At 44.4% G+C, this 288,358-nt stretch overlaps 1 protein-coding gene across 5 annotated transcripts; it reads right to left on the bottom strand.

Moving 5' to 3' along the window:
• Positions 1 to 3,844: 3,844 nt before the first annotated feature.
• SLC20A2 (solute carrier family 20 member 2) lies at positions 3,845 to 145,184 on the bottom strand. Of its 5 annotated transcripts, none has more exons than XM_073636993.1 (11): positions 145,038 to 145,184; positions 47,189 to 47,765; positions 34,122 to 34,262; positions 28,427 to 28,512; positions 19,103 to 19,199; positions 18,573 to 18,692; positions 16,884 to 17,081; positions 12,955 to 13,543; positions 11,011 to 11,196; positions 7,009 to 7,093; positions 3,845 to 4,886 (listed from the first exon to the last, which is right to left on the bottom strand). In XM_073636993.1, exons 2-11 carry the CDS (start codon positions 47,475 to 47,477, stop codon positions 4,722 to 4,724), a joined length of 1,956 nt encoding a protein of 651 aa, XP_073493094.1. In that variant the 5' UTR covers positions 47,478 to 47,765; positions 145,038 to 145,184; the 3' UTR covers positions 3,845 to 4,721. The 5 variants fall into 5 exon arrangements, with proteins under 5 accessions (XP_073493094.1, XP_073493096.1, XP_073493095.1 ...); XM_073636995.1 differs by lacking the exon at positions 145,038 to 145,184 and adding an exon at positions 99,950 to 100,078; XM_073636994.1 differs by lacking the exons at positions 7,009 to 7,093; positions 145,038 to 145,184 and adding exons at positions 6,500 to 6,584; positions 56,024 to 56,146.
• Between the last annotated feature and the right edge of the window lie 143,174 nt (positions 145,185 to 288,358).

The raw sequence follows: 288,358 nt of genomic DNA on the forward strand, positions 1-288,358 counted from the left end.
AGTGACTTGGTACCTTTGTTCTACAGGTCAGTTCTTTGTTACACTACTTTATAAAAAAAAAAAATTATTTTCAATTTTAGCAGTCACTGTATGGATTAAAAATAGTGATATTTTATTAGTTCTCAGAACGCACACAGCCATACTAAATGTACATTTTTCTATATTTATTTTTTCTAACCTCTTAAATGCTGTTGTTCCAACATCTTAAAAGGTTAAACTGTTACGATCGGAGCCAGAACTCATTGCTGCAGTTACGCTCAGGTGCTGGCTGTATAACACAGCTTGAACCTGCTCCATGCAGTAAATCCACAAATTAAATTTTGCAAAATAGTTAATGAATAAGTCAAGAAATAGCTCACAATGTATCTGTTAAATGGATCCCTCCCATATTAGTCTATTGGTGATGATTGCCACAGTTGGGCATCTATCATATCTTTCACTTAATGTCAGAGTTTTACCCGGCGTGTGTTAAACAATGGCAAAAAAAGGCATTGTAAACCAAAGCTTACATGAGTTAAGAAACAAGCTTAAACTTTTATTTAGCATTATTTTTTTTCAAAGGGTGTAAGCATCAGAATATGATCATGCAATTTTTTTTAAAGAAGAAAAAAAAAAGTAACAAGACGTACCAAGTAAATTTCAAGAATTAGGAGAATAAAATGATAGCAGCATTCCAACATTTATACTAAGTTGCAAATATAAACTACAAAATGATAAAAATGGCAGCCTGGATAAACCTTGCTTAAACTGAACATTTAAAGAACTGCCAGTGAAATAGTCGCTTCTGCATCGGAAAGTGAGCGGTGCCAATTACATCGCATCTACACATACCTATTTGGACATATGCATGATCAGAAGTAATCGTGAGAATGTTTTGGCGGACCGGCGCAGACGCGACGTAATCAGCACCATTCACCTCCAGATGTAAAAGTGAGCAGTGCTGGAGACACCCCCTCAAGTGCTACATAAGATTCTACTGAGACTATCCATTATGTCAACCACCCTCCCCTTGAAATGTTTTAGCTATGTGAAATGACAAAAAAATCTTTTTTTTTTTTTTAATGCACACAAAAGGATGCTGTATGTATTGAAATGGAGTATAAAATTGTCAGGGATGCAATCTTTAGAGACAGAACAACTGATATGTAACAAAAAAAAAACACATTGCTTTTATAGAAATTACAAGCTTGTATTTTGCTTCGCTCAGCAGAGCAACTAGCTGAGCCTACTGCTGTACAGATTTCCTCTCCCATCACAACGGAAGGCTAAAAGAGGAAGAAATGCAGGACACGGAAGGGCTAAAGCTTGAGTGTTATGTGAATATTTCACTTGCAGTCTACTGGGGGATATAATATATTCAGCATATAAACTCGGTGGCAAGAATTTTTCAATCAATGATTTCTAGAATTTTGGTATTGGCCTCTCTCTCAGTCTGCACATCTTTTAGGTTGCCGACTTCACCGGTGGCTCAAAGTGATTCCAATATTGGCTCAAGGTCATTATGTGCCCTATTTATGATTGCATTTTTTCTTGTTGAGTGGTTAGTGTTTAGCCAAGTGTTTTTCCTTTCTTTGCGCCATATTCATCTTTCCATTCGCACTTTTTCCAAAATCACTTTTATATGTTAGCCTGTTTTTTTTTTCTTTTTCAGTTTACCACTGCGTTTTGCCCGATTCATCATTTGAGACGTTTTGAAAAGTCACAAAGTTTTGTCATAAATGTACTTTGTCTCCTCCTGGAGTGATGTACACCAAATATTTTGGTGCATTTATTTATGAAATGTATAGCTTTCAGAGCTAAAAAAGTAGTAAAAAAAAAAAAAAAGGTAAAAGACAAAAATAAGTAATTTTTTAACTTTGTGCACAATCTATATAACAGCCTGCGCCATTTTAAAGAATTTGGTGCGAAAAATGGCAACGAAAACAAGACAAATCAAGGACTTAAAAGGGGTATTCCCATCTCCAAGATACTATCCCAATATGTAGTCGGTGTAATAATAATAATATTGGCAAATACCTACAATTAGAAATGTAGTATAGTATTTTTGATTCGCTATGTCTCTTTCCTCATGTGCAGGTAATACAGGACCTTAGTTATCCACGATTTCGGCCAGCTAGCTGTCACTTTATCAGTGGACGTAATCATGGATACCTAAGGTCCTGTATTGCCTGCACATGAGGTAAGTGGCATAGCGAATCAAAAATACTATACTACATTTCTAATTGGAGGTATTTGCTAATATTATTATTATTACACCTACTACATATTGGGATAGGATCTTGGAGATGGGAATACCGCTTTAAAAATGAAAAATAATTGGAGGCTAAGTTTTTAATTGCCAGACAGTTCCAAGACTGGGTTCATGTGTGGATCAGTAGTGTGCCATGTGGCCAAGAACTGAGTAGCAGAACTTCAATATTTACTGCGTTATTTCGGGAAGTACAGGTAATGCACATAAAAATTACATTCACCTAAATTTGCCGCGGATCTGTGGCATTTTGCGAATCACCGCATGCACTTTTATAGCATGGCACACTGCCGCAAGGTTTGAATGTAACCCAGCCGAAACATAACCAGTTGACCCTTTTCTAATGATTAAAATATCTTAAATGTTAACAATTTTTTGAATCTTAAAAAGAAGTAGCCTCGCTGTTATAGGGTCTTACATATTCTCCTTTGGGGCAATCGGATGTCATAGAGGGGGGGGTCCCTTTAGGAGCTGGAGCAACGTTCCTGTGACTACTACCGTCTCAGGCGCAGTCCTATCATTATTACAAGAACAGCAATTTATTAGAATAGTTGTAATACTAAGTTGCTGCAGGGTAAATGTAACTTAGTCCTGTGATACCAGTTGTTTTCTGAAGCCAAACCTCCGTTGATCAACTGATTGTCTCGATGGGCTGAAGCAGACCGGGTTTTGTGAAATTAAACCACCCCTTTAAATAAAACCAAACTTAAAAGTGGTTTCACATCTATAAGATAATAATGAGCTTGATTTAAAAAAAATGTCAGGAGTTTTAGCAAAGTACTGGAAAAGCAAGTGATATGTAAAGTACATAAAGGTATCTGGGTCCAAAGCTAAAGTTTAGCATAGTTGTGTTACTAAGAATATATAGATTGACAACGCAAATATTATGCAATCCACTACAGGCATAGATGGCAATCACATCCGTGTTTCTCAACTCTAGTCCTCAAGTACCACCAATACTACCATACAAGAAATTTTCTTTAAGGTGCTTAGGGACTACGTTATTAAGGGTTGGGGGGGGGGGGGGGTTCTTCTGTCCTGGATCTGCAGCTCTTACACAAAGTCAAAAGCATCTGCAAAGAGTGTCTCTCGCTCTAAAAGACCTATACTGACTTGCAACCAATTGTATGGATAGCTATGTAATAGTTCTATATGGACTTTGGGAAAGTCCTAAGCAGGCATCTCCGGTCTATTAATTATGCACAATTTGACATATAAAGACTGATATGTAAAAGCAGATAAATAGCTTAAGGTCCTGTTTTAGTTATATTTCTAGTACTTTTTTACCATTGTGGGAGCTTCGTTGTATGTAGCTGCGAATAGACCTCAGTGTATGGAGTGATATGAAACAAATGAATGACTATTCCCGGTCTGGAAAAATCCCTGTGGACATGACAGCTGTTAGATGCTGCAATGGTGAATATACACAACATAAGTCTTTACAATGTTAAAAAGTAACACTATACGATTGCATTTTTTTAAGTTTTGACCAAAACGCTCCTCCGTTTAGAGACCAGTAATCTATGTCAGCCGTGTCTCCATCAGAGCAGATCCAATAACCTGACGTATTGGGTGCTTTTGAGAACTGGAGTTGAGAAAAAAAAAAAAAAGACAGACACTTATCCATATATCCAATTTCATAACTAGTAAACTGCAGCAGTTCCATACATCCGTGCAGTTCCACATGTATTCATAGAGCTTCATTAAAGCCCAAAATGTAATGGTTTCTGAAGGCTTGGTGGCCAAGGAGCAGATTGACACACGTGTGACTATGCGCGTACACTTACCAAGAACAACCTACCCTCTTTGGTACTCTACTATACTTTTTAAATAAACACGATACGGAAATGTGCCAATGAAAATATGCAAATGTATTTACAAATGTAAATTATAATACATAAAAATCTACTTATTGGGTGTGAACTTTTTTTCCATAAAGTATTATGCACATCTTTTTGTATATTTGTTCCAGACTTCTTTATCATCAATCATAACCCTGCTTATCTTTACAAAAATGTGGAATTCCACTCCCCTACCTCGCTTATCACTTACAGTATACATATCAAGTAGACGTGGGTAGATTTGATAATTTATACTATTTTTTTTTGAATATTAAAAAAAGCAACCTCACAAAAATAATACATTATGTACAGCTCTTATCTAGATATAAAAGGCTATGCAAGTACTCCCATCCCAAATTATAATGCTCTGGTAGTGTAACCTACTATACGCATATATATATATATATTTATTTAAATATAAGTAATAAGCCACATCTCACCATATCACCAATTTAACATACATTATATACAGCAAAATTATTACATCACGATGATGATGCATTGATAAGTAGAAGGGCTTGTTATTTTCCACATTGTTGGTAAAGCGGGCGGCTTGTAATATTGCTGTAGCTTTGTGTGGTTTCCAGTAAGGATATTTCTATAGGATTTTGCCTTAGTCAGAGGTTATATGATCAAACATAGGGTAGGATGCCGTATTGAAGGATGGCCATCACTCCAGCGCTAAAGAGACCCGCCACAGGTACCGTCACAAACCAGGCCAGGAAGATGTTCCTAAACAAGCGCCAGTCTACAGCTTTGCGGGATCGGATCCAGCCCACTGACACCACCGATCCAACCTTTGGTTTTATAGGACGTGGAAAGAAAAAAATAAGACAAAATACTTAGGATAATCATGTAAAGAACGCATAACAGATCTGGAAAGTTAATGTTGGTAGTACAATTACACCTTTTCTCAATGGATCGTTATAGAACGGCGGTTTGTTCTACAGCTTTATTACCAATGGGTATGCAAATGAAAATCAAATTCTGAAATAAGGTCATGTTCAGAGTCTATTAGGCTGATGATTTCATGGGATGTTGAGAGCAGTGGTACTAACTAATAAAATAGACTACAAGAAACATTTAAGGTTCATATTAAGCGAAGGTTAGATATTAATAATGGAAAGGAGAAGAAGCAGTTATGGAATGAATTAGTGATCAGTGTGAAGCAGCAATACAGCGATCTGAGGAGAACTACACCATTCATCACTTTGACTTCAGTAATTTATACATGACATATAATAGGCATGCTCAGGGATTAAAGATTTGTACCTCTTTAAAATGACTGAAGCGGCTGTCAATAGAGCAGAGAATAAACCGTAAGAAATATTAAAAGTGTTGGGTGCGGCACGCCGTCTCTGCAACCCGGTATTCCAAAACCAGCAGGATGCACATAACTGAGGGCTCAGAGAGAGAACTGGGTGACCGTTTGTTATTTTTTAGCATATGAATGTCAAAGTATTTTCCTAAAAGGTCAGGAAGCTCCTTGAATTTGGCATGTTCTCCCAAATGACTATTAACCAAATGTACATAAATTGCAGATAACTGTGCATAACCGCAAGGCCCTCAATACTAAAACTTTATCTTTAATAAAAAATGTTACTTCAGGTCCTTCACTTGCCATCAGGATTTTAGGAATCTAATTAAAAACTAAATGTTACAGTCATTGTAAAGATTTTATTAAAGCTCGTCAGTTCCATTTATTTTCTAGTGTGATTCACAGTGTCTGGTTTGGCTTGTCCCAAGTCATGTGCCAAGGCTCATTAAAAGGGGCAATATTGACTTTTAGGATTGCTACATCTAATAGGTGGCACTAGAGTTCTTGTCCCCTTCCTTACTAAAGAGGATATTTGCATATTTAAATTCCCAGAGGAGCACTGCCTGGCCCATAAGTCTCCTCATGCCAGCTTGGCTCTCAACATAAAAGAGAAATGTTATCCTTTAAACCACTTGTAAGAGGCCTCTCACAAAGGCAAATCAGATCTGCTTTGCACTGATGAGGAGCAAACACCACAAAACATGTGTCTGAAAATGGAGTGTTTGGTTTGGCTTCTTAACCCAAGTCATGTGGCAAGGCTCTCTGAAGGGTCGATATTGACTTTCAGGATTGCTACATCTAATAGGTGGCACTAGAGGTCAAGTCTTCTTCCTCTTGGAACAGGATATTTGCATAGGGTAATTTATGAAACAAGCCCTTTTTCACAGTTATGTGGAATAATTATAAATAGTATTTAGTTATGGTCATAATAATGAAATGTGGGCGAAATTTTAGAATATTCTATTCCAGGTTTATTGAGCAAGCAATATCAATGTAACAAAACTGAAGTCAAAGACAATGTGACTATTGTATCATATTCTGATTGTGACACGTAAAGACAAATTTTCTATTGTACCACTGCAAACCCAATACCTTGCAATGAGTGGAGCTTATGGGTATACCAACATTAGAGGCTAATAATACAGTTAGCCCAGACATTACTTCAACGCAAAATCCACTGTGGGGGAAAAAAAACAACAGAAGACAGTTTGACGGGTGAAAGTTGCATGCAATCACGAGCCGTGCAGAGGAGAGTGGATGGTAGATGGCGGGACAGGATGAGGCTTTGTGAGTGACTTGCTTTAGATCAATTTTTAATGGCACTAGTGGATCTATCTTTAGAAGGCATAAGGCTCCAAGAATTATTCAAACCTGTTAGTATAGCATAAGGCAGTATATTCTATAAATCTCAACCCCTGTAAAATATAGCAGATCACAAGGTTCTCGGGAACTATGGGAAAACAATAATTTCCCATATATAGTAGTATGACTAATAGATGCATAGCGTATTCTCTGTGCCAGTAAACATTGATCTGAACCTAAAGGTAAAGCAAATGGATAGCCTTGACTATCCCAAATGCAGTCACGTGCAAAGGGCATACCTTGCAGTGTGTGGTACTGATAGGGAGTCCAATATTGGAAGCTACCACAACTGTGAATGCCGAAGCCAACTCAATAGTGAATCCACTGCGGGAAGTATAAGAAAACACTTGATAGTCACAATTGCAATACTGTCACCCAACGTGCTGGGTTACACAGAAATTCTTACCAGAAAGCCTTCATCATCTGCTTCATTGAAGAGCAGACAGCATGCAATCATATGCTTCATGAAAGAAGACTGAGAAATATCTACTGTATGCTTTTCACTAACAAGGAAGGAAACTCTATAAGGCTACATTCACACATGCGTGCGACACATCCTGGTGAGGTCCATTTTTTTAGTTTAAAAAAGGGGTCAGTGTCTCCAGTCTGTGAAATTCAAAGCAAGTCCTATTCTCATCGGTTTTGCTGATCAAACTATGCCATTAAAGTCTACGGAGATCCGTATTAATCGGATGAAAAGACAGACTTTGTACTTAAAAGGGGTATTCCCATCTGCAAGATCCTATCCCAATATGTAGTAGGTTTAATAATAGTAATATTAGCAAATATCTCCAATTAGAAACGTAGTATATTTTTTCTGATTTGCTATCTCTTTCCTCATGTGCAGGCATCACAGGACCTTAGGTATCCATGGTTACGACCACTAGCAACTAGCTGTGACATCATCAGTGGATGTAACCATGGAAACCTAAGGTCCTGCGATGCCTGCACATGAGGAAAGAGATAGCAAATCAGAAAAAATATACTACGTTTCTAATTGGAGATATTTGCTAATATTACTATTATTAAACCTACTACATATTGGGATAGGATCTTGGAGATGTGAATACCCCTTTTAAGTACAAAGTCTGTCTTTTCATCCGATTAATACGGATCTCCGTACCCTTTAAGGTTTTCCATCTTTGTTTCAACGATCCATTAAGAGTCAATGGATAAAAAACAGAGGCAATATGGATGACACACGAAAATAAAACAGTCTGTTTTACACAAATGTGTTAATGTAGCCCAAGACTGACAAATAAGACAGAATATGAAACCTCAGCTCCGTGAAATCATTAGGACTAAAAATCTTAATTAGGTCATGCTCTTTGAGGAAAAAAAAAAAAACTGTCTAAAGAAAAGCTTTCATGACATCTTACTTCAATATGGAGTTCTGCGAGAAAATGTTGTTTTACTTTTTAGTTAAAATTATACTTGTGCATGGAAAATGTGTGAAAATAGTTTGGAAAACCCCTGACATCAAGTAATATATCTAAAGTAACTATGTAGTGGAGACTGCTGATTTTAACCTAGAAATCGGAAGGCTTTCATAGTAATATGGTATGTATAAGTGGACCTCTACTCTTCCATAGGCTCTTCTTGTTAACCTACAGAAAAGCTTAGTTGCTTGTTTTTTGTTGTATTCTTCTATGTATTAGAGCAATACAGACAATTGGTTGCGAAGAGCATATAACCTTTATTAGTAACAGTCGGTGCTCCCTCTTCGGAGTCAGACAATCAGTTTTCCAATTTGCAGAGGACTGTAATACTCCAAGCAACTATGCTCCTGCACAGCTCTGAACTTGGCAGTAGGGAATCAGTTGTGATCCCAATTAGAAGTGATCAGAACTTGGGGGCCATTTCAAACCAAAGTTTGCACCAAAAATCTATGATTTGAGGAAAAATGGCATGACTTGGGATTGCATTATTAAAGGCAGGGCTGTGGAGGAGGAGTCGTGGAGTCTGAGCCCATTTTGGTGGAGTCGGAATAAAATGGACCGACTCCTAAAGTATATAATAAATTGGGTACAGTGGTTCAATGCAGTATGTGGGGAATACGGTTTTCATAAGAATTTGGGAAAGTTATGAAATGCCCTATAAATGTCTGTCCTATTCCTGATCTAAGGGTCTAGACTTTTAGCTGAGATGAATCTGTGCTACAGCAAATTTATCACTTAAACAGGAGCCATGTATGACGGAGTCGGAGTCGGTGGCATGGAAATTGAGGAGTCGGAGGTTTGGCTTACCGACTCCACAGCCATGATTAAAGGGGTTATAAGGAAACATTTAATTTTTTTCTTATAGGCTTCAGAACTTACAAGCAAGGTAGTTGCTAACTACCTGTTTCTTGTGCCTGATGCTGCTCTCTGCCGACACAGACTACTCTACTGGAAGCCGTCGAATCGAGTAGCTGCTTCTCTTTTGCTCTGCTCATGGGACCGTGACTACTGATGCCATGATCACTGATAGCCGGCTCCCCACTGCATTATTGCGGTGAGCCGGTTGTCAATCAGCATGATGGCAGTCATGCCCCATCAACACAGCAGCCCAGAAGAGGAAGAGCTGCTCTGTCGACATGTAGCTACTGAATTGCGGCTGGAGCGGTCTGTGATAACTCTGAGCCGGCAACAGGCAGGTAGTTAGCAACTACCTACCTGTCCGTTCTTAACCCCATGAGACAAAAAAAATAAATTAGTCCCGGATAACCCCCTTTAAGTGTGGTACGGCAACTGATAGCCAAACCTGAGCCTTGATTAATTGGCCCCTTAATGTTTTTGGAGGCACAAGGTTTCACTTGTGCCATGGCTTTTTTTCAAGGGCTAGTGGTAGCTCAGATGTAGTCGAAATACTACCATGCTGAAATATCCAACACTACCAGATTGTTGTGATACAACTTTGTGGTATTGGGGCTACAATAGTATGGGGCCTGCTTCTATGTGACATTTGCCAGAATCCTACCCTGAAAACAAACCACTGCCTGCAGTTTCCAACATGGTTGGGTTATTCCCCATTTCTCAGCAGTTTGACGATTTACATTTCTGCACCACATCCTAAAACCAGTACAGATCTTTGCCATAGCATCCCAAGGGGATTATGAAAAACCCCTACAATGTGCAATGTGGAGAAAAGTCTGAAACAATCAAGCCTCCTTACTTGTTCTCTACATATTGTTCAATGGCAACTCTGCCTTTATATCTGAAGACCTGACTAATTTGAAACTGACTACTACAGACAAGCATCCTGATAACCTAATTTAAACTAATTATTTGGGATAACCTGGCTAACAACCACATCTGAAAGATGAAAGCTGGATTGTCCCCTGTGCTGTAATCGCAGGAGAAGAAAGGTTGGCAGTAGTCACATTGCACTATTTCTCAACACGCTTTGTAGGGTTAGTTAGATCTTTCTAAAAAAATAAGATTATGATTAAGTAACACTTTAAAGGGGTTTTCCTTGTAATGAACAATAATTATATAGGCAGTAGATGTTGGTGCTGGTCTGACCAGCTGAACCCTCACCGATTTCCAGATGGGACAACCCCGATCCTGGTGGATAGATGGCCATGTGTTAGGTGGCTCATCAGTGAATTCTACGAAAGCATTGAACTTGGGTCTAGGCCTCACCCATTTTCTGAATTTAATTGATTGGACATAAATGTTCAATGTGGGAAAACCTCTTTAATGTGCAACTAAGTGAAATGTAAACTGTTAGACATGGAAGGAGGAAACATTATCCACTACTGGATTTTATTACAAAGACTATAGAGCACAGTTTGCATTTACCTTTTCCAGAAAGGTTATAGCCAGATGCCAGAATCTAAATATTTACTATGTACAATCGTTAATTGATTAATATTCATTAAAAAGGGATTTTGCAAGAATAGCCTTTTTTATGCTCCAAAATCTCTCACTGGGTGAAAATAAGCTGAGCATTACTTACCCACAGCCTCCAGTGATTGCTTACAGGCTACAGCGGTGATGTCATGACTATAATGCACATCACCGCTGCAGCCAGTCATTGGGCTCAGTAGCTCATGCCAAAGGCAGGGGTGAAGAGTTGGCGCTGGAGCAGGACAGGATAAGTAATGCTCAGTTATTTTCACCCAGTGAGATCTTTTGGATGAAAAAAAAAAAATATTGGAAAACCCCTTTAAATATCATTTAGCTTATTTATTTTTGCAAATCTGACATCATAATTGGTACTAATCAATGTGATTCAAGAATACTTAACAATCACATTACCTGGATGGGGTAATTGGGGTTAGGTCTTTTCCCATTGTCTGGATAACTCGTCGACCCCATACCCAAAGGCCAGCACAGATACCCACTCCTCCATACAAAAGCAACCACACTGGTGTCGAAGCATCTTGCATTACTCCTCCTTGCTGGTAAATCAACCACAGAGCAACAAGAGGACCAATGGCATTGCTGTGAGAGGGAAAAATCATTGTAGAAGAATGCAGATTGACACAAAGGGAATGTGTCACTATAGTCATGCTGCCTGAACCACAAGCAGCACAAATTACAGCCTGGCTGGCGATTGCAGCCATATATATAATAATCTGAAATGCAGTGGCTTTTCAGAGAAAACAATTTGAAAAGCCCACCGGGGACTATATGGAGAGAGATCTGACTAGACCAGGCATGGTCCCCTCCCAGCTCATCTCCAACACAGTTGACCAACAAGACTCTCCCTCTGCAGACACATAGGGAGATACCGGTCAATCAACTGGAGCGGAGCAGGGCAACGGTGGCTGGCTTCTTAAACTGTTTTCTCTGTAATGCAAAGGCATTTAAGATTAAAATGTACATGGCTGCAATGCCCTGTCAGCTTCTGATTTGTGCTGCAAATAATTCAGGCTGAATCTAGCAACAGTTCCCCTTTAAAATAAAAAAAATGCAAATTACATGGAAACCATTAAAAGGATATACTTATAAACTAGTCTGTGACTTGTAACTTTTTTGTACAGAAAATATACAATTACAGCCCACAAGGCCATTCTGTGCAGCCCTGAACAGGAGAGAGAGTTATTGGGCACTTGATCAAGGGAAAATTCCAGTTCTATCTAACCCCGCTCCCCGCAAAATAAAAAATATACTTAATCACTATATAATGAAGTCCTTCAGCTTTCTAATATACTTTGTGTATTAATCCTACACGGTTTTCAAAATCTGTTTGCGTCATTCATGGTTTGAACCTATGCACACATTCCTGTCCTGACAGATTGTTACAATATAGCATTAGAAATACAATGTGTTAGTCTAGACTCCAGGTTGGTGAAGGTCTAGATTAGATACAGTACAATTGCATCCGCTACTCAGCTGTGAGAAGAAGTGTGAGCACAGCTGTGGAGGAGTGCACAGCCTCTGGATGTAACAGGAACCCTCATTAATGAACAGCATTTTTGCATATAAATGATAATCAATATGGAACAGATGTGTTGCACATGACCTAGGAAAATTCTTTGTAAACTCTATCTCTGTAGCCAAATTGCATAAATCTAATGGGCAACAGGGGACTAGGATAAATCATGTCAAGCTAAATAATTATAAAACAGTTAAGAATGGTGTACAATAACTAAAGAAATCATGTTCCCCTTTACTGCTGTCCCACTGCTTATCTGTATGGCTGCGGGGTCACATGCCTGAATCAGAGACATTACGGCTTGAGCAGGGAGTAGAGACTGGAGCAGCAGGGGATGGACTATGGTTTCTTTTGACCATTGTAAATGTTTTTTAAAATATTTTTTCCTGGTTGGATAACCTTCTAATGTTATAGTGGCTATTGTATATATGATATAGATGTAGGATGACATGTATGGCATGTGGACTTCGTGACAATTTTCTTTTTTTTTTTTTTTTTTTTTTAAACCTGACCTATTCATTATAGTTTAAGGTTACAGTAAAAAATCATGTATTCTTTACTGGCCAGATTCACACATCCATGTTTCAAGTACGGACTGCCCAAACGAGAACCTAATATGCCTAGTGCAGGACATGAGGAGACCCTTTGCCAGTCTGTACTTGGACCACAAATGAATGAATTCGGTCTGTCATATAGACATCTCCCCTGGTTATTACACTATAACATAACATCTTCGTACACCCATATAGAATAAGAGCAACCCTTTTAACTTGCTCAAATATCTCTTATGTACTGGTGGACTCCAATGGCGTATCACTCACCTGACATCATTTCCTCCGTGAGCAAATGATCCAAAGCATGCTGTCAAAATCTGGAGGAAGTGGAAAAGTAAGTGGACTTCTGACTTGTCTTTCTCTTCTTTGTCCTCTTCCAACGAATCATCCTGTGGGGGATTGGGATCAGCTAGTTCTGTAGCTAGCTTCATCTCTACGCCACCTTCTTCTGCCTCAATTTCCGCTTCTGCCACAGCATTGCAGTAGCTGGAGTAGCTGTCATACCGCACACGTTTCTTTGAGTAAGACACCGTATCCCCAACTAACTTTTCGCTGTCCTCTGGAGTTGCAGTGTCCGTGGCTTTGAACATGGTGTGCACAGGCATACCGCATATAGCAGCAGTATAGCATGTGTAGCTGTTATTGCGTCTCAGCACTCTGTAGTTGTTTTCATGTGAGCGATCATCAGTCACTCTATCTAGATGGATCTTGTGCAACAAGTCCTTGTACAGCCCCGAGTCCTTGTGTACTGTATGATACACATGAACATCACTTTTCATGTTGTGGCCTTCAAAACTAAATGTACCATTGGAAAGTGGAGATCTAATGGAGCCATTTGTCATTGAAGCAGCTCTTCCTATAAAAACAATCCACAATAGCTTTACGTCAAAGTTTCCAAAAAAAACCAAACTGTAATTACATAGAAAAGAAAAAAAAATTAAAAGGGAATTTGTCAACAGGTTTCTTTCACTTAATCTGAGGGCAGTACAATGTAGAGACAGAGACATGGATTCCAGTGATGTCTGCTTTCTGCAGTTTTGATAAAAATCACTGTTTTAGCAGAAGAATATAACTAGAGGACTAGTGAACCTGCTGCCATGTTCATGAGCTCTGTATAACCCCGCCCACACCACTGACTACTTTCTGTGCATAGGCATTGCAGTGTGGGCGTGGCTCTACAGAACTCAGCATTCAGAGAACTGGTAGTTCTGCAGCAGATAAAACAGGGATTTTATTAAAAACTAAAGCAAGTAGTGCAGAAAGTGATACATCCCTGAAATCAGGGCGTCGGTCTCTACATTATGCTGCTCTGAGATGGAGTAGCAGAAACCTGGCGACAGAGTCCCTTTAAGAATTACATATTAGAGCCAATTTGGTATATAAAGAATTAAACTGACCAGAGTAATCTATATATTTTTTATAATCTTTCCGATTATTTAGGGGGACTTTAAGACATGCTCAAACATATCTGTGTGGCTGCAGATTGATTTAGCAACACGGAGAAAAATCAGCTTTGAGTAAATGAGCTGGCAAGCGCCCAGACTGCCTCTGACATGCACCGTACGTCAGTGAGGCTGTTGTCACAGCAGGGAGAGTACCGCATGTGTCTCGGACCAGGATATTACACAAAATATCAGTAGAGAACACAGTGCGGTGTCACAAAGGTACAGCTAGCAATCAAGGCCAAGGAGAAGGTGCTAATAAGGGTTTAGTTAGGAGAGCTGAGTACTTTCAAGAACTGGGAGCGACCTTTGGTCAATTTTGCAAATGACCAAATGAGCTGGCAAGCGTCCAAAGCTGATTATCTCTACCTACTAAATCAATCTGTACCCACTCTGTAGATGGCTTGGAAGGTATAAATTATCTGTTAGGCTCTCACTGATATAATGAAAAGTGAAAAATAAAAATGGGTAGAGAAGGATGTATTGAAATTCTAATGCACAGTATATTGGGTGCAACTAGTTTTCTAAAGGTACTCTCCAAGCAGTATGGTAACAATTAATAGAATAGTGATGAAATATAAAAGGCCAATTCTCATTAAAAAAAAACCCTGATCATTGCACAATTATTGACTTTTCAGATCAACTGCTTGGCATTATCAAGATGTCTGCTTTTTGCTGTACCATCTACGTGACTAGAATTAACTCAGGATTGATTTATTGCCTCTAAATGTACAGTTATATGAAAAAGTTTGGGCACCCCTATTAATCTTAAGCTTAATGTTTTCTTAAAATTGGCATGTTTGAAACAGCTATTTCAGTTTGATATATGCAATAACTGTTGGACACAGTAATGTTTCTGCCTTGAAATGAGGTTTATTGTACTAACAGAAAATGTGCAATCTGCATTCAAACAAAATTTGACAGGTGCATAAGTATGGGCACCTCACCAGAAAAGTGACATTAATATTTAGTAGATCCTCCTTTTGCAAAAATAACAGCCTCTAGTCGCTTCCTGTAGCTTTTAATGATTTCCTGGATCCTGGATGAAGGTATTTTTGACCATTCCTCTTTAGAAAACAATTCCAGTTCAGTTAAGTTTGATGGTCGCCGAGCATGGACAGCCCTCTTCAAATGATCCCACAGATGTTCAATGATATTCAGGTCTGGGGACTGGGATGGCCATTCCAGAACATTGTAATTGTTCCTCTGCATGAATGCCTGAGTAGATTTGGAGTGGTGTTTTGGATCATTGTCTTGCTGAAAGATCCATCCCCTGCGTAACTTCAACTTTATCACTGATTCTTGAACATTATTGTCAAGAATCTGCTGATACTGAGTGGAATCCATGTGTCCCTCAACTTTAACAAGATTCCCGGTGCCGGCATTGGCCACACAGCCCCAAAGCATGATGGAACCTCCACCAAATTTTACTGTGGGTAGCAAGTGTTTTTCTTGGAATGCTGTGTTTTTTTTACGCCATGCATAACGCCTTTTTGTATGACCAATCAACTCAATCTTGGTTTCATCAGTCCACAGGACCTTCTTCCAAAAAGAAATTGGCTTCTCCAAATGTGCTTTTGCATACCTCAACCGACTGTTTGTGGCGTGTTTGCAGAAACGGCTTCTTTCGCATCACTCTCCCATACAGCTTCTCCTTGTGCAAAGTGCATTGTATAGTTGACCGATGCACAGTGACACCATCTGCAGCAAGTTGATGCTGCTGCTCTCTGGAGGTGGTCTGAGGATTGTCCTTGACTGATCTCACCATTCTTCTTCTCTGCCTTTCTGATGTTTTTCTTGGCCTGCCACTTCTGGCCTTAACAAGAACTGTCCCTGTGTTCTTCCATTTCCTTACTATGTTCCTCATAGTGGAAACTGACAGGTTAAATCTCTGAGACAGCTTTTTGTATCCTTCCCCTGAACAACTACGTTGAATCATCTTTGTTTTCAGATCATTTGACAGTTGTTTTGAGGAGCCCATGATGCCACTCTTCAGAGGAGATTCAAACAGGAGAACAACTTGCAAGTGGCCACTTTAAGTAGCTTTTCTCATGATTGCATACACCTGGCTATGAAGTTCAAAGCTCAATGAGGTTGCAAAACCAAAAAAAGCGCTTTAGTAAGTCAGTAAAAAGTAGGTAGGAGTATTTAAAAGAAGAAAATGATAAGGGTGCCCATACTTATGCACCTGTCAAATTTTGTTTGAATGCAGATTGCACATTTTCTGTTAGTACAATAAACCTCATTTCAAGGCAGAAACATTACTGTGTCCAACAGTTATTACATATATCAAACTGAAATAGCTGTTGCAAAAACACCAATTTTAAGAAAACATTAAGCTTAAGATTAATAGGGGTGCCCAAACTTTTTCATATAACTGTATGCAAGGAAGATAATTATTCACGACAGCATATGCAGATCTTGAAAATTTGAATAGTTTATGCATAAAAGTGGGCCTAATTTATCAAAACTGTAACAGAAATGCTAGCCTTATACATGGTAGGTTTTCACTGGCAAAAAATATACCAATCATGTACAAAAATTAGTTCTTTTCATTTGTACATTTTGCTGCTTGTTTAAATAAAATATGTAGAGCCTCTATAAAGAGTAAAGAGTGAATTAGTCTTGGCGATTAAGCTGTAAATTGTATTCAAGTGGAATGGGGAAAAACCCCAACCAAAAGGCTATACTTGCACCCATTTTTTACTTGCTCTTTGAAATATAGTAATAATAAAGAAGAAAAACCCCACATACCATATGGTATCCTTGTGCTTCCATTTGCTACAGACTCCGATACAACTGCAGCTTCAGTAGCAGCGCTAGTTAGAGGCACCTCGCTTTCATCATTCCCCTTAGCACCAGGCAACTCTTTAAAGACGGCACTGTCCTCATCTTGAATTTTATCAAGGCTTTCCTCTGATATCCGCGACATTGCATCTTTCTTTAATCGACCTACAAAAACATCAAAAAGAAAAAGCCTTCATCTCGCGGAAACTTTCGTACATACCAATGACACTAATTTTGCTTATACGGTAAAGGGACAGTAAAATCCACCTTTGCGAATATGCTATGAGGATGCTTGGGTTAATAAAACCTGCACCAGATTAGGGGATACACATCCAGTTGCATAGATGGTAGCAGATATATATATATAATCTGTAATCACAATGGCTTTGTGGTAGTTATCAATACCCTCCTCGTGAGGATATTGCTATACACATTAGATGGCTGTCGTTAGGTCCGGGAACTATTTTGGGTGGTTCTCCCATATACAGGAGCACTCATTTGGTGTTCTCCATGAGTGAGCCGTCGCCAAACATGTCTAGCGGCTCACCTCTGGGAGAACGAAGCGATCAGCAGTTTGAAATCAGACATGCCCAATCGACATCTCCCCCCGACAATCAGTTGTCCAGGGCTTCCACACACATTAGATCGTTGGCTGAATCCATCAAAATCGGGGGTGCAGACGATATTAGTTTAATGTGTATGGGGGCCTTAAGGGTAGTTTGACCACATCTTGCAATGGAAGTGTGCAGTATGTGACAGATAAGCTCGCTGAGCAGATGTCAAATATGCACAACGCAACATAGTATACAAGTTATCTGATGAAGGTCAACAATGTCTTTTTGGCCTGAAATTTTGGTTTTGGCTTTTATCCTAAGACATGTGACAACGCTCATTAGAGTCGATATTGACTTTTAGGATTGCTACTTCCTATAGGTGGCACAAGAGTTCTAGTCCTCTTCCTCTTTGAGTAGACAATTTGCATATTTCCCAAAGGAGCATTGCGGCTTAAAAGTCTCCTCTCCTTGGCATGTCAGGCTTGACATGTCACTCTCCGCAAGGAGAAACGCTACCCCTTGGATCTCGGTCAGACGCCTCTCCCCAAGCCAAATCAGATCTCACACTTTGCACTGACGAGGGGCAGTATCCCGCAACACATTGTCTGCAAATTGAGATTTTGTTTTTTATCCTAAGTCATGTGAGGAGGCTCGTTAGAGTAGATATTAACTTTCAGGATTGCTATTGCCTATAGGTGGCCCTAGAGTTCTAGTCCTTTTCCTCTCTGAAGAGACAATTTGTATTTTTGGCCGGAGTCACGGCAATTAGCATACCCCACTGCATATACACGCAGTATATGTTTTCTTAAATAAGAGCCTATGGGCATAATGCAGGGTTATCCATTGAAGGTAGAAATTGGGAAATTCTAAAAGAATATCTCTGATTGACCCTGCAAAATGCAGCATGGTAGCAACTTAGTTTCCTTAGAATGTGCGATTTGCGATAGTACAATGTTTAGTCTTTTTTCATAGCTTATTTAAGTATTTATGATCACAATGGATACCGAGGAATTCTGGAATTTGAGGTGTAGACATTTATATGCAGAAATAATATTTTTAATATTTTCTGTAAAAACACAACCAAGAAAAAACAAAAACATACTTGCTATTTTCTTTCTCATCCATGGGCAAACAAAAAACCACACTAACAAAGCAAATAAAATGGCAACGCCTATTGATAATAATGCGGTGGCCCACACAGGAAAGCTCTGAAGTCCTAGCACTGAAGATAGAGGAAAAAAAATAAGATATGTAAATATTAAATGATTGCGGTCAGATTGATCGAACAACACACAGTGTACCTTCTGCATACATTTCTCATACACATTAGCAGTGGACAGAATAAAAAAACAAACAATTATTAAACAATTATATTAAGGAGATAAGACTATCAGAACTTCAAAAGCTTCTAGAAAGAAGAGTTAAATATAAATAAAAACAAAAAATAAGCCTATAGATTAGAATGCTTTATTGAATATATCCGCTGACGCAAGGCTGGACAAAATCTGATGTTTAGGGTCATTCAGCCTCTGCCAACTAAATGGATCTAGATGCTGGAAGTAGTTTTACTGCCCTAATCAGCCATTATCATGATCCTTAATAGCGCAAATTAAATGTACAGCCGTTACTTACATGGTGCACCAGTGTAAAAAATGGAAAATACATTAATGGCAATGGTAGCAGCATAAAATATTGGTAGTGCTCGAAGTCCATTGGGAACTGGATCCTCCTGCAAAACCAAAAACAGAATATTCTTACTTTGTAAATGAAGCCATAATTAATCAAGGGCACACAAAGTAACCATTAGTAAAAGTTAGTGGCACATGGGGTGATCCTTATCATACATATTCAATTAAATGGCAGTTATATTTTATATGACACTACAATACCAAAAGGTGCCCATACAGAATATTACATTAGGGCACTAAGGTGCCACAAAGCCGAAATGGTGCAGCAAGGCACAGACTAATTAATATGCTTTTGTACTGATTTTTTTAAAGGGACGATTTGTACAGGGGGAAGCATCATCTGTATAAGCTGTGAGGCTGCAAACTGCAGAAAAACTAAGTTTTGCGTGACTAAGGAAGACACCATCACCCGCCTGCTTATGAGGAATGTTTATGGGCTCCCTAATAATAGATGTAAGGCTGATGGAAACCTAAGCTCTTCTCCTAAAATCTCTTGCTATCATTTTGACTACTCTGTGGGAAAATAATGTCTTACTACAGACTATGGCCCCAATTCATCATTGTAATTTTTCCAATTTTCTGGAGTAATTGGCTCTTTTTTAGTGACTTTAGTATGTGCGCCTTTTAGGCCACATATACAGTATTTTACATCAGTATTTGTAAGCCAAAACCAGGAGTGGGTGATAATACAGAAGTGGTGACGAGTTTCTATTATACTTTTTCTCTGATTGTTCCTCTCCTGGTTTTGGCTTACAAATAAGGAGCTAAAAAACTCACCAAATACTGAACGTGTGAACGTGGTTTAAGTTGTCTTTCCTAAAGTATTTATGATCTATCCAAGACAAGTCTTAATCCAGATGTTTCAGACAAGATTCAGGAAATAAAACTTGCCAAATGTTGCACTTTTTGGTGGAATCTTCCTCCAGTCCTTGCCTGGAGAAAGGAGTCTGGCGAAATTTTAAATTTGGTGCATTTTTAAACAAACATGAAACTTTTTAAAAGATTTGTTACTTTTGGCACTGAAAAGTCCCAAAAACGATTAAAGAAAAAAAATGAAGAGCATTTTTGATTGTGTGCCACAATTATAAACCATGCGGCACCATGTTGAAGAAATTGGTGCAAAAAAGGTCAACGGATAGAGCAAGACAAAAAAAAGAAGAAAAGTGACTCAAGAAACAATGAATCGGACCCATTGGGTATGACTAGCGTTATTTTGGCTGCTATAATCACAATGGTGCAGAATATAGAATGCTGTATATGGGATATTGATACATTTAAACTATTCAGGTTTGCATTTTTTTCACCCGTTCGTTGGTCCCATCGGAGCTTACATCTGAACCTCCTACCCCCCCGAAAAACAGGATTCGGGCGTATGCGCCAATGGGGCCATAGACTATAATGGTGCTGACAGAGAACGTGTGGTCTGTTGTGCATCATTTTCAGGCATGTATGCCTTCTGGAGATGTACACCCAGACATAGTCTACTACGTCTGAGTGTCTACCTTCAATAGGCGTACACGCCCAAAAACGATGCACAACAGAGCACACATTCGTTCTGCCGGCACCACATTAGTCTATGGGCGAGTCGGCACATACGCCCAAATTCCGTTTTGCCTCTACAAACTGCCTCCACATAGTTGGAAGCATACAATTATCTGAAATGACTGAATTCTGCCAGTGTCGGAGCCACCATTTCAATGCTGCATGTTTGATGTCACCATGCCAGAACCCAACAGATTTCAAGTCGAAAGATACAGCGGATCCTGCAATGTTTTGTGGCTGCTGATCAAGCTACAAAGCAAATGTGAACACAGCCTGCGTTCCTGTGCAGTCAGAAAAGAAGCATTAAACCTATAAATGAATAATGAAAGAAAACATGACCACACGGTTCATCAGCCGGCAGGATTTTCTGCATGATCCTGAACAGTCAAACTTGTAGGACACGTTAATCTCCTGCTCATCAATTCCATTTGTGACCAGTAAACTGATGAAAAGGCAGGGACCGACAATTGTAAATGCTGTTGTTCTCCAATTAATGCTGTTGTTCTACAATTAATGCTGTGACTCAAGGTCAGTTCTCAACTTTTTATGGAGATTAATTCTATTTATAGTGTAAAAATGGTGTCAACATCCATTTGAAGAACAAAAATGAGAACTGGGTGGTCAGAAATGTAAATTAATTTATTTCTGGAGTTCAATAAATTGTGCCAGCACAATAAAGTACAAATATGGAACAGTGAACAAGTTTACATGCCATTACAAAGTGGGGCAAACTGCAGAAACACAATTTAGCATTTCTACCAAATCTTAGATTAGTAAAAATTAGGGTTTATATGTGGTTATTTGATGCTGACAAAATATGAAAAATAAAATATACCAGCACATAAAAATGCAGCACGGCATTCTGTACAACACAACCTAGCAACATTTATCTAACTGGTTCAATCACCAGATTTTACAATGCAAAGGTCATACCTTATTATATAGATTTTAGACCTGATGAGACTGAAGTATACCTTTGAAAATTTTTGTCAGAATGGTAGAATAATTCCTACTGACATTTCCTGCCAGATAAGATAAGCTAGACTCATTCAATGCCCACTTTAATATCAGCCATGAAAATTTTCAAAAAAGGATTTCATTGCCATTGAGACATGGAGGCTCAATGTAAGTAAATCAAATACATCAGGTCTAAGAGGCCTATTTAACAGCGTATGCAGATGATATTAGAAAATATGGTGACAGATGATCTTTACGGAAGTTTGCCAAAAATGTTATGTGAACTTAAAGAAGCCCTCCCATCAAAGTTTTTATCCTCTTATATAATATGATGACTGCAATATATTATCACTGTGCACTTACAATTGCTCATTTAGCCCTTCTACCCAGTTAATTCTTCTCTCTTCCATTAGGTCTATGACATCACGTGATTAAAAACGGCCTAGATGAATCCTTCTAAGCTCTATGTAGAAACAGGAGGTCATTTTTTTCTACACAAGTCATGAGCCACTGCAAAATTGGGGGGGGGGGGGATTCATTTAATAGGTGGAGAAGATAGTGCAGATAGTGACCTGGGCACAAATAAAGAAGTTGGCGGTGGGGTTAGAACAGTCAATATAGTAAGAAGGAATAGAGGTACAGAGAGATACATAAAATGCATGTACACTAATGCCAGAAGCCTCACCAACAAAATGGAGGAATTAGAATTAATTTTGTTGGAAAATAATTATGACATGGTAGGGATGTCTGAGACGTGGCTGGACGAGAACCATGACTGGGCAGTTAATTTACAGGGCTATAGTCTGTTCAGAAATGACCGTACAAACAAGCGAGGGGGGGGTGTGCTTATATGTAAAATCATCCTTAAAATCCGTCTGGCGGGAGGATATATGTGAATCTAATGAAAATGTAGAGTCCCTGTGGGTGGAGATAAGGGGAGGGGGAAAAAATAATAAACTAAACTACTGATAGGGTTTTGTTATAAGTCTCCAAAAATAATGGAAGCAGCGGAAAATAGCCTCATAAAGCAAATAGATGAAGCAGCGACTCAAGGAGAAGTCATTATTATGGGAACTTTAACTACCCTGAAATACATTGGGGAGCAGAAACCTGTAGTTCCAGCAAAGGTAATAGGTTTTTGACAACTATGAGAGACAATTACCTTTCACAACTGGTTCAGGACCCAACAAGAAGGGGGGCACTGCTAGACCTAATATTAACCAATAGGCCAGACCGCATATCAAATATACGAGTTGGGGGTCACTTGGGTAATAGTGATCACAAACTAATACGTTTTCATGTATCCTTTAATAGGATGTGTAGTAGATGGGTTACAAGGACACTAAACTTCAGGACGGCAAATTTGAGAGATTATCTTAGTGCAATAAACTGGGATGATATCCTGAGACAAAGCTACACAAAGCAAATGGGAGACATTTATTAGCATCCTGAATAGGACCTGTGCACAATATATACCCTATGGGAATAAACATGCTAGAAATAGGAGGAAACCACTATGGCTAAATAGAGCTGTAAGGGGCGCAATAAGTGACAAAAATAAAGCATTTAGAGAACTAAAGCAAGTAGGTAGTGATGAGGCATTAAATAAATATAGAAAATTAAATAAGACAAAAGGGCAACAAGTGCTAAGCATCTCTGGGAACTCCTTCAAGATTGTTGAAAGACCATTTCCGGTGACTACCTCTTGAAGCTCATCAAGAGAATGCCAAGAGTGTGCAAAGCAGTCATCAAAGCAAAAGGTGGCTACTTTGAAGAACCTAGAATATAAGACATATTTTCAGTTGTTTCACACTTTTTTGTATATATAATTCCACATGGGTTAATTCATAGTTTTGATGCCTTCAATGTGAATGTACAATTTTCATAGTCATGAAAATACAGAAAAATCTTTAAATGAGAAGGTGTGTCCAAACTTTTGGTCTGTACTGTACATAAATAGTAAAAAACTAAAAAATGATAGTGTTGGCCCCTTAAAAATAGTCTAGGTGAAATGGTGGATGAAGATGAGGAAAAAGCCAATATGCTAAATGATTTTTTTTTCAACAGTATTTACACAAGAAAATGGCATGACAGAAAACATGATTAGTGATGATAAAAATTCTCCATTAAATGTCACTTGCTTAACCCAGCAGGAAGTACGGCGGCATCTAAAAATCACTAAAGTTGACAAATCCCCGGGCCTGGAAGGGATACACCCGCGAGTACTGCAGGAATTAAGTAAAGTCATAGATAGACCATTATTTTTAATCTTTAAAGATTCCATAATAACAGGGTCTGTACCACAGGACTGGTGTATAACAAATGTGGTGCCAATATTCAAAAAGGGGACAAAAACTGAACTTGGAAATTATAGGCCAGTAAGCTTAACCTCTACTGTGGGTAAAATCCTGGAGGGTTTCCTAAGAGATGCTGTACTAGAGTATCTGAAGGAAAATAACCTCATGACCCAATATCAACATGGGTTTACGAGGGACCGTTCCTGTCAAACTAATCTGATCAGCTTTTATGAGGAGGTAAGTTCCGGACTGGACCAAGGAAATGCAGTGGATGTTGTGTATATGGACTTTTCAAAAGCTTTTGATACGGTTCCACACAAAAGGTTGATACATAAAATGAGAACAATGGGGAAAATATATGTATGTGGGTTAAGAATTGGCTCAGTGATAGGAAACAAAGGGTGGTTATTAATGGAACACACTCAGACTGGGTCTCAGTTAACAGTGGGGTACCACAGGGGTCAGTATTGGGCCCCTTTCTTTTTAACATATTTATTAATGACCTTGTAGGGGGCATACAGAGTAGTATTTCAATATTTGCAGATGACACTAAACTCTGCAGGGTAATCAATACAGAGGAGGACAATTTTATATTACAGGAGGATCTATGTAAACTAGAAGCTTGGGCTGATAAATGGCAAATGAGCTTTAATGGGGATAAATGTAAGGTAATGCACTTGGGCAGAGGAAATAAAATGTATAATTATATGCTTAATTGTAAAACACAGGGCAAAACTGTAAATGAAAAAGACCTGGGTGTATTGGTGGACGACAAGCTTACGTTTGGTGGCCAGTGGCCAGTGTCAGGCAGCTGCTGCAAAGGCAAATAAAATAATGGGATACATTAAAAGAGGCATAGATGCTCACGAGGAGAACATAATTTTACCTCTATACAAGTCATTAGTGCGACCACACTTAGAATACTGTGTACAGTTCTGGTCTCCGGTGTATAAGAAAGACATAGCTGAACTAGAGCGGGTGCAGAGAAGAGCGACCAAGGTTATTAGAGGACTGGGGGGTCTGCAATATCAAGACAGGTTATTACACTTGGGGTTATTTACTGTGGAAAAAAGAAGGCTTAGGGGTGATCTCATTACTATGTACAAGTATATAAGGGACAGTACAAAGACCTTTCCACTGATCTTTTTACTCTGAGGCCTGAGACGGGGACAAGGGGGCATCTTCTACGTCTGGAGGAAAGAAGGTTTAATCAATCACAGATGCGGATTCTTTACTGTAAGAGCAGTGAGACTATGGAACGCTCTGCCGCAGGATGTTGTAATGAGTGATTCACTACTAAAATTTAAGAAGGGCATGGATGCCTTTCTTGAAAAGTATAATATTACAGGTTATAAATACTAGATTCCTTGATAGGGCGTTGATCCAGGGAACTAGTCTTATTGCCGTATGGAGTCAGGAAGGAATTTTTTTTCCCCAATGTGGAGCTTAGTGTTTGCCATATGTTTTTTTTTGTCTTCCTCTGGATCAACATGTTAGGCTATGGGTTGAACTAGATGGACTTAGTCTTCCTTCAACCTTAAAAACTATGTTACTATGTAAAAGTCTATGGCAGGGGAAGTAGGGAACAGCTGTGTCAGGAGTTGAAGAGGGGAATGATAAATACAGGGACAGGATACTTCCTGTTTCTACACAGAGCAGAGAAAACATAAGAATTAGTTGGGTAGAAACCAGTCGTCATGAGTGGGCAGAGGTTCCGATCACTGCCATAGCTTCTGCCCCCTCCCTGAAATGAAGAGTCATCAGTGTTATCCATTTCAGGGGCGGGGATGCGTCGGTTTTTAATTCCGACATATGCTCAGTAGATTCTTATCACTGTGCAATATGCATTGGTTCTGATCAGAAGTAATGAGCCGGCAGAGCGACCTGTCAGTGCACGTTTTAAGAAGAAAATCCGGAATGACGGAAAAGCACAGACCGGTGCTGCAAGTGAGTTCTAATCAGAGCCAAAATAGTAAAAAAGAAATAAAGCAGTTAGAGTCGAAAAGGAACGATAGGGACTTTTTAATTAAAGTACCGTATATTAGAAAAGAGATTAGATTATGATATTAAATAGACATTTGGGATTAAAATGAATTTTACTTTCGGACCACCCCTTTAAGTTTGGTATTTGCTGTCACAATGCTGCTTTATTTTAACTTTTGGCTTATACCTTATAAAACCTTTAAAAGAAAAAAAAAAATGTTTTACATGTCATGCATACACCCCCTCATACTGCTAAGGAAACTAATAAAATGGTTTCACTTAGTGGAAACCAGGTCCACGAAGGGTCTATCTTCTTCTGAAGCAATGATGTCACTGTCACAGGAACATGTGACTTCTGCAACCAATCCTGTAAATCCATAGATTAGCTGCAGCAGTCACATGTCCCTGTGACAAGATGTCATCATTGCAGCAGTAAGCCGAGAAAATCATGTCATCAGAACTAGGAACGCAAGCGGCAGGGAATTAGTCAGCTGAGTATTCTAGCTATACTGTACGTTTTCTAAAACCACACTCTCAGCAGTGTATCAAATATTTCAACTCTTTAAATTTTATTCAACCCTTTGCTACTGATTGCAAAATTATTACTTTTGTCAACATGTTCAATCAGCCTGAGAAGAAATATCATCGCTGACAACCCTTACTAACCTTTGGGCAATATTTTACCTTCTGTTGTAAAACATAACATTTTAGGTTTCAGTTGAAAATCCTCTTCAAACAATTTTGCTGGCATCTGCCAACCACCTAACATGCATGAATAACGCTCAAATTAAGGTTCTTGGAAGACGATGGCATCATAGGTACCTGGCAGTCAGATACACTCCACCTGCATTTGCTGCCAGAGTAAAGGAAAAACAAAGCTCTCCCTTTATAAACCGGTACCACCGCAACATTAACTTTTTTTTAATTCTCTACAAGCCCCTGCTGCCCCACATACCTTTATAAAACAAACAAAAAAGTCTGAAAAATTGTCCCACATGGAAAGGTAATGAGCAACAATCGGTCTGATGGGTGTTTCCAGACCATGCTTGGTATCCCCCCAGTCGCTGAACGACGTGGATGTCATCACCTATGTCATGCACACATCCTCTGAAATGTGAGAAGCTCCAAATACTAACTGAACCAAATAAGCTATACAGTGCAGCACTTTATACCTTCCAAAAATGCTGTATACAGACAGTGCGGCACATCAAACCTCCACAGAAGAACCAAACACCACAGAGAAGTACATAGACCCTTCCTAAAAGTGCCAAATAAACACCACAGATCAGCAAAATATATCTTCTTAAAAGCTCTAAACAGAGCAAAATTTATTGCGGGAAGCACCAAACATCACATTGTAACACAAAATATCTACCCAGAAGCACTAAAATATCACATTGCAGCATAAAATGCCTCCTAACAAGAACCAAATCCCACAATGCAGTGACAATTACCCAAGAAGCAACAAATACCATAGTACAACATACCTCCACAAAAGCATCACACACATACCTCAGTGCAGTATAAAACCCTACCCAGAATTGCCAAATACCAAGTTGTAGAACTAAATGCCTCCCCATAAGCCCATAACACCTACAATGCAGCACCATGTGCATCAGCATTATCCCTCTTCCCAACCATTCCCCATCAGCAGCAGTGTCATCCTCTCCATTACCATCCCAGCTCCTCTGGCAGCAGCATTATCCCGCTTTCTACCCCTCCTTCTCTAGCAACAGCATTGGTCCGCTTTGTACCCTTCAGCAACATTATTACCCTTTCATTGCAACCTACCCCACTGAAAGCAGCAGCGTCACCCTTCACACCCCTTCCTCACTAAAGGCTGCATTGTTCATCTTCCCATCTGTTCTACAATGGTGGCAAAAATACCACCCCTCCCCGAAAGTACTGCTCTCTTTACCCCCGTTCCCACACCTGCGGCGGCACTGGCCCCCTTCCCCACACCCTGCGGCGGCACTGGCCCCCTTTCCCACACCCTGCGGCGGCACTGGCCCCCTTCCCACACCCTGCGGCGGCACTGGCCCCCTTCCCACACCCTGCGGCGGCACTGGCCCCTTTCCCACACCTGCGGCAGCTCTGGCCCCTTTCCCACACCTGGGGCAGCTCTGGCCCCTTTCCCACACCTGGGGCAGCTCTGGCCCCTTTCCCACACCTTGCGGCAGCTCTGGCCCCTTTCCCACACCCTGCGGCAGCTCTGGTCCCTTTCCCACACCTGCGGCAGCTCTGGCCCCCTTCCCACACTGCAGTGTTTTGGGGACATTTCTATACTAGTCTTCGTATGTTAGTTATACTTTCTCACAGTCATCTGTCCCTTACATAAATAATACAATGATGGTCGGAAACCTTTTGCCGGAGCCTAGGCTTTCCATTTTAATCAATATTCATTAGAACATTGCATTTCTTTTTTGTTAACATCCTAGACTTTATTTACTGCATCTCTAAGGACGTGACCTGTTAATAAGAAGATTTACCTTATTCAAGATGAAAAATTTAATCAACATAAAAAGACCACCAGACATCAGACCGGAGAGCAGTGGTGAAATGAACCAAGAGGCAACTGCAATGAAGAAATAAAAGCAGCGAGATTAGAAGAGGATTTTTACCAAATACATGAGGCACATGATATAAACACACCTTGGAAAATAAAATCCCTAAAAGCATCCGCCAGATATTCTCAGGGGTAAAAGACATTCACACAAGGGCGATATGGTTAGTTAGATGCACACTTGCATTATAATGAATAAGCGTATGCAGCACACACCGCACTGCGTGCTTTACTAATAATTGTACCATTAATTGAAAAATGAATCATTGTGGAATATCTGCAAAAGAAATATGTTTATAGTGTTAATGAGTACAGGCTCCACGGGACATTGGTCTTGCTATGATCACAGCATTTAAAAAGAATCTCTCACCAGCTTTTACTACTGCATATGAGGGAAGCAAAGTATAGAGACAGAGACCCTGATTCCAGTGAAATCTCTCTTACTGGGCTGCGTATTGTACTTTTTTATACAGTCACAGTTTTATCTGATGCAGATCTAGCTGTTCTCTGAATACTGAGCTCTGTATAACCAAGCCCACACCACTGATTGGCTGCTTTGTTAATGCAATCAATCAATAGTGGGGGTGGGGTTATACCAAGCCCATGAATATTGAGGACTGCAGGGTAGAAGGTTTACTAGCTCTCTAATGATAATCTCCTGCTGATAAAACTACAATAAGCATCGTGGGAATCGGGGTCTCAGTCTCTACACTATGATGACCTCAGATTAGGTGGCAAAAACCTGGACACTAATTCCCTTTAAACATCTATCTTATAAACCAATGTACAATCTTGAACATATATAATGCTTAGCCATTCCCACTGTCAAAGACTTGCAATGAAAGCCCTTTTTCAAAGAAATTTTCCCAGTTATCTGAAGTTGTCCAGACACACTCCTGTCTGACTCCACAGCACGCTGGCAGTTGCAGTGGCACGAGTCCGACTTCCAACACTCATTGATCAGAATGGGACCTGTGTAAGATACTCGCTGGTCATCGCTCAGTTGCCTTAGTTTCTCAACTGTCCAGTGTGAAATCCTCTCTCACAACCAATGGAAGATGGAGCAAGAAAGGATGCCTGGGCGAGCCCTTTAAGTTAACGAAACCTGAATTGGTTCTATGTAAATCATTTTACAACATTTTAAAAAGTTTAACAATTTTCAGATATCCTGTACACTTCAAATTCTTACCACTTTCAGGATACTAGTTTGAGGACAGTGCCTAGTAGCAATGCTGTTTACATACTAAGGGCGGGTGCAGACGACCGTATATTCGATCCAAGTGTGATCTGACAAAACATGGGATCGCATTCAGACCAATGTTATTCTATGGGACCGTGCACATGTCCAATTTTTTACTCGGACAGTCTATTTGAGGAAAACAGAAAATTGCGGTCTGCCCGAGTTTCATCCGATTATCGGATCGCACTTGGCCATACAAGTCAATAGATCCATTGAAATCATTGAACTGCACTCGGATGACATCCATGGATTTGAAAATCGGATCACACTATGCTTACACCCTGATCAGAGTTTGATTAGAATGTGATTTGCATAGCTGACCCGATTTTCTTGGATCAGAGAATTAACGCTCATCTACACCTGAATTGAGGCTGAAAACATGAACACAGCCAATCCTGTTGGCAACTAAGAAGTAGGTACAACTGTAGACGATCTGGGCAATGCTCTGCAAGCTAAACACATAAGCAGAATCCACATAAATCGCTGGTATTTATTTTACTTACTGATATAGTGCCATCATATTCCACTGCGCTATACTGACATCAACAGATAGTTTACTGTATAAGCCTGGAGTTTTTGTTTTCTTTAGCTCACAGAGCATTGTATGGCCAAAACCTCTATATCTATATTTCAGCTGAGCAAAGGACTAGGTATAGCTTGCTACCACTGAATGTGAAGAAGAATGTTCTCATTCACTGACAGTTAACAAATACCCTATACATAGCAAAGAACAGAAACAAAAGATATTAGATAGTTGTAGAACTTCCCATTGTTTCTGCGATCAGTGACTACAGCATACCTTTTTTTTGTCAAATGAAAGCCTGAGTTGGTCTAAACTACACCTCATCTCAGGCTCAGATAGCTGTTCTGTCTTGCCCCTAATGTGTCGGTAGTATAAAAAAATAACTAAAATCAAACCTATATATAATCATCGTAAATTGACCTAATGGTTAAATCAGTTGAACTTGTAATTCTCAATGTCCACTGAAGCTTTATTTAGATTCATACTTCCTGTCCTTTTAGGAAGTGTAAAGCAGTTTCCCTATAAATGGCAGGATTATAATAGACAGGTAACACCCCTATACACAGTTGATAACATAGGATCCACCATGATCACAGCTGACCGTGCTCCCAGCTCCCTTCACAATAATTTTTGTATATGTTCATTAGACACTTCAAAACTACAGTTGGGGTCTATTCATTGTGGCTAATGTACATGTGTTTTCAGAAACAGGAAGTTACAGTCTAAAAAAGCCCCAGTGGCCAATATGAAAGGTGCAAGATTTCTAACACTTATTTTAATACCCATTATGATGTCTTTTTTTTTTAAAAAAAAGCCTACATTTTTCCAAAAATATATTTAACATAAAAGCTCGATTTAAGCAATAAATCATTTTTTGATGATAGCTTCCCTTTAAAATACTACATTTAGTAATAGGCACAATCCAGTTATGACAACCCATATAACAAGTCACAAAGTGGGTGACATGCCAAAATCAATCAAGCATGGGTCATGAAGGGGTTACTAGCCTTGTGTTCTTCACATGTGGTTAACCCTACAAAGTCACATGTGTATGACAGGGATCTGGACTAAAAACGGTTACTGAGAGCGAAGTAACACACAAAATCAGGTGTCACAAACCATAGGCTCATGCAAAAATCATTCATTTTATCAAAAATGGAATATTCTTCTGCCAAATCTCAAATTCCAAGGGAATGGATTCCAAGATAGTTTGGAACCTTAATAAACTCATCAAATAGGAAATCAACGTTTACAGCTGAACAGTTGATAGGAATAAAGCATGTAATACAATCCTCCTTTAACAGCACTGAAATACTTCAAAGTTTTCATTGCATTTTAGAGGAAAGCTAGAGAAACCAGAGAACGTAAAAACGGTTGTATTTTTTTTAGACCAATTAACATTTAGAATGGGACATGAAAAGAGACTGAACTTTTACTGGCGGTCCCACAATTAAATTAAACATAAAGGACAGGAAGAATTAATGAGGAACATGTTCACTATTAGACAAGAAACAAGGAAATGCTGAATACATAAAGGTCTTTTTTTCTGCCAGCATTCTGCAAAACAGAAACACCACAAATTATGTTTTGATACAAATTACTTCTAATGGAACTCACTAGTGACTAATAGCACAAAACAGACATAAGTAAAGGGTGCAAATAAAAAACTGAAAATGCAGTGCAATAAAATAAGCAGCCCATAGATGACATCCATTTTTTTTTCTTTCATATGTATAGAGAAACTTCGGCTACTCTCCTTTAGTTTTAGGGTATGTGCCAGCAACGTTTTTCCTGTAGCGTACTCTTTGTCGTCCATTTTTTTATTTTTTTTAAAAAAATACAAGCCACCTTTTTATTTTAGTTGCTTAATGGCTTTTGAAACCTGAAGCGGTTAAAAGAAGTTACAAAAGACATAACATAAGCACAGCAAATTGTTTGACATTGCCTTTTATATACAGCATGTGCATTCTTTTTTACTTTTTTTGTGCACTTTTTCCAGTTGGGTTCCAGGCGGAATCCGCCTGAAAATGATGCCATGTGCACATACTGTTAGGCTATAAAGAAGCCTGAAACCTTTATAAACTTTTGTGATTTTTTTTTCTTAGTGGAATTGTTAAACATGTATTTCTTTATATGTTTTAAAGTATAATAAAATTAAGAAAAAGAATAACGGAGCAAAGTGCCATAGTAAGCACCATACTCTGAGCATGGCATGTTTTAGTAAGAACACCACCAGCTACCAAATGACTACCTCTTGAAGCTCATCAAGAGAATGCCAAGAGTGTTCAAAGCAGTCATCAAAGCAAAAGGTGGCTACTTTGAAGAACCTAGAATATAAGACATATTTTCAGTTGTTTCACACTTTTTTGTTAAGTATATAATTCCACATGGGTTAATTCATAGTTTTGATGCCTTCAGTGTGAATGTACAATTTTCATAGTCATGAAAATACAGAAAAATCTTTAAATGAGAAGGTGTGTCCAAACTTTTGGTCTGTACTGTAGGTTTACTGTTTTCAATATTGTTTGCATTCTTTTGGTTTCCAAAGATGGGAAGAGGTTTAAAAGTAGCGACCGGACCATTCCTCAGGCGGCAAAAACGACCTAAAAGACGACGCTTCATAAAAAACACTGCCGGCTTTTTCCTGAAAAGTCTTTCTGCAGCGAAGCTCGGCGGGTACGCCGGCATTTAAAAGCTGTTGTGTGCACATGCACCTATAGTGAGAACACACAACCTTTCTGTGATAGGTTGATTTGCTGATACACACAAACTATTGATGCCAATTCAGATCCACATAATGTCTTTACTACATCACTACAGCAAAAAAAAAGTTGTAGAAATAAAAAAAAAAAAGTGTTGCCACTGAACTGCAAAAGCAAACAAGCAGAAGACATGAAACCTGTAATTTAGGTTACTTTTAAAGTGGATCTGTCAGCATATTTCACATTACAAAAATACATAATTGAATAGATCTCTCGGCTCCGATAGACTTACTTCGAGAACCCATCCCAGAATGCCTGTAGAATCCTTTTTGAATGATTAGTACTGGAGGGGAGATATGTTTCACTGAGCCAATTTGCTTCAGTGATGTGAAACCTAAAAGTCTGCTCCAGCACACTATGTGTCTAGGGGTTAATCGGCCATTTTTAATGGGCTAAGATTTTATGTGAACAGCTGTAGAGCGGGTGGGAGGCTGTTCACCATATCTCCACCTCAGGGTGTGGCCTGGGCTATAAATAGCTGGCCTTTTGAATCAGTGTTCAGTAGGGCTGAAGAGAGGAACTCCAGCGCTTTGTGTCCTGACAAGAAAAGCTGAACTGTTTGTTTGCTAAACTCTGAAAGGTGGATCCCAGCTACCATAAGAACTGTTGCTTTGTGCGACCACTTGCTTTGTTTTCGCGTTTTTTGCCCAAAGGGCAGTGTTTATTTTTACTTCACCACAGTTTATGCTGCCTGTATAATAAACCTGACAAGAATTTAAAGAGACAGTGTTCCCGTGTCTACCTCCGTGTGCGGTCGAGTGGGTCGATCTACCACAGGTCTAAGAAATTTATTTACGAATATATCTAGTTTGCATTGAGAAATCTGGTGACAGATCCGCTTTAATTAGTCGAGTACTCCAAAAGAAACATGCACATCATCTTGAACAGTATTTAAAAGACCTAACATTATTTCTTACCTGTAATTTGAGAAATATGTAGTTTTGTGTTTTTAAAGGGGAACAATATAAAACATTGGCCCCCTTCCATTACATGTTTTGAAAGAAAAAAAAAAAAAAAAAAGTCTACTATATTTTGACCAGATATTTCTAGAAACGTTTTCCACATACCCTCACTCATAAAAGGAAATGTCAATTACCAATCTTGACAAGCTGCATCCACTGTACACTGTGTGAACCAATAGCAACAAGAGAGAAGCCAATGGTTGCTCCCACTATACAATGCGTCCCGGAGATTGGAAGCTTCAGGAACGATGCAATCAACTGCCACACAGCCGAACCTGCCAAGAGAACGATACTGTTAGATGTGTGCATACAGGGTAGGTTTAAGATCACAAAAATGACAAATATCACAGCTTTCATTAAATATAACCGCTATTGTCAGATCATTCTTTCTTGACCCAATCTGATTTCTGCTCCTCAACCTCTACAGAAACTGCTCTAACTTAAAGTCTCTAAGATCTACTAACAGCTAAATCTAATGGTTACGGCTTTCTTCTGATTGTCCTAGATCTCGTTGCTTCATTGAACATCCTAGACCACCAACTCTTCCTCACTATACATGGCTCTACCTTGGTTCTCCTCCTACCTCTCAGACTGTTCCTCCAGTGGACCTTTGGCTGGCTCTACTTCTACATTTTCCCTTACTGTTGTGATTCCTCAGGGTTCAGTCCTAGGAGCCCATTAGTGTAATTAACAGCGTGCACATTATCTCTTATGAATTGCTTTTGCCCTTACAAAGTAGTCCTAGCTAATTAGCATATGCGCCCGTTCAGGCGAGTGTATGAAAGATTGCCGATATTCATTCACATGGTCATGTGTGTTTTAGGTTTCCTTTGTGACAGCCATATTTACGTATCAATATTTTAAAAAGTTCGTTATGTTAATACTGGCAAAGTATCCATAAAAATCGTATGTAATATGGATGATCTGTACGGGATCCATTTTTTGTTTTTTTGTGCACCCATAGTCTTGCATGCGAGTTGAGGCAGTTTCATCTGAGTGAAGTAAGAGAACAGTGCATGCTGCAATCCATGTGAAGAACGGTCATCTGAACAGCCCTATTGGAGGACACTGGTCAGTGTACTATCCAACTTTCAGGGCATGTGCACACTGAGCTTTTTACCTCAGTATTTGTAAGCCATAACCAGGAGTGGGTGATAAATACAGAAGTGGTGACGAGTTTCTATTATACTTATCCTCTGACTGTTCCACTCATGGTTTTGGCTTATAAATACTGATGTGACCTAATGATTAAAGTTTGGAAGACTTTAACGTCATAAGTTCCCTTTATGAGTGCAACGAAACCCCCATTACGTCATCCTTCAGAATATCAGGCGTATAACAAATGAGAAGTAGGAGACTGTGGATAACTACAGCCATAGCTCAATGTTCAGGCTCCGTGTTGAGCCAAGCTTTAAAGTTATTGGTGCTTAGCAACTACTTTCACTGATACACAATCACTCCTTTGTAGTTTCTTAAAGAATCACTTCTCCCATCAAAGTTTTTATCCTCTTATTATATTGCAGTCACCATTTTATATCGCACTTTGTACTTACAATTGCTTATTTTGACTTTCTACCTAGCTAATTATCCTCTTTTCTCTGCACCATGTAGAAATGGGAAGTCTATTGTCCCTGCATTTATCATTCCCCTCTTCATCTCCTGACCCAGCTGCTCCCTCCTCCCCCGGCCAGGGACTTTTGCAATGGCTAATGACTCATAGAAGGAAAATTGACCTCTACATAGAGGTTAGAATGATTTAGATAGTCGGTTTTTAAGCCAGGGCTGTGGAGTATTATGCCAAACCTCCGACTACAACTCCTTAATTTCCATGACACAGACTCCAACTCCCTCATACATGGCTCATGTTTAAGTGATAAATTTACTGTAGCACAGATTCATCTCAGCTAAAAATCTAGACCCTTAGATGAGGAAAAGGACATTTCATAATTTGTTATGAAAACATTCCCCACAAACTGCATTGAACTACTGTACCAATTTATTACATATTTTAGGAGTTGGAGTTGGTCCATTTTATACCGACTCCACCAAAATGGGTTCCGACTCAAACTCCACAGCCCTGTTTTAAGAACATGATGCCATAGACCTTATAGAAAAGAGAATTATCTGTGTAGAAGGGCAAAATGAGCAATTTTAACTACACAGTGCTATATGATAGATATAAATATCTATATATACAGTGATGTGAAAAAGTGTTTGCCCCCTTCCTGATTTCTTATTCTTTCGCATGTTTGTCACACTTAAATGTTTCAGATCACAAAACAAATTTAAATATTAGACAAAGATAACACAAGTAAACACAAAATGCAGTTTTTAAATGAAGGTCTTTTTTGTGAAGGGAAAAAGAAATCCAAACCTGCAGGACCCTGTGTGAAAAAGTGATTGCCGCCTAAACCGAATAACTGGTTGGGCCACCCTTAGCAGCAACAACTGCAATCAAGCGTTAGCGATAACTGGCACCGAGTCTTTTACAATGCTCTGGAAGAATTTTGGCCCTCTTATCTTTGCAGAATTGTTGTAATTCAGTCACATTGAAGGGTTTCCAAGCATGAACGGCCACAGCATCTCAATCGGATTAAGGTCAGGACTTTGGACTAGGCCACTCCAAAGTCTTAATTTTGTTTTGCTTAAGCCATTCAGAGGTGGACTTGCTGGTGTGTTTTGAATCATTGTCCTGCATTTTGTGTTTACTTGTGTTATCTTTGCCTAATATTTAAATCTGTTTTGTGATCTGAAACATCTGAATGTGACAAACATGCAAAAGAATAAGAAATCAGGAAGGGGGCAAATACTTTTTCAAACCACTGTATATCTATATATGTAACAATTTTCACTGGAAAATAAGGGAAAATGATTGACTGGCTTCTGTGATTTGTTTGAAAAAACCATGCTGTATATGTGAATGGGGGGTACTTCCTCCAGTACATTCCTAGATTTCAGATGAATAAGACAGTCAAAGAAATTTCAGCAACAAATTGCCAAAAAATAACATAGGTAATTTTATTAAAAGTATTTAAGATTTTTTGCAGTTTTTCATGTAACTGTGGACCAAAATCTTAACATTTTCCAGTTTTTCACAGCAGATGACAAGATTTCCCTAATCTGTTTCAACAGATTCCTGTGCCCCATTTTTCTACCAGCAGCCTCTAAAAAAGACAGTGCAACATTCCTCAGCTTTTTACGTATGTTTTTCTCTGAAACGCCGCAGTGTTTCAGAGTGAAACATGCCTGGTAGAAAGCATTCAGCCAGTGTCTAATACATGCTGCCCATCAGCTGTCTAGTTCTCTTTAATGGATGACACATTAACATCCATTATGGTCTGTTTCCCATTAACTTCAATGGAAAAAATAAAACACATTCAGTTATTTTTTTGGGTGGGGCAGACACACAAAGAAAAAAAAGTTGTGCACACTACGTTTTTTGATCCAGCTAAAAAAATTGTCAAACAAAACACATTTTAGGACATTTCCATCCCTATTCAAATGAATGGATCCAGTACTGGATTATTTGATTTCCGTTTTTATGGTCCAAAAAAGGAAAATAACTACCGCACATTAACAGTTTTTGAAGACAGAAGGTGAAGTCAAGTCTGCAGTATACACTACTATATGGCTGACGGCCAAAAGATGCTTTGGTCGTTTGGCTGACAGCCATCTTGGACGACTCCCTTAAGCCCTAGTACAGCCGAGCACTCCTGTGTTCTCTATGAGAAAGCTGTCGGCCCACTTATCCCCAGGCGAATGCGGTCAGCATTTCGAAAGCGGACATGCCGGATTGCTAGTTTCCCTAACGATCATTCGGCCCCCCCCATACACAATAGCCCTGTTGATGTCGGTGGGCTCAGCTGACGTTATTCTAATGTGTGTGGAGGGATTAAGAAGACTTTACTATAAAGTGTCTAAGAAAATTAAAATCTGTAATCTGCTAAAAAAAAATTAAAGTAGAAAAATAAAACATCAAAAAGAAAAGATTTTAGTAGAGTAAAACCCAGACATCCTTTAAAACATTTATCCCTCCACACATTTTTCACCTTTAGGTTCATTTAACTTAGCAGCACGTCTCCTGAAAGCTGTCGGCCAAAACTCCCACTCAGTTTTTTTTTCTGTAAAATTTTCCACACTGACAGCTTTCTGTGTTTTTTAGTACATTCAATTGTAACTAATAGATTTCTACTTTAAGCTCCATACTTTCAAACACTAAGGAAGGCTAGACTTTGAAGCGGAGGCAAACATGATGGAAAACAGTATAGGCCAACTTTAAAACAAAAAAGTAAACCCTAGGCAAACAAATGTAAAAACTTTTAACAGGCTCACATTTTTTTCAGAAGGTTATGGAAATAAAGAAAAATGTATATGTTCTTAATACAATCACTTTCATCAGTCATATTTCCATTATACGTAATGCTAGCAGCTGGGACGTGACTGACAATTTGTTTACAGAATTTCATTTGTATTTTTTTTTTTAAACTAGGTGAGGTTTACAGAGGTTGAGAAAATAAATGGTTGCTTTCCTCTAAGTGTTATACCTGCCAATGGGTTGTGTCTGGTGTTGAAGTTTGGTACTATTGAAATAAAAGTGTTCTCTGAAGGAGGGTAGGGAGCACTATTTTAGTTGTTATAAAGGTAATGTACTATGAAATTGCATATATTGTACAAGAAACTCCTATCACAGTTACGGATGATGATTACACAGCTCCTGTCACACTCTTATAGTGACGAGAATAACAATGCACCCTCCTTAACAGTATAATTATATTCTATTAAATTACTGAGGATAATGTAAAAGGGGAGAACAATTAAGCAGTTACCACAGTATGAAGAGATCATGCTGACTCCAGATGCCCATGTGATACTGGACAGATGCATCATGGGACTGATAGAGCATAGAGGAATAAAATGCTAGATGAAATCTGGGGATTAAAAGGGTATATCCGGGACTTTGTGAAAACTAAAAATGTGCCTAAGCACTAAAAGGCAGGTAGTTTCTACCTACCTGCCTGTTGTGCCCAACGCCGTTCATCGCCGGCACAGACCGTTCCTGCTGGGGATTCAGCTGCCTGTACTGACGTCACGTCGACAGAGTAGCTGCTTATTTTCTGCCCTGCTCTGTCGACGGAGTGTGGCTTCCGATGTCATTCTGAATGATAGTCGACTCCCTCAGTTAGGTAGTGGGAATCCGGCTGTCAATCAGAATGACATTGAAATCCCGCCCCGTCAATAGAGAGGAGCGGAAAAGAAAACGCCGCTCTGTCGAAGTGACGTTCGCACAGGCAGCTGAATCCCCAGCAGGCACAGGCAGCTGAATCCCCAGCAGGAACAGTCTGTGACCACTCTGTGGTGGTGATGAATGCCACTGGGCGCAACAGGCAGGTAGGTAGCAACTACCTGCCTGTTTGTGAAAAACCAAAAAATGTGCCTAAGCACCAAGTCCCGATATACCCTTTAAGAAGTAGGCTGATGTGCAGCTCAAAGGAGCCTGAAATGCAGGGAAGTGCTTTATGTATGCAAGAAGTACAGAATGTGACAATCAGGCGAGTAGTGCAGAGATGAGAGAAACTGAATTACCGGTAAGTCTAATTCTGTTTTTTCAAAGACTCTCCACGACAGCATCAACAGGAGGTTGCCTCCCCATCCTAATTAAGGACAGGAAACAAGAGGTTAAATAGCCCTCCCCTTCCCTTCATCCTCAGTGTTTTCCAAGGACCACACAGTATGAATGCTTGAATTATTTATTAACATCAAGGAATTTTAAATGAACAAAGTTTCATAGGGGGGAAATTACCCGTGCTGTCGTGGAGGGTCTTAGAAATCGAATTACCGGTAATTCTAATTCTATTTTCTCTAATCCCCTCCATGACACACCAACAGGAGTAATACCAAAGAATATCGTTAGGGAGGGACTATAGCCTGCAGAACTTTTCTGCCAAAGGCTAAATCTTTTAGAGCCATCAAATCTAATCTGTAATGCTTGGTAAAGTTATGGACCGAGGACCAGGTGGCAGCTTTGCAGATCAGCTTGATGGAAGCGCTGGCCCTTTCAGCCCATGAGGCTGACATGGCTCTGGTGGAATGAGCTTTTAGCGACATCGGAGAAGGCAGGTCTTGATATTTATATGCCTCTGTGATTGCTTTTTTGATCCATTTAGCTAAAGAACTCTTGGAGGCTTTCTTCCCTTTGTTTGGTCCCAGTACTGTACAAAAAGGTTTTGATCTTTTCTCCAAGGCTCCGTCTGTTGTAGGTAGTAAAGGATGATTCTTCGGACATCAAGAGAATGGAACTCAGATTCTCTGTTGTCTTTTGGATTCTGACAAAACGCTGGGAGAATTATCTCCTGGGACATGTGAAAATGAGAAGATACCTTTGGAAGAAAAGAAGGGTCTAGGCGGATGATTATTTTGTCATCCAGGATTCTCAGATAAGGATCCCTGATGGAAAGGGCCTGGATCTCACCGACTCTTCTTGCTGTTGTGATGGCTACTAATAGAGCTGCCTGCCGAGATAATTTGTCCATCTGAGTTTGAGACATACGTTCGAAGGACGGGATAGTTAGACCCTTTAGGACTATATTCAGGTCCCAGGTTGGAACCATGATGGGCCTTCTTGGACATATTCTAGAGACTGCTGTCATGATCCTCTTTATCCACCAGTGGTCAGCCAGGTTTTGGTCAAAGAATGAGCTTAGAGCAGAGACCTGGACTTTCAGGGTGATGGGTTTTAGTCCTCTAGATAGACCATCCTGTAAAAAGTCCAATATCCTGGCAATATTAGGATGAAAGGGATCGATGGGAGTAGATCCATACCATGTGGAGAAGGTCTTTCATATTTTTAAATAAATGGCATTAGTGACCTGCTTCCTGCTTTTTTGTAGGGCGTCTATTACAACATCTGAGACACCTTTGGCCTTCAGGATTAAGGCCTCAGAAGTCAGGCTACCAAGCATAAGCTGTGGGGGAGCTGGATGAAATATTGGACCTTGACGGAGTAGATCGCGGTCCGGAGGCAGGATAAGAGGGCTCCCTGGGTTTAGGACATTCAGAGCCCCAAACCAACTTCTCTTTGGCCATAGAGGGGCGATCAAAATGGTCCTGACCCTGTCCATTCTGATTTTTTGTAAGGTTCTCGGTAGCAATGGAATTGGAGGGAATGCGTAGGCCAACCTGAAGCTCCATGGGTGAGAGACCGCATCTATCCTTGAATGGGTCTGTCTGGGGTCTATGGAGAAATATTGATTCACCTTTGTATTCTGTCGACATCTGGGTGCCCCCATTTCCTGGTTATTAGCTGAAACATCTTTGAACTGAGGCTCTATTCTCCCGGATTTATTTGGGTCCTGCTTAGGAAGTCTGCCTGAAAATTGTCGGCTCCTCCCAGATGAAGGGCTGATAAAGACAGGAGATGATGTTCTGCCCAGAAGAAAATTCTTGATGAGACTTCTTGTAGGCTTCTGAACCTTGTACTGCGCTGATGACGAAGATGGGCCACCGTTGTCATGTTGTCGGAATAAATCATGACGTGAGTTCCCTGGAGAATAGGACCTGCTGCCTTCAGGGCCTCCTCTACCGCTCTCAGTTCTCTGAAATTTGAGGACTGGTCGTCCATCTCTTTGGGCCAGATGCCCTGGAAGATCTACCGGGATATGACTGCTCCCCAACCTCTTTTGCTGGCGTCTGTTAGAGAAAAGTTTGGGTGCTGAATCCACGAAATAACCTTGGTCAAATTTCCCGGGTTAAGCCACCAGTTGAGGGATACTTTCGCATGCTGGGGAAGAGATTTTTGAGTTGAGCATCTCTGGAGATTTGTCCCAGTGAGAGAGGACAAAGTGCTGAAGGATTCTTGTGTGAGCCTGGGCCCAGGGGACTGCCTGGATGCATGCTGTCATTGATCCTAGAACCGACGAGGCGAACCGTATGGATACAGTCTTTTGGTTCTTTAGTATCTGGACGCTTGATCTCACATTTAATTGTTTGGATGTTGGTGGCAAGGACCATTGATCTTGAGAATCTAAGAGGATTCCTAAGAAGACCTTTTATGTTGATGGGGTAAGGTTTGATTTTTCCCAATTTATGATCCAGCCCAAGGATCCCAGGGTCTGTAAGACTGATTGAAGATGCTCTTTGAGGACGGGAGTAGAAGGAGCCGTGATGAGGAAGTCGTCTAGGTAAGGAAAGATGCAGATATTTTTTCCCCTGATGTATGCGACTACTTCTGCCATAATTTTTGTAAAGATCCGGGGTGCTGAGGATATGCCAAAGGGAAGGACTCTGAACTGGAAGTGGCATACCGTCTGATTTAGTGAGACCGCAAACCTCAGATATCGCTGGTAATCTGGGTGAATGGGCACATGGTAATATGCGTCTTTTAGGTCTACGGTAGCCATGACAAAGTTCTTTCCGATCAGTGGGACCGTGGTTTTTACTGACTCCATTTTGAATCTTTGGTAAAAAATAAATTCATTTAGCTGCTTCAGGTTGATGATAACCCAATGGGATCCTTTTTTTTTCCCCTTTATTTTCTTTTTTAGGAATAATCTTGAGTAATGCCCCTTGCCCTGTTCTGCTTCTGCCACGGGAACAATTACTGCTGAAGATAGCATCAGCTGAAGCTCTGATGTTGGAACCTTCTGGAGTTTTGCTGATGGGAGAGATGTTACTTCCAGTCTCTGAGGAGGAAAATTCTATTTTTATTCCTGACCTGACCCAGTCTAGGATCTTGCGGTTTGATGTTATTCTGCGCCATTGCTTGAAGAATCCTAAGATTCTGCCTCCCACCTCTCTGCCGTCATTGCCTGTCAGAACGTTGGGATTGAAAAATGCTTCTACCTCTTCCTTCTTTGGGGTAGCTCCAGCGACCAGATTTACCCTTTCCTCTGTATGAGGGATTTTGTGTCTGAGTAGGACAAAATGGCCTCTTTTTAGGCGTTTTTGGTTCTGGTAGAGATTTCTTTTAATCGGATACTTTCTCCAATAAATCGTCCAGTGCCAGACCAAAGACGTATTCCCCCTTGAAGGGTATGGAGCATAATTTGGTTTTAGATAGGAGGTCACCGCTCCACATCTTTAACCACAGTGCCCTTCTTACAGTATTGGAGAGAAACAAAGTTCTTGCTGCAATCCAGATGGATTAAGCGGAGGCGTCCACCAGGAATCCTGCTGTCTTTTGTAAGAGGGGCAGGGAAGCCAGAAGATCTTCTCTCGAGGTGCCACCCTGGATATGATCCTCTAACTGATGTAACCAGTGGAACAGGGTTCTTGTGACGCAGGTGGAAGAGACGTTCGTCCTCAGGGCGGCAGCTGACGTCTCCCATGACTTCCTAAGTAGACTATCCATCTTGCGGTCAAGTGGATCCTTAAGCTGAGAAGAGTCTTCAAAGGGTAAGGTAGTTTTCTGGATGTCGACTTTAGGTATCTCTGTCCAGCATTTAGAGACGTCCTCATCTAAGGGAAAGCGATCCTTTAGGTCAGATGTAATGTTCAGCTTCCTTTCTGAAAATTCCCATTCATCCAGAAATAAATTCTGGACGTTGTCATGAATAGGGAACACCATTTTCTTCCTTGATCTCAATCCCCCAAACATCTAGTCCTGGACCGTGCAAGATGTTTTCTCCTCTTCTACTCCCATTGTGTTTCTGACAGCAAGTAGAAGTTCTTCAACGTCATCCGAGGAGAAGAAAAACTTCCTATCATCCTGATCAGTATTACGTCCTGGAGTGACTTCACCTTCCTCTAACCATTCCTCAAAGGCTGAATTTTCTGCCTCGGAGTCTGAGGTATCTTCTGGGGCATACTTCCTCTTCCTGGATACTGAGAGACCCCCAGAAAAGGATTGTGAAAAGGTGGCCAAGGACGATTGGATCTCCTGGCGTACCATTCCTCTGACTTCATCCATTAAGGAGGGTTGCTCTTCACGGATGATTTTTTCCGTACACAACTGACAGAGCCTTTTTTTGTGGGTGGATGGGAGCTTCTTACTACAAATGGCACATTTGCGACTTGTAGGTTTTTATTTTGGTTTTGGTGCAGGATCTTTGTCTGGCTACGGGAGGCCCCCAGCCATCTCACCTTACTATCCATCGTTGCCAAAGCACTGGAGGATGGTGCGGTCATGCCGGGAAGCGGGAGCAGCAGCGTGGAGGAAGACCCGGGGTGATCATTCCATGGCTGCCCGGCTAAGGTATGCGAGTTGAGGAAACTGCTTGCCAGCCACAGCCCCCCAAGAAGGAAACCTCTTCATCCTATTAGGGACAGGAAAACACTGAGGATGGAGGGAAGGGGAGGGTTATTTAACCTATTGTGTTTCCTGTCCCTAATTAGGATGGGGAGGCAACCTATTGTTGGTGCTGTCGTGGAGGGGATTAGAGAAAACTACATTTTTCTAATGGATTGCATTATTAGTAGAGTTAATCTGAAATGCCACATACATCTAGTGGACAGGTGTGGTTCTGTTTTTGGAACTGTAGGCAATCAAGTTAAAGCATTAGTTTTAGAGAAAACATACTTTGAAAAGCTGGCCGGGGACTAAGTGTCTTAGCTGATTAGTTGAAGGATGGTCCCTGGTGGCTTCTCCCTGTGATGATCCCTTTATTTGACAAGACTCTTCCTACCGTTTCAGAGTAAAACACAAATGGCTGGAAAAGTACTACCAGATTTAAATTCATTCTGCCCTTGGTTTGGGTTGCATTATCAGATGATAGGTTTCCTTTAACATGTAAAGGGTAGATTTCCCCCGATAGCATGTGTACATAGTGGAATGAGTAAGCTTCCTGAGAGACACATGATGACATGTGATAAAAGAAGGCATTAGAAAATCCATTAAAAAGGGAAGCTGTCAAGAAATGTATTCTGCCCAAGCCTGTCTGCACAGTTGCAACCAGGTATATTATCTAAATCGCTACAGCATTTCAGAGAAAATATACTTTAATGATCTGGCTGGGGCCATAGTCTGAGACAAGACTAGTCCGGCAGAGTCTTTTTCTGAGAATAATACACCTGGTTACGGCCATGCAATCAAGCTCTAATTCACACTGCTTGTGATAAGTCCCCTTTTACAGAGAACCTACCAAAAATGTATACAAGAATCATTCAGTATATATTTAAAAAAAAAAAAAAATTTTAAAAATGGATATACAAATGCTGAACTTTACATGCGAAAATTTTGCCTACTGAGAATTCTACTTCATTTTGCAGTGCTTTTATGGAGATCAAGTGGATTAAGATCACCATCCCTGTCCCTAGCAATGTCACACTTCTAGCTTCCTACCATTCCAGCACCGCATCCCCAACACTTCTGTTTATATTGGCTGCAGATATAATGTGGTATAAAGATTGTGTCTGCAGCAAATCACTGTCTTCAGCAGCCTCAGACCACCATTGGATGCGGACTTCATGTGGGGTACCACGATTGTGGCGCCAACAGCCAGTGTAAACAGTCGCTTGAAGGACGAGGCCATCTTACCCAAGCTGCTGTTATCAGCATTTATAATATGTATAACAATTGGGCCTACGCAATAGTTTGGAATAGACTGAACATAAGTTTTCTAAGTGGGTAAAGGATTAGTGGAAAGGAAACATGATAAACAACTGCCCGGCAGATTTATATAGTTTACGTCACAAATTGATGATAATTTAGTACAATTAGATGCAGGCTCATGTGTGGTATAGGTTTGTGGAGCTAAAACAGCTCAAAGATTCGCCAATTTTATTAGAAGACAGACACTTCCAAATAAATTTGGGGCACATTACTTCAGTGGCCTTTGTAAAGACTGGTGTTTCATACTCCAGCGTTGAACAAATTCCCCCTACTGACTTGTATGGGAGAGCTTTCTACGCATGCTCTGTCTAGAAGTCATTGTATAGGGATGAGAGAGAGGTTAGCTGTGACCATGAACTATGGGGAACAATCTAATTCTGTGATCAGAATGACAGCAGGATAAATAGGGGTGATTCATTAAAGTGAGAAATTTGGCGTAAATACCTTATGCGGCAACATTTTTGTTCAACTCAACCAAAAATATACAACTCCTGCCGTTGATGCGCCAGTCCCGGCCATATGGGCAAGGCATGGGTGTGATCACACTCGGCCATCAAATTCTTCATACGTTACACCACCAAAGAGGTGTAACCTACTCCAGAAGTGTACGCCAGCCCCCGGCAAAGGTGCGAACATGTCTGATTCTTTAAATGAAGAACACCGCTTAATGAATTGGGTCAGTGTTCTCCAGCAAGTGCTTCATTAAGACTGGTGTGTGCTACGCCAGTCTTAATGAATCACCCCCATAGTTTCAGCCTATCAAAAGGCTTAGTGGCCAGAGTAAAAATTGCAAGGTTTCAGAATTTTTTTTTCCTCCCGTTGACATGGAAAACAAAAATCCTAAAAAGGAAGATATTTAACACAATAAACAAACTTGATTTTTTCCCACGCTGAGAAGAAAAGTCTGCAGTTTCTAGGTGACTGCAGACTGTGGAATCGTGGCAGTGTGCAATTTGTAATTCTCCTGTACTCCCTGGGGAGATCATCTCACGTGCCGATTAGACTCTCGTGCGTCTGTCAATGTTTTATTGAGAGTCTGGCTGGCACTTGAACACAATTATGCAAATCACATACTCGGGGGGCACGTGACTGCCCGCTCAATCGGGGAATACAGGAAAATCATGACAGTGTGCACGTCGGGCAAATAGAAACTGCAGACTTTTCTTCTCAGCGCCTTTAAAACAATAGCCTATTTTCTGATTTTAAAGCAGTATTAAAACTTCATGAGGAGGTCAGTGAAAGCTGGCTAAAAATTCACGATCTTACGATTGCCCTCCGTTCTCACCTTGCATTTGAAGTGACATCTTGGCAGACGAGCTGGTCTTATTCACTTTATACAGAAATACTTGATCCATAATAAGTGGAGAGATGTCAAACACTTCATTGCTTCCTGTATACTACATATAAACCACTGGCACCAGCAAGCACCATGAAAGTACCCCCCCAAAAAATGGTGTAAGAAAAATCGAGCTATATACTATAGGAAGACGCAGAGCACTTATTCATTTACTGCTGTGATGTTTTAATCCAGTGCAGTATTTCAGTAGGGATTCCAGTATATATTGGGAACTGGATTACTCCTATCCTAGTTACCAACATATATAACGAAAGCAAAACACAAGCACATTTCATTCATAAGAAACCCAAACTACTTACCGACCATAGCGCTAACCTCTCCCGCCATCAGTAAATTCACAGAGTTGTTATACAGGTTTACATCGACAATACCCTTCCGGATGGTTTCCCCAACTTTAGCGCCAAGCAAAACCGAGCCAGTTGTTTCAAAAATCGAAGCCAATATGCAGGCCTGCCGTAAGGTCACCACTCCAGAACCCACCGCTGTGCCAAATGAATTGGCCACATCATTCGCACCAACAGAAAATGCCAAGATGAAAGCTATGATGAAGCCCAATATAACCATCCACATATACTCCTCGAGAACCATTGTGACGCTTTCGTTTTCTTTCTTGCTTCAGGTCAAAAAAAAAAGGAACAAATATTGGGAGGAAAACTAAACGGCAGGCTCCAGACTATGGAAACCTGTGGAGCAGAGCTATGTAAACGAGGATCAGCACTCGCTGGAAATTGCTAGATAGCGCTCAAGTGAATGAACAAACTGCTAACTGAGGATTTTACAAGTACTGTCTATAAAGTTCCTCTGGGCGCGCTCAGTCAACAGTGAAACACATTCCATATTTTTCTCCCAAATTAGTTTTCTTTATTTTCCGGTGTCCTGCAAAAAATAAATAAATAAATAATTAATTAGTAGTAGACATAACAACATGATCTTTGGCAGAAACAAAAAGGGAACATGGGAGGGGAAACTAAATCTGCTAGCTGTATCCTAGCTTCAGCATGTGACATTCACCGGTAACACACAAAGAAATAAGATTATTATAAGACCTTACAGGCTTTGTTACATAAGCATGTCTGAAATTCAGCACTTACTGGCTGATCCACATGCTGCGGAATAGGACAGTCCAGAGGGATTACTGCAGTAAAAGTAGTAAGTCTCCTGGAACAACAAACCTATACATTAACCGCTTCCGAGGAATATGGCGATCACTCAGCTTCTGCTTGGCTCTCAGTACACATTGCAGCCCTCAGTAGACGTGAAAGGGTTCATTGACAGGTGAACCTGACACCCTACTGCTACTGTGCTTCGTGTTACAGCTCACCTACTACATTTTCTGGATTTACGTAATGTGCGTTTCATAGTAGATTTGCAATTTAAAGTCATGCGAGAAAGACATTTTAAACAAGGTTATCTGTAGGACGCACAGAAATGGTTAATCTTTTGGAGGGTGTTAAGAGCTCCCACAACTGTCCTTTTCAGCTGGATGCCAGCCATGGAATAAAGCACTCCATGCGCTTCTGCCACATTTTTGTTTTGCAAATAACTTTTCCAGTAGACAAGGGTCAATGCCCCCCCCCCCCCATTGGTCGCACGATGCACCCCAAGATGACAGAATGGGGATAATTTATTACAGGGAATACAATGTCTAGAGCAGGGGTCCCCAACCTGTAGCTCAAGGACCACATGTGGCTCGCGGGCCCATGATGTGTGGCTCGCGACTATCCACCAGCTTGGTACATTAGCACCAGGTGTAGAAAACAGCCATTAAGAGCAGATCTCTAGATAGTGACTTGTGTGTAGCCCCCCACAGAAGATCAGATTTGAATGGGGGAAACCTTGGAGCTTAACATACTGCCTTGGTTGTGATTTCTGTGGAAAAGCTTTAGTTCTCATTATACCCGTAATGGGGGTTTTGGTGCCAGTACCGTGAGTGGGGTAGGAGCTGAATGTGGCTCTCAAGGTCAGAAAAGTTGGGGACCTCTGATCTAGAGTAAAAGGAGTGCATGGTACAAGTAGAAAGTAGAGTGTGAATGTCCACTTTGGTTAAAGAGGTTGTCCAGACTTAGACTGATGCCTTCTCCCAAGTATAGGTCATTAATATGAGATTGGTGGGGATCCATTATCTGGTGCACTCACCAATCAGCTGTACTCAGCTCTGGTTGGAGCCAGAACAGCATTGCTCTGTTCACTTTGTAGTGGTTGTTCCCTGGTCCTACAACTCTGCTCCTGTGGAAGACAATAAAAGCTGAGCTGCAGCCTCGGGAACAGCCACTACACTGTGTGCCGAATTATTAGGCAAATGAGTATTTTGATCACATGATATTTTTTATACATGCTGTCCTACTCCAAGCTGCATAGGCTTGAGAGCCAACTACCAATTAAGTAAATCTGGTGATGTGCATCTCTGTAATGAGGAGGGGTGTTGACTAATGACATCAACACCCTATATAAGGTGTGCTTAATTATTAGGCAACTTCCTTTCCTTTGGCAAAATGGGTCAGAAGAGATATTTGACAGGCTCTGAAAAGTCCAAAATTGTGAGATGTCTTGCAGAGGGATGCAGCAGTCTTGAAATTTCCAAACTTTTGAAGCGTGATCACCGAACAATCAAGCGTTTCATGGCAAATAGCCAACAGGGTCGCAAGAAGCGTGTTGGCCAAAAAAGGTGCAAAATAATTGCCCATGAATTGAGGAAAATCAAGTGTGAAGCTGCCAAGATGCCATTCGCCACCAGTTTTGCCATATTTCAGAGCTGCAACGTTACTGGAGTATCAAAAACCACAAGGTGGGCGATACTCAGGGACATTGCCAAGGTAAGGAAGGCGGAAAAACGACCACCTTTGAACAAGAAACATAATATAAAACATCAAGAATGGGTCAAGAAATATCTTAAGACTGATCTTTCAAAGGTTTTATGGACTGATGAAATGAGAGTGACTCTTGATGGGCCAGATGGATGGGCCAGAGGCTGGATCAGTAAAGGGCAGAGAGCACCCCTCCAACTCAGACGCCAGCAAGGTGGAGGTGGGGTACTGGTATAGGCTGGTATCATCAAAGATGAACTTGTGGGACCTTTTCGGGTTGAGGATGGAGTGAAGCTCAACTCCCAGACCTACTGCCAGTTTCTGGAAGTCAACTTCTTCAAGCAGTGGTACAGGAAGAAGTCAGTATCGTTCAAGAAAAACATGATTTTCATGCAGGACAATGCTCCATCACATGCATCCAACTACTCCACAGCGTGGCTGGCAAGTAAAGGTCTAAAAGAAGAAATGTTTATTTCTAAATTTGTGCACTGATATTGATTTACCTGGTGAAAAACAAGTGAGGTGGGATTATATTTGGTTTTTATTAAGTTGCCTAATAATTCTGCACAGTAATAGTTACCTGCACAAACAGATATCCTCCTAAGATAGTCAAATCTAAAAAAAAAAAACACTCCAACTTCCAAAAATATTAAGCTTGGATATTTATGAGTCTTTTGGGTTGATTGAGAACATAGTTGTTGATCAATAATAAAAATAATCCTCTAAAATACAACTTGCCTAATAATTCTGCACACAGTGTAGATAGCAAATAAAGCTGTGCTTTTCTGGCTCCGTTCACCATTTACACACAGCCGGAGCTGAAAGCAGCTTATCTGTGAAGGTGCCACTTGTTGGACCCCAGGAATCTGATATTGGTGACCTATGCTCTGAATCACTTTAACGGGACTGTCAGCACAGAATGATTGCTGAAACCAAATACAGGCACTCGGTGTTTCATGGCGGCCAATCATTTATATACACCTTCCCACCTGATAGAGGGAAAACAATCTCCACTACCCTCTTTGATTGACAGCTCTGGTTTCATAGGGCCAGAGAAGGGTGGAGATAGAGGGAGAACAAGCCGATGGGAAAATGTATATCATTGATTGGCCCCGCCATGAAGCACCGAGTGCCTGTACTTGGTTTCAGCAGTCATTCTGTGCTGACAGCGTCCCTTTAAGAATGCACTTTAGACATTCTTTGTCAGATTTAACATGAGTTTCAAAATGGATTGTGCAACAAAATTTGCATCAACTGGGAGGACAATCTGCATCCTAGGCATGTAAATGGAGTTTATGCAAAGGACCCTCAATAAAAAAAAATAGAAAAAAAAAACAAAACAGCGCACAGATCAAGCCAAGAATGTCAATGGGGCTAGTACTTGTGAGGTCCTGCTGAGCACTCAGAAGCACATTCACATTTTTCTTAACCAATGCATGTCCAAAGTATTGTGTAGATTGAACAGTAGTTGTAAACAGTTAAAGGGAATATGTCAGCAGGTTTTTGCCATGTAATCTGGCAGCAGCATTATGCAGGGGCGGAAACCCTGATTCCGGCAATGTGTCACTCATTAAACTCAGCGTTTTATCAGTAGGAGATTATCACTACAGGACTACTTGTCTCCTGCCTGCTGGTCAATTGCCGTGTGTAAGCTCACCCCCACCAGTCATTAGCAGCTCACTGACAATGGCAGCTATCTGTGTACACTGCACAATCAGTGATCTGGTTATACAGATCTCAGCAATGTGAGCACGGCTAGGTATACAGCAAAAGAAAACAGCGATTGTATCAAAGTGACAGCAAGCAGCCCAACAAGAGATCCATTGCTGGACTCAGGGTCTCTGCCTCTACATTGTGTTGCTCTCAGATTACATGGCAAAAACCTGGTAACAGACTCATGGGTCCAAGGTCGTAAAGGGGTTAAAGGGAATCTGTTACTAGGGCTGAAGCCCTGCTGTTTGTAGCACAAGTGATCGATCGCAGCTTCTAGTCTCCCATGAAGACTATTGAAGCTTGTAAAAAGTTTTAAAACTATTAAAAAAAATATAAAAGTTCAAATCGCCCCCTTTTTGCCCCATTCAAAATAAAATAAAACAGATTGGTAAACGGCGTAACGAGAAAAAAATCAAAGCGCCAGAATTACATTTTTTTGGTCGCTGCAATAAAATGCAATAACAGGCGATTAAAAGATTGTATCTATCCCAAAATGGTATCAATAAAAACGTCAGCTCGGCGCACAAAAAATAAGCCATCATGCAGTCCCAGATCCCCAAAAATGTAAAGGCTACGGGTCTTGGAAAATGGCAACTTTTTTTTTTTTTCTTTTAAACTTTGCATTATTTTTTCACCACTTAAATTAAAAATAATTTCACTGCACTTTGAATTTTTTTTTCCTGTTTTCCAGTACACAATATGGTAAAACCTATGGTGTTTTTTAAAAGTACAACTCATCCCGCAAAAAACAAGCCCTCACATGGCCATATTGACTGAAAAATAAAAAAAGTTATGGCTCTAGGAAGAAGGGGAGCAAAAAACAAGACCGCAAAAAAGGAAAAACCCAAAGGTGGTGAAGGCGTTAATTGTAACCACATCCCAGCAAGATAAAGTATTACTGAAAAATCCACATCCTGCCCTACACCATGACAGGTCGCAAGCTACACATGGCAGCATGAAACAGTCACAGGCTTTTGCATCAGACCCTGTACCACTTCTCAAACCTTTGTAGATTGTTGTGGTCGTCTTCTTTTCTCTGAGTGGTGTGTGCTACTTTCTGTCATTGGCGCTGAACTACATTTTTTTTGTCCCCACTATCGATTGAAGACGCAATGAAAATGGAGAAAACTCATTTATACCCAGGTGCAGGGGAAACAGTTTGGAGGGTGATGACACCATCAGATCTGCCAGGAGAAATATTATGTCCGTCATTAGTGCCATTTATAAAGTGTGCCGTAATCTAAATGAATTGGATCATGGTGCAGAACGCACATCCACGCTTTCCTTTTCTACCATCACATAATACGCTGTGTAACCATTCTGACATTATATACTATATTTTCTACTATGTAGAGATTATTCAATTTATTTTACTCAATGGAAGTTCACTATCACTTCATTCAACTTAATCTGCATGGTCGCTCCGCAGATGGATTTTTTTTCTAAGGCACGTGGATTAGATTTTGTTATATCCACTTTGCTGCAACTATAACACACTAGAGATTTTCCACCCAGAAAATCCACAGAGTATTTGCCACACATGAACATCCAATTAGAATGACAGAAACAGGCAGCAATGAAAGCACCTTGTCCAGCAATAGCTTACCTGCTTCTATTTATACTGCTACTCACATGCCCTCCCACATGTAGCCAAGGCTGCCCCTGCCATAATACAGGGCCACCAGATGCTCCACATAAGTAGAATGATGTCCCGATACAGCTGGAAGCCTCCCCATACACTATAATGGACAAGTCACAGGCCCCCCTCCCCATAATCTCCTTTCCTTCACAAGCTGAGAAGGAAACAGTATCAGTGAGCAGTGCTGCCACCTGCTGGCTCTATTAATAAAGTCTGTGGAAACAATTATTACACAAGCCTGCAAGTCTGGTTCTGAGCAGAAAGAAGTAGGAAGCTGGGGGTTGCAGAAGGTGGGAGCTGCAGACTACTTCCCAACTGCCCACCATGTTCATAACTCATCACATGACCTCATTTCCTTCATTTCTGAACCCTGTACTCCAATAACAGCACAAGCATCATGAAGAGGAATCCATTATTCTGAAATGCATAGAATGCAATACTAACATAAAAAAGCACTAAAGATATATATATATATATATATATATATATATATATATATATATATATATAGAGATATTATATATATATATATATATATATATATATATATATATATATATATATATCACATGTAATTAGTCGTCCACATGGCTAAACAACAGCAGACTATGAAACCTTATAGGAGAGCAGAATACATGCCCAACAGTCATGTGGCACTGCACACGGCACTCTGTGTCCGGCGGGTACGTGGCACTGCACACGGCACTCTGTGTCCGGCGGGTACGTGGCACTGCACACGGCACTCTGTGTCCGGCGGGTACGTGGCACTATACACGGCACTCGGCCCGGCAGGCACGTGGCACTGCACACGGCACTCTGTGTCCGGCAGGCACGTGGCACTGCACACGGCACTGTGTCCGGCGGGTACGTGGCACTGCACACGGCACTCTGTGTCCGGCGGGTACGTGGCACTGCACACGGCACTCTGTGTCCGGCGGGTACGTGGCACTGCACACGGCACTCTGTGTCCGGCGGGTACGTGGCACTGCACACGGCACTCTGTGTCCGGCGGGTACGTGGCACTGCACACGGCACTCTGTGTCCGGCGGGTACGTGGCACTGCACACGGCACTCTGTGTCCGGCGGGTACGTGGCACTATACACGGCACTCGGCCCGGCAGGCACGTGGCACTGCACACGGCACTCTGTGTCCGGCAGGCACGTGGCACTGCACACGGCACTGTGTCCGGCGGGTACGTGGCACTGCACACGGCACTCTGTGTCCGGCGGGTACGTGGCACTGCACACGGCACTCTGTGTCCGGCGGGTACGTGGCACTGCACACGGCACTCTGTGTCCGGCGGGTACGTGGCACTGCACACGGCACTCTATATCCGGCGGGTACGTGGCACTATACACGGCACTCTATATCCGGCAGGCACGTGGCACTATACACGGCACTCTATATCCGGCAGGCACGTGGCACTATACACGGCACTCTATATCCGGCAGGCACGTGGCACTATACACGGCACTCGGCCCGGCAGGCACGTGGCACTATACACGGCACTCGGCCCGGCAGGCACGTGGCACTATACACGGCACTCGGCCCGGCAGGCACGTGGCACTATACACGGCACTCGGCCCGGCAGGCACGTGGCACTATACACGGCACTCGGCCCGGCAGGCACGTGGCACTATACACGGCACTCGGCCCGGCAGGCACGTGGCACTATACACGGCACTCGGCCCGGCAGGCACGTGGCACTATACACGGCACTCGGCCCGGCAGGCACGTGGCACTATACACGGCACTCGGCCCGGCAGGCACGTGGCACTATACACGGCACTCGGCCCGGCAGGCACGTGGCACTATACACGGCACTCGGCCCGGCAGGCACGTGGCACTATACACGGCACTCGGCCCGGCAGGCACGTGGCACTATACACGGCACTCGGCCCGGCAGGCACGTGGCACTATACACGGCACTCGGCCCGGCAGGCACGTGGCACTATACACGGCACTCGGCCCGGCAGGCACGTGGCACTATACACGGCACTCGGCCCGGCAGGTACGTGGCACTATACACGGCACTCGGCCCGGCAGGTACGTGGCACTATACACGGCACTCGGCCCGGCAGGTCAGGTATGTGGCACTATACACGGCACTCTGCCCGGCAGGTCAGGTATGTGGCACTATACACGGCACTCTGCCCGGCAGGTATGTGGCACTATACACTGCACTCTGCCCGGCAGGTATGTGGCACTATACACTGCACTCTGCCCGGCAGGCATGTGGCACTATACACTGCACTCTGCCCGGCAGGTATGTGGCACTATACACTGCACTCTGCCCGGCAGGTATGTGGCACTATACACTGCACTCTGCCCGGCAGGTATGTGGCACTATACACTGCACTCTGCCCGGCAGGTATGTGGCACTATACACAGCACTCTGCCCGGCAGGTATGTGGCACTATACTCTGCACTCTGCCCGGCAGGTATGTGGCACTATACACAGCACTCTGCCCGGCAGGTATGTGGCACTATACACAGCACTCTGCCCGGCAGGTATGTGGCACTATACTCTGCACTCTGCCCGGCAGGTATGTGGCACTATACACTGCACTCTGCCCGGCAGGTATGTGGCACTATACTCTGCCCAGCAGGTATGTGGCACTGTACACAGCACTCTGCCCGGCAGGTATGTGGCACTATACACAGCACTCTGCCCAGCAGGTATGTGGCACTATACACAGCACTCTGCCCAGCAGGTATGTGGCACTATACTCTGCACTCGGTCCATCCAGCACTTGTTACTCCTTGTTCTCCCTTCTCACAGCCCTCGGTCCCCTCCATTTCCTGTCTTAGTCCTTCTCGTCCTCCACATGACAGGCGCCGCACGTCTTCCCCTATCAATACAAAGGGTGGGAGCGGTGCAGACAGAGGAGACCGCTGTTGTGTCAGCCACCAAGCCCCCCACACCGGGGAAACCGCATCCTTCCCTCCAGTCACGGTCGCGGCGCCGGTCACTCACCTGGACCGATCAATGGGACGGAGCGCCGCTCTCCTCTCTTGTGAAGCTGCTGCTGATCGCAGTGCACTAGAGACGGGAGAGGGGCTGAGCTCTGCCATTGGTCCGCCCGGCGTGGATGACGTCAGCGCGCTGTGAATGGCGTCATGCACGCACGGTCCTAGTTCTCGCCGCAGTCTGCAGCGCGACATCTGCACTGAGCGGAGAGAGGCGAGAACAGGAGGGAGTCAGTCACTCGTCGCCATGTATAGAGACGTGACAAGGGAGCACTGTTGGAGAAGGCATGAGAACGGAGTAGCATGGCGCTGGCTGCAGGCTCCATGTATCACACTTACAGGGGACTCAGACTGCTCTGTACCTTACTGCATGGCAGGGCCGTGCACATTCTGCTGCCGGGGCTCTGTGCACTCTGGCCTATGGGAAAGCCACCATGCAGGCCAGCTGTGTCTCATGGCGACCCCCACTGAAGGCTCCTGTCACCGAGTGGGGCCCTAAATGCTCACAGTGCACAGAAACATTTCAGTTGCATTTACATGTGCTGAGTTCAGGCCGCTAAGCGAGTGTGAGTGACAAGCCCTTCACTTGTTTCCTGGCCTCTTTATACTGGCTGAGGAGTGATGGGCACAGAACGATCACTAACAGACCAATCTGTCCCCAATGCACCTCATGTTATCAGCAGCGGATCTGCAGGTTACTCCGGGCGATGTGCTGCTGAGAACAAGGATTTTTGTTCCACCATAAACAATCCAATCACCTGATGAATAGGCCGCATTTTACTTGTTCCTTGGGGGAATGCAATAAGAATGAAACCCAAGCAACAATAGTGCTGTTATCGATTAGGGGCAAAAAAAAAACAATACCACCTGTAAGCATCATCATCAATATGGCGATAAGCACATTAGCTAGGAGTCAACAGTCTACCACATGTGTCAAACTCAAGGCACATAGGACAAATTTGATTCAGCGATGTCCGGGTGCAGAAGGACTAGCTCTTCATTTTTCCTGTACGGGAAAGTGGAATGGTGGTCTCTCTGCATCCATCGTCTGCGTGTTGTTGAATGGAGTGAAGGTGTGTCGCAGATCAGAATAACCAAGATGGCACCCGCTCCCTGTGCTGCGTCTGGCTGCATTTTCTCAAGGGTACAGGTCTGAGAACCTTACACATGCCACAGCTCTGAAAGCCCTATCCATGACACAGATCTGAGAGCCAAACCCATGGACCAGATCTGAGAGGTCCCCACCCACATGGCCCCACTCTTATACCACCCAGGACACAGCTCTGAAAGCACTACCCAGGCAGAGTTTTAATAGCCCTACTCAGGCACAGCCCTACCTAGGTATAGCTCCAACAACCATACACAGGCACAGCTCTTGAGAGCCTACCCAGGGAACAGCTCTAAGCTCCTAGACAGGGAACAGCTCTGAGAGACCTACCCAGGGATCATCTCTGAGAGACCTACCCTGGGATCAGTTCTGAGAGAGCTACCCAGGGATCAGCTCTAAGAGACCTACCAAGGGCACAGCTCTGAGAGCACTACCCAGGTAGAGTTCTGACAGGCCTACTGAGGCACAGCTCCCATACACAGGCACAGCACTGAGATCCTACCCAGGGAACAGCTCTGAGCTCCTACCCAGGGATCAGCTCTGAGAGCCATACTGTTAGGAACGGACCTGGGTTGGAGTAGTGGTATTGAAACCACTAGGGCCAGCACCGGCAGGTAGCGTAGTCAGGAAAAGCCAGAAGTCGGTACACAGGAAAAGCAGTATTATCTTGTATGAGGCAGCAGGAGAAGGGAGAGTTTGACTAAAGGCTGGCAGCGCAATAATCTCGCAAGGAAGGAGATGACAGGCTAGGTTTAAATAGGGTGATCAATCAAGAACTCACAGAAGAAAGCCAATCAGGAATAACACAGGATGGAGCCACTCAGGAGCAACACAGGTACTAGAATCTAGGTTAGCCAGGAACTGTCCAGCGAGCTGAATAGCTCAGAGGGAACAGCTGCTGTCTGGTGCACAAGAGCTGCTGGGTTCAAGTCCTAGGGAACAGCTCTGATAGACCCACCCTAGGATCAGCTCTGAGAGCCCTACCCGGGGCACAGCACTGAGAGACCTACCCAAGTACAGCTCTGAGAGACTTACCCAGGGCACAGCACTGACAGATGTTTTCAATAATGAATCAAGAAACAAGAATAAGCAGAGATCACACATTACCGATGAGAACCTCTACTCAATTTTACAGATTGATACTGCACAAGAACCAAAACAATGCTTAGACAAACTAACCATGGAAAAACTTGTCAGTAGTGATGAGCGAGCGTGTTCTATTAACCCGAGCGTGCTCGCCGATTATTTTGGCGTGCTCGGCATTTCTTTTAATGTCGCCTCGCCTACAAGTGTCATGGCTGTTTGACAGCTGTGACACATGCTGAGATAGCCTGTCAGACACTTGCCGGCGCGGTGACATTAAAAGAAACAGCCGTGACACGTGCTGGTTCGGCGGCATTAGAAGAAATGCCGAGCGCGCTAAAATACTCGGCGAGCACCCGAGCGTGCTCGCCGAAAGGGTTAGTAGAACATGCTTACTCATCACTAACTGTCAGACATCTGGTCAGAAAGCAAAATAGGTATTAAAAACCTGAATCAAAAATGTAATAAAATTTATTTCAACCAAGAAATCTAGTTGAATTACATTTTAACCATACATTTGAATGGTTGTGCTTGTATTTTGTCTTGTGTTAGTTGTTATTTCCAAAACATGATTAATGAATGCAGGCAGTGTATGATATGGTGTTTCAGGTTACTTAACAATATGTTAAGGAGTACAGTAATACTTTGGTACTCGATTGCTTCGAAGCACAAATTTGGTACTCGCCGTACTTTGACAAGAAGATTTTGTCCTGGTATTTGTCTTGTTTTTGGGTACTCAACACGCAAACATTGTCTCATGACTCACTACGCGTCCCACCAATCACGTGTTAGTCACATGGTAGCTCTTGCTCTATACATATCCCTTTACGGTCTTATGATCATGGGTCCTAAGAAACGGAGCAGTGATGGCACTGAGCGGAAAAGAAAATTACTTTGCACCATCTTTGAGAAAAAAAAAAGAAACAATAGGTAAATTTGAGAGGTATTCACATTACTAATCTTGTCTTGAATAACTGTCTTCAACGTCATTAAGAATAGAGAATAGATATAAAAGGCAGATGTTGTTAAAGCAGTAACAATGCAGCGTTCCCATACACTCGAGCAGTTGAAAAGATTTTATTAATTTGGATAAACAAGAAGCAGTTATCAGATGTCCGAAGCCATGATATGTGAATAAGCAAAAGTGTTGCATGTCGATCTTTTAAATATCAATCCAAGACCAAGTGGTGAGAGCGTTGAAGTTTTAAGACCAGCCACGACTGGTTTGATAAGGACCAGCATTCATAGTGGAATGCTGGTGGGGACCAAAAACTCAAGCCTCTACTTGTCTGAAAATCCACAAGTTTTCAAGAAGCATAATGTCATAAAAAGCAAACTCTAAGGGATGTGGAGGGCAAATAGCATAGCTTGGGTCATGAGGCAATTTTTCAGCGACTAAATAAATAAAGTGTTTGGTCTCTTGGTAAAGAAATATTTCCTCTGAAAGGTCTCCTACTTTTGGACAATGCGTCTGCCCACCCTTCAGGCTTGGAGAATGAGTTTAACTTAATCACTGTAAGTGTCACAAGGAGTTTTTTTGCAAGTACATTGCTCAAAAAAATAAAGGGAACACTTAAACAACAGAATATAACTCCAAGTAAATCAAACTTCTGTGAAATCAAACAGTCCACTTAGGAAGCAACACTGATTGACAATCAATTTCACATGCTGTTGTGCAAATGGAATAGACAATAGATGTAAATTATTGGCAATTATCAAGACACCCTCAGTAAAGGAGTGGTTCTGCAGGTGGGGACCACAGACCACATCTCAGTACCAATGCTTTCTGGCTGATGTTTGGTCACTTTTGAATGTTGGTTGTGCTTTCACACTCGTGGTAGCATGAGACGGACTCTACAACCCACAGAAGTTGCTCAGGTAGTGCAGCTCATCCAGGATGGCACATCAATGCGAGCTGTGGCAAGAAGGTTTGCTGTGTCTGTCAGCTCAGTGTCCAGAGGCTGGAGACGCTACCAGGAGACAGGCCAGTACACCAGGAGATGTGGAGGGGTCCGTAGGAGGGCAACAACCCAGCAGCAGGACCGCTACCTCCGCCTTTGTGCAAGGAGGAGCATGAGGAGCACTGCCAGAGCCCTGCAAAATGACCTCCAGCAGGCCACATTTGTGCATGTGTCTGCACAAACTGTTAGAAACCGACTCTATGAGGGTGGTATGAGGGCCCGACGTCCACAGATGGGGGTTGTGCTCACAGTCCAACACTGTGCAGGACACTTGGCATTTGCCACAGAACACCAGGATTGGCAAAGTCGCCACTGGCGCCCTGTGCTCTTCACAGATGAAAGCAGGTTCACACTGAGCATGTGACAGAGTCTGGAGACGCCGTGGAGAGTGGTCTGCTGCCTGCAACATCCTTCTTAATGACCGGTTTGGCAGTGGGTCAGTAATGGTGTGGGGTGGCATTTCTTTGGAGGGCTGCACAGCCCTCCATGTGCTCGCCAGAGGTAGCCTGACTGCCATTAGGTACCGAGATGAGATCCTCAGACCCCTTGTGAGACCATATGCTGGTGCGGTTGGCCCTGGGTTGCTCCTAATGAAGGACAATGCCAGACCTCATGTGGCTGGAGTGTGTCAGCAGTTCCTGCAAGATGAAGGCATTGAAGCTATGGACTGGCCCGCCCGTTCCCCAGACCTGAATCCGATTGAACACATCTGGGACATCATGTCTCGCTCCATCCACCAACGTCACGTTGCACCATAGACTGTCCAGGAGTTGGCGGATGCTTTAGTCCAGGTCTGGGAGGAGATCCCACAGGAGACCATCCGCAACCTCATTAGGAGCATGCCCAGGCGTTGTAGGGAGGTCATACAGGCACGTGGAGGCTACACACAATACTGAGCCTCATTTTGACTTGTTTTAAGGACATTACATGAAAGTTGGATCAGCCTGTAGTGTGTTTTTCCACTTTAATTTTGGGGGTGACTCCAAATCCAGGCCTCCATTGGTTAATAAATTTGATTACCATTGATTATTTTTGTGTGATTTTGTTGTCAGCACATTCAGCTTTGTACAGAACAAAGTATTCAATGAGAATATTTAATTCATTCAGATCTAGGATGTGTTATTTGAGTGTCCCCTTTATTTTTTTGAGCAGTGTATAACCAACTGTCATGGCGGTATCAAGGTCTGTGGAATACACAGATTCCTACACTTCCTTTTAACTCCATTGATAGGTATGATCAGTGCAGGGTGAATCAGGCATCGACTCAAAGAGCTTCAGCTCCTGGGCAGGTTAGCAAGAGTTAAATCTTTGCTGGGCTAAGGTGGTTAATCTCATTTAGTCACATGCTGTTGGAGAACCAGTCATGTCTGCTCTCCTATATATGCTGGCTTTGCTATGCAGGCAATGCCAGTTATAGTTAGTCTATCCTGGTCTGGAGAGGTGGACACATCCTGGTTTACTAGTGGTTATTCCAAAGTTGTTGCGAGCGGTGTTTGGTGAAGCCTTTCCTTTTCCCTTGGTCTCTATGTTACTTTATTGCCTCATGGGCTTTACACTTTTGTTTTTCCCTGTGAGAGTGTTGTGTGACTGCTCCTGTTTTGCCATTTGTTCTGTTTGTGTTCTCTCCATACACTTAGCAGATTAGTGCTGCTCAGGAGCATTGGAAAAATGAGAAATTGCTGATCAACTTTTAACCCTTGTAACGTCCTAAAAAAAAAATATTATGGTTCGAAAATTTAGCTGATGTAAAGTAGAAATGTGGTAAATATTGTTGATTTATTAACTATTTTGTGTGACATACCTCTCTGGTTTACGACATAAAAATTCAAAGTTTGAAAATTGTGAAAGTTTCTAAATTTTTGGCAAATTTCTGATATTTTCAGAAATAAATGCAAGTTATATCAAGCAAATTTTACCACTATCATGAAGTACAATATGACATGAAAAAACAGTTTCAGAACCAGTGGGATCCGTTTAAGCGTTCCAGAGTTATTACCTCATAAAATGACACTGGTCAGAATTGTAAAAATTGGCCTGGTCATGAAGGGGAAAACAGGCTTGGAGGGTGAAGGGTTAATGCTGGTCTATCTAGTATTATATAATAGATATAGTATTGCAATTCTTTAAAGGGACAATACTCTAGATATCAGCAAAACCCAAGACAGAAACAAATTAAAAATATACCCTGTTGTCAGTAAATGAGTAAAAGCAATAGTTCATATATATAGGTTACTTAGTACAGAGGTCCCCAACCGCTGGTCCGCGGACCAGGACCGGGCCGTTGGGGTTTTTCAGCCGGTCCGCGGGGAGAGGGGGCCCCTCCAGCCTCCAGCAGGGCCGCCATCAGGGCATGACTGCCCTGACTCTAGTATGGGGCCCGGCCGGTAGGAGCCCCCTCGGAGCCCCCCTCTTGTGCGTCTCTCTCCTCATGGGGCCCCCGGCCGCATGCTAAGCGCCGGGTCCGGGACATCTTAGCGCTGCGCTGCTGCGGCAGCACCTTCATGATTCCCCTGACTTCCGGTCATGTGACGGCGCCGTCACATGGCCGGAAGTCAGGAGAACCTGGTGTCAGCGATTTGGACGAGCGCCAGGATTCTGCAGGGATCGCATGGGGGTAAGTATAACAAGTTTTATTTTTTTTTAAATACAATTAACTAGGAGTGGGGGGAATGGGAGATGCACATGGGGGGAGGGGAGAGATGAGAGATGCACATGGGGGAGGGGAGAGATGAGAGATCCACATGGGGGGGAGGGGAGAGATGAGAGATGCACATGGGGGAGGGGAGAGATGAGAGATCCACATGGGGGGGAGGGGAGAGATGAGAGATGCACATGGGGGAGTGGAGAGATGAGAGATCCACATGGGGGGAGGGGAGAGATGAGAGATGCACATGGGGGGAGGGGAGAGATGAGAGATGCACATGGGGGGAGGGGAGAGATGAGAGATGCACATGGGAGGGAGGGGAGAGATGAGAGATGCACGGGGGGGGTGAGAGATGCACGGGGGGGTGAGAGATGCACGGGGGGGTGAGAGATGCACGGGGGGTGGATGAGAGATGCACGGGGGGGATGAGAGATGCACGGGGGGGATGAGAGATGCACGGGGGGATGAGAGATGCACGGGGGGTGGATGAGAGATGCACGGGGGGGTGAGAGATGCACGGGGGGGATGAGAGATGCACGGAGGGGATGAGAGATGCACGGGGGGTGGATGAGAGATGCACGGAGGGGGATGAGAGATGCACGGAGGGGGATGAGATGCACGGGGGTGAGCTGCACATGGGGGGGTGAGAGATGCACATGGGGGGTTATGTTTACATAACTTTGTTGCCTTATGAAGGGCGGGGGGGGCCCCCAAAAATTTCTTGCACAGGGGCCCACTACAGTCTGTGTCCGCCCCTGGGATGAAGTAAATGCAGCTGAACAGCAGCTGTCAGGACAGCTGCCCTGTCCTGCTGCAGGGCGTGATGGGGCCTCAGTGATGCGGCTCCTGGCACAGCACATTATGTGGGGCTCCTGGCATAGCTCCTGGCGGGGACCTGGTCTACACTATATGATAAGTATGCACTAAACTCCAAATCCCTCCATTACCCCGCCCCCATATGACCAAAGCCCCGCCCACCCCACCCCCTCCTTGCTGGGCCATGGAAAAATGATCTTGCTTCAAGCCGGTCCCTGGTGCAAAAAAGGTTGGGGACCACTGACTTAGTAAATACTGTCTTTGTTAAAAAAAAAAAGTGTAAAAGCCATCCCACCAGCATCAATACTAGCGGTTAGGACCATAATGAATTTGGGTACACCTTGATGCTGGTGGAATGGCTTTTACGCTTTTTTGGAACAAAAACAGTATTTACTAAGTACTCTATTTACTGTATATGCATTATTGCTTTTACTCATTTACTTACAACAGGGTGTATGTTCATTTTGTTTCTGTCTTAGGTTTTCTCTATTTAATGGCCAGAGTGAACATGCTCCTCTTGCAAGCATACCACCTGATACTCCAGTTCATTTTTTTCGGTCAAGTACTAGATATCAGCAGCATGTATCCTCTGTGTTGTTAATTGCATATATGCAATATTTTGTTGTAATTCTCAAAAGGATAATGCTCTAGGTTTCAGAGCAGCAGATGTCCTCTGCAATATCAATTGCATACAGTTGTGCTCAAAAGTTTACATACCCCTGCAGAATTTTTGCTTTCTTGGTCTTGTTTCAGAGTATATGAACGATGACAAAAAAACTTTTTCTCCACTCATGGTTATTGGTTGGGTGAAGCCATTTATTGTCAAACTACTGTGTTTTCTCTTTTTAAATATTAATGACAACCAAAAACATTCAAATGACCCTGATCAAAAGTTCACACACCCTGGTGATTTTGGCCTGATAACATGCACAGAATTTGACACAAATTGGTTTGAATGGCTACTAAAGGTAACATCCTCACCTGTGACCTACCTGCTTGCTATTATCAGTGTGTGTGCTTAAAAGCTGAGTGAGTTTCTGGGACCCAGACAGACTCTTGCATCTTTCATCCAGCCACTGACGTTTGTGGATTGTGAGTCATGGGGAAAGCAAAAGAATTGTCAACGGATCTACGAGAAAAGGTAGTTGAACTGAATAACACAGGAAAGGGATACAAAAAGATATCCAAGAAATTGATAATGCCAGTCAGCAGCGTTCAAACTGTGATTAACAAATGGAAAATCAGGGGCTCTGTAAAAACCAAACCACGGTCAGGTAGATCAACAAAACTTTCAGCCACAACTACCAGGAAAATTAGGATGCAAAGAAAAACCCAGAAATAACATCAGTTGAAATTCAGGACTCTCTGAAAACTAGCGGTTTGGCTATTTCAAAATGCACAATAAGGAGACACTTGAATCAAAATGGGCTGCATGGTCGAGTCGCCAGAAGAAAGCCATTACTGCGCAAATGCCACAAAGTATCTCGCCTACAATACGCCAAACAGCATAGAGACAAGCCTCAAAACTTCTGGAACAAGGTAATTTGGAGTGATGAGACCAAAATTTAACTTTTTGGCCACAACCATAAACGTTACCTTTGGAGAGAGGTCAACAAGACCTATGATGAAAGGAACACCATTCCTACTGTAAAGCACGGAGGTGGATCGCTGATGTTTTCGGGATGTGTGAGCTACAAAGGCACAGGAAACTAAGTAAAAGTTGAAGGAAAGATGGATGCAGCACATTATCAGCAAATACTGGAGGCAAATTTGCACTCATCAGCCCGGAAGCTGCGGATGGGACGTACTTGGACATCCCAACATGACAATGATCCAAAACACAAGGCCAAGTTGACCTGTCATTGGCTACAGCAGAACAAAGTGAAGGTTCTGGAGTGGCCATCTCAATCTCCTGACCTCAGTATCATTGAGCCACTCTGGGGAGATCTCAAGAGCGCAGTTCATGCTAGACAGCCCAGGAATTTGCAGGAACTGGAGGACTTTTGCCAAGATGAATGGGCAGCTTTACCATCTGAGAAAATAAAGAACCTCATCCACAACTACCACAAAAGACTTCAAGTTGTCATTGATGTTAGAGGGGGCAATACACGGTATTAAGAACTGGGGTATGTGAACTTTTGATCAGGGTCATTTGGATGTTTTTGGTTGTCATTAAGATTTAAAAAGAGAAAACACAGTAGTTTGACAATAAATGGCTTCACCCAACCAATAACCATGAGTGGAGAAAAAGTTTTTTTTATCATTCATATTCTCTGAAAGCAAGAATTCTGCCGGGGTATGTAAACTTTTGAGCACAACTGTATGTCCTCTATATTACATGACAACAGTATAAGATGCTAGATACTAATAATAGAGAGACAATATATTTATCTTATGTTTGGATGCTTCATATTGTCCTAGAATGCAGATATATGGTCTGATACTAGCTGTCATTCAGTAGAGATTGCCACAGTGAATATTCAATTATTCCCTGCCTAACATTTGTCTCTACACGTTTCACCCACTCTGTAGTGGATGAGCACATCAAGAGACAGTATTAATATTAGTCTAAATGGCACAAGAGTCAACAAGGGTCAGGTGATACAACCAGGATTGTAGGTCTGTCCAAACTTCAATGGTCCTCCTCTGCAGAATCTCTTTCCCATCCAATCAGTAAGACATTTCTTTATACCTTTTATATTGTTCTGTTTTACTCTTTGTGTATGGCCTTTTTAATAAATCTTTCTCTGGTATGCCGCAACAGAGAGGAGCCAGAAGACCGCAGCATCTGATTCCTCCCACTCATGCAGTCATTAGAAACCTTTCACCTTCATATTAAACAGTGTAGGTTTCTTTTAGCAGTGCAGAGGTTAATCTGCTGCTGAGAGCTTTTGGAAGCTTCACAGTGTGATGCTCTCAGCTGTTCATTGTTAGCCATTCCCTGCTCTTATATATACTGTGCTGTAGCAAGCAGTCTGCCAGAGCTAACTTATGCTGCATGGTTAGGAGTTGGTGGTTTGTTGTTGTTTGAAAAGGCGTTTGGAGGATTTATCTAAGACTTGCATGGTTTTGGCTGTGTGTTAATCCTCTCCTTCTACTTTGGTTTTTCCCCATCCTCCACTCCCCGGTGTTTACCTCTGTTGTTTGTGAGTATATTTGTATGATTGGTATTTTCCTTTATCCCTTTTTGTATTATTTTGTTAGTCTGGTTGGTGTATTGCGATACACTACTACTCCCCTCTTCCCCTGGTGGGGGCAGGGAACAGACTGAGGGCTGATTGAGGAGCTCAGACAAGGTACGTGGCCCTGGCGTCTTCACCTTCAGGAGTAATCCGGGGAACAGGGCCAGCTAGGATGCGTGGAGTGGTTTTGTGGTGCGCTTAGCTCATTGTTAGCTTATTGCAATAGGTGAGTCGAGTGATTGTGAGAAGCGGAGTAATTCTTTAAGGTCACATCTTTTCACGACAAGTGCGGATGGTGTATTCTTTCTCCAACCAAAGAATTTGTCATTTACATTATATAATAAATTGAATGTTGTCACAGAAGTACTTGCAAAATTCATGCCATCATACGGCTATGTTAACAAAAATAAATAAAAATTATGGCTCTTGGAAGATGTGGAGGGAAAACAAAGTGAAAAAAAAATAATGTTTTTCCATCTAAATACATTTATTACCTCTCCAGATCACTATGGATCCAACAGTTGAGACCACCAAAAATCCCAAGAACTGAGATCCCAAAGTTCCCTGTGTGAATAGAGCAGAAGTGCGCATCAGCAGCGTGACATCCTATGTAGAGTCTATGGCACTAGAAAGACAAAAGTACTAGGACAAACCTCATAATTATTGAATTCAAGTTTTTCATTCAGCCATACTGCCACAGTTGTATAAAATCCAGCCCCCAATCATGCAGTCTGCCTTTACAAAAATTTGTGAAATAATGACATTCTATGAAAGCTCATTGAATTCGAGCCTGGTTCGGTAATAGGATGTCACCTTTGGAAAAAGTCAGTTGGTGAAATTCCTTGCCTCCTAAATCCACAATCAGCTGTGAATGATATTATTGAAAAATATAATGAAAAATTACTCAGCCGGGTCGTTGAGTACATAGAGATCGCCAAAGCTCTACTGGTTCAATAACCGCAGAGTTCAAAACCTGCTCTTAACTTCAGAACAAAAACAGGTGCTTCATAGCTTTGGGTTCCATAGCCCAGTATCTGCATGCAAGCCTTACATCACCAAGCACAATGCTAAGCGTTGGATGGAGTAGATTTAGAGGGGTTCTCCAGGAATAAAATTTTGAGGACCTATCGTCATCAATACCAGATTGGTGGGAGGTCCGACACTCGACTCCCCCACCAATTAGCTATTATTAGCTCCATTGATGGCTGGATGGAAACATTGAACAGAAATGAACATCTCAATGTGTAGCAGTAGTAGATCTGGAGTGCCCGGCTGCAGAAGTAACCTCATTCCGATGACCGGATATTTCAGTTAAGGAAATTCTGAAACAAATCCAACATGGACAAATACCCTTATTATTATTATTACTACCTGGTAGTACCTGTTATTAAAATTAGTGAATATTTTCCACAACCTGCGATAAAAAAGCTCTTCTTATGTCTGAGAAAATTCTCAACGTGGTATTTGTAAAGGAAAATTCTTATTCTGATAAAAGTTGGCTGAAGCAAAATTGCTTGTTTTTTATATAAAAGGCTACAGATGACTTGTAAGGACCGTGCAAAGTGCACTAAATAAGAATGTCAAGTTCTGCGTAGATGAATGCCATACTAGAAACCTATGACAAAACATTTTTCCACCAGTCATCTATTTTTGCGTTAACATCATTCATTCATCCTTTAAGCTGGAGCTGGAGCTGTAACATATTTCAGTAGACGAGAACTGAAATTAGAATTCGACTGATTAAAATAAATGGAGGATGCCAAGCGTTTTTTTCTTTTTTGGCAGACGGTGGCACGTGTTTGATAGCAGCTATCTCAGACGAGAACTTCAATTCGTACAGTAATTACAGATTGTCAATATTCATAGTGAACATTTAACAAGCCATTGTATTCAGCTTTCCAGTAACTACATAGAAGGCTTTCCTATTTCTCATCCACTTATACTGCTGTCTGTAATTTCTACTATAATTAACAACCGTAAAAAATTCAAAGACGCAGAACATGTATTGGAAGATATTGATATGCCTGCAGCATTTGGGAATTTATCATTGTACTACCCAATTAAAGGGGTCGTCTGAAACTAAATATTTTAATCCCAAATGCCTTTCTATTTAATTTAATCTCCTTTCTAATATACTTTAATAAAAAAGCCCCTATGTTCCCTCACCACTTTATTTTTTTTACTACTTCCTCTTTGATCATGGTTCATTTGAAAATCTTGGTGCATCCTGGGATAGTCAAACAAGTCATCATTAGGGGGCAGAAGTTGCGATCACTGCCATAGCTTCTGCCCCCTCCCTGAAATGAAGAGTCATCAGTGTCATCCATTTCAGGGGCTGGGCTAGTCCCTGCTCTACTGAGCATGTGTCGGTTATCAATTCCGACGAATGCTCAGTAGATTCTAGTCACTGTGCAATATGCACTCGGCTGTGATCAGAAGTAATGAGCCGGCAGAGCGCACTGTCAGTACACGTTTTAAGAAGACTATCTGGCATGAAGGAAAAGCACAGACTGGCGCTGACAGATCTACTTTCAAGGGGTGGTCTGAAACTAAAATATATCTTAATCGCCTATCTATTTAATGTCATAATTGTAATGTAAAGTGCTGTGGTAATATGTTGGCGCTATAGAAATACAAATTATTATTATTAATAATAATCTCTTTTCTAATATACATTAAAAAGCCTCTACTGGTCCCTCTCTGCTCTAACTGCTTTATTTATTATTATTTTTTTTAGTACTTTCTTTTTGATGATGCTTTGTTTGAGAATCCCAGTACATGCTGGGAAAGTCAAATGATGAAGCAGAGTTTGCGGTCACTGCCGTAGCCTCTGACCCTTCCCTGAAATGAAGAGTGTTATGGTAAATGTTTTATACTTTGCTTTGATTATTATTTTAAACAATTAAATATACACATATGTGTTTTAGAATTTTGTATTTTAATATTAGCTTTAGAAGTGTTATTCATAAAAGCAAATAACATAAGGCGTATCTAATATAGAGCGGTCTTTGTATTAAAGCTTTCCTTTGGTTCTGAAAGTATAGTAAACTAGATATAGCCAGTTTCTAAGGAATTTAGACATAATTTGCGACTTTGTTATTCCCAACTTAAACATCTTCCTTTTTAGGTAATGTAATGTAAGCCATTCCCACTTTCCTTATCTTTGTGGTTAGTAATAGAAACGTGTGACTGGGCATCTGAGTGCAGACAAGCCTGGGACACAGACAGAATTGGTTGTGTTCTCTTGTCTCCGATCGATCGACTCCCTGATTTGATCAAAACTGGCAAACGTGTGAAACCTCTTGAGTTTCTCCTAAAACTTTCCATACAGGTTTCCACATCAAGAGTCATCAGTGACATCTGTTTCAGGGCTGGGCTAGTCCCTGCTCTACAGAGCATGTGTTGGTTGTCAATTCCAACTTAAGCTCAGTAGATTCTTGTTATCGTGCAATGTGCACAGTGACAGTACGCTCGCTTAATGGGTCTGATCAGAATTAACGAGTCGGCAAGAGAGCGCACTGTCAGTGTGCATTGTAAGAAGACATCACTTGTGAGGGCGGCGCTGGTCTCTGCTTTTCCTGCATATTGTATTTTCTTACAACATGCACTGACAGTGCACTCTTGCCAGCTCATTACTTCTGATCAGAGTCGGCCAGCTGAATGCTCTTCATTTCAAGGAGGGGGCTGAGGCTGTGGCAGTGACAACTGCCTCTGTCCCCTGATGATGACTCATTTGACTATCACAGCAAGATCTGTGATAGTGATTTTCAAAGAGAAAATAGTAAAAAAAAAAACCAGAGTATAGAGGGAATGGATAGGGAATTTTGCTTTAAAGTATATTAGAAATTAAATTAGATTATGATATTAAATAGATAGGCATTTAGGATTAAAATACATGTTAGTTTCAAACAACCCACTGAAGACTTTTTAAGACCTAGTGTTTTCTTACACATTTAATGCACGGCATACCAGTCTCTTTAGTGACAAGTAAAACTAGTGCCACTCTGCCAGTGCTATTGAGATTCTCTGCTGTGAAGCCACCACCTGGAAAAGAGCCAAGACTTTGTTTCATTGGAAGGCTCCCTTTCTTGCCAATTATAGCACACAAGTAAAGCACTTCTTTGTGCATTTTTGATGCTGAACTTCAGATAACCCAGCAGAAGTCTTGAAGTACAAGCAGGTTGTAGTATTCTGCAATCCTATTTATACTGTCTGTTCAGAAGTGCGCTGATTGCTGCCGCCACTCATCTTAATTTAGGCAAAAGGTCACAGTTCAGCTGAGCATTTGAAGGTCTGCCAATGTCTTTTTTAATAGCTCATGAAGTTCTATTTTAACTACAGAATTTGACAGTCAAGAGCCAAGGAATACATAAAGATCTAAGGGCATAAAAGATTGCTCTAGGATTTATAGCATTGTGTCTAATGAAAATGAAATGTCCTTCATCTTACTCAGTTTCTTGATGCCACAGACTGAGGAGGGGTTGGGTTGTTTTAATTGTGGTTCTAGAGGTGATTCCACCAATTGCTGTTTCTTTTTAACTGAGTTCTCCGATGTACTTCCTATTAGAGCACATGCTTTAAACTGATCTCCTAGCACTTGTATAAGTTACTGTTAGGTCAAAAAGAAGGGAGTCTATTACTAATGCCATAGTAGCCAACAGACACTCTGCAAAGGATGCTGTTAAAATGATCCAGTGAAGACTTTTACTTGCACAATATAATGCTATCTGGTGTTCAAAGTTGTATATTCACCTCCAACCATTTAGTGTTTTTGGGTATGTACATATGAAAATTGTCTCTTCAGAGAGGAAGAGGACTAGAACTCTATTGACACCTACAGGAAGTAGCAATCCTAAAAGTCAATATCGACCCTTTAATGAGCCTTGTCACATGACTTAGGATAAAAGCCGAATCTGAATCTTAATTTGCAGACACTGTGTTTCGGGGTATTGCCCATCATCAGTGCAATGCATGAGATCTGATTTGGCTAGGCGAGAGGCTTAAGACTGGGGGTAACGTTTCTCCTTTTGGAGAGTGAGATTGTGTTATGTACAGTACAGACCAAAAGTTTGGACACACCTCATTTAAAGATTTTTCTGTATTTTCATGACTATGAAAATTGTACATTCACACTGAAGGCATCAAAACTATGAATTAACACATGTGGAATTATATACTTAACAAAAAAGTGTGAAACAACTGAAAATATGTCTTATATTCTAGGTTCTTCAAAGTAGCCACCTTTTGCTTTGATGACTGCTTTGCACACTCTTGGCATTCTCTTGATGAGCTTCAAGAGGTAGTCACCGGAAATGGTCTTCACTTCACAGGTGTGCCCTGTCAGGTTTAATAAGTGGGGTTTCTTGCCTTATAAATGGGGTTGGGACCATCAGTTGTGTTGTGCAGAAGTCAGGTAGATACACAGCTGATAGTCCTACTGAATAGACTGTTAGAATTTGTATTATGGCAAGAAAAAAGCAGCTAAGTAAAGAAAAACGAGTGGCCATCATTACTTTAAGAAATGAAGGTCAGTCAGTGCGAAAAATTGGGAAAACTTTGAAAGTGTCCCCAAGTGCAGTTGCAAAAACCATCAAGCGCAACAAAGAAACTGGCTCACATGAGGACCGCCCCATGAAAGGAAGACCAAGAGTCACCTCTGCTTCTGAGGATGTTTATCCCAGTCACCAGCCTCAGAAATCGCAGGTTAACAGCAGCTCAGATTAGAGACCAGGTCAATGCCACACAGAGTTCTAGCAGCAGACACATCTTTTCAACAACTGTTAAGTGGAGACTTTGTGCAGCAGGCCTTCATGGTAAAATAGCTGCTAGGAAACCACTGCTAAGGACAGGCAACAAGCAGAAGAGACTTGTTTTGGCTAAAGAACACAAGGAATGGACATTAGACCAGTGGAAATCTGTGCTTTGGTCTGATGAGTCCAAATTTGAGATCTTTGGTTCCAACCACCGTGTCTTTGTGCGACGCAGAAAAGGTGAACAGATGGAATCTACATGTCTGTTTCCCACCGTGAAGCATGGAGGAGGAGGTGTGATGGTGTGGGGGTGCTTTGTTGGTGACACTTTTGGGGATTTATTCAAAATTGAAGGCATACTGAACCAGCATGGCTACCACAGCATCTTGCAGCGGCATGCTATTCCATCCGGTTTGCGTTTAGTTGGACCATAATTTATTTTTCAACAGGACAATGACCCCAAACGCACCTCCAGGCTGTGTAAGGGCTATTTGACCAAGGATGAGAGTGATGGGGTGCTACGCCAGATGACCTGGCCTCTACACCAGACCTGAACCCAATCGAGCTGGACCGCAGAGTGAAGGCAAAAGGGCCAACAAGTGCTAAGCATCTCTGGGAACTCCTTCAAGATTGTTGGAAGACCATTTCCAGTGACTACCTCTTGAAGCTCATCAAGAGAATGTAAAGAGTGTGCAATTCAATCTCAAATGTAAAGTAACCTTATTGTTATGCTTTAATAATTGTAGTTATTATAAATGGAAACATGTATTTTGCAAAATTTAGAGAAAAAATATCTGCTGTTTGCATAGGGGTTTTTCTAGTTATTTGCAGTAGTTTTTACACTAAACACTGTATAAAAATCTGATCTATTAATCTGAAATTAATTTACATTATGGGATTTTAATTAAAGAGAATCTGTCACTAGATTTTTGCCTAATTTGAGAGCAGGATGATGTAAAGACAGTGACCCTGATTCCAGCGATGTGTCACTTACTGGACTCCTTGCTGTAGTTTTTAGAAAATCAGTATTTTGTCCTCAGGAAATTATCACTAGAGGACTAGTAAACCCACTGCCAAGTATCGCTCCATATTCCATATTCATGAGCGCTGTATAACAATGCCCCCACCACTGTTTGTCAGTTTTTGGCCTATGCACAGTGAAAGCAGCCACTTAGTGGTGTGGTTATACCGAGTTCAGCATTCAAAGAACTGCTAGACCTGCAGCAGATATAACTGTGATTTTATCAAATAAACAGCATGCAACCCAGTAAATGATACATCCCTGGAATTAGGTTCCTTGCATCTACATTATGCTGCTCTCAGATTGGGTAGCAAAAATCTGGTTACAGATTCCCTTTAAGCTGTCAGGCATAGGTCTTACATTAAGCTTGCTGACTGTTTCCAATGACAATCAGAGGAATTGTAAATGCTTCATTATACTACATTATAGGCCCCATCTTAGGCTTAGTACAACAAATGTAATTTTTGATTCATTTATGTCTTGATATAAATCAGGAAATTTTTTAACTTTTATGTAATTTATGTCTATATATGAACCAAAAAACGGTGTTAGAAGTAGGTTTTCACCTTGTTCCCTACTAGACTTTTAACAATCTTTTAACTTTACCATATACATTACTTTTTTCAGTGGGGACATTAGTGAATTAGGGAAATTGCTGAGCTGTTCCTGGGACGGCTGGTCGCTAAGGCTATGTGCCCACGTTGCGGACCTGAAGCATATTTTTTACGCTTCTCCCTGGCGGGAAAATCGCATGCGGATATTACATGCGGTTTTCCCGCCAGGTAGAAGCGTTTGTGAGGCGTCTTTGCATGCATTTCCGCATGCGGGTTATCAAGCACTTCTCCAAGCATCACTTGGAAAAGTGCTTGACAACTTGTTCAGAATGGTAAAAAATAAAAAAATAAACTTTATACTCACCTTCTGATGCATTCTCTGCCCCGTCCGGAGGCTTGAGCGGCTCACGCTGTTGTGTGCAGGACCTGCGGTGACGTCATTGAGTCATGTGGTGGGTCACATGACTCAATGACGTGGCAGGTCCTTCAGACAACAGCGCGACGGAGGGAAAACATCAGAAGATAAGTATAAACTTTATTTTATTCTTTTTTTTTACAGGTTCTTTGGTACCCAGGTCTGGATGAGAGTCTCCTCTCATCCAGACTTGGGTACCATCCGCACATTGATTCCGCTGCGCTTCCGCAAAATTAATGAACATGCTGCGGATTTTTGACCGCAGCATATACGCTGCGGAAAAATCCGCAGCATGGGCATTGACATTGCGGAATGCCATTGGGGACCATGGGGTGCGGATATACATGCGTTTTTCAAGCGTTTACGCTGCGGAAATTCCGCAGCATATACGCTTGAAAAACGCTACGTGGGCACACAGCCTAAATATGCTTAGTCGTTGACCGGTACAGCACAGCGCCATCAATTGCATAGTGGCTGGACAGGGGTACTGCAGATTCACCTCTATTCATTTAAGTAGAAGCGAATTTGCAGTACCCGGCCGTGGCCACTATACAGTTGATGGAGCTGTGCCGTGCAGCTCCGTAGTTGATCACATCCTGCCAAAAAATCCCCGAAAAACCAAATCAGCCATTAAACTTGAAAGCTGACAATGAGATGAAAGACATAACAAAAGATGATAAACAAGATGAAAGACATAACACCTGAAACAATATTGTTAAAAAATATAACAGTATAAAAATGAAATTAGTAATTACCTTTGACAACACATAGTTTTATATTCTGAAGAACCTTTAAAACCCATTAAAAAAAGTTTTTTTTACGGAAAAATAGACAGAAATGTAATTTAAGCACATTATAAAGTGTTGTGGATGCACAAACAGAGCTGTCCATAAAAGCCCTTCAGTGTCTACTTTGTTGGTCATGAAAGAAAAAGCAATTAGCTGGTTCATGTGACTATATAATACATTGTTATTCTGCTTTGTGAGGACTGAGAGCTGGAACACTAGGATTAATGGCTCATTATGGGCTTTAGCAGTTAACTGCTGATTGCTTTCCAAATAAAAATCTAACTTTTTTTCCCACAAAGAAAATGCATATTGAGTATCTATCTCTAATCTGGGGCTGCCATTTTTATTTAATAAAAGAGTGGACAACCTGAGACTGGTGATTTTACTCAATATAAATTAGTGTCAAAAGTGCTTGTAAGAGACCTTTAATGCCCCCCAAAAGGAAGCAACTTTGATAGAACGGTAACATTAATACAGCGGTTACTGTTTGGCAACAGCTTGTTAGAGTGTGTGCCAGAGCTGGGTCAGTAGAAAGAGCAAGATCTCACTCTTTAAGGCTAGGGTCACATTTTATTTTTATGGGGACAGTGTGCTTCACAGACATCATTGGCACTGTCCCCATTGGGGCTCACAATCTACATATGTCTTTGGAGTGTGGGAGGAAACCCATGCAAACATGGGGAGAACATACAAACCTCCTTGCAGATGTTGTCCTAGATGGGAATTGAACCCAGGACCCCAGTGCTGCAATGCTAACCACTGAGCCACCATGCTGCCCATACACATGGATGTATAGTCTCTCATCCCAGAGAATCGGGTCAGTTATGCAAATCGCACTCTGATCAGAGCATGATCAAAATGGGATCCGATTTTCTCAGATGAGAAGATGCAGAGAAAAAATTCTCCATCTTCTCTATTCTGTCAGTCCGTGAAAATCAAGTCCAATGTTTTCCGTAAACTCATTACATGGCCGACTTCAATCCAATAATCGGATCAAACTCAGGCATGCTGCAATTTTTTCCTCTGACTGGCTCGATGTGAGGCAAAAATCTGACATGTACACGTCCCCATAGAATAACATTGGCCCGAGTGCGATGCAACGTTTTGTCGGATCGCACTTGGGCCGAAAATACTGTTGTCTGCACCTGCCCTCACTGCGAGGGGCCTCGGAGGGATATGGGATCTCACTCTACATGCTTGGATCCTACAACCCAGAAGTTCTGGCCTGACGTTTTTTTTAAGAGAGATTGGCCCTTTGAGTGGGGGGGAATTGAATGTTTTGCCCCCAGCAGTTCGCCCCCAGCAATTCGCCCCCGGGTACATTTTGTCCCCAGCATTTGGCCCCCAGGATGTATTGTCCGGGGGCGAAACGTGCTGGGGCGAAATGTGCGGGGGCGAATCTTCCTGGGGGCGAAATTATAGGGGTGAAATGTGCGGGGGCGAAATGTACCTGGGGGCGAACAGATGGGGGCGAACTGCTGGGGGCAAATTGCTGGGGGCGAACTGCTGGGGGCGAAACTCCCTATAACCGTTGGGGCTACACGGCACCTTTAGCTACAGCAGACTTGCAGCAGCAAAGACAGTTTCTACAGTGCACTATTGCATGTGAATATGTTTGCGCTAAGACACGCAAGTTGCTGCAACCACGATACACAAGTTACAAAAAGTCTAGAAGGTTTATATTTCTGCATACTTGTATATGCAAATTGCCTTTGCAGAGAGAAAGAGAACTTGAACTCTATAGCGCCACCTATTGGAAGCAGCAATCCTACAAGTCACAATCGACCCTTTAAGCCCTTCGCAACCCTGGGATTTTCCGTTTTTCCATTTTCTTTTTTTGCTCCCCTTGTTCCCAGAGCCATAGTGTTTTTATTTTTGGGTCAATATGGCCATGTGAGGGCTTATTTTTTGCGGGACGAGTTGTACTTTTCAACGCCATTACTAGTTTTACCATATCGTGTACGGGAAAACAGGAAAAAGTTTCCAAGTGCGGTGAAATTGAAAAAAAAGGTCAATACCACAGATGGTTTTTTTTATTTTTTTTACCACGTTCACTGAATGCTAAAACTGACCTGCCATTATTATTCTCCAGGTCATTACGAGTTTGTAGACACCAAACATGTACAGGTTCTTTTTTATTTAAGTGGTAAATAAAAATTCCAAAGTTTGCTAAAAAAAACAAATGGCGCCATTTTCCAAGACCCGTAGCGTCTGCATTTTTCGGGATCTGGGCCAGGTGAGGGCTTATTTTTTTGCGCGCCGAGCTGAAGTTTTTATTGATACCAATTTGGGGTAGATTCAATGTTTTGATCGCCCGTTATTTTATTTTATTGCAATGTTGTGGCGACCAAAAAAAGTAATTCTGGCATTTAGAATTTTTTTCTCGTTACGCCGTTTACCGATCGGATAAATTCTTTTTTTATATTGATAGATCGGACGATTCTGAACCAAATATGTGTATGTGGTTTTTTTTTAATTATTTTATTTTGATGGGTGAAAGGGGGGTGATTTAAACTTTTATATATTTTTTAATTTTTTTAAAAACTTTTTTTTTTACACTTTTTGCTTGCTTCTATAGTCTCCATAGGAGACTAGAAGCAGCACTTGTCTGATCGCCTCTGCTACATAGAGGTGAACAGCAGATCACCTCTATGTAGCAGCAATGGTCCTGTGCTATGAGCGCCGACCACTAGGTGGCGCTCATAGCGATCAGCTCATGACAACCACTGGAGTCTGCTGCAGACGCAGGGCTGTTATGCCCATTCATCGGTGACCCGCGATCCTGTGACTGGGTCACCGATGGGCAGGGTAAGTGACGCACTTCCGGCGCGGCGATGTTAAATGCCGCTGTCATAATCAGCTGACATGTGCCCGGTTCAGTGCGGGCTCAGCGCCGGAGCCCTCACTGAACCGGGGGTTACAGCCTGTTGCTTACTAATACGGCACAGGCTGTAAATGGGTTAATGAGTCTTGTAATATGAATTAGGATAAAATCCAAATCAGAATCTCAATTTGCAGACATGGTGTTTGGGGCTGTTGGCCCTCATCAGTGTAAAGTATGAGAACTGATTTGACTAGGTGAGAGGCTCTGGACTGAGGTCTAAGGGGTAACATTTCTCCTTGTGGAGAGTGACATACCGGCTCTGGCATGTCAAGGTAAGGAGGTGCAATGCTCATCTGGAAAATGTAATATGCAAATTGCCTCTTCAGAGGGGAAGAGGACTTGAACTTGTATATCTCAGTCAGGGCAATTTGCCAGTTGCAATGCAATGACTTTCACTTTCATGGTCAAATGTAGCAGTGGCCAAGTATGTCTAGTTGGCATGTGACTGCATATATGCAAATCAAATACTTATGGTCACATGACCGCCATCTCTCACCGGCAATACTGGTGAATCTTGACAGCATGTGCCTTACAAGCTGTCAAGGTTCAGAAGTTGTAGTTACATACAGTAGTGACTGTTGTGTTTTATCAAAAGATCAAACAATCCCTTTAATCATGGACTTTATAAAGGGTAAAGTCTTCAGCAAAATGTAGATCTTGTCGCAGAATTGCTAGCTCACTACATTTCAAACAGTCTACCTATTTTAGTTTGAAAAAATCGATGAAAAAAAAAAACCGACACAATATGATGGATGCCACACGGATTAAAAACTGTTTGTTTCACACTGATGTAAAAATTGACACAGATATTCAAACGTTGCCAAAATCTGCAACAAACTGGAGATTGCTGTAAATGTAAAAATCCATCCTCAAATTCACTGATTTATTTTTTCCACTGCAAATGATTTGTGTGATGATTTTTTTGTTTTTCTTTTTAAACTCCTGCAAACATTTTGCAAAATGTAAGACCATGCTCATATGACCCTGATTCATGCACTATCCAGTGCATGTTTTTGGTGGATAGATCGTGTACTGTACCCATAATAGTCTATGGATGTTTCTGAATGTAATCAAAAATTACTATTTATCAGTGAAAAACAATAAAATAGGAGGTATAAATAAAATAAAATTATATAAATTTGATATCGCCATATTCATACTGACCCACAGAATAAAGTTACCACTTCATCTACTCAGCACATTGAATAATGTAAAATTTAAAAATAAGAAAAACAGTGGCAGAATGACTGTATTGCTTATAATGCTCCTGGAACGCGACAATAGAAAGGTAAAAAAAAAAATTGTCTGGCATATTTAATCTATTACCCTTTCTACCCCAAAATAAGTGTACATAGAGTTTGGACTTTATTTGATTAGTGTGTGAAAGGCTAAAATGACTGTTACAGCGCTGATAGAAAGTAGTTAATGAGTACTGAATTATTGATCAGCCAAACACTGTTCAGGTCACCCTGATCCTTTTAGCTAGCTACCACCTAACAACTAGAGCTCTTTAAAGCTTGTATATTTTTTGGTTTTCTCAGAAATATATGCATAAAAAGTTAAGATGACAAAAAACAGAATATGTGTATTATATTTGATACCTATGATTAAACTGGCAGCTTTGCTCAGTATAAATTATGCTATAGATGGATCTCCTTGAAAACCATGGGATCAAGTAACAAGATTTTTTTTGTATGCAAGTGGTTGTAAAACCTAACAAAAAACTAGGTATAGGCTTTGAACAGCTTTTCAATCAACAGTAATACATAATCTACCTTTAATGCTTTAGTAAAGTTTACTCTACAATCTCTGCTATTTTCTTAACCTTAAATCAACAAAATTATTAGTGCATGCACCCATTATCTCCTGCCTAGAATATTGCTGCATCTTTCTCTGTGTCTTCCCATTTAGCACTCTTGAACAACTTTAATCCATTCACAAGTTTTCTGCCTGAGTAATACACATCTCAATTTGTTACTTTTTTGCCTCTCCCCTCTGCCAATACTTTAAAATCCCTTATATACTTACAAGGTAGTCCACAATCTGTCTCCTCAACAAATGTCTAAAATAATCTTTTGGTAACCCCCCTTACATGTAACCTCTGGTCCTCAGAAAACGTTTGTTGTACCCTCTTTGTCTAGTCCTCACATGACTTTCTCCAAAATTTCTCTTTTACATCCCCCTTACTCTAGAACTCGCTACTTCAACTGATGAGACTTTCTCTTTCACCTTTGAAACACTTGAACTATTATAAGCTCACACGGTGAAGCGGATTCTCAAAGTCAAAAGTTAGATTGAGCAGCACGGACTGAAGCAGTGATCTAGTGGAGTGGGCCCTGATGGTCAGCATATGGATCAGTGAGGACCTGGAGGGCAGACATACCTGTGGAGCAGGAAACACCAGATGAAACAGAGCCAGCTGTGCGGACACACAAAGGAAAAGAAGAGGTATAGACAATCTCGGACTTGCAGCAGACAAATGGATAAAGCAGAGTCTTATGCCTGCATCCGACAGATGGTTAATTGCAGAGTCTTTTGCTTCCAGTAGACAGATGGCAAATTGGTTACTTGCCTGCAGTGATGAGTTACCTTAATTGCAAAAACTGAGGTGTGTGCCGAGAACAAGTTGGTTATCTGGAAACTTGATTGCAGCGATAAGTGTGGACAACACCTAGGTAAGCTGGACTGAGTAGCAAGAGCTAATCAGGTACCTGGATGAAGCTGGAGCCATTTGGAAGGTGAAGCGACTCCTAACAGCCATACTATTTTACTACTTAGATAGTATGTAGCTATCTGAGCTGGCCTTAAAAAGCATTGGTTGATAATGTCAGAGGTGTTTGCTGGGTACCAAAGTAACCTATCATGAACTAGCACATGGGGAGCTGGCCGTAAGGGAAGGAAACCAAAGCTTGGTGCCTAAGCCAAGACAAGTGATTTAGGGTATATGCACATGACTTATTTTCATAAAACGCCTGACAAAGCGTTAAATGAACACTAAAAAGGAAAAGAATATTTATACCGTGTTAGCCAGTAGATAGAACAATGTTGGAATCTGAGAGTCCTCAGTGGTTGATACCTTTTAATGGCTAACTGAAAATATGGTAAACATAGCAAGCTTTCGAGACAACTCAGGTTTATTAGCCTGAAGAAGAGACCTGAGTTGTCTCGAAAGCTTGCTATGTTTACCATCTTTTCAGTTAGCCATTAAAAGGTATCAACCACCGAGGACTCTCAGATTCCAACACTAAAAAGGATGAATTTATGCATTTATATTCAAAAACAACTTCATGTGGATATATATAAGTCTTTTGAGCTTCTTTTAACCACTTCATGTTTTCAAAGATACAAAGGAGTTGAAAGAGACCTGACCATTCTTCAGGTGGCTTGCGCTTGGCTGTGTCGTTCAATAGTTTATACAATACAAATTTTAAAAAAATGGCAGCGGCAAAAAAAAAAAGAGGTCAAGAAACTACCAAAAAGACGCCAGTGTGTCCTGAAGTGTCTTTCTTTTGAAAAACTCGGATGGTTCACTCACATCTAAAAGATGTTGTGTTCACTAACCTTAACCTTAACCCCTTTCTTCAAGAAAGAAGACTACAACATGCATTACTTCTGCAGTCATCACATTGGCATATGAGCAGCTCCTACCCTAATTTATTGTCTCCTTACCCCTTCACTGTCACTTAGCTGTGTTGTTAGCACTATAAACCATGTGTTCAAATGTGCTCTTGCTTTACGATGAATAACCTTGAGGCTATGTGCCCACGATGCAGAAATGAAGCAGAAAATTTCTGCAGCATTTCTGCATCTCCCTGGCAGAAAAAACGCATGCAGATTGTGCATGCGTTTTTTCCTGCAGAATACATGCGGATTCACATGCGTATCCACATGCGTTAACGCATGTGTTTCCGCATGCGGACTGACAAGCGCTTTCCAGGCGATAGCATCACTTGGAAAGTGCTTGACAACTAGGTCACACTGTATAAATCCATGCAAACGGCATGGATTTATACAGTGTGAACCGTAAAAATAAAAAAAATAAAGCTATACTCACCCCCGATGCACCGGCGTGTGCTGCAGCGCTCGTCCTGGCTTCTTCCGGGTTGCCGGGCTATCGCGAGACAGCCTGCGGTCACATGACCGCGACGTCATCTCAGGTCCTGGAAGGAGAAGCGCTGCAGGGGCCGCCGGACAGGTGAATATAAACTTTATTTATTATTTTATTCTTTTTTTTTACAGGTACAATGGTACCCAGGTCTGGATGAGAGTCTTCTCTCCTCCAGAACTGGGTACCATCCGCACATTGAGACGCATGATATCCGCTTGTACAAATGTACAGACGCGGATATTATGCGTCTCAATGCAAGTCAATGGCGGTACTTCCGCTGCGCTTCCGCAAAATTAATGAACATGCTGCGGATTTATGAGACGCTGCAGAAACGCTGCGGAAAAATCCGCAGCATGTGCATTGACATTGCGGAATGCCATTGGGGACCATGGGGTGCGGATTACCATGCGTTTTTGATGCGTTTCCGCTGCGGAAAATCCGCAGCGGAAACGCATGAAAAACGCATCGTGTGCACGCAGCCTTAGATGTATCTTTCCTTAACTTAATTAGTCTAAACCTTACATTTTCCAAGATAGGTTAAATGTATCAAGAAGGTAGAATATTGTTACCATGACACACTGTATAACTTAATGGAATTTGAAAAGGGTTACGGTTGGGAACATCTACACCAAAATACTTGCAAAAAAGAAGTAGTAAAATGTGATAATTATAAATAAATAAATGTGATCATTTTGTACCACTAACATCTTGTAATGCACTTTCAATCATTTCCACACTGCATTCTAAACAGTATAATATTGCCAAGACTTCACTAAGTAAACAGAAAACCCTTATTTCTAGATACAAATAACATTCTGTAAATAATTTAAAGCCCAGTAATCTATGCCTTTTAACAGCAATTAAGTCAATCTCTAGAATAAGTGGAAAATATATTTGGAAAACAGGCGACAAAAGCCATGACCGTCCCAAAATGATAAATATGACACTGCACACATTGGAGCCAATTCCCTTCTTGTAATGTATTGTTATGTGTAATAACATTAGGATTTGGAGGGGTGGTCAAATCTTTTGGACCCCTGATAAATCAAAGAATGAAGGGATCGAAGTACCGTACAGTATTCCAATGCGCAGAAAACTGCGACACTGCTGCCTTCTACTAAAAGTGACTTTACTGAAGTTCCCAATTATAAAACAAGACGACATACCATGAGATTCTATGGTGGAAACCGTTTTCAGAAAATTTGTTATGTATTGCAAATAAAATGCTTGTCTGTAGCTGTAGTTGTAAGAGCTACACGATGTTTATACAATTTATACAGGCCAATCCGAGTTCAGATGCACACTCTCTAGTAGAACGATCAATGTGTGCATAGGCAGCCTTTGTTATCGTCAGCGCGAGTCCTGTTTACACAGAACAATGCGCTGACAAGAACAACGATCTTTTGGGAAAATGATCATTTCACCCAAAGAACAAGCAATTTACTTGTTCCTCAAGTGATCGGCAGCTTGTTTAGACTGCACAATTATCTGACCTAGGAACGCTCGTTCACGATAATTGGCAATGTAAATGATCTTTAGTATTGTTGAGCGAGTATGTTCTGTTCCGAGTATGCTCGGGCCGAGCTCCGAGTATTTACAGCTGCTCGGTGATGTGTTTGAATCGCTCCCGTGTGCATGATTTGCAACTGTTTGGCAGCTTTATTACATGTGAGGAATGTGTAAGAAATTGACATTCCTCACATGTAATAAAGCTGTCAAACAGTCGCAAATCATGCACACAGGAGCGATTCAAACACATCACCGAGCAGCTGTAAATACTCGGAGCTCGGCCCGAGCGTATTCGGCGAAAGGGTTAATAGAACATACTCGCTCAACACTAATCTTTAGGCATCATTCATGTATCTGTGTTCAAACATGTGCGTGAAAAAATGGTACCGGTGTCATCAGTGTTTTGGATCAGTGTGTTATCAGTGTATGGTCCGTGTTTCCGTTTTTACCATCAGTATCAGTGTTTTATCACAAATGGATAAGTAAATATCACATGTAAAGCGCCATGGAATTAGTGGCTAGTGTTGAGCCACCCCCTAGTGTTCGGGTTCGGTTCGTCGAACACTGGCATGTTCGCCGAACGGTTCGTCGAATGGTTTGTCGAACACCGTCGAACGCCGTTAAAACCAATGGCAAGCAAACAAAAACACATAGAAACACATAGAAAACACATAGAAAACACCTTCAAAGGTGTCCAAAAGCTGACAAACTGATCAGAAGACTCAACTAACACATGGAAAAGTGACAAGTACATATAGTCATGCGAAAAGAAAAGAGGTGGAGGAGTAAAAGGAGGAGGAGACACAGATATAGGCATGTCATGCCCTTCTAAAATCAAGAAAGGCTGGAGTAAAAATCTAAAATCAGCCTCCCCAACACCCAGACGTTGTGACAAGAAAATTAAAAAAATAAATATCTTTAGGTAGAATGGCGATTCCATTCAGAACACTTTCCTTACAAGACGTATGTAGCATCGGCGTCTCTGCCCCGTTCTAGGCAGAGACGCCGTCCCTCTCACCTCCCCGCTCCTGGCGCGGCGTCCTCCAGCGCTGCTCTTCCCGCTGCTTCCGGCACGCGCTCCTTCCCCGGCAGTGTGCTTAGGGCGCGCGCGCGCGCGCTCCCCCTCTCTTAAAGGGACCGCGCGCGCCGTCCTAAGGAGTCCCCGGCCAATTGCCGGAGGACCTCCCATATAAAAGGCACCTCCTCCAAAATGGAGGTGCCCGAGCAATGTTGTAGCACTGTTCACTACTCTACTTCAGCCCTCAGGTCCCGTTGCCAGTTACCTGCCAGATACCTGCCAGATTCCTGCCAGTCTGCTGTCTAATTCCTGCCTGATATCCTGCTACCTGCCTGCTAGCCTGAGGTCCGACGGTCTGCCTTCCAACTTCTGTCAGTCTGTCTAAGGACCAGCTTGCTCGCTCACCTGGGAGCACACATCTTCTACCTGCCTGCTTGCCTGAGGTCCGACGGTCTGCCTTCCAACTTCTGTCAGTCTGTCTAAGGACCAGCTTGCCCGCTCACCTGGGAGCGCACATCTTCTACCTGCCTGCTTGCCTGAGGTCCGACGGTCTGCCTTCCAAACTCCTGTCAGTCTGTCTAAGGACCAGCTTGCCCGCTCACCTAGGAGCGCTCATCTGCTGCCTGTCTGCTAGCCTACCAGGAGGCTCTGCCGTCACGTGCTGTGACCACCCGCCTGTCCAGAGACTCCTGCCCGCTCACCTGGGAGCGCTCATCTGCTACCTGTCTGTTGGTCTTCCTGGAGGCTCCACCGTCACATGCTGTGACCACCCGATTATCCAGAGACTCTCGCCTGCTCACCTGGGAGCTCACGTCTATCATCTGTCGCCACAGGTCGTACCAATCCTTTACCCAGAGACTGCCCCGGTCACTTGCCGTGACCTCCTGCCCGTTCATCCAGAGACTGCCCCGGTCACTTGCCGTGACCTCCTGCCCGTTCATCCAGAGACTGCCCCGGTCACTTGCTGTGACTGCCTGCCCGTCTACCCTGGTCGCCACCCGCTCCCTTACAAGGACCGCCCCCTTGTATAGTAGCTCAGAGGTTCCGCCTCCCAGACCCGTTACAGTTTGCTCGGGCCATGGAACCCGGTGGCACCCAAGCTCCCTCGCTCTCGGACCTGTGTCATGAACTGTCCCGTCAGAGGCCCCAACAGGAGTCCATCCTGGGTCACCTGCGGAATGTCAATTCTCGCCTGGACACTCTGACTGCTCTGCCTGCAACCACTGCCAGTGCCATGACTCGCAATCTGGCAGCTCCACTGCCCACTAATAACATGGTATCCTACCCCGGACCCCGGCTTTCTGCACCTCCTCGTTTCGGAGGCGACTCCGCCCAGGCTCGGGGCTTCATAAATCAGTGCACCCTGCACTTTGAACTCCTGTCTCACCAGTTTAACTCCGACCTGGCCAAAATTGCCTTCATCATGTCCCATCTCACCGGAGAGGCCCTGGCCTGGCTAAATCCTCTATGGGAGAGAGGAGACCCCCTGGTGTCCGACTTGCCTGCCTTTCTCACGGCTTTCCGGAAAGTCTTCGACGAACCCGGACGGAAGACCTCATCCATCATCTCTGCTACGCCTCCGTCAGGGAAGTCTCACCGTGGGCCAATATGCCATACAGTTCCGTACCCTTGCCTCGGAGCTGGCCTGGGATAATGACGCTCTGGTTTCCGTCTTCTGGGAGGGTCTGTCCGGCCGTATTAAAGATGAACTTGCCGGTCGGGACATTCCTACCACTCTCGATGACCTAATAACTCTTGCCACCCGGATTGACCTGCGGTTCCAGGAGCGTGCCAAAGAGGTCACCCGTGAGAGGAGGTTTCCACGTCTAGCTCCTACTTTTCAGAAACCCGTCACTCCCTCCGTCTCTCCTCAGCTACACTCTCCTGAGCCTATGCAGGTCGACCAGACCAAGATGGTCGGTTCTCGCCAAGAATCTTGCCGAGCCGAGGGAAGCTGTTTCTATTGTGTCAGTATGAAGCACTTCATCCGTGCCTGCCCGGAAAAGCCGGGAAACGCCAGTGTCTAGGACCACTCGGAGAGGTCGTCCTAGACAAAAGTAAGCCCTCTCCGTCTCTGACCTTACCGGTCTCTATTGCTTGGGGAGAAAACCGTCTCTTTGAACTCGCCCACCTGGATTCTGGAGCTGCTGGAAACCTCATCTCCCAGTCTCTGGTAGAGAGATACCATATTCCCACCAAGTCCCTGGCTGAACCATTGTCAGTCGCCTCCGTGGATGGAAGACTTCTCTCGGAGACCATCCTGCTCGTCACCGAACCCATAACCCTGCAGGTGGGAATGCTGCACTCTGAGGAGATCTCATTCCATGTGCTGTCCGGACTTTCTCACTCCCTGTTGCTAGGTCTACCTTGGCTCCAGACACATGAACCCGTATTGAACTGGCGGTCCGGTGAAGTACTCCGATGGGGTCCTGACTGCCATAGGACCTGCTTGGTCCCGGTCCGTCCACTTCGCCCTCTGCCTACTCCAGCTAACTTACCTGGTCTCCCGGCTCCCTACTGGCCCTATGCGGATGTCTTCGTTAAGAAGGAAGCTGAGACGTTGCTACCCCATAGGCCATACGATTGCCCGATCGACCTGGTACCTGGCACCACTCCTCCCCGTGGGCGTATCTACCCGTTGTCTGCAGCCGAGACCCGAGCCATGTCTGAGTACATTGAAGAGAATCTGGCTAGGGGATTTATCCGAAAATCTACCTCCCTGGCTGGAGCCGGATTCTTCTTTGTCAAAAAGAAAGACGGCTCGCTACGTCCCTGTATTGACTACAGAGGACTCAATCTCATCACGGTAAAAAACAAATATCCCCTGCCACTCATCTCCGAATTGTTTGACCGTCTCAAGGGCGCCAGGATCTTCTCCAAGCTGGATCTACGAGGAGCGTATAATCTGGTCCGTATCCGTCAAGGAGACGAGTGGAAGACGGCATTCAATACCCGGGACGGTCACTACGAGTACCTTGTGATGCCCTTCGGTCTCTGTAATGCTCCCGCGGTCTTTCAGGAACTAGTCAACGACATCTTCCGTGACCTCCTGTACTCCTGCGTAGTGGTATACCTGGACGATATCTTGGTCTTCTCTCCGGATCTCCCCACACACCGGAGGGATGTTCGTCAGGTCCTGCTTAGGCTTCGGCAGAACCACCTTTACGCCAAATACGAGAAGTGCCTCTTCGATCAGACCTCCCTTCCGTTCTTGGGCTATGTCATCTCCCAAACAGGTCTGCAAATGGATCCCGAGAAGCTCTCTTCCGTTCTAAAATGGCCTCGTCCTGAAGGTTTGAAGGCGATACAGCGATTCCTGGGCTTCGCTAATTATTATCGTCTTTTCATCCCACACTTCTCGTCTCGGACTGCTCCCATATTTGCACTTACCCGTAAGGGGGCTAACCCCAGGACATGGTCGCCTGAAGCCGAGGAGGCCTTCCTTTCCCTAAAGAAAGCCTTCGCCTCTGCTCCCGTCCTGCACCGTCCGGACTGTAATAAACAATTCTACCTGGAGGTTGATGCCTCCTCCTCCGGAGCCGGAGCGGTGCTCACCCAGAAGTCTTCTACCGGGAGAATGGTAACGTGCGGCTTCTTCTCCAAAATCTTCTCCTCGTCGGAGCGCAACTACTCCATTGGAGACCGGGAATTGCTAGCCATCAAATTGGCACTGGGAGAGTGGCGCTATCTGCTTGAAGGGGCTCTCTACCAGGTAATTATCTACACGGATCACAAAAACCTGGCATATCTCCAAAATGCCCAGAGACTCAATCCTCGCCAGGCCCGGTGGTCGTTGTTTTTTGCCCGCTTCGACTTCATTCTTCATTTCCGTCCGGCGGACAAGAACGTCAAAGCTGATGCCTTGTCCCGGTCCTTCCTGTCCTCCGATCAAGAGGAGGAACCTACGCACATCATCGACTCCTCCAAGGTGATGAATGTGGCCCCCTTGGATCTGACTCGTCTTCCACCCGGTAAGACGTTCGTAGCTGTGCCAGATCGGGAGAGGGTTCTTCGCTGGGGACATTCTTCTAAACTAGCTGGCCATGCTGGCCAAAAGAAGACCTTCCAACTTATTACCCGGCATTACTGGTGGCCTACCCTGCGTAAGGACGTGGTAGACTTCGTCGCGGCCTGTTCATCCTGTGCCCGTAACAAAGTTCCCCGACATCTACCTGCCGGCCATCTCTTGCCCCTTCCCGTACCTGCTGCTCCTTGGCAACACATCGCTATGGACTTTTTCACCGACCTTCCAGTTTCTGCCGGTTGCACTGTCATTTGGGTTGTCGCTGACCGTTTTTCTAAGATGGCCCACTTCATTCCCCTGCCTGGTCTTCCGTCTGCACCCGAGCTGGCTAAAGACTTTATCCGCCACATCTTCCGTCTCCATGGTCTGCCCCTCCACATCGTGTCGGATCGTGGGGTTCAGTTCACCTCTCGCTTCTGGAGAGCCACATGTAAGCTGCTGGACATTACCCTGGATTTCTCCTCCGCTTACCACCCTCAGTCCAATGGTCAAGTGGAGCGGATCAATCAGATCTTGTCCAGCTACCTCCGGCACTTCGTTGATGCTCACCACTCGGACTGGGTGGATCTCCTACCATGGGCCGAGTTCTCTTATAACAACCATGAGAGCGAGTCCTCTTCTAAATCCCCGTTCTTTATAGTCAGTGGCCAACATCCCCGGATTCCACTTCCTGTCTCCGTTTCTGTGGACAACCCTGCTGCGGAGTCTCTTGTCAGCGAATTTTCTACTATTTGGGAGAGCACCAGGTCCGCTCTTCTTCTCTCCTCTGAGCGGATGAAGAGATATGCTGATAAGAGACGTCTGGATCCGCCCCAATTCCGTCCGGGAGACAAGGTTTGGCTCTCATCCAAACATGTGCAGCTCAAAGTACCCTCCTACAAGTTGGGTCCTCGATTCATCGGCCCCTTCGAAGTCCTCAGGCAAATTAACCCTGTGGCCTACAAATTAAAACTCCCGGCCACCCTACGGATCCCCAACTCCTTCCACGTATCTCTCCTCAAACCCGTTGTCTTTAACTTTTTTTCAAAAAATCCAGGTGCCCCTCCTGCTCCGGTTTCTGCTGATGACATCTTTGAGGTAGAGAGTATTCTGGCCTCCAAGAGGGTAAGAGGAAAAACCTTTTTTCTGGTAGATTGGAAGGGGTTTGGTCCTGAGGAGAGAACTTGGGAACCCAGGGAGAACATCAACGCCCCGCTTCTCCTTGAGAAATTTCTTTCTGGCCAAAAAAAGAGGGGGCCTAAAGGGGGGGGTACTGCAGCATCAGCGTCTCTGCCCCGTTCTAGGCAGAGACGCCGTCCCTCTCACCTCCCCGCTCCTGGCGCGGCGTCCTCCAGCGCTGCTCTCCCCGCTGCTTCCGGCACGCGCTCCTTCCCCGGCAGTGTGCTTAGGGCGCGCGCGCTCCCCCTCTCTTAAAGGGACCGCGCGCGCCGTCCTAAGGAGTCCCCAGCCAATTGCCGGAGGACCTCCCATATAAAAGGCACCTCCTCCAAAATGGAGGTGCCCGAGCAATGTTGTAGCACTGTTCACTACTCTGCTTCAGCCCTTAGGTCCCGTTGCCAGTTACCTGCCAGATACCTGCCAGATTCCTGCCAGTCTGCTGTCTAATTCCTGCCTGATATCCTGCTACCTGCCTGCTAGCCTGAGGTCCGACGGTCTGCCTTCCAACTTCTGTCAGTCTGTCTAAGGACCAGCTTGCCCGCTCACCTGGGAGCGCACATCTTCTACCTGCCTGCTTGCCTGAGGTCCGACGGTCTGCCTTCCAACTTCTGTCAGTCTGTCTAAGGACCAGCTTGCCCGCTCACCTGGGAGCGCACATCTTCTACCTGCCTGCTTGCCTGAGGTCCGACGGTCTGCCTTCCAAACTCCTGTCAGTCTGTCTAAGGACCAGCTTGCCCGCTCACCTGGGAGCGCTCATCTGCTGCCTGTCTGCTAGCCTACCAGGAGGCTCTGCCGTCACGTGCTGTGACCACCCGCCTGTCCAGAGACTCCTGCCCGCTCACCTGGGAGCGCTCATCTGCTACCTGTCTGTTGGTCTTCCTGGAGGCTCCACCGTCACATGCTGTGACCACCCGATTATCCAGAGACTCTCGCCTGCTCACCTGGGAGCTCACGTCTATCATCTGCCGCCACAGGTCGTACCAATCCTTTACCCAGAGACTGCCCCGGTCACTTGCCTTGACCTCCTGCCCGTTCATCCAGAGACTGCCCCGGTCACTTGCCGTGACCTCCTGCCCGTTCATCCAGAGACTGCCCCGGTCACTTGCTGTGACTGCCTGCCCGTCTACCCTGGTCGCCACCCGCTCCCTTACAAGGACCGCCCCCTTGTATAGTAGCTCAGAGGTTCCGCCTCCCAGACCCGTTACAACGTAGTGGTATCCCCTTTGGGAGTCATGCCAAAAACAGAACCCAATACATTCGGACTAATCCACCATTTGTCATATCCAAGGGGCAGGTCAGTAAACGACAAGATCAACGCGGAACCAAGTACAGTAGTATATACTGTACCTCCATTTGACAAGGCAATCAGGCGGGTCAAGAAGTTGGGAAGGGGCACCCTAATGGCCAAAACAGACATTGAGGGGGCGTTCCGGTTACTTACTACTAGAGATGAGCGGTGTTCGACTCGAACTGTTCGCCAATCTCAAATTCGAGCTGTTTTGGGCAGTGTTTGAGTCGTTCGACGAACTGGAACGTGCAAGAGGTGAGCTGAGTTCATTGGACATGAACTCGGCTCATCTGGATGCCATCACAGCAAGACACTGAGGAGCTTCACTGAGGAGCTTCTCAGTGTCTGCGGCATGGCAAGCTGGATGGCAGCGTTCTGCTATGATCCAGCCTGTCATGTCAATGTAGCAGAGCTGAAGCCGTCCTGGGGACCATGGAAAGGTAAGGATGAGGTTGGTTTATTATTTTATTTTTATTGCAGGAGATCGTTGGCTTCAGCTGGAATGGGCGATACGGTAAGTAGGGTTTAATTTAGAACATTAAAGGAATGTGTCTTTATTTCAATTAAGGGACTTTATTCTGGGTGTTTGTGTTTTTTTTACCTTTGACTATGGGGTTAGTAATGGGGGTGTCTTATAGACGCCTCTCCATTACTAACCTAGGCTTGATGTCTGCTGGCATTATAAGCTGACATCAACCCCAACCCTATTACCCCACTGCCACCGCTACAAGGCAGTGGGAAGAGCGAGGCTAAGTGCCAGAATTGGCACATCCTATGGATGCGCCATTTCTGGGGCGGCTGACGGCTGGCGTTTCTAGCCTGGGAGGGGGCCAAATGTCATGGCACCCTTCCTGGGCTATTAATATCAGCCCCCAGCTGTCTGCCTAGCCTTTGCTAGCTATTAAAATAGGGGGGACCCTACGTCATTTTTTTTGGGGTCCCCCATTTTAATAGCTAGTAAAGGCTAGGTATTCAGCTGGGGGCTGATATTAGTAGCCTGGGAAGCTCCGTGGGTATTACCCCCTTCCCAGGCTTCAAACATCTGTCCCAGCCGTCTGCTTAACCTCCGCTAGAGACTAAAATTACGGGGAACCCCACGCCAATTTTTTTTTTAATAAATCCTTTAACACTAAATGACAAGTACAGTAACCAACACTGTCACTGTACTTATTATATATGTGACTGACATGTTTCTGTCTATCTAATCTATGTGTGATGCTCTATTCTTTCTGTTCTAAATTGTCGGTACCGGTGTATGCCGCTGCTGAATTGCCTGCTTTTCATGTTTCACTGTGAGCACTGTTCCCATCGATTTGGGCAACCACTGTAATGCCACAACCACCATGGCTGTGGCATTACAGTGAGTGGCAGACAATCCCTCCATGATTGGTGCTCTAAATAGCGCCAGACATGCAGTACGGGGACCCGAGCTCCCGCCGAGCATCTCGAAAGTACTCGGCGAGCTCCGAGCATCTCGAGTACTGAGATGCTCGGGCGAGTACCGAGCAGTGGCGAGCATGCTCGCTCATCACTTATTAACAGTATCACTGTGAAAAAATCCAGTTACGCTTTTGGTGCACGAACAGTTATCGAACATAACCTCGAACAGCCGAATTTTTTGCAAATTGTTCGAGTTCGTCGAACGACTCGAACACCGCCCAAAACAGCTCGAATTTGAGATTGGCGAACAGTTCGAGTCGAACACCGCTCATCTCTATTAGTGGCGCTATAATAATAAATAATAATCATTACAAAGCTTATTCCTATACTTTGTTAAATACGGACAGTACATGGATGCCATCTGTGTGCTGTACGTGTTTTCCAAGGACTACTAGACTTGTATTGGCCCTTTTCATCTGTGTTGCCCAAAAATATGGACATGTCTCCATGTGTTTTACACCAACACACGCTCCATGAAAACACACAGAAATGTGAGCAGCATAGATTATAATGGGTACGTGTTTCATCCGTGAAAAATCAGGTACAACACATACATGCAATAGAAACGTTTGAATGAGGCCTTAGAGAGTTATTGCAGTAAACTTATCAGAATAAGCTGTCATGTGTGTTCATGAGGAACAGAACTATTTTAGGCCATCATTTCACTTTTTCTGACCTCAGCCGCTCCTTTTTATTTGCTTTCCCTTTTTCTCCCTCCTGCTACTTTCCTTTCTCATTAGATTTAAACCAAAGGTGTAATTTGATCCCTGATGGACAGGTGAGCGATAGCTGATGCTTAGATGATATATACAGCTTTCTAATTTGTGTTTGAATTTACATTCAGAGTCTGGATACAGATGCATAGCCAGTTCTGCTCTTAGCGGAGAACTGAGTATACTTGTATCCAGTCTAGGTAATGCTCTGTAAGCGAAACATCGTGAATTTCTAAAGGAAATATTGTAGCAAACTAGCTGAGCAATAATTCATCTGCTGTTTATTCACATATCCAGCCTTAACCTAAATACTTCAAGCCACCAAGTACGGACCATCATGCACAGATCAGCCTCAGGACTCCTGACCCAAACTCGACAGCCTCATATACAGTATCCCTATGAGGCTATCGAGTTTGTGTCAAGAGACCCGAAGGCTGTCTGTGCATGATGGTCCGTACTTGGTCCATGACACACAAATGAATCCTGCCTAAAGATCATTGCTTAGACTGCATACATCTGTATTAAACTCCCTGCTGAGAGCAGGACTAGCTATGCACAAGGTTTTCAGCCTGTGGATGAGACAGTGTTATCATTCACTGTCAGCAAAATAATAAATGAGTAGAAATGGTGAGGAACTGGAAAATTTATCAGTAAGTTGTATAACTTTACTTTTATATTGTGTCTAAACCTTATTTATATAAATATAAAAGCAGTAATCTGCTTTAAAGTGGTTGTCCACTAGTTGGACAACCCCTTCTTCAATGACAAGAAAAAATAAGAAAAACTTATACTCACTAGGACCGTCCCAGCAATGTCGGGTCCGGCGCTCGTGAGATTATGTCATGTATGTGCTTCAGCCAACCAGTCTAATAGTTTCACAGGGGAAAAGGTAGCCATAACCATTAGATCAATATGGGCAACACCTTGCAATTTTGTGTATAAGTTTTTCCAAAATTTCCCCTGAAAGGAAATGTTAGGGGATTTCAACATGTCCGATTCTTTCCCAGGAGAGATAAGCGGTCACCAGAAATGTAAGGTGCTTACTCTCCCCTATCATTCAGAATATTGTCACTAAGAACATGCATGTGTATTCAGGGTGTAGGGGGGTTCAGGAGCAATAGCTGTTAGGCTGTGTGCCCACGATGCATTTTTTAAAAACGCATGGTAGAAGGCCTGCCATGTTACCCAATGATAATCCGCATGTGCTGTGTACATGCTGCGGAAATTTCCGCTGCGGATTATCATTGCGGAAAAATATGCAGCACTACCAATTATTTTGCGGAAGCGCTGCGTTTTTGCCGCCATTGACTTGCATTGGAACGCATGTAATCCGCATCACTGGATCTGTACATGCGGATTACATGCGTTTCAATGTGCGGGTGGTACCCGGGTCTGGAGAAGAGGAGCGTCTCCTCCGTACCCGGGTACCATAGAACCTGTAAAAAAAAGAATAAAATAAAAAATGAACATTATACTTACCTTCTGATGGCCCCCAGTGTCTTTGTCCTGACTTGCCGGCAGTTCGCAGTGGACTCAAGGACTTGCCATGACGTCATTTAGTCATGTGACGGGTGACGTCATCAGGTCCTTTCAGTGTACCGCGAGCTGTCGGCAAGCAGAGACGCATCAAATAAAGACTCTGGGGGCCATCAGAAGGTAAGTATAGATTTATTTTTTAACATTCTTTCGGTCACACTATATATGCCGTTTGCATGGATTTATATAGTGTGACCTAGTTGTCACAAGCACTTTCCAAGTGATGCTAATCGCTTGGAAAGCGCTTCTCAACCCGCATGTGGAAATGCAAGTGAAGAACGCTTCACATCCGCATGTTCCTGGCAGGAAAAACGCATGTACAATCCACATGTACAATCTGCATGTACAATCCGCATGCGTTTTTTCTGCCAGGGAGATGCAGAAACACTCAGGAAAAAATCTGGAGCATTTCTGCATTGTGGGCACATAGCCTAAGACAAACAAATCTAAAGTGTGACACCTTCACATTAGACTAATGAACTGATTGCAGTAATCTATAGTGTGTATTTTAGATAGATAAATTGACATTAGTGATTGACAGCTTAAACATAAGTAAGACTTATGAAAAATTTCCTTCTTCATGTATGCAAATTGTCTCTTCAGATAGGAAAAGGACTTGCTACTTCCAATAGATGGCACTAAAGTTCAAGTCCTCTTCCTCTCTAAAGACACAATTTGCATATTTAATTTCCCAGAGGAGCATGCAATGCATTTAAGCCTCCTCATACTGGCATGCCACTCTCCTTAAGGAGAAAACTTACCCCTTAGATCCTTCTACATGTAATCTTTTATGTATTCTTCAAAGCATGTTCAACCAAATGGTGTCTTATTACAATATGCACTGCTATTTCAGACAAGATAATGAAGATCATAAATAATCACAGCAGATCCCACACTTGTGTGTCTGTTTTGTATATTTCCAAATTTCAAATTGAATAAGAAAAACAAATGCAACAGTATAGATAGAAGATGTGACTGATAACACACTGCTTAGAAGAGTAACAATGAGGAGAGAGTACAGCGTTTACTTTAGCTGGGCGTACTCGGTTTGCATGAACACAATTATAATTAATTATTGTAATTTTTGATCTTTGCCATGTTACTACTGCAGTACAGTGAGCAGCTATAAAATGTAACCTTAAGGCATCATTCAGACATCTGTGAGTCATGCACATGTTCTGTCTGTTTTTCACGCATAGAGCATGTACCCATTATAGTCTATTGGGCTGTTCATATGTCCATGTTTCTTTGTGAACCATTCGTCTTCGAAAAAATCACAAAGACATGTCTGCTTTTGATCCAAGTCATGGATCAAAATTACCCATACAAGTCTTTGTGTCCATGAAAATCACATATCAAAACTATCCATAAAAGTCTATGGCCCCATGAAAATCATGGATCAAAATTACCCATACAAGTCTGTGGGTCCATGAAAATCATGGTTCAAAATTACCCATACAAGTCTGTGAATCCATGAAAATCATGGATCAAAATTACCCATACAAGTCTGTGGGTCCATGCAAATCATGGATCAAAATTACCCTAACAAATTTGTGGGTCCATGCAAATCTTGGATCGAAATTACCCTAACAAGTCTGTGGGTCCATGAAAATCATGGATGAAAATTACCCATACAAGTCTGTAGATCCATGAAAATCATGGATTAAAATTACCCATAGAAGTCTGTAGATCCATGAAAATCATGGATTAAAATTACCTATACAAGTCTGTGGGTCCATGCAATTCATGGATCAAAATTACCCTAACAAGTCTGTGGGTCCATGCAAATCATGGATCAAAATTACCCATACAAGTCTGTGGGTCCATGAAAATCATGGATCAAAATTACCCATACAAGTCAGTGGGTCTATGAAAATCATGGATCAAAATTACCAATACAAGTCTGTGAATCCATGAAAATCATGGATCAAAATTACCAATACAAGTCTTTGGCTACGTAACAATCATGGACGGCACACATAGCCATCAGTGTGTTGTCCGTGAATAACATTGTAATATATAGGAGAAGCTTTGTAACGTATTTTTTCATGTGTGAAAATCAATGATGAAACACTGGTGGTAAAAACTGACACTGACCAAACGCTGATGACACTTGGATCCAAAACACTGGTGATGTTTTTACGCACCTGAAATATCACGGACGTCTAAATGAGGCCTAAAGGGAATTGTTCAGGGGAATTTTGCTCTCTTATCTATGAATGTTTTACTGTGAGAAAAGATACTGTAGATGTACATAGTGCCGGGCTTGGGAAGAAGTGAGTGCCTTCTCCGCGCTTGTCTTAGTCTGATTGATGGATGTCCTTAACACAACATTTTTTTCTACTCCAGTGCCTACTGCAATTTTAAAAGTTCTTGGTATCTTTTGGGGAACCTGTAGCCAGGCTAAGCTGCCCCGTGTTGGGAAATACTACCCTATAACGCAATCATTGCTCTGTTTGCAAGTTGAAACGTTCTAATAATAAGTTCACAGGGAGTCCTGCAAATCCTGTAGATCAGCAGATACCGGCATGAAACATCCTGTGCCTGCTGCTAGGTTAAAATGGCCAAAATTAGCAGTTTTCTTGCTTTTTTTATTAGAATATTTACATATTTATTATTATTATTATTATTATTATTATTATTATTATGGGTTTTTTTAACTGTTGATTAACCATAACGAAACATTATCAAGTATGGGACAGATTCTATGTTAACTATACAAAATAGTTGAAGATAAAAGGGTGGTGGTGGGATTTCATTATAAGGGTACATTAACCCTTCGAGGCCTGGATTATTTTTATGTCTTTTGTACTTTATTATTCGCTTCACTCTGCCAGGAATTATAACATTTTAATTTTTTTATCAATATACCAATATGAGGTAATTTTTGTGGGACTAGTTATAGTTTTGAGCAACATATAATGTTCTTAAAAACAAGAAAAAAATCCATGTGCAGTGTAAAAAAACAACAACCCACAATTCCACTTTGGGTTTTGTTTTTAAGGTGTTCAGTATGCTGTAAAAATTACATGACAACATTATTCTGGGTAATATGATTATGCCAATACCAAACATAAGATTCTAAAAAAAAAAATTTGTAGTTAATAAAATAATTTATAAAAATTACATTTTGTTTTATGTCACCATTTTGGCAGACCCCTAACATTTTCCATTCTTTTGTTAATGGACCTGTGTGAGTGCCATTTTTTTGTGGGCCAAGCTGAAGTTTTTACTCTTACCAACATTTTGATCGCTTTTTATTTCATTTTTGTGAAGAGGTACAATGACCAAAAAAAGTTAATTCTAGCACTTTTAATAATAACTAATTAACTATTTTTTTTTACATTTTGGCATTCACCTTATCGGACAAATATTTTTAGATTTTATTACCTTGGGCAATTACAGTCGCAGCAATGCCAATTATCTTAATCTTTTTATTTTTTTTACATTTTACTATTTGCATTTAGGGAAAAGGTGGGTAATTTAAACTTTTACATTTTGTTGTGTTTTTTATTATATTTTTTAATGTTTTAGACCCTTTTAATTAGTCCCCTAAGGTTTGTTGAGCTTGTGATCACTTGTTCTCCTGTTCAATTCACGGCAATACTGCAGTATTGCACTGTGTTGTGAAATTGACAATTTCTGAGTTATAATATGGCAAACACTACGTTTGCTGCCTTTTAAATGCCGCTGTCACACTTGACTTTGGCATTTAAGGGATTAAACGGATGCAACTGGAGCAATCAGTCACTGTCTGGTGCCGGCTATGTAAGAGCCGGCACTCTTGCTGTACAGGGCGGGCTCAGTTCCTGAGCTTGCTCCGTGCAGTGATGGCATACAGCTGGCGTATCTGTACTGTAGCCATCGCCGAAGCAGTTAAGGGCTATGTTCTCAGCATGTATTTATATAGCTGGTGGTATTATTTAGGAAATTTTATTTATGTTACTTATTCAATGTCTGTATATGCTATTAAAGCTACATACTTTAACTTCTAAAAGGGCATATGTCTTAAGTAATTTATAACACAGACGTTTGTAAAGATTTAACTAAATCAAACTCTTGTCAAAATCCAATTAGTAACTGAAAATGTGCCCATCCTTTCCACATATTTCGACAAGGGCTACAATTAGATATATTCTCGAATAGACACATGTAACATATATGTTTTTTTTTTTAAGTTTCCCATCTCACACTGATCATCTTGGGATAGCTCGAGCCAAAAGGAAAAAAGTATGGAAGGACATTTATATATTTACTCAAACTCATAGCTCATTTCCTAGTTTTGTTTGAGTCCTTGACATGAAAGGGCTGGTAGAAATTAGTTTGGGTTAACATGCATATTTGATCTAGCTGCTAAAGCAGCAGAAATATTCCAGCACACTTGATAATATAGCCTAAAAAGGATGTATCATCCTGTTTGCAAGCTGTGACCAAGGATACTGCTCAGTTTTTAAGAAAAAAAAAATGAAATTATTCATTGGTTCTTACATAAATCACTAAACATTCTTAACAGCAGTCATAGGGCAGGTAATATGCCAGGAGAAATGTTTATTCCTTGCTTTATAAAGACAGCTGAATACAAATGTACAGGCTGAAAGATTATCTAGGCAAATACTGAAGCTATGACGAGCTTTCTTTTTCCAATACATCCTGTCCTTATTTGTACAGAGATGTAAGAATACATTGTCATGGTCTGATTGTGATTAAAAGGAAAGGAATAAACATTGCATAACACAAATTAATTGTAATCATTTCTCCTAGCTACAGAAGTTGTAGGGTGGAAGAGGTATTGTGATTCAGTCTACTATTGAAACTGACCATACCTTCTTTTAAAGCATGAAGAATTACCAGCATCCATGACTATTCCGTTAACATGGGTGCTCAGGATAAATCCTGCATTTGTGGTCAGTGTACAAACAATAGATGTGATTACCTGTATGCCACTTATGCGAAAGACTGCTGCTGGGATGGCTGCAATGTCACACACTGGTTCTTACTGGTTGCACTTCTAAAGCAGCTGCTATAATTCCATGCTAAGGCATCCCAGAAGAGCACCATAAATAACATTATCGTATGGGGGTGGGACCTGGAGGCAGATCATTTTGACAGTGTTCCTGAACTTGTCTACCAGAAGTAAAAAAAACTTTCTCTACACCCTTTATTGTCAATCAAGGGCATAACAATTCCTCAAAGCTAGATTACAAAGGAGCAACTGCAGAACTGCATAGGTAATATGGTAGGGTTATTTGTAATTAGCTGAACTAGTTAACTAATAATAAACTACTTAAGCTGGATATTTCTTGGTGTTGTACAAAACTTACATCGATAAAAATGAATAAAGAAAATTGCAAAAAATATCTAGTATGTTTTTGAGAAAAGTCCTTTTGAGATAAGGACATTTTTGGTCGAATATTGCACACCTTAAATAACTCTTCACTCTTATGGGTCGAGTTTGCGCAAAGATTATGTTTCTTCCCTTGCATTTTAAATGGGAATGTTTAATCAGAAAATTACGTTATTAAAATACGTTTTATTATATACAGTTTGTTTTTACATTTTTGTTCTGTTTGGATATGGAAAAATATTGAAAAATGTTCTGTTTTCACACATTGTTTTAGAGCTTTAGTGTGTAGACTGGGACAGGATCAACAGAGGGTGGGAAAATGGAAGCTCTATTTCTTTGCTGAATACCTTCATAAGATAAGATAGCAGTATTGTACATACAGATAAGACTAGTATCTTTCCTGTCCCTTACTGCTCTGCTAAAGGAGATACACTGCATCCATTCCTGATGCAGCTTATCACCATAAACATGAGATAAAAGTTGCCCGATCCCAATGATTCACAAAAACCCAAAGACTAATATGTATTGTGGTGTCCCAGCAGCAGGTGTCAGGAGAAAGAAGACTCAAACTTTTGTTACTGCAAGAGGAGTAATGTTTCTCCTTGTGGAGAGTGATATGCCGGCTCTGGCATGCCAAGGTAAGGAGGCTTACTCGCCATACAATGCTTCTCTGGGAAATGTACTATGCAAATTGCCTCTTCAGAGAGGAAGAGGACTTGAACTCTATAATGCCACCTGTTGGAAGCAGCAATACTAAAAGTCACTATTGACCCTTTAACGAATCTTACAATATGACTTAGAATAAAAGCCCAATTAGAATCTCAATTTTGAAATTTACTGCTTGTTAATATTTTCAGCCGTTTTTGAGATATTAACTTTTTTTTTTTCCAGCTCATTGTCTTGGAGACCGACCAGGGCAGCAGAACATGTGCAATGCTTATAAGATCTTTACTATTGAGACTGCAGCGGTGGTCGGTCTGCTAGGCAACAAGTTGTAAACAAAGAAAAGTGTTACTATGTCAAGAACGGCTGCAAATTTTATTAGGTTATAAATTGCAGAGGTGCTTGCCTTTACAAGTAAGTATACTAGAATATCTATAAAGATGGGAATAACCCTTAAATTAGTGACATTAAAATCAAAACTACATAGCATTTTGTTGATGTTTATAGAAAAATAACAATTAGGTCAAAGATGCAAACTGACACATTTTTTTAAGAAACTTTCTTAGGCTTTATTCACATGTGCTTTGGAGGCACCTTTAGAGTCCATTGTCTTGGGCAGAAAATATACTGCTGCAAGCAGCACTTTTTTCCCCAATATAACATGACACCCTGTGACAGCTTCCATTATAAGTCAGGCATTGCCCATGCTAACTGCGTAATGGATCTGGAACTACATTATAGTTTTTGTTTATCACAGATGTTAGTCTGAGTCTTACTAAAGCATATATGCATGTCTTATGCTTGTAGCTGAGAACCTTGACACCCTAGTGTGAAGACAATGTTATTTTTACCTCTTCTTTATTTTTGGAAGATGTGGGAATTAGAATTCAGCAAGAGGTCAACAGCAAAATCCTTTACAGCATTTGAGGCTATTGACAAGACAGCGCTGTGTGAACTACAGTGGTTGCAAAGCCTTACTAGTAGCAGAAGGGGCAGCATGTTTCTTACAGTAGTTAATCCTATCTATCAGCATCGGTTAAAATTCATCCCATCTGTTTTGAGTGTGAGAGGACTAGTGATGAGCGAGTGTGCTCCCAACTGCTCGGTACTCGCCCGAGCATCTCACTGCTCGAGATGCTCAGCGAGTACTTCCTGGATGTTCGGGCGGGAGCCTGTCTTAACAGCGAATAAACATGCAGGGATTCCCTGCCACTCACTGTAATGCTGCAGCCATGTTGGTTGTGGCAGTACAGTGATTGGCTGGCCGCATAGCGTTATCGGGTCTATATCAGACCCTGTGACCCTGTGCTTGTCACAGTCTACCCTTCAGACAGGCAGAGTAGGGAGAGCTGCTGCTGAGCTAGGGAGAGAATGGACGGTTTATTAGTGAGGTATTAGCTATTCCAAAGGTATTAGGTATACCACAGCTATATATACACATCTGAACTAACAGTCCTTCTAAGGACTAATCCAGCTGCATATATTCTTAATCTTGATAGCAGGAGTTAGGCAAGCAGAGTTTGTGGAGAGTGTATGAGCAGAATAGGGTCCATTGCACGTTCTGTCTGCTATGCTGCTGTTACAGATATCCATAGCCCTAGATATCAGGGCTAATTTTTTTTTGCTCTTAATCCTGATTATTTGCTTAAAAAGCAATACAGTACAGTATTTATTTGAATTGCTGTATTGTGAAAGCAGAGAAACTTGTCCATCATCAGATGTGATCCGATATTATTGCGGTAATAATCGTGACATTTCTTGGAGCGTGCCAAATATTACACTCCAGTTAAAGTCTGCCAGTTGTGTGTTGTTCAACCTATTCACACTTAGTCACTGACCAATACCATATCTCTAACGCCACTGCCTAAAACCGTAGTCATCAGACGTGATCCCATATTACTGCAGTAATAATCGTCACAATTTTTGAAGCATGCCAAATATTACACTCCAGTTAAAGTCTGCCAGTTGTGTGTTGTTCAACCTATTCACACTTAGTCGCTGACCAATACCATATCTATAAGGCCACTGCTTAAAACCATGGTAATCAGACAGGATCAGAGGTGAAGGTCATGGGCAAGATGAAATTGTGCCTGCTGAGGGAGCACAACAAACACCCACATCATGCTGAACTACCTTCCTGTCCAAATTTGTAGGGGGCTGCGGAACACCACTCTTGAAGCCAAAGCAGTGTGAAAAGGTTGTTGGTTGGATAGCAGATAATGCTTCCAGTCAGTTAGCCACTACTGTCACCCTGTCTTCCTCACGGTCCAGTCTCAGTAGCCGTGAGTCTGGACCACATATTCTTTACCCTGATCCACCTTCCTCCCACCATGCCGAGTGCCTGGAGGCAAGTGATCCCACACTTGGACACTCTGAAGAGCTGTTCACTTTTCCATTTACAGATTCGGGCCTCTCACCCTACCCGCTTCAAGTGGGGCAAGAGGAGATCTCATACCAAAATATTTGAACAGCCACTATCACACGAAGGCGACAGTGGAAAATTGCAATTACTGTCGCAAGAGGTGGATGATGATGATGAGACACAATTGCCAACATTAAGGAGGAGGCCCAGGGTGCGTACGTGGAAGATAAGGTGGTGGATGAGAAAGTTACTGACCCAACCTGGCAAGGTGACATGCATAGCAAGGACAGCAGCACACAGAGCGAGGGAGGCGTAGCACCACAACAAGCAGGAAAAAGCAGAGGGTTGGCCACAGACACAAGGCGTGCAAGCGTTCCCAGGAACACCAACACAAGGGAAGTTGCCAGTCCAACTGTTAGGTCTTCCATAGTCTGGCTCTTTTTTAAAGACTGTCCAGATAACCCCAAAAAGGCCATTTGCAACATCTGCCATGCCAGCATCAGCAGGGGCAGCGGAACTACCAGCCTGACCACCACCAGCATGCTCAGGTACATGACAGCAAAGCACCCAACTAGTTGGGCCGAACGCCAGGGTCCAGAAACAGTGTCTGCGAGTGACACCACTGCCTGTTCCGCTGTTGTCACTGGTGTGTCAGATGTGACAGACAATCGCTCTGCAGTTGGCTGCAGAAGGTCTCTTCGTTTGGCATTGAAGACAGCTTTTTAAATCTGTCTTACTTTAGGACCCAGCGGATACCTCCCTCTTGCTCTGATATGTTTAAATACTTTCAGTTTGCTACAGGGAGGCGCCAGTGATATTCACATGTTCCCTTGTAAAGGCTTGGAGTGATTGCAATCAGCTTTCTTCCTCTCTGGTGCCTTGGAGGACGCTTGGTGTAATCTCTCTGAAGTTTCCTCCCCCTGTGTTTTTCTCTCTCGTTGTCTTTAGTTTATAGTGGGGACTGACCAGTGCTCATCCCTCCCCTTCCCTATCCAGGGTCTAGGTCTAGGGATATACAGGGCTTGGGTTTCCTGCTCGGCGATTGGTGAGGAGCCAATATAGGGATGGTAGGGGAGACAGGGTGATATTAGATCAGGCTAGGGGTCTCAACTTCCCCTTTCCCTAGTGTCTGGGCTCCCTTCCCCTCATCCCTTCATGTTGCACTTTGTCTTACCTACACTGTGCGTGACATTATTACAACTGACACGTGGTTTTATTTGTGTTTTTTTTTTTTCGGGCGTGTTTTTTTTTCCCTTTCTCCCTTGGATATGGTTTCAGTTGCAGAGCTCACAGAGCAGCTGCGCTGTCTGTCTCTGGAGGTGACTGGCCTCCACTGTGAGGTTCAACAGAAGCATCAGCGGCTGCAGGTCGCTAATGTTGCGGTCTCTGCAGGTAGGCCAATCCAGCTTGAATCCAAGGTTGCCCTCCCAGACAGGTTTTCAGGAGGTAGGGACAAGTTTTTTGTGTTCAAAGAGGCCTGCAAATTGTACTTTAAACTTCGTTCTTACTCCTCCGGAAATGAGGAACAACGAGTGGGAATTATAATCTCACTGCTGCAAGGAGATCCTCAATCTTTGGCTTTTTCCTTGCTGCAGGATTCGGTTTGTCTCCAGTCAGTGGAGGTTTTTTTTGTGGCCCTGGCCCTCATCTGTGATGACCTTGACCGATTCGCCTTGGCTGAGTCTAGGCTACGTCGCCTGCAGCAGGGGAATCGGTCAGTGGAGACATACAGCTCTGAATTCCGTAGATGGGCAACGGATACAAAATGGAATGACTCAGCTCTTAGAAGCCAATTTTGACAGGGCCTTACTGAAAGGTTGAAAGATGCTTTGGCAGTATTTGAAACCCCTGAGTCCTTTGAGGCTGCCATGTCGTTGGCTATACGTGTTGATAGACGCCTTAGGGATAGGTTGGTGATACCACCTTCTCCGGGGCCTTCTTGTCGGGGTTATGCCTCTTTGCCGGGGGTAGCGGTCTGGTGGTGAACCAGTACAGGGGGAGGTGGAGGAACGCATGCAGTTAGGGGTTGCCTCTGCATCGTACATTTCCCCGGAGATTCGCAAACAAAAAGGCGTATTTTTTGTGGAAAAAACTGACATTTTATTGGTGCCTGTCCTTCGATTCCTAAGCAAAAATAGACTCAATTAACCCTTGGTAGTCTGGAGTTGGACATGAATTGGTGCATTTATCGTCAACCTGCAGTTCCCGGTTTGTTCTGACAACCAAGTTGGTGCTAGAGAGAAAAAACGAGAACATTTCTGTGTTTGTTTACAGTGGAGATGGAGTCAGCATGGTTGATGCTGAGTTTGTGAGAACTCATGGTCTTTCTTGCTCTAATTTAGCTAAACTTATTCCCATCTTCGCCATCAACTCAGCGCCACTTGCACAGAAAGCTCTGACTCAGATTGTACATAATGTAACACTGAAGGTGGGGTTAGTTCATTGTGAGATAATCCCTTGCTATGTCCTGGACGGTCTTCCCACCTCAAATGTTTTGGGTCTACCCTGGTTGGTGAAATATAATCCGTTGGTGGATTGGCAAGCCAGGGAGATCATTGAATGGGGAGATTACTGCCATGAGAACTGTTTAGATATTTTCCTTTCTACAGTCTCTACGGAAATCTTACCTGCTTTTCTGTCTGGTTTTGAGGACGTTTTTTCTGAGAGGGGATGTCAGGATTTGCCTCCTCATCGTGCATATGACTTTCCTATTAATCTGAGCCGGAGCTAAACTACCAAAGTCCAGATTGTATAATCTTGTATAATCTTTCTGGCCCTGAGAGACAAGCTATGAAGGATTTAATTGCGGAAAGTCTGGAGAAGGGACATATTAAACCCTCATCTTTGCCCGTGGCGGCAGGGTTCTTCTTCATGAAGAAAAAAGATGGCGGCCTACATCCCTGTTTAGATTTCCGGGAATTAAATCAAATTACCATCCGAGATCTATACCCTCTTTCTCTGATTCCAGATTTGTTCAGCCAGGGGGACGCTCCTGCCTCCTGCCCTTCAGGAAGGTTATTTGTAACATCTAATCTGCGCCGCAAAGTAATTAAGGAACATCACAACTCTGTGTTTGCTGGTCATCTACGTGGTAAGGCAACTGCGAACCTCCTCTCTCGTCATTTTTGGTGGCTGGGGTTGCATTGGGATGTGGTTGAACACATCTGCTTGTAGTATTTATGTGCATTCTAAATGATCACATACCCGTCCGTCTGGTACTCTTCTTCCGCTAACTATGCCTAGCAGACCATGGACACATACAGTACAGACCAAAAGTTTGGACACACCTTCTCATTTAAAGATTTTTCTGTATTTTCATGACTTTGAAAATTGTACATTCACACTGAAAGCATCAAAACTATGAATTAACACATGTGGAATTTTATACTTTACAAAAAAGTGTGAAACAACTGAAAATATGTTTGTATAATTGTATAATATAATACCCTTTGTATAATTATAGGATTGATCTTTTGCATGTTTTGCAAGAGCCAGTGTCTTCGCCAACTGTCAGCAAAACTGGCGCATGACCTCAGCTTTCTTTGACCACATAATTGCTCCCCTGAAGCCGGGTGTATGCTTCCCGGTTTCAGAGGCGCACTGCGTATGTCCTGAAGTGAGAAAGATCCTTCTGTACATGGGCAGTATGCCTCTGAAGTCGGGAAGCATACACCGGGCATCAGAGAAGCAATGATGATGATGTGGGCGAAGAGTTTTACAGAGAACTTGGGGTGCAGGCCATGCTGTGAGAACCAACTGGTCAGGGGAAAACAACACCCCATTGACTAGTCAAAGGCCTAATTAGCATATGAAATGTGTAGCGTCGGCGTCCCTGCCTCCTGCTAGGCAGGGACGCCGTTCCCCTCACCTCTCCGCTCCGTGCCCGGCGTCTTCCTCCCGCTCTGCTGGCAGCGCGCGCTGCTTCCCGGCCTCTGTGCTTAGGGCGCGCGCGCCCCCCCTCTCTTAAAGGGGCCGCGCGCGCCGTCCTAAGGAGTCTCCGGCCAATGGCCGGAGGACCTCACCATATATAAGGCACCTCCTCCAAAATGGAGGTGCCCGAGCAATGTTGTTGCAAAGCCTTTCAACTCTGCTTCAGCCCTCAGGTCCCGTTACCAGTTACCTGCCAGTCACCTGCTAGATTCCTGCTTGATACCTGCCCGATACCAGCCTGATATCTGCTTACCTGCTTGCTATCCTGTGGTCCGACAGTCTGCCTACCAGCACCTGCCAGTCTGTCTATGGATCAGTCCGCCTGCGGACCAGGAAGTACCTGCCAGATACCTGCCTGATACCTGCCTGCCTGTCCAGAGACTCTTACTCGCTCACCTGGGAGCGCTCACCTGCTACCTGCCTGCTAGCCTACCTGGAGGCTTAGCCGTCACTTGCTGTGACCACCTGCCTGTCCAGAGACTCTTGCCTGCTCACCTGGGAGCGCTCACCTGCTACCTGCCTGCTAGCCTACCTGGAGGCTCTGCCGTCACTTGCCGTGACCACCTGCCTGTCCAGAGACTCTTGCCCGCTCACCTGGGAGCGCTCACCTGCTACCTGCCTGCTAGCCTATCTAGAGACTCTTTCCCTGCTGTCACTTGCCGTGACCACCTGCCCGTCTAGAGACTCTTTCCCTGCTGTCACTTGCCGTGACCACCTGCCCGTCTAGAGACTCTTACCCTGCTGTCACTTGCCGTGACCATCCGCCTGTCAAGAGACTGTCCCCGTCACTTGCCGTGACCTCCTGCCCTTCTACCCAGAGACTGTCCCTGTCACTTGCCGTGACTACCTGCCCGCCTTTTCTGGGAGCCACCCTCTTCCTTACAAGGACTGCCCCTTTGTATAGTTGCTCAGAGGTTCCACCTCACAGTCCCGTTACAGTTTGCTCAGGCCATGGAACCCGGTGGCACCCAAGCTCCCTCGCTCTCGGACCTATGCCATGAACTGTCCCGTCAGAGGTCCCAACAGGAGTTCATCCTGAGTCACCTGCGTAGTGTTAACTCCCGCCTGGACACACTGACTACATCTTCGGGACCGGCTTCCAGTCGCACGACTCCTACCCCGGCAGCGTCGCTGCCCATCAATTCCATGGCATCTCTTCCCGGTCCCCGCCTCACCGCCCCGCCTCGTTTTGGCGGAGATCCCGGTCAGGCACGGGGCTACATTAACCTGTGCACTCTGCACTTCGAACTGTTGGCACATCAGTTTTCCACCGACCGAGCCAAAGTAGCCTTCATCATGTCCCATCTCACGGGGGAGGCGCTGGCTTGGCTAAATCCTCTATGGGAGAGAGGAGACCCTCTGGTGTCCAATCTGCCAGCCTTTCTCTCGGCTTTCCGGAAGGTCTTCGACGAACCAGGACGGAGGACCTCATCCGCCTCATCTCTGCTCCGCCTCCGCCAAGGAAGTCTCACCGTGGGCCAATATGCCATACGGTTCCGTACCCTTGCTTCGGAGCTTGCCTGGGATAACGACGCCCTGGTGTCCGTCTTCTGGGAGGGCCTGTCCGGCCGTATTAAAGATGAACTCGCCGGTCTGGACATTCCTACCACTCTCGACGACTTAATTACACTTGCCACCCGGATTGACATCCGGTTCCAGGAGCGCACCAAAGAGGTCACCCGTGAGAGGAGGTTTCCACGCCTTGCCCCTACCTTCCAGAGACCCGTCACTTCCTCCGTTACTCCTCCGGCGCACTCACCCGAGCCTATGCAGGTCGACCAGACCAAGATGGTCAAGACCCGTCAAGAATTACGCCGTGCCGAGGGGAGCTGCTTCTACTGTGGCAGTAAGGAGCACCGGATCCGTTCCTGCCCAGAGAGGTCGGGAAACGCCTGTGTCTAGGATCGCTCAGAGAGGTCACCCTAGACAGAAATAAACCCTCTCCATCTCTAATGCTGTCGGTCTCTATCATCTGCGGGGAGAATCGTTATTTTGAACTGGCTCAACTTGACTCTGGAGCTGTCGGAAATCTCATTTCTCAGTCTCTGGTAGAGAGATACCGCATTCCCACCAAACCTCTGGCTGTACCCTTATCTGTCGCCGCCGTGGATGGGGGCCTCTTACCACATCCCATCCAACTCATCACCGAATCCATAACTCTGCAGGTGGGAATGCTGCACTCTGAGAGCATCTTCTTCCATGTTCTGCCTGGACTCTCTCACGCCCTCTTGCTAGGCCTACCTTGGCTCCAGAGACACGCACCCGTGCTTGATTGGCAGACCGGAGAAGTTCTTCGCTGGGGACAGGACTGCCATAAGACTTGTTTAGTTCCCGTTCATCCTGCTCGTCCTTCTCCAACCCCAGCCAATCTACCAGGCCTACCGGTTCCCTATTGGTCTTTTGCGGACGTCTTTAATAAAAGAGAAGCAGAGACATTACCCCCTCATAGACCATACGACTGCCCAATTGACCTGATGCCCGGCGCTACTCCTCCCCGTGGGCGTATTTACCCTTTGTCCGCTGCTGAGACCCGGTCCATGTCTGAATATATTGAGGAGAATCTGGCCCTGGGATTTATCCGGAAATCTACCTCCCCGGCGGGAGCAGGCTTCTTCTTCGTCAAAAAGAAGGACGGCTCACTCCGTCCCTGTATAGACTATAGAGGCCTTAACCAGATCACAGTGAAGAATAAATACCCCCTTCCGCTCATTCCTGAATTATTTGACCGTCTGAGGGGGGCTAGAATCTTCACCCAGCTGGACCTCCGTGGGGCATATAATCTGGTCCGTATCCGTCAGGGGGATGAATGGAAGACGGCATTCAACACCCGGGACGGCCACTATGAATATCTTGTAATGCCCTTCGGTCTCTGTAACGCTCCCGCCGTCTTTCAAGAGTTGGTCAATGACATCTTCCGTGACCTTCTCTACTCCTGCGTGGTGGTATACCTGGACGACATCTTGGTCTTCTCTCCGGATCTTCTCACTCACCGGAGGGACGTTCGTCAGGTCCTGCTCAGGCTCAGGCAGAACCACCTCTACGCTAAATATGAGAAGTGCCTCTTTGAGCAGACCTCGCTTCCGTTCCTGGGCTACATAATCTCTCAGACCAGCCTACAAATGGACCCTGAGAAACTGTCTGCCATCCAGAAGTGGCCCCGACCAGAGGGGTTGAAGGCTATTCAGCGGTTCCTGGGCTTCGCCAACTACTACCGCCTCTTCATTCCACATTTCTCTTCCCGGACTGCCCCTATCTCGGCGCTCACCCGTAAGGGCGCTAATCCCAGAGAATGGCCGCCCGAAGCAGAGGAGGCCTTCCTTTCCTTAAAACAAGCTTTTTCCTCCGCCCCTGTGCTGCATCGTCCGGGCGGCAACAAACAATTCTTTCTAGAAGTCGACGCTTCCTCCTCCGGAGCCGGAGCAGTACTTACCCAAAAGTCGTCTTCCGGAAGAATGGTAATTTGCGGCTTCTTCTCCAATCTCTTCTCCTCTTCTGAGTGCAATTATTCTATAGGAGACCGAGAATTGTTGGCCATTAAGCTGGCACTGGAGGAGTGGCGTTACCTGCTCGAGGGGGCTCTTCACCCGGTAATAATTTACACGGACCACAAGAACTTGGCTTACCTCCAGAGTGCCCAGAGACTTAACCCGCGCCAAGCCCGGTGGTCCTTGTTCTTCGCCCGCTTTAATTTCATTCTTCATTTTCGGCCGGCTGACAAAAACATCAAAGCTGATGCTTTATCCCGATCCTTTTTGGTCTCTGATCTTGAGGAGGAGCCTAAACACATCATCGCCCCCTGCCAAAGTAATGCAAGTGGCCCCCTTGAATCTTAATCGTCTTCCACCCGGTAAGACGTTCGTAACTGTTCCTGATCGTGAGAAGGTTCTACACTGGGGACACTCGTCCAAGCTAGCTGGCCACGCTGGTCAGAAAAAGACCCTCCAGCTTATTACCCGGCATTACTGGTGGCCTACCCTGCACAAGGACGTAATAGACTTTGTTTCAGCCTGTGTGTCCTGCGCCCGCAACAAGGTTCCGAGACATCTGCCAGCCGTCCGTCTCCTTCCTCTTCCTGTACCTGCTACCCTGTGGCAGCATATAGCTATGGACTTAATAACGGACCTCCCTGTCTCTGCCGGTTGTACGGTCATATGGGTGGTCGCTGACCGCTTTTCCAAAATGGCTCACTTTATTCCCCTGCCGGGTCTCCCGTCTGCATCATAGTTAGCTAAAGACTTTATCCATCATGTCTTCCGTCTTCATGGTCTTCCTCTCCACATCGTATCCGACTGAGGGGTTCAGTTCACCTCTCGTTTTTGGCGAGCCATGTGTAAACTGCTGGGGGTCACCTTGGACTTTTCTTCTGCGTATCACCCACAGTCCAATGGCCAAGTAGAACGGATCAACCAAATTTTAACCAGTTACCTCCGGCACTTTGTTAATGCTCACCATTCCGACTGGGTGGATCTTTTACCGTGGGCCAAATTTTCTTGCAATAATCACGAGAGCGAATCTTCCTCCAAATCCCCGTTTTTTGTAGTCTTCGGTCAGCATCCTCGGATCCCGTTTCCCGTCTCCGCCTCGGTGGACAATCCGGCTGCGGAATCTCTCATTAACGAATTTTCCTCCATTTGGGAAAGTACCAGATCCACACTTCTTCAATCATCCGAGCGGATGAAAAAACAGGCTGACAAGAGACGTCTGGATCCACCACAATTCCGTCCTGGAGATAAGGTCTGGCTCTCGTCCAAATATGTCCGGCTCAAGATTCCTTCCTACAAGTTAGGGCCTCGGTTCATTGGCCCACTGGAAGTTATCAAACAAATCAACCCGGTGGCCTAGAAATTGAAACTCCCGGCCAATTTGCGGATTCTTAACTCCTTCCATGTATCTCTACTCAAGCCCGTGATACTTAACTCTTTTTCCAAGTCTACAGGTACGCCTCCTGCTCCGGTTTCCGCTGAAAACGAGTTTGAGGTAGAGAACATTCTGGCCACCAAAAGGGTAAGAGGAAGGACCTTTTTTCTAGTGGATTGGAAGGGGTTTGGTCCTGAGGAGAGAACATGGGAGCCCCGGGAGAACGTCCATGCCCCCGCTCATCCTTGATAAATTTCTGTCTAGCCTAAAAAAGGGGGGGCCTAAAGGGGGGGTACTGTAACGTCGGCGTCCCTGCCTCCTGCTAGGCAGGGACGACTTTCCCCTCACCTCTCCGCTCCGTGCCCGGCGTCTTCCTCCCTCTCTGCTGGCAGCGCGCGCTGCTTCCCGGCCTCTGTGCTTAGGGCGCGCGCACGCTCCCCCTCTCTTAAAGGGGCCACGCGCGCCGTCCTAAGGAGTCCCCGGCCAATGGCCTGAGGACCTCACCATATATAAGGCACCTCCTCCAAAATGGAGGTGCCCGAGCAATGTTGTTGCAAAGCCTTTCAACTCTGCTTCAGCCCTCAGGTCCCGTTACCAGTTACCTGCCAGTCACCTGCCAGATTCCTGCTTGATACCTGCCCGATACCAGCCTGATATCTGCTTACCTGCTTGCTATCCTGTGGTCCGACAGTCTGCCTACCAGCACCTGCCAGTCTGTCTATGGATCAGTCCACCTGTGGACCAGGAAGTACCTGCCTGATACCTGCCTGCCTGTCCAGAGACTCTTACTCGCTCACCTGGGAGCGCTCACCTGCTACCTGCCTGCTAGCCTACCTGGAGGCTTAGGCGTCACTTGCTGTGACCACCTGCCTGTCCAGAGACTCTTGCCCGCTCACCTGGGAGCGCTCACCTGCTACCTGCCTGCTAGTCTACCTGGAGGCTCTGCCGTCACTTGCCGTGAACACCTGCCTGTCCAGAGACTCTTGACCGCTCACCTGGGAGCGCTCACCTGCTACCCGCCTGCTAGCCTACCTGGAGGCTCTGCCGTCACTTGCCGTGACCACCTGCCTGTCCAGAGACTCTTGCCCGCTCACCTGGGAGCGCTCACCTGCTACCTGCCTGCTAGCCTACCTGGAGGCTCTGCCGTCACTTGCCGTGACCACCTGCCTGTCCAGAGACTCTTGCCCGCTCACCTGGGAGCGCTCAGCTGCTACCTGCCTGCTAGCCTATCTAGAGACTCTTTCCCTGCTGTCACTTGCCGTGACCACCTGCCCGTTTAGAGACTCTTACCCTGCTGTCACTTGCCGTGACCATCCGCCTGTCAAGAGACTGTCCCCGTCACTTGCCGTGACCTCCTGCCCTTCTACCCAGAGACTGTCCCTGTCACTTGCCGTGACTACCTGCCCGCCTTTTCTGGGAGCCACCCTCTTCCTTACAAGGACTGCCCCTTTGTATAGTTGCTCAGAGGTTCCACCTCCCAGACCCGTTACAAAATGCAAAGTTTATAAAGCCTTTTTAAGCATTTGTCTAGGTGTTAAACACTAGAGGGCTGGTTAGGCAGCGTATTTAGCAACAAATAGTCTAATGCTAGTGGGTTGGAGTTCATGGGGGACCTGTCAGGTTCCCTTTAAATCAGACACTTAGGAACGTTGTAGACTAGGTTTTGGTTCTATCGGGCCTACAATTAGTTTCTACTGTCTAGAACTTACCTTTCTTGAGATATTCGCCAAAAAAATAGAACACCAATAGAAATATTTACTGCCAAACACCTGTTCCAAAATGCCCTATATTTGCCTCTTTTACACCAGATTTCAGCTGTCTAAGACCTACCATTCTCGACAAATTGACTGAAAAAAAATAACACAAAAATATTCTCAAAATATTTGGAAAAAAATGGAATACGAAATCAAATACAAATATACAGCTAAATTACTAAACTATTCAACACCAAATCTGGCATACAGGTAAATCAGGCTCTTTGGACTGTTTTAATCCAGGTTTCAGCTCCCTAAGATCTACTGTCCTCGATAAATTCGCAAAAAAACAGAATATAAATGAAAAGATTAATTTATGGATAAACCACTATACCAGTCTGCCCTTATTTTGGCACATACAGTTAGGTCTAGAAATATTTAGACAGTGACCAAATCTTTGTGATTTGGGCTCTGCATGCCACTCTTTTTTATTTAAAGCACACCTGTCAGCAGGATTGTGCTCAGTAAACTACATACACTGTCAGGTGGGCGACATTACACTGTTTAAAATGATCTCTTGGTTGATTAAATCCGTCCTGTGGTTCTTGTGTAATGTTTACTTTCAGTTTGGAGATAATGATATGCCTGTGCCCCGGGGCAGCCTGTGGGGAGCGCTCTATCTTGTGCTCTGCTTGCATATTTGTGTCACCCTGACCTGGATGCCACAAGTGTAATTAAAGCTGTGTCTGAGAGCAAGGGGGAGGTTCTCTAGTCAGGGGAACATTAGCATGCAATGCCTCCTGTCTCAGGCCAGTAGGGGGAGCTGGCTGCCCCTATAAAAGCTGGTACTGAGGGCAGGGTTAGAGAGAACTGGAAAGCCTGTCTCAGCACTGAGACGTGTCCCAGAGTGGAGCAGGGACAGAAAGTTGATTGCACCTAAGAGGAAGTGTGGCAGGAGGAGAGCCACAAGCCAGAGACAAGAGGCGAAGAGAGCCTGTCTTGGCAGAGAAAAGACTTAATTTTACCAGACTTTGGTGTCTGAGGCTGGAAGGATTCCACATCCCCCAGCAGAGAACCAGTCCGCAAGGGACTGTACATTCCTTGGCCTAAGAAGCCTGGAGGCCCTGCCACAACCGAAGGGACCAGTAAAGCCGTACAAGGCTGGGAGCAGAAAGGAACCCACGTCGCAGGCCATACAGGCGAGAATACACGGAGAGCTCGGAAACGTGGGCTGTTATCCTATCAGGAGGAGATAGCCAGAAGGAGCGCAGAAAGCACGGTAGGCCTACACCCTCACCCTGACCAGGGCCAATTTCCCCGTTGCTCTCAGACATCCAGGTCCCCTCCTAGCCGGGACTGTTTGTGGGTCAATTTACCTGTTTTAGTAAAGACCCTGGACTGCAACCTGTTGTCTGTGTGCTCCTTGCTCCTCCAGCACTACCAGCACTGGGACTCTCACTACCATCACTCCCACCATCCACTATACTGCCCTGGGGCCGCACTCTTCCCGTGGGGAGTCACACTACCCTAGCTGCACACCTCATCAGCCCCAGCGGTCTGCATGCAGCGGCGGTTCCTAATAACCGCAATCCACGGGTGGCGTAGTCGGACATAAACATCAGTACATAACGGACTACCACTGGCCTGACCACCCTGAGCCACGGAACCGGGTTGCCACTACTACTCCCACCGTTTCCCTATTGCCCGGATCCGAGTGCCCCACGGCCCAGGGGGCGAGTCAGCTTTGGCATAGTCGGCAGGATTTCGTGCCCGCAACCACCGGGTACTGCGTGCCTGAAAAAGACTTTTGTAACTTACCTGTGGCGAAGTTTCCCGCCGTCCGGAGTCGTTTCCCGCCATCCGGAGCCGATTCCTGCCATCAGACGCCATCTTGGACCTTTTCCCGCCGTCTTCTGCCGTCTTCCCGCCATCCGCAGCTGCTTCCCGCCATCGGACTCCATCTTCAGGACGCTGCGCGGGAAGAAGAGGGGCGTGGACGTCAAAACCGCGCGGGATCCGAAGCTCCGCCCCACGCACCGACGCTGCGCAAGGTCCTGGAAGGGAGAGACAGCGACGCTGACGTCATCAGGACGCGACGCCAGGTCCTCGTCCATAGCAGCAGCAGCGGAGCCGCGGCCTACAGAAGAGGATCGTCGGAAGGTAGGCCACGCTTAACTAGGGGGGAGGAAGATGTCGGACACAGAGGCCCCCACTACCACCAACGCAGCTGCAGCAGCGGTGATGCCCTTTTCCCTGCCCTACATCCCTGGAGCGGCCTGGCTGCCCAAATACTCAGGGGAGCCCCATGCCCTAACTGACTTCAAGGAAAGGCTATACAGTTTGTTCCAGGTTTACCCCCTGACAGAGGAACAGAAGGTCAGCATATTGACAGGGCAGTTAACTGGCGCAGCCCAAAGGAAGGTAAAATCATGGCCCACTGAGGAGAAAAGGACTGTGAAGGGTATTCTGGCCCGGCTGCGGGGTACCTTTGACACACGTACCTCCGCTGAAATTAAAATGAGGTTCTATGGATGTAAGCAGCGGGCACAGGACAGCATCAGAGACTATGCCCTAAATCTACAGGAAGCCTTGAGGGCTATTCAACAAACTGACCCTGGCAGTGTGCAGGACACCGATAAGCTGCTAACAGAACAATTCATAGAGGGTCTGCTGTCTAGCGCCCACAGGGCCCAACTGCGCCTCATGTTCTTTCAGAACCCCGACCTGACCTTTGCCCAATTTAAGGACAGGGCCATAAGGGTGCTCCGTGAATCTGCAACCAGTGTCGCTATAAACCCCCGGCGCCCTGCTATCACTTACCACCAGGAGGCGGCGCCCTCCTCTATGGACTCCGTGGAGGCTGATGCACAGGCCATGAACCAAGCCCCGTCGAAAGATCTGCACCACCAAGTCCAGGAGCTGACCAGGAGCGTCGCGGCGTTGACCAGGACCGTCCAGGCGTTGCAAGTGGACCCGTCAAGACCCATCGAGCTGGCTTCAAGTCCGGAGGATGTCCTGTGGCGTCGACAGAGGAGGATCCCGTCGTTCCGAGGGAGGCCCACAGACCGCTACGCAGAGGATGGACAGCCCATTTGCCGTCGATGCATCCAGCCCGGACACATTTCCAGGTACTGTAATTTAAACGGGTCCAACCTGGGGCAGAGGGCCAACCCCCAGGCATAAGATCACCAGGCCCTTACAATTGGCGTAATAAGTACATTGGGGGGCGCCCGGTTTTACCCGTGGTGCTGGACGGTATCCCCATGAACGCCTTGCTGGATACTGGGTCACAAGTAACCACTATCCCTTATGTACTTTTTAAGCAGTATTGGACTGATGCTGATATCACACGGTATCCAGACAGTAACTTGAGCATCATCGCCAGTAATGGCTTACCCGTGCCGCAGATGGGGTTCAAGGAGATGACCATTAAAATTGGTAAAGTTGAACTGCCAGCACAGGGAGTGATTATTGTGGACATTGACCGTCATGAAAGTCACCCTAAAATAACTGTGGGTACTAACATAATTGAAAATTGTCTTTCAGAGGTAATTGTAATTCTACAACAGGTGGCAGTGAATGCTAGTTCCAGCCAACAGAGAGTCCTCAACAAGGAGATAAAAGCCCTGATGAGACGGCAGCAGGTAGAACTGTCTGGTGGTGAGATCGGTAGCGTAAGACTCAGTGATCCATTCCCCATTTCCATGCCTCCCAAAAGTGAAATGATGATCTGGTGTTGGACTGCAATCGGGTTGAGAGGTAGAGACTACCAAGCCATGGTAGAACCCGTGTACTCAGACAGCAGGCCCACCATTTTGATAGCCCGGGGGGTGGTTGATGTCCGTCATGGGAGGGTGCCCGTCCGCATCCTCAACATTGGGGAGAGGGAAGTACACTTATCCAGGTACGCTACACTCGCCAAACTGTTTGTTGTCGAACACCAAGCTATCAGGGCCGTGGAACCCTTGCCTCCATCTCCTCAGGCGGAGGGTAATGGCTCCCAGAAACAAAAGGAGGACTGGTGCCAGAAACTCCATGTGGGTGCTGACTCCACTCCCCTGCACCAAAAACAAGGAGTCTACCGGGTGGTACAGGAGTACGAGAGAGTCTTTAGTAAGCACCCGCTAGACTTCGGCAGAGTAAAAGGGATAGAACACCACATCCCCACAGGGAGCCACCCACCAATAAAAGAGAGGCACAGACCTGTACCCCCTGCACATTATCAGAACGCAAAGGGCATGCTAAGAGAGATGAAAGAAGCTGGGGTTATTAGAGACAGCTGTAGCCCCTGGGAAGCCCCTTTGGTTCTGGTGAAAAAGAAAGACCGCACCATGAGAATGTGCGTGGACTATAGACAAATCAACCGTATCACCCACAAAGACGCATATCCGCTGCCTAGAATAGAGGAGTCTTTAGCCGCACTAAAATCTGCTAACTTCTTTTATACTTTGGACCTTACTAGCGGGTACTGGCAGGTTCCTGTGGCAGAGGCTGACAAGGAGAAGACCGCCTTCACCACCCCGATGGGACTGAGCGAATTCAACTGCATGCCTTTCGGACTCTGCAACGCACCAGGGACCTTCCAGCGGCTGATGGAATGCTGTCTAGGGCACCGAAACTTCGAGACGGTTCTCCTTTACCTGGACGACGTGATCGTCTATTCGAAGACCTACGAGGACCATATAAAGCACCTGGCCGAGGTGTTCGAAGCCCTGGTAGGCTATGGCCTGAAGGTGAAACCATCGAAGTGCCACCTGCTGAAACCAAAGGTCCAGTACCTAGGGCACGTGGTAAGCGCGGAAGGAGTGGCCCCCGACCCTGACAAGGTCACGGCAATCAAGAGCTGGCCAAGCCCCTCGAACATCAAAGAGGTGAGACAGTTTCTCGGGTTGGTAGGCTACTACCAAAGGTTCATCCCCGGGTTCACCAAGATGGCAGATCCTATGCAGGACCTCCTGATCGGACAGTCTAAGTCCAGGAGTCAAAAGCCACCTTTCAAGTGGGATAAACCGGAAGAGGAGTCCTTCCGCCAGCTAAAGATGGCCCTCACGGGGGATGAGATCCTGGCCTACCCTGATTACGGCCAGCCTTTCATTCTCCACACAGATGCCAGTAATGTGGGACTGGGAGCCGTACTGTCCCAAAACCAACAGGGCAGAGAACGGGTGATCGCATACGCCAGCCGGAAGCTGAGGCCCACCGAGAGGAACCCGGAGAATTACAGCTCCTTCAAGCTAGAATTCTTGGCGGTGGTGTGGGCCGTGACGGAACGCTTCAAGCATTACCTGGCCTCCGCAAAGTTCACCGTGTACATGGACAACAACCCGTTGACACACCTGGACAATGCAAGACTGGGTGCCCTGGAACAGCGGTGGATGGCCCGTCTCTCCAACTATGACTTCGTGATCAAGTACCGGGCAGGCAAAACCAACGCCAACGCGGACGCCCTATCAAGAATGCCTCACTTACCTGAAGGTGACGAAGACCCAGAAGAGCTGGAGGAGGTAGAACTCCCCGCGTTTCACCGGTATGGAGCCGCTCAACACTCTCACCGCGTGAAGGAGGAGGATCTAACAACTGTGATGATGAATCCCCTACCTCACCACAGCTGGGCCGAGACCCAAGATAGTGACCCTGCAGTCCGCCTGGTGAAAGATCTGCTGACCCGGGAAGACGCCCGCCTAGATCCAGATGCCCCAGAGGAAGCCAAGCAGCTATGGAAGGAGAAGAGCAAGCTGTTCCTCTACGAAGGCAAGTTGTGCAGAAGGATTGTTAACCACCGGACGCACGAGCTGACCTGGCAAGTCGTGGTCCCAAGGCGAGATGCAGCTATGGTACTGGGGGCTTACCATGACAGAGCGGGACACTTCGGTTGGAAGAAACTGGAGTTCCTACTAAGAGGAAGGTTCTTTTGGGTCTGCATGAGAGGAGCTGTGGAAAAATGGTGTAGAGACTGTGGCCCTTGTCACCTAAGGAGGAAGGACCGTACCAGCCAGAAGACACCCTTGAGGCCCATCGTCACCACGCAGCCTCTTGAGCTGGTAGCTCTGGACCATGTCAAATTGGCTCCCAGCCGGTCAGGATACATCTATGCCCTGACAATCGTGGACCACTATTCCCGTTTTCTAGTGGTGGTCCTGGTAAAGGACTTGACAGCCCAAACAGCGGCCAGAGCCTTCCAACGATACTTCTGCCGTCCTCACGGGTATCCGGAACAGGTCCTGACAGACCAGGGTCCAGCGTTCGAAGCTGAAATCTTCCAGGAGTTCTGCAACCTCTATGGCTGTAAGAAGATTCGGACAACGCCTTACCACCCCCAAACCAACGGGATGTGTGAGAAGATGAACAATATAGTCATTGATCTCCTGAAGACGTTGCCCCTGGAGGAACGCAGCCTGTGGCCAGAAAAATTGCCGGACCTGGTAGACATGTACAACAACATCCCGGTGAACGCTACAAACTGCACCCCGGCTTACCTGATGCGAGCTAGACCAGGTAAGCTGCCCGTAGACCTGGAGATGGGAGTCCTAATACCTGAGGACACCTCCCCGGATGCGGACTGGGATACGGAAAGGCAACTGCAGTACAAGAAGGTACAGGAGAGTGTGGAGAAGAGCCTGGCCCAGGTGAGAGAGAAGCAAGAAAGACTCTTCAATCAACACGCCCCTGCTGGTCCCCTAGAACCTGGTGAGCAAGTCCTAAAGCGAAAAAGAAGGCTACATAAGTTGGACGACCAATGGGAAAGGGAACCCTACACCGTACTGCAGTCTGACCACGACAACCCAAAGGTGTGCGTAATCACCAAGGACGGAGGAGAAACCACTAGTGTCGTCTCCAGAGACCACCTCAAAAGGTGCCCCGAGCAACTCCGTAGTGCAGAAGAGGATCAGAGTGACCTTGAACCCGCAGAGGACAAGGAAGAAATGATCAGCACCGTTCTCGGAGAGTTCCCTCAGTCCTGGACTCGCATAAATGATGCCATAGTGGTACCCGTCCTGCATTTCCTGCAACCGGCACAGCAACAACCAACACCAGAGCCGGAAGGTGAAGAGGAGCGAGCGGTTCCAGAGGCAGAAGAGCCTGTACCAGCAGCCCAGGAGAGTCAACCCTCTGCTGACAGTGAGCCTGCCATGCCTGCGGTAAGCCAAAGGACCCGCAGACAGCTGCCTGCCCTACCTGTACACCCAGCTGGTAGCTGTACCCCTAACGCTAGTGGGGAAAGCCAGGTTAGTCCACCACCAGACAGTGGGTTAAGGAGGTCAACCAGGAGCACAAAGGGACAGATACCCGCTCGCTGGAGACTATAGAGTGTACCAAGATTGTAAATTACCCTGTTGCAAAATGTTGAAATGTTTGCCAAGTTACCTGCGTGATTATTAATAGCGTGTTTCAGTTTCTTGCAGCTACCGTAAGGACTCAAAGGTTATGGACTTTTTATAACCGGGACCTTGTATGGACTGCGTTTGGAGCCTAACCCAGGAGTGAACTAAGACTGTAAAGGACTTGGGGTAGGACAGACCCCCACCTGGTTAAGGCTCCCCGTTGTGCTGGTGATATGGACACCCGGTCACAGACCACACTGTGACCTTAAGAACTCAATTTGTGCGTCATCTGTCTATTAATGTTTTATTGTTATGCATATTGTCTTTGTTTATTGTTTAGTCCCGGAGTACTAAATTTCACTAGGGCGGAATGTGTCACCCTGACCTGGATGCCACAAGTGTAATTAAAGCTGTGTCTGAGAGCAAGGGGGAGGTTCTCTAGTCAGGGGAACATTAGCATGCAATGCTTCCTGTCTCAGGCCAGTAGGGGGAGCTGGCTGCCCCTATAAAAGCTGGTACTGAGGGCAGGGTTAGAGAGAACTGGAAAGCCTGTCTCAGCTCTGAGACGTGTCCCAGAGTGGAGCAGGGACAGAAAGTTGATTGCACCTAAGAGGAAGTGTGGCAGGAGGAGAGCCACAAGCCAGAGACAAGAGGCGAAGAGAGCCTGTCTAGGCAGAGAAAAGACTTAATTTTACCAGACTTTGGTGTCTGAGGCTCGAAGGATTCCACATCCCCCAGCAGAGAACCAGTCCGCAAGGGACTGTACATTCCTTGGCCTAAGAAGCCTGGAGGCCCTGCCACAACCGAAGGGACCAGTAAAGCCGTACAAGGCTGGGAGCAGAAAGGAACCCACGTCGCAGGCCATACAGGCGAGAATACACGGAGAGCTCGGAAACGTGGGCTGTTATCCTATCAGGAGGAGATAGCCAGAAGGAGCGCAGAAAGCACGGTAGGCCTACACCCTCACCCTGACCAGGGCCAATTTCCCCGTTGCTCTCAGACATCCAGGTCCCCTCCTAGCCGGGACTGTTTGTGGGTCAATTTACCTGTTTTAGTAAAGACCCTGGACTGCAACCTGTTGTCTGTGTGCTCCTTGCTCCTCCAGCACTACCAGCACTGGGACTCTCACTACCATCACTCCCACCATCCACTATACTGCCCTGGGGCCGCACTCTTCCCGTGGGGAGTCACACTACCCTAGCTGCACACCTCATCAGCCCCAGCGGTCTGCATGCAGCGGCAGTTCCTAATAACCGCAATCCACGGGTGGCGTAGTCGGACATAAACATCAGTACATAACGGACTACCACTGGCCTGACCACCCTGAGCCACGGAACCGGGTTGCCACTACTACTCCCACCGTTTCCCTATTGCCCGGATCCAAGTGCCCCACGGCCCAGGGGGCGAGTCATATTCATCTGTGTACTCTTATGACAAGTCACTGTTTGTTCACTGACCTGCCTCCTATTTTAGCTAGCCCCCCACTACTAGATGAATTATGTAAAATAGGAGGCAGGTCAGTGAAGGCACAGTGAGCTGCTGTTTTGGGTCATTGTTCATCTATAATGTGAATCGCTGTCCATTCAAACATGGTGCATTTGGTTGACTCTGAGCAGAAAGTATAGCCCAGTACACTTTAGAATTCAACCGGCTGCTTCTGTCTTCAGTCACATCATCAATAAACACCAGTTACCCAGTGCCATGGAAGCCATGTATGCTCATGCCATCACAATGCCTCTACCATGTTTTACAGTGGATGTGGTATGCATTGGCTGTTCCAAGCCTTCTCCATACATTCTTCTTCCCATCATTCTGGTAGAGGTTCATCTTAGTTTCATCTGTCCAAAGAACTGGGCTGGCCTCTTGTTTTTGGCAAAGTCTAATCTGGCCTTTATTTTTTTAAGGCTTGAAATGTGCTAAAAAGTGTCTAAATAAATTCTAGTTGTATTAAGGAAGATGGCTATATAAAGAAAGCCTCCTTACCTGTCTGCGGTGTGTAATGGTGACGATCTGTTCTGGGTGATAATTTGCTAAAGATGCGAGGAATCCTGAGTTCTGGATCCATGCTGTACTTCTAGGTGAATGGTGTTAGTAAGGTGCCGGCCTGTCACGTTTGTACAAACACCTGTTCAAAAAAAGCTGCCGCCTTGCAGATATGTGATGTCACTGAAACAGTACGGGCTCTCTTCACGAAAAAAGAGTGCTTGTTTGTCCAACGCGTTTCTGTGGTTACGGCCGCCTTCACTCTTTTTTCCTGAAGAGAGCCCGTACTGTTTCAAATTATAGAGTTTAGACGCTTGGCAGTAGAGACCTCCTGGAATGACTCCGCTCTTCAGTGTCAGTTCTGCCAGGGACTTTCAGATCAGATTAAGGACATTCTGGCCTACAGTCCTTGTCTGCAGTCCCTGGAGAAAGCTATGACAGTTATTGTTCATTTAGATAGACGCCTGAGAGGTAGAGACACATGTAAAGGCATTTCAGTAGCATCTTCCTTGCTACTAGTTGAAACTTGTGAACCTATGCAAATTGATGCTTTCAGAGATCCTAGAGGGTATACAGAATTCAGAGCATTTAACTTGTTTTTGTTTGTACTGTAGTCATTCGGGTCACGTCGTGGTTCAATGTTTCAAATATAATGAATCTCTAAAAAAAAAAGGAGGAGACTCTATAATGTAAATATGCAGGTTCAAAGTGTCTCTTGTACAAGCATCCGTTTTTTATTTACAGGTATCCCTTGAGACAAAGTCTGGTTTTATATTTATGCCTTCATTTGTGGATTCAGGCTCTGCCTTGAATCTATTTGATCATGATTTTGCTGTAGACTATGGTTATGATTTCTCCTCTTTCGGCCTTCCTATTCAAGTTTTGTCAATTGATAATTCTCCTCTTTCACAAAGTCACCTTACTATAAAGTTAGAGAATGTATGTGTGAAGGTAGGAGTGTTGCATACTGAATCCATTTCATTCATGGTTTTTCCTTCTCTACCTGCCAAGTTAGTGTTAGGCTATGTGCCCACGTTGCGGACCTGAAGCATATTTTTTACGCTTCTCCCTGGCGGGAAAATCGCATGCGGATATTACATGCGGTTTTCTCGCCAGGTAGAAGCGTTTGTGAGGCGTCTTTGCATGCATTTCCGCATGCGGGTTATCAAGCACTTCTCCAAGCATCACTTGGAAAAGTGCTTGACAACTTGTTCAGAATGGTAAAAAATAAAAAAATAAACTTTATACTCACCTTCTGATGCATTCTCTGCCCCGTCCGGAGGCTTGAGCGGCTCACGCTGTTGTGTGCAGGACCTGCGGTGACGTCATTGAGTCATGTGGTGGGTCACATGACTCAATGACGTGGCAGGTCCTTCAGACAACAGCGCGACGGAGGGAAAACATCAGAAGATAAGTATAAACTTTATTTTTTCTTTTTTTTACAGGTTCTTTGGTACCCAGGTCTGGATGAGAGTCTCCTCTCATCCAGACTTGGGTACCATCCGCACATTGATTCCGCTGCGCTTCCGCAAAATTAATGAACATGCTGCGGATTTTTGACCGCAGCATATACGCTGCGGAAAAATCCGCAGCATGGGCATTGACATTGCGGAATGCCATTGGGGACCATGGGGTGCGGATATACATGCGTTTTTCAAGCGTTTACGCTGCGGAAATTCCGCAGCATATACGCTTGAAAAACGCTACGTGGGCACACAGCCTTAGGCCTGCCATGGTTAATTAAGCACAATTTGGTAATCAGTTGAGAGACTCAAGAGATTAGGTCATGGGGTAACTTTTGCTTGTCTGTCGAGATCTTTGGCTTCTGTGAGGACTCACCTTCCAGAATGCATGCAGAACTTCTGTGATGTTCTTCCGCCATACAGGCCGTATGGTTGCGCTATTGACGTCATACCAGGAGCTAAAATGCCTAAAACGCATTTGTTTAACCTTTATCAAAAAGAGTCTGGGTAAGGGTCATATACGGCCATCCACCTCTCTAGTCGCCGTGGGACTTTTCTTTTGTTAAAAAAAAAGATGGAAGGTTGTTTCCGTGCCTGGAATTTTAGAGAGATTAATAAAATCATTGTTCGCAATCCTTACCATTTGCCCCTTATACCTGATCTTTTTAACCAATTATCTGGAGATAAATTTTTTTCCAAACTTGACTTGAGAGGGGCATATAACCCTATACGTGTTCGTCAGGGTGATGAATGGAAGACTGCATTTAATACGCCTAAAGGTCATTTTGAAAATTTGGTGATGCCGTTTGGGTTAACCAATGCCCCAGCATTCTTTCAAAATTTCATAAATTACATTTTTTGCTCTCTGGTGGGTAGAGTTGTTGTAATTTACCTGGATGACATTGATTTACTCACGTACTCAGGAGGAGCATTGTGAGCATGTCAAACAGGTTCTACGTAACAACCATTTATTTGCTAAACTGGAGAAATGTCAATGTGAAGTACAGCAGGTCCAGTTCTTATGGACACCATTGAGGTGCAACCAGTTCTTGATTGGGTTTAACCGAGTACCCTGAAACTGTTGCAGAGATTTCATGGCTTTGCAAATTTTTATTGGAAGTTCATTAAGAACATTTCAGTCATAGGCAAGCCTTTAACTGACATGACTAAGAAGGGAACATACTTTTTTTCTTGGTCAGCCAAGGTGGTAAATGCTTTTTCAACTCACAAAACAGCTTTCTCTAAGGCACCAGTTCTCAGTCAACCCAAGATCAATCTGCATTTTTCGAGGTAGTTGCTTCCTCTATTGGGATGGACGCTGTCCTTTCCTAAAAATGAGTCGGTATCTACATCCATGTGTTTTTACTCCCAAACGTTCACTCAAGCTAAATCGAATTATGACACTGGTGACCGAGAACTTCTGGCAGTTAAAAGAGCCTTTGAGGAATGGAGACATTGGTTGGAGGTGACAAGATATAAGGTGACTGTCTTTAACAATCATAAGAACCTATAATATATTGATGCTGCTAAATACTTAAATCAAGACAGGCTCGGTGAGCCCTTTTTTGCCCAGTTTGACTTTGTTATTACTTATCTCCTCATATTAGAATGTCAAGACTGACGCTTTGTCTCGTAGCTTTGTCTCAGAGTTGAGGGATGAAAATCCAGTCAAGATTCTTAGTGAGGGGGTGGTGGTTGGTGCTCTGGGAGTAGATCTCAGGCAGCGCATTCAGGATGCTCAAGACAGTGCACCGGAAGATATACCAACAGTATAAACAAACTTTATGTACCACCCTCTTTACCCATAGATCTTCTTAATGAAGTGCATGATTCCATTTTAGCTGGGCATCTGGGTTCTTCTGCTACTTGGAGATCTCTTTCTAGCAGAATGCTCATAGGCATATTGAAGCGTATGCCCGTAGATGTAGAGTCTGTGCCAGAGCTAAAGCCTCTTGTCAAGCTCCAGTGGGTTATCTCTTGCCCAACGATGTTCCATCGCAGCCCTGGATCCACTTGTCCATATACTTTGTCACTGATTTGCCTAACTCTGGTGGTGATACAGTTGTCTGGGTGGTGGTGGACCATTTTGGCAAAATGGTTCATTTGGTCCCACTTCAAAAGTTGCCAGCTGCTAAGAACTTAGCAACTTTGTTCATTTCTCATATCGTTAAATTGCATGGTGTTACCAAAAACATTACTTCTTATAGAGGGGCACAATTTCTGGCTAGCTTTTAGCATAGTTTTTGCTCCAGATTGGGTATCAAGCTGGCTTTTTCCTCAGGTTATCATCTCAAGACTGGGCAAACAGAAAAGATGAACCAAGATGTAGAGCAGTATTTGAGATGTCTTGTTTCCTCCAATCAGGAAGACTAGGTGAAGTTTCTGCCCTTTGCCGAGTTTGCTGTAAAAAACCATACCTCTATGGCTACCGGGACCTCATTTTTTTGGCTGCAGGGGTTTTCATCCAGTGTTTACGGACTTTTCAGGGTTACAATCTTCCATGCCAGAAAAGGAGAGATTTTCTTCCCAATTAATTAAGGTCTGTAGGGTAGTGGAAATGGGTCTGTAGGGTAGTCGAAATGGGTCTTTTGGTAGCTAGTGACTGCTAACCACAGACATAGGAAGGCTCCTGTCTTTGGGGTGGGTGATTTTGTGTGGTTTTCCTCAAAAAATCTACACTTAAAGATCATGTCTAGGAAGTTTTCAACTAAAACCTATAAAATTATTAAACTTTCCATTCTTCCCTCTTAAAAAAATTTGAGGGGACACCTAGTCCTCAAGACATAATTGAGGTGGATTTGGAAGGGGATCGGGAGTATGAGGTAGAGCAAGTTCTTGGTTGCAGGTGAGTCAGGGCCGTCTGTAATATCTCTTTAAGTGGAAAGGTTATGGTCATGAAGAAAACGCCTGGGTTGGAGTCGGAGGATCTTCATGCAGATTGCCTGGTAAGGGAGTTCCATCAACGATGTCAGACGGTCCGGTGACCACTCGTAGAAGGGGGGGTACTGTGATGGCTTGGTTTGGGGGTTCGATCCGCTGACCTGTTGCTGCGTGGTCGGTTCGTCTGTCTGTTGAGCTATTGCTTTTTCTTCACTGTCCAAATGTTGATGGTTCCCATTGTCTTTGTTCCCTATTCTTGGTTTGTTCATCTCCAGGTGTTTTCCATTTTCTTGTTTTGGTGTGCCCTATCACATTCTTTGTTGGGTTTTATATGTTCACCATTCACTGCACTTTCTTGCTAGTTATACCTATAGGTGGACTTGGGTTTACCTTTCATGATAAACACAAGTTGAATTCCTAGGGTGATCTTTTTTTTCCTATATAGTTCTTCTTCCTTTGTCCTTCTTAGGTGTCTGGGAGGTTATACTTGTTCCGTTTACTTTTGGTTCTCCTTAGCTTTCCCTCTACCATATATGAACGTGTTTTAATTTTCTTACTCTGAGTTTTGTATCTTCCTGCATACTTTCCTCTCCTCTTGTTGGCTGTCTGCTGCGGCCTCTCCTCTGGTTACTCAGGAGGTGCAAGAAACCCCTCGATTTATGGCCTTTTAGGGAGCCAGGTCCAAGATGGTGTTTTTGAGTTGTGCTGCTAGGGTCTTTCTACTCTGTAAAGGGACCAGTTAGGTTTGGGTGCAACGTCTCCTTATAGTAGGTCTTCCCTTTTTCTATTACCCATGAGTGAGCGTGTGTTAAGTTCATAACACTTCCTGGAGAGTGTTTTTCACTTGAGTCGATGTTATGAAGGGTTTTTTTTTCACCGTGGAAAGGATTCTGCGATCATCTACCACTGTTGTCTTCCATGGACAACCAGGCATTTTGAGTTCCCAGGCTCACCAGTGCTCACTTTTTTTGCAGAATGTACCAAAATGTTGAATTGGCCATTTCTTACATTTCTGCTATGTCTGTGATGATTTTTTTTCAGCCGAATGATCGTTTATTTCTCTTCCTTTGAGGGCTCCTTTGACTGCATGTTGTGGGTTCACAGCAACAGCTTCCAAATACAAATGCCTTAACTGGAATCATCATCCGACCTTTTACCTGCTTAACTGATGATGGATTAATGACAGAATAGTTGAGCAGTCCATTAAAGAGCTTTTGAGATAACTGTCCAATTACCTTTGCGCCCTTTAAAAAGAGGTAGCTACATATTAAAGAGCTGTAATTCCTAAACCCTTACTCCAATTAGGATGTGAATATCCTCAAATTAAAGCTGAGAGTTTTCACTTTAAGCCCATAATGATTATATAACTGTACCTAAAACACCTAAAATGACAAAACATGTCAATGTCCAAATCTTTCTGGACCTAACTGTAGGTCCTAGAGAGCTGAAACCCGGTCCAAAACTTTTCAAAGTGCCTGATTCACGTAGACATATTTACAAAACAGCGGAATACAGAGGCAAATATTAATTAAAATCTCTTTAGGAGAGACATTTCTCTGCATAACAACTTAGATATGTTGGCTTCATATTACTAGCAAACAAAGTTTTTAACCACACACACAAACAACAAACAGTTAAATCAAATAGACCCATGCAAAGCCGGGTAATTCTACTAGTCGAGTATAAAGGCGATAACAAAGATGGTCCTGGATCTCGGCTTGCACAAAGTCTATCCATGGAATCCTGCTTTCACAGTTGACAGATTCCTTATAACAAAGCTGTAATGCGAAATGCAACATTTCTTCCTCCTACTCCCACAGAAGTATATTACTCATCTCTTCCAGTCCCCCCTATGCCGATGCCCCTTGACCCGGTTTCCAACAGCAACATGGGGTAAAGTCAAGCAAAGAATGATGTCTTCTTCCTCGCTTTGCAGTGTGAAAGTAAGCACTATTTTTTGGAAGTACAGTGTGCTCTGCCAATTTTACAGACGGAAGAACCCTTGAATGCAGCAGGTAAGATCACAGAATGGATTCTAATTATTTATTTGGCAGTACGCTCTTCTAGTGTCAAAAAGAGAGATGAACAAGTGTTTGCCAGAAAATGATTTAGTGCAGAGCCATATAGCTCTAATATGAGACTCGGGCTGACATAGGAATCTGTATTACAGTTTTTCAACTTCCAATGTCTTTTCTACGCAAAATACAGTACTCGTGCAGTACTTTTTAGTCACATATTAGAAAAAAATGGTTTTGCACACAGTTTTGTCACAACACCACTTCCTCCATTATAGATAAAAACTGGAATGCCGTGAATACAGGTAACATGTGTATCACAAGTGTAAAAAACTGGAATTGGGCTGGCAAATACTCAGAATGACAATACTGTTTACGACTATAGTGGAGAAACGAGCTATCGGGACCATTCCCCACTACTTGCACAGGCAGGCCACAGGCCAGCAAGAGGCCAGCACCATACGGGGGATGTCAGATGGCATGATGACACCTCCTCACCAACTCGAAGACTACAGTGAGGAGGAGCTCATCACCGATTAGCAAGAGAGCCAGGTGAGATGAGTATTTGCTTCTTTTTATACTTTGGCAGTCACAAAAGGGCATAATTATTCCTACAATGAGGCACAATGGTCGGCGTGGTTGGCGTTGTAAGAAGTCATAAAGGGGGGTGTTATATTGAGGAGCAAAATCGGGGAAGTTATAATAAGGAGTCTCCCTATTATAATGTTCCCTTATGCATCTTCATTGTAATAATGTCCTCTTTTTAAGAGAAAGCACAGGGTGTGTTATTATTATGAGGACTTTAGTGGGTGCATTATTATAAGGGGCACATGGTGACACTACTATAGGGGGGAATAAGAAGGCACAGGGGAGCATTATTGCTATGAGGAATATAAAGTGAGGCACTATTGTTAGGATGTACAGGTGGAGCATTATTACTGTGCAGGGGCACTTTTGTGAGGCACAAGCGGAGGGCACAATTACTGTGTAGGGGCACGGAGAGGGCATGATTACTGTCTCAGGCACTGGTTATAGTACTGTTTGGTTTGTTTACAAGAGGGGAATTTGAGGAGGCTGTTTGAAATGCAATGAGCCAAAGATGTCTCTGTGTTACATTCTGCAGGAACGAGTCATGGATAGAAAAACTAGTCATGAAGATATAGGCCGAATGGAAAACAAAGGGGACATTGAATAACTGATCAGCGAGAATGCCACTAGTGAGTTGCTGAATATATCTCTACAGTATACACATATATGGCCTGCAGAGCGCTTGTGTATAACTGGTATTCACCATTATATGGTCACTGTATGGAGTAAAGAGGTAATGTCAATGTTAGTACAATGGTTTTGGTTTATGATCAGTGATATTATCACTACTGTAGATGCTGGTAATATTTGGTTATGGTGTGACAGTATTTTTTGCTATTATATGATACTAATATTGGTCTTTGAACATTCATTTTTGTTGAGTAAATTCCTAATGGCGTGTAATATACACACTGTTAGTATTCTGCTTTTCTTGCTGGTTCCAGAATTCGTCAAATTGCAAACTTGTAGTCACAACACGACAAGAGTCTCAGAACATTGAGCGATGCAGTCAAGACTCTAGTCACCAAATGTTCAAAAGAATGAAAATCACTTACTTGTAATAATGGAACCGGCATTGTCTGTACATTACACATCTTTAGGTTTTTGCACGCTTCATGGCTTGCCGGAAATTTATTCAGGGATGGACAACCCCCATAAAGTTTAGTTTGATGGCATTAAGGCTCCGTTACACTAAGCGACGCTACAACGATCCCGACAATGATACGACCTGTCAGGGATCGTTACAGCGTCGCTATGTGGTCGCTGGTGAGATGTCAAACAGTCAGATCTTCCCAACGACTCAGCAACGATGCGGCAACCCGTAACGATCTGTATAACGATGCACGCCTATGTGTTTCTGTGTCTGAGTCGTCAACAAGGTCGTTGGTAAGGCGTCAAACACACCGATACATGCTACCCAGCGGGGCCTCAACGATCAAAGAAATGTCCAGACCATTCCGACACGACTAGCGATCTCACAGCAGGGGCCTGGTCGCTGCTAAGTGTCAAACGTAGCGAGATCGCTGCTGAGGTCGCTGTTGCGTCACAAAACTTGTGACTCAGCAGCGATCTTGCTAGCGATCTCGCTTAGTGTGACGGGGCCTTTAGTCTGTCACTATATGGTGAAATTATGTAATTACAGCATGGCAGTATTATTTAAAGAGATTGTTCCCTTTCAGTAAAAGAATGTCTCCGGCTGCAGGTTAGGAAACACTTACCAATGCTCTCTGTGTCTGGCCTGGGGAAGTTGAGTACAGTGTGGTTTGTTTCTTTATAATAACCTGCAACTGGGAACATCCATTTACTGAAAGGGATCAACCCCTTTAATCTTATATAGCTGTAAAATTAATCTTGTAGAAAATCTTGATTTCCTCCTACTTCAAGCAGGGTATAATTTGTAATAGAGATCCCTATCTGGTAAAGTGCGTGTAAGGGAATGGGCAGCAATGGCCTATGTGCTTTTAAATGCTAGGGCTGAATTTCAATCTCAGTCCAGCCTTTATTGATAAGGGTTCAGAACATTGAAATTATATATTCGGTAGAGTGCTTTCCTGCTTCACAAAGGAGAAGGCAAATTAATTCTGATTCAACTGACATAATGGAAAAAGGTAAATGCTTTGTATCTAAGAAATTATACAAGCAAAGAGCAGGAAATGTCTGGAAGCTCATGGAATACAAAATACACACTTGTTACTTTTTATCATCAATGAATTCTGCATAGCTAAAGCACCTTAGAAGTTAGGAGAAAAAACTATCCATACTAAACATACAAGTTTATTCATCTTGCTTCCCAGGTCTGTGTGTCCACTAGCTGGGTTCAGTCTCTCAATCCTTATCCTCATGCATGTCACTTGACAAACGGTAAGGTTTTAAATATTAGAGTTAGGACTGTCCCAAATAGGGTCAACATGACGTGGTGGGATGGCTTCTGCATTATTTTGATCAAAATTATGTTAACTAAGTACCCTATATTATTTTCATGCACTGTTGCGGTTTATTTATTTATTGCATGGTATTTGTGTATTGTGTTTCTGTCTTTGTTTTTTTTCTGTTTAATGGCCATGTGTGAACATGCTCTTACATGCTGCTTGCACATCAATATACATTCCAGTTCATTTCTTCAGGTTTTTGCATTATTCTATTGAAATTAATTAGAAAATAATTATAAATGATTTAGTAGCATATTTTACGTAAGTTTTGGTATGGGTTTCTCACCATAATCCTGATCAAGAGACTATGTGAGTCAGGCCTATGGATGGTCTAAAAGGTGTTCTGTCAGTGTTAGACCACGTTCACACGTTCAGTATTTGATCAGTTTTTGTAAGCCAAAATCAGGAGTGGAACAGTCACAGGAAAAGTATAATAGAAACACGTCATCACTTCTGTATTTATCACCCACTCCTAGTTTTGGCTGGCAAATGCTGATCTAAAATACTCACCAAATACTGAACATGTGAACGTGGCCTTACACTGACAGCTCTAATGCAATGCATGTTTATTGCAATGCATTTGAGCAGTGTTGAGGCAAATAAAAGTTAAAGTCCCATAGAGGGACTAAGTAAAAAAATGAAAAATGTAATCCCCCTCCCCCACACAAAATAAAGAATTTCAAAATTTGTGAAAAAATATTACAGCAATAAATATGCATATTTTGTGTAAAAACAAAAAGTACACATATTTTGTATCAGAGCGGCCTTAAAAACCTCATTTATAAAATTGTCACACTATTTATCCCCTACACTAATAACGTCAAAAAAATAGTAAAAAAAACATGGCAAAAACTATGATTTGTCATCATTGCACCGAACAAACAGTGGAATAAAATGTGATCAAAAAGTCATAGACATGTAAATAGACATGTTATGCTTGAACACATCATTTGTCCTGTAAAAAAATAAGCCCCTCTTAGCTCTGTCAGTGGAAAAATAAAAGAAAGCTATAGTTCTCCAAATATATAAATGCAAAAACAATTTTTTTTGTATACCATATATACTCGAATATAAGCCGACCCGAATATAAAGCGAGGCACCTAATTTTACCACAAAAAACTGGGAAAACTTATTGACTCAAGTATAAGCCTAGGGTGGGAAATGCAGCAGCTACTGGTAAATTTCCACATCCTGGTAAGCATTGACCACTTATCACCAATCCTGGTATGCATGGCCCCCCATCCCCAATCCTGGTATGCATGGCCCACTCATCCCCAATCCTGGTATGCATGGCCCACTCATCCCCAATCATGGTATGCATGGCCCCCTCATCCCCAATCCTGGTATGCATGGCTCCCTCATCCCCCAATCCTGGTATGCATGGCCCACTCATCCCCAATCCTAATATGCATGGCCCACTCATCCCCAATCCGGTATGCATGGCCCCCTCATCATCAATCCTGGTATGCATGGCCCCCTCATCACCAATCCTGGTATGCATGGCCCCCTCATCCTCAATACTGGTATGCATGCCCCCCTCATCCCCAATCCTGGTAGGCATGAACCCCTGTACTGTTATATATGGACCCCTGTCCTGGTATACATGGACCCCTGTCCTGGTATGCATGGACCCCTCATCCCCAATCCTGGTATGCATGGCCCCCCATCCTGGTATCCATGGCCCCCCATCCCCATCCTGGTAAGCATGGCCCCCCATCACTGCACACATGAAAAAAATAAACACTTCTACTCACCTTCCTTCCCTCTGCTCCAGCCCTGCGGTCTGTCTACTAGCAGCTGATTTCAGCACTGCCATGCGGCCTCAGACGCTGAGGTGAGCTGCGGGGATATTCACTCCTCTCCATTCCAGGACTATGGGTGTGGAGAAGAGCGAATATTCATTTTCTTTAATAGTGCACAGTGTCAACAGCAGCCGCAGCTCCTGCTGCGGCTCAGCGATCCTGTGTGCCTGCTGCTAAAGAGAATGAATATTCACTCTTCTCCACACCCAAGGGAGTGGAGAAGAGTTTATATTCATTCTCTTTAGTAGCGGGCACAAAGGATTTCTGAGCCGCAGCAGGAAGCCGGAAGCTGCGGCTAAAGTGTGCGATATTAAAGAAAATGAATATTCACTCCTCTCAATGCCCATAGACGTGGAGAAGAGTGAATATTCATTTTCTTTAACAGCGGGCACACGTAGCTGCAGCAGCCAGCTACTACCTGTACACCGCTCCTCCGGCCCCGCAACACCCCCCCATAACCTTCAGCAGCCGTAATGTAAGTATATACTTGACTATAAGCCGAGGGGGGGCTTTTTCAGCATAAAAAATGTGCTGAAGAAGTCGGCTTATACACGAGTATATACAGTAATTTTTTTTTGTGTAAAAGCAGCAAAATATAAAAAAAAACATTAATGTGGTATTGCTGTAATCGTGCTGACCTAAAGAATAAAGCTACCTTATTACTTTTACCACATGGTGAATGACATAAAAAAATCCCACTTCCCCAAAAAAACTGCTGATTTTCAGGTTTTTTTAATTATGCCTCCAAAAATTTGAATAGAAAATGATTGAAAAATGTAATGCAATCCAAAATGGTACCAATAAAATCTTCAATTCCACAAAAAACAGCTCTCACATGAATCTGTTAACAAAAAAATGGAAAAATTATAGTGCTCAAAATATAGTGATGCAAAAAACATTTTTAGTGTGTATGACAAAACCTAAAAAACTATAAAAATCTTGTTTTGCTGTAATCATACTGATCTGAGGAATAAAGCTGTCTTATCACGCATACCACACAATAAATTGTGTAAAAAATAAATAAAAACAATTCTTGAACTGCTGTTGATTTGTTCATTTTGCCTCCCAAAGCTTGACTCACATTTATCCTACCTTCTACATGTGAGCACTTAAATTAGGGTTTCTGTGAAAATCTCTGAAATACGTGATTCAGACAAAACCCTCAACAGAAGATTCACTATAATGAGGCAGATGGAGTCACTTTGGACTCAGTCTGGCCTATGATCCAGAGGTGTCTGTCTTTTTAAATCAGCCTGCCTCATTATAGTGCATAGGGTAGTTTGGGGTTTGATCTGAATTATGTACTGTATTTCAGAGATTTAGATAGAAATCTGTATGTAAGTGCTCAGTGTAGAGCACAGGATAAATATGAACTGAGCCATAAAGAAGCACTCCCATCAAAGTTTTTATCGTCTTAATGTATTGCAGTCATCATGTTATATACTACTGAGTGCTTACAATTGCTCATTTGTTTGCTTCTACCCAGTTAATTATTTTCTATTAGATCCATGACATTACAAGATTAAAAACAAACTTGCTGAATTCTTCTGAGATCTATGTAGAAACAGGAAGTCTCTTTTCCCATGCACTGCAAAAGTCCCTGGCAGAAGGGAGGAACGGGAAAAGAGATTTACTGTTTCTAAATAGAGCAGAGAAAAGAGAAAAATTAACTGGGTAGAAAGGCAAAATGAACAATTGTAAGTACACCGTGCTTTATAATATGATGATTGCAATATATTAAGAGGATAAAAACTTTAATGGGAGTGCTTCTTTAAAAGTGATCATAAATGTTTTGTACCCCAAAATGGTAGCAATAAAAGCATAAACTCAAACCTAAAAAACAAGTCTCTATTCAGATCCGTCATCTGTTAACGGAAATATAGTGGGCTTCCATGATGCTGGTAGCAGAAAGGCTCTGGAAAAGTGCCATGTCTCCCCTCCAAAAGAAATCCAGTGAAATATGCACTCCCAAATCCCCCCTTCCTATTCTGAGCCTCACACTGTATCTAAGCCACAGTTAGCATACACGTTTGGCATTACTGTAGCAAGGAGAGCTCACTTAATTTATCAAGTGCGTGTCACCAGAACTATAAGCTGGGCACACTGTACTGGGCACTGCAATGTATTGGGCACTACAATGTATGGGCAATACAATGACATATTTGCAATTTTCACTCTGTAACATTCAAGGCATGTTTGTTTCTTGAAAACACTCATGGAGTCAAAATGGTCACTACACCAGTAGATGAATTCCAAGAAGGGTGTAATTTTCAAAATGTGGTCACTTAAGGGGGTGTCTGCTGTTCTAGCACTTAGGTGCTTTGCATATAGAGTCTACAAGCTATTCAAGGAAAAACTGTGTTCCAAAAGTAATTTTGCGCTCTTTCCTTCAGGAGCCCTGCCGTATGGCTAAACAGTACTATATTGCCACATATGGGGTATTGCTACTATGGAGAAATTGTGTATCAAATTATGGGGCAATTTTTACCTATTTGCCTTTGTGAAATTGGAAAAGCTTGGCTAAAACAACATTTTAGTGGTAAAAGAGTAATTTTTTCTTCATCGTCCAATGGTATAAAATTCTGTGGTATACCTGTCAATATGCTCTAGCCTTAGATAAATTCATTGAGGGGTGTGGTTTGTAAAATGGGTTCACTTATGGGAAGGTTCTGATCTGGCGCTGCAGGGGCTCTGCCAATGTGGCACAGCACCCGCAAACCTTTCTAGCAAAATCTGCTCTCCAATATGGCACTCCTATCCCTTCTGAGCTGTGCTCTGTGACTGAAAAGTAGTTTTCGACCACATATTGGCCTACTCAGGAAAAATTGAATAACAATTTATGTGGCTCATTTTCTCATATTAGCCCTTTTGAAAATTAAAAACTTTTGGCTAAAACAGCATTTTAGTTGAAATATGTAATTTTTTTTATTTTCACAGCATAATGTTATAAAATTTTGTGAATCAACTGAGGTTTAAAATGCACACTTGACCCCTAGATGAATTCCTCGAGAGGTATAATTGCCAATAAGGGGTCACTTGTGGGGGTTTCTACTGTTTTGGCATCTCAGAGGCTCTCCAAATGTGACAAGTCAATCCAGTCTATCAAAAATTGTTTACCAAAACTGAAATGATTCTCCTTCCCTTCCGATCCCTGCCAGGTGCCCAAACATTAGTTTCTGACCACAGAAATATTTTATTTTCATGACCCAATATTATAAAATTCTGTGAAGCAGCTGTAGATTTTACATGGTCATCGCACCCACCTATAAATTTATTAAGGGGTGTAGTTTACAGAAGGAGGTCACTTGATGGGGTTTTCTGCTGTTTTTGCACCTCCGAGACTGCAACATGGTGTCTGCAATCCGTCCGTATTTATGTACTCAGGAGGAATTTCACAACAAATTGTGCTGTCTATTTTCTCCTTTTACCCTTGTGAAAATTTGGGGCTAAAGCGACATTTTAGCAAAGAAAAAATGAAATGTTTCTTTTCCTTCTTCCAATTTGCATTAATTCCTGTGAAGCACCCAAACAAGCTTTCTGAATGTAGTTTTGATTAGGCTGAGTGGTTCAAATTTTAAATGGAGTCTTGTTTGTATGTTTTGTTATATATAGACCCCTCAAAGTCACTTCAGAAGTGAAGTGGTTCTTAAAAGTGTAGGTTTTGTAAATTTTAATATAAATAAACTGACTATTCGCGCTTTGGCTAAAAGGGACAATATATGGGTAAGTGATAATAGCCTATACAGCCTGGCTTATTCATAGATAAATATATGGAAAAAATTAGTAACATAAATGCATTATTTATGTGAGAAAGGTCAAACAGCACAAGATGATACTCGTTCTTAGGCCAATAGTAAAAAATTAATTTGTCCTCAATTACCCCATTAAAAGGGAACCTGTCAACACAATTTCACATACTCAAGTAGTGGTATGGCTGTATTGGTGCTTTTCCTACAATACAAATACCTTTTTTTGTAGAGATCTGAAGTGCCAGTACTCTAACCTTATTCTGCAGGATAAGATGTATATTGAACAGAATGGAGACATGCTTGGCTGTTTCTATAACAAACCCAACTTCCTGGAAGCCACTGTCGGTGGCTAACAGAATGGGTGTTGGGGGACCCCACTTGTCTTAATAGGTGGGTGTCCCAAATATGGACGCCTTTAGGGATGGGATGCAAACCACCCAGTTTGTTGGCCCTGTAACTCAGAGAGGTAGTACTCAAGAAAACTCCCTAAGCTCCTTGTGACAGAGTACAGTGCTTATGAAGCAAAAGCTAAATGTGCAGCTTATCAGTTACATCTGCACAGTCGTCTGTCCCGGCTCTGCAGTCTTTTGTATGCAACATATTTACATAAGTATACAGTAGCCTACGGCTGTATATCGAGCTGGATATGTTTTTTTACAGTGACCTGCGTACCTGGATGTGTCAGGAACCTCCCATTGCATTGTTGTTTTCAAAATGCTATATGATACCCTAATTAAAGATTTCAGTTGGCTAAGGTGCAAAAAGTACCAATATACAGTATGTGCAATCTGTAAGAAAACTAGAATATAGTAAAGGGGTACTTTTTGGTATTGCATGTCTTATGTTGTACTAATAGGAACTAAAGAATGTTCTTCAGTTCTTTCCTTTTAAATAAAGATGAAAATATTATTTGTTACCATGGTTTTTTATACAGATTATCTGAGTCACATACTATAGACTGTTCAGGAAAGACTGTTCTGCCTTCAGGCATTCCCACACCCTTTTGGAACGTACCTAACCTACCAGTAATTCTATGATGTTCTCTCGACATGTGGGTAATGCATGCAGAGAACAGAACTGAGTCACAGGTCACCAGATCATGAAATGCAAAGTTTTCACTGCAAAAAAATATCAGGTTAGCTATTCAGATCTTATAAAAACAATTGTAACTATATTTTTCTACTTTTTCAAATTATGTAGTTTTTCATGTATTGCTTTTATTCTCACAATATATACTAACTCTTTTAGGGAAATAGATATTATTTTGCTGTTTATTTGCAGAAACTATTTTTTGCAAATGTTTAATCATCTATAAAATAGTTTATTTGGTTCAGATATTTACTAGAGCGATTAACGTGTGTACACACACTTCTGTACCCTGTGTAGTAGCTGCTCACAGGTACTGCAGATCAGACCCCATTGAAGTATATAGAACAGGTAGCATCTAAATATACAGTAGAGTATGTAGGATCACAACATTCATAGTAGGTAAGAGTCACAACCCACATCCACCCTGCGCAGTGCCTTCTGCACAGATCACATAGCATCCCTAGAAAACTTACACATAGAAATCAAATTAACATCTCTAGACAGCTGTTACTTATGGTCCTTGTTTTTGCTGTAAAGCATATCTCTAAATTATGACAACAGCAGTTCAGGTATGGCAGCTGCCACAATTTTCATGTAAAATAAAAATATAATTGGTAAAAAATGAATTCCATCACTATTTGGTTCTAATTAGTAAAAATAAAATAATAGATGATACATTTATTTTAGTATCTCTTTTTTTTCTGGATAAGTGCACTAATGAAGCGGTATGAACCAAGTCTCTTAAAAAACTTTCCATCATCCTTGAATTAAAAAAAACTCCCAGAATGCTTCAAATTAAAAAGTATATTACCTTATTGACCCCCTCGAATCCATCACTGACTTTTTTGTTCCCCAGATTCCAAACTTTCTTTTACAACCAGATGGTCTGTGACCAATTTACACGCCCTCTTAAAATGTCAGTTTTTTGTCATATATTATACAACAACCCATTTGGATCACAAACATCATGATTAGAGGTTCAAAAGTGGGAACAGTGCCCCTTTTGTCCACCAAAAACAACTCCATATACATGCAATAATTTATAACAAGGAGAAAAATGGAGCCTTCAATAGCTTAGAATGATTATTCAAATTTTATTACATATAAAGATTAAAATCAGTAACAAAAAACACCCATATAACATTTATGCACAAAAAAGTGATCAACACAGACCTCAGGTTGTGAGTAACCAGTGGCGCCAATTACAATGTGGTATCATGAATAGTGACTATGCCACAAGGGCATTCCTATACATAGCACATACTGATAGTATCTAATGAGTCCATAAGTTAAACCCTGAGCCAAAGGGAAGGTATAGTACCTAGTACATCTTGGTAGTTATCAATAGGCTCAATGGAGAATACATATTAAATAATTGGACTCATGAACATACCCAGCAGTTGGAGATGGACGCCAATGGGACAGTCAAGCTGGTGAGAAGATTCCCCAGGTCCCCTAGGCACGTTTCGCTTGTACAAATGACCGCTTCATCATGGGGAATGTAAAAAAAATGTAGCCAAGAAAAATAATTTCAAAACTTGTTCCACCTTTATTGCTACCCATAATCTGTACAAATTCGTTGAGAAACAAACTGATATCAGTTTGAAGGGAAAATAAAAATAACAAAACTAAAAGAATGTGATTGCATAAGTGTGCACACAATTTTATACTTAGGGATGTGGTTGTGTTCAGAATTAGCCAAGCATATTTAAACTCATGTTAAATAGTAGTCAGTACACAGCTACCATCATTTAAATTGATTCTGATTAACTCCATAAAAAGTTTAGCTGTTCCAGTAGGATTTTCCAAATATTTTCTTTGTTGCATTTCACAGCAAAAGCCGTGGTCCATAAACTGCTTTCAACACAGCAAACGGATCTCAATGTTGAAAGTTATCAGTCAGGAGAAGGGTACAAAAAATTTCCTAGACATTAGATGTACCGTGGAACACTGTGAAGATGGTCAACAAGAAGTGGCTTAAATTTGGCACAACATTAACATTATCTAGAACTGGGTGTTCATAAGAAATTGATGAAAAGACAAGAAGAAAATTGGTCTGGGATGCTGCCAAGAGGCCTAAATCAGCATTAAAGGAGCTGTTGGAATTTCTGGGAAGTACTGGTTATGCACTGCATGTGACAACATTCCCCCGAATTCTTCAATGTCTGGCCTGTGGAGTAGGGTGTAAAGACAGAAGTTTTGTTTGCAAAAAAAATTCCATCCAAGCCTGACTATGTTTAGCTAAAATCTACATTAATTCTGTCAAAAGCATGTGGGGAAATGTGTTATGGTCTGATGATACCAAGGTTGAACTTTTCATTCATAATTCCAAAGGCTATGTTTGGTGCAAAGCTAACACTGTGCAACACTAAATGAACATCATACTCACAGTGAAGTATGGTGGAGGCAGCATTATGCTTTGTGGCTGTTTTTTGGCAGCTGAAACATGGGTTTAAGTCAAAGTGAAGATAATTATTAACAGTTCCAAATATCAGTCAATTTTGTTTAAAAACCTTCAGGCCTCTGCTAAAAAGCTGACGATGAAGAGGAATTTCATCTTTCAGCATGACAATGATCCTAAGCATACCTCTAAATCAACAAAAGAATGGCTTTGCCAGAAGAAGATCACTGCTTTGTAATGGATCAGTTAGAGCCCAGACCTGACTCCAATTGACAAGCTGTGGATTAACTTGCCCTTTCCCTAGTTGCTCTTACAATTTGACTAATTGAAACCACTATTTCATGGAAGATTGGGCAAAGATTGCTAATTCTAGATGTGCTACGCTGATAGGCTCCTACCTAAAAACACTGAATGCTGCAATAAATTCAAAGACTTCTTCAATAAAGTATTAGTTTAAGGGTTTTCATATTTATGCAACCACATTATTTTAGTTCTTTTTTTTTGTCTTCCACCCAAAAAGATTTCAGTTTATTTTTCATATGAATTATAAAGACTACAGGTTACATTAAGGGTGAGGCGGAAGGCAGTTCCCTGGGGAAGGCTGACAGTCCTGAGGAGAGTTGGCCATATGTGGTAGAAGTGGAAAGCATTGCGGACATTGCAGCGGACAGACCTTGCAGCTGGGTTGCCACCACATTGATGGCCTGCATCATATGGTCCTGATGCCCACGTTGGGAGCACACTTCCTTGTACAATACTTGCTCGTTTGACTTGGGATCTCTGGGTCCCGATTTCTCAGCGGGGTCCATGTCCTGAATGTACTGTAACGCGGATGGGTGTGGACCCGCTGCACCATGGGTTGTACTTACCTTGGAAGCGTCTAACTAAGTGACTACCTGGTATTCACTTGAGCTTCTGATGGTGAGGGTAGGCTTGGCCACAGGTATTACCACTTCAAAGCAGTCCCCGGATCTACATCGGCTTACCGGAGAGTCAGAGGCAAGAATACAAGGTACAGGGGGACAAAGGCTAAGACAGGGTCAAACAGGCCGAGATGAGGGCAGGCAGCACAGGTTCAATATATGTAGCCGAGCTCAGGAGTGGAGAAATCAGGATAAATGGTAAACGACCCAGGTCAATAACAGGGGAGAGAGAACAAACATGCACAAGCAGAAACCAGAGACAAACTACTAGGAACCTAGGTTAAGCAAGGAGTGGTGGGAGGAGCTGACTAATAAACCCCCTGCTGCCTAGGGATTGGCTAGGGAAATAAAAATCTACAGGACACAAGTAGTCAAGTTCCTGCAAAATCTGGCCACTCTTCCCTATAGCCAAGTGGAGACTCACCAGCAGCAGTAGGATGCAACAGAGTTAGAAATGGTGCAAGAGGCAGCTCAGTGAGATGACCCAAGACTGGGAGGAGTAGAGTGGTGACCGCAGTGAGTAGTGCAGCGCTAACTGCTCGTGCGAGTCACCGACATGACACTGAGTTACATACACTCCAAGATATCAGATCCTAATCTAGTGAATATTCTTACATATTTATGAATCTACTGAAGTGTAAACCACTTTATAAAGCTTTTAGGAAAGTGGAAAGTGTTCACTAAATGTTTACTCATCATCTCCTGGGGAATGCAGTACACACTGTGCTACTATACTATGGTTGTTCTATGCTTCTATTCTTTGTTGAAACATTCACGTTATATTTTGAAATCTCTTAAAATATGGATTATGACCTGAACCTTTTCTGTATAAATAAACCTTTTCGTGACAACCAGCACAAAAAGATTCAGCATTTATCGGGTTACTTCAAATCAGAGCCTCGGAAACTTGTAAACTTTGTCACTAGTGGCTTTAAATAGTATGTCAGACTGTAGGAAACCACAACACCCTCTTTTATGCTTACACATACTTAAAGGCATTGTGGTACAGCAGGACAAAGAAAAAACTGTATTGTCCATGTTATGGCAACATGGAGTTTACGATGTTTATGAAAAAAAAATCTCTGTAGCACCAGGTTTGTGACTCATTGTTTCACTCTCACCGGTTGACTTTTCTGTTGTCAATAACAGTCACTAGTTCCCAAATTATGTGTTACCAGCCAGGACCTAGGCTCAAAATGTGACTCATATTTGGTTAAATAATGTTTTATAGTTTTCCACTTTCATAATATCCAAATTGTTTAGATTTCCTGACAATGTGTCTTTAAGTGATATTCTCAATACAACCCAAATTTTAAATTAGAATTGTTAACCAGTCTAAGCTGTATTGGAATTAGGAGTAGGCCTGTTCTAAAAAGATAAGGTGAATTAACAAAGTAAGTGCTTACAAGCAGAAACCTGTTTGTCGGAGAACTTCATTCACCTCTACTGGGTCATTTTCAAGACGATTCACTAGAGACTTTAGGACAAAACTGCATTAGTGGAGCCTAAGTACGTCATAATGATGAGCGTGTCTCAGAAGCATGTTCCAGCAAAGCAAAAATGTAGGAATAAATCTGCCTGCTGCACTTAATTCAATGGATTTTCTTTTGTCACCTTGTAGAGAACGGTTTTATTTTTCATGTTTGAGTGTCATCACTTGTCTGGAATAATAGCTTCATTTCCAGAGATACTGAAAATTTGTAATTTAATTTTCTTCTGTACAAAAATGCTTTCTAATTATTATACAGTAAAAAGCTCAATGCTCTAATTCGCAAAAAGCTCCATAATAGGAATCTAAATAGGAGATTCTGCAATAGGATAGAATTTTTTTAGAGAAATGGTGGAAAGCAACATCAGTTCCTCTGGTTATGCTGTACTGAGAGTGGAATACCCCTATAAGTTAATTATTTGTGAGAAGCTACTCATTCCCTGACACTCTGGTGGCTCTCACTGTAAATAAAGGCAATTACCTTCACATATTCACTACATGCATTTATTCTATCATTAGAATATTTGTACAAACACTCAACAGGCAAATGCTTTTTTTGGATTGTACTTGTACTTGAGGTTCTTTTTTTTCCCTGGCCTTAACCTTTTATCTGATTGAAACAAAGCATATGACTGTCTTTTTTTTAGGTGCATGTAATAATAGATAAGCAAAATGATGTAACCTACTCTTAAGTCTCATTTAACCCTGCTTTATCAGTATGACACCAAGTCAACTTTCGACCATAACAAATGTCATATGCTAAAGCAACCAACATGCGGTGATGCAAATCAACCAGAAATGTTACGTTAAGCAATACAATTTATGTTCCGTGAGCTTCCCTGGAAATATGTACTTTGGTTCCTGCCACTTTACATGTGAGCACACAAGCTCACAGTTCTGAGCACTGTCACAATATACAATTTGACGATCCATGCATTTCTCTGTCATTCCTATAGGCGTGATAGTATATGGTTTATAGCCTGCTGTTGCTAACATAAAACACGTAGATGACTATTTGTAAAGTTTGTACATACTGACCTGTACTTGTGTCTGTGTCTCTAATGTGCAGCTCTCACACACTTTTCTCAGGCGGTGTGCTTTTCATTCTAATCCCTTCCTTTTTCCCTCCAGTGTTTAAAGAAGTCACATTGTGTAACAGGACTTCTATGCACATGCTTTCCTGAATACTTTAGATTGGTTTAGTTGGCTGCCACTCAACTTTAACTCAAATCCATTCACAGTCTGTTCTGTTCGGTAAAATGACACTGAATCATGTAACCACAGTAATCATGTGAATTATGACTAACTAAGTCCTGACTGTGAATTCTATGTTTTATAGATTACATGTGGTTTGTAGCAATCTAGATCTGTATAATATTCCAGATAGTAATGGGTTGAATAACTGCAGCACTGAAGAAGATGAGAGTAGTAGGCTGTAAATAATGCAAATATTCAATTGATGGGGTGGGTGAGAGAGTTAGGAGAGGTGCCAGCAGCCCTACCAGACTCGGTGTGATTGATCAATAATATGGTGTAGCTGGTATCTGTCCTGCTGCATTTTTAATTACAATTACACATTTTTTTCCATATTCATAATGCACTAAAAAGCAGAAGCAAGACAGCACAATAATTTTAACAGAAAAAAAAGCTGTAAGCAGTGTCAGGCAGTGAGTATGTGCTAGCTTGTCATAAGTCGTTTAATAGCTTGTTTAGACAGGTAGACTGCACTTAACAGTGCGCTCTGAACAATTGTATAATGCCACAAATTGGATAATGTAAAATGCAACTTACCTTTTCTTAAGTGTCATGAATGCATTTTACATTGTCATTTTTGAATTCTGTTTCATAAATTGTAGTCACAACAAAGATTTTTGATAGAAAGAGTCAATGAGGACACCGGAAAGAGAGAGGGGGGGTTGCACAGATCCCACTGCTGTCACCAGTTTGTCAGGGGTATAAGGTGCCAGAGGGAGGTAGTCATGGGTGTGCTGCTGCTCTATGTCACCCTGTCACTTTTCAGAAAATTTGTGTCCCCAATTAAATGCGCTCTGATGAGGTGGAGCCTCTTCTGGTTCACCTACCCATTCAATGGGAGTCTCCACCCGTTCTCCATTGACTCACTGCAACGGACAGGGTTTCTTTTTCTTCTGCCATGCCCATCGGGGGCGGGCACTGCTCACCAGAGGCTGACCTCTCCAAACAGGGTCCTTCCCAGGCCGGACATATCTTTGCACCCTTTTGGTTTTCCGATGCCCACACGGACGGACCTTCCGCCTCCCTGTGCGCCATCGTTTACTATCTTTGACCATGCCGCAGTCGCCATCTTTCTCATCACCGGAGCCCTCTGATGCTTTTTGATGCATGGCTCGATCTTGCCGACTACGCCACTTGTAAGGTGCCAGAGAGCAGTAGTCGTGGGCGAGTTGCTGTTCTATGTCGCCCTGGCACTTTACAGAAAATTTGTGTGCCTGATTAAATGTGCTGTGATGTGTGGGGCGCGTAGCACTCACTTGTGGGCCGCAGGCCTCAGCTGTCTCCAGGTCTTCAGTTTCAGGAGCTGCCACAAGTGGATCAGGGAACACCCAGTTCGCTTCATCATAAAGAACTTTACTCAACAGTCCGTGTATTGCAACTTGTAGTATCGGCCACAACACTTTCTATTCCTCTCATCCACAGCATAATGCACCTCCAGATTTTCCTTTCATTCTACCTGGACTATCTCTGCCAGCCCTGCTTTTGTCAGTCCCAGTGATTCCCAGCCCAGTTCCGCAACACGTCCAAGGTCCATTACTTCTCCCACATGCATCTCCACAACAATCTTCCTATGTATGGAAGGGGTTAAAGTGCTTGCCATAGCACTAGAATCTAGCCTTGAGATCCAGACATTACCAGAATATATTTGCAAAGGGAATAATAGTAAGGCCTCGTACTGGCCAGCCAGAACATCATGTACTTTCCTTGGTATCCAGCTCTTGCTTCCTACACGAACTTGACCTTGGCCCTATCTAACTAACTATCAGGAAGTTCTCCACTGCCTTACTACCTATCCCCTCCCACTGTGGGCTAGTCTTGAACATTAACTCTTACCTTTCTCTAATGTCACTAACTACTGTCAACTACCTTATCTTGCCTATGTTATGTCCTGAGCCCTATACTATGTCTTATCCTGCACCATCCTATGCTTTACACTACTACATTATACATTATCTTATCACACTCTATATCATAATGCATTGCAATTCCCATAATATCACATAACTACACAATATATGCAGAAAACCGCAGGATATAGTTTACACTACAATATCACCCGATTGGTGTCTTTGTCTTCAGAGGTAGGAACATGATAGTACAATCCACCACCCTTACAGGGGGATGCAACTCTGCTGCCTCCAATGGTCAGGACAATTACGCAATGACGAGGCCACGGCTGATTCCAGGAATGGCTCTTATCTTTATGGAGGGAAGTACTCCGATTAGAAAAATAGAACACTCTCACAGCGAACTGTCTTCCAGAAATGAACAATGACAGAAACCCAAACTCTGATTTTTATTTTCTCAGTTTATACCCTCATGCCGCCCCTTGGTGAGCTCATATGGGGGCTAGTTGTGGGATGTGCTAGGTCTGTTAGAATTTTATAAGATCCATAACTTTCAGAATATCTTCTCCCCTGGAGGTCCCAGGCAGTAGATCTCATGTTCTCCAATGCGATTTTACCTTTCTATATAGATGAAACATGGCAAAGATAGCTATGGAGACACGGGGGGTCAGTGGTTGCTCTCGTCCGCTGGCCCGAGACCGCATGGACCAGGGCTAATCCCACTCAATGCCCGCCCTCCTTTACCGTTGGCATAATACTACTCAGACAACACAAGGTGAGGGTAAGTGTGGCAATACTTTATTGAACCACCAAACAGACAATAACATATGGAACAGTCCCAATAAAATACCCAAGATGGTGCAAAATTGCACAGTCTCACGCTTCCGCTGACTCACCAGGATTAGAGCAGCTGCGACTTTGGGGCTTTCAGCGCCGACTACCCTCACCAGTGGCACCCCGCTTTTGGCGGGCACCCACAGAGAGGAGGTAACGACAAGCTTAGGAAGCTGACAATCTATTGAGGTATGTGGCCAGGCGACCTGAGGGTTGCAACCTGGCTTCTCCAAACATTTCCATGGAGCCAGGTGACCGGTGTATCCCAATCCTGGCTTCCCCAAAACATATCCATTAGGCCAGTTGACCAAAGGGTAACAACCTAGCTTCTCTGAACGTCTCCATGGGGGCAGGTGACTAGTGGGTCACAATCCTGGCTTCCCTAAACGTTTCCATGGGTTCAGTGATGGTCAATGGAGCAGATCTGTACTCTTTCAGCTAGGGCCGTGGTCCTTGAGGCTGGCATCCTGTAGAATGTCAAATCTGTGTCCCTCTTGATAGAGCCATGGTGTTCTGGCAGCTGTCCTGTAGAGTGTTCCTGGCTGTGGTTTTGTAAAGTCCCCGTGATGGAGGCATGGTGTCCTGGCAGATGTCCTGTAGAGTTTTCCTGGCTATGGTTTTGAAAAGTCCCCCTGATGGAGCCATTGTGTCCTGGCAGCTGTCCTGTAGAGCGTACCTGGTTGTGGTTTTATAAAGTCCCTTCTGATACAGAGGCAAATCCCCCTTTTTATAATTCCCTGCTCTTTTCCTGCATTTTTCCACAGGATTGGAAGTAAGTGGCAGGAGCTCAACTCTCATTGTTCAAGGGTTTAATCAATCTGCTTAGTTTGTCCTCCTCTCTTTTGCAAGCCCCCTAGCTACATGGACTTATACAATGAATACTCAACATATTAGCAAACATTGATTGTTAAATGATCCTTCATCCCTGTCCTGCAAAGATAGAAGACAATAACCTGTAGGAGCTGATTCAAGGGGTAAATAGCAGCCATTCATCAATTCAGAAACATCAATTCAAAAGTCAACATTCATACTCATATGATAATAGTCCATGTTACTTGACAAACCGAAGCAATACACAAATTCAATAGTTAGGGTTCAGACAATAACCTTTGTCTCCTGGTCTACTAAAATAGACATCTGGATAATGAAAATGAAATACTGTGTCGTAACAATAGCATCATCCATTGAACCAATATTAGGTTGGAGAGGTTAGAATGGCCTTACAATGATGTAAGTGAATGCATTATGTTTGTCCCTTTACTATGACGGTGAAAATATATCTCCCATAAATATTGGATGGATGCAAACTGCAATATTCAAAACTGACCAGAGGTGCAGTAACCAACCACAGAAACTCTACAGTTGATGGAGCCATGCTGTGCAACTATACAACTGAGCACATCTGGCCAACATCAGGAACATGTGATCCGCAGGAGTGCTGGTTCTCACACTCCTACTGATCAAATATTGATGACATATCCTGAGGATAGGCCATCAATATAAAAGTCCCAAACATTCCCCTTAAGTTTCGACCCTGCTATTAATAATCATATCCCTAATGACAATGATCACACATCACCTCCAAAACCACCACTTAGTATAGATAGATACATGATTTATGCTGCAACTATAATACCCAAGACTTTTCACATTGTAACAAAGCATTACTCCACATCTTCCACATACTTTTCCACACCCTCAGTTATTGTAAAAAAGCAAGTCAGATTTTACTGAGTGGATCATGTTAATGTATTTAAAAAATAGCCAAAAATGTTAGACAACTTTCTTCCTGTCAGTTTCCTACTATTTTTCTTCACCCCGTTGGACATCTACTCTTGTAGGAGTGTAAGATGAAAGCACCACTACAGTGTTGTTTTTTTATTGCACCACTGGAGCGGTGCTTTAAATGTAAGTCCCCAGCCCACTGTCTTATACTCACCTGTCCTCTCCTTCATTATTTTCCAGCGTCGTTCCGGTCCGTCTCCGTCGAAAAGTGACCTGCCAGCGCGCTCCAATGTCTGCTGGAGCGTGTCAAAGGCCACTTTTCAATACAAGTCTTTGAGAGCCTCATTCTGGCTCTCATAGACTTGCATTGAGAGCTTGTGACGTACAGTAGCTTCTGACTCCTGGCCAGTCAAGCTACTGTCACAAGATGGCGCCGCAGGACCGGAGCAATGTCGGTAAGAGGTGAAGTATATGACCGGGACAGGGGACTTACATTTAAAGCACCACTCCAGCACTGAATAAAAACAAAATGCTTGAATGGTGCTTTAATGCAGTTATATCCTCAAGACGGAATATAAATTAATTTTCGTAAACTTCAAAGTCAATTTTTCCATCAATTACTTCAGCTGGATTCACACATACTTTTATACCAAACTGATCTTTCCTAGTTTTCATGCCTTTTTGTTGCATTTGAATAATCAGCTAAATTGCTCATCATGTTCTAAATTCTATTATTCTTTTATGTACATGTAATTGATGCATCATTATTGCAAAAAATCTATAACTTTAGGTTAAAGTTAAGTCGCCCTTACTTTATACTGATAATCACTATCCTTATCTCAGGCACAGCCAGAAAGCAGAGACTGACTGGCTTAAAGGGGTTGGACAACCCCTCTTAGCGGGGGGCAACCCCTTCTTGGGCAACCCCTTCTCAGTCCCTATGTTTTTTCCAGTAAAATAATAACACATATATTCACCTCCGGCGCAGGTGCTGTTGCAGCAGTGTCGGCACTGGCTCTTCCGGGGATCTCGTCACATTGTTAAGTCACGCAATATCTGCAGCCAGACAGCGCTGGCTTCACTCTCCCTGCTTTCAGACAAATCACATTTATCCAGAGAAAGTGAGAGAGCAGCAGCGCTCACTGTCTCCGGATGTATGCAATTTGTCCGAAGGCAGGGAGAGTGAAGCCAGCACTGATTGGCCGCGATATCACTAGATCCCTAGGAGAGTCAGTGCCGACACCGCTGGAATGGTGCTTGCACCGGAGGTGAGTATAGATATAATTTTACAAGGGGTAAACACAGTGATTGAGAAGCAGTTGTCCAACTAGTGGACAACCCCTTTAGTCCACTCATGAAATACTGTATAGATTGTGTAAAAAAATGGGTGATATGTAAAATTTAGTTTTGTCATCTGAGCAAAAGCATACATGAAGAATTTTGCCCGCAGCACTCATCAGGGACATCCAGGAGGCCAGGTCATCATACCCACAGATAGATGCACGTCCAAAAATCCAAGGAGCTCACTTGGAGTTGACAACCATAAATAGAGTAGAAGGACAGCATTCAAACTTGAGAGAAGTAAATAAATCTTTTATTCTGCCAAATACATGCAACGTTTCAACAATACCAGTCTATGTCAAGCATACTAACGTAGTGCAAACAACAGATTTAAATAATAATGCTATTTATTGACCCACCAATAAGGATCCATATCACATCCCCCTCGTGACAAATCAGCCCACCAACAAACAATCTATATCTAAAATTCCCAATATACATTATATATTACATTTACTACGAATGAAAACATTAATATACATCAAGGCAATTTATAAATATGCAGATCGCCAATCTCAGGTGTCTTAGATCACATAATATATCACTAAGTTTTCTCATAATGCGTCCGTATCTTTGTAGTTCTGGCAACAGATCCGCTAGCCCAGAGAATCTCTGGATATGAGTATGAGGCTGGGTGCCCACGTAGCGTTCTTCAAGCGTTTATGCTGCGGAATTTCCGCGTTCTTCAAGCGTTTATGCTGCGGAATTTCCGCAGCATAAACGCTTGTGAAACGCTAGGTAATCCGCACCCCATGGTCCCCAAGGGGATTCCGCATGTTCTATGCACATGCTGCGGATTTTTCCGCAGCGTTTATGCTGCGTACAAAAATCCGCAGCATGTCATTTAATTTTGCGGAAGCGCAGCGGAACTCCCGCCATTGACTTGCATTGAGACGCATAGAAACTGCGACTGTACATTTGTACAAGCGGCTTCTATGCGTCTCTATGTGCGGATGGTACCCAGTTCTGGAGGAGAGAAGACTCTCATCCAGACCTGGGTACCATTGTACCTGTAAAAAAAAGAATAAAATAACAAATAAAGTTTATACTCACCTTTCCGAAGGCTTCTCTCTGAATGCCGGCATCGCTTGAGGACCTGCGGTGACGTCACAGTCATGTGACCGCAGGCCCTTCACCGCTCTGTCTCGCGATATGCCGGCAGGCAGGAACCAGCCAGAAAGCAGCGCTGCATGGATTTATACAGTGTGACCTAGTTGTCAAGCACTTTCCAAGTGATGCTATCGCCTGGAAAGCGCTTGTCAATCTGCATGCGGAAACGCATGTGAATCCGCATGTGGATCCGCATGTATTCTGCAGGAAAAACGCATGCACAATCTGCATGCGTTTTTTCTGCCAGGGAGATGCAGAATTGCTGCAGAAATTTTCTGCTTCATTTCTGCATCGCGGGCACATAGCCTCAGGAATTCTGTTGCCCTTCTACAGTTTGACCACTAGTGGCCGCTATTGTTCACTTTAATAATTGTGCTGCAGTTTCACTCCTTACCACTGGAGTCTGCTGTTGTGTTCTGCAATTGCCCTTTACCAAGATGGCGGATTCTGAATCTATGAAATCCATCTTGTTTCCTGTTTGGGCCTACTTAAAGCCGCATGGATCTCTCACTCATTGCTTAAGTATTGTGTCTAACTGTTAGCCTAGTTTCAGTCTACAGCTCCTGAATATTCTTACACAGTCTGTTCTAATTCATCTATGGATTGTGGATTGTTTCCTACAACTCCTTTTGCTAACTCCAAGAACTTCTACTACCTCTTGCTGTTCCTGCTTGTGCTCCTTCGGCCACTGGTTTCAAGGAGTACTACGCCAGTATCGTAACAGGATACTCGAGCCTTCATCATGGACGCCGCCGAAGGAAAAAAATTGGACGTGTGTGTAATTAAGATGAACTGTTTGCTTACCAACATCTATGCAGATATGCAAACACTAAAAAAAAAATAGATGGCATTTGAAAATAGGACAACTCATAACGTTCAAATTTTTGTAAAAGCTACACAGAAGCTACAGAATATTGTGCAAGATCTAAGCAATAAGATTGCACTGCTGTCTGAACAGATCCTTCAGTTACAAAATCAACATATTGATCTGGCTCCTCCACCCACCCTTCCAGGTTTGGTGGAGACCGTGACAAATTTCGTGGATTCATCAATCAGTACAGATTGTACTTTGCTGCACACCCTGCTCACTTCCATACTGACAAATCAAAAGTATTGTGTATCATTATGCTACTGACACATAAAGCATTGGCCTGGGCCAGCCCCCTCATTGAAACTCATGGTGATCGATTAATTATCTGGAGGTTTTCCTAGCAGCCATGAGCCAGGTGTTTGATGACCCTAATCATTGTGCAACAGCTTCAGCTACACTGATGGCGCTACGTCAGGGTAAACTCTCTGTTGCAGAGTACGCCGCAGAATTCAGACGGTGGAAGATTGATGAAATAATGCTGCAAAATTATCTTTTTTTAAGAACGGACTCTCCAGCGCACTCAAAAATGAACTAGCCCGGACCGATGCTCCCACAAATTTTGATGACTTCATTCACCATTGTATTCATATAGACAACCGATTATCAGAGTGAAGATTGGAACAGTAGAATTCAAACTGGTCCCGCAACAATAATCGTTATCCACCTGCTTCAACCACCAGTCCCAGAGACTTTGAGATAAAGAGTCCCCACATATCTGAAGTTGAATCCATGCAGGTCGACAGCCTGTTAAAATGTGAAAGTGCTGAGAGAAAACAGCGGAGACTTTGAGAAAATCAGTGTTTTTATTGTGGCAAGACTGACCACTTCCTTGTCAATTGTCCTTCTCGACTACACAATACAGTGGCAGTGGTAGCGGATCCCAACTGTTCCGACGAAGAATCAGTCTTGTCTGAACCAGCGCATCCAATGAATGCTGTCATCCGTTCAATTTCTTCTATTGCACCCAACATTAAAAAAGAAAACAAGGACTCTCATTGCTTCATTTCTATCAAATTTCAAGTTCATTCTCAATGGATTTCCACATCTGCCATGGTTGATTCAGGAGCAAACGGATATGTTATGGACATCTCTTTTGCAAAAGAAAATGGGGTAAAAATTCAAAACAGACTTTCATCTATTATCATGGAAAGTGTTGACGGATCTCCACTCAATTCGGGGCCAGTGAATCAAGAGACTGAACCCTTAGAGATAGTAATGGAACCTAATCACCATGAGGTTTTATCCTTCCTACTAATCTCATCTCCACATTTTCCAATAATCCTGGGGTTGCCATGGCTACATACTCAAAATCCCACAATCAATTGGGGAACCAAAGAACTGTCTTTTCCATCTACTGTACACTTCCCACAGGCTTCACCAAATGAAGAAGTTGTAAAGGATCCTGAACAATCTTCTAACCTACCATCTATATATAAGGAATTTGCTGATGTAGGTGACAAGAAAAATGCCGACAAACACCCTCCTCATCGGCCGCATGATTGACCAATTAATCTATTACCTGAAGCAGCAATACCCTTTGGAAGCATTTATCCACTGGCAGAGACGGAATTAAAAACACTCAAGGAATACATAGCATGCTCGCTGAAAGGGATAACAATTCATGCTCACTCATCATTATTTATTCGTCCATCTTCATCACTAGCAGGTGCGCCTATATTTTTTGTCAAAAAAGAAAGATGGCTCCTTAAAGCGCACCTGTCAGCAGGATTGTGTTCAGTAAACTACATACATTGTCAGGTGGGCGACATTACACTGATTGAAATGTTACCTTGGTTGATGAAATCCATCCTGTGGTTCTTGTTAGTGATGAATGAATGTGCTCGCCACTGCTCGGTACTCGCCCGAGCATCACGGTGCTCGACAAGCTCGGCAGTCGGCGAGTATTTCCGGGTTGCTCGGGCGGGAACTCGGGTCCCTGCCCTGCATGCTTGGCACTCTTTAGAGAGCCAATAAACATACAGGGATTGCTTGCCACAAGCCGTAGCCATGTTGGTTGTGGGCATTACAGTGATTGGCTGGCCGCACAGCATCATCAGGTCTATTTAAAATCTGGCGCCGCTATCCTTGTCACAGTCTACCCCAGGACCAGGCAGAGTAGGGAGAGCTGCTGCTGAGTCAGGGAGAGATTTGCTCGTTTATAGTTAGTATAGGTATTCCACAACATATTTATATCCATCTGAACTAACAGTCCTTCCTTGGACTAATCCAGCTGCATATATTCAGTGGTGATAGCAGAAGTTAGGCAGGCAGGCAGTGTATGTGGCAGACTGCAGTGCATATAGTGCAAGAGGGTCCATAGCACGTTCCTGCTGCTGCTGTTCTTACAGATATTTGTAGACATAGCCCCAGATATCAGGGGCCAGGTCAAATTTTTTTTTACCTTAATCCTGGTTATTTGCTTAAAAACCAAGGCAGGCAGGGTATGTGACAGACTGCAGTGCATGATACAGCATAAGAGGGTCCATTGCATGTTCAACTTCTGAGTGATCCTGCTGTGACAAATATTTGTAGACATAGCCCCAGGTATCAGGGGCCAGGGCAATTTTTTTTTATCTTAATCCTGGTTATTTGCTTAAAAAGCAATCCAGAGTACACTATTTTTCTGCTTCATTTGCTTGTTAGCACTGCAGAATACAGTCAGACGTATCACATATAACAGCGTTCCAAAATCAGCCATTTTTGCCTTTCATTTCCTTTTCGTTGTGTGTTAGTCAAGCTATTCACACTAGGTCTCTGTGAAGAATAGTATTAGTAAACTACAGGCCCACTATTTAAAAGCTTTGTTCTCTGTCAGACGTATCACATATAACTGCGGTTCAAATCCAGCCATTTGCAGTGAACGTGGAAAATATTGTCCTCCATTTATAGATTGTAGCAGTGTGTCAGTGTACACCATTTTACAGCTCAATTTGCTTGTTCGCAGAATACAGCCAGATTTTTTTAGTTTAATTCATATTACTGTATTGTGGAAGCAGAGGAACTTTTTTCAATGGTCAGATGTTATCCATATGACTGCCATAATAATACAGAAATTTTTTTGGAGCATGCCAAATATTCCACTCCATTTAAAGTCAGCCACCTGTGTTTTGTTGAACCAACGCACACTTGGTCGCTGACAAATACCATACTATTATTTGACTTCCTGAAACCGTGGCCATTAGACGTTATCCCATATAACTGCCCTAATAATCCAACAATTATTGTGAACGTGTCAAATATTACACTCCATTTAAAGTATTGCAGTTGTGGGTTCAAACCTATTCGCAGTTGACTGCTGGCAAATAGCATATCTGTGAACAATGTTGTCAGAGTATTATGCCACTTTTACGGTCTGACAAAAAAAAACAAACATACAAAAAGCAAGCTAAAACGGAAAAAATGTTAAGAAACATTCTTTCCGGGGTAAAAAAATAAAGTTATGGACTGTGGAAGACATTTATGTGACCAGAATGAACACTCATGTGTAGCTAGTGATGATACCACCTAGCAGCAGCACCTGCCCCTATTGTAAATGCATCTAACAGTGTTATCGATAGGGAATAGAATAGATTTTAAATTTTTTTGGGCAGCACCAGCATCATGCAATATAAGGCAATAATACCTGGCTGGATCGATGTAATATGCTATCCATACTGCGATACCTCACCCGTAAAAGAATTTCAGATAAGACAGTTAATATTCTAGAATATAGAATCTATTTGAATTGTCCTTCCCATTATTAAGGAGTGTGTCTCTTATACTGTTATTGCATATGCAGCAATTTCAAGGGCTGCCAAAAATTAGGGCGAACTCCAATACACATTTGAAGAGACGTAAAAAAATAAATAAAAATAAATAAAAACACAGTAGATTCCTTTTAGTATAAAAACCAGACTCGCCAATGTAACCTCAATGTAATCACATTGTTCAGCTCATGCACCTCCTCCTCCATCTCCGAAATGACCACATCAGTCACAAGCTGAAAGTTCTGCAGCACTGCCTTGGCCAAGCGGCAACATGCTTTGCTGAAGATAATATGCTTAATGCTTAGGTGACAAACCGCCCACCGCTGCGGAGATGTTGAAAGCTGTGACACAGCAGGCAGATCTGTGGCTCTCACCGCTGAACATACAGCCAGGCATGGTAGTGTATGACAATGGGCCAAACCTGATGGCAGAGAAATGACAGCTGGAGTAGATACGATTTCCCTCTATACCAGTCCTTTCATCGAGCTAAAGAATATGGCTGTGGTGAAATACAACTTCACTGAGAAGCAGTGTCACACTGAAAAACATTGGGCCCACCAGAGGATTTGATTCTGAGTGCCCACCTTTCTCTCCCGCTCAAGAGCCCCATAGCAGCTGCAAAGTTTGCGCTATCATGAACTCTCCCGATGGAGAAGCCAGGGCCCACCCGAGGATTCTTGGATGAGCCCGTCCAACCCTGCCGAGAAGCAGTCCTGGCTAAGAAAAGTCTGTGGGAAGATTCCTGGACACTCTAAGGCTGCTTTTTTACTGAGGGGGAAACCCACGCAAACTCCTTGCAGATGTTGTCCTTGATGGGATTTGAGCCCAGGACCCATGCTACTGGTACTGGGGGCACGGCTAATACCTTGGCGTCATGCAATAGTTCACTGGAAATATTCCAGGCTGGTTGGAGCCAAATTGATTCCCAAAGAAAAGTACCAGCAGCAAGCTAAGGAGATGGTGGCCTCTATCATCATCACGACCTCACCTCGTCTCTATGAACCCTCCTGAAGGAGAAGCCAGGGCCCACCGGAGGAGTCTCCGGTTCTCTGGTGAGCCCGTCTAACCCTGCCGAGAAGCAGCCCTGACTAAGAAAAGTGTGGGGGAAGGTTCCCGGACACTCTATGGCTGCTTTGTTACTGTGGACTAGCTCCAGCAATCTATAAATTGCAATCTATGATCCCTTTACTGGCTCCCCATTGGCCAGAGACTTCAGTTCAACACCGTAACCATGACATGCAAAGCCATCCACAACCTGTCTGCTCCATATATCTGTGACCTAGTCTCCCAGTACATACCTGCACGCAACCTCCGATCCTCACAAGATCTGCTTCTCTACTCCTGTCTTCTCTCCTCTTACCACAATCGTATACAAGATTTTTCCCGTGCATCCCTTCTACTCTTGAACTCTGTACCTCAACATATCAGACTCTCACCTACTGTTGAAACCTTTAAAAGGAAGCTGAAGACCCACCTCCTCTGACAAGCCTACAACCTGCAGTAACCCTCGCTCCACCATACCGCTGCACGTACAGCTGTACCCTCACATACTGTATCCTCACCCATCCCTTATAGACTGTTTGTGCGCCCTCACGGGCAAGATCCTCTCTGCTCTTGTACCAGTCAGTGACCTCTTTTCACGTGTAAAGTGCAATGGAATAAATGGCGCTAAAATAATAAATAAAAATAATTATACTACTTGTACTCTGGGTCAATTGATGGCACTTTCCTGGTGACTGCCCCTAAATTTATGTGTTTTGGCAGCTTTTGGTCCCGTTTGAAGTTGTTGTGTATACGTTTGGCTTTGGAATCTCATCAGAAGAGCTTTAAACTAGAACAATGTGGGAAGGGAAGCAAAAGGCCAGAAAAAGCCATACAGCTGACAAATACTATTGAGATCTCTGCTACTGGAAGTGGAAAAGAAGAACAAAGACAAAACAATTTAAATAATAAAAATATGGGAGGAAGAGAAACCAATCACAAACTAAAATGTTTTTATACAAATGCACAAAGCATGGGCAACAAACAAGGAGAATTGGAACTACTAATGCAGGAAAAGGAATATGATGTCATTGGAATCACTGAAACTTGGTGGGACGATACACATGATTGGAATAAAAGGCTAAAAGGATACAACTTATTTGCAAGAAACAGACTTGATAAACGAGGAGGAGGTGTTGCATTGTATGTTAGAAAAGCATATATCTGCACAGAGATTGAAGCTTCAGAGACTGGGAGTTCTGTGGAAACTGTTTGGGTAAGAATACAAGGAGAGAACAACGGAAAGGACACCATTGTAGGCATTTACTACAGGCCACCTGGGCAAGCTGAAGGTATGGATGAACTCTTTATGTATCAAATGACGAAGTTCTCCAAAAAATATGACGTAGTGGTCATGGGAGATTTCAACTATCCAGACATTTGTTGGGAATCTCTCTCAAGTAAAACTAACAGGTCAAGCAAATTCTTATCCTCTCTTGCTGACAACTTTATCTTCCAAAAGGTAGGGGAGAAAACAAGGGGATCTGCTACTTTGGATCTAATCCTTATAAACAGGGAGGAAATGGTTGAGGAGGTAAAAGTGGCTGGGACCCTAGGAGGCAGCGATCATGCTATTATAGAATTTTGGATAACTAGAGGAGGAAGACATGTGAAGACTCAAACTTCAAGGTTAGATTTTAGAAAGGCAGATTTTAAGAGACTCAGAAAGAGAATAGGAGGGATCCAATGGCTGGATGTCCTTAAGGACAAAAATGTCCAGGAAGGATGGGAAATTTTTAAAAATGAGATTCTCAAAGCACAATCGTTAACAATCCCGAAAAGTAGGAAGAATGGGAAGCATTTAAGAAAACCAGGATGGATGAACACAGAACTTAAACACATGCTAAAAAGAAAGAAAGAAATGTTTATTAAATGGAAAGAGGGAGGCATATCTAAAGAAGATTATAATGCAGTCTGCAGATCCTGCAGGGCACGTATCAGGTTAGCTAAAGCTGACAATGAATTAAGGCTTGCAAGAGATGTCAAAAGCAATAAAAAAGGATTTTGGGGGTATGTCAAAAGTAAAAGAAAAGTCAAAGATGCTATAGGATTTTTACAGGATGAAAATGGAGAAATGGTAAGAGAGGATGTTGAGAAGGCCGAACTTTTTAATTCCTATTTTGCATCTGTTTTCTCTCAGAAAGAAAATGTAACATCAACTGATCTTCACTGTCCTTTTAAAGGAATAGAGGAATCCAAGTTATCTGTAAACAGAAAGATTGTGAGGGAATATTTAGCTAACATAAATGAGTTCAAGTCTCCAGGTCCAGATGAATTACACCCCAGAGTACTGAAGGAGATCGTAGAAGAAATTTTAGAACCACTCTCCATAATCTTTGAAAATTCTTGGAGAACAGGAGAAGTCCCAGAAGACTGGAGAAGAGCAAATGTTGTTCCTATCTTCAAAAAGGGGAAGAAGGTGGACCCAGGGAACTATAGGCCGGTGAGTCTGACTTCTATACCAGGAAAGATCTTTGAAAAAATTATTAAACAACATGTATGTAAGTACATGGATAAGAATGAAGTGATTAACCAAAGTCAGCATGGGTTTGTAACTAACAAGTCATGTCAGACTAACTTAATTTCCTTCTATGACAGAATCACTGACTGGGTGGATCAGGGAAATGCTGTAGATATAGTATATCTTGACTTCAGCAAAGCATTTGACAAAGTATCTCACACCATCCTTATTGAAAAAATGACCAAGTATGCAATGGACCAGGCAACTGTTAGGTGGATTCATAACTGGCTTAGTGATCGGACTCAAAGGGTGGTTGTAAATGGCTTCACATCCAGCTGGATGAATGTCTCAAGTGGGGTACCACAGGGCTCCGTCCTGGGACCTGTATTGTTCAACATTTTTATCAATGATTTAGATGAAGGAATTGAGGGTAAACTGATTAAATTTGCTGATGACACAAAGCTAGGAGGGATAGCTAATACTAGAGAAGAGAGAGAGAGGATTCAAAAAGACCTAAATAAACTGGAGCAGTGGGCAGCAACCAACAGAATGGTTTTTAACAGGGAAAAATGCAAAGTACTACATCTGGGCAATAAAAATGAAAAAAGCATATACAGAATGGGAGGAATAGAGCTAAGCAACAGTACATGTGAAAAAGACTTAGGTATACTAATAGATCATAGACTGAACATGAGTCAACAGTGTGATGCAGCAGCAAAAAAGGCAAATACAATTCTGGGATGTATTAACAGAAGCATACAGTCTAGATCACGTGAAGTCATTATCGGTCTTTACTCATCTTTGGTCAGACCTCATCTGGAATACTGTGTACAGTTTTGGGCACCACATTTTAAAAAAGACATAGACAAACTGGAGCAAGTTCAGAGAAGAGCGACCAGAATGGTGACTGGTCTGCAAACCATGTCCTATGAGGAACGGTTGCAGGATTTGGGAATGTTTAGCTTGCAAAAAAGAAGACTGAGAGGAGACTTAATAGCTGTCTACAAATATGTCAAGGGCTGTCACATTGTAGAAGGATCATCTTTATTCTCATTTGCACAAGGAAAGACTAGAAGCAATGGGATGAAACTAAATGGGAGGAGACACAGATTAGATATTAGAAAAAACTTTTTGACAGTTAGGGTGATTAATGAGTGGAACAAGCTGCCACGAGAGGTGGTGAGTTCCCCTTCAATGGACGTCTTCAAACAGAGGCTGGACAGACATCTGTCTGAGATGAGCTAGTGAATCCTGCTTTGAGCAGGGGGTTGGACCAGATGACCCAGGAGGTCCCTTCCAACTCTACCATTCTATGAATCCATTAAATCCAATGGCGTTCGGCAAGGTTCGGCGAATATTCGACAATTGCATTGGCGAATATTGCAAAAACGGCGATTGTAATCCGAAACGAATACTGAAATATTATAATCAGAAACACCCTTAAAAAAATTATGTGGGTGTTGCATCACGGTCTCCCTGGTGATATGGTGGTAGAGGATGAGGAGAAGAAGGAGGGTGACATAAAATTAACAATTCCTGAAGGGTATACCCATGTCTGGGTGTGAAGGGGTGCATGGGAATAGACCCCCCAAAAAATAAGCACTGGATTTGAGTTTATGTTTGATGCTATTGTGGCACCCCAGGGGTCTGGTTGCCACAGTGATAGAAATATCACGTCTGGGAGCAAGTGAGAGGTTCCCTGGTCAGGAGCCCTTGAACATGCAACACCTCCTGTCCCAGACCAGATAGGGGAGGAATCTGCCCTATATAAACTGGATTTGGGGTGGGGTTAGTTCAGTTAGAGCCTGGTGTGAAGCTCCAGAGAAGAAAGAGAACAAGCAGACACAAGCAAAGCAACAGCTGGGAGCGCTGTAGGAGCAGGAGCTGAGTGCCAGGGACTGGAAGCAGATATTGCTCATCCTGGCTGAAGACACTACGACCGGACACAGGAGTCCGAGGCTGTGAGGACTTATATATCCAGCAGCAGAAACCAGCCGGCAGGGGATTTCAGGTCCTCTGGCCATAGGAAGCCCGGAGGCTCAGTCACACACAAGGGACCAGTACCGCCATCGAGGAGTGGAAGCTACCAGAGGGTCCAAGTCACCAGCCATACGGATGAGCACCACACGGTATACTCAGGGACGTGGGCTACTTCCACTCGCTTACAGCAAGGTAGCCAGGAAGAGTGCAGATAGACGGGGAGGCCTACAACTCCACCTGGCCAGGGGAGCTCCTGTTTGTTCACAGACTGACCAGGCCCCTTATGCTAGCCAGTACTCCCGGGAGGGTCTGCCTTATCATCATCAGTAAAGACCCTGAACTGCACTGCAAAGACTCTGAGCCGTTCCTGCTTCACCCGTGCACCATCACTCCCATCATCCACACTCACTGCCCTGAGGCTATACTTCTCCTGTGGGGAGTTGTCCCATCCTCTGCTGCGCACACCACACCAGCCTCAGCGGTCTGCCTCGCAGCGGCGGTACACCCTGACCGCAATCCACGGGTGGCGTAGTCGGACATTAAATCATAAAAACCCTATAAAAGACGGCCACTGGTCTGACCACCCTGAGCCACGGACTGGGTCACCGCCACGGAGACTACAACCCCCAGAGACCCGGCCCCGGGTAACCCACACACGTGCACACATGGCCCAGGGGGCGCGTCACTATCATCTGGTGGTGATTGTTCATTTTTTATAAGAGTCAGCCTGTCAGCATTGTCAGTTGGCAGGCGGATGCGCCTATCAGTTTTATCAGTTATAATGCCCCCAGCGGCACTAAAAACCATCTCTGACAAAACGCTAGCGGTCAGGACCTCCAAGGCGTAGAAAGACAGTTCATGTCACGTGTCCAGCTTGCATCTTCCAAAACTTTTCCCTCCTTGTCAGAGTACCCCGTATATCACAGACTGGGTGCTGGGAGGGTCTGAGAAAACTGTCCCAGACCTTTGACAGTGTTCTCCTGCCTTTGCCGTATCTGCTTTGTGTCTCCCTCGCTTGTACTCCTTGGTTGTCCAATGAACTGTCTGACTGTGACCTCTGCCGCCAGCGTTGTTAGATGGGACTTTTTTTTTTGTTAGAATTCTTCAACAAGAGCCTGAACTTAATATCTCCAACAATGAACTCCTTCGGTTTCCTCCCTCTACTAACCTACCTATGCCTGACTTTGCAATTTCCTTTAGGTGGTGCCACCATAACTCCCACTCGGCATGCCTGCTATCTTGGAGTCATATTTGACACACAGCTTTCCTTTATTCAACGTGGAAAATCACTCACTCGCTCATGTCACCTGCACCTTAAAAACTTCTCCAGAAGTCGACCTTTTCTCACCTTTGATACTGAAAAAAATCTTAGGGAATGTGCCCACAATGCAGATTTGAAACAGAAATTTTCTGAGCATTTCTGCCTCTCTTTGGCAGAAAAAGCGCATGCGGATTTTACATACGTTTTTTCAGCCTTGTTACATGCGTTTATGCATGCGTTTTTTTCAAGCGTTTTTCCAAGCGATTTTAAGCATCTCTTGGAAAAGGCCTTGACAAGTTAGTCACACAATATAAATCCATGCAACTGGCGTGGATTTATATTGTGTGACCAACTTAGAGGAAATTTCTACTATTAAATGCTGTATCTAAAGTAAAAAAAAAAGAATTAAAAAGTAAAAAGAAATAAAAAACCTTAAATTCACCTCTCCCGCGGCCCGCAGTTTCCTCCCGGCCATGTCCTCTCTCCTCGGTGTCCCGCGGTGTACTGGCAGAACCTGCGGTAACGTCATTTACTCAGCTGATCATCACCGCTGACGTCAGGGGTCGCGTGACCATCAGCTGACTAAATGACATCACCGCAGGTCCTGCCAATACATCGCAGGACGCCGAGGAGAGAGGACGTGGACGTGAAGAGACCGGGTGCTGCCAGAGAGGTGAGTATGAATAATTTTTTATTATTTTTTACTTTATAATTCTCTTTTTACTTGCAGGTACGATGGTACCCAGGTCGGATGAGAGTCTCCTCTTCTCCAGACCCAGGTACCATCCGCGCATTGAACCGCATAACATCCGCATGTATACATGCGGATATTATGCGGTTCAATGCAAGTCAATGGGCGCGATTTCACCGCAAAATCGCGCCCAAATCGGTTGTGCTGTGGATTTTTCCGCAATGATAATCCGCAGCCGATATTTCCGCAGCATGTGCACAGCACATGCGGATTGTCATTGGGATACATCCCAGACCTCTTAACAAGCGATTTTAATGCGTTTCCGCACCGGAAATGCCGCCAAGGAAACACATTAAATCCGCATAGTGGGCACTCAGCCTTACTGTCGCTCTTATTCACTAGTGCAACTCTCTTCTAATCGGTCTCTCTCTAAACAAACTGTCTCCTCTCCAATCTCTTCTGAATGCAGCAGCCAGGGTCGTATTTCTATCAAGCCGCTTCACCGACGCCTCTACCCTGTGCCAGTTAGTGCACGGCTTAGGTTAAACAATCACTACAGAATACAATACAAACTCATCTCTCACCCACCAAGCTGTCCACAGTTCTGCACCGGCCTATATCTCTTCCCTCATTTCTGTGTATCACCCCTCCTATACCCTCCATTCTGCAACTGATTTAAGACTGACATCCTGCTTAATCAGAACCTTGCACCTCCGTCTCCAAGAATTCTCTTGTACCGTGCCAGTTTTCTGTAGTGCCCAAAATGCGTACAATGTGATGGTCATGGTAAAGGCAGGAGAACATGAAGTCGGCCTTGTGTGCCAGACTGCCAACAGCCAATACTTCCCTGTTCTCACCAAGAGTACGACTGTCTATGTTCTCTTCCTCCTCTGCCTCCTCATTAACACCCAATCCGCGTTGAGATGAGATGAGGCTGGGCAGCATCACTCTGTATAGTTCCTTTCTCTGCCTGCAATGCCTCCTCTTTAATTCTGAGCATTGAGCGTTTCAGTAGACAGAGAAGAGGGACGGTGACGCTAATTATGGCTTCATCTCTGCTCACCATCTTGGTGGAGTCCTCAAAGTTTTGGAGGGCAGCACAGATGTCAGACATCCATGCCCACTCATCAGCTATTATGTTTGGAGGCTGACCTGAATGCTGACAGAAGTGCTGAAGCTGGCACTCAACAACTGCTCTCTGCTGCTCAAAATCATTCTAAACATCTGCAACGTTGATTTCCAACATGTAGTAACATCGCACACCAGTCGGTGAGCTGGAAGCTGCAAATGCTGTTGAAGCCCTGTCAGGGCGGCCGAGGCTGTAGCCGATTTTCTGAAATGGGCACACACGCGGCGTACTTTCACAAGCCGCTCTGGCAGATTCGTGTAGATTTTGAGAAACTGCAGAACCACTAAGTTGAGCACATGGGCCAGGCATGGTACATGTACAAGCTTGCCTAGCTTCAGAGCCACCACCAGGTTCTCTGATATAGCTTTCAACAACTCTGCAACGGTGTGCGGTTTGTCGCCTAAGCATACAGTCCTGCTTATTATTATGGGCACACACGAAGTTTAAGTAAATATTCTGGAATATGTCCTGAAAAAATGAATCAAGTGATGGAGATGGAGGCTGAAGAGGAGGAGTAGGAGGTGGTGCAGGAGCTGTAGAATTTAGGGGCAACCCCGATTGACCGAGTGCCCTCAATCCTCTGCGTCGGGAGGATGTGTTCCGTCCCAGGGTCCCACTGGGTCCCGGCTTCCACAATATTAACCCAGTGGAATGCGTCATTGAGATGAACCGTCGCTGGCCACATTCATTTGTCCACGTGTTTGTGGTTAGGCGTTCCTTCCCACTTAAGTGCACTGGGGAGGGCACGGGTAGTGTTCTGGGACCCGCGCTTGTGGAAGGCGGAGACGATACCGGGAGAAATAGTGGCGGCTGGGGACTGAGGATGGACACTCGGCCACCGATGTCATGAGATTGTGGAAAGCTTCCCCCTCCATGAGCCTCAGGCTGTGTGCCCACTATGCATTTTTCAAGCATTTTTGCCGCTGAATTTCCGCAGCGAAAACGCTTAAAAAACGCTTGGTAATATGTGCCCCATGGTCCGCAATGATAATCCGCATGTGCTGTGCACATGCTGCAGAAATTTCCGCTGCGGATTATCATTGCGGAAAAATACGCAGCGTGTCCATTAATTTTGCTCACACGCAGCGTAATCGCTGCCATTGACTTGCATTGGACCGCGTGACATCTGCATGACTACATCTGTACATGCGGATATCACACGGTTCAGTGTGCGGATGGTACCCAGGTCTGGAGGAGAGGAGACTCTCTTCCAGACCTGGGTACCATAGAACCTGTTAAAAAAGAATTTAAAATAAAAAAAAAAGATTATACTTACCTTCCGATGTCCTCCTGGTGTTTTCTCCCCTCCGTCTGGTCTGCTGTATGGGTCGCGGTGTTGTGAAGGACCTGCCATGACATCATTGAGTCATGTGTAGTGTTGAGCGAGTATGTTCTGTCCGAGTACGCTCGGGCCGAGCTCCGAGTATTTACAGCTGCTCGGTGATATGCTTGAATCCCTCCCGTGTGCATGATTTGCAACTTTTTGACAGCTTTATTACATGTGAGGAATGTGTAAGAAGCAGACATTCCTCCCATGTAATAAAACTGTCAAACAGTCGCAAATCATGCACACGGGAGGGATTCAAGCATATCACCGAGCAGCTGTAAATACTCGGAGCTCGGCCCGAGCGTACTCGGCGAAAGGGTTAACAGAACATACTCGCTCAACACTAGTCATGTGACCTATCACATAACTCAATGACGTCACCGCAGGTCCTTCACACCACCGCGAGCTGCCCATGACACCGGACGCAGTGGAGAAAACACCGGGAGGACATCGGAAGGTGAGTATAATTTTTTTTTTTAATTTTTTACCATTCTTATTCTTTTTTTTTAACTAACTTGGTCACACTACTATAAATCCATGCCGGTTGCATGGATTTATATAGTGTGAACAAGTTGTCAAGCACTTTTCCAAGTGATGCTAAAATCGCTTGGAAAAGTGCTTGATAACCCGCATGCAGAAATGCATGCAAAAACGCTTGACAAACGATTCTACCTGGCGGGAAAAACGCATGTAAAAACCGCATGCATTTTTCCTGACAGGGAGAAGCGGAAAAATTATGCAGCATTTCTGCATCGTGGGCACATAGCCTCAAAGACAACATTTCAAGTGCAAGCAAGCTGTCCAGAAATGTGGCAGTTTAGTATTGCGGCCTGTGGGAGGGTGGCTGGCTGCATACTTGTGCTTGCATTCCAAGGACTGTGGTATGGACAACTGAATGCTGCGAAGGGACAAGGACGTGGACAGTGATGATTGCAAGCCTGCAATGACATGTGCAGGGCTGGAGGCATCTTCGCATGCGCCATGGACAGGGAATTGGTGTGCACGCACAACAGAGGCAGTGGTGTCACCCGCAGATACTGTTTCTGGACATTGGTGTTCGGCCCAGCTAGTCGGGTGCTTTGCTGTCGTTTGCCTGAGCATGCTGGTGGTGGTCAGGCTGGTAGTTTTGGTGCTCTTGCTGATGCTGGCCTGACAGATGTTGAAAATGGCCTTTTTGGGGTTATCTGAATAGTCTTTAAAAAAGAACCAGACTCGTGAAGACCTAACAGTCCTCGCCCCACATGTCCCCTTGCCAGGTTGGGTCAATGACTTCATTGTCCACCGCTTCGTCTTCCACTTCCACACCCTGGTCCTCCTCCTGACTTTCTGTCCATTGTGTCTCATCATTATCCACCTCTTACGACAGTAATTGCACTTTCCCACCATCACCTTTGGGTGACCAAGACTGCTCAAATCCCTACATGCGATCTTTTGTTGCCCTGCTAAAAGCAGGCTGGTCGAGAGGCCCAAATCTATTGATGGAAAAGTGAACAGCTCTTGGGGTAACCCTGGATTCTAATCTCTCCTTCAAACCACATATCCAAGCTCTTTCCACTTCCAAGCAGACCGAGCGAGAGGCCAGAATCTGTAAATGGAAAGATGAACAAAACAGCTCTGCGGAGTGTCCAAGTGTGGGATCAGTTGTTTCTGGGCACTCGGAATGGTGGTAGGAAGGAGGATCAGGGTGAGGAAGATGCCGACTCCAAGTAAAAAAAATCTCCCAGATCCGCATATTCCTCAACCACGAATCTACAAAAACACTAGTGCATGCCCTCATCATCTCCCTTCTCGATGACTGCAACCTCGTGCTCTGTGGCCTCCCTTCTAACACTCTTGCATTCCTCCAATCTATCCTAAATTCTGTTGCCTGACTAATCCACCTGTCCGCTCGCTACATCTGTGAACCTAGTCTCCCGGTACTTACCTGCACGCAACCTTCGATCCTCACAAGATCTCCTTGTCTACTCCCCTCTTATCTCCTCTTCCCACAATCGCATACAAGATTTCTCTGGAACTCTCTACCCCACCATTTCTGACTCTCGCCTACTGTTGAAACCTTCAAAAAGCACCTGAGGAGCCACCTCTTCCAACATGCGAACAACCTGCAGTAACCCTCGCTCCACCATACCGCTGAACGACCAGCTCTATCCTTACCTACTGTATCCTCACCCATTCCTTGTAGACTGTGAGCCCTCGCGGGCAGGGTCCTCTCCTCTCCTGTACCAGTCGCTGTCACATTTTTGTTCAAGATTATTGTAATTGTTTCTGCGATGTATACCCCTTTTTCACATGTAAAGCGCCATGGAATAAATGTCGATAAAGTAATAATAATAGTGTGGTCCAGACTCACATCTACTGAGACTGTACCATGTGGAACATAGGGTTGTGGTGGTGGCAAACTGACTGGAAGCTTTATCTGCTATCCAACCAAAAACCTTTTCACACTGCTCAGGCTTCAATAGTGGTGTTCCGCGGCCCCCTAGAAATTGGGACAGGAAGGTAGTTCGACATGACGTGGGTGTTTGTTGTGCTCCCTCAGCAGGCACAGTTTCTTCTTGCCCACGGCCTCTGCATGCACTATCACCATCACCATAACGTCCACTTCCCTGTCCCTTGACACACACCTTGCCCATTTTAAATGGAGTTTAATATTTGTCATGTTGCCAAAAATGTCTGTATTATTACCGCAGTAATATAGGATCACGTCTGATGAGATGACCACAGTTTTAGGCAGTGCCCTGGGAGTCAGAGATGCTTCCAGTGGTTTTCCCCATGCTGTTCCCATGTCTTTTTAGCACTGTATGAATGTGTCTGATCATGTCTCACACACCACATGGCCAGATAAGGTAGTAAAATGTTAAAATGACATTTCCCGCTGAATGCATTTTTCATCGTTGAAAGCAATACAAAAGTGCAAAAACGCATAAAATACGCTATGTGTGAACATAGCTCAAAGTGTGGAGGAGCATTTTTGTTTTTGGTTATTTATTTTGCCTTATATACAAGTCATTACCCTGGAAAGGATGTTCCTTAACATTTTTCCCAGGAAATTCCATTTTGGTTTCGTTTTTGTATGTTTTATTGTGAGTCCGTAAAAGTGACGTAATACCTCTCACAACATTGTTGACAGCAGTGACCTGGGAGTCATAAATGCTTCCAGGGGTCTTCCCCATACTGTTCCCATGTCATTTGAGCACTGATCCCATCGATTTGGGAAATTTTTAGGCCCTCTGCAGACCACCAGGGGAGGGCCGCCAGAAAAATGCTCAAGTTTCCAATAGACTTACATTGGGCTCGTTGCTCGGACCGAGCACTCGAGCATTTCAATTTGCTTGACCCGAGCTACAAGTACCTGAGCATTTTAGTGCTCGTTCATTACTAGTTCTTGTGTAATCTTTTCTTTCAGTTTGAAGATAATGATATGCTCGTGCTTTGGGGCGGCCTGTGGGATGGGCTCTATCTGGTGCTCTGCTTACATATTCATCTGTATGCTCTTATGACAGGTCACTGTGCCTTCACTGACCTGCCTCCTATTTTACATAATGCATCTAGTAGTGCGGGGCTACGTAAAATAGGCAGGAGAGTGAATGCACAGTGACCTGTCATAAGAGCATACAGATGAATTTGTAAGAAGAGCACCAGATAGAGCTCTCCCCACAGGCTCGCCCCAAAGCACGGGCATATAATTATCTCCAAACTGAAAGTAAAGATTACACATGAACCACAGGATGGATTTCATCAACCAAGGTATCATTTTAATCAGTGTAATGTCGCCCACCTGACAGTGTATGTAGTTTACTGAGCACAATCCTGCTGACAGGTGCGCTTTAAAACGTTGTGTTGATTACAGAGAATTGAATAAAATTACTGTAAATAATTGTTACGGTTTGCTTTTGATCCCTGAGTTGCTGTTCAGAGTTCGTCATGCAAAGTTATTCACAAAACTGGATCTTCGAGGGGCATACAACTTGGCTCGTGTTAGACCAGGTGATGAATGGAAAATGGCAATCAGATCACGTTATGGACACTTTCAGTAGTTAGTCATGCCTTTTGGACTGTGCAATGCTCCTGCAACGTTTCAGCATTTTGTTAATTACATTTTCAGAGACTTGCTTGATCAATTTATAGTAATTTATCTGGATGATATACTAATCTTTTCCAATTCTGCAGAAGAGCATTAGAATCATGTGAAAACTGTGCTAGAGCGTCTAAGAACCCACCATCTTTATATTAAGCAGGAAAAATGTGAGTTTCATCAAACAGAGATCCAGATCTTGGGCTATATAATCTCTACTCAAGGATTGCAAATGGACTCTAGCAAGATTCAAGCTATCACTGAGTGGCCAACGCCAAAAAACATGAAAGAAGTCCAACAATTTGTGGGCTTTGCCAATTTTTACAGACGTTTCATTAAGATTTGTTTAGGTAGAATTGCACCAATCACCGAATTATCAAAGAAAGGCATATTGTTTGTTTGGTCTCCTCAAGCACAAGATGCTTTTTCTTGCCTGTAGACGAAGTTCACCACAGTTCCTATACTAGTTCATCCCTATCCTGAACATGCCTCTATTGTAGAACTGGATGCTTCAGACGGTGCAGTAGGGGCAATTCTTTCACAAAGAACATGAACAAAAGATTTGCTACATCCTTGTGCTTATTTCTCCAGAAGTTTGTCTCTGTCAGAGAAGAATTATGATGTGGGGAAAAAATAGCTCTTAGCTATCATTGCTGCTTTCAATGAATGGAGGTGTCCATCTAGAAGGAGCAGCTCAACAAATTGTTGTTCTAACTGACCATCATAATTTTAAATTAATCAGGTCTGCCAAATGTTTGTCCCCCCACCAGGCTCGATGGAGCCTCTTTCTTAACCGATTCAACTTTGTTATCTCTTACAGACCTGGCTCCCGTAACGGTAAGGCTAATGCTTTATCTAGGATCTTCTCCAAATATCCTTCTACAGCAGCATCACCAACAACTATTCTGCCTGAGTCCAACTTCCTGGGGGTGATCCATAACAAAGACTTGCTGGAATATGGCAATTGGATCCTGGAGGCCCTCCCACGTGAAAGGTGGGTTCCCAAATAGCAACTAGACCTTTGGCAACCCCCCCCCCCTTTTTTATGTGAAACAACAGTCTTTTTATGATCTTTTTAATAAATCCATGAGTTTTTTTTACCCTCTGTGGTTTATTCCACATTCTGACTGCACCAAACATTGTAAGGTCCAGTTTCTATTTGGGAACTCATCTTTCACACGGGAGTGCCTCCAGGATCCAATTTCCATATTCTATCCATGTTGAGGCTTTTGTTGGGCTGGGACAAACACGCCACCACCGCCATGGAAGAGCTGCAAACCGTGGATTGAGAACCCATATATCGTAAGGTCTTGCAATAGAGTTATGCCTATCAGCACAACTTGCATAGGTGAGCATAAAATAATAATTTGAAAACACCCTAGTCTCTATTGATTACGCTTAGGTAGTGCTCTCTTTGATTTTTCCTCCAATTATTTTCTACCCAGGAGTAATAAAAGACTTGCTGCAAGATATTCGGGAAGCATACGAGATAGACCCAATTCTTCTGCATACACCAGATGATATATCTCTTACCTTTCAAAATAAAGTATGGACTCATAATCATTGTATCTATGTTCCATAAACTATGAGACTTAAAGTATCGAAACTAATCCATTACTCCAAATTAGCAGGACACAAAGGAATTCAAAAAACACAAGAATTTCTATCTCATTTCCCAATTGCTAAAAAGATGTTAAACAATATGTATCTTTCTGTAACACCTGTGCTATGTATAAAACTCCCCGCGCATCACCAAAGGGATTATTGCAACCTCTGATAATTCCATCTCGTCCTTGGGGCTCTATATCTATGGATTTTATTGTGGAACTACCAGTTTCAAAGGGAAAGAGTTCAATCCTAGTAGTGGTGTACTGACTCACCAAAGCAGCACATTTTGTCCCCTGCACTGGTTTACCTTCTGCTAAAGAGACTGCTGATCAATTCAAAATGTGTTTTGTCTTCATGGGGTTCCAGACATAGTTGTCTCTGATCGTGGAACACAATTTACATCTAGATTCTGGAAGAATGTTTGTGCAGCATTGGACATTGATGTCAGTTTATCTTCTGCATTCCATCCCCAATCTAATGGTTAAACCAAACCTTAGAGCAGTATCTCAGATGCTACATTTGTCATCTCCAGGATGACTGGGTTGATTTGCTTCCTATGACAGAATTTTCCTGCAATTCTCAAAATGCTTCAACCAAACAAACACCATTCTTCGCAAATTCTGGGTACCATCCAAGTATCCTTCCTAATTTTCCCAGAGAAACACCTATTCCTGCTGTCACCGACAGAATACAATCCCTGCAACAGAATCAGGAAATACTTAAAGACACTTTAAGAATTTCCCAGGAGAAATATAAGGAAGTAGCAGATTAATTTCGCAGACCTTCTTCAAGCTTCCAAGTGGGTGATGAAGTATGGCTTTCCACCAAGAATTTGAAACTCCATATACCCTCACCAAAACTGGTTCAAAAATGTATCGGTCCATTTAAAATAATTGGACAAGTTAGCTCAGTAGCTTTTCGCCTTCAACTTCCCAGAACAATGAAGATACATCCAGTATTCCATGTCTCCTTACTAAAGCCTTTTGTTTCAAATCCTTTTTCCCGAGCATTGTCTGCCTCCTCCTGATCCTATTGAAGTGGGTGGGCAAGAACATTACACAGTTGAAAAGGTCCTGGATTCCAGAATATTCAGAAACAAGCTGCAGTACTTAATAAAGTGGCAAGGGTACGTCCCTGAAGATAGCTTCTAGGAACCTGTAGAAAATCTTATTGCTCCTCGACTGCTTAAAGAGTTTCAACAAAAATACCCACATAAACCAGGCCAAGCATCGTCCGGAGGCAACTGTTGAAAAGGGCAGTAATGTCAGCCCTTCTACAGTTTGATCATTATTGGCCGCTATTGTTTACTTTAATAATTGTGCTGCAGTTTCACTACTTACCACTGGAGGCTGCTGTTGTGTTCTGCAATTGTCCTTTACCAAGATGGCGGATTCTGAATCTATCGAATCAATCTTGTTTCCTGTTTGGGCCTACTTAAAGCCGCATGGATTTCTCACTCATTGCATAAGTATTGTGTCTAGCTGTTAACCTAGTTTCAGTCTTTAGCTCCTGAACATTCTTACACAGACTGTTCTAATTCATCTATGGATTGTTTCCTACAACTCCTTTTGCTAACTCCAAGAACTTCTACTACCGCTTGTTGTTCCTACACGTGCTCCTTCGGCCACTGGTTTTCAGCAGTACTACACCAGTATCGTAACAATGAGGTAACAATGTGCACGCCGATGTTTTTTTCAATACTGTCGTTGCATCATACCATGTCGGTCACATGACTCATGATGTCGCCCAATCACAGAAGAAGCTATATATATATATATATATATATATATATATATATATATATATATATATAAACCATGGTGACCAGACCACCTGACTACAAAAACAAAAATACAAAATATGAGGGGGGAAGAAAAAAGAAATAAAAATATAATAATATTATTTTAAACAATCAAGAAGAGAAAAAAGAGGGAGGTGAGACGGAAGGGCAGATAAACTTTCAACATAACCGCCTACCACAAAATCCTGGTCAACCCCTCGCTCAAAGGTGGGCAACTAGATTATTACAAGGGATGGAGCCTGCTCATATGATGAGAGGTTGAAAAAGTTGAGTCTGTTTAGCTTAGAAAAACGACGCCTCAGAGAAGATCTCATTTACATGTATAAATAGAGTACAGACAAAAAGTTTGGACACACCTTCTCATTTAAAGATTTTTCTGTATTTTCATGACTATGAAAATTGTACATTCACACTGAAGGCATCAAAACTATGAATTAACACATGTGGAATTATATACTTAACAAAAAGTGTGAAACAACTGAAAATATGTCTTATATTCTAGGTTCTTCAAAGTAGCCACCTTTTGCTTTGATGACTGCTTTTGCTCTTGGCATTCTCTTGATGAGCTTCAAGAGGTAGTCACCGGAAATGGTCTTCCAACAATCTTGAAGGAGTTCCCAGAGATGCTTAGCACTTGTTGGCCCTTTTGCCTTCACTCTGCGGTCCAGCTCACCCCAAACCATCTCGATTGGGTTCAGGTCTAGTGACTGTGGAAGCCAGGTCATCTGGCGCAGCACCCCATCACTCTCCCTCTTGGTCAAATAGCCCTTACACAGCCTGAAGGTGTGTTTGGGGTCAATGTCCTGTTGAAAAATAAATGATTGTCCAACTAAATGCAAACCGGATGGAATACCATGCTGGTTCAGTATGCCTTCAATTTTGAATAAATCCCCAACAGTGTCACCAGCAAAGCACCCCCACCCCATCACACCTCCTCCATGCTTCACAGTGGGAACCAGGCATGTAGAGTCCATGCATTCACCTTTTCTGCATTGCACAAAGACATGGTGGTTGGAACCAAAGATCTCAAATTTGGACTCATCAGCCCAAAGCACAGATTTCCACTGGTCTAATATCCATTCTGTTAGGCATCATGCATTTGCTGGATTTGAAATGGGTCCAGAACCTTCTGTGGTCTCCTATTCCAGTCCAGCCAGGGCTGATGCTGCTCAGCATCATCATCAGTCCCAACGCCTAGCTGGTCCACGAGAGGTACAGGTTGTCTCTTGGGTCTTTGTTCCTAACAACATGAAGGATAGGTTGCGGAGGGAGACAGGGCTGTTAAAGCCTAAGTCGAGGATTCTCTGTACTGAGCATGCCCGTGACATGGCGGACCGTGATTGGTGGTTTGGGAGTCAGCTGATCCGGTGACCTGGCACCGCCTGATTGGTCGCGGGTGACGTCACCAATGGTGCGACGGTGGGCAGGGCTTAATCTTTAAAAAGCCTGCCCACAGACATGGCGGCGTGCTCTGATCATTGAGCTGTGATGGTGTTGTGTGGACGCTTGGTCTCTTGGGCTCCACGTGTGCTTTAGTTTCTGACAGGCAGGCTTAGATGAAATAGGCAGGTAGCTTCATCTGAGAGTCTGGCTCCGACAAAGGGGTCGCCTTACACCCCAAGCAGTCTGCAGACACCCTATTCCCGGTACCACCTGTAAGCCACGTGGAGAGATTCTCCTCAGTCCGGTAGCATGCCGGCTGGGAGCACGTATTCGCCGGCGTGAGTCACACACGCATCCTAGCGCCAACTGTGTAGTCCCTGTGCTGCAACAGGACTAAAGATACATTATTTATCGCACATCTCTCGTGCAGTTAACGGAGATAGTGCGAATCCATATTCCCACTCCGGTGTGCTGTAACACGGAGGGGATTGTTATTTAAGTTGGTTGTTTTACCTTCTCACCCGGAAGGCTGCATCACGGACCCCGGGTTCGGTTGCTTTCCATTATTTAATAAAGTTGTTTGCAACTGTCCCCTTAACAGTATCAGAGCGCCAGGGTCTTGCCAAACATGGCTGACAACCAGCAACTGCAGCGCTATATACAGCAACTTGAGGCCAGACTTAGTACTCTGGAACCAGCTGACCCGGTAGCTGATATCACTGCAGTAGCTACCCAGGCGGCTTCTAAAGCAGCCAATCTGATTAACTCGGCTGCGGTAAATGCTGCTGCAGCTGCAATTGCTCCATTACCCCGTTTTGCTCTCCCGGAAAAATTTTCTGGCGACAGCAGATTCTGCTGAGGTTTCATTAACCTATGCTCCATTCAATTGGAGATGATGGAGGCACGGTTCCCCTCCGAAAGGGCCAAAGTGGGTTATGTCATCTCGTTACTCTCCTACAGGGCTCTGGAGTGGGCTACTCCTCTGTGGGAGCGCAATGACCCGGTAGTGGCTAATGCGGGTCTCTTTCTTAATGCCCTAAAGAGTGTTTTCCTTGGTCCTCAGGTCACGCATGATACGGCTCTTAAGCTTCTTGCATTGGTCCAGGGTTCAGTCACCGCCAGCCACTATGCCATCCAGTTAAGAACCTTAGCGGCTGAATTGGATTGGTCTGAGCTGTCTTTAATCCCGGTGTTCTGGAAGGGTCTGGCTGGGCATATTAAAAATGCTCTATCTACCAGAGAGATTCCAACCTCCCTGGAGAAGTTAATCTCTCTCGCTAACCGAATAGATTTGCGTCATGCAGAACACAAGTTAGAGCTGGAGGTCGCCAGACCTCAGTGTCGGTTGGCACCATCCTTCTCTAGACCCATTTCCAAACCCGCGACTCCCGACCCAGAGCCTGAGGCTTTGGATATATCCCGAACTGAGTCTAGCTCTTCTCGTTCCCAACCTGCACATCTCTTGGAGTCCCCCGTTAATAAGGGTTCCAAGCAGTCGGGAAAACGAGTGTGTCTAACCACCGTTGGAGGAGTTGTGTTAGATTCTGGGGCTTCTTCCTCCAAATTATTGTATAAGGTGACATTGTCCTTCGGAGCATCCGCGGTTACTGCCAAGGTGTGGGTGGATTCTGGCGCCGATGGCAATTTTTTGTCATCTACGTTTGCCCAGAGGCATGCCATCCCTATAGAGTTACTGCCAAGACCAATGAACATTAGGGTAGTCAACGGTTCACTCCTGGACACGCAAATCACCCACCAGTCGATTCCCCTCACCATGTCATTTCCTCAGGGTCACCGGGAGGTTATCTCCTTTCTTATTATTCCCGGTGGATTAGATGAGGTGTTATTGGGTCTTCCATGGTTACGTTGTCACACTCCACACATTGACTGGAATACGGGGAGAATTTCTTCCTGGAGTGAGAATTGTGTGTCTCAGTGTATGGTTACAGTCACCCGGAGGGTAGTCTCTGACCCTTCTACCGATGTGGCTCCCGGCACAGATCCTCTATCTGTCCCCAAGACCCAGGTCTTGTCAGATTATGTCAAAAAGAACCCTCGGGTAGACCTTTTGTCCCAGTCCATGGATACGGCTGAGGACGATGACGAGCCCAGGCTCACCGTTCCTTCGGGAGGTATGCGGAGGGTGGCTCCAGTGTCCTTAAACCAGGTTCCTTCGGGGAGGTCGTTCGTTCCCCCGAATCTACAAAATGAGGTGCTCTCCTGGGCTCATGCCCCTAAGATCGGAGCCCATTTTGGGGTCAAACTTACCACAAAGTCCCTTCAACGGTCCTATTGGTGGCCCCGGTGGCAGCAGGACGTTAAGGAATATGTTCTTGCGTGTGCCTTCTGTGCGTGAGATAAATCATCCCGTCAAAGTCCGGCTGGCCTTCTCCACCCGTTACCCGTGGCGGACTCCACAGATAGTGAGTCGGCTGACACTCTTCGTCGTCCTGCTCCCGTATTCTATCCGGGTGACAGAGTGTGGCTCACGGCTCACAATACTAAAGTACGCGGGGAATCTGCTAAGTTTGCCCCCCTCTTTATTGGTCCTTTCAAAATTTTGGCCCAAGTAAACTCTGTAATGTACCGGTTACAGTTACCACGACACCTGACGAGTCACGACACTTTCCATGTGTCGCTCCTTAAACCCGTTCACCTGACAAAACTCGCTGAACCCCAACCTGTTACAGACACCAGGGGTGATAATCTCGAGGTGCAGGCTATTATGGGGTCTAAGATGGTTCGTGGGAAAAAAGGTTACCCAGTACACTGGAGGGGCCATGGATATGAAGATCATCCCTGTGAACCGGTGGCCACATTCTTGCTCCCCTGCTCGTTGAGGAAAATGAGCATCAAGTGGAGGGGGATGTTAGAAGGAGGGATAATGTTAGGTGTTTGCTGGATTTGAAATGGGTCCAGAACCTTCTGTGGTCTCCCATTCTGGTCCAGCCAGGGCTGATGCTGCTCAGCATTGTTGTTAGTCCCAACGCCTAGCTGGTCCACAAGAGGTACAGGTTGTCGCTCAGGACTTTGTTCCTAGCAACATGAAGGATAGGTTGCGGAGGGAGACAGGGCTGTTGTTTGCAATCGTCCCCTTAACACATTCCTTGTGTTCTTTAGCCCAAACAAGTGTCTTCTGCTTGTTGCCTGTCCTTAGCAGTGGTTTCCTAGCATCTATTTTGCCATGAAGGCCTGCACAACACAACTGATGGTCCCAACCCCATTTATAAGGCAAGAAATCCCACTTATTAAACCTGACAGGGCACACCTGTGAAGTGAAGACCATTTCCGGTGACTACCTCTTGAAGCTGAGGCTGGTGACTGGGATAAACATCCTCAGAAGCAGAGGTGACTCTTGGTCTTCCTTTCATGGGGCGGTCCTCATGTGAGCCAGTTTCTTTGTAGCGCTTGATGGTTTTTGCAACTGCACTTGGGGACACTTTCAAAGTTTTCCCAATTTTTCGCACTGACTGACCTTCATTTCTTAAAGTAATGATGGCCACTCGTTTTTCTTTACTTAGCTGCTTTTTTCTTGCCATAATACAAATTCTAACAGTCTATTCAGTAGGACTATCAGCTGTGTATCTACCAGACTTCGTCACAATACAACTGATGGTCCCAACCCCATTTATAAGGCAAGAAACCCCACTTATTAAACCTGACAGGGCACACCTGTGAAGTGAAGACCATTTCCGGTGACTACCTCTTGAAGCTCATCAAGAGAATGCCAAGAGTGTGCAAAGCAGTCATCAAAGCAAAAGGTGGCTACTTTGAAGAACCTAGAATATAAGACATATTTTCAGTTGTTTCACACTTTTTTGTTAAGTATATAATTCCACATGTGTTAATTCATAGTTTTGATGCCTTCTGTGTGAATGTACAATTTTCATAGTCATGAAAATACAGAAAAATCTTTAACTGAGAAGGTGTCTCCAAACTTTTGGTCTGTACTGTATATGTGTGGTCAATACAAATGACTAGCACATGACTTATTCCTTCCAAAGACCATACTAACGACCAGGGGCTAGTGATGACCGAACGTGCTCGCCACTACTCCGTACTCGCCCGAGCATCATGGTGCTCGACAATCTCGGCGCTCGGCGAGTATTTCTGGGTTGCTCGGGCGGGAACTCGGGTCCCCTCCCTGCATGTTTGGCGCTCTTTAGAGAGCCAATGAACATGCAGGGATTGCCTGCCATGCACTGTAATGCCGTAGACATGTTGGTTGTGGGCATTACAGTGATTGGCTGGCCACACAGCGTCATCAGGTGTATATCAGACCTGGCGCCACCATGCTCGTCACAGTCACTCCGGATCAGACAGTGACAGTGTAGGGAAAGCTGTTGCTGTGTCAGCGAGAGATTTGCTTGTGTATTAGGTAGTGTAGGGAGAAAAACCGTACATTACACATATCCATCTTAACAAACAGTCCTTTTGAGGACTAACTAATCCATCTGCAGACATATCAGGCAGGCAGTGTATATAGGCAGGCAGGCAGTGTATATAGGCAGGCAGGCAGTGCACATAGCACTCCAGTCCAGTTCGGTCGGCTGCTGCTGTTAGATATTTCTGGAAATAGGCCCAGGTCTCAGGGGCCAGGAATAATTTTTTTTGCATCTTAATCCTCATTATTTGCTTAAAAAGCAATCCAGAGAACATGGTTTTTCTGCGCCATTTGCTTGTTGGCACTGCAGAATCCAGCCAGGTCCTTTCCATATTACAGCGCTAAAAATCCATCTATTTAGAACTGTGTTTTCTCCGTCACACGGATCACATATACGGTGTCAGAAAATACTGCCATTTCTGGCTTCCATTAAAAATTTTTTCAGTGTGTCAGCAAAGTTTTTGACACTGGTTTGCTGTTCAAAACAGTTACCAACAGGCCAGGTATTTAAAACTGTTTTCTCCGTCACACGGATTACATATATGTTTTCAGAAAATACTGCCATTTCAGGCCTCCATTAAAAATTTTTTTCAGTGTATCAGTGAAGCAATTGACACCAGATTGCTGTTCAAAATAGTTACCTACAGGCCAAGTATTTAAAACTCTTTTCTCCGTCACATGGATCACATATAAATTCGCTCCAAACTCAGTCATTTGTAGTGAGCGTGGAAGATACTGTCCTCCATTTAAAATGGGCATGGCACGTGGCAAGGGACGGGGAACTGGACTTGATGGTAATGGTGCATGCAGAGGCCGAGGACAAGGCCGTGGGCAAGCCGAAATTGTGCCACAACAAACACCCACATCTTCTCGCCTGACCTTCCTGTCCCAATTTCTAGGGGACCGCAGCACACCACTATTGAACCCAGAGCAGTGTCAAAAGGTTGTTGGTTGGATAGTGGATAATGCTTCCAGTCACTTAGCCACCACCACCACCACCCTGTCTTCCACACGGTCAAGTCTCAGTAGCCGTGAGTCTGGACCGCATATTCCCCACCCTGATCCTCCTTCCTCCCACCATGCCGAGTACCCAGAGACAACTGATCCCACACTTGGACACTCTGAAGAGCTGTTCACTTTTCCATTTATAGATTCGGGCCTCTCGCACGGTCCACTTGAAGCGGGGCAAGAGGAGATCGCGTGTAACGATGCCCAAATATTTGAGCAGTCACAGTCACACGAAGGCGACGGTGGGAAAGTGTCACAAGAGGTGAACGATGATGAGACACAATTGCCAGAAAGTCAGGAGGAGGACCAGGGTGCTTAAGTGGAAGATGAGGTGGTGGATGATATAGTAACTGACCCAACCTGGCAGGAGGACATGCAGAACGAGGACAGCAGCACACAGGGGGACGGAGGCAGAGCACCCCAACAGGCAGGAAGAAGCAGTGTGGTGGCCGCAGACAGAAGGCAGGCAACCGTTCCCCGTAACACCAACACGAAGGAAGTTGCCAGTACAACTGTTAGGTCTTCCCGAGTCTGGTTGTTTTTTAAAGACTCTGCCGATAACCCCAAAAAGGCCATTTGCAATACCTGCCAGGCCAGCATCAGCAGGGGTGGCAAAACAACAAGCCTGACCACCACCAGCATGATCAGGCACATGGCAGCAAAGTACTACCTGCACAGCTGTCATACCGTCTGTTCAGCCAGAGGACAGAGAGGAGGAGGAGGAGGAGAGCATGGTCAGTCATCCTCTTGGAGAGGACACGAAAGTCTTGCCTGTTAGTAGTCTGGCACGCATGGCCGAGTTTATTTTACGCTGCCTTTCCCATGACCCTCGCGTTCTCAAAATTTTGAGTGACAGTCATTACTCGTTGGTGACACTTCTAGACCCACGCTACAAGGAGAACTTTATATCTCTTATTCCTGAGGCGGACAGGTCTACAAAAATGGGGCTGTACCAGAAGGCCCTTGTTGCAGAACTATTAAAAAAATTCCCATCTGAAAACGCTGGCGGCAGAAGGCACACTTCGTTGGACAACCAAGGAGTACAGGCGAGAGAGACACAACTCCAATCCAGCAGAGGCAGGGGAACACTGTCAAAGTTCTGGGAGAGTTTTCTCAGACCCTCCCATCGGACAGGCCCTGAGGGGTACTCTCACAAGGAGTGCAAAGTTTGGGAAGATGCTGAGGGAGTACTTTGCCGACCGTACCAACGTCCTCCGTGATTCTGCTGTGCTTTAGAATTATTGGGTATCCAAGCTGGATGCGTGGAATGAACTGGCTCTCTATGCCTTGGAGGTCCTGGCCTGCCCTGCCGCCAGCATTTTATCAGAGCGGGTTTTTAGTGCCGTTGGTGGAATTATAACTGATAAGCGCATCCGCCTGTCAACTGAAAATGCTGGCAGGCTGACTCTTATAAAAATGAACAAGGACTGGATTGGGCCAGACTTCTCAACACCACCGAATGATAGCAGCGTAACATAAACTCCAATCCAGTGTCTTTTCTTGGGAGGTGTATTCCCATGCACCTTTTCACACCCACACATGGGTATACGCTTCCAGATTTTTGCTATTTGCTCTTGTCCTCCTCCTTCTCCTCATCCTCCACCACCATATCACCAGGGTGACCATGGTCCGTGATGCAACACCCACCTAATTTTTGTAAAGGGTATTTATGATGCCCGTAAAAAAAATTTTTATACAGTATGTTCATGTATACCCCCCAGGGGTAAATGTTTGTCAGCCCATACACTTAGTGCATGGGCATTACAAGTATAGGAGGCCCGCTCCTTTCAAATGGGAACATTTTTTTATGAGGCCCTCCTCCACGTCTCTTCCAAGGGGCATTGAAGTGCCCCCAAATTTTTGGCAGCCCTTGCATTCACTGCATAGGCCAACACTATGGGAGACTCCTTTCTAATGGGAATTTGTCGTTACTGTGGCCCTGCTCTATGTGTCTTTAAATTCTTAGTGGGGTTTTTCCCAAATTTTGGCAGCCTTTGCAGTCACAGCATGGGCATTACCACTATAGGAGACCCGCTCCTTTATAATGGGAACATTTTTTTTACTGAGACACTCCTCTATGTCTCTTCAAAGGGATATTGGGTTGCGTCCAAATTTTTGGCAGCCCTTGCAGTCACTGGATACGCAATAACAGTATAGGAAACCCACTTGTTAATAATGTGAACAACAATGCATAGCCAGCTGATGGCTCTCTAACAATAGCTAGGGCCGACTGCTGGCCTTTTAAGAATAGTAAGGGCCATCTGATGTCCCTTTAAAAATAGGCTTTATGACTTTCAGAGTCCCTCCATCATAAATAAAACAGGATGTGTCTGATGATGTGTCACACGCCACATTGCCAGATAAGGTTGTAAAATGGTAAAATTACATTTCCCGGTGAATGCATTTGTCTTAAAAAAAAACGTAAAAAACCCCAAAACAATAGGATGTTTCTTTAGTATAAAAAACAGCATCACCAATTTAACAACAATGTAATCACATTGTTCAGCTCATGCACCTCCTCCTCCATCTCCGAAATGACCACATCAGTCACAAGCTGACAGCACTGCAGCACTGCCTTGGCCAAGCGGCAACAGGCTGTGCTGAAGATAACATGCGTAATGCTTAATTGACAAACCGCCCAGCGTTGCAGAATTGTTGAAAGTTGTAGCACAGCAGCCTGATCTGTGGCTCTCACCGCTGAACATACAGCCAGGCATGGTCGTGTGTGACAATGGGCGGAACCTGGTGATGGAGAAATGACAGCTGGGGTAGATACGGTTTCCCTCTATGCCAGTCCTTTCACCGAGCTAAAGAATATGGCTGTGGTGAAATACAACTCCCACTGAGAAGCTGTTTCAGATTGAAAAACATTGTGCCCACCAGAGGATTTGATTCTGAGGGCTAACCTTTCTCCCCTGCTCAAGAGCCCCATAGCAGCTGCAAAGTTAGCGCTATCATGAACTCTCCTGAGGTAGAAGCTAAGACACACCAGAGGATTCTCTGGTGGGACCATCCAACCCTGCCAAGAAGCAGTCCTGGCTAAGAAAAGTGTGTGGAAAGGTTCCTGGACACTCTATGGCTGCTTTTTTACTGTGGAGGAAACACACGCAAACATGGGAAGAACATACAAAGTCCTTGCAGATGTTGTCCTTGCTGGGATTTGAACCCAGGAACCCAGCACTGCAAGTCTTCAGTGCTAACCACTGATCCAATGTGCTGCCGTTCACCCTCTAATATCTAACAGGCTGGAGAAACTTGCACCTACTGCCACTCTATCTTCAGCTCCTTTATGAGAAAATCTATTTGGGCTGCCACTCAGTCTACCAAATAAAATTCCTGAGAAGGAAATTGAGGATGGCTTCGCTACTGGTACTGGGGGCAGTGCTAATACCATGGAGTCGTACCATAATTTGCTGGAAATATTCCAGGCTGGTAGGAGGCAAGCAAATTCCCACAGAAAAGTACCAGCAGTAATGTTCAGGGACCCGCGCTTAAAGACGGAGACAACAACGGGAGAAATAGTGACGGCTGGGGACTGAGTATGGACACGAGGCATGAGGCATGTGGTTGTAAAAAGCTTCCGCCTCCACGAGCCTAAAAGGCCACATTTCAAGTGAAAGCAGCTTTACAGGACTTCCTGTGAGAAATGACACGCAGGGTAGATAGGGTTTTCCTCTATACCAGTCCTTTCACCGAGCTAAATACAACTGTCAGCAAAAAAAGTTGTGGACTGGCTCCATACCGTCCCTGGCCGCATTCACCTGTCCACGTGTTTGTGGTTAGGCGGTCCTTTCCAGTAAGTGCACTGGGGAGGGCACGGGTAATGTTGTGGGACACCCGTGCTTGTGGAAGGCGGAGGCGATACCGGGAAATATAGTGGCGGCTGGGGACCGAGTATGGACACCCGGCCGCCGCCGGCATGAGGTTGTGAAAAGCTTCCGCCTTCACAAGCTTAAAAGGCCATATTTCAAGTGCAAAAAGCTGCCCAGAAATCTGGCAGTTTAGTGTTACGGCCTGTGGGTGGGTGGGTGGGTGGCTGGCTGCATACTTGCACTTGCATTCCAAGTAACAGAAAACTAAGCAGATGGTGGCCTCTATCATCATCATGGCCTCACCTCGGCACTATGAACTCTCCTGAAGTAGAAGCCAGGGCCCACCGGAGGAGTCTCCGGTTCTCTGGTGGGCCCGTCCAACCCTGCCGAAAAGCAGCCCTGGCTAAGAAAAGTGTGGGAGAAGGTTCCCGGACACTCTATGGCTGCTTTTTTAATGTGGATCGGCCATGCTTATGCATGTTATTTCTCAAACGGCATTACAGATCAGGCCATTGTCCAACTCTGTATTCAAGAAATTAAATGCGCAAAGAAAGATGTGTGTGTGTCAAAGCACCACCGACAAGGGCGAGTTGATGTTGGATGGGCTGCCATTACTTCTGCAACAAGCTGCATTACGGGACTTCCTGTGAGAAATGACATGCAGGGAAGATAGGGTTTCCCTCTATGCCAGTCCTTTCACCAAGATAAATACAACTGTCAGCAAAAAAAGTTGTGGACTGGCTCCGTACCGTCCCTGACAACATTCAACTGTCCAGGTGTTTGTGGTTAGGCGGTCCTTCCCAGTAAATGCACTAGGGAGGGCATGGGTAATGTTGTGGGACCAGTGCTTGTGGAAGGCGGAGGCGATACAGGGAAATATAGTGGTGGCTGGGGACCGAGTATGGACACCCGGCTGCCACCGGCATGAGGTTATGAAAAGCTTCCGCCTCCACAAGCCTAGAAGGCTACATTTCAAGTGCAAGCAGCTGTCAAAAATTTGGCAGTATAGTATTGCAGCCTGTGGGTGGGTGGGTGGCTGGCTGCCTGCATACTTGCGCTTGCATTCCAAGGAATGGGGTAGGGACAACTGAACGCTGCACTGGGACAAGGACGTGGACGGTGATTGTTGCAAGTCTGCAACGACAGGTTCATGGCGGGAGGCATCTTCGCATGCGCCAAGGATCACTTATGATGGGCACACTTTTAGGCTGTGACCTGGGAGTCAGAGATGCTTCCAGAGGTCTTCCCCATGCTGTTCCCATGACTTTTCAGCACTGTATGCATGTGTCTGATGATGTGTCACACACCACATGGCCAGATAAGGTTGTAAAATGTTAAAATGAAATTTCCTGGTGAATGCATTTGTCTTGGTTGAAAGCAATGCAAAAGTGCAAAAAAAGCATCAAAAACGCTACGTGTGAACATAGCCCAAGGTGTGGAGGAGTATTTTTGTTTTTGGTTATTTATTTTGCTTTATATACATTGTACATGTCATGGAAAGGATGTTCCTTAACATATTTCCCAGGAAAATCCATTTTGGTTTCGTTTTGGTATGTTTTATTGTGAGTCCGTAAAAGTGGCATAATACTCTGACAACATTGTTGACAGCAGTGACCTGGGCGACAGATATGCTTCCAGGGGTCTTCCCCATGCTGATCCCATGTCATTTGAGCACTGTTCCCATCGATTTGGACAATTTTTAGGCCCTCTGCAGACCGCCGGGGGGAGCCTCCTGAAAAATGCTCGAGTTTCCCATAGACTTGCATTGGGCTCTTTGCTCGGGTCGAGCACCCGAGTATTCCAATTTGCTCGACCCGAGCAATGAGTACCCGAGCATTTTAGTGCTCGCTCATCACTACCAGGGGCCACTCATTATGGGTGGATGAAAGGAAGAAAAGCGATACCGGCACCTAAACTGGAAAGGATGCTTTAGGCTGTGTGCCCATGATGCGCTTTTTAAGCGTTTTTGCAGCGGCAATTCCGCTGCAGAAACGCTTAAAAAACGCTTGGTAGAAGGCCTGCCATGTTCCCCAATGATAATCCGCATGTGCTGTGCACATGCTGCCAAAATTTCCACTGCGGATTATCATTGCGGAAAAAAAAACAGCACTACCAATTATTGCGTTTTCGCCGCCATTGACTTGCATTGGAACGCATGGATTACGCATCACTGCATCTGTAGATGCGCATTCCATGCATTTCAATGTGCGGATGTTACCCGGGACTGGAGGAGAGGAGACTCTTCTCCAGACCCGGGTACCATAGAACCTGTAAAAAAAAGAATAAAATAAAAAATAAATATTATATTTACCTTCTGATGGCCCGCAGTGCGCTTGTCTTCGCTTGCCGGCAGATCGCGGTGGACTGAAGGACCTGCGCTGACGTCATTTAGTCATGTGACGGCAGGTCCATCAGTGTACCGCGAGCTGCCGGCAAGCCAGGACGCATTGAATCAAGACTCCGGGGGCTATTGGAAGGTAAGTATAGATTTATTTTCTTATTTTTTAACATTCTTTCGGTCACACTACACTGTGTTCCAAATTATTATGCAAATAATATTTTCTCAGATTTTCCCAAATTACCTATATGAATTGCAGTCATTGTAATTTTCCAGTCAAATAACTATTAGAGTACAATTGAAAGGTTTTTGTACAAACTGCCTACGATAACAGTATATTTTTAAAAAAATAAAAAACTCAAACTGCACTCAAAATGCATGTTCCAAATTATTATGCACAGCAGAGTTTTCAACCTTTTCATTTTAATAAAGGACAAAAAAATTGTCATTTTTGAAATTATAAGCATTAGCAGGTTATTACAAACTGAAATCAAACAGTTTTCTACTCAAAACTTTATTCTAGGTGATGTTACATTTGCACATAGGACCCCTTGTTCGAAAGGAGGTTCTGAACTCTCTCGTCCGTTGAATTTGTCAGGTTTTGGATGGTTTCTGCTTTAATTGTTTTGCATGAGGACAGAATACCCTCCCAGAGCTGTTGCTTAGATGTGAACTGCCTCCCGCCATCATAGACACTCCTTTTGATGATGCTCCAGAGGTTCTCAATGGGGTTGAGGTCAGGGGAGCATGGGTGCCACACCATAAGTTTGTCCCCTTTTATGCCCATAGCAGCCAGAGATGCAGATGTGTTATGTGCAGCATGAGACGGGGCATTATCATGCATGAAATTATCTCGATGGTCCAGATGGATGGAGTGGAGGATGGCTGGTTGATGGACATCCCATGCAAACACGGCTACGGCGCTAACAAGGAGGAGGTGGAGTAATGTTTTGGGCTGGAATCATGGGGAGAGAGATTGTCGGCCCTTTTAGGATCCCTGAAGGGGTAAAGATGAACTCCATAATGTATGTTGAGTTTCTCAAACAGCACTTCCTTCCGTGGTTCAAGAAGAAGAACCGTGCATTCCACAGCAAGATCATTTTCATGCATGATAATGCCCCGTCTCATGCTGCACATAACACATCTGCATCTCTGGCTGCTATGGGCATAAAAGGGGACAAACTTATGGTGTGGCACCCATGCTCCCCTGACCTCAACCCCATTGAGTACCTCTGGAGCATCATCAAAAGGAGTGTCTATGATGGCGGGAGGCCGGTCACATCTAAGCAGCAGCTCTGGGAGGGTATTCTGTCCTCATGCAAAACAATTGAAACAGAAACCATCCAAAACCTGACAAATTCAATGGACGAGAGAGTTCAGAAGCTCCTTTCGAACAAGGGGTCCTATGTGGAAATGTAACATCACCTAGAATAAAGTTTTGAGTTGAAAACTGTTTGATTTCAGTTTGTAATAACCTGCTAATGCTTATAATTTCAAAAATGACAATTTTTTTGTTCTTTATTAAAATGAAAAGGTTGAAAACTCTGCTGTGCATAATAATTTGGAACATGCATTTTGAGTGCAGTTTGAGTTTTTTATTTTTTTAAAAATATACTGTTATCATAGGCAGTTTGTACAAAAACCTTTCAATTGTACTCTAATAGTTATTTGACTGGAAAATTACAATGACTGCAATTCATATAGGTAATTTGGGAAAATCTGAGAAAATATTATTTGCATAATAATTTGGAACACAGTGTATATAAGTCCATGCTGGTTGCATGGATTTATATAGTGTGACCAAATTGTCAAGCACTTTCCAAGTGATGCTAAAATCGCTTGGAAAGCGCCTGACAACCCGCATGCGGAAATGCATCTGAAGAACGCTTCACATCCGCATGTCCCTGGCAGGAAAACGTATGTACAATCCACATGTACAATCCGCATGCGTTTTTTCTGCCAGGGAGATGCAGAAACGCTCAGGAAAAATCCTGAGCATTTCTGCATCGTGGGCACATAGCCTTACAGTTAGAGCAGTCAGACTGTGGAATGCCCTACCACAAGAGGTAGTAATGGCCTACACTATAACAGCTTTCAAAAAAGGGCTGGACGATTTCCTCGCTACACATAACATTGTGGGCTACAGTTAAATTAGACAAAATGTTACATCTATAGTAGTACATTTAATACTGTAATAGTAATTACATAACTAGTATCATAATTAGGTCTGATCCAGGGTTCTAGGACTGATCGCCTTTTCTCAGGGTCAAGAAGGAATTTTTCCCCAAAATGCGAATTGGCTGAATGTGTCCTGGGGTTTTTGACTTCTTCTGGATCAACAGATTTAGGCATAGGGGTTTTAGTAATACCATTATTAGAATCACAAGAGTAATATAAAATATAAAACTAATTAAAAAGTCATATTCGGGTTCATTTTAACTGTAATAGTGCAGCTGTTAGAACCTTGCTCTTAGGTTTTTTCCTTTGCTGGTCACATGATCTTGTTGGCCTATTTAATCCTGCTCCGCCCTTCTGACTTTGCTGGACTTCATTGTATAACTACTTTCTAGCTAGCCTCTGCTCTGTATCTAACTCTGTTAGTTTGCTTGGTCTACGGACCTCAGTGTTCTATATATTTTGTTTGTTTGTCTGTCTGCTACTATTTCTGTTAGGAGGTGTCCCATTTTCCTCCCAGTCCTTAGTACTTGTAGGGATTCCTTCCCACATCTATAGGTCTCCGTACAGACTAGCTTAGGACTTTAGCAGGTCTGATCGCAGGATCAGGTCCCCTGTTACATCATAGGGATAAAGCTGAGTTCTATCGTAGGGACAGATCTCCTCTCTTTCCTTAGCTCTGGTAGCAGAACATAACAGTAAGTCCAGCCTGCAAATTCTCTAAGGAAAGATTTTTCTGTTCCATCATGGTGTCGGTTCAGGATTTGGCTCATCGCCTGCAGGGACTCTCTCTGGAGGTGGCCGAGCTCCGTCAGCACATGAGTAACTGTCCTGGAGCACATTTCTTGGAGCCTAAGGTATGTTTGCCGGATTTATTTTTTGGTGAACACCGAGAATTTTTTTCATTTAAAAATGCTTGCTTATTGTATTTTCGTTTGAGACCCAAGTCCTCTGGGGATGAATCCCAGCGCATAGGGTTCATAATGTCACTTTTGCGCAAAGAGCCTCAGGAGTGGGCCTTTTCTTTGCAACCTAGTGATACATGCTTCAGATCAGTGGATAGTTTTTTTTCTGCTTTGGGACTATTATATGATGATCCTGACCGTGTCGCATCAGCTGAGACTGAGTTGAGACGTTTGAAACAGGGATCAGGTAATGTGGAAAAATATTGTACTCATTTCCGTCGTTGGTCTACTCAAACAGGGTGGAACGATTCTGCTCTGAAAAGTCTATTTCTTGCTGGGCTCAATGAAAGGGTTAAAGACCTGCTAATTGCTTATCCTACACCTGAAGATTTGCAACAGGCTATGCAATTAGCTATACGGGTGGATAGAAGACTGCGTGCAAGGGTTAATGAGAGCAAATCCTCTGCTATGTCAGTTTCTGGTTATGAGAATGTGTGTACTAACAGTGGTGAACCGATGGAGATTGGATCGGTGGCACCTCGCTCTCAAGAAAAAGACCGTAGATTTTTTGAAGGCTTGTGTTTCTATTGCGGAAAATCTGGTCATTTGATTAACCCCTTAATAACATCTGACGTACTAATACGCGTCTGTGCCCTGGGACTTAAGAGCCAGACCCGTATTAGTACGTCATGGCGATCGCGCGCGCACACAGGCTGTGCGGGTGCGATCGCCGCCGGGTGTCAGCTGATTGTCACAGCTGACACCCGGTACTATGTGCAGGGAGCGGTCACGCACCGCTCCCAGCACATTAACCCCCGCGATGCTGCGATCGAAGTCGATCGAAGTCGATCGCGGCATTGCGGGGGCAAGGGGAGGTGATCGCCGATACTCACCTCCTCTTCCGGCTTCCAGCGCAGTCTGCAAAGGCTTCCCGGGTGTTGCCATGACGACCCGATGTCGTCATGACAACATCCGGGTCACCAGAGAGCAGGAAGATTGCTTGGACATGCGCAGTGCATCTCCAAGCAATCTTCACACTGTGCACTTCTGACAGCCTTCATGGCATAGGGATGGTGCTCCATTCCTGTGCCATGCAGGCGATCAGAAAAAAAAAAGTGAAAGTCCCAGAGTGGGACAAAGTAATAAAGTGTATAAACTGTGTGAAAGTGGAAAAAAAAAAAAAAAAAATGTGCAAAAATATTATAAAAAAATAAAAAAAATAATACACCAAAAATAAAAATATAATGTACCCATCAATAAATATTATTATAAAAAAAATAAAAAAAAAACAATAAAAGTACACATATTTGGTATCGCCGCGTCCGGAACAACCTGACCTATAAAACTGTCCCACTAGTTAACCCCTTCAGTGAACACGGTAAAAAAAAAAAAAAAAAAACCAAGCAAAAAACAATGCTTTATCACCATACCGCCAAACAAAAAGTGGAATAACACGCGATCAAAAAGACGCATATAAATAAAAATGATACCGCTGAAAACGTCATCTCGTCCCGCAAAAAACAAGCCGCCATATAGCTCAATCAGCCGAAAAATAAAAAAGTTATAGCTCTCAGAATAAAGCGATACTAAAAAATATTTTTTTCTATAAAATAGCTTTTATTGTGTATAAGCGCCAAAACATAGAAAAATTATACAAATGTGGTACCGCTGTAAACGTACTGACCCGAAGAGTAAAGCTGCCTCATCAATTTTACCACACGCGGAACAGAATAAAAAAAAAAAAAAAAAAAAACAATTCCTGAATTGTTGGTTTTTGTTTATTCTGCCTCCCAAAAATCGGAATAGAAAGCGATCAAAAAATGTCACGTGCCTGAAAATGGCACCAATAACAACGTCAAGTCATCCCGCAAAAAACGAGCCGTCACATGACTGTCTGCCAAAATTTGGAAAAATTATAGCTCTCAAAATATGGCGATGCAAAAACTAGATTTTACAAAAAATGCGTCTTTTAGTGTGTGACAGCTGTCAGTCATAAAAACCCCATATGATTCTGGCATTGCTGTAATCACACCGACCCGAAGAATAAAGTCGTCTAATCACTTATACCGCACAAGGAACGGCGTCAAAAATAAACTCTTGAGTTAGGATTGGGCTAGGGTTAGGGCTGGGTTTGGGGCTAGGGTTGTGCTGGGGCTAGGGTTGTGCTGGGGCTAGGGTTGTGCTGGGGCTAGGGTTGTGCTGGGGCTAGGGTTGTGCTAGGGTTAGGGCTGGGGTTGGGATTTTTTTCAAAAGTAAGAAAAAAAGATGACGATATGGCGACTAGTGTTGAGAGCAAGTGCTCGCTACTTGAGTTTGCATCGGGTGCTCTGGTATGCATTTAGTATCGTGGGTATTTGAGTGACATGCTCGAGTCTCTGCCCCATATGCTTCGCGGCCAAAAAACTTTACGGGGATTGCCTGCCATGCACGAGCGATCCCCGCATGTTTTTTTTTGGGTGTCTAATAACCGTGAAACATGCGGAGCAGGGACTCGAGCATGTCACTCGAGCACACGCTGTACATGGTGCATACCTGAGTACCCGATGCAAACTCAAGTAGCGAGCACTTGCGCTCAAGAATAATGAAAACTTATTCAATATGATGACCTAATGTAAACAAATAATGTGCCGTACCTCTGGGTTCAAAATGTTCACTATACACCTTAATAAAATCTTTGAGGGGTATAGTTTCCAAAATGGGGACACTTGTGGGGGAGCTCCACTGTTTAGGCACATCACGGGCTCTCCAAACGCGACATGGTGTCCACTAACAAATTGAATGGAAAATCGGCTCAAATTGTTAGCGGACGCCATGTTGCGTTTGGAGAGCCCCTGTGTGTCCAAACATTGGAGCTCCCCCACAAGTGACCCCATTTTGGAAACTAGACCCCCCAAGGCACCTATCTAGATGCATAGTGAGCACTTAGAACCCCCAGGTGCTTCACAAATTGATTCGTAAAAATGAAAAAGTGAAAATAAAACACTTTTTCATTTTTATGAATCAATTTGTGAAGCACCTGGGGGTTCCAACTGCTCACTATGCATCTAGATAGGTGCCTTGGGGGGTCTAGTTTCCAAAATGGGGTCACTTGTGGGGGAGCTCCAATGTTTGGGCACACAGGGACTCTCTAAATGCAACATGGTATCCGCTAACAAATTGAATGGAAAATCGGCTCAAATTGTTAGCGGACACCACATTGCGTTTGGAGAGCCCCTCTGTGCCCAAACTTTGGAGCTCCCCCACAAGTGACCCCATTTTGGAAACTAGATCCCCCAAGGCACCTTTCTAGATGCATAGTGAGCACTTGGAACCCCCAGGTGCTTCACAAATTGATTCGTAAAAATGAAAAAGTGAAAAAAAAAACACTTTTTCATTTTTATGAATCAATTTGTGAAGCACCTGGGGTTCCAAGTGCTCACTATGAATCTAGATAGGTGCCTTGGGGGGTCTAGTTTCCAAAATGGGGTCACTTGTGGGGGAGCTCCAATGTTTGAGCACACAGGGACTCTCCAAATGCAACATGATATCCGCTAACAAATTGTCGGCTCAAATTGTTAGCGGATATCATGTTGCATTTGGAGAGTCCCTGTGTGCCCAAACATTGGAGCTCCTCCACAAGTGACCCCATTTTGGAAACTAGACCCCCCAAGGCACCTATCTAGATGCATAGTGAGCACTTAGAACCCCCAGGTGCTTCACAAATTGATTCGTAAAAATGAAAAAGTGAAAATAAAACACTTTTTCATTTTTATGAATCAATTTGTGAAGCACCTGGGGGTTCCAACTGCTCACTATGCATCTAGATAGGTGCCTTGGGGGGTCTAGTTTCCAAAATGGGGTCACTTGTGGGGGAGCTCCAATGTTTGGGCACACAGGGACTCTCTAAATGCAACATGGTATCCGCTAACAAATTGAATGGAAAATCGGCTCAAATTGTTAGCGGACACCACATTGCGTTTGGAGAGCCCCTCTGTGCCCAAACTTTGGAGCTCCCCCACAAGTGACCCCATTTTGGAAACTAGATCCCCCAAGGCACCTTTCTAGATGCATAGTGAGCACTTGGAACCCCCAGGTGCTTCACAAATTGATTCGTAAAAATGAAAAAGTGAAAAAAAAAACACTTTTTCATTTTTATGAATCAATTTGTGAAGCACCTGGGGTTCCAAGTGCTCACTATGAATCTAGATAGGTGCCTTGGGGGGTCTAGTTTCCAAAATGGGGTCACTTGTGGGGGAGCTCCAATGTTTGAGCACACAGGGACTCTCCAAATGCAACATGATATCCGCTAACAAATTGTCGGCTCAAATTGTTAGCGGATATCATGTTGCATTTGGAGAGTCCCTGTGTGCCCAAACATTGGAGCTCCCCCACAAGTGACCCCATTTTGGAAACTAGACCCCCCAAGGCACCTATCTAGATGCATAGTGAGCACTTGGAACCCCTAGGTGCTTCACAAATTGATTCGTAAAAATGAAAAAGTGGTTTTTTTTTCACTTTTTCATTATTACGAATCAATTTGTGAAGCACCTGGGGGTTCCAAGTGCTCACTATGCATCTAGAAAGGTGCCTTGGGGGGTCTAGTTTCCAAAATGGGGTCACTTGTGGGGGAGCTCCAAAGTTTGGGCACAGAGAAGCTCTCCAAACGCAATGTGGTGTCCGCTAACAATTTGAGCCGATTTTCCATTCAATTTGTTAGCGGATACCATGTTGCATTTAGAGAGTCCCTGTGTGCCCAAACATTGGAGCTCTCCCACAAGTGACCCCATTTTGGAAACTAGACCCCCCAAGGCACCTATCTAGATGCATAGTGAGCAGTTGGAACCCCCAGGTGCTTCACAAATTGATTCATAAAAATGAAAAAGTGTTTTTTTTTTCACTTTTTCATTGTTACGAATCAATTTGTGAAGCACCTGGGGGTTCCAAGTGCTCACTATGCATCTAGATAGGTGCCTTGGGGGGTCTAGTTTCCAAAATGGGGTCTCTTGTGGGGGAGCTCCAAAGTTTGGGCACACAGCAGCTCTCCAAACGCAACATGGTGTCGCTAACAATTTGAGCCAATTTTGCGTTAAATTTGTTAGCGGACACCATGTTGCATTTGGAGAGCCCCTGTGTGTCCAAACATTGGAGCTCCCCCACAAGTGACCCCATTTTGGAAACTAGACCACCCAAGGCACCTATCTAGATGCATAGTGAGCACTTGGAACCCTCAGGTGCTTCACAAATTGATTCATACAAATGAAAAAGTGTTTTTTTTTTCACTTTTTCATTGTTACGAATCAATTTGTGAAGCACCTGGGGGTTCCAAGTGCTCACTATGCATCTAGATAGGTGCCTTGGGGGGTCTAGTTTCCAAAATGGGGTCACTTGTGGGGGAGCTCCAATGTTTGGGCACACAGGGACTCTCTAAATGCAACATGGTGTCCTCTAACAAATTTAACGGAAAATCGGCTCAAATTGTTAGCGACACCATGTTGCGTTTGGAGAGCCGCTGTGTGCCCAAACATTGGAGCTCCCCCACAAGTGACCCCATTTTGGAAACTAGACCCCCCAAGGCACCTATCTAGATGCATTGTGAGCACTTGGAACACTCAGGTGCTTCACAAATTGATTCATAAAAATGAAAAAGTGTTTTTTTTTTCACTTTTTCATTGTTACGAATCAATTTGTGAAGCACCTGGGGGTTCCAAGTGCTCACTATGCATCTAGAAAGGTGCCTTGGGGGGTCTAGTTTCCAAAATGGGGTCACTTGTGGGGGAGCTCCAAAGTTTGGGCACACATGGGCTCTCCAAACACAACATGGCGTCCGCTAATTATTCAAGCAAATTTTACAATCAAAAAGTCAAATAGCGCTCCTTCCCTTCCGAGCCCTGCCGTGCGCCCAAACAGTATTTTTTCCCCAAATATTGGGTATCTGCGTGCCCAGGGGAAATTGCACAACAAATTTTGGGGTCCATTTTTTCTTGTTACCCCTGTGAAAATAAAAAAAATTGGGTCTAAATTAACATTTTTGTGAAAAAAGTTAAATGTTCATTTTTTTCTTCCACATTCAAAAAATTCCTGTGAAGCACCTGAAGGGTTAATAAAGTTCTTGAATGTGGTTTTGAGCACCTTGAAGGGTGCAGTTTTTAGAATGGTGTCACTTTTGGGTATTTTCTGTCATAAAGACCTCTCAAAGTGACTTCAAATGTGATGTGGTCCCTAAAAAAATGGTTTTGTAAATTTTGTTGGAAAAATGAGAAATCGCTGGTCAACTTTTAACCCTTATAGCTCCCTAACAAAAAAAAATTTTGGTTCCAAAATTGTGCTGATGTAAAGTAGACATGTGGGAAATGTTATTTATTAACTCTTTTGTGTGACATATCGCTCTGATTTCAGGGCTTAAAAATTCAAATTTTGAAAATTGCAAAATTTTCAAAATTTTCGCCAAATTTCCGTTTTTTTCACAAATAAACGCAAGTGATATCGAAGAAATTTTTCCACAATCATGAAGTACAATATGTCACGAAAAAACAGTCTCAGAATCAGGGGGATCCGTTGAAGCGTTCGAGAGTAATTACCTCATAAAGTGACAGTGGTCAGAATTGTAAAAATTGGCCTGGTCATTAACGTGCAAACCACCCGCGGGGCTTAAGGGGTTAAAGGCTGTGAGCTTCGTATGAAGAAAGAAAAAAAAATGGTCAGTCATGCCCGTATTGCCTGTTTAAATTCCAAGGGTGTATTTTTAGCTGCTTCCACGATTGCTCAGGAAAAATTAATGGAATTTCGGGTGTTTGTTGACTGTGGGTCTACTCTGAATGTAATTGATGGGGGATTCTTGGAAAGACTCAATTTAAAACCCGAACCTTTATCATCCCCCATTGCTGTGGTTTCTGTGGATGGTTCCCCTTTGAAGAATATTACTCTCAAGGTCTGTGAATTTCCTCTCACTATTAATGGTGTTCACCATGAGAAATTGGATTTGGTAGTTTTGAATAACTTGCCTTCTCCAGTAATATTGGGATTGCCCTGGTTAAAATTTCACAATCTTGTACTGGATTGGTCTACCAGTGAAATTAAATCCTGGAGCCATAAATGTTATGACAAGTGTTGTAACGGGCGTATTGCAGCTTTGGATAGGGGAGAATTGCCTGTTCCTATTCAGGATTTTTGGAGAGTTTTTTCTGAGAAGGAATCGCAGGTTTTGCCTCCCCATAGAGACTATGATTGTTCTATTGAATTTGTCCCTGGAGCGACTCTTCCTAAAAGTCGTTTATTTAACCTTACTATTCCTGAGAGGAAGGCTTTGGAGGAATACATACAGACAAGTTTGGCCGCCGGTCACATTAGGCCCTCTAAGTCTCCTGTGGCGGTTGGATTTTTTTTTGTAAAAAAAAAGGACGGCGGTTTACGTCCTTGTCTGGATTTCCGTGAGATTAACAAAATTACTGTACGCAATCCTTACCCACTGCCATTGATTCCTGATCTGTTTAACCAGTTAATGGGGGCCAAGTGGTTCTCTAAAATTGACCTTAAGGGGGCATACAATCTGTTGCGCATGAAGGAGGGTGACGAATGGAAGACTGCTTTTAACACTCCTGTGGGTCATTTTGAGAATCTGGTTATGCCTTTTGGTCTTACTAATGCTCCTGCATTTTTTCAGAATCTTATTAATGACATCCTTAGACCTTTGATCGGCAAAAATGTGGTTGTGTATTTGGATGACATTTTGATTTATTCGCCGGATCTGGAGTCTCATTGGCGGAGCGTACGTGAGGTATTACAGTTGTTAATGGACAATTCGCTTTTTGCTAAGCTGGAGAAATGTGAGTTCGCTGTACAGAGAATTAGTTTTTTGGGTTACATTATCTCCAGCGAAGGTTTTGAGATGGACCCGGTTAAAGTTCAAGCTGTACAGGAATGGCCTAGGCCTATTGGTTTGAAATCGATACAGAGGTTTTTAGGTTTCGCCAATTATTACAGAAAATTCATAAAAAAATTTTCTAGTATTGTCAAACCTCTGACCGATCTCACCAGGAAAGGTGCTGATGCGGTTCAGTGGTCTTCTGAGGCTATTGAAGCTTTTGTGTTTCTAAAGCAGAGGTTCACCTCTGCTCCCATCCTTATGCAGCCTGATGTGACTAAGCCGTTTTTGGTTGAGGTTGATGCTTCCTCTGTGGGGGTTGGCGCAGTATTGTCTCAGGATAACGGGGATGGATTACATCCCTGTGCCTTTTTTTCAAAAAAATTTTCGGAGACTGAACTGAATTACGATATTGGTAATCGGGAATTATTGGCTATTAAACTCGCATTTGAACACTGGCGCCACTTCTTGGTAGGTGCGGAATTTCCCGTTCAGGTTCTTACGGATCATAAAAATCTGATATATCTTGATGCTGCCAAGCGCCTGAATGCCCGTCAGGCTAGGTGGGCACTGTTTTTCTCGCGGTTTAATTTCTCCGTTACTTACATCCCTGGTACTAAGAATGTTAAGGCGGATGCCTTGTCTCGCAGTTTTTCTCCCATAGTCGGTGCTGAGAAAGAGGAGAACATTTTACAAGAAGGTGTTGTGATAGCTGCTTTGGACTCCGTTTTGGAAGATGAGATTCTTAAAGCACAGGAGAATGCCCCATCTAACACTCCTCATGGGAGGTTGTTTGTGCCTGGGACCTTTAGGAGAGATTTGTTTGTTGAGTGTCACGAATCTCGGTTGGCAGGTCATCCCGGAATCTCTGAGACCAAGAGACTGGTGGGTCGCAGTTTTTGGTGGCCTGGATGGCAGAAGGAAGTCATTAAGTGGGTGCGTCAATGTACTATATGTGCTAGATCTAAGTCCTCACATACTCCTGCTGCGGGGTTGCTTTGTCCTTTGGAGGTTCCCAGTGCTCCTTGGACACATTTGGCTATGGACTTTATAACTGACCTTCCCCCCTCTGAGGGTTTTACTGTCATCTGGGTGGTCGTGGACCGTTTTAGCAAGATGTGTCACTTGGTTCCCTTCGTCAAACTGCCCTGCGCTAAAACTCTCGCTAAGGCCTTTGTCAAGGAAATTGTCAGACTTCATGGCGTTCCTACTGACATTGTTTCTGATAGGGGTCCTCAGTTCGTGGCTCGTTTTTGGCGTGCCTTTTGTGACAGGTTGGGAGTTCATTTGTCGTTCTCGTCCGGATATCATCCTGAATCTAATGGCCAGACAGAAAGGAAAAACCAGGATGTTGAGCAGTTCTTGCGTTGTTTTGTGGCAGACAATCAAGAGGGGTGGTCTGAGTTTCTGCCACTTGCTGAATTTGCTCTGAACAATCATACATCTTCTTCTGCTGGTTGTTCGCCTTTTTTTTGTTGTTCTGGGAGACATCCGTCGTTTGGGTCGTTCTCCAAGTTGGGATCTGCCGTGCCTGAGGAGGAGAATTTTTCCGGTGATTTGGAGAGAGTTTGGACGGATGTGCGTGGTAATCTTCAGGAGGCCAACAGAAAATCTAAAGACTACTTTGATAGGAAACGACAGGAGGTTTTGTTCGCTTTTGGTGACATGGTTTGGTTGTCCTCTAGGAATCTGCGGTTGAGGATTCTTTCTAAGAAATTGGGTCCCAAGTTTGTAGGGCCCTTTAAGGTGCTTCAGGTTATCAACCAATCTGCTGTTAGGTTGGAGGTTCCTACCTCCTGGAGAATTAATCCGGTATTTCATGTCTCTCTGTTAAAAAAAGCTGTTGTGTCGGATGGTGACGCCTCTGCCTCTGTTCCTCCGGTGGTGGAGGACGGGGAATATGAAATTTCTCGCATCCTTAACTCTAGACGGTATAGAGGTAGTTTGCAGTATCTTGTGGCCTGGAAAGGTTTCGGACCCGAGGATAACTCTTGGGTGAGGTCAGATGATGTTTCCGCGTCCAGACTTATCAGAACGTTTCACAGGAGATTTCCTGATAAGCCTGGTCCTAGGGGATCCGGAGGATCCTCTTAGAAGGGGGGGTACTGTTAGAACCTTGCTCTTAGGTTTTTTCCTTTGCTGGTCACATGACCTTGTTGGCCTATTTAATCCTGCTCCGCCCTTCTGGCTTTGCTGGACTTCATTGTATAACTACTTTCTAGCTAGCCTGTGCTCTGTATCTAACTCTGTTAGTTTGCTTGGTCTACGGACCTCAGTGTTCTATATATTTTGTTTGTTTGTCTGTCTGCTACTATTTCTGTTAGGAGGTGTCCCATTTTCCTCCCAGTCCTTAGTACTTGTAGGGATTCCTTCCCACATCTATAGGTCTCCGTACAGACTAGCTTAGGACTTTAGCAGGTCTGATCGCAGGATCAGGTCCCCTGTTACATCGTAGGGATAAAGCTGAGTTCTATCGTAGGGACAGATCTCCTCTCTTTCCTTAGCTCTGGTAGCAGAACATAACAGCAGCAAAAATAAAAATGGTAACAATACATTTGTGAGGCCTAGTCCCAGTAAGTTAGTATGTTAGTGTAGGGAGTATAATTCGGGGAGAAAGGTTGAACTGGATGGACCTAGGTCTTTATTCAACCTACGTTACTATGTTACTATTGCAGCAGGGGATCACAGCTGATTCTTTCTTTGAAGTAAAACATTGTTTAAGAACAGGCAGTGAAATGCTTTACCTCACAGAAAGAATCAGCTGTGACCCTGTGCTGTAAGAACTGTATTCTCTCTTTTGCGTCCTCCCCTGCCCAGGAGATGTGGTATGATCAGACCATGTTCCTGTACGGTCAGACATAGCCATTACACAGTACACAGCAGGGGCACATTTATAAGATTATCTCAGCACAGGAACATTTTATTTAAACACATCCACTTGTGAAAGTTATTATTATTCCAAGATCTATTGATTAAAATCAACTTTCGTTCGTGGGACAACCCCTTTAATTAGCAATTTTACTAATTTAATTTAGCTATTTTCAAATTTTTATTTTAAATACATTGGAGCAAATAGAAAATGGCTACAAACATGTACATGCCCTTGATGCCTGTCCTGAATGTAATCTTGTAATGGGCCTTTCCCTGCATTCGCACTGTCCTATATCTGCCTGCTAAAAATTATCTCACAAGAAAGAAAGAAAATAAAAAATATGTTTTTCATAAATGAGTGTCAGCTGGAACAACAATAAATTCCGCAACCTTTCTGGTCATTAGAAATCAAGTTCATCCTTGAAAAATGTACACTACCCGCAAGCAAAAAATATGAAGAACAAACTGTTCTACATAACAATTAATTTGTTTGCTTTGAAATAGTATTACAGCTGACCTTGTGTAATTAGGGGTCCACTTTCTTTTGACTATCTCCAATTGCTCCTACCATTAAAAAGGTCTTGTCACAGACTGGCAGCCAACTATCACGCTATTCTTGTGAACACCCAAGCCAAGTGTCAGATATATGTCACTATAGAAGTATTGATCACTACATTGTTGGAGAGGTTATGGCATTCATTTGTAATAGGTTATGACTAGTGTTGAGCGAATTTGTTCGGCATTTCAAATTCTTGTTCGTGTTTGGGGTTCCGGCTTGTTCGCACCAAAAAAATCGATTGTAGAATTCATGTTGAACTCTGATAGATTTGCTAAAGTCAACAAATTTTAATATTTGATTTGCCAATCTCCTAAAATAGCCATTGCCTTGAGAGAAGGATAGACAACATTACATGACCACGGTCATGACTGGGATGGGGGCTTCCCCAAAATGCCTTACATATACCATCACACTGTTTAGCACAGCCAATCAGAAGGTACTATAGCTGAAGTCATAGCCTGAATAAAAGTAGAAGCTGGAAATCAGCCATTTTGTGGGAAATGTGTGAAGGAGATATGATGTCAAAATAGTTAACTGATAGGGAATTTAGACTGTGAGCCCCAGTGGGGACAATGATGATAATGTCTGTAAAATTCTGTGGAATTAATGGTGCTATATACGGTAAGTGAGTAAAATAAATAATAAAGTAGGGAAAGAAAGACATAGTACATATAATGTTATGCAGAGATAGAGCCGACTCATCAAAACTTTTATGCCACAATTCTAGTGTAAAAAGATTTGAAAAGTCACAAAGTTTTGGTGCAGCTGGAAGCTGCGCTAAAATTTTGCAACTTTTGGTGTTCTCACGCCATTTTTGATCAGCTCTGAGAAAGTTGGCAGAGATGAAGCGAGATGGAGGCTAGTGATGAGCGAATATGTTCGAAATCCGATCTCAAAAGTTAAATTCGGCTCAAATGTGGCACATTTGGATTCGTGATCGGAAAGGCGAGCATTTTTACTCAAATTCGGGAAAATCGGCACCGTTCGGCTAATAAGTGCGGGAACGTGATTGCGTGGCAACTACGGCATTTTTAACAGTTTGGCTATCATAGTGCTTGTGTATGATGAGCGGGGGAACGTGTTAGATAAGTGGAGGGCCTGGTGAGAGCTCAGAACAGGTCAGAGCAGCGGCGCCCTTGTAATCTTTTTATTTATTTATTTTATTCCTGTAACTTTAAGTGAGGAAAGCGCAGCTAGCCAATCAGAGCGCAGGAAGCATCCAGAGTGTCCCAGACACAAGGGCTTCTGCCGTTGGCTGCTGAAATTTCATGTCCTCTCTATATAAAGAGCGGCCATGTTCCCTCAGCGCCATTTTATGCATGTCACACTGCCGGTGATAGACGCTGCGGAGTGTGCTCCTGTTTAATGAGAAATATTAGCTACATAGATGGGCGCTTGTTTGCAAGTCAGATAGTGTAGATAAGTCCTCTGCTGTGTACCTGTGAAATTGACCTTGCAGCACATTTTTTTTTTTTGTGCAATTACTGAGATTCAGACAGAAACAACAGGGCCCATGGCATAGAACTGTGTTGTGCACTGCTTGTATTGTGCAGTATGCACGAGTATCCCTTCAATCTATTTTTTCACTTGCTAATGTGATAAAGCAAGCAAGCCCTTGTAGCCCACCTTTCGATTTAGTGGGGTTGAAATTCAGCTGTATGCCGACTCTGCAGAGCTTCTCAGTGCAGAGCACAAAAAACTTTTTTTCCATTTGCTAATGTGATAGTGCAAGCTATAGTAGCCCACTTTGTCATTTTTTGGTGGGTGAAATTCAGCTGTTTGCACAGTAAAAAAAATATATTTTTTCTGTTGCTAGGCAGAGTCCACAAAAGATTTTTTTGTGTCGCAAACGTGACACACTCTGCTATAAGCCACCTACTATTTTAGTGCTGTTAAACTTCAGCTGTTTTAAGAGTAAAAAAATTGATTTTTTCTGTTGCTAGACAGAGTCCAAAAAATTATTTTTTTCTGTTACAAAAGTGATACACTTTGCTATAAGCCAGCAACTACTTTAGTGGCGGTGAACTTCAGCTGTTTTCAGAGTAAAAAAATATATTTTTTCTGTTGCTAGCCAGACTACAAAAAGTATTTTTATCTGTCGCAAACGTGATACACTCTGTGAAAAGCCACCTACTGCTTTAGTGGCTTTGAACTTCAGCTGTTTTCAGAGCAACAAAAATATATTTTTTCTGTTGCTAGCCAAAGTCCACAAAATATTTTTTCTGTCTCAAACGTGTTACACTCTGCTATAAGCCACCTAGTCCTTTAGTGGCGGTGAAATTCAGCTATATGCAGAGCTTATGCAGAGTAAAAAAATCTATTTTTGCTGTGACTAATTTGATACAGCAAGCTAGATCTGAGTTTGAAATGTCTTGGAGCATATATTCAATGTTATACAGGCCTCATCCACAGTAAAAAATATACTTTCTTTGATTCCTTACGTTATACAGCAGGGGACATCTCAGTTTGAAATAGTTTGGAGAATATCTCGTATGTTATACAGGTCTCATCAACACTAAAAGAACACTTTCTTCTGTTTCTAACGTCATAAACTAGGGGACATCTCAGGGTGCCAAGGGAGGGTGATTAACTGCGATCGAGGAGAGTTGGTGACACCAGAAAAACTGTTAGTGAAGGTGCAAGAGGCGAGGAAGAAATGGAAGAGGAAGAGGTGATGGGCGAGCAACAGTCAGAACATGAAGAGTATAATCATCCCCTCTCTGTTCGTGTTTGGTGGGAGGGGATGGAGGAAACATGCATCAGAATTACCCAGCCACCAACACAGCATGGCCTTGAACTTCATGGAAGAGTCCGACATATGAGTGCCTTCTTGCTGCACTAACTGCAACATTATCCCTGTATAGTTATTAGTTATGAACGAGCACTAAAATGTTCGGGTACTCGTTCGAGTCAAGCAAATTGGAATGCTCGAGTGCTAGGTCCGAGCAACGAGCCCAAGGTAAGTCTATGGGAAACTCGAGCATTTTTCTGGCGACTCCCCCCGGCGGTCTGCAGAGGGCCTAAAAATTGCCCAAATGGTTGGAACAGTGCTCATATGACATGGGATCAGCATGGGGAAGACCCCTGGAAGCGTTTCTGACCCCAGGTCACTGCTGTCAACAATGTTGTCAGAGTATTACGCCACTTTTACGGACTCACAATAAAACATACAAAAACAAAATGGATTTTCCTGGGAAAAAATGTTAAGGAACATCCTTTCCAGGGTAATGACTTGTATATAAGGCAAAAAAAATAAAAACAAACAATAATGCTCCTCCACACCTTGGGCTATGTTCACACGTAGAGTTTTTGATGCGTTTTTGCACTTTTGCATTGCTTTCAATGGTGAAAAATACATTCACCTGTAAATGTCATTTTAATATTTTACTACCTTATCTGGCCATGTTGTGTTTGACACATGATCAGACACATCCTGTTTCATTTATGAAGGAGGGACTCTGAAAGTCACAAAGCCTATTTTTATAGAGCCATCAGGCGGCCCTTACTATTCTTAAAGAGCTAGCAGTCGGCCCTCACTATTCTTATAGAGCCATCAGCCGGCTATGCTTTGTTGTTCCCATTATTAACGAATAGGTCTCCTATACTGTTATTGCGTATACAGTGACTGCAAGTGCTGCCAAAAATGTGGACACACCCCAACACCCCTTTGAAGAGACATAGAGGAGGGCCTCAGTAAAAAAAATGTTCCCATTAGAAAGGAACGCTTTTGCTATACAGTTATAGGGTATGCAGTGAGTACAACAGCTGCCTAAATTTGGAACAAAAAACAATACTGTAACATACCTGGCGGCGTCCTTGCATGGTGGTCCATCTCCCACTGTGCAAGAGCGCGCACTTGATCTCCAGTCCAGAATGTCTCTCTGGCTTCCCTCCATGCTGTCTGTTTGTGTCTGTTTCTGCTGCTTAAGGGCGGCGCCCGATCACTTCCTGCTTTTTGTACCTGCTGTGGGTCACACCCCTTGTGCGTCCTCAGCCTATTGCTGTCTGTCACCTGGTATATAGCTCAGCTGCTCCCATCTATTCCTGCCTGAGCATAGTGTTTCATTCAGTGTGTGCTTTCACTCTGAAGATGCCAGGTCCCGTTCTTTGTCTCCTGTCTTGCGGTATCAGTTCCCGTGTCTGAACTGAGTCCTGTCTATGTCTCCTGCCTTGCGGTATCAGTTCCCGTGTCTGAGCTGAGTCCTGTCTTTGTCTCCTGCCTTGCGGTATCAGTTCCCGTGTCTGAACTGAGTCCTGTCTGTGTACTCTTGCCTGCTGCCTTTCCTGGAGGCTGTATTTCCAGGCCTGTCTGAACACGCTCCTAGCCTGTTCCTCCCGCCTTCTAGGGGCCGATTACCTAGATCCGTTCCTGTATCTTGTCTGTCCTGTCTGAACACGCTCCTAGCCTGTTCCTCCCGCCTTCTAGGGGCCGATTACCTAGATCCGTTCCTGTATCTTGTCTGTCCTGTCTGAACACGCTCCTTGCCTGTTCGTCCCGCCTCTCTGGGGGCCGATTACCCAGACCTGCTCCTGTATCTTGTCTGTTCTGTCTGAACACGCTCCTTGCCTGTTCGTCCCGCCTCTCTGGGGGCCGTATTCCCAGACCCGCTCCTGTGTCCCGCTCCTGTGTCGGTCTCGTCCGTACACTCAGTTCCAGTCTGTACTCTCTCCTATCTTTCATCTGTCTTTTCTCTATGTCCGTTCCTTTCCTTTTTCTGCAGAGTCTGAACTCGTACCTAACTCCTGCCTGTTGTCTCTGTACTCCCGTTTGTGAGTTTGTGGTCCACTCGCTACTTCACTGCAAGTACCCTGTGGGTGTCTGGCTCTGCCTTTCCCTTCCAGTCTGTTCCGTGTGAACAGAGCCCTGTCCCCCCTACTCAGCCTTGCCTGCTCTGACTCCTTTGCTCACTGCTCCGGCGGTTCTAGCCTGCTCTGACTCCTTTGCTCACCGCTCCGGCGGTTCTAGCCTGCTCTGACTCCTTTGCTCACCGCTCCGGCGGTTCTAGTCTGCTCTGACTCCTTTGCTTACCGCTCCGGCGGTTCTAGCCTGCTCTGACTCCTTTGCTCACTGCTCCGGCAGCCTTGCTCCGCTCTGACCCTTTTGCTCGCTGCTCCGGCAGTCTCGCTCCACTCTTGCTCACCGCTCCAGGCGGCCTCGTCCTGCTTTACTCTTGCTCACTGCTCCAGCAGTCTCGCTCAGCTTTGATCCTTTGTTCACCGCTCCTGGCGGCCTTGTCCTGCTCTACTCTTGCTCTCCACTCCAGGCGGCCTTGTCCTGCCCTGTTCTCGCTCACCTCTCTGGGCGGCCTCACTCTGCTGTGTTTGTCCGCCACATCTGTGGCTCTGTTCCTGAGTCCCAGTGTGTACTGGGTCCTATCCCGCCAGTGTCCCTACCTGCTAGTGCCTCCCTGTCTGCACTCTAGCTGTGCTTGCCTGTACCCCTCTGCCTGTATTGTTCCTGAGTCCCAGTGTGTACTGGGTCCTATCCCGCCTGTGTTCCTACCTGCTAGTGCCTCCCTGTCTGCACTCTAGCTGTGCTTGCCTATACCCCCCTGCCTGCTTACCCGCCTGCCTGCATACCAGTCGTGCCTGCCTATACCCACCAGTCTGTGTGCCAGCCTACCAGTCTGTTCCTGTATTCCCCTGTGTGGGTCAACAGCCGTGTCCGGGGTCTGTCCTGGAGTAGCACCTGGTCCCTTTGCTCGGTTCCTCCTTGGTGCACTGGCGTCGTATGCCGTCGTGCGACCCTGGTCGGATCGGGTGAATACCTAGTTAAGCCCCTCCAGGCATTCACTCTCCGGCACGGTCCAGTGGAATCACTACAATCACACGCACACGCCGCTCAGCCCGGGCGTGTGCATAACAGCATGCTCAGGCCATGGTTCCCGTTGAGCCCCACGGCCTTCGCTCTCTGAGAAGTTTTCCAGCGAATACATGCATTAAAATAAATAAATAAATATTTTTTTCCTTAGCTGAGTTCCAGGCGAATTACGCACCGTCCAGATGGATCTATCAGCTCTCGTTCCTGCGGATCCGCCACGTTACTATGGGGATCCAAGACAGTGTCGTGCATTTGTGGAGCAATGCATGCTACACTTTAAGGCCTACCCTCTCTATTTTCCTTCCGATTGGGCTAAAGTGGCCTTTATGATTGACTACCTAGCGGGTGATGCCTTGAAATGGGTCACCCCCCTATGGGAAGCATGGGATCCTGTCGTCCTTGACCTGCAGGCCTTCCTGGTGGCCTTTCGTATGGTCTTCGAGGACCCTAACCCTGAAGCCCCTGCTGAAGCTTCACTTCCCAATATCCCGGAGCAGCCCCGACGGGTAATGTGTGTGGGTAGCGCAATAGTCCTCCAGCCCAATGAGACTACTGCCCACCCAGAATCCTCACAGGGTGACTACGCTTTCCGGAATACTTCTCCCAACCTCAAGAGGCAGTCCAGACGTGCTAGACATAGAGGCAAGCCGTCACGCCAGGGTCTGTCCTCCCTGAGACCTCCTGACCCCAACCTTGAAGTCCCTACTGAAGCTTCATCTCCCTGTATCCCGGAGAAGCCCCAACGGGTAATGTGCGTGGGTAGTGCACCAGTTCTCCTGCCCGAAGAGACTTCTGCCCATCCAGACTCCACACAGGAGAACTTCCTGCACCCGGCATCAGATGCTTCACCCACTTTAACCGGTGTGCATGTCCAAGGATGCTCCAAAGCTGTGGTTACCTCAGAGTCTGTGCACCTCTACTACCTGGTGGAGGACCCCCTGTTGCCTCCTGAATCCTCCGGGATACCAATCGATGACAAATGGAGAGAGACTTCTCTACACCCGGTACTCGATACTTTGTCCGCTTCGTCCTGTGAGCCTGACAATGGGTACCCCAAAGTGGTAGTTACCCCCGAGTCTCTACACCCCTCCGACCAGGCGGAGGACCTCCAGTTGTCTCCTGAACCCTTCGGGGTGCTACCTGGTAGCGAAAGGACAGAGACTCTCCTATACTCTGTACCTGATACCTCGCTCGCTTCGTCCAGTGAGTCCAACCTAGTGTACTCCGAAGCAGAGGTTACTCCCGAGTCTCTACACCCCTCCGACCAGGCGGAGGACCTCCAGTTGTCTCCAGAACCCTTCGGGGTGCTACCTGGTAGCGAAAGGACAGAGACTCTCCTATACTCTGTACCTGATACCTCGCTCGCTTCGTCCAGTGAGTCCAACCTAGTGTACTCCGAAGCAGAGGTTACTCCCGAGTCTCTACACCCCTCCGACCAGGCGGAGGACCTCCAGTTGTCTCCAGAACCCTTCTGGGTGCCACCTGGTGGTGAATGGACAGAGACTCTCCTATATCCTAGATCTGATACCTCGCTTGCTTCGTCCAGTGAGTCCGACCTAGTGTACTCTGAAGCAGAGGTTACCCGTGAGTCTCTACACCCCTCTGACCAGGCGGAGGACCGCCAGTTGTCTCCAGAACCCTTCGGGGTGCCACCTGGTGGTGAATGGACAGAGACTTTCCTATACTCGGTACCCGATACCTCGCCTGCTTCGTCCAGTGAGTCCGACCTAGTGTACTCTGAAGCAGATGTTTTCTCTGAGCCTCTGCACTCTTCTGACCCGGCGGAGGACCTCCAGTTGTTTCCTGAATCCTCCGGGGTAGCACCAGATAACAAAGAGACAGTGACTTTTCCTCATTATGTACCTGATAACCCGTCTATTTCTTCCTGTGAGCTTGACAAGATGTACCTCGAAGCAGAGATTACCCCCAAGTCTCTGTCCCCCTCCAACCCAGTGAAGGACTTCCAGTTGTCTCCTGTACCCTCTGGGGTGCCACCTGAAAATATGTGGAGAGAGACTTCCTTGTGTGCTGTTCCTGGTACTCCACCCGTTTCGTCTGTTGCTGAGGATGGCTGGATAGGAGGTAGCATCCTATCTAACCAGATGAGATCAGTTTTTCCTGTGGACAGTGGAAGTGATCTCCTTGAAGTGAACGACTGGTCCTCGAATTCCCTGTGGAAGATTCTGGCAGGCCTGAAGAAGAGGGGGCGTAAGGGGGGGGGTACTGTAACATACCTGGCGGCGTCCTTGCATGGTGGTCCATCTCCCACTGTGCAAGAGCGCGCACTTGATCTCCAGTCCAGAATGTCTCTCTGGCTTCCCTCCATGCTGTCTGTTTGTGTCTGTTTCTGCTGCTTAAGGGCGGCGCCCGATCACTTCCTGCTTTTTGTACCTGCTGTGGGTCACACCCCTTGTGCGTCCTCAGCCTATTGCTGTCTGTCACCTGGTATATAGCTCAGCTGCTCCCATCTATTCCTGCCTGAGCATAGTGTTTCATTCAGTGTGTGCTTTCACTCTGAAGATGCCAGGTCCCGTTCTTTGTCTCCTGTCTTGCGGTATCAGTTCCCGTGTCTGAACTGAGTCCTGTCTATGTCTCCTGCCTTGCGGTATCAGTTCCCGTGTCTGAGCTGAGTCCTGTCTTTGTCTCCTGCCTTGCGGTATCAGTTCCCGTGTCTGAACTGAGTCCTGTCTGTGTACTCTTGCCTGCTGCCTTTCCTGGAGGCTGTATTTCCAGGCCTGTCTGAACACGCTCCTAGCCTGTTCCTCCCGCCTTCTAGGGGCCGATTACCTAGATCCGTTCCTGTATCTTGTCTGTCCTGTCTGAACACGCTCCTAGCCTGTTCCTCCCGCCTTCTAGGGGCCGATTACCTAGATCCGTTCCTGTATCTTGTCTGTCCTGTCTGAACACGCTCCTTGCCTGTTCGTCCCGCCTCTCTGGGGGCCGATTACCCAGACCTGCTCCTGTATCTTGTCTGTTCTGTCTGAACACGCTCCTTGCCTGTTCGTCCCGCCTCTCTGGGGGCCGTATTCCCAGACCCGCTCCTGTGTCCCGCTCCTGTGTCGGTCTCGTCCGTACACTCAGTTCCAGTCTGTACTCTCTCCTATCTTTCATCTGTCTTTTCTCTATGTCCGTTCCTTTCCTTTTTCTGCAGAGTCTGAACTCGTACCTAACTCCTGCCTGTTGTCTCTGTACTCCCGTTTGTGAGTTTGTGGTCCACTCGCTACTTCACTGCAAGTACCCTGTGGGTGTCTGGCTCTGCCTTTCCCTTCCTGTCTGTTCCGTGTGAACAGAGCCCTGTCCCCCCTACTTAGCCTTACCTGCTCTGACTCCTTTGCTCACTGCTCCGGCGGTTCTAGCCTGCTCTGACTCCTTTGCTCACCGCTCCGGCGGTTCTAGCCTGCTCTGACTCCTTTGCTCACCGCTCCGGCGGTTCTAGTCTGCTCTGACTCCTTTGCTTACAGCTCCGGCGGTTCTAGCCTGCTCTGACTCCTTTGCTCACTGCTCCGGCAGCCTTGCTCCGCTCTGACCCTTTTGCTCGCTGCTCCGGCAGTCTCGCTCCACTCTTGCTCACCGCTCCAGGCGGCCTCGTCCTGCTTTACTCTTGCTCACTGCTCCAGCAGTCTCGCTCAGCTTTGATCCTTTGTTCACCGCTCCTGGCGGCCTTGTCCTGCTCTACTCTTGCTCACCACTCCAGGCGGCCTTGTCCTGCCCTGTTTTCGCTCACCTCTCTGGGCGGCCTCACTCTGCTGTGTTTGTCTGCCACATCTGTGGCTCTGTTCCTGAGTCCCAGTGTGTACTGGGTCCTATCCCGCCAGTGTCCCTACCTGCTAGTGCCTCCCTGTCTGCACTCTAGCTGTGCTTGCCTGTACCCCTCTGCCTGTATTGTTCCTGAGTCCCAGTGTGTACTGGGTCCTATCCCGCCTGTGTTCCTACCTGCTAGTGCCTCCCTGTCTGCACTCTAGCTGTGCTTGCCTATACCCCCCTGCCTGCTTACCCGCCTGCCTGCATACCAGTCGTGCCTGCCTATACCCACCAGTCTGTGTGCCAGCCTACCAGTCTGTTCCTGTATTCCCCTGTGTGGGTCAACAGCCGTGTCCGGGGTCTGTCCTGGAGTAGCACCTGGTCCCTTTGCTCGGTTCCTCCTTGGTGCACTGGCGTCGTATGCCGTCGTGCGACCCTGGTCGGATCGGGTGAATACCTAGTTAAGCCCCTCCAGGCATTCACTCTCTGGCATGGTCCAGTGGAATCACTACAATCACACGCACACGCCGCTCAGCCCGGGCGTGTGCATAACAAATACCAATTTAAAGACACATATATGTGGTCCTCAGTAATGACATGTTCCCATTAGAAAGGAATGGTTCTGCTATACAGTTATAGCGTATGCAGTGAGTACAACGGCTGCCTAAATTTGGGAAAAACCCCAATACAAATTTAAAGACACATATAGGTGGGCCTCAGTAACAAAATGTTCCCATTAGAAAGGAGTGGTTCTGCTATACAGTTATTTCATATGCAGTGAGTACAACGGTTGCCTAAATTTGGGAAAAAAACCAATACCAATTTAAAGACACATAGAAGTGGTCCTCAGTAATGACATGTTCCCATTAGAAAGAAGCGGTTCTGTTATACCGTTATAGGGTATGCAGTGAGTACAACGGCTGCGTACATTTTGGAAAAACCCCAATGCCAATTTAAAAACACATAGAGGTGGCCCTCAGTAACAAAATGTTCCCATTAGAAAGGAGCGGTTCTGCTATACAGTTATATGGTATGCAGTGAGTACAACGGCTGCCTAAATTTGGGAAAAACCCCAATACCAATTTAAAGACGCACAGAGGTCGGCCTCAGTAACAAAATGTTCCCATTAGATAGAATCGGTTCTGCTATACAGTTATAGGGTATGCAGTGAGTACAACGGCTGCCTAAATTTGGGAAAAACCCCAATACCAATTTAAAGACACATAGAGGTGGTCCTCAGTAATGACATGTTCCCATTATAAAGCAGCGTTTCTGTTATACAGTTATAGGGTATGCAGTGAGTACAATGGCTGCCTAAATTTGGGAAAAACCCCAATACCAATTTAAAGACACATAGAGGTGGGCCTCAGTAACAAAATGTACCCATTAGAAAGGAGCAGTTCTGCTATACAGTTATTGCATATGCAGTGAGTAGAACAGCTTCCTAAATTTGGGAAAAAACCCAATACCAATTTAAAGACACATAGAGGTGGTCCTCAGTAGCGACATGTTCCCATTATAAAAAGCTGATCTCCCATACAGTTCTTGCTTATGCAGTGAATGCAACAGCTGCCAAAAATTTGGACGCACTCCAAAGCCCTTTGGAAGAGACGTGGAGGAAGGCCTTATGAAAAAAATGTTCCCATTATTAGGAAGTGGGTCTCCCATACTGTTATTGCCTATGCAGTGAATGCAACGGCTGGTAAAAATTTGGATGCACTCCAATGCCCCTTGGAAGAGATGTAGAGGAGGGCCTCATGAAAAAAATGTTCCCATTATTAGGAAGTGAGTCTCCCATACTCTTTTTGCCTATACAGTGAATGCAAGGGCTGCGAAAAATTTGGAGGCACTCCACTGCCCCTTGCAAGAGACGTAGAGGAGGGCCTCATGAAAAAAATGTTCCCATTATTAGGAAGTGGGTCTCCCATACTGTTATTCCCTATGCAGTGAATGCAACGGCTGCCAAAAATTTGGAGGCGCTCCACTGCCCCTTGCAAGAGACGTAGAAAATGACCTCATGAAAAAAATGTTCCCATTATTAGGAAGTGGGTCTCCCATACTGTTATTGCCTATACAGTGAATGCTACGGTTGCCAAAAATTTGGAGGCACTCCAATGGCCCTAGCAAGAGATGTAGATATGGTGATATGGTAGGTATGGTGGTAATATGGTGGTGAAAGAGGAAGACAAGAGCAAATAGACAAAATCAGGAATCGTATACACATGTCTGGGTGTGAAGACAGAGGTGCATGGAAATAGAGTTAGACCTCCCCAAAAGAAGACACTGTATTTGAGTTTAAGTTCGGTGGTGTTGAGAAGTCTGGCCCAATCCAGCCTTTGTTCATTTTTCTGAGAGTCATCCTTTCAGCATTTTCAGCTAATAGGCGGATGCGCCTATCGGTTATAATTCCACCAGGGCACTAAAAACCCGCTGTGACAAAGCGTTAGCGGCAGGGCAGGCCAGGACCTCCAAAGCTTAGAGAGCCAGTTCATGCCACATGTTCAGCTTGGATACCCAATAATTATAAGGCATAGAGGAATCACGGAGGAGGTTGGTACAGTCGGCAAGGTACTCCTTCAGCATCTTCACAAACTTTTCCCTCCTCGTGAGACTACCTTGCGCATCAGGGCTTGTGCGATGGTAGACTGTCCCAGAACTTTGACTGTGTTCCCCTGCCTCTCCTGTATTGGATTTTTTTCTCTCTCGACTGTACTCCTTGGTTGTCCAACGAACTGTGACCTCTGCCACCTGCATTTTCAGATGGGAATTTTTTTAATAATTCCGCAATAAGGGCCTTCTGGTACTGCCCCATTTTAGTAGACCTGTCCGCCATGGAAATAAGAGATAGAAAGTTCTCCTTGTAGCGTGGGTCTAGAAGTGTCACCAACCAGTAATGGGTGTCACCCAAAATTTGGAGAACGCGAGAGTCACGCTAAAGGCAGCGTAGCATAAACTCAGCCACGTGTGCCAGACTGCTAACAGGCAAGACTTCCATGTCCTCACCAAGAGGACGGCTGACTATGCTCTCCTCCTCATCCTCCTCCCTCTCCTCAAGCCATCCACGCTGAACAGACGATATGACAGTTGTGCGGGTAGTACCGTCTATAGCGCTGGAAACTAGCTCCTGTTCTTCCTCCTCCTCTTCCTCATTGTCACCCAATCCACGTTGGGATGAGATGAGGCTGGGCTGTATGGTTCAGTGCTCCATCTCATCATGCTCCGCCTGCTATGTCTCCTCTTTAATTGTGAGCAGCAAGCGTTTCAGTAGACAGAGAAGTGGGATGGTGACGCTAATTATGGAGTCATCGCCGCTCACCATCTTGATGGAGTCCTCAAAGTTTTGGAGGATGGCACAGATGTCTGACATCCATGCTCACTCCTGAGGTCTTACAGTACAGACCAAAAGTTTGGACACACCTTCTCATTTCAAGATTTTTCTGTATTTTCATGATAATGAAAATTTTACATTCACACATCAAAACTATGAATTAACACTAGAGATGAGCATTGTTCTACTCGAACTGTTCGCCAATCTCAAATTCGAGCTGTTTTGGGCGGTGTTCGAGCCGTTCGGCGAACACGAACAATTTGAGAAAAATTCGGCTGTTCGAGGTTATGTTCGATAACTGTTCGTGCACCAAAATCATAACTGGATTTTTTCTCAGTAATGATGAAAATTAATGTTAATACGCAGTTTGAGTGTACAGCGGGGTGGGGGGAGGGGCAGGGGATGGATCTCTGCAGGAACAATGAAGATCTCCATTTTTTTTTTCTCTTTCCCGAATTTACAGTGGGGAGGTGCAATCTGTCAGCCTATCAGCAGCGCACACACGGAGCGAAGTGCTTTTTTTCACACAAGCAAGGGCATGTGTCATTGGCAGTGTATGTCACATGTCCTTGCCCTATAAGACCAAGCCATTTTCCCCGTCGCCACCATTTTCTCACTGCTGCAGCTGCGTGTTAGACGGCACCGCTGTTGCTGTGTGCGCTATACCTTGTTAATTTCAAGCCAATTTTCGCACAAATCTACAGATAGCTTGGGAGTAGGGAATAGTTGTGATTGCAGTCCTTTTAAGGACTAGGTTACAGCATTTCCTACGACTTTTATCAGGCAGGTCTGTGCTCTTAAATAGATAGATTGTGGGAGTAAAGACTAATTGTAATTGGGGTCCTTTTCAGGACTAGGTTACATCAGTTCCTATCAGTTTTTGCCAGGCAGGTCTGTGCCAGTGCTGTGCAAGTTTTTTTCACAGCATTTGGCTGAATCTAGTGTGTTAGTCAGTGGAGTAGCCTATCTGTGTTGCAAGATATACCACCTGTGTATAGAATACCAATTTTTTTACTGCACCTAGTGAAGTAAAATCTTTTGGGCATAGCATCATTCTATTAGTCCATCTATACTGACCTCCATCAGGTTGCAAATTGAATATAATTTTTTTCTGCATCTAGCTCTGAAAAAATATTGGGCTTCTAGCTGTGTGTGGGACTTGTTGTATTAGTCCATCTATACTGACCTCCATCAGGTTGCAAACTGAATATATTTTTTTCTGCATCTACCTCTGAAAAAATATTGGGCTTCTAGCTGTGTGTGGGACTTGTTCTATTAATCCATCTATACAGACCTCCATCAGGTTGCAAACTGAATATATTTTTTTCTGCATCTACCTCTGAAAAAATATTGGGCTTCTAGCTGTGTGTGGGACTTGTTGTATTAGTCCATCTATACTGACCTCCATCAGGTTGCAAACTGAATATATTTTTTTCTACATCTACCTCTGAAAAAATATTGGGCTTCTAGCTGTGTGTGGGACTTGTTCTATTAATCCATCTATACAGACCTCCATCAGGTTGCAAACTGAATATATTTTTTTCTGCATCTACCTCTGAAAAAATATTGGGCTTCTAGCTGTGTGAGGGACTTGTTGTATTAGTCCATCTATACTGACCTCCATCAGGTTGCAAACTGAATATATTTTTTTCTGCATCTACCTCTGAAAAAATATTGGGCTTCTAGCTGTGTGTGGGACTTGTTCTATTAATCCATCTATACAGACCTCCATCAGGTTGCAAACTGAATATATTTTTTTCTGCATCTACCTCTGAAAAAATATGTGGCCTTCTAGCAGTGTGTGGGACTTTCTCTATTAGTCCATCTATACTGACCTCCATCAGGTTGCAAACTGAATATAATTTTTTTCTGCATCTAGCTCTGAAAAAATATTTGGCCTTCTAGCAGTGTGTGGGACTTTCTCTATTAGTCCATCTATACTGACCTCCATCAGGTTGCAAATTAAAAATAATTTTTATCAGCATCTACAGTACCTCTGAAAAAATATTTGGGCTTCTAGCTGTGTGTGGGACTTGTTCTATTAGTCCATCTATACTGACCTCCATCAGGTTGCAAATTGAATATAATTTTTATCTGCATCTAGCTCTGAAAAAATATTTGGCCTTCTAGCAGTGTGTGGGACTTTATTAGTCCATCTATACTGACCTCCATCAGGTTGCAAATTGAATATAATTTTTATCTGCATCTAGCTCTGAAAAAATATTTGGCCTTCTAGCAGTGTGTGGGACTTTCTCTATTAGTCCATCTATACTGACCTCCATCAGGTTGCAAATTAAAAATAATTTTTATCTGCATCTACCTCTGAAAAAATATTTGGGCTTCTAGCTGTGTGTGGGACTTGTTCTATTACTCCATCTATACTGACCTCCATCAGGTTGCAAACTGAATATATTTTTTTCTGCATCTACCTCTGAAAAAATATTGGGCTTCTAGCTGTGTGTGGGACTTGTTGTATTAGTCTATCTATACTGACCTCCATCAGGTTGCAAATTAAAAATAATTTTTATCTGCATCTACAGTACCTCTGAAAAAATATTTGGGCTTCTAGCTGTGTGTGGGACTTGTTCTATTAGTCCATCTATACTGACCTCCATCAGGTTGCAAATTGAATATAATTTTTATCTGCATCTAGCTCTGAAAAAATATTTGGCCTTCTAGCAGTGTGTGGGACTTTCTCTATTAGTCCATCTATACTGACCTCCATCAGGTTGCAAATTAAAAATAATTTTTATCTGCATCTACCTCTGAAAAAATATTTGGGCTTCTAGCTGTGTGTGGGACTTGTTCTATTAATCCATCTATACAGACCTCCATCAGGTTGCAAACTGAATATAATTTTTTTCTGCATCTAGCTCTGAAAAAATATTTGGCCTTCTAGCAGTGTGTGGGACTTGTTCTATTAGTCCACCTATACTGACCTCCATCAGGTTGCAAATTCAAAATAATTTTTTGTCTGCATCTAGCTCTGAAAAAATATTTGGCCTTCTAGCAGTGTGTGGGACTTTCTCTATTAGTCCATCTATACTGACCTCCATCAGGTTGCAAACTGAATATATTTTTTTTCTGCATCTACCTCTGAAAAAATATTGGGCTTGTAGCTGTGTGTGGGACTTGTTCTATTAATCCATCTATACAGACCTCCATCAGGTTGCAAACTGAATAAAAAAAATTTCTGCATCTACCTCTGAAAAAATATTTGGGCTTCTAGCTGTGTGTGGGACTTGTTCTATTAGTCCATCTATACTGACCTCCACCAGGTTGCAAATTGAATATAATTTTTTTCTGCATCTAACCCAGCCAATAGTTTTGGCCTTATACCACAGTTTGGCCACTCAGCTCTGCTCGGTTCCCATCCATTGTTTTTTTGTGCAAACAACTCCAGAGTTGTGAATTAGTTAACCACCAAAATGAGTGGAAAAAGCCTGCTGCTGGTGGAAAGGGGAATAGGCGTGTTGGGAAGGGGAAAAAAGGTTGTGTCCGTGGGGTAGGTGTTAAAGCAAGAGTAACATCTGCAGAAGAAAGACCATCTTCCAGCCAAACTAAAATGTCTACTTCTTTTAGCGGACAATGTGATAAGATCCCTTTCTTACGGCCACGCCAATCGCTACAAATTCCAGATGAGGCACAAAAACAGCAGGTGCTTCAACGGATATCAAGTGCTCCTTTAAGTGGGCTCTCCTCCACATCAACTTCAACATCACAAATACTCCAGTCCTCAAAGGTGTCACCCCAATCGCACTTGCTTCCTCACAGCTCCCAAATCTCCAGCTGCCCGTCTGAGTATGAGGTAGAACAGATGGTTGAGTCTGTAGAGCTGTTTACTCATACTATAGCCTGGGAATCAGAGGTCGACTCCAGCGCTTCTGTGAATCCAGACGAGGAAATGATCTGCACTGATGCCCAGAATCTTTATGAGTCGGATCCAGGACCAGACGCAGAAGGTTCTGACCATAATGTAGACCCTCATTCCCAAACTGTAACTCCTGTTGGTGGAGACAATGAGGAAGACGATGATAAGACTCAAATACCTGATTGGAGCGACAACTTTAGTTTTTTGTCAGGGCAGGAACAGGTTGGCTCTGAGGACGACGGGTGTGATAACGCACAGGGTGATGATGATGAGGTTGGAGATCCCACTTACTGTCAACCCACAGTCAGCCAAGAGATGAGGTCAGCAGAGGAGGTGGAGGAAGATGCTAGTGACGACGAGGTCAGGTTGCGCCTTCCTGGACAGAGACGTAGTACTGGAAGCACGTCAACAACTGCATCCTCAAACACAACTCTGCCTCTCACCACAAGTCGTGGTGGCTCTTCAGGTCGCATGGGTGCTAAGCCTTGCATAGCCTGGGCATTTTTTCAGATCGATAAAGATGACCCAACTCGTGTTATCTGTAACATTTGTCAGCAAAAGCTAAGTAGAGGCCAAAAAATACATAGTTTGAGTACTTCATGCATGAACCGGCACATGGACATGAAGCATAAGTTGCAGTGGGAAGCTCAGTGTGCTACAATGCGGCCTAGCCGGCCGGGCCAACCACCGTCTGCCATATCTTGTGCATCCGCGGCCTCTTCATCCTCTGTGACTGGGGGGACAGCAGTCACACCTGTTTTGGGGCGCAGACCTGCCACCTCTTTACCCGCAACAGCCAGCGTGATTGGCAGGTCATCATTTTCTTTGGAGGTGGTAACACCAGCTGGTGTTGAGCGCTGTCCGACATCGATAGCACCACCTTTGGATCAAGGCAACCTAACATGTCCGCCTGCATCTTCCTCATAGACCGGCAGTTTGCCGGGGACACCCTTATCAACCCCGTCTAAGCACAATAGCCAGCCCTCGGTCCCTCAGATGTGGACAAGTACAAGACCATTTCCTCCTAGCCATGAGAAAGCTAAGAGGTTGAATTTCACCATCTGCAAGCTCTTGGCTAGAGAAATGCTGCCTTTCCGCCTGGTGGACACAGAGGATTTTCGAGACCTTATGTCCGTCGCATTGCCCCAGTACCAGATGCCCAGTCGGCACTACTTCTCAAAGAAAGGTGTGCCTGCGCTCCACCAGCATGTCGCACACAACATCACCGCTTCTTTGAGAAACTCTGTGTGTGACAGGGTGCATTTCACCACAGACTCTTGGACGAGTAGGCATGGACAGGGGCGTTACATGTCGCTGACTGGGCACTGGGTAACTATGGTGACAGCAGGACAAGGGGCTGCTGTCCAAGTCTTGCCGTCCCCACGAGTTGTGCGTCAATCCTCTTTATGTCAAAGTTCCTCCACTGCTTCTGCCTCCTCAACCTCCTCTCGGTCTTCCACCTGCACCCAAAGCCTGTCTGGTCATGCCACAAGCTTTCTAACTGTGCAGAAGGGATCCTGCACACCTCCTTACTATGCTGGCAGTAGGGCTCAACGTCATCAGGCGGTTTTTACATTGAAATGTCTGGGAAATGTGAGTCACACAGCTGAGGAGTTGTGGTCAGCTCTGGAGAACCAATTTCATGAATGGTTGTCTCCACTGGACCTGAAACCAGGGAAGGCCGTGTGCGACAATGCTGCAAACCTGGGTGCGGCCCTTCGCCGGGGCAATGTCACACACGTGCCTTGTATGGCTCACGTGTTGAACCTGGTTGTCCAGCAATTTTTAGCCCACTATCCCAGACTAGATGGCCTTCTGCAGAGGGCACGGTCGCTGTGTGCTCACTTCCGCCGTTCGCATCCCGCAGCTCAGCGACTTACATCTCTACAGAAGTCGTTGGGCCTGCCACTTCACCGGCTAAAATGCGATGTGCCTACCCGGTGGAATTCAACTCTGCACATGTTGCAGCGACTGTGGCAGCACCGACAAGCCCTGGTGCAATACGTTCTGACGTATAGCCTTTGCCAACGAGATCCAGAGGTGGGGCAAATCACGCTGGAGGAGTGGTCTCAGATCAGGGACCTATGCACCCTTCTGCACAGTTTTGAAATGGCGACGAAGATGTTTAGTGCTGACGATGCCATTATCAGCATGACTATTCCGGTGATTTACATGCTGGAGCACATGTTAAACAGAATTCGGAGTCAGGTGGTGGCACAAGAGGAGGTGGAGGAAGTAGAGGAGGAGGAGTTGTATGCGGAAGGGCTAACATCTGCAAGGTCCAGACGGTCGGCAGCACCAAGGCGGCAGGCATGTGAGGGTGGGGGAGATGGTTTTACCAGGGCGCATGGTAGCAGCCAAACTAGTGAGGAAGGTGCAGGAGCCCAGGAAGAAGTGGAGGACGAACTGATGGAAGACTCATCAGATGAGGGAGACCTTGATCACATTTCTGTTGTGCGAGGTTGGGGGGAGAGGACAGAGGAAGGAAGCATGATTGTTACCTCGCCACCAACACAACAGGGACTTGGTGCTCCTGGATGCGCAACACACATGAGTGCCTTCTTGCTGCACTACCTGCAACATGACCCTCGAATTGTGAGAATTAGAAATAATCCTGACTACTGGGTTGCCACACTGTTAGATCCCCGGTACAAAAGTAAATTTGCAGAAATTATTCCTGCCATAGAAAGGGATGCACGCATGCAGGAGTATCAGCAGAGACTGTTGCAGAATCTTACATGTGCTTTTCCACAAAATACCAGTGGTGCACGTAGTGAATCTCACAGTTCCAACTTGCCAACCGTGGGACCGTCAAGTGTTCAGCACTCAAACCGTAACAGAACCACAGTATCTGCTGGTAACATCAATTTTGCGGAATCATTTCACCACTTTTTTAGCCCATCCTTTGCAAGGCCACAGGAGACAAGAAGTCTGACACATAGTCAACGCCTAGAGACGATGGTACAGGAGTATCTCCAAGTAAACATTGAAGCCATGACTGTGTCACTGGACCCTTGCTCTTTTTGGGCTTCCAATCTGGATAAATGGCCGGAGCTAGCCACTTACGCCTTGGAGATCTTTTCATGCCCCGCAGCCAGCGTTCTGTCTGAACGTGTGTTCAGCGCTGCTGGTGGTGTGCTGACAGATAAGCGCACGCGGCTCTCCACTGATAATGTAGACAGACTCACGTTCATAAAGATGAACAAATCATGGATCCGAAACGACTTTTCTACCCCTGTGTCATCCTGGGGAGAGTAAAAGCTTGATGATTGGTTAAAATCACCCTACCAACCGTTTTAAGCTTTCAAATTACTAATCATGTTTATCTGTATCTTGGCTGGAAAATAATTTGGGCTTTGTAGCAGTGTGCAGCACTGATTCTATTAGGCCATCTATAATAAGCTCCACCAGATTTAAAATTACTAATCATGTTTATCTGTATCTTGACTGGAAAATAATTTGGGCTTTGTAGCAGTGTGCAGCACTGATCCTATTAGGCCATCTATACTAAAGCTTCACCAGATTTAAAATTAATAATAATTTTTAGCTGCATCTAGCCCGGAAAATAATTTTCGGGCTCCGAGATGCGCAAGACACATAAGTGCCTTCTTGCTGCACTACCTGCAGCATGACCCTCATATTGTCAGAATTCGAAGTAATCATGACTACTGGGTTGCCACACTCTTAGATCCCCCAAACTTTTCGATCAACCTTTTCATTTTAATAAAGACCAAAAAAATGGTCATTTTTGAAATTATAAGCATTAGCAGGTTGTTAGAAACTGAAATCAAACAGTTTTCAACTCAAAACTTTATTCTAGGTGATGTTACATTTTCACATAGGACCCCTTGTTCGAAAGGAGCTTCTGAACTCTCTCGTCCATTGAATTTGTCAGGTTTTGGATGGTTTCTGCTTCAATTGTTTTGCATGAGGACAGAATACCCTCCCAGAGCTGTTGCTTAGATGTGAACTGCCTCCCGCCATCATAGACACTCCTTTTAATGATGCTCCAAAGGTTCTGAATGGGGTAGAGGTCAGGGGAGCATGGGGGTCACACCATAAGTTTGTCCCCTTTTATGCCCATATCAGCCAGAGATGCAGATGTTTTATGTGCAGCATGAGATGGTGCATTATCATGCAAAAAAATGATCTTGCTGTGAAATACACGGTTCTTCTTCTTGAACCATGGCAGGAAGTGCTGTTTGAGAAAATCCACATACATTATGGAGTTCATCTTTAGCGCCTTCAGGGATCCTAAAGGGGCCGACAATCTCTCTCCCCATGATTCCAGCCCAAAACATTACTCCACCTCCTCCTTGTTGGCGCTGTAGCCGTGTTTGCGTGGGGTGTCCATCAACCAGCCATCCTCCACTCCATCCATCTGGACCATCGAGCGCTGCACGGCACTCATCCGTGAACAAAACAGTTTTGAAATCAGTCTTCATGTAATGTTTGGCCCACTGGAGCCGTTTCTGCTTGTGTGAAGTGGATAGAGGAGGTCGACAGGATGGCGTATGCACAGCTGCAAACCTCTGAAGGACCCTGCATCTTGTTGTTCGGGGGACGTTGGAGGCACCAGCAGCTTCAAAAACTTGTCTGCTGCTATGACAAGGCTTTTTTGCTGCTGCTCTTTCAACCTGACGTAATTGCCTGTAGGAAAGAGTCCTCAATTTGCCCTTATCAGCACGCACACGTGTGTACTGTGAATCAGCTACATACTTCTTGATTGCCAAGACACTTCATCCTGATCATCGCACAATGTTGATTGTAGTCATGCCTTGACCTAAACACTCCACAATTTGTTGCTTCTCAGCAGCCGACACATCCTTTTTCTTTCCCATTTTGGCAGAAAATGTAGGCTGCTTAATAATGTGAGACAGCCTTCTTAAGTAGTCTTGCCTTTCATTGGACACACCTGCCAAACTAATTAGCACAGGTGTCTGCAATTGCTTACAGTGATATAAAGAGCCCTGACACACATCACCATCAATGAGTTTAACTGACAAACAAACAAATTCTTCCCTTATCACTCCTAAACACTTTTTGCATAATAATTTGGAACACAGTGTACATGTGCTTTTCCACAAAACACCAGTGGTTCACGTAGTGAATCTTACATTTCTAACTTGCCAACCATGGTCTGTATGGAGTTGTTCAATAAAGGGCCCAAAATTAAGATAACATAGATGGGAGAGGTCTCTATGAATAGGAATTCCTAAGTATTTGATACCCTGTGAGGGCCAGGCAAAGGGAAAGTTGGACTGGATGGAATCCTATATGGATTTGAGGAGGGAGACATCGAGGGCCTCAGACTTCGCTGCATTGATTTTAAAATTTGACCATGTAACAAAGTGATCTATTTCAGCCATAACAGCATGGATGGATATATGTGATTGAGTGATATATACTAGGACATCATCAGCAAATAGAGAGCACTTGTACTTGGTGCCTCCCACCTCAATCCACCTAATATTGGGGTTATGGCGAATTGATGAGAGCAGGTGCTCCGTCACTAGGATGTATAAGAGAGGGGACAGAGGACATCCCTGCCTTGTCCCATTGGTGATTGTGAAAGGTGATGAAAATGTTCTGACGCGCCCCCTGGGCCTTGGGACACCCGGAGCCGGACCCTTTTTGGTGGATGCTGGTGGTTGTAGTCTCCGTGGCGGCGACCCGGTTCCGTGGCTCAGGGCGGTCAAACCAGTGGCGGAACTATTTATGTGGTTTTGATGTTTAAATGTCCGACTACGCCACCCGTGGATTGCGGTCAGAGTGAACCGCCGCTCCAGGGCAGACCGCTGAGGCTGGTGTTGTGGGTGCAGCAGAGCGTAGCATAACTCCCCACGGGAGGAGTATAGCCTCAGGGCAGTGTATGCGGAGGATGGGGGTGATGGTGCAGGGCAGCAGCAGTAACGACACGGAGTCAGTGATGCAGTCCAGGGCCTTTACTCACAGTTCTTATTATCCAGACCACGTCTGCAGGTAACGGCTGCCCACGTCGTACTGTGCTCACCAGGTGAGGGGCTCAGACAACTCCCAGATAACTTTGGAGCGCTTCACAGGACCCCCTTTGTGTGTCCTTTGTCTGGCCTTTCTTACCAACCCTTCTGTCCGGCTGCCTTGGGCCTCCTCTTGGTAAACTTGGCGCCAGTTTCCCTGACCCTATGTGGTGCCTTCCTAGCGGGTGTAGCGAGGGGCTGCGCCACATAAAATGTCACAGCCTCCTGTTTCTAGCTGAGGGTCGTTTCCTGCCTCCACTAGTTTCGGGGACCGGTCTCCCCCTTTGGCCTGACCCCTCCACGCAGGTGGATTCGGGCGTGCGGTGGCGACTCGCCCGTCCGCACCTCTGGGATCCCTTCGTTCCTCGTTCCTGGAGCCTTCTCCACTCCTCTTCCTTCCTTCTCCCTCTTCCAGGCCTGGGCCTCTGTTACTAGGCCCGCCTCCGGAGCAGAGCTCATGCAGAGCCCCTGCTCCCTGCCACTTCTGCTCAGACTTCTCTGCACTGAACTAAGATGGTGCCCACCTTTTATACTCCCTTCTCAATGCACCCAGGAACTGCTTCCTCCCTGCTCCTGCACTACAGGGTTCCCCTTCCTCAGTGTTCCCTCCCCCCACTCCAGCCAGGGACCGGGACTGTCGTGCCCATCTCAGGGGCATATTGGTCGCCCTGCCCCACGGCAATGTGGTGTAATGCATGCAGGTGTCGGGTCCTGATCCACACTACATCCTTACCTGAGAGTGAGATATCACACCTCTGGGTGAGGTGCAATACCTCTGTAGCAACCGAGCCCTCAGGGTGCTACAGTTCCATTTATCTTCAGCCTAGGTGACGTATTGCGATACAGGGCCGTGATTTTGGCTATAAAAGGGTCCCCTAGACCCCTACCCCAAGCTTTTTAAGAGAATCATATATGGCGTGCCAGGAGACTCTATGGAATGCTTTCTCAGCATCCAACAAGAGTATCTAATTACAAATTTTTAACTGCATCTAGCCCAGGAAATACTTTGTGCCTAGTAGCAGTGTCTGCTAGTCAGCGGATTATCCCGGCTGTTAAGCAAGTTACACCACCTGTAGTTTGGACACTTAATTTTTTCAAAGGAAATGCTTCGGGACCACGGGATACTCAGTGAAGAGCATCAGGAGGCACCCCAAGGCATAGGGGCTGGGACTGGCAGTAGGATGCCTTGCGGTGGACAGCCGAGCTCGATCCTTATAAAAGCTTTTTAACTGCAGCAGCTTTAGTGGACGCTACTGGAGCTGGAATTACGCGGCTGCTGGCATGAGACTTGCCCTCCAATAGATCCTTGTAAATGGATTTAAAGTGTATTCATTCAAATTAGAGAGACAATTTAAATTAAAAAGCTTAGAGCTGCCTCCACCACAGGGGGGCTCGCTCGACCCACCAGCGGACAGGCACCAGTATTGGGAGAGGGGGGCTGGCCGTCAGGGTTCACCGCGGCTCTGGCACAAACCCGGCGACGCGGAGGTGGCACGGGCAGGAGCGGACTGAACGTGTCGGCTTCTCACTTTTTGGATTTTAGAAGGGCATGACATGCCTATATCTGTGTCTCCCCCTCCTTTTACTCCTCCACCTCTTTTCTTTTCGCATGACTATATGTACTTGTCACTTTTCCATGTGTTAGTTGTGTCTTCTGAGCAGTTTGTCAGCTTTTGGACACCTTTGAAGGTGTTTTCTATGTGTTTCTATGTGTTTTTGTTTGCCTGCCATTGGTTTTAACGGTGTTCGAAGGTGTTCGACGAACAGTTCGGCGAACAGTTCGGCGAACACACGGGTGTTCGACGAACCGAACCGAACTCGAACACTACGGGGGTGGCTCAACACTAATTAACACATGTGGAATTATATACTTAACAAAAAAGTGTGAAACAGCTAAAAATATGTCTTATATTCTAGGTTCTTCAAAGTAGCCACCTTTTGCTTTGATGACTGCTTTGCACACTCTTGGCATTCTCTTGATGAGCTTCAAGAGGTAGTCACCGGAAATGGTCTTCCAACAATCTTGAAGGAGTTCCCAGAGATGCTTAGCACTTGTTGGCCATTTTGTCTTCACTTTGCGGTTCAGCTCACCCCAAACCATCTTGATTGGGTTCAGGTCTGGTGACTGTGGAGGCCAGGTCATCTGGCATAGCACCCCATCACTCTCCTTCTTGGTCAAATAGCCCTTACACAGCCTGGAGGTGTGTCTGGGGTCATTGTCCTGTTGAAAAATAAATGATGGTCCAACTAAACGCAAACCGGATGGAATAGCATGCCGCTGCAAGATGCTGTGGTAGCCATGCTGGTTCAGTATGCCTTCAATTTTGAATAAATCCCCAACAGTGTCAACAACAAAGCACCCCCACACCATCCCACCTCCTCCTCCATGCTTCACGGTGGGAACCAGGAATGTAGAGTCAATCCATTCACCTTTTCTGCGTCTCACAAAGACACGGTGGTTGGAATCAAAGATCTCAAATTTGGACTCATCAGACCAAAGCACAGATTTCCACTGGTCTAATGTCCATTCCTTGTGTTCTTTAGCCCAAGCAAGTCTCTTCTGCTTGTGGCCTGTCCTTAGCAGTGGTTTCCTAGCAGCTATTTTACCATGAAGGCCTGCTGCACAAAGTCTCCTCTTAACAGTTGTTGAAGAGATGTGTCTGCTGCTAGAACTCTGTGTGGCATTGACCTGGTCTCTAATCTGAGCTGCTGTAAACCTGCGATTTCTGAGGCTGGTGACTCGGATAAACTTATCCTCAGAAGCAGAGATGACTCTTGGTCTTCCTTTCCTTGGGAGGTCCTAATGTGAGCCAGTTTCTTTGTAGAGCTTGATGGTTTTTGCAACTGCACTTGGGGACACTTTCAAAGTTTTCCCAATTTTTCGGACTGACTGACCTTCATTTCTTAAAGTAATGATGGCCTCTCATTTTTCTTTACTTAGCTGCTTTTTTCTTGCCATAATACAAATTCTAACAGTCTATTCAGTAGGACTATCAGCTGTGTATCCACCAGACTTCTGCACAACACAACTGATGGTCCCAACCCCATTTATAAGGTAAGAAATCCCACTTATTTAACCTGACAGGGCACACATGTGAAGTGAAAATCATTTCCGGTGACCACCTCTTGAAGCTCATCAAGAGAATGCCAAGAGTGTGCAAAGCAGTCATCAAAGCAAAAGGTGGCTACTTTGAAGAACCTAGAATATAAGACATATTTTCAGTTGTTTCACACTTTTTTGTTAAGTATATAATTCCACATGTGTTAATTCATAGTTTTGATGCCTTCAGTGTGAATGTACAATTTTCATAGTCATGAAAATACAGAAAAATCTTTAATTGAGAAAGTGTGTCCAAACTTTTGGTCTGTACTGTATGTGTGGAGTCTGACCTGAATAACGACGGCCGTGTTGATGCTGATAGTCAATAACTGCCCTCTTCTGCTTACAAATCCTTCCCATCATCCGCAACATAGAGTTCCAACGCGTGTTGATATCGCACACCAGTCGGTGAAGTGAAGCTGCAAACGCTGCTGAAGCACAGCAAGGGCGGCGGAAGCTGTAGCTGAGTTTCTAAAATGGGCACACATGCGGCATACTTTGACAAGTAGATCCAGCAGATCTGGATAGGTTTTGAGAAACCGCTGAACCACGAGGTTAAGCACATGGGCCAGGCATGGTACATGTGTGATGTCGCCTCACTTCAGAGCCGCCACCAGGTTCCAGCCATTGTCACACACGACCATGCCTGGCTGTAGGTTCAGCGGTGTGAGCCACAGATCTGCCTGCTCTTTCAGAGCTGTCCACAACTCTTCAGCGGTATGCGGTTTGTCACCTAAGCATATTAGCTTCAGCACAGCCTGTTGTTGCTTGGCCGAGGCAGTGCTGCAGTGCTTCCAGCTTGGGACTGATGTGGTCATTTTGGAGATGGAGGCTGAACAGGAGGAGGTGCAGGAGCTGTAGAATGTGAAGGCAACCCTATTTGACCCAGGGCCCGCAATCCTCGGCATTGGGAAGACGTGTACCATCCCAAGGTCCGACTGGGTCCCGGCTTCCACTATATTAACCCAGTGTGCCGTCAGCGAAATGTACCGTCCCTGCCCACAAGCACTTGTTCACGTGTCCGTGGTTAGGTGGACCTTCCCAGTAACTGTGTTGTTGAGGGCCCGGCTAATGTTCTGGAACACGTGCTTGTGTAATGCGGGGACGGCACACCTGGAGAAATATTGGCGGCTGGGGACCGAGTACCGAGGGACGGCCGCCGCCATTAGGTTGCTGAAAGCTTCCATCTCCATGAGCCTAAAAGGCAACATTTTGAGCACAATGTGTGAATTTAGTAGTGTGTCCTGTGGGGCGTTGGCTGCATATTTCCGCTTGCGTTCCAAGGACTGGGGTAGGGACAATTGAACACTGCACTGGGACTCTGGATTGCTTTTTAAGCAAATAATAAGGATTAAGATAAAAAAAAATAATCCCTGTCTCCTGATATCTGGGCTATGTATACGGATATCTGTAACAGCAGCAGCAGACAGGACGTGCAATGGACCCTCTTGTGCTGTATACACTGCCACAAACCCTGCCTGCCTAACTCCTGCTATCACCACTGAATATATGCAGATGGATTAGTCCTCAGAAGGACTGTTAGTTCAGATGGATATATAGATATGCTGTAGAATACTTTTACTAACTATAAATGAAGCAAATCTCTCCCTGACTCAGAAGCAGCTCTCCCTACTCTGCCTGTTTTCGGGTTAGACTGTGACGAGCATAGGGGCACCAGGTGTTATATAGACCTGATGACACTATGCGGCCAGCCAATCACTGTAATGTCACAACAAACATGGCTGCTGCATTACAGTGTGTGGCAGACAATCCCTGCATGTTCATTGGCTCTCTAAAGAGCGTCAAACATGCAGGGCAGGGACCCGAGCTCCCGCCTGAGCAACCTGGAAATACTCGCCGAGTGCCGAGCATGTCGAGCACAGTGATGCTCGGGTGAGTACCGAGTAGTGGCGACCAGGCTCACTCATCACTAATAGTTATGATTCAAAATAGTGCTGACTACTGTGTAGCCACTCTGTTAGATCCACGTTATAAAAGTAAATTTTGCCAGATGCTTCCCACCCTGGAAAGGGACCCGCGAATGCTGGAGTATCTAAACACGCTTTTACACAACCTTAAGATAGCAGTGAGGCACACAGAGTGCATCGCAGCTCTACACTTACAACCTACGGCACGTCAATTCGTCAACACCAAAATATTATCAGCAGCAGTAGTGTAAGTGGCAGAAGCAATTTCTGTGAGTCCTTTCACGCATTTTTTAGACCAGTTTGTGCATCAACACAACAGAGTACAAGTCTGACACGTGGTGAACGACTGGAGTGGATGGTACACTCCTGATTGAGTCTCCATCTGCTGGGCTGGCTTTAGTGGAAGAGGTGTCGTTCCTAATTCTACTATTTCTACTGTAGTGAAATTGATGCCACTTCGCTGGTGTCTGCCACTAATTTTTGGAAATGTGGAGAATCCTGATTGGGTCTCCATCTACTGGGTTGGCTGTAGTGGAAGAGGTGTCTGTCCCCATTATACTACTTCTAATCTACTGAAATTGATGCCACTTTTGTGGTGTCAGGCCCTAATTTTTTTAATGTGAACACTCCTGGTTGGGTCTCCATTTGCTTGGTTGGCTGTAGCGGAAGAGGTTTTGGTCTCCATTATAATAGTTATACTATAGTGAAATACATTTTTGGTGCAGATATTGTTTTCCACACAGGGGTACCCAAACATGATAAACTCAAAATTGGTTTTTAATAAACAACGATCAGCCACCCCATCAGACTCATCTGCTGCTTCTTTCTCCTCCTCTGTTACCATGCCAAGTTTTGTCACGCAGGTTTTCGACTGCAGAACCTCCGGTTGTATATCTGCTCCAGTCAGGCTGAGTGAGAGCCTGTCAGCTCTAATGGAAGCGGACATGCCTGCTCTGTCTGTTTCACCGAGCACACATGTTTCTCAATCCACCCTAACATCTTCGCCTGCACCTCACTCACGGTCCATCAGTTTGTCCGGTTCACCGTACTCCGTCCTCTCTCAGCACTACAGCCGGCCTTTGGTCCTGCAGTTGTGGTCATGTAAAAGATTGTTTCCTCTTACACATGACAAAGCTAAGAGGTTGAACTCCATCATCTCCAATCTGTTGGCCACAGAAATGGTGGTCTTAGGCCCTAATTTTTTTAAATGTGATTAGTCCTGATTGTGTCTCTATCTGCTGGGTTGGCTGTAGTGGAAGAGGTGTCAGTCCCCATTATACTACTTATATTCTACTGAAATTGATGCCACTTTGGTAGTTTTAGGCCCTATTTTTTTAAAATGTGAACATTCCTGATTGAGTCTCCATCTATTGGGTTGGCTGTAGTGGAAGAGGTTTTGGTCTCCATTAAACTACTTCTACTCTGGTGAAATTATGCCACTTTGGTGGTTTTAGGCCCTGATTTTTTTTAAATGTGAACACTCCTGATTGGGTCTCCATCTAATGGGTTGGGTGTAGTGGAAGAGGTGTCATTCCTAATTCTACAATTTCTTCTGTACTGAAATTGATGCCACTATGCTGGTGTCTGCCACTAATTTTTTTAAGTGTGGTTAATCCTGATTGGGCCTCCATCTACTGGGTTGGCTGTAGTGGAAGAGGTGTCTGTCCCCATTTTACTACTTCTACTTTACTAAAATTGATGCCACTTTGGTGGTGTCTGCCAGAAATGTTTGGAAATGTGTAGACTCCTGATTGGTTCTCCATCAGCTGGGTTGGCTGTAGTGGAAGAGGTTTCGGTCTCAATTAAACTACTTCTACTCTGGTGAAATTGATGCCACTTTGGTGGTTTTAGGCCCTAATTTTTTGAACTGTGGAGAATCCTGTTTGGGTCTCTCCAACTATTGGGTTGGCTGTAGTGGAAGAGGTTTTTGTCTCCATTATACTACTTCTACTCTATTGAAATTGATGCCACTTCGTTTGTGTCTGCCACAAATTTTTGGAAATGTGGAGAATCCTGATTGGGTCTGTTATGATCTGCAACAAGTAGTCAAGAAAGATAGGGGAAAGCTGTCCCTACAGTAAGACTAAGCTGAATGCCTGCGATGTAGCGGGCTGACTGTTCCTAGCGAACAGACCCGCCTTAGTCCTCGGCTAGTCTGAATGAAGACCTATAGCATAAGGGAAGGGGTCCCTAAAAGAACTAAGGACTGGGACAAAATGGGACACCTCCTAAAAAGAGAAGTTGTTGCAGAACACAAAAAGACAAACTGACAGAAAGGTACTAGAGGTCCCAGAAGGACCAAGCGAACTGACAGAGAAAGGCACAGAAGCACCTGGCTAGAGAAACAGTCAAACACTGAAGTCCAGAACAGCCAAACGGGCGGAGCTAGAATATAAAGGCAGATGGTCACGTGACTGCAAAACACAAGATGGAAAAAACAAACAGGAGGGTTCTAACAGTACCCCCTCTTTTATGAGGATCCTCTGGATCCTCCAGGCCCAGACCTATCCAGAAACCTCTTGTGGAAAGCTTTAACAAGCCTAGGAGCAGAGGCATCATCCGTCCTTACCCAGGAGTTGTCTTTGGGACCGAAACCCTTCCAGGAGACAAGATACTGTAATCTCCCTTTATGCCATCTGGAATTCAAAATGCGAGAAATTTCATATTCGCCGTCTTCCACCACAGGAGGAACTGTGACAGTGGTGTCCCTACCTGATACATCAGCCATTTTCAACAAGGAAACATGAAACACAGGATTAATCTTCCAGGAAGTAGGGACATCCAACCTAACAGCAGACAGGTTAACAACCTGAAGCATCTTAAATGGACCCACAAACTTAGGACCCAGTTTTTTGGAGGGAATCCTCAACCGCAGGTTCTTTGAGGACAACCAAACCATGTCACCCACAGTAAACAAAACCTCCTTATGTTTCCTGTCAAAATACTTCTTGGACTTCTTGTTAGCCTCTTGAAGGTTGCAACGTACATTAGTCCAAACTCTCTCCAAATCACCAGAAAAATTCTCCTCCTCCGGCACCGCCGACGCCAATTTGGAGAACGAACCAAAAGACGGATGTCATCCAGTACAACAAAAGTAAGGAGAACACCCAGCAGAGGAGGATGTATGATTGTTAAGAGCAAATTCTGCGAGAGGCAAAAACTCAGACCACACCTCTTGATTGTCCGCCACAAAACAACGCAAAAATTGTTCAATATCCTGGTTCTTTCTTTCAGTCTGTCCATTAGACTCAGGATGATAACCAGACGAAAATGACGAATGGACTCCTAACCTGTCACATAAAGCACGCCAAAAGCGAGCCACAAACTGAGGTCCTCTATCAGAAACAACATCTGTGGGAACGCCATGGAGCTTGACAATCTCCTTAAACGCCTTAGCGAGTGTCTTGGCGCAGGGCAACTTAATGAATGGAACCAAATGACACATCTTACTAAAACGGTCCACAACCACCCAGATGATAGTAAAACCCTCGAACACAGGAAGATCAGTAATAAAATCCATTATGAGATGCGTCCAAGGCGCTCTAGGAACCTCCAGAGGGCAATGCAACCCCACAGCAGGAGTATGTGAAGCCTTTGACCTAGCACACACAGTACATTGACGCACCCACTTGATGACATCCTTCTGCCATCCAGGCCACCGAAAACTGCGACTGATAAGTCTTTTAGTCTCCGAAATTCCTGGATGACCTGCCAACCGAGACTCATGGCACTCCACAAACAAATCTCTCCTAAAGGCTCTAGGCACGAACAACCTCCCATGGGGAGTGTTAGATGGAGCATCATCTTGAGCTTTCAGAATCCCATTCTGCAAAACGGAGTCCAATGCTGCCAACACAACTCCTTTCTGTAAAATGCCCTCCTCCTCGGCACCGACCGTAGGAGAGAAGCTGCGAGATAAAGCATCGGCTTTAACATTCTTAGTACCAGTGATATAGGTAACAGAAAAATGAAACCGAGAAAAAAAAAGTGCCCACCTAGCTTGACGGGCATTCAAGCGCTTGGCAGCATCCAGATAGACCAAATTCTTATGATCTGTGAAAACCTGAATAGGAAATCTAGCGCCTTCCAAAAAATGACGCCAATGTTCAAACGTGAGTTTAATAGCCAGCAACTCCCTATTTCCAACATCATAATTCAGTTCGGTTTCCGAAAATTTTTTCAAAAAGAAGGCACAAGGATATATTCCATCCTTGTTCTCCTGAGCCAAAACTGCTCCGATCCCCACCGATGAAACATCGACCTTGACCAAAAAAGGCTTGGTCTCATCAGGCTGCATAAGGATAGCGGCAGAACTGAACCTCTCTTTGAGATACTCAAACGCTTCAATGGCCTCAGTAGTCCACTGGACCGTATTCGCACCTTTCCTGGTGAGATCGGTCAGAGGCTTAACAATTATAGAAAAGTTCTTAATGAATTTCCTGTAATAATTGGCAAAACCCAAAAATCTCTGTATAGATTTCAAAGCAATAGGCCTATGCCATTCCTGCACAGCCTGAACCTTCACTGGGTCCATCTCAAAGCCCTCGCTGGAGACAATGTAGCCCAAACAACTAATTTTCTGCACAGCGAACTCACATTTCTCCAGCTTAGCAAAGAGTGAATTATCACTTAATAACTGCAAAACTTCACGTACACTCTGCCAATGGGACTCTAAATCTGGTGAATAAATCAAAATGTCATCCAAATACACAACCACATTCTGACCATCAAAGGTCTCAGGATGTCATTAATAAGGTTCTGAAAAAATGCAGGTGCATTGGTAAGACCAAAAGGCATCACCAGGTTCTCAAAATGACCTACCGGAGTGTTAAAAGCAGTTTTCCATTCATCACCCTCCTTCACTCGTAACAAATTGCATCCCCCTCGGAGATCAATTTTAGAGAACCACTTGGCCCCCACCAACTGGTTAAACAAGTCAGGAATTAACGGCAATGGGTAGGAATTGCGTACGGTAATCTCTTAATTTCAAGAAAATCCAGACATGGACGTAAACCCAAGTCCTTTTTTTTAACAAAGAAAAATCCAACTGCCACAGGCGACTTAGAAGGTCTAATGTGACCAGCAGCCAGGCTAGTCTGTATGTACTCCTCCAAGGCCTTTCTTTCAGGAATAGTCAGATTAAACAAGCGACTCTTGGGAAGAGTAGCTCCAGGAACAAACTCAATGGCGCAATCATAATCCCTATGAGGAGGTAAAACTTGCGACTCCTCCTCTGAAAAAACCCTCCAAAAATCTTGAATAGGTACAGGTAATTCCCTTTTTCCACAGCCGCAATGCGACCATTACAACATTTATCATAGCACTTCGGACTCCAAGACTTAATCATATTAGTAGACCAGTCCAGCAAAGGATTGTGCAGTTTTAACCAAGGCAAACCTAAAACGGCCGGAGAGGGTAAATTATCTAATACAACCAAGTCCAAAATTTCTTGGTGAACTCCATTGATAGTGAGGGGAAATGCAGCAACCTTGTGAGTAATACATTTCAAGGGAGTGTTATCAATTGCAATCACAGAAATAGGTGATGACAAAGGTTTGGATTTCAATTTAAGGTTTTTCAAAAACCCTTTATCAATCACATTAAGTGTTGAACCACAATCCACAAATACCTGAAATGCAATCAAATTTTCCTGCAAAGTAGTACTCCCAGAAAGAAATACTCCTGCAGAGCATAAACGAGCTATACGGGCGTAACTGACTTTTTTTTTTTCTTTACTTAACCGAAGCTCACAATACTTAATCAAATGGTCAGCTTTACAATAATAAAGACACAATCCCTCGGCGAACCTCCGGTCCCTTTCCTAAGAGTGGAATGACATCGCCCCAACCTCCATCGGTTCTCCGCCGTCAGAGCAGATTTTCTGGGGACTAGGACCTGACATTACAGGAGTCTTTATCTCATTCTCCCTGGACCTCAATCTCCTGTTCACACGAACAGCTAACTGCATGGCATCCTGCAGAGTCTCAGGTGCGGGGAATGCAATTAGCAGATCCTTAACCCTTTCACTCAGACCAGCAAGAAATAAACATTTCAGTGCAGGATCATTCCATTTGACTTCTGAAGCCCATCTCCTGAAGTGTGTGCAATAATTTTCAACCTCACCTGACCCCTGATTCAAGCGCCTGAGTTCTGCCTCAGCAGATGAGATTCTATCAGGATCGTCATATAATAGCCCCATAGCAGAAAAAAATTCTTCAGACCTTAAACACGGATCATTAGGTTGGAGAGAAAAGGCCCACCCCTGTGGTTCATTGCGCAAAAGTGACATAATAAAACCAATGCGCTTTGATTCATTCCCAAAGGACCTTGGTCTCAAACGAAAATATAACGAGCATTTTTAAAGGAAAAAAAATCTTGCTGTTTACCATAAAAAACATCAGGCAGTCCTACCTTTGGTTCCACAAAATGCGCTCCAGAACAGCCACTCAAGTGTTGCTGTAGCTCGGCCACCTCCAGAGACAATCCCTGCAAGCGTTGAGCCAAATCCTGGACGGAAACCATACTGATCCCCGAATTTCTTTCCGTTTAGTTTTTTGGGCTGGACTTACTGTTATGATCTGCAACAAGTACTAAGGAAAGATAGGGAAAAGCTGTCCCTACAGTAAGACTAAGCTGAATCCCTACGATGTAGCGGGCTGACTGTTCCTAGCGAACAGACCCGCCTTAGTCCTCGGCTAGTCTGAACGAAGACCTATAGTATAAGGGGAGGGTTTCCTAAACAGAGAAGTTGTTGCAGAACCCAAAAAGACAAACTGACAAAAAGGTACTAGAGGTCCCAGAAGGACCAAGCGAACTGACAGAGAAAGGCACAGAAGCACCTGGCTAGAGAAACAGTCAAACACTGAAGTCCAGCACAGCCAAAGGGGCGGAGCTGGAATATAAAGGCAGATGGTCACGTGACCGCAAAACACAAGATGGAAAAAACAAACAGGAGGGTTCTAACAGGGTCTCCATCTGCTGGTTTGGCTGTAGTGGAATAGTTGTCGGTCCCTATTATACTAGTTCTACTCTAGTGAAATTAATTCTTTGGTGCATATATTGTTGTCACAGAGGTACACAAGATAGAATCGAAATTGGTTTTCTTAGTACCATGGTATATATAGCAGGCTATATTTCATCTTTTAATTCTTTGGTGCTGATATTGTTCTCTATACAGGGGTACACATTAGTATTGAGAGAGCACTAAATATGCTCAGCTTAGTGGTTCAGCGGTTTCTCAAAACATACCCAGATCTGCCAGAGCTGCTTGTGAAATTACAATGCGAGTGTGACCATTTCCGAAAGTCAGCTACAGCTTCCGCCACCCTGTCAGTGCTTCAGCAGCGTTTGCAGCTTCTATCTCACCAACTGTTGTGCAATGTCACCACATGTTGGAAATCAACGTTGCAGATGTTGGGAAGGATGTGTGAGCAGCAGAGGGCAGTTGTTGAGTACCAGCTGCAACACGCCCGTCGGAATTTAGGTCAGCCTCTGCACATAAGAGCTGATGAGTGGGCATGGATGTCTGACATCTGTGCCATCCTCCAAAACTTTGAGGACTTCACCAAGATGGTGATCGGCGATGATGCCATAATTAGCATCACCATCCCTCTTCTCTGTCTACTGAAACGTTCTGTGCTCACACTTAAAGAGGAGGCATTGCAGGCGGAGTAAAGAACTATACAGGGTGATACTACACAGCCCAGCCTCATCTCAAAACGGATTTGGTGATAATGAGGTGGAGGAGAACATGGACAGTCATCCTCTTGGTGAGGACAGGGAAGTCTTGGCTGTCTTGGAAGTCTTGATACCCCTCTTTCAGTCTGTGGAAAAGCTGTATGAGTTTCACTTAATGATGACCTGGAGAGGCCTAAACCGTGGCTTTGCTTATGCAAGTTATTTCTCAAGATGCATTGCAGATCAGGCCATTGCCCAACTCTGTAGTCATGGAATTCAAGGCGCAAAGAAAGATCTTTGTGTGTCGAAGCACCACCGAGAAGGGTGAGCTGATGCTGGATGGGCTGTCATTGCTTATGGAACAAGCTGCATTAGAGGACTTTCCTGGGAGAAATCACAGCTGGAGTAGATATGGTTTCCCTCTATGCCAGTCCTTTCACTGAGCTAAAGAATATGACTGAGGTGAAATACAACGGTAATGAGAAGCAGTGTAAGACTGAAGAACATTGGGCCCACCAGAGGATTTGATTCTGAGGGCCCACCTTTCTTCCCCTGCTCAAGAGCCCCATAGCAGCTGCAAGGTTTGTGCTATGAACTCTCCTGAAGAAGAAGCCAGGGCCACCGGAGGAGTCTCCGGTTCTCTGGTGGGCCCGTCCCACCCTGCCGAGAAGCAGCCCTGGCTAAGAAAAGTCTGTGTGAAGGTTTCTGGACACACTATGGCTGCTTTTTTTTACTGTGGACTGGCTCCAGCAATCTATAAAATTGCAATCTATGAGATCACTTCACTGGCTCCCAACTGCCCAGCGTATCCAGTTCAAACTACTAAAACTGACGTACAGAGCCATCCATAACCTTTCTTCTCCGTACATCTCTGAACTAATCTCCCGATATATTTCCTTACGTAATCTCCGGTCCTCCCAAGACCTCCTCCTCTCCTACTCACTTATTTGTTCCTCACCCAATCGCCTCCAAGACTTCTACCAAACATCCCCATCCTCTGGAATTCTGTGCCTCAACACGTCCGATTAGCCACCACATTCGGATCCTTCAGACACAACCTGAAAGCCCATCTCTTCAAGACAGCCTACAGCCTGCCATTGCCTCTCTGCCACCTCAACACCACCGGAGCTAATGCAGCTCCACAACCTGCTGTCTCCTGCCCCACCGTCCTGTAGAATGTAAGGCTGCAAGTGCAGGGTCTATAAGTCTTAAGATGCAATATGGCACTTTGGCAAAGCCAAAGTATGTTCTCCCTCTGATATTTAACAATAACAAACAGGTCATGCTGGAGAAACTTGCACCTACTGCCACTCAGTGTCTTCAGCTCCTTTGTGAGAAACTAATGTTTGGGCAGCCAGTCTACCAAATAAAATTCCTGAGGTATGGAAATTGTGGATGGCTTCACTTCTGGTACTGGGTGCTAATACCAAACTGTGGTGTGCCATTCAATTGATATTCCTGGCTGGTTGGAGACAAGCTCATTCCAACAGAAAAGTACCAGCAAGCTACGGAGATAGTGGCCTTTATCATCATGAAGGAGTTTGCTCGTTGTCTAGTAGTCTGGTTTTTACACTAAAGATCCTGTTCATTTTTATAGTTTTAAGTGAGCACACAGAGACCGTGGTTTCTGCAGCAGAGCATCCAGGCCCGGATAGTGGCGGATAAATTGCTATACCATCAGGTTGAGGATGCGAGCCATGCAAGGCACGTGTCTGAGGTTGCCCCGGCTTGGGGCCACCACCAGGTTTGTACCATTATCGCACACGGCCTTCCCTTGCTCTATGTTCAATGGAGACAGCCATTGCTCAAACTCGGCCTGGAGAGCTGTCCACGATCTCCAAAGCATATTAATTTTAACACTGCCTGATTGCGGTGAGCCCTTGGCTGTGCAGTACGGAGGTGGGGGTATTCTCTCTCCACTGTTGGAACATGTGTCTCATTAAGGCAGAGGTTGAGGGTGCAGGTGGAGGCGTTTGAGGAGGTGGAGGATGCAGAAGCACTGGAGGAAGTGTTAGATACAGAGGTTTGTCCCGCAAGCCTTGGGGATTCCAACACTTGCTGTCTAGTGACACCTTGGTGTCTAGTGGTTTTGTTCTCCATCCCCTGGTGTGTAGTAGTTTAGTTCTCCAACCCTAACTGTTTAATAGTTTAGTTTTCCAACCCCTGTTGTCTTACTAGTTTAGTTCTCCAACCGCTGTTTTCTATTAGTTTAGTTCTTTAGTTCTCCATGTTCTGGCATGTATTTGTTTCATTCTCCAACCTTAGCTGTTTAGTAGTTTAGTTCTCCAACCCCTGATGTCTATTAGTTTGGTTCTCCATTTTCTGGTGTCTAGTGGTTTAGTTCTCCATCCCCTGGTGTGTAGGCGTTTAGCTCTCCAACTTTAGCTGTTTAGTAGTTTAGTTTTCCAACCCCTGTTGTATATTAGTTTAGTTCTTCATGTTCTAGTGTGTATTTATTTAGTTCTCCAACCCATCCATGTCCACCCCCAGGGGTTAATGTCTGGTGATGAGGGTTTGGATTTTTCTCGGACCCTACTTCGTCAGGGCCCAGATCAACTGAAAAAAATTTTGGGCATCGCTGCACATGCTTTCCCCCTGTTGAGTCTGTGAAGCTGTGGATCAGACCTCTGATGCCTCGGAATAGAATGTGTGAACAGCTCTGTACGCTCGTCCATCTGTGCTTCCCCACAGTCAGTTGGGCGGTTGGAGAGTTGTGACGTGGGTGAAAACAAGGGTAATTGGGGTGCCACCTCTGAGGATTGTACTGTGTGTGATGTTAAGGTGAAGGAAGAGGAGCAGAGTGCACTTGATGCAGCTCTTGTCATCTACTGGAGCACATGTTCTTCCTGCCCCTCATCTACAAGGCGTACCGCTGTGCGACTGCCAAAGAAAGAGAGTGAAGTCCAGTAACAGAAGTTTTCAAAATGCTGCACAAGTGCTCACTGCTGCAAAACAAACCTACTTCTCATTTCTCATATCATTCGTGTCTCACAAGCCTAAACAGCTAGTCAGTACTTTCAAGTCCCTCCTCTACCCACAAGTTCCCCCTCCCTTTCCTCTCCTCTCATCTCAGCTGGAGACTTAGCCTCATTCTTCAAGCAGAAGATTGACAACGTAGGGCAAAGCTTTTGCTTGAAGTCCCAACCACCCCTCCTCATAACTACTCAACTCTCCTCCTCCAAAACCAGCTTCTCTGACATCACGGAAGATCATCTTTACTCTCCAAATCACATCTCACCACCTGTGAACTTGACCCAATACCATCCCACCTCATTCCAAACCGTACCACAGTCTTCATACCAAGCCTAACCCTCCTCTTCAACCTTTCACTAACAACTGGCATCTTCCCCTCATGATTCAAACATACTGTACCTCAATCACACCCATCCTCCAAAAGCCATCCCTTGACCCATCCTATGTCTAGCTATCGCCTCATCTCACTTCTCCCCTATGTCTCCAAACTACTGGATCAACACATCTATTTTGAACTGTACTCCCACCTCTCCTCCTGCTCCCTCTTTGACCGCTTACAATCTGGCTTTCGACCCCACCATTCCACTGAAACTGCCCTGAACAAAGTCACCAACGACCTACTAACTGCCAAATCCAAGCAAGACTACTCTGTCCTCCACCTCCTAGACCTATCATCTGCCTTCGACACAGTAGACCATTCCCTTTTACTACAGACTCTCATCTGTCGTCATCACAGACTTGGCCCTGTCTTGGATCTTTTCATACCTAACCGACAGGACATTCAGTGTCTCCCACTCACACACCACCTCCTCATCTCACCCCCTATGCGTCCCCCAATGTTCAGTTCTAGGACCCCTTCTCTTCTCCATCTACAGCTTCAGCCTGGGACAGCTCATAGTCTCACGGCTTTCAGTATCAACTTTATGCTGATGACACCCAGATCTACCTCTCTGGACCTGATATCACCTCCTTACTAACCAGAATCCCACAATGTGTGTCCTCTATTTCATCTTTCTTCTCTGCCAGGTTTCTAAAACTTAACATGGATAAAACCGAATGCATCATCTTTCCACTATCTCATTCATCCCCCTCAACTGACCTATCCATCAAAGTGAATGGCTGCCCACTCTCCCCAATCTTGCAAGCTAGACTGTGACCTGTCCTTCAAATGTCAAATCCAAGCCCTTTCCACTTGCTGCTGACTCCAACTCCAAAGTATCTCGGGGATCCGCACATTCCTCAACCATGAATGTAGAAAAACACCAGTGCACGCCCTCATCATCTCCCACTTCGACTACTACAAGCTCCTGCTCTGTGGCCTCCCTTCTACCACTCTCGCACCCCTCCAATCTATCCTAAACTGTGCTGGCCGATTAATTCACCTGCCACCCCACTATTCCCAGGCTTCTTCTCTCTGTCAATCCCTGCGCTGGCTCCCTGTTACCCAGAGACTCCAATTGAAAAGCCTAACTTTGGCATACCAAGCCATCGAAAATCTGTCTCCTCCATACTCATGTAACCTAGTTTCCCTGTACTAGTTACCTGCATGCAACCTCCCATCCTTCCAAGATCTCCTTCTCTACTTCCCTCTTATCTCTTCTTGTCACAATCGCATACAAGATTTGTCCCGTGCATCTCACCTACTGTGTAACGCTGTACTCCAACACATCAGACTGTCGCCTACCGTGGAAAGCTTGAAACGGAAGCTGAAGACCCACTTCTTGTGACAAGTGTACAATCTGTGGTAACCCTCGCTCCAGCATACCTCTGTACGACTAGCTGTACCCTGACCTACTGTATCCTCACCCATCCCTTGAAGATTGTTTCTGTTCGCTTGCGGGCAGTGTCCTCTGTCCTCTTGTAACAGTTGGTGAGTCATCGACGGTGACCCGTTTTCACATGTAAAGCGCCACGGAATAAATGTCGCTGTAATAATAATAATTGTAGTATATTAGTATACACTGTGTTCCAAATTATTATGCAAATAATATTTTCTCAGATTTTCCCAAATGACCTATATGAATTGCAGTCATTGTAATTTTCCAGTCAAATAACTATTAGAGTACAATTGAAAGGTTTTTGTACAAACTGCCTATGATAACAGTATATTTTTAAAAAAATAAAACACTCAAACTGCACTCAAAATGCATGTTCCAAATTATTATGCACAGCAGAGTTTTCAACCTTTTCATTTTAATAAAGAACAAAAAATTGGTTATTTTTGAAATTATAAGCATTAGCAGGTTATTACAAACTGAAATCAAACAGTTTTCAACTCAAAACTTTATTCTAGGTGATGTAACATTTGCACATAGGACCCCTTGTTCGAAAGGAGCTTCTGAACTCTCTCATTCATTGAATTTGTCAGGTTTTGGATGGTTTCTGCTTTAATTGTTTTGCATGAGGACAGAATACCCTCCCAGAGCTGTTGCTTAGATGTGAACTGCCTCCCGCCATCATAGACACTCCTTTTGATGATGCTCCAGAGGTTCTCAATGGGGTTGAGGTCAGGGGAGCATGGGGGCCACACCATAAGTTTGTCCCCTTTTATGCCCACAGCAGCCAGAGATGCAGATGTGTTATGTGCAGCATGAGACGGGGCATTATCATGCATGAAAATGATCTTGCTGCGGAATGCACGGTTCTTCTTCTTGAACCATGGCAGGAAGTGCTGTTTGAGAAACTCAACATACATTATGGAGTTCATCTTTCCCCCTTCAGGGATCCTAAAAGGGCCAACAATCTCTCTCCCCATGATTCCAGCCCAAAACATTACTCCACTTCCTCCTTGTTGGCGCCGTAGCCATGTTTGCATGGGGTGTCCATCAACCAGCCATCCTCCACTCCATCCATCTGGACCATCGAGATCATTTGATGCATGATAATGCCCCGTCTCATGCTGCACATAACACATCTGCATCTCTGGCTGCTGTGGGCATAAAAGGGGACAAACTTATGGTGTGGCACCCATGCTCCCCTGACCTCAACCCCATTGAGAACCTCTGGAGCATCATCAAAAGGAGTGTCTATGATGGCGGGAGGCAGTTCACATCTAAGCAACAGCTCTGGGAGGGTATTCTGTCCTCATGCAAAACAATTAAAGCAGAAACCATCCAAAACCTGACAAATTCAATGAATGAGAGAGTTCAGAAGCTCCTTTCGAACAAGGAGTCCTATGTGCAAATGTTACATCACCTAGAATAAAGTTTTGAGTTGAAAACTGTTTGATTTCAGTTTGTAATAACCTGCTAATGCTTATAATTTCAAAAATGACCATCTTTTGTTTCTTTATTAAAATGAAAAGGTTGAAAACTCTACTGTGCATAATAATTTAGAACATGCATTTTGAGTGCAGTTTGAGTGTTTTATTTTTTTAAAAATATACTGTTCTCATAGGCAGTTTGTACAAAAACCTTTCAATTGTACTCTAATAGTTATTTGACTGGAAAATTACAATGACTGCAATTCATATAGGTAATTTGGGAAAATCTGAGAAAATATTATTTGCATAATAATTTGGAACACAGTGTAGTATAGTATATTGTACTCTGGGTCAATTGATGGCACTTTCCAGGTGTCTATCCCTAATTTGATGTGTTTTGGCAGCTTTTGGGCCCATTTGAAGGTGTTATATATGCATTTTTTTTTGCCCCCCATTGAATCCTATGGTGTTCGGTAATGTTCGACGAATATTCGATGAATAAATCGGCGAATATTGTAGATTCGACTATCGTAATCCGAACCGAATATTGAAACAATCGCTCATCCCTAATGGAGGCATGGCGAACGCCACTCTCCAAATTCATTCAAAGAAAAAAATCTCTGATTGCGACATAGTATGTGTGGTTGTGGTAATAGTGAAAAACAACTCTACAATACATGCAGAACCAAGATAGTTGTAAGAATGAATAAAATGTAGCTTTTAATAAATATAAGTAGAGAACATATATGTGTCCAACACAATAGATATGAAGACGGATTGGTGGGTTAACCAACAGGAAAACCCCCATGATAGGAATAAGTAGCACAGACTAGTGTTGAGCGAATTTGTTCGGCGAATGTTCGAAAGTTTCAAATTCGGTACGAATATGGCACATTCTGATTCGTGATCGCAAAGGCGAGCAAATTTTCTTAAAATCGGAAAAGATTGACGAATTTGCGCGGGACCACAAATACAGGGCAACCACGGCATTTTGAACAGTTTTGTTAGCATAGTGCAAGTGTATGATGACCGGTGACATGTGCCAGGTGAGTGTGGGGGCTGTGGAGAGCTTAGAACAGGTCAGAGCAGCAGCACACTGTTTCATTTTTTTTTCCTGTGGGCGGTAACTTTAACTGAGGAAAGCGCGGCCAGCCAATCATAGCGCAGGAAGCATCTACACTGTCCAGACATAAGGGCTACTGCAATTGGCTACAGAAATCACATGTCCTCTCAATATAAAAAGCGGCCATGTTCCCTCAGCGCCATTATATCCATGTCACTGCTGGAGACAGACGCAGCTCAGTGTTCTCCTGTGTAATGAGAGATATTAGCTAGATAGATAGGCGCTTGTGTGGTAGTCAGATAGCGCAGATAATTACTGGCCTGTGTACCTCTGCAACCGCTGGTGCAGCACATTTTTCGTGTTCTTGTGCAAGTACTGAGAATCTGACAGAAACAGAGGGCCCATGCCATACAATAGTGCTGTGCACCGCTGGTATAGAGCTCCATGTCTCAGTATACCTTGAATAATTTTTTGCACTTGCTAATGTGATCAAGCAAGCGCAGTGCACCTTTTCATTTAGTGGGGTTGAAATTGTGCTCTGCACAGTCTGCAGAGCTTCTTATTGCAGAGCACAAAATCTGTTTGTTTTTTCTGTTGCTATTGTGATATTGAAAGCTGTGTGCACTAAAGTTTTTTTTAGTGTCAGATACTATTTTAGTGGAGTTGAACTTCAGGTGGTTTCAGAGTAAAAAAAATAAATATTTCCTCTTGCTAGGCCCAGTCCAAAAAATATTTTTTCCTGTGCCAAAAGTCATACAGTGCTATAAGCCAGCTACTACGTCTGTGGCGTTCAAAGTCAGCTGGACACAAAGCTTATGCTGAGTAACCCAAAAATATTTTTTGCTCTGAGTAAAGTGATACATCTGGCTAGATCTGAGTTTGAAATATTTTGGAGCATATATTCTATGTCATACCGGCCTCATCCACATTCAGAAAAAAACATTTCTTCTGTTCCTAAAGTAATACAGTAGGGGACATCTCAGTTTGAAATTGTTTGGAGAATATCTCGTAGATTTTATCGGCCTCATGCACACTAACAAATTTATTTTGTCTGTTAGTAACGTTATACGGCAGGCCATATCTTACCTTGTCATTTAGTGTCGCTGAAATTCAGGTGTGTGCTGAGCTATTGCACAGAAAAAAAACGTATTTTTCTTTACCTAATTGCGTGCTCCTACCTCTGCCCAACATGAGTGGGAAAAGAGAGGGCATGGTGGAAGGGGGAATAGGCTTGGTGTTCAAGGTGTACATGGGGTACGTGGTAATGTTAGTGAAAGCACTAGTGAACCAACACAAACAGGTCCTATCCAAAGACAACTGACAACTTATGTTAGTGGACGAACTACTGCACTCCCTTCCTTTGGCAGCCGCACAGCGATACGCCTTTTTGATAGGACCCAGAAAGAGCAAGTGCTCCAGTGGATGGCAAGCTCTGCTTCCAGAGCCCTCTCCTCTTCTTCGTACACCTCAACATCACACGCAGTACAGTCCACAGAGGTGGCACCCCAATTACCCATGCTTCCCCCCGCGTCACACCTGGCCAACTGTCCAATTGACAGAAGCGAACCACAGATGGGCGAGTCTGTATAACTCTTCACCCACTCTACACCATGGGCATCAGAAGTGTACTCCAAACAGTCACAGAGTCAAGGGGAGGAAAGCATCTGCACCGATGCTCAAAATTTTTTTAGCTTGGATTCGGGGCAGGACGAAATAGGGTCTGAGCAGGTTCCTGATCCTCATCACCAGACGTTAACCGCAAGGGAGGGAGGTGATCCCGATGAGACTCAAATACCTGAGGCTCATGTGGACAGTACTGTGCTGTCAGGGCAACAAGACGAGAGGGGTCACTCTGAGGATGAGGAATGTGATAACACATTGGATGATGACGAGGTTGAAGATCCTACTTAGTGTGATCCCAGAGTCACGCAGCCGAGTAGCTCATCTGAGGAGGTGGAGGAGGAAGACGAGGAGGTTACATTTCGCCCTACGGCGCAGATACGGAGTGATGCAAGCATGAGGAGCACTGCATCCTTAGCCACAACTGTGGCTGTGGCCAGCAGCGGTCATGGGTCTGCAGCTCGCATGGGCAGCAAGGGTTGCCTAGCATGAGACTTTTTTGGCACTGCAAAGGATGAGCCAACTCAAGAAATCTGCAAACTTTACGATAAAAAACTCAGTAGAGGGAAAAACTGCAATAATTTGACTACTACATGCATGAACGTTCACATGCTCAAACAACATTCTTTACGCTGGGAATCTTACTGCGCTGAAATGCGGACCAGCGCATCTCAACCACCATCAGCTGCCCCATCAAACGCATCCGCTGCTTCTTCCTCCTCCTCTGTTACCGTTCCAAGTATTGTCACTCAGGTCTCCCATCGCAGAACCTCCGGTTCTTTACTCGCTCCAGTCAGGCTGAGTGACGGCCCGTCAGCTGTAACGAAAGCGGACACGCCTGCTGTGTTTGTTTCACTGAGCACACCGCATGTTTCTCAATCCACCTTAACATCTGTACCTCACTCACGCTCCACCAGTTTTTCCGGTTCACCATACTCTGCCCTCTCTCAACACCTTAGCCAGCCCTCGGTCCCACAGAATAAGGTTGTTTCATCCTACGCATGACAAAGCTAAGAGGTTGAACTCCACCATCTCCAATCTGTTGGCCACGGAAATGCTACATTTCCGCCTGGTAGATACAGATGATTTCCGAAAACTGATGGCCGTCGCAGTCCCCCAGTACCAGTTGCCCAGTCGCCATTACTTCTCTAAGAAAGCTGTTCCTGCCCTACACCAGCATGTCGCAGACAACATCCCCCATTCCTTGTCTAAATCTATGTGTGCCAGGGTGCATTTCACCACAGACACCTGGACGAGTAAGCATGGCCAAGGGCGTGACATCTCGCTGACTGGGCACTGGGTGACTCTGGTGGCTGTGGGGGCAGGCGGGGAAGGGGCTGCTCCAAAAATCTTGGAATCCCCAAGGCTTGCAGAAGAAAACTCTGGATTTCCCACTTCCTCCGCTTCTTCTACATCCTCCACCTCCTCTAGGGCCTCGACCTATGCACTCAACCTCTGGGATTCGGAGATGTTCGATGAACATTCGGCCAATAAATTCGGCGAATATCAATTTGTTCAGCGAACTTTTCCGAACTGAACATTGAAATGTTCGCTCATGCCTAGTACAGACCACAGAATAAACATGAAATACTAAGAAATATATGTTATATATACAACAAAGAAAATTAATAAATAATTCGAATTGGATTGATAAGCAGATATGAATTTTATGAAACCACAGGTAGAATGGAATGTACCCTAAAGCAGCAAGAGTATGACGGCTCACTCACCAAACCCACCTATACTGTGCGCTTCAATGAGCCGTCATGCTATACTACTTTAGCTTGTAGTCCATTCTACCTCTTGTTTCAGTAAATTACAATCTGTTTAACACTTTAATCCGAGTAGTCTATCATGTGTACCTAACTTTGTATTTGCTAACTTATTATTATTTTTGTTTATACATTACATATATTTCTCTATATTTCCTGCTTATTTTGTGGTCTCTGCCACTTTTTTTGTTTCCTGGGGTTTTCCTGTTGGTTTTTCCATCTACCTTTGTCTATATTGTGTTTGATACAATTATGTTTTTTACCTTATACTTAATAAAAGCTACATTTTATTAATTCCTTCAACTACCTTGGTCATGCACGTTTAATAGTGTTGGTTTCTGATTTGTGTGTGACTACCATTCTGCCTCGGGTTACGGTCTTGGGTTTTAGTGTTAATTGTAGTAGCACTTGCAGTTGTGGTGGTAAGAGCACTCACAGTCACGGTGGTAATAGTAGGGGCAATGGCAGCTGTAGTGGTAGTGGCCCTCCTAGTCAGGGCACATCTAGAGGTGGGAAACAGCAAGAAGCCCAGTACATTTCTCAAACTGAGACATCTGGCAGGAATGATGATTATGATGATGATTGTGTCGTGGACAGGACCAAGGAACCATATCTGGATAACAAGGAGGTGATGTCAAAAAAATGTAAATCTTCCAGGGTCAATCATAATTTCCAAGCAGTGTGCTCGCTGTCTTGGAGTCATATTTGACACAGAACTTCCTTTATTCCCTATATTCAATCACTAATTCGCTCGTTAAAAACATCTCCAGAATGAATCCTTTTCTCACCTTTTAGGCTGTGTGCCCACTATGCGTTTTTTAAGCGTTTCCGCACCGGCAATTCCGCCGCAGAAATGCTTAAAAAATGCCTGGTAGAAGGTCTACTATTTTCCCCAATGATAATCCGCATGTGCTGTGCGCATGCTGCGGAAATTTCCGCTGCGGATCATCATTGCAGAAAAATCCGCAGTAGTACCTATTAATTTGCATAATCGCGGCGTTTTCGCCGTCATTGACTTGCACTGAATCGCTTAATATCCGCATGACTACATGTGCACATGCGGATATTAAACGCCAGCGGTCGCGTGACCTGTCACATGACTAAATGACGTCATGGAAGGTCCTTTTAGACCACCGCGAGCTGCCCAACACACTGGAGGAGACCGGGGGCCATCGGAAGGTGAATATAATATTTATTTTTTACCATTCTTTTACTATAACTTGGTCACACTATATAAATCCATGACGGAAGCTTTCCGCAACCTGATGGCATCAGCCGGTACTCGGTCCTCAGCCGCCACAATTTCCATCCCCACATTACACAAGCACGTGCCCCCAACAATGCAGTTACTGGGAAAGTCCACCTAACGACGGACACGTGGACAAGTGCTTGTGGGCAGGGATGCTACATCTCGCGGGCAGGGATGGTACATCTCGCTGACAGTACACTGGGTTAACATAAATTTTTTATACAGTATGTTCATGTATACCCCCCAGGGGTAAATGTTTGTCAGCTCATACACTTAGTACATGGGCATTACAAGTATAGAAGACCCGCTCCTTTCTAATGGGAACAATTTTTTTTTCAGCCCTTGCATTCACTGTATAGACCAACACTATGTGAGACCCACTTCCTAATAATTGGAACATTTTTTCATGAGGTCCTCTACGTCTCTTCCAAGGGGCATTGGAGTGCCTCCCAATTTTTGTCAGCCCTTGCATTCACTGCATAGGCCAACACTATGGTAGACCCACTTTATAATAATGGGAACATTTTTTCATGAGGCCCTCTAACGTCTCTTCCAAGGGGCATTGGACTGCCTCCAAATTTTTGGCAACCCTTGTATTCACTGCATAGGCAAACACAATGGGAGACTCTCTTCCTAATAATGGGAACATTTTCTTTCAGGAGGCCCTCCTCTATGTCTCTTCCAAGGGGCATTGGAGTAGGTCCAAATTTTTGGCAGCCCTTGCATTCACTGCATAGGCAAGCAGTATGGGAGACCCACTTCCTAATATTGGGAACATTGTTTTCAGGAGGCCCTCCTCTATGTCTCTTCAAAGGGGTATTGGGGTGCATCCAAATTTTGAGCAGACCTGCCACTCACTGTATACGCAATAACAGTATAGTACACCCACTCTTTAGTAATAGGAACAACAAAGCATAGCCGGCTGATGGCTCTCTAAGAATAGCAAGGGCCGACTGCTGGCCCTTTAAGAATAGTAAAGGCCGCCTGATGGCCCTATAAAAATAGGCTTTGTGACTTTTAGAGTCCCTCCTTCATAAACACAACAGGATGTGTCTGATCATGTCTCACACACCAGATGGCCAGATATGGTTGTAAAATGTTAAAATGACATTTCCCGTTAAATGCATTTGTCACGGCTGAAAGCAATGTAAAAGTGCAAAAACGCATGAAAAACGCTACGTGTGAACATAGCCCAAGATGTGGAGGAGTTTTTTTGTTTTTGGGCATTTATTTTGCCTTATATACAAGTCATTACCCTGGAAAGGATGTTCCTTAACATTTTTCCCAGGAAAATCCATTTTAGTTTCGTATTTGCATGTTTTATTGTGAGTCCATAAAAGTGGCGTAATACCTCTGACAACATTGTTGACAGCAGTGACCTTGGAGTCAGAGATGCTTCCAGGGGTCTTCCCCATGCTGTTCCCATGTCATTTGAGCACTGTTCCCATTGATTTTGGCAATTTTTAGGCCTCCTGCAGACCGCCAGGGGGGGCGCCGGAAAAATGCTCGAGTTTCCCATAGATTTACATTGGGGTCGTTACTCGGACCGAGCACTCGAGCATTCCAATTTGCTTGACCCGAGCAACGAGTACCCGAGCATTTTAGTGCTCGCTCATCACTATTTAAATCCAAACAACAGACACCACAACTGTAGTACATTTATCCAGCCCAGTCGGTAACTGATCTCCAAAACTCCATTGGCCATCCATCCATCCATGGTCTCCAGGCCTAGTTCCTATCCATTTGACATCATTCCTCCAACCTCTGACTAAACATGTGTGTTCTTTTCCTCCCTCTTTGGAATCAGCCCCCTGAGTGGGCAGAAGTGTTCACACCCTCCCGCTTAAACATTTGCTTTTAGATGAAAGAATGAAAAATATTCCAGCAGCCCATCACCTGGTAATGCATGTGAGACCCCCTGTGGTGATGGCTCTGCTAGATCTACTTTCCCCATCCACACAATGGGACTAGTGGCTGATAGAACAATGACTTGAGGCTCCTGAGATACTAATGAGATTAATAGAATGATTGCTTTCCTTGATTACCAATCTTGGGTCTGGCCTTATGTATGCTTACTGTCACTGAATGGAAGCATTGATTCCGGGGGCTGAAATTATGAGCAAACTAATAAAGCACAGTAAGCAAATCTCTAATAAAACATAACAAGTAAATCACTAATAAAACACATTAATAAGATTGACTTAACCGGTGCTCCGTGCTGGAAAAAATCTGCATCCCTTACAGCCTTGGACGCCGCTCAACGTGCATTGGTTTAATTGTTCTACAGAAGCTGCTAACAAATTTCATCAACAGAGCATGGGTGTCACGATGCTGTTGTCTGATAACCCGGAACTAAGGGCTCCTACCCTGTCCCTAACACTAGGGGCACCCTATCTATCCCTGTTCCCCAGGTTACTTCAGATGGCAAAGATGCTGGGGCCACTTACCTTGCTATTCTCTTTAATCAGACCTTATCTGTCCCCTCCCCCACCCAGGGGAAGAGCTCCTGCATGTTGTGGTGTTTGTTCCCCAAAGGAGTATAAGAACAGCCTGCTGTCGTTTCATCTCCTGGAGGTGCTGAAGTTGGTGGTGTAGGTCTTACTGTGACTGGATGAAGAGGCGATGGAGGAATCAGAGTAGGAGGCAATCTGTACTGATAAACATCTAGCAATCCTAGGTGGTGGTAGGTCATGAGCTAGAATGCCTTCCGTTTCTATCCCAGATGCCACTGCATTTTGCCAGTGGGCGGTTAGGGAGATGTAACGTCGCTGGCTGTGCTTTCTGGTCCACGTATCGGTGGTTATGTGGACCTTGCCACTGATGGCGTTGCACAGTGCACACCTGATTTGGTCCACAACATTTGTGGGCAGGGCAGTGATAACCCATCTGGAAAAGCAGTGGTAGTTGGGAACACCGTACTATGGGACAGTCACCGCCATCAGTTTTTTAAAACTGTCCATCTCCACTAGCCAGAATGGCAGCATTTCAAAGGCCACTAATTTTGAAATGCTGTTATTCAGGACCATGACTCATGGGTGGCTAGGGGAATATGTCCTCTTTCTCTTGAGGGTTTGTGGGATGGAAAACTGAACACTTCCATGGGACAGTGTGGAGATGCTCGGTGACACTGGTGGTGCTGTCACATCCTTTCTTTGTGGGGAGGCAGGTAGCCCGGTTGATTGTGAGCGGGAGGAAAAGGCCGAGAATACAGCAGAACAGGGGGCAGGAGGAGGCTCAGATCTGTCATGCATTTTAAGGTGGGTACTCCACTGCACCTCGTGCTTGGAATTCAGATGCCTCATCATGCACTTGGTGATCAGGTTCAGAAGATTTATGCCTCGCTTCAGGGTCTGACGGCACAGCGTGCATTCCAAACTTCGCTTGTCGTCAGCACATTTCCTGAAGAAATACCATGCCAGGGAGCTCTTTGGAGCCATCTTTGGTGTGCAGATTTCAGCGGCGCAGTGTGCAGTAGCAGCTGTTGTACTGGCTAGGGGCCACCCGCTGTGCCTTTGCACCCTTGCTCCCTCTTTAGCTGTAATGCTGGGGCAGTGTGGCCACCTCCTCTTCCTCCAAAGTGCGCACATCACTAAGATGGCCTCCGCTCTATGTGGGGTCTAGGACCTCATTCTGCATCATATTCCACCAACTCCTCAACCCTGCCCTCCTTGCCGGTCAGCACATTATAGAAAGACATTGCTGTTGGCAATTGAGTTTTGTCATCATCTGACATGTGCTGCGGTGGTTTACTAACAGAGTGCATTAGCCCTCCCACGTCCTCATACTCCAACATAACAAGTGGTTGGGTATCAGTGCACTCTGTCTCTTCCACTTCCTGGGCAGGGCCAGATGTAACAACAGCCATCAGAGTCATCAAAAATCACAAGAAACTGCTACATGACTTAGGGCTGAGACTGCTTGGCTGATTTGCAAGGGGTGATGTGGAAGTTGGATGACCATGGTCCTCAGGTGCCAACTCTGCAGTTTCCACAGTGGACTGGGTGGAAGATAATGCAAAGGAACTGGAACCACACTCAGCCATCCAATCTAACACCTTTTCAACATCTTGTGGCCTCACAATTCATGCTGCGGTATTCGGGCATACAAAAGGACGCTTAACGTACTGTTGCCTGCATGCACCAAAGGAAGTTGTTGTATTTGGGCACGTAGCAGATACAGAGCGACCACGTCCTCTCTCTACAGCAGCTACACCACCATCAGCAGCTACACCTGCACCACCAGGGGCGAAACTACCGCCCGTGCAGCCGGTTCATTGAACGGGGGCCCCGAGGGAGAGGGGCCCCTCCAGCCTCCAGCAGGGCCGCCATCAGGGCATGACTGCCCTGACTCCAGTATGGGGCCCGGCCGGTAGGGGGCCCCTCGGAGCCCCGTTGGGGGCCCCCCTCTTGTGCGTCTCTCTCCTCATGGGGCCCCCGGCCCCATGCTAAGCGCCGGGTCCGGGACATCTCAGCGCTGCGCTGCGCTGTTGCGGTAGCGCCTTCATGATTCCCCTGACTTCCGGTCATGTGACGGCGCCGTCACATGGCCGGAAGTCAGGAGAACCTGGTGTCAGCGATTTGGACGAGCGCCAGGATTCTGCAGGGATCGCATGGGGGTAAGTATAACAAGTTTTATTTTTTTTAAAATACAATTAACTAGGAGTGGGGGGAATGGGAGATGCACATGGGGGGGGGAGATGCACATGGGGGGATGGGAGATGCACATGGGGGGGAGATGCACATGGGGGGGAGATGGGAGATGCACATGGGGGGGAGATGGGAGATGCACATGTGGGGGGGTGGGGGTGATGGGAGATGCACATGTGGGGGGGTGATGGGAGATGCACATGTGGGGGGGGTGGGGGTGATGGGAGATGCACATGTGGGGGTGATGGGAGATGCACATGTGGGGGGGGTGGGGGTGATGGGAGATGCACATGTGGGGGTGATGGGAGATGCACATGTGGGGGTGATGGGAGATGCACATGTGGGGGGGTGGGGGTGATGGGAGATGCACATGTGGGGGGGGAGATGCACATGTGGGGGGGGAGATGGGAGATTCACATGTGGGGGGGGAGATGAGAGATTCACATGTGGGGGGGAGAGATGGGAGATGCACATGTGGGGGGGAGATGGGAGATGCACATGTGGGGGGGAGATGGGAGATGCACATGTGGGGGGGGATGCACATGTGGGGGGGAGATGGGAGATGCACATGTGGGGGGGAGATGCACATGTGGGGGGGTGGGGGTGTTGGGAGATGGGAGATGCACATGTGGGGGGGGAGATGGGAGATGCACATGTGGGGGGGAGATGCACATGTGGGGGGGGAGATGGGAGATGCACATGTGGGGGGTGGGGGTGTTGGGAGATGCACATGTGGGGGGGGAGATGAGAGATGCACATGTGGGGGGGATGAGTGATGCACATGTGGAGGGGGATGAGAGAGGTGCACATGTGGGGGGGATGAGAGGTGCACATGTGGTGGAGAGGGATGAGAGAGGTGCACATGTGGTGGAGGGGGATGAGAGAGGTGCACATGTGGGGGGAGGGGGATGAGAGAGGTGCGCATGTGGGGGGAGGGGGATGAGAGAGGTGCACATGTTGGGGGGAGATGGGAGATGCACATGTGGGGGGGGAGATGGGAGATGCACATGTGGGGGGGGAGATGAGAGATGCACATGTGGGGGGGATGAGAGATGCACATGTGGAGGGGGATGAGAGAGGTGCACATGTGGGGGGGATGAGAGGTGCACATGTGGTGGAGGGGGATGAGAGAGGTGCACATGTGGTGGAGGGGGATGAGAGAGGTGCACATGTGGGGGGAGGGGGATGAGAGAGGTGCGCATGTGGGGGGAGGGGGATGAGAGAGGTGCACATGTGGGGGGGGAGATGGGAGATGCACATGTGGGGGGGTGGGGGTGTTGGGAGATGCACATGTGGGGGGGAGATGGGAGATGCACATGTGGGGGGGAGATGAGAGATGCACATGTGGGGGGGATGAGAGATGCACATGTGGAGGGGGATGAGAGAGGTGCACATGTGGGGGGGATGAGAGGTGCACATGTGGTGGAGGGGGATGAGAGAGGTGCACATGTGGTGGAGGGGGATGAGAGAGGTGCACATGTGGGGGGAGGGGGATGAGAGAGGTGCGCATGTGGGGGGAGGGGGATGAGGGAGGTGCACATGTGGGGGGGGAGATGGGAGATGCACATGTGGGGGGGTGGGGGTGTTGGGAGATGCACATGTGGGGGGGAGATGGGAGATGCACATGTGGGGGGGAGATGAGAGATGCACATGTGGGGGTATGAGAGATGCACATGTGGAGGGGGATGAGAGATGTGCACATGTGGGGGGGATGAGAGGTGCACATGTGGTGGAGGGGGATGAGAGAGGTGCACATGTGGTGGAGGGGGATGAGAGAGGTGCACATGTGGGGGGAGGGGGATGAGAGAGGTGCGCATGTGGGGGGAGGGGGATGAGAGAGGTGCACATGTGGGGGAGGGGGATGAGAGATGTGCACATGTGGGGGGGATGACAGATGTTGCAATGGGGGGGTGAGAGATGTGCACATGTGGGGGGGTGAGAGAGGTGCACATGGGGGGGTGAGAGAGGTGCACATGGGGGGGTGGTGAGAGGTGCACATGTGGGGGGGTGAGAGAGGTGCACATGGGGGGGTGTTGAGAGGGGCACATGTGGGGGAGGGGGATGAGAGATGTGCACATGGGGGGGTGAGAGATGTGCACATGGGGGGGTGAGAGATGTGCACATGGGGGGGTGAGAGATGTGAACATGGGGGGGTTTGAGAGCTGCACATGGGGGGGATGAGAGCTGCACATGGGGGGGATGAGAGCTGCACATGGGGGAATTGGGAGAAAATGAGCTGCACATGGGGGAATTGGGAGTAGGGGGATAATGAGCTGCACATAATGAATGTGGGGTGGGGGAGAGTAAATGATAAATGATGATGGGGTGGGAGAGCACAGACATGATATAATGAATTGGGGCAGGGGGTGCATGTAAATAATGAATGCGGGGAGCAGGAAGTATAGAGTAGGGGGCTTTGCGGATGCTGGAGTGTAACTGGTAACAAATTGGCGGAAAGAGTAGAGGTTCTAATTAAATTATATATTAAGTGCCTATTTACAGTTAATGGGGGCACCGTGGTGGATTACAATTTATATTTGGAATGGTAGGTTGCATAATAACTAACCATATATTGATGGTGGATGCACGTCTGTATTCAGCTGCGTAATGTAGAAGTTGGGGAATGTGCTCTTGATAACTGTGTTATTTTATGCAGAGACGAGTCCTGGCTGGAAGACGTGATGGCGGTCTGTGCTGGATGAAGGAGAGAAGCCTAGCTGAAGGACTTCACCTAGAGACGTCACCAGTGAGTCAGTGTATTACATGTACACTTACACTATATACTATGTACCGGGCTCCTGTGTATAATGTCACTGGTGATCACTGTATTACCTGTACACTATATACAGAGCTCCTGTGTATAATGTCACTGGTGATCACTGTATTACCTGTACACTGACACTATATACAGAGCTCCTGTGTATAATTTCACTGGTGATCACTAGATTACCTGGACACTTACATTATACATACCATGTATAGAGCTCCCGTGTATAATGACACTTATGGTAATATTAGTAATGTGGTGGTAATATTAGTAATGTGGTGGTAATATGTGGTCTGGTCATGGTGTGGCAGTTTTTCTCCCTTCTGTGTGGCATTATTCGGTCAATATGTTGTGGTAATATGTGGTCTGGTCATGGTGTGGCGGTATTCCCTGTATGTGGTATTATTGGTCATTTTAAAAAAAAAATGTATATGACACATTCCCTTAAAGAAAACTAAATAAAAATATATCTAAAAAGAGTATTGGATATTTTAAGAAAATTTTAATAGGTTAGAGTAGGGCCCGGCCAGAAGAGTCTACCGTATCGTGGTGGCGGCTTTAAAAATCTTTTGGCCAAAACAAAAGCTGATGGCTATGTATGTGGCGCCGTCACATGGCCGAACGTCAGGAGAACCTGGTGGCAGCGACGTGGACGAGCGCCAGGATTCTGCAGGGATCGCATGGGGGTAAGTATAACAAGTTTTATTTTTTTTAAATACAATTAATTAACTAGGAGTGGGGGGAATCAGAGATGCACATGGGGGGGGGGGTGAGAGATGCACATGGGGGGGTGAGAGATGCACATGGGGGGGATGAGAGATGCACATGGGGGGGATGTGAGATGCACATGGGGGGATGAGAGATGCACATGGGGGGGATGAGAGATGCACGGGGGGGATGAGATGCACGGGGGTGTGAGAGATGCACATGGGGGGGTTATGTTTACATAACTTTGTTGCCTTATGAAGGGCGGGGGGGGGGCCCCAAAAATTTCTTGCACAGGGGCCCTCTACAGTCTGTGTCCGCCCCTGTGCACCACTATGGTCCATGTCCCCTATTTAATGCTCTCCTCATTTTTAGAAGTGTTTTTTCTGCACATTACTCGCAAAGGGATGGCGGAAGAGTAGATTTATTTTTTGCAACACTACTAGAAAATACACAGCGGTCCAGAAAAATAATTTCTTTGGCCTACAAATGGCAATAAGATGGCTGATGCCAATTATTTATTTGCAACACTTCTAGAAAACACACAGCAGTTTAAAGGAACAGTACTCCCACAGACAGGGTTGCAGAATACACACAGCTGCTTAAAGTCACAGTACTCCCACAGGTGGGGTTGCAGAGTACACACAGCAGCTTAAAGACACAGTACTCCCACAGGCGAGGTTGCAGAGTACACACATCGGTTTAAAGAAAAAATACTCTCATAGGCAGGGTTGCAGAGTACATGCAGCAGCTTAAAGGCACAGTACTCCCACAGGTGGGGGGTGCAGAGTACACATAGTGGCTTAAAGGAACAGCACTCTGACAGGCGGGGTTTCAGAGTACACACAGCGGATTAAAGGAACAGTACTCCCGCAGGCGGGGGGTGCAGATTGCAAACAGCGGCATAAAGGCGCAATACTCTCACAGGCGGGGTTGCAGAATACACACTGTGGCTTAAAGGCACAGTGCTCTCACAGGCTGGGTTGCAGAGTACACACAGTGGCTTAAAGGCACAGTACTTTCACAGACGTGGTTGCAGAGTACACACAGCATCTTAAAGGCAAAGTACTCCCACAAATATGGGCTGCAGAGTACACACAGTGGCTTTTGGCACAGTACTCCCACAGGCGAGGTTGCAGAGTACACACTGTGGCTTTTGGCACAGTATTACCACAGGCGAGGTTGCAGAGTAAGTACACACAGCAACTTCTTTGCAGAGTGCGCAGCCAGATTCTGTCCCTCACTCCAGCTGTGTCTTGTCCCTAAACTATTAAGAGGAGAATGGCGGCGGCACTCGTGATCCGGCCTTTATACCGCTGTGTATCCACCTGACTTCTGCACAACACAATTGATGGTCCCAACCCCATTTATAAGGCCAGAAATCCCACTTATTAAACCTGACAGGGCACACCTGTGAAGTGAAAAACATTTCCGGTGACTACCTCTTGAAGCTCATCAAGAGAATGCCAAGAGTGTGCAAAGCAGTCATCAAAGCAAAAGGTGGCTACTTTGAAGAACCTAGAATATGACATATTTTCAGTTGTTTCACACTTTTTTGTTAAGTATATAATTCCACATGTGTTAATTCATAGTTTTGATGCCTTCAGTGTGAATGTACAAGTTTCAAAGTCATGAAAATACAGAAAAATCTTTAAATGAGAAGGTGTGTCCAAACTTTTGGGCTGTACTGTATAAGCTGACCCGATTTCAATGATAGTTAAAAATTTGCCTTCTTATAGTAAAGCTTCTTCAACCATAGAGCTTTGTTAAATTCTGGCATATTTGAAATGCCTCATCCCCAACGAGAACAAATGACATGATGAAACCTTGAGTTACTGGAAGAGGATGTGGTTCTGGTAGTACAATCTGTTTTTGATACAATATTTCCCAAGATCTAACTCGTTAACTATCTGTGAGTCATTTGTGTGTTCAAAAGCTCCATAACCTAAAGCAGTGAACTCATACTTAAAACCCGCCGTTGCTATTAGAATGATTAAAAAATATTTCTTAGAGTTGAGGTAACTAAATTAATTTCCAGGTTTGTGGATTCTAATATACTATATTGACAAAAGTATTGGCAACTACAAGATACACCTACTGCAACTTTTATTCATCCCATTCTAAATTCACAGGCATTAATATGGAGTTCCTATTTTTCAAAGGTAATAGCTTTCGCTCTTCTTTTAATGCTTTCTACAAGATTTTGGAGTGTGACCTTGGAAATGTTTGCCCATGTATCCAGAACAGCAGATGTCAGACACTGATGTTGGGCAAGAGAGCTCCTGGCTCGCAATTTCCATTCTAGTTCATCCCAAAGATATTGGAATTGAGGTCAAAGCTCTTGGCGGGCCAGTCAAGTTCATCCACACCAAACTCACGTAATCATTCCTTTAGGGATCCAGCTTTGTGCTCAGGGGGCACAATTATGCATAACAGAAAAGGGGCATCCCAAACCTAAGAATGCTTTTATGGAGCTTACTTTCTGCTCTAGCACAGTCATACTAGAACAAACTGTTCTCAAAAACTTGGAAGCTTTCAATTGCCCAAAACGTCCTGGAATGTTGAAGCATTATAATCTCCCTTCACTGAAACTAAGGGGCCTACACTAACTCTTGGATAATCTTTATTTTTTTTTGCTTAGAAAAATGTTTTTTATGCTATCCCTTACAGCATCATAGTAACATTTGGTTTTGTAATTATAGCTTTGCTTCGACATTTGGCTTACACCAAGTCGCTAATGGAATATCTACTAATACTTGATTGTAAGAGTGCCTGTCAGTTTCTCACTTGAAGGGAACCCGTCATCTGATTCACGCTGCCCAAACCACGTGTTACACGCACGCCGCTAGGTTAAGATAGGGCGAGACGGGTTTCATGAATTCGTTGGAATCCTGGGGGAACCGTTACTCAAGGCGACCATAGGCTGCAGCTTCTCTCAGGCATGCGAAAGATTCAGTTGCTGACCAGACACATCTGACAAGAGTCTTTTTCAACAGTTTAACAGTGGAATTTAATCTAAAGCACGGCCAGTGCAATTCAGAGATATACAGCAACAATCTTCATTACAATACAGTCTCATAAAGCAGGCACAGTAACGTTAATCTCTTCAGTAGCATAATTCACCACAGATTAGATCTCTTGGCAGCACACTTCTATGCATAAACAGCAGGCTTTTCCTTCACAAGGACTTACTAGTACACAGCATTCTTTATCCTGCATGGAGATGGAGGGGGGAGGGTTTGATGAGGGAGATGATCCCTGTGACACAATTCATTCCAGTCCTTATCTTCCTGCCTGATAAAACTCTGCACTGTTAGTTCAGGGAGTTTATCTGACCTTTGTTTAGTTTCTCTCCTGAGCTGAATCCTGTTCAGTTGCCTTCTGTCAGATCCAGATAACACACCACCTTTCTCTACGGCTCCAGTCAGAACAAAATAACAAGTTCCCCCCAATCCCCCTGGGGCTCTGCTTAAACACTCCACGTCTCCTATGACTGTGTTAACCCCTCTAGTTGCTGGATGCTTATGGAGCACAACACTTCCTCACACACTTACACATTTGCAGGTATAGCGCTGCTAGAGGTGATTGACATATCTCTTCCTGTGTAAACATGAGGTGGAGACCTATCAATCATCTGTAGCAGCGCCGGGAAGAGACGGTCAGGCGTGGGGAGATCTCCGGCTTCTCATCTCCGGCTAAGGGCCCTGGCTGGATTTTTAAGTTATTAAAAGTATATTTTCTCTGAAACGCCAGAGTTCCAGGAAAAATATAGCTGGCTACAATTGTGTAGCCAGACTCTGATTCATGCTGCCCATGAACTGGTCAGCATGAATCAGATGATGGGTTCCTTTTTGGGCTGTCTGCACACGTTGCATTTTTATTGTATTTTTCCTGCTATTTTTCAGTGCAGATTTGTCACAAAACCTGAAAGGTTTCCTGATTCGAGCAAACTGAGTAAGTGTGATTCTAGTCACTACTCACGGAAAAGCCATGAGGCTGGGTAGTCAAGAGGCCCGGGGTCAGATACCAATAGGGCTCATCATAAACAAAGGGGTAAGGCAAAGGCATAGTCAGTTCACAGTCCAAGGTCAGAATTCCGGGAAGGCAGCGGATCAAGACAAAAGGGCAAGGCAAACGTCCAAGGTTGGGAAACAAAGATCAAATACAGGAACACAGAGAACAGAGCAGGCGCACATCATTTGAGTTAAGCTACAACTGGCACTAATTGGAGACAGAGAGACAGCTAAATAGCCACGTAATTACTTGAATAGCAGATACCTGGAGGAAGCCCCGGCCCTGATTGAATGGCTGAACTGTCACTCAATACACTAACAGCTCAGCATGACGAAGCCTCTTGTAGGACAGATAAGCTGTCGATCACCATACTGACAGCTCAGCATGTCCCTGTCCTAGATTGGACTGCTTAACTGTCACTCACTGCTTCCAGACACACCAATAGGTGGAATCATGACAATGAAAATCCTGAAGTCTCATGCACGCATTGATTATTTGTGACTTGCAGATACGGTGCATATTAAAATCTGCAGCATGTCAATTCTTTCAGTGTTTTTGCTGCAGATTTCACCCACACTAATGAGTGGGGAAAAATCTGCACCAAAAACGCAAGTAAAAAATTCAACAAAAATGCGTGTTTTTTCTGCTGCGTTTTTCTTGCCAAGAGATGCAGAAATGGTGCAGAAATATCTACACCAAATACTTAATGCGTGTACGTACCCTTTGTGTGTTTTTGTTCATGTCTGAGATACTAAAAAATAATTGATACCATATTAATTTGTCACAGCTGCTATATGTCCAATTCTCGCTGTAGCCTTCTGCACCCGACTTGTGTTTTCAGTGGAGTATTCTATTAACATAAATGCAAAGCAAATCATTTCTATGACTCATTTCATCATACAATATCATCCTGTGCGAAGTCACAGGTGCTTCAATCCACACATTTCGGGTTGTGAATTATCTAAAGTATCTTTCAAACACACTTTATGAAAGATAAGAGGCTTTTTTTCCTTCAATCTCATGCAATATTAAGGCTCATAGCAGTTTTGGGCTTAACCTCTATAATTTCCTCTAACTTTGGATGAAAACATTTAGTGTGTTGGAACAGTTGATCTTCTAATAATTTATGTTAAAACATCACAGATTTAGTTTGCACAAAATATTGCTTTGTGGAAAATGACTTATGGGCTTAAGTGGTGGAAAGATAGAAGCTTAAATCATGACTACAGTCAAACCAAATATTCATCAGTAAGTGCAGTTGATCCCAGTCCCCATTCCCTCCCATGAATCATCCTGATAAGGGTCTAGAAAGCAGAATTCTGGACTTCTTCATGCATCATTCTTGTACTTCACGACTGTATTAACTGTAAAAAGGTCAGTGTTGCGAAGCTGCTAATAGGAACACCCTTGGTTGTTTGATGTGAAATGGTAAGGCCTTGTTCACACATGTGTAATGGTTCTCATTCATGGTAAAAGTGCAGGAATATTACAATAAGGACAAGAGGCATTTGGTCAGTAACACTGAGTTCCCACATTGAGTATCTGGTGAGTTTTTCATGTTGCAAATTTTCTTCAGTATTTCTGCACCTATTAGGAAAAAATAGGTTACTTTTGTTTTTTTCATTGCATTTTCAAGTACATTTTTTCTGCCAGTGTGTATCACCAAGTGTGTATCAGACAAGTGTGATGAACTAAATTAGACCTGAATTTAATGCTATGTATACAGTCTGCATCTTGACATCTATAACCATTGCACTTTAATCATCATATCCATTAATCTATTCTTACAGGTATGTCATCACCCAGCTTTCCAACTATATGAGAAATCTTAACTCCTCTGCTCACTAACTCGGTATGTTTGTAAACGGACCCTGTATGACCCCTGCTCACCACTTTTCTTTATGACCAGCCTGTGCTTTATACCCTGCATCTGGCTCAATTTGTAATTATCTGATAAAGATGGGTCAGAGGCCTCTCCCCTCTACTTAACTCCTGAAAGTATTTGCTAGCCTAAACAGTATTTTGTGAGTAGTCAGTCTGCTGATGTCTGCCAGTGTGTATCACCAAGTATGTATCAGACAAGTGTGATGAACTGAATTAGACCTGAATTGAACCTGAAGGGAACTGAAGGAAACTGGATACCCACGCAAAGTAAACAATGTTTTTGTTTGTTTTCACTCTCTCCCCTATAATCCTCCACTTTCTACAAACCCCCCTAATCCCAACACCTAGCAATGAACTCTTCATCTCTCCCTCAATCCTCCCCATCCATCTCACCTCCTCCTCAGAACTATTTCTCAACATACAATCCTGTGTCTCCAAACACAGAAAGCCACCTCATGCTCTCTCCTGCTCCCACCTTCTAACACTTTCCTTGCTCCTCCTCACTGCCGGTGACATCTCTCCAAATCCTGGTCCTCCTCACCACATGCATACAGTCACTTCCACTTCCTATCCATAATCTATCACAAACTCTCGCAACCCTTCTAACCTTATACCCATCCGCCAAGCCCCTGCTTTCCCAGTCCCACTAGCAGGTGCTCTATGGAACGCTCGCTCCTTCGGCAACAAACTTTCCTACATTCATGATCTTTTAATTACTAACAAACTTTCCTTCCTCTGCATCACTGAAACCTGGCTCACCCCCTTTCACACAGTCTCTCCAGCTGCACTTTTGTACGGTGGATTTCACCTTTCCCTCACCCCCCGCCCCAGGGGCAAGCATGGTGGAGATGTAGATTTTTTCCTGTCAGATAACTGCTCCTTCAGCCAAATCCCACTGCCACCCTCCATTACACTCCCCTCTTTTGAGGTTCACTGTGTGCATATCTACTCCCCCTCCAACCTCCAGCTGACTTTCATTTACCACCCCCAGGGTGAGCCACAACCTTATTCGATTACTTCATCACCTGGCTACTTCACTTCCTTTCCGCTGACATCCCCACTATCATCATGGGCGACTTCAACATCCCAATTGACACGTCCCACTCTTCAGTTTCTAAGCTTCTATCCCTTACTTCCTCCTTCAGCCCTGCTCAATGGTCTTCCACAGTCACTCACAAAGATCGCCACACACTGGACCTCATCTTCACCCGCCTTTGTTCCCTATCTAACCTCTCTAAGTCACCTCTCCCTCTTTCTGATCACAACCTACTTACATTCTCTATTCTCTCCTCTCCATGTCCACAATCGCCACTCCACAAACTTGCACACCCTCGAAAAAATCTTAAACACCTTAACCTACAACCACTCTCTGAATCCCTTCTCCCTCTTACAGACATTAGTTCCTTACATGATGGAGATGTTGCTGTCGCTTTATATAACACCACAACAGCTGCAGCTTTTAATTTGGTTGCCCCCCTCACACATACCAAAGCTCACACAATCAATAAGCAACCCTGGCACACCAACCTGACTAAAAAACTGAGAATGGCTTCCAGGGTTGCTGAGCGGAGATGGAAAACATCCCACTGAAATGAATTTATTTGAAATTTGATTAAAATATAGAAAAATTAACAATTTCATATTTTCAATGTCTATATCCTTGCACTAGATAGTTATAGCACATAAAATAGTTAATAAATAACATTTCACATATGTTAACATCATTTTTCAAACATTTTTATTTTGTTAAGATCTTAGAAGGGTTATAGCAGCAGTTTTCTTTTTTTCTTCAAGGATATGTACAAATCCTATTTTTCCAGACCTATTCAGCTTTGAAGTGACTTTGAGTACTCAATATATTGGAAAACATCCAGAATTGATACCATTCTAAACACTGCACCCCTCAAATTATTTTAAACTGCTGTTAAAAAAAATGTTAGCCCTTCAGATGGTAAACAGGAGCTAAGGCAAAGTGCAATGAACAAAAATTAAAAATTACATTTTTTTCCACTAAAATATTGCTTTAGTCACACATTTTTCATTTTCAAAAAGAAAAAATGGAACAAATAATTTAAAAAATTTCTCCTGAGAGTGATAATATCCAAAATTATTGTTAGGGCATGCCATGATTTGGAAGGGAAGAAGTGCTATTTGATTTTTGGACTAGAATAGATTGTGAATAAACATTTCACATTTGCAGAGCCCCTGAGATGCAAAACAGTGGAAACCCCTCACAATTGACCCCAGTTTGGAGACTATACCTCTCGTGGTCTTCATCTAGGTGTGCGTTAACCATTTTGTACCCAGGGCTCGGATAGCAAAGAGCACTATTTGATTTTTGGAGTGCAAATCTGAACACCATGTTGCATTTGCTGAGTCCCTGAGCTTCCAAAAAAGCAGAAACCTCCACAAGTGACCCCACTTGGGGAACTAAACCCCACAAGGAATTCATATATGGGTGTGGTGAGCACTTATAACCAAGAAACTACATTACAGAATTTTATAAGTTTAGGCCATGAAAACTAAAAATTTAAGGCATGTAAACTAAAATATAATTATAGCCTCAAAGTTTTTTATTCACACAAGGGATAATGGGAGAAAATGGACACCACAATGTGTTATTCAATTTTTACCGAATGTGGTAATACCCAACATGTGGTTGTACACTGCTGTTTGGACAAACGGCGGGGATCAAAAGAGAAGGTGTGCTGTTTGGCTTTTGGAATGCAGATTTTGTTTTAAGAGATTGTGGGTGCCATTGGTAGTGCCCCTGAGATGCCCCCACAAAAACCTTGACAAGTGACCATGACGCACCCCCTGGGCCAGTGTTGTTTGGGGGATACCCGGAGCCGGATCAGATGGGGGTTGTAGTCTCCGAGTGGCGGTGACCCGGTCCGTGCCCAGGGTGTCAAGCTCAGTGTGTGGCAGTCCTACAGATGTTACTGGATGTTCTTTAGTGTCGACTACGCCACCCGTTGATTTGCGGTCACTACGGCCGCCGCTGCAGCAGGGTCCGCTGAGGCTGGTGGTGTGTGTGCAACTCAGGTAGTATAACCCCCAACGGGAGGGGTATAGCCTCAGGGGGTCAGTTGTAGAGGTTGGTGGTTGTGGTGGTGCAGTGAGGATGGTATTAAGACTCAGAGTCGGGCTGTGCAGTTCAGGGTTTTTACTTACTGCTTTTGTGTTGGTCACTCCGGCCTTGAGTGACCGCCCGAGCCGTGCTGCGTCCACCAGGTCCTGGACTCGGCCAACCCCCAGGTGATTCTGGAGCGTGTTCCTGAGCTCCCTTTCTGACTTGTCCTTCTCTCTGGCCTTCCCCACCAGGGATCCACCTATGTCCGGCTCCCTCGGGCCTCTTGTTGGTAAAACCCTTGTCTCTGGGTTCCCTGACCCTATTCTTGGTTTGCCTTCCGGGTGGATTTAGTGGGTGGTCGTGGCAGATCCTGCCCACGACCTCCGGTCTCTGGCTGAGGATTAGTGCCCTCCACCAGCTTGGGATCTGGTTCCCTTGTGCCCACCCTTCACTCTGTTGCTTGTATTTGGGCTCTTGGGGTTCCCTCTTCTTCCCCTCTGGGTCCTTCTTTTCTCCTCTCTCTCACTCTCTTGGCCTTGGAGCTGGCTGAGCTGCTCTGCTTGCCTGACCAAACCTCTACAAAAGACTGGCTGTTGACTTTCAGACCAAACCTCTACAAAAGACCCTGTTCTAAGATGGTTCCCACCTTATATACTCCCTCTATGTGTGAGCTCAGGTGACCAGCACCCAATGAGCTCCTAGCATTACCCAGACTGCTCCCCCTATCTGCCCCTACACTACTGGGATGTTCCACCCCCCTCCCACTCCAGCCAGGGACAGACACTATCGTACCTGCACATAAACTGGTGGGAGTACCGTCGATCTGTCCCCCGGAAATGGGATGTATGTAGTGTATGCAGCCTACTGAGCTCAGTTCCACACTCCATCCTTACCCGGGAGTGGAATATCACACCTCTGGCGTGAGGTGCAATACCCCTGTAGCAGCCGAACCCTCAGGGTGCTACATTCCCCCCTGGTAAATCACAGCACGTCCTCGGGCTGTAAGATATAAAAAACATCCAAAACATACAATTTTTTTTCATAAACATAAACATATAAAACAATATATATATCAGCATAAACTTTTCATAAATAACACTCTTGTTCCTCCGGCCACGGTGCAACTTGTGACCGGGTAAAGTGCAACAGTCTCCTTTAGAAACACGGTTTTCCTATAAAACCTGTAGAGGGCGCCTTAGAAAGCGCAACTATATACAGGGGGAATATGGCCGCTCTCAGTCCTCGGCCAGGTAATGGGAATAGGGACACACGGGTTAACAGTTCACTCTTGTCCCAACGGGGACATATTTAAAGCAGCAACAGTTCACTGTACCCCGATGGGTAACTATTTACAGTCTCTTTACCGTACTTTAACGACGGCGTCCTCCTGCTCCTTCTTTGGATTCAGACCCGTCCGGGTCCTCCTGCTCCTCCTCCGTCAGGCGATGTACATGGAGGGCGTAGGGTCCTTTGGCACACTTGTGCCGGGCGAAGGTGACCTCGTCCCCTACGTACAGGTCACGACCTCTGTGTCCCTCCGGCAGATGGCTTTCTACGTCTCTGCGGGTGACAAAGACGTCGCCGGGGGTATGATGGTCTCTTATGAAGCCCCACCCATGCTGCAGGTTGAATTTAATCACAGTCCCGGTGGTACGGGGACCATGAGCTGCACGGGGGCTCCTCCTGGTCCGGCTCTTCTGCTCCGCGCTCCTTATCTGTGCTTGCTGTTCCCGGACCCGCCTCTCTCTCCGCTCCTTCTCGAAGACCTCGAGCTGCTGGCGGCAGCACTCTGCACGCTCCGCTGCGGCCGCCCGAGTCTCCTGAGTGAACCCCATGAGGTCTCCTCCGGTGAGGTCCCACTCAAACTGTGCCTCCTCTAGCGGGGGCTGGGTCCTCCTGACGGGCTTCGGAGCCGGAATCAGGGGCTCACACAGGGGCCTCGCCCTTTGGAGTTCCAGTTGGTAGTACTCCTGGGGCCATATGAAGGGCTGCCCATCCGGGCACGTATGCTGGGCGAACAGGTCCTCACCCAGGTGCGGTACTTTAGGTGTTATGGGCGCTGTGGTGGTAGCGGCGCCCGGGTTGACCAGGCCTTGCGACCAGGCTTGGGGCACGCTAAAGGAAAAGGGCACCGTAAGAACGGCGGTGCCCGTGGTTACTCGGCCCTGCGACCAGGCTGGTGGCTCCGCGGAGGTAGGGGGCGCTGTTGGAATGGCGGCGCCCGGGTGTACTAGGCCTTGCGACCAGGCCGATGGTATTTCCTGCTTTGCTGCGCTCAGGGTCGAAGCGCGTGACATCACAGGGGTCGCGGCCGCGGTTTCCGGTTGAGGCCTAGTCTGCGGCGGTGACGATGCAGCGACGGGCACGGCAGGGGGAACTTCGGGCTCTGCGACGGGGAGTTGGGGCAGGCACGCGGTTTCCCGGCTCGGGGTAGAGACGTCCCCTTTACCTGCCTCCATTCGTTCAGCTCCCTTCTCGGCGCCGTCTCCGGCCTTGAGTCCTCCTGCACCATCCTCAGAGGCGGTCTGTCTCCTCGTCTCGGGTGGCGTGCTCCGCTGACGGGTTTCGGTCCGCTGGGCCATCTCTCGGCTCCACTCCGCCAACGTCTCTCGCTGCACCCGGGCCATCCTCCGTGCGAGGCCCTCCAGCGCAGTCTGTGCACACTCCCGGTCTCGGGGGAGCTGTGCCAGGACCTCCACTAGGCCTAGTGGGGTTGTGGCTTGTAGCAGGCTCCTGACCACTGGGTCGGTGCTGCCTGTCTCTCCCTCCATCTCCGGGTACGCTTTCTCTGGACTCCTCTCCAGACTTCTTGTCTCCGGGTGCGCTCTCTCCAGACTCCTCCAGGCGACACCCATCTTTGCTCTCTTGTTCTGTCTCCGCCCACATTGAGGGTGGTCCCGGGGCAACTTTGTGATTGTCAGTTCCAGGGGCAGTTCTCTCACGCTGATGGACACTTCCAGCATCACAGTCTCTGTTGGTGGGCGCGGTTTCCGCTTTTGGCGCCATTCTTCGACCTGGCCCACGATGGGAGGTGACCTCTTGCCACCCTCTGGCACGCCCATAATGGCGTCCGCTCTTCCAAGGCGGGAAATCTTTGGAAATGGCGGGAAAAAGCTGCAAATGGCGGACAACCGGCGGGAAACGACCTGTGATGGAGTCCGTTGGCGGGGACCCTCCGGAACCGGCGGGAGACTTCTTTTTGAGGTAACGGTGAACTTTTCTTCAGGCACGCAGTACCCGGTTGTTGCGGGCACGTTATCCTGCTGACTACGCCAAAGTTGACGCGCCCCCTGGGCCAGTGTTGTTTGGGGGATACCTGGAGCCGGATCAGATGGGGGTTGTAGTCTCCGAGTGGCGGTGACCCGGTCCGTGCCCAGGGTGTCAAGCTCAGTGTGTGGCAGTCCTACAGATGTTACTGGATGTTCTTTAGTGTCGACTACGCCACCCGTTGATTTGCGGTCACTACGGCCGCCGCTGCAGCAGGGTCCGCTGAGGCTGGTGGTGTGTGTGCAGCTCAGGTAGTATAACCCCCAACGGGAGGGGTATAGCCTCAGGGGGTCAGTTGTAGAGGGTCGTGGTTGTGGTGGTGCAGTGAGGATGGTATTAAGACTCAGAGTCGGGCTGTGCAGTACAGGGTTTTTACTTACTGCTTTTGTGTTGGTCACTCCGGCCTTGAGTGACCGCCCGAGCCGTGCTGCGTCCACCAGGTCCTGGACTCGGCCAACCCCCAGGTGATTCTGGAGCGTGTTCCTGAGCTCCCTTTCTGACTTGTCCTTCTCTCTGGCCTTCCCCACCAGGGATCCACCTATGTCCGGCTCCCTCGGGCCTCTTGTTGGTAAAACCCTTGTCTCTGGGTTCCCTGACCCTATTCTTGGTTTGCCTTCCGGGTGGATTTAGTGGGTGGTCGTGGCAGATCCTGCCCACGACCTCCGGTCTCTGGCTGAGGATTAGTGCCCTCCACCAGCTTGGGATCCGGTTCCCTTGTGCCAACCCTTCACCCTGTTGCTTGTATTTGGGCTCTTGGGGTTCCCTCTTCTTCCCCTCTGGGTCCTTCTTTTCTCCTCTCTCTCACTCTCTTGGCCTTGGAGCTGGCTGAGCTGCTCTGCTTGCCTGACCAAACCTCTACAAAAGACTGGCTGTTGACTTTCAGACCAAACCTCTACAAAAGACCCTGTTCTAAGATGGTTCCCACCTTATATACTCCCTCTATGTGTGAGCTCAGGTGACCAGCACCCAATGAGCTCCTAGCATTACCCAGACTGCTCCCCCTATCTGCCCCTACACTACTGGGATGTTCCACCCCCCTCCCACTCCAGCCAGGGACAGACACTATCGTACCTGCACATAAACTGGTGGGAGTACCGTCGATCTGTCCCCCGGAAATGGGATGTATGTAGTGTATGCAGCCTACTGAGCTCAGTTCTACACTCCATCCTTACCCGGGAGTGGAATATCACACCTCTGGCGTGAGGTGCAATACCCCTGTAGCAGCCGAACCCTCAGGGTGCTACAACCACATTTTGGAAACTTCACTGCTAAATGAATTAATCTAGAGGGATGTCTCACAGATTTTCATAAAATTGGGCTTTGGAAATAAAAAATTACATGACATGATTTTGTAGGAACACAAATTTTTGATCGCTTATTTTTTGAAGGTGTGGTGAGAAACAAAATCAAAACAATTCTGGTGTACCACTTCTAACATGTGGTTTAATTAATTTTACATTTTGAAAAAACCAGAGCGGAAAAAGTGAGGTGATTCAAAAATGTATGTTTTGACATTTTTTTTATATTTTCAAAAACCTTTTTCATATCATTTATAATTTTATTTTTTATTCCTCTTAGGGACTTGAACCTGCAATGTTTTAATCACCTGTACTATATATTACAATACTGTATTGCTGAATATAATGAAAATCATGGTCTTCACAAGAGTACCAAGATGGCAGCAACAGGGGCCTTCAGCAGGCCTCTGGCAGCCATGATAGCCCATCAAAACCCAACAATCATGTTGAAGGGGGCTTATATGAGCCGATGCATGTGAGCAATCGCACCATCTAAATGCTGATATCAGAGATTTACAGCAGCATTTAAATGATTAATAGCAACAATCATCACTCAGCTCCAGCCACTGCTGTTAAACACATGACAGCTATGTAACATAGCTGGCATCAGACATGTGTGGAGAGAGCTCAACTCCTGAGCCCTCTCCTCACTTGGTCAACCCCTTAATAATGTACCTATATGTCACTCATAACTATAACTTAAGAATTTAAAGAGCAGATTCACTCCAAATCCTAAAAAAAAACTTCAGAAACCTTGGAAAAGCTTTCTTATTCCTTTCTTTGGAAAATCTTTTTGGTTGTTCATATGAATTTTTTTATGTTTTTTCCTACCTGTAAAAGGTTTAAAAAATGAGTGCTGGGAAAAAGTGCATGTCATTTCTTTGAAGTGGACCTTGATGAAATCCAGTCTCTACTAGGTACTGTCAATTCAAAAGGCTGGAAAAAAAACTTTCCATGCAATCCTTAAGGATATGTGAATACAACGTTTTTTAGACGTGTAAACACAGTTTTTCGGGAGAAAGATGGTTCAGGACACGCCAGCGTCTTTTGTACTGAAACATCTATTTTGCATATTTTTGGTTATTTCCTGAGTGCTTTTTGCAACATCATCAGCCTACAGTGTTTTTTTTTGCTTGCATTGTATGAACTAGAGAGCACCTTGGAAGCAGAAACAACCTCTTAAACCGTCTCTTAAACTGCATCTGTCAGTAGGATTAATCAGGCTAAGCGGTCTATATGTAACTAACAAATTAAAGCTGCACTCTGAAACGCTATAGTATTCAAACGTTGAATATATGAAATTGGAATTGCATTGCTGCTGTTGACTCGCCCCCTGGGCCTGTGCTGGGAACCCGGAACCGGGCCTGTTGTAGGATGCTGGGGGTTGTAGTCTCCGTGTGGCAGTGACCCGGTCCGTGGCTCAGGGTGGTCAAACCAGTGGCAGTCTATTGGTATAATAATTGTCCGACTACGTCACCCGTGGATTACGGTCAGTGGGGACCGCCGCTGCGCTGCAGACCGCTGAAGCTGTTGTTGTTTGCGCAGCCGAGTATGGGATAACTCCCCACGGGAGAAGTATTGCCTCAGGGCAGCTAATGTGAGAGATGGGAGTGATGGTGTGAGCGTCCCAGTACTAATGGTGCTGGTGCGGCAAGGAATCACAGAGACGTGTAGTTGCAGTTCAGGGTCTTTACTGGTGCTATAAGGCAGACCCTCCCGGGAGTACTGGCTAGTATAAGGGGGCCTGGTCAGTCTGCTAGCAAGCAGGAGTTCCCCTGGTCAGGTGGAGTTGTAGGCCTCCCCGTTTATCTGCACTCTTCCTGGCTACCTTGCTGTAAGCGGTTACAAGTAGCCCACGTCCCTGAGTATACCGTGTGGTGCTCACCCATATGGCTGGTGACTTGGGGCCTTCTGTTAGCTCCCGCTCCTGGATGGCGGCGCTGGTCCCTTCTTTGTGACTGAGCCTCCGGGCTTCTGTGGCCAGAGGACCTGGAATCCCCTGCCGGCTGGTTTCTGCTGCTGGGTATATATCAGTCCCCACAGCCTCGGACTCCTGTGTCCGGTTTTAGTGTCCTCGGCCAGGGCGAGCTATATCTCTGCTCACAGCCCCTGGTCTTCTGCTTCTGCTCCTACAGAGCTCCTGTTCTCACTTTCCCTGTGTCTGCTGTTCTCCAGACCAGACTGCGTCTCTGTCTGGGACTTCACTCACTAATCCCGCCCCAGACCCAGTTTATAAGGGCAGATTCCTCCCCTCCCAGGTCTGGGTGGGCCGTGTTGCATGCTTAGGGCTCCTGACCAGAGAAACCTCCCACTTGCTCTCAGACATAATATTTCTATTACTGTGGCAACCAGACCCCTGGGGTGCTTCACTAAAGAAAATAAGTTACAAAATGAAGGTATTTAGCACATAAATTGGCCAATTCATGTGTGCATAATTGCCAATGAGAAGGCGACCTCCTCTGCTGGGACCTTAACTTAACATAATACCTCTGCCAGGCTGAAAATATATGGGCAAGTTGGATCATGCTCTATTTAAAACCGCCATAGGCTGATGGGTGGAGTGCTGAGTCAGAAGGTGTGTATTACAAATATCAGAAAGACTGACCATGATTTCCAAGCAAAACAGACAAATGTGAACACGTGCAAGCTAAGAGAGCCACTCTATGTAACTAACAAATTAAAGATACACTCTGAAACGCTATAGTATGCAAACATTGGGTATATGAAATTGAAACTGTATTACTGCTCTAGAAAATAAGGTAAAAAATTAAGGTACTTAGCGCATAAATTGGACAATTCATGTGTGCCCAAAAGCCAATGACAAGGCGACCTCCTCTGCTGGAACCCTAACCTAACATGATACCTTTCCTGGGCTGAAAGCCTACAATAATATGGGCAGGTATTTTTAATATACAGTGGGGAAAAAAGTATTTAGTCAGCCCCCAATTGTGCAAGTTCTCCCACTTAAAAAGATGAGAGAGGCCTGTAATTGACATCATAGGTAAACCTCAACTATGAGAGACAAAATGAGAAAACAAATCCTGAAAATCACATTGACTGATTTGGAAAGAAACTTTTTTTCAAATTTTGGTGGAAAATAAGTATTTGGTCACCTACAAACAAGCAAGATTTCTGTCTCTCACAGACCTGTAACTTCTTCTTTAAGAGGCTCCTCTGTCCTCCATTCATTACCTGTAGTACTGGCACCTGTTTGAACTTCTTATCAGTATAAAAGACACCTGTCCGCAACCTCAAACAGTCACACTCCAAACTCCACTATGGTGAAGACCAAAGAGCTGTCGAAGGACACCAGAAACAAAATTGTAGCCCTGCACCAGGCTGGGAAGACTGAATCTGCAATAGGCAAGCAGCTTGATGTGAAGAAATCAACTGTGGGAGCAATAATTAGAAAATGGAAGACATACAAGACCACTGATAATCTCCCTCGATCTGGGGCTCCACACAAGATCTCACCCCGTGGGGTTAAAATGATCTCAAGAACGATGAGCAAAAATCCCAGAACCACACGGGGAGACCTAGTGAATGACCTGCAGAGAGCTGGGACCAACTTTACACAGGCTGCCATCAGTAACACACTACGCCGCCAGGGACTCAGATCCTGCAGTGCCAGACGTGTCCCCCTGCTTAAGCCATTACATGCCCGGACCCATCTGAAGTTTGCTAGAGAGCATTTGAATGATCTAGAAGAGTGTTGGGAGTATGTCATATGATCAGATGAAACCAAAGTAGAACTGTTTGGTAGAAACACAACTCGTCGTGTTTGGAGGAGAAAGAATGCTGAGTTGCACCCAAAGAACACCATACCTGCAGTGAAGCATGGGGGTGGCAACATCATGCTTTGGGGCTGTTTCTCTGCCAAGGGACCAGGACGACTGATCCGTGTACATGAAAGAATGAATGGGGCCATGTATCGTGAGATTTTGAGTGCAAACCTCCTTCCATCAGCAAAGGCATTGAAGATGAAACATGGCTGGGTCTTTCATCATGACAATGATCCCAAGCACACCGCCAGGGCAATGAAGAAGTGGCTTCGTAAGAAGCATTTCAAGGTCCTGGAGTGGCCTAGCGAGTCTCCAGATCTAAACCCTATAGAAAACCTTTGGAGGGAGTTGAAAGTCCGTGTTGCCCAGCGACAGCCCCAAAACATCACTTCTCTAGAGGAGATCTGCATGGAGGAATGGGCCAACATACCAGCAACAGTGTGTGCCACCCTTGTGAAGACTTACAGAAAACGTTTGACCTCTGTCATTGCCAACAAAGGATATATAACAAAGTATTGAGATTAACATTTGTAATTGACCAAATACTTATTTTCCACCAAAATTTGAAAAAAAATTCTTTCCAAATCAGACAATGTGATTTTCAGGATTTGTTTTCTCATTTTGTCTCTCATAGTTGAGGTCTATCTATGATGTCAATTACAGGCCGACCTCATCTTTTTAAGTGGAAGAAATTGCACAATTGGTGGCTGACTAAATACTTTTTTTCCCCACTGTATAAGCCATCTCTATGAGCATGAAGGTGACAGGAAGTTGTTCAAAACGATATCTGCTATCCAAAGTTTTATTCTAGAGAGATCCACATTATTCTTATATGTATATGAGCTGCTCCAGACCATGGGCCGGACACTAATCTGCATGAGAATCTGCCTCCAGAGATTAATTTAAATAGAAGGAGGAGTTACCAGTGTGATCTGTAATGGCCGCTCTATGCTTTCGTGATGTCACTGCAGAGCTGTGTGTGATTATAAGGCCATGTGCACACACTGAGTATTTGGTCAGTATTTTACATCAGTATTTGTAAGCCAAAACCAGGAGTGGAACAAACAGAGGAAAAGTATAATAGAAACACGTCACCACTTCTGTATTATTTAACCCACTGCTGACTTTGGCTTACAAATACTGAGGTGAAAAAAATCACCAAATATTGAACGTGTGAACGTGGCCTGACACATCTACAGGTGTCCTCTCAGTGCTGCAGCTTCCATCTCACATGCAGCCAGTGTTAGGCCATGTGCACACGTTGAGTATTTGGTGAGTTTTTTACATCAGTATTTCTAAGCCAAAACCAGGAGAGGGTGATAATACAGAAGTGGTTACTTGTTTCTATTACACTTTTCCTCTGATTGTTCCTCTCCTGGTTTTGGCTTACAAATACTGAGGTAAAAAACTCACCAAATACTCAACGTGTGAACGTGGCCTCACAGTACAGCAGAGCTGTGGGAACTGCAGCAAATGTGTTTGTTATGACACAAAGTTCAGTTCTACTGTTCTCTGTTAGTTGTGTTAGGGTTTTATCCTGCTGATAGATTCCCTTTAACCACTTTGCATCTTTAAAAGCCTAAAGTGGTTAATAAAAGGTTGAAAAAAACTGAACATATGAACAGCAAGTTGTTTTTACATTGCAGTGCATATGTTCATTGGTTTTAGCTTTTGTTTAGTGTTTTTCAAGCTGATAGCAGAGCATACCTGCCTGAAAAAGACATCATATGCACATGCCCTATAAAGGAGCATTTCCTACAGCTTGAAAAGCTTGTTGGATTTGTCCAAACTAAAAAAGTCAGTGTGAAAATACAGTAGCTCTAGGTTATCTCTTATTGATAGTCCTGCATGTCTTGGATCTTTTACACCTTATGACATAAGGAATGGCAGAGCACAGAGTCATAAGGAAAGATGCTCCAGAATTGGTATTTCATTGGAAACACAAGTATTAAAGCAGACTTTTCTGAAGTATTGAGAGGTTCACTTTTCTAATATATACTTGAAAGTATGTCAAAATATGCTGGTGTTTTTTAAGCAAATAAATATACAAAAGGGTAAAGTTAAGAAAGCTCAATTTGTGATACTATGCACTCTCCTGTAATTCTTTTATCTTGCCTTATTTAATCCGTTTTACCTTTGTGCTTCACTAAATGACTCACCGAATGATTCAGAGCTTTTATTCTGTTCGGTTGGCTAAACCATAGCATAATTCTGTTACAAGCAAAGCTTCTCTTAGTCTTGTGTTGATTATCTAGTTTGCTGAGTATAGCTGCTGGTAAACATACACTGTACTACCCACAATGTGATTGCAACGAAACAAAGGCCAAGTGCACATGACATCAAGGTGAAAAGAATCAGCATCAATGCCTAAGCTCCCATTGAACAGCAGAACAAAAACAAAAATATCTGAACCCAGCAATGCTTCAGAACAAAATAATTATTGTTCAAGAGCGGACTGCTCCTTGTTCAGTGTTCTTTACCGAACCATGTTGATAATCCAATGACGTTGGCAATGATGATTAATTGTAATTTCAGATGATGTTTGCAATGTCTATTGATGCATTAGAAATGCTGTTTTATTTTGCGAAAATAGCGAGCACTAAAAACCTGTTGTTGAATGTTTAATTTAGTGTGACCTACTATATGTAATTATTACTATTAAATGGAGTTTCTAATTTATTGCAAAGAAATCGTATTCATTCTATAAAGAAAGGTTATTCACTTTTCTAATGCAGCACTTAGCCGTCAAATACTCCCTAATCCCTACAAATAAAAATTTGAATCAGGAATAACCCCTGCCACTATATTATACACCTCCAAAAATTACTAAATGGCTAAACACAGTTGAGGTGAACTGCTAACCACTACAGCACACACTAATTAGACAGGACTAAAGTGCAATGAATTTTTGAGTATAATTGTAAGGGCAGGTGCAGACGAGTGTATGTTATCTCTTCCGAGAGAATTGGGTCAGTTATGTAAATCACATTCCGATCAAACTCTCATCAGGGTGTGAACATAGCGTGATCTGATTCTCTCTTATGAGGAGAAGATGGAGAAAACAAATGCATCCATCAGATGTCATCCGAGTGCAGTCCGATGGTTTTTACAGACTCATTGACTTGCATGGCCGAGTGGGATCTGAATATTGGATCCAACTCGGGCATGCAAAAAATCTGACTTGTGCACGGCCTCATAGAATAACATTGTTGGTCCAAGTGGGTTCTGATGTGCATGTCATGTGCGCGAGCCCTGAGTATATTATTCATACATAGTTTTCGAGTACACTTGATGCTCCAGAGGTTCTCAATGGGGTTGAGGTCAGGGGAGCATGGGTGCCACACCATAAGTTTGTCCCCTTTTATGCCCATAGCAGCCAGAGATGCAGATGTGTTATGTGCAGCATGAGACGGGGCATTATCATGCATGAAATGATCTCGATGGTCCAGATGGATGGAGTGGAGGATGGCTGGTTGATGGACACCCCATGCAAACACGGCTACGGCGCTAACAAGGAGGAGGTGGAGTAATGTTTTGGGCTGGAATCATGGGGAGAGAGATTGTCGGCCCTTTTAGGATCCCTGAAGGGGTAAAGATGAACTCCATAATGTATGTTGAGTTTCTCAAACAGCACTTCCTTTCATGGTTCAAGAAGAAGAACCGTGTATTTCACAGCAAGATCATTTTCATGTATGATAATGCCCCGTCTCATGCTGCACATAACACATCTGCATCTCTGGCTGCTATGGGCATAAAAGGGGACAAACTTATTGTGTGGCACCCATGCTCCCCTGACCTCAACCCCATTGAGAACCTCTGGAGCATCATCAAAAGGAGTGTCTATGATGGTGGGAGGCAGTTCACATCTAAGCAACAGCTCTGGGAGGGTATTCTGTCCTCATGCAAAACAATTAAAGCAGAAACCATCCAAAACCTGACAAATTCAATGGACGAGAGAGTTCAGAAGCTCCTTTCGAACAAGGGGTCCTATGTGCAAATGTAACATTACCTAGAATAAAGTTTTGAGTTGAAAACTGTTTGATTTCAGTTTGTAATAACCTGCTAATGCTTATAATTTCAAAAATGACCATTTTTTTGTTCTTTATTAAAATGAAAAGGTTGAATACTCTGCTGTGCATAATAATTTGGAACATGCATTTTGAGTGCAGTTTGAGTATTTTATTTTTTTAAAAATATACTGTTATCATAGGCAGTTTGTACAAAAACCTTTCAATTGTACTCTAATAGTTATTTGACTGGAAAATTACAATGACTGCAATTCATATAGGTAATTTGGGAAAATCTGAGAAAATATTATTTGCATAATAATTTGGAACACAGTGTAGACTACAACCCCCTCCATCTTCTCTCTCTGCCCTGAGGCCCTGCTCCGCATGTGGGGAGTGGTAACAACGACGGCTGCCATAACATCCTGCCTCAGCAGTCTGCAGCAGCGCTGGTGGCCTTCATCAGGTGCCACAGGTGACGTAGTCGAGATCAGCCACTCAACCCAGATAAGCCCATACCATCCTTTTTAGTGTGACGGCCCTGGGCACGGAGCGGGTCCGGGCCACGGCTGCACCCCATCTACCACACAGGACCCGGCTCCAAGTCCCCCATCTCCCAGGGTAGGGCTTCCAGCGTCTCACAAACTGGTGTCACACACTCACACCCGCTAACTCTTTACACAAATCCCCTACACTCTTCCACACACTGTACGCATAATCACAGTCGCACATCGTATGCCACACAGTCTCACATCCACCACATCCTTCTCTCGGGCACACATCCTTTCTGGTCAAACCTCTTCTCTTCTGAACCTGTCTCAAGGGCAAAATATTGTGCAAGGACATCCATACAATATCCCTTTTCCTATTAGACATCCCATGCGTTCCCAAACTCTTCCATGCAACCGAAACTTCATTCCCTCTCAACCCTACAATATTACTCTCCACCTCATTCTTACATATTATTTTCATTACATTCTTAGCCATTCTAAAATCATTTATCGACACACTCAGTAAATCATGCTTCCTCACAAACTTTTCAATCACCTCATACCAGACCGGACACTTGAAAGCAACAGGCACTCTAGCATCCCTCTTTCTCCAACATAATCCATACAACATCCAATCAGCAGAATAACTTGCCATATACTCTCCCTTATTCTCTTTATTCAACAACATAACTACCGTTTTGATATACTGAAGCCCCAGAAAAATTTCAATGTTTGGAAAGGCCATGCCACCATGGCGACAAGCCTTGAAAAGAGTTTCTCTCTTAACCCTGCTGTTCTGTTCGGTCAAAAATGACGAAATTTGAAATTTGATATTTTTTAAAATATTCATTATGCGGTTCTGAAACTTATGGTTAATTGACTTTTCCTCATTTGAGGGGTTCTTACTATGGGTATTTTTTTTTGTTTACTTTTTTCTCGACGTTTTTTTTACACTTGTACAGTTCGGTCAAAAATGACTGATAGCTTTTTATACTAATCTCCAGCCATTTTTTGAGTAAAATAAAGAAGTTATAATCTCATTTTGGACTATATATTGCATCTACTACTATTTATCAATTTATGTAGGTTCTTTTGGTCCGTGCAGATTTACACATACATACATTTTCAAATTACGATACAGCAGATGGATTCGTTTCCAGTATAGTTATGTGCAAATTTTTTTTCGCTGTATCTTATTTACCCTGCTGTTCATATAGAAATAGTTCAATTCAGTGGTCAGCATTTCACATTGTAAATGAAAAGATTTTCTTATTTTCCTTGTGTTAGCTGGTTCTATTACTTTCATGAGATTTCAAGAGTCCTTCGGTTTGATGATAAAAACCAATCGAATAGAAAGAAGAGCCAAAGACAAACTTGCCCCTATTAGAGATTTGTGGAATAAATGGGTAGAGATTCTACCAACATTTTATAATACTGGTGAAAATGTGACTGTAGATGAACAACTGGTGTCATTCAGAAGTAGGTGCCCATTCAGACAGTATATTCCAAGTAAGCCTGCAAAGTACGGCATCAAAATATGGACTTTGTGTGACAGCAAAAGTTCATATGCTGTAAACGCTCAGGTATACATTGGAAAAATCACTGGAGAAAGAGCTGAAAAAAATCAAGGTATGCGAGTAGTTTGGGATTTGACACACGGACTCAAAGGACAAAATGTTACATGCGACAATTTTTTCACACCATACCAACTGGGGCAGATGTTGCTGAAAAGAAAAATGACCATGCTGGGTACTATTAGAAAAAATAAGCCAAAACTGCGGCAAGGTATCCTCAGTAAGAGAGATGTTTATAGTTCTATGTTTTATTTTACTAAGGATACAACAGTAGTTTCTTAGGTTCCCAAAAAAACACAAACAGGTCATTCTGATGAGCACCATGATAGTGCACCATGATAGTGCAATCAGTAATCGAGACGACAGAAAGCCGGACATGATTTTACATTACAATGCCACAAAAGGGGCAGTTAATACTCTAGATCAACTCATAGGCACTTACACCTGTAAACATTAAAACAAATCTGTAGCCAATGGTTTTTTTTTTTTCAACATTCTTGATGTGTCGGCATACAATGCATTCATGTTATGGCGTGAAATACACCCAAATTGGAACAAAAATAAACTATATAAAAGAAGAATTTTTATAGAGGAGTTGGGAAAATCACTGGGTAGCCCATATATCGAAGAAAGAAAAGTAACACCCAGGGATGATGGAGCGGTAGCCATTGTCCACAGGATCCAACAGCATGGTAAAGAAAGTGAACCAACAGCTAACACTGGCCCTGCTACGATACCCATGGCCTCCACAAGCAACGCAACCAGCCTAAAACGGAAACGATGCTCCTTCTATCCAACATCAAGTAATCACAAAACAAATGTGATGTGTTGCAGTTGTGCAAAGTACAGTACTTATGCAAAAGACATGTAAATATACTTGTGACGAATGCAAACAGTAAATTTAGCACAGTGAACCTTATTTACCATTTTATAAAGAAAAAATGAACTTTTTATTTATTTTTTTTAATATATTTACATACAGTTTGATGTTATTAGTTATAGTTTACAGTTATATAAAGAATATTTTTTTATGTGCAAATATGCAATATGCACGAATATTGCAATAAGGCCATGTAACATTTTTTGATACAAAAAAAATAAAAATTAAGTTTTTGATTTCATTTTTCATTTGTTTATGAACAAACATGTTCACATACAGTATAATAATGCAACAGGCTTTCAAATATAACACTTAAATTAGCTAAAAATCAAGACTTTAATAGGTCCGGTCAAAAATGACCAGATTATAAGTGTATAGTAGACCGGAACAGAACAGCAGAGTTGAGTTTCTCCATTTTACTGCTCCAGAAAAAAGTAAAAACTAACTTCTCCACTCTTTTGATTTTCCCATAAGGCGGTGAAAAAATTGTTGCAATAAAAAGCAAAATCGGAAAAATCACCGCTTTTATGATCAAAGTCTTACCACTCAGGGACAAGTCTCTGAGGTGGCAAAAATGTAACTATTTAACTTACGTTCTATGCGCAATCCACACTCCTCCCAGCTCTCCTACCTTCCAAATCCTTATTAAATAATACTCCCAGCACTTTGATAACACCCTCCTCACACTTTACCCCTCCATTTTTAACTCTGTCATCCCCAAAACATTTAAAATTACATTTATTCCAATTCACTCTAAAGCCAGACCCACCACAGAAAAAAATCTAAAAGCAACTTAACCCTACTCATAGACGCAACACTTTCACTCACAGCCACAACGTCATCCATATATTTTCACAAAAAAGAATTTTCACATACTTCCCACCACTCCCAGGTAACAACAATCATCGCACCATTGCTTGTCGGCAAATGGAAGCATGAAGTGATCTAAAATTTCCTGGTAGATGGCTGCGCTGATTTTGGTCTTGATAAAACACAGTGGACCTACACCAGCAGATGACATGACTCCCCAAACCATCACCGATGGTGGAAACTTCACACTAGACCTCAAGCTGCTTGGATTGTATGCCTCTCCACTCTTCCTACAGAGTCTGGGACCTTGATTTCCAAATGAAAATTGGAACTCTAGGACCTTGTGGAGTGTGTCAATGATTGCCTTCTGCACATCTGTCAAGTCAAATACCATCATTATATATAAATGTAAAGCAAAGTTGCATAATAAATATAGGGTACTTAGTGAACTATTTTTGATCAAAAAAAGTATACAAGCCATCCCACCAGCGGCAAGGTGACCCTAAATTGGGACGGTACCTATACTGCCTATATTAAAAACCTTACTGTATATCAAAGTTGAAGCAAAATCTACAAAAGACAAAAATATATCTCATTCCCTTGATGGTAGGGTATGAGATATATTTTTGTCTTTTGTAGATTTTGCTTCTTTTTGCTAGTGTGAACATGCTCCTATTTCTTGCATGTCTACCATTTTAGACCTCAGTTCACATTGCTTGGTTTTTTGTCTTGTTTGCATTCTGTGCAATTTAAGGGTGTGGCATCCCCTTTGTTGAGCTGATTAGTATATATGTAGCTTACCACGGGCCTAGGTGGTCTGGAGTTGGGACCCGGTGCTATTTGTCTACCCTTTTATATGCATTACTTCAACTTTGATATACAGTAAGGTTTTTAATATAGGCAGTATAGGTACCGTCCCAATTTAGGGTCACCTTGCCGCTGGTGGGACGGCTTGTATACTTTTTTTGATCAAAAATAGTTCACTAAGTACCCTATATTTATTATGCAACTTTGCTTTACATTTATATATAATGATGGTAGGGTATGAGATATATTTTTGTCTTTTGTAGATTTTGCTTCTTTTTGCTAGTGTGAACATGCTCCTATTTCTTGCATGTCTACCATTTTAGACCTCAGTTCACATTGCTTGGTTTTTTGTCTTGTTTGCATTCTGTGCAATTTAAGGGTGTGGCATCCCCTTTGTTGAGCTGATTAGTATATATGTAGCTTACCACGGGCCTAGGTGGTCTGGAGTTGGGACCCGGTGCTATTTGTCTACCCTTTTATATGCATTACTTCAACTTTGATATACAGTAAGGTTTTTAATATAGGCAGTATAGGTACCGTCCCAATTTAGGGTCACCTTGCCGCTGGTGGGACGGCTTGTATACTTTTTTTGATCAAAAATAGTTCACTAAGTACCCTATATTTATTATGCAACTTTGCTTTACATTTATATATAATGATGGTAGGGTATGAGATATATTTTTGTCTTTTGTAGATTTTGCTTCTTTTTGCTAGTGTGAACATGCTCCTATTTCTTGCATGTCTACCATTTTAGACCTCAGTTCACATTGCTTGGTTTTTTGTCTTGTTTGCATTCTGTGCAATTTAAGGGTGTGGCATCCCCTTTGTTGAGCTGATTAGTATATATGTAGCTTACCACGGGCCTAGGTGGTCTGGAGTTGGGACCCGGTGCTATTTGTCTACCCTTTTATATGCATTACTTCAACTTTGATATACAGTAAGGTTTTTAATATAGGCAGTATAGGTACCGTCCCAATTTAGGGTCACCTTGCCGCTGGTGGGACGGCTTGTATACTTTTTTTGATCAAAAATAGTTCACTAAGTACCCTATATTTATTATGCAACTTTGCTTTACATTTATATATAATGATGGTAGGGTATGAGATATATTTTTGTCTTTTGTAGATTTTGCTTCTTTTTGCTAGTGTGAACATGCTCCTATTTCTTGCATGTCTACCATTTTAGACCTCAGTTCACATTGCTTGGTTTTTTGTCTTGTTTGCATTCTGTGCAATTTAAGGGTGTGGCATCCCCTTTGTTGAGCTGATTAGTATATATGTAGCTTACCACGGGCCTAGGTGGTCTGGAGTTGGGACCCGGTGCTATTTGTCTACCCTTTTATATGCATTACTTCAACTTTGATATACAGTAAGGTTTTTAATATAGGCAGTATAGGTACCGTCCCAATTTAGGGTCACCTTGCCGCTGGTGGGACGGCTTGTATACTTTTTTTGATCAAAAATAGTTCACTAAGTACCCTATATTTATTATGCAACTTTGCTTTACATTTATATATAATGATGGTAGGGTATGAGATATATTTTTGTCTTTTGTAGATTTTGCTTCTTTTTGCTAGTGTGAACATGCTCCTATTTCTTGCATGTCTACCATTTTAGACCTCAGTTCACATTGCTTGGTTTTTTGTCATGTTTGCATTCTGTGCAATTTAAGGGTGTGGCATCCCCTTTGTTGAGCTGATTAGTATATATGTAGCTTACCATGGGCCTAGGTGGTCTGGAGTTGGGACCCGGTCCTATTTGTCTACCCTTTTATATGCATTACTTCAACTTTGATATACAGTAAGGTTTTTAATATAGGCAGTATAGGTACCGTCCCAATTTAGGGTCACCTTGCCGCTGGTGGGACGGCTTGTATACTTTTTTTGATCAAAAATAGTTCACTAAGTACCCTATATTTATTATGCAACTTTGCTTTACATTTATATATAATGATGGTAGGGTATGAGATATATTTTTGTCTTTTGTAGATTTTGCTTTTTTTTGCTAGTGTGAACATGCTCCTATTTCTTGCATGTCTACCATTTTAGACCTCAGTTCACATTGCTTGGTTTTTTGTCTTGTTTGCATTCTGTGCAATTTAAGGGTGTGGCATCCCCTTTGTTGAGCTGATTAGTATATATGTAGCTTACCACGGGCCTAGGTGGTCTGGAGTTGGGACCCGGTCCTATTTGTCTACCCTTTTATATGCATTACTTCAACTTTGATATACAGTAAGGTTTTTAATATAGGCAGTATAGGTACCGTCCCAATTTAGGGTCACCTTGCCGCTGGTGGGACGGCTTGTATACTTTTTTTGATCAAAAATAGTTCACTAAGTACCCTATATTTATTATGCAACTTTGCTTTACATTTATATATAATGATGGTAGGGTATGAGATATATTTTTGTCTTTTGTAGATTTTGCTTCTTTTTGCTAGTGTGAACATGCTCCTATTTCTTGCATGTCTACCATTTTAGACCTCAGTTCACATTGCTTGGTTTTTTGTCTTGTTTGCATTCTGTGCAATTTAAGGGTGTGGCATCCCCTTTGTTGAGCTGATTAGTATATATGTAGCTTACCACGGGCCTAGGTGGTCTGGAGTTGGGACCCGGTCCTATTTGTCTACCCTTTTATATGCATTACTTCAACTTTGATATACAGTAAGGTTTTTAATATAGGCAGTATAGGTACCGTCCCAATTTAGGGTCACCTTGCCGCTGGTGGGACGGCTTGTATACTTTTTTTGATCAAAAATAGTTCACTAAGTACCCTATATTTATTATGCAACTTTGCTTTACATTTATATATAATGATGGTAGGGTATGAGATATATTTTTGTCTTTTGTAGATTTTGCTTCTTTTTGCTAGTGTGAACATGCTCCTATTTCTTGCATGTCTACCATTTTAGACCTCAGTTCACATTGCTTGGTTTTTTGTCTTGTTTGCATTCTGTGCAATTTAAGGGTGTGGCATCCCCTTTGTTGAGCTGATTAGTATATATGTAGCTTACCACGGGCCTAGGTGGTCTGGAGTTGGGACCCGGTCCTATTTGTCTACCCTTTTATATGCATTACTTCAACTTTGATATACAGTAAGGTTTTTAATATAGGCAGTATAGGTACCGTCCCAATTTAGGGTCACCTTGCCGCTGGTGGGACGGCTTGTATACTTTTTTTGATCAAAAATAGTTCACTAAGTACCCTATATTTATTATGCAACTTTGCTTTACATTTATATATAATGATGGTAGGGTATGAGATATATTTTTGTCTTTTGTAGATTTTGCTTCTTTTTGCTAGTGTGAACATGCTCCTATTTCTTGCATGTCTACCATTTTAGACCTCAGTTCACATTGCTTGGTTTTTTGTCTTGTTTGCATTCTGTGCAATTTAAGGGTGTGGCATCCCCTTTGTTGAGCTGATTAGTATATATGTAGCTTACCACAGGCCTAGGTGGTCTGGAGTTGGGACCCGGTCCTATTTGTCTACCCTTTTATATGCATTACTTCAACTTTGATATACAGTAAGGTTTTTAATATAGGCAGTATAGGTACCGTCCCAATTTAGGGTCACCTTGCCGCTGGTGGGACGGCTTGTATACTTTTTTTGATCAAAAATAGTTCACTAAGTACCCTATATTTATTATGCAACTTTGCTTTACATTTATATATAATGATGGTAGGGTATGAGATATATTTTTGTCTTTTGTAGATTTTGCTTCTTTTTGCTAGTGTGAACATGCTCCTATTTCTTGCATGTCTACCATTTTAGACCTCAGTTCACATTGCTTGGTTTTTTGTCTTGTTTGCATTCTGTGCAATTTAAGGGTGTGGCATCCCCTTTGTTGAGCTGATTAGTATATATGTAGCTTACCACGGGCCTAGGTGGTCTGGAGTTGGGACCCGGTCCTATTTGTCTACCCTTTTATATGCATTACTTCAACTTTGATATACAGTAAGGTTTTTAATATAGGCAGTATAGGTACCGTCCCAATTTAGGGTCACCTTGCCGCTGGTGGGACGGCTTGTATACTTTTTTTGATCAAAAATAGTTCACTAAGTACCCTATATTTATTATGCAACTTTGCTTTACATTTATATATAATGATGGTAGGGTATGAGATATATTTTTGTCTTTTGTAGATTTTACATCTGTCAAGTCAGCAGTCTTCCCCGTGATTGTGGAGCTTACTGAAACAGACTAAGGGACCTATTTAAATGCTTAGGAAGCCTTTGCAGGAGTTTTGTTATTTAATCTAATTTTCTGAGATAATGACTTTAGTGTTTTCATTGGCTGTAAGCCATAATCATCAACATTAACAGAAATAAAAACTTAAAATAGATGACTTTGTTTGTAATGACTCTATATAATATATGACTTTCACTTTTGGTATTGAAGAACTGAAATAAATTAACTTTTTGATGATATTCTAATTTAGTGAGATGCACCTGTATGTTGGCGGTGGTGGGATGCCAAATTCAAGAACAGCAGCATCTAGAAGGGAGAAATCAGAAATAAGATTGGATAACTTTTTACCAGTTCTATCACAATTCCCTTCTGTGATGCAATTAAAGTCACCAACTAAAACTGTAGGCATTTTGCCCGGAAGAAGTAAGCTTAATTTTTCCAAAAGAGCCAGCCGCTCCTTTTTTTTTTTCCTTTCCTGATGGACAGTACACATTAATAATGACTGTAACCCGCCACCCCCTATAACTAACAGGTGCAATTATACATCTACCCACCTCTACCACCGTGTAGCTATCTAAACTATTCTCCCTGTTACCCATTAATATCCCTACACCATCATTCCTATTAACACGAGCCGGACCGTACATGCTGTCTGTAAGGCCAGTCCTTATCACTTGGAGATTCCACAATCCCGCATTCCTGAAGACAAAAGATATCAGCATTCATCTGTTTAATATAATAAAGGACGGTTGCCTGCCTGGATTTGGATCTAAGTTGCCTGACATTCAGGGACGCAATGCCCCAACCAGACTGGGGAGCCATAACATGATGGTATTATATACATGATGACAAACAGGCCACTTCCTCTTCAACTGTTTTCATCTTCCATCTGGAACTGCAACTCCTCGAATCTGTTTACTTCTTTACTTCTGCGGGAATGCCTAAAAAGCACTGGTGTCAGGGGAGAAGATATTCTGAGGATAGCTGCGTACATCTTCACCGGCGTCTGCCCAATCCATTCTGGGCTTCTTCAGAGGACCTTACAAGAGTGAAGTTACCTTGACCTCCACAACTGGCCAATTCCTCCTCAGTGGCTATCCAAGATACACTGGGGGACTTACCAAGAGAACCTTACAACTTTCCCTCCCCGCAGACATCAGACTGATGAGGGAGTTCACACTCAACTTCTGCAAGTTCCAAACTCGCTGTCTCTGGGCTGGAAGACTCCGTTTGGGTCAGGGTCTCCTCATGTGCATCCACGATTTCAGGTTCCTCATTAAGATCTGGGCCTGTAACCTCTAGAATGTCAACAACAGCAGCAGGGGGCGCAGCCGCCTCCCTTGAGACTTCAGCATAAGACCTAGGACTGGTCCTGGCCTTACAGTCCCGATACTTATGGCCCTCCTCACCACAAGCATTGCACATAACAAGATTTGTGTAGTCTT

The sequence above is a fragment of the Phyllobates terribilis genome, unplaced genomic scaffold (assembly GCF_046119375.1).
Source record: "Phyllobates terribilis strain yellow unplaced genomic scaffold, ASM4611937v1 Scaffold_1__5_contigs__length_1240528914, whole genome shotgun sequence".
NCBI classification, from domain to species: Eukaryota; Metazoa; Chordata; class Amphibia; order Anura; family Dendrobatidae; genus Phyllobates; species Phyllobates terribilis.

Coding starts and splice junctions, on each gene's coding strand:
- SLC20A2 (XM_073636993.1), bottom strand. CDS start 47,477: ATGGTTCTCGAGGAGTATATGTGGATGGTTATATTGGGCTTCATCATA. Junction 18,693..19,102: donor TTTTTACACTGGTGCACCAT/GTAAGTAACGGC, acceptor CTCTATCTTCAG/TGCTAGGACTTCAGAGCTTT. Junction 13,544..16,883: donor AAGCACAAGGATACCATATG/GTATGTGGGGTT, acceptor TTGTTTTTATAG/GAAGAGCTGCTTCAATGACA.